Source organism: Pteronotus mesoamericanus, unplaced genomic scaffold (assembly GCF_021234165.1).
Source record: "Pteronotus mesoamericanus isolate MK-2021 breed Mesoamerican mustached bat unplaced genomic scaffold, CSHL_Meso_final contig_164, whole genome shotgun sequence".
In the NCBI taxonomy this organism is placed as follows: domain Eukaryota; kingdom Metazoa; phylum Chordata; class Mammalia; order Chiroptera; family Mormoopidae; genus Pteronotus; species Pteronotus mesoamericanus.
The window spans coordinates 24,368,909-24,615,393 of NW_026555065.1; the positions used below are offsets into that span (position 1 = coordinate 24,368,909).

Below are 246,485 nucleotides of genomic sequence, written 5' to 3' on the forward strand. Positions count from 1 at the left end.
CAAAAAAAAAACAACTAAAAAACTGGAGAGCTGGGATCTGTTAGGGAAAAGTTAGGAGGAAACTTCATTGAGCACTTACGTCATTTTTTGTATGTGATTGTATTGTATATTTAAACATAAAATAAATAAGTAAAAATATATTTAAAAAAAATCACAGTCCTATTGGGGGGTTGCTCATCTTCTAAGGACTCTAAGATCTTTCATGAAATTGAAAGTGCTCAGTACTCATGGTTGGGTGGATAGTAACGCAGAGGATATTGGCTGTGATATCTGGGTGTGGCCTTTCAGCTCACAAGGATGGGCCTTGTTTTATTCATCAATGTGTTTCTAACACCAGCACAGTTGATGGCTCGCTAGACACTCACTAAATATCCATTGAATGAAAAACAAAATAAACGCCTGAATAGAAAGATTCTTAACTCAGTAATGGAATGATTCAGTCTTGGTGAAAAGTCCAGACTGATGTAAAATTGTCAAATGGATGAATCTGAGCAAGGAGGAAAATGGCAATGCTGTTTAAATGAAAATCAGAAGGTGGTACTCCAGATGTATACCATAGCTCTCCCCATAACAGATTTCCTTTCTTCCTTTTTTAAAAAAAATTTATTTATTTTTAGAGAGAGGGAGAGAAACATCGATGTAAAATGGTGGTCTCTTGCACGCACGCCAACGGGAGGTTGAACCCATAACCCAGGCATGCGTCCCGACCAGGAATCAAACCGGTGAGCTTTCACTTTGTGGAAGGATGCTCAACCAACTGAGCCACGCCGGCCAGAGCTCCTAGAATTTCCCTGACACATGGGGTCTGGACAACCATAATAAGTAAATGCTGAAAATAGTGTAATAACAGCAATGATGCAAAAAGAGAAACCCAGCGAAGACAGGGTCACCTTGGGCCTGGGCCGTCTCATCTAGACCCTTCTCTCAGGAGCTTAATGTTCTTTCACAGGACTTTGCCTCCATATACCTGAGGGCAAACCATAATCTGTGGCCAACTCCCAGCCACACTCTGTGTTCATGGCCACGTGGCACTGCTGAGACCGAGCCAAGCACAAGTCTGGAGTACGCTATGGACTCCTGGCACTGGCAAGGGTTGTTGGCATCAGTTATACCCCTTTCGGAGTGTCAGGTTACACGGAAGCCAAAACCAATGCTTGCCCAGTGCCCGCCTAGCACGCACCCTTACCTCCTCCAGGCCTGGTTACCACCTTGCAGCTGGCCTCTTCCTGAGACAGGGGAATGAGGACCATATTGCAGCTTCTTCTGAGTACTCCCTTCCTCCTCCCCACATCTGACTCAGGGGTTTCTGCAGATGGGTAGCTCTGTTTCCTTTCAAGCCTCCTTTGCCAAGTCGCCCTCCCTCTTCCTATCCTGGTGGGGGAGTTGTCTCCAAGGGGGAGCTGGGCTTTTTCTGTAGACTGGAAGCCACCCACCGAAGCCCTGAGCAGGAGGCCACAGGGCCTCACAGGGAAAGTGTTGAACTGAAGCAACTTGCCTGGAGCTGCATGTGAGATTAGCCAGAGCCCTAGGCCCTGTCACCACGGGTGCCTGTCAGATTCCTGTCTTCCCATCCTTCCATCTCTCAAGCCTTGGCACTGGACCCAAGTGATCACTCTTGGCTGTGACCGGGAGTAGAGCACTCCATGTAGCATTAACCACATGTCCCCCCGGGATTTTACAGCATGCCCAGTGGCCAAAGGTGGGGCAATGGGCAGGCTGTTATCAAGGGGCTGAGCTGGGGGCCCTGATAACTTGTTCTGGGGAAATGTCCCAGCAGGGAAGCCTGCACACTTTTTCTTCATTGCCTCATAATGAGTAGTGTTCAGACGTATCTCTTGAGCCATATGTCTGGCCCAGAGAGCAAATGGGTATCTGCCCAGGCCCTGTGACAACCTGTCCTGTCCCAGGCTAGACAGACAACAGAGCCTGCCAGAGTCCTAGCATCGTGGGTTCAAGGTTGCCTTGACCAACAGAGGCCTGGCCCCACCAAATCTCACTTCCTCCTGTTCCTTCCTGTCCGTCCCATTCACCTCTCACAACACAGTTCACCCTCTCCTTCGGGAGCTCCATTCCCTCCCCTTCCCCAGGGGCAATGTCAGGCCTACACTAAGGAGGCCACCGGCTTCTTCCAGAAGCCAGTTGAAGTTGGAGCAAGGGAGGGCCTGAGAGGCCCTATGGAGGGGAGTCTGTGGCCACCTCCCAAACTGGAATCTCTGCCTTTGGCGAGAAGCCCAGCAGACCTCTCCCAGGACTGGTCACTCAACAGGGTACTCCTTGTGGCAGGTCCAGGTCAGAGGGCAGCGGGACCCTCTCATGCCACCCCTAGCAGCTGGACTCGGGGTGGGGAGCCCCTCCCAAGCGCCTCAGGCCATGGGGCCTCTCAGGTTCCCTCCGAGGGAGGGGGCTGCTGCAGAGCCAGCTGCAGCTGTGGGAAACCACACACCGCAGCCTGCAGGTGCAAGGGGCCTGGGGGAAGGGGAGAGGATTAACTATTTCTTAGGACCAAGTCTTCTCCATTTCTTCCATTCCCAAATGGTAGCTTCCCCAAAATGTTGGGCACCACTCTGGGGAGTATGGGGTGGGTACGTGGCCCCAGAAAAGTCAAAGAACTTGTGACCCAGGCATGCAAGAGACAAGCCCCTGCCCGAAAGGCCCTGAAGCCTGCAGAGAGAGACCAAGGCAACTTCGCTGATTCTGGGCCAGCTTCGGAGGCTACTGGGAAACCTTGGGTATAATGTCCCTCTTCTTGTCTGGCTTCCCGTTCCCCTAAGCAATTCCATATCATGGGACCTGGCCTGGAGGGAGGTGGAAGGGTGTGGCACTCACCCCCACCCTGGGTCTGTCCACCAAGGACCCCTCAGGCTGCCTCAGGGAGGATTAAGCTGCGCCTCAGAAGAGGGGCAGTTGGCTGAGCAGACCTGCTCCTACTCAGTCCAGGGCCTGCTTGGTAACTATTAGTGGCAAGTAAACCATGGTTTGGACACTGCTCTGGGGTTATCAAAGGGGCTGGAAGCCATTCAAGGGGAAAGTTTTCACATGGTTCCCCAAAGGTCTTCTTTCAGCTATGCCTGTCCCCAGGGGTTATTTTGGTGCTAATGCTGACCATCTGCTTGCCAGTCTGCCAGAGATGGTCTGACATCTCATCCTGGTCACCTGCCTGCTGGTGGAGTGCCTACCACGAGCTGTCTTCTGGCAGGAGGCCCAGGAGGCCCAGGATACTGTGGGAAAGGCCAGCCTTGCCCTTGTTTTAGCCCCCCCTCCTCCTGGTATAAGTCACCCGCTACTCTCTTGATCTTTCCTAAATATGAGAAAGGTAACATTTTCTAGGAGAAACTGAGTTCATTCTGCACACGTGTCTGAGCATCCCCTTACGCAGGCTATGCTAAGGCTTGGAATGCAGAGACATGTCCTTGTCCTGGAGGATCAGTCTGGTGGGGTAGACATTCACATCTATTCACAAGGATAGACAGCCATACTCTATTCAAAGAGATACACATTCACACTCAATCAGGGAGACAGGGCTCTGCTGAGGGAAGGCACTAAGTTCCTCAGGGACGGAAAGGAGGACTGATGATAGAGGATGTCTGCAGAGAGCTCACAAATCTTATACGAAACACACAGTGCTGGTTGTTTTGAATGAAGCAGAATGAGGAAAGGCAAGGTGTTTAGGATCAAACTAGGAATATAAGAATATGAGTCACAATATAGGGCAGGAGGGGACTGACTGACCCAAAGGCCATTTGGAATTTCGAGCAAGGTCACCTTTCTCTAGGGTAATCAGGAACGGCTTCTGGAAGGAAATGGTATTTGAACTGGGGGAATGCCAACAGGCTGGGTTGGGGGCAGATGGCCCTGGGGGCCTTGGTGCCAAAGCAGAGACTGGGGGATGCCCCCTCGTTCTGGATGAAACACGTATGAGGAAATTAAACGTGTTATACAGGTGAGCGATTCTACCAAGATACTAAAGTGAGGGAGTTGTTGCTACTGCTTTTCCTCTGCCTCCACTTCCCTAGGAGGGAGCCAGTGATTCCTTCTCCTCTTACCCATCAAGTTTTGATTTTATAAACTTGTTCTATCCTACCCTTCCATGCTCAGCTCCCCCATCTTTGCCCTAGTATAATAAATATATATATTTTATCTTTGTGCCCCTTTCCTGGCACGGAGCTTCAAAAACTCGTATTTCCTGAGTAATAGGAGTGTCTTTTGTTATCCATAACAAGCCCTTCCCACCATACCTGAGTGTATGTTAGTGAGATGACTTGGGTGGGCCCTCAGCTTCAAGTGAGGAGCTGGCCACCCTGAAAGGCTGTGGGAAGGTGTGATTGAAGGGTTGGAAATTTCATCCCCACTCCATGCCCAGCCTTTGGAGGGAGGAGACTGAAGAATGAGTTCGACCACATGGTCAGTGATTCAGCCAACCATGCCTATGGAATGAGACCCCATGTAAGAATTCCCAGCACTGAAGCGCAGAGGGCTTCCTGGCCGGTGAACACATCGACGTGCTGGGAGGGTGACACGCCTGACTCCGTGAGGAGAGGGCATGGACGCTCTGCATCCTCCCCGCCCCCAGACCTTCCTCACATGCGTCTTCCCCTTTGCTGTTCCAGAATTCTATGTTATAATACAACTAATTGTAAGCACAGTGCTTTTATTGAGTTCTGTGAGTCATTCTAGCAAATTATTGAACCTGAAGGGGGGTGGTAGGAGCCAAGTCAGAGAGAAGAGTGGGTGGTCTAGGGGCTCCATTTGCATCTGGCACTAGAAGTAAGGGCAGCCTTCTTGGGGACTTTGTCATTTAACTTGGGGGATCTGACGCTGTCAGGGTGGTTAGCGTCAGAATTGACATTGAGCCTTGGCTGGTGTGGCTCAGTGGATTGAGTGCTGGCCTGCAAACCAAAGGGTCTCCAGTTTGATTCCCAGTCAGGGCAAATGCCTGGGTTGCAGGCCAAGTCCCCAGTAGGGGGCGCTCGATAGGCAACCACATATTGATGTTCCTCTCCCTTTCTCCGTCCCTTCCCCTCTCTAAAAATAAATAAAATATTAAAAAAAAAAAAAAAGAATTGTCATTGAACTGAATTGCAGGACAATTCTATTGGTCTGACTCAGCTGGTATCAGAAATGTATGAGTAAAATCAAAGAGGGCTCCTCATAAACTTCCCTATAAACCACATGCCTAACCCCTTCTTCTGCTTGAAATTTCTCCTCCCCTTCCATGTCCACTGGTCCACTAATCTCAGTTTTTCCAAATCCTTTCTTTTCTTCCAAGCCTACCTCCTTTGCAAGTCAGTAATAGAGGTGCTGCTTTGAAGCTATTCCTTGCATGCATAAATCTTCCCCTCCTCCCATAAAGCAGTTTTAAAAAAGTTTTATTTATTGATTTTTTAGAGAGAGAGAGAGAAACATTGATTTGTTGTTCAATTTATTTATGCATTCATTGGTTGGTTCTTGTATGTGCCCTGACCAGGGATCAAACCCACAACTTTGGTGAATCAGGACGATGCTCTAACCTACTGAGCATGTTTTGAGGAAAGAAACATGGTGCTTGGAGAATGCCCTGGGCAAAGGAGTTGCTTATTCAATGCTCCTTGACTAGTAGAAGGTGAAGGCTGCGTTGGAGTGAGGAAGGCTGCTGGCCTGGCTGAGCATTCCTTGAAGACGAAGCCTTTACTGCAGGCCTCTCCACCTTTCTTCTTCCTCTGTGTGCTGCGAGAAGCAGTGTCTTGGGATGAGTAAGGGTGGGAGGTGGGTTCTGGATCTGCATCTCCCAGCACCATTGGCCTTGATGGTAATTACAGAGTTTTGGCATCTCCTCTACTGTGATTGCCAGAGCTCACTCAGGCCAACACACACACACTCTCTGTGCATGTTTGCCTGTGTGTGTACACACACACGTGGGGGCATGCCAAGCCCATGTCTGCATGCTCTAGGCCGCAGTTGAGAAGCAGCACATATAAGCTTGGTCTGGCCTGTTCTTCCTTTCCCTTAGCTTTTTGCCAACATTGGTCTTGGCAGTGCACAGCCCTGCAGACTAAAAGCCAATGGAGACCGGCATGTTCCCCTCTCCCACTTACTCGCACCCTCCCTTTCACTCCATACACTCCACCCTGGACTGCAACTGCCTCCAAGAGCCTAGGGTTGGGCTCCTTTTTAGACAGCTCAGAGTCGGTTTCACCTAAACCACATGGGTAATCTGGTGGAGGCTAGGCCTCGCCCTCACCCCACTGGAAGATGAGCAGTAGAAGATTCACAGGAGATAAACTGGCCTCCTCTTCTCAGGGGCTGCTGGGGCCTGGGAGGCAAATGCGGAGGGTTTCAGAAAGTGAGCCAGAAGGTATTTGGGAAGCCCACAGCTTTCTGCCATATCACTGCCCACAGGGAACTGGTCTGAGCTGCCTGGCCTAGATCTGACCCCAGAAAAAACCTGGCTCCTGTGATGTTTGGACCTCCACCTTCCCTGCCTCTTCCAGTCCCGCCCCTCTCAAAGCTGCTCCCCAGGTCCTAGAAAGAGAATTTAAACGGTTGTATCAGCTTTAGCTTAATTGTGGCATGAAAGTCTTGGTCCCAGCTGAAGGAATTTTAAGGAGCAGCTTAAGTGAGGAAGAATGTTGGGAGGGCTAGGTTCTTTCCTGCCCGGCACCACCACACCTGGCTCTCTGCTCTCATGCAGGCCCCTTCTCCCAGTTCATTCCAAATCGGGGGTAGGGGCTGTGACTGAGGAATGACCTCAAACTCTGGGAGGATTCTAGCCCTCCGCCAAGTGTTGAATCTTCTGCCATAATATTATCTCTTTTTGAGGTATTCTCATACCTCTTTTTCATAGGGATCTGAGGAAACAAAACCCATCTCGGGTCCTAAACTGAATCTAATTCCATTTTATCTAGACATCAGTCAGATACTCATTCTAATTTTTCTCCCAGCTACCCCAGCCCCTGAGAGTCACTTCAGCAACCCCAAAGCTACATCAGAGCATTGGACTCTCACATTTTTAGAGTGGAAGGAACACTTCAGCCCGTCAATTCCAACTCCGCGTGTTACAGAGGCAGAGATTGAAGTCCACCAACAGGCAATGACTTGTCCAAGGTCGCACAACTTTTTAGTGGCAGAACTAAGACTAGAACTCAGGGCTTTGACTTCCAATCCAGTGCTGTTTCTGCAAAGCCACCCACTTAGCATCCCTAGACTGTTCAGAGTTTGGGACCTGGGGATGAGACCTTTCTTTAATGATTGATTGATTGATTTTAGAGAGAGAGGAAAGGATTCATCGGTTGATTCTTGTCTGTGCCTGACAGGGATTGAACCCGCAACCTTGGTGTATTGTGACAATACTCAAAACAACTGAGCTACCCAGCCAGGGCCTGGGGATGAGGTCTTCATGCAGAATCAGTCCCTGTTGTGCTTCCCCTGCCCCAAGGTGCTTGTTTCGTGCTTCGTTGCCTCAGTAAACTGCTGCAGAACTCAGGGTGGGAGGAGGCAGGGGGTGAGGGGAGCTGCTGAGCCTTGTCAAGGCTCTGCTAGGCTCCCTTCCTGGGCTAATGGGGGCTTGTCCAAACCGACCTGGGGAGCAGGTGTGGGCCCTTTGTCCCCAGAGCTTCTCGAAGAACAGTTTGTTCTGCAGGGGTTGCAGCAGGGGTAGAAGGAGAGTGACAGACATCATCACAGCCCTGGAGCCTGCTGCAGCTGCTTCCTGTTGTCAGAGGGTTCCTCCAAGGAGGGGCAGAGCTCCCTGACACCCCCTTGTCCCCCGCCTAGCTTTCCACATGGTCATCTGCCTCAGTAGGCCAGCAGCTTCCCATGGACACAGAGGAAAACCGTATTAAGGAGATGTGAGGAAGGCTAGGCACATTCCCAGCCTCACTGCTGTGCCAGCAGGGTCCTGTCCCCTGAATGTGCATGTTCTTTACTGTTTTGCCTTTTCTTCTCTGCCTGGGAGACCCTACCCACTCCCTCTGCAGAGCTGAATTCTCCCTATTGTTGGGGCCCCTTCAGCCTAGTCTGCAGTGACTTGCCCGTCCCCCCATCCCGCACCCGGCTCTAGGATTGTCCGGCATGAGAATGTGGGCCCCAATCTCACACTGTCTTGTTTTGTGGTTTGACATTTCACCTGGGTTTGTTTTGTCTCCTCTTGAAGACTTAAAGACAGGAAAATTTGGGTTTCTAACCACTGCCTCCTACTTAAAAGATGATCCTTACCGAGCCTGTTGTCCTACAAAGGATTCCTGGAGTGTGAGTGCTTGCTGGTGGATGGCAGGGAAAAGGGAAGAAGGGTGGGCACCTGCAAGTCTTCCCCCATGTCCACTCCAGGCCACTACTTCCAGAGCACTCACAATGGGGGCTCCCAGCCTTGGTCTCCCTTCTACACCCCAAATCTCAGGTAGGGCCTAGCTCATTCTCCCTAGGGGGTCTGGGAGGGGCTCGGGTGGGGGTGGAGTGAGCAGTAACCTGAGACTCTTGGCCCAGCGCTCTTCCCCCCATTGTGAAACGGCCTTGGACAAGGGCCAAGCAGGAAGCTGCCTCCTATAGCCTCTCATGTGAGTCCTGGTGCCTAGGGTGTGAGGATGGACCCCAGCTCTTTCCTTCCAAGGGAGGGCTGAGGCTAACTAGAGCCCACCTGCTAGAAGACAGCCTGAGCTGCCCTTGGCTAATTAGGTGGGGCCTATGCTTTACCTTCTGCCCTCTGTCCCAGTCCCATGGGGCTTTCAGAGAGGACTCAAGGGCAGTGGAAAGTGCATAGGCCTGGGGCTCAGGGCTTCCAGCCTCTACCCTACAATCACCAAGCTTTGTGATTGTGGGCAAGTCATTTTCTCTCTCGGGTCTCGCTGTTTTCTTTCTTGTTCGTAACCAGATGGTAAAGGGTTGATCTAAAAAGATCTTGGAGACCTCTTGCAGCTTGATATTGTGACTCACTGAAGTCAGTGATTCATAGATGTTATTACCAGGACTTGGCTCTGATCTGATGGGGAATCTGTTCATTGTGTCTGTCTAGGTTCTCTCCATAACTGCATCTGCTGGTCTCTCAGAGCAGTGGAGTGGGCTTTCTTGGACACTGAGGGATGAATGATGACAGAGGCCAAGAGATGAACAGCATCTGTTACTTTTGGGAGTTACGACACCTGGGTAATTTGTGCAGAAACTGGCTATATAATTTCCTGTCCTTGACTTCCAGGCAGGAAATTTAAAATTTTGGGACCCCCTAATCATCATGAATAAAGAAGCCCCTCCTCCCACTCATTACCCATGGAAGTGGGGGAAGGAGGAAGACAGGGAGAGGACAGTTTTTTCTTTTCTGTGGGGGGCGGGGCGGGGGCAGTGGACGACAAAGTTCCTCATGCCCCAGTTCTGCAGCCTCATCGGGACTGTTTGAGCAGTAACCACACCTACTTTTCTTGGTCTGTTTCCTTTTGTACAATATGGGGTGTGGGGACCCTCCTCTTCCCAAAGGTCAGCAAGGAAGAAAATCATCATGGGGGAGAACCTATTAAAGCTCACACGTTTCATGAGCGTCACCATGAGATTCTGTACACAGGTGACCTTCTAGGCATGTGAGGCAGGGCTGTCCATGGGGTAGAGTTCGTGGGATAGTGGGTATTCCTTTGAATCTCCCAAAAGCCTACCTTCAGAGTCTTTCCTTTGTTTAATATTGTCTACGTTGTCTCCAAAAATGGAGTGTGTGTGAAATGTGTAACCATTTGTCATGAACATGTTAGCATGGTTTAGCTCCCAGATGGGTTGCCTCTGCACAGTAAGCTAAGGTTAGAGAGAGACTGGGGTTTTGGTGGGGGTGGAGGGGAAAGGGTTTTGGAGGATGGAATATTTGTACTCAGGGCACTGTTGAGTAGGAGGGGAAAATAACAATGACACCTGTTCTTCTACCACACTTTCTCACTTATAATAACCCCAAAGCAGTGTAAGGAAGATACTCATATTTTACAGTTGAGGAAATGGAGGCTCATAGGAATTAAAGAAGTGACTTCCCTTCAGAGACACAGCCAGAGGGTGTTGGGCCTAGAATCCAAGGATTGAGGACCCAGGAGGCAGGATCTTGCCTATGTGGTGGTGGGCTGGAGGGGGTGTTCCTGGGATGGGGGCGGATAGGGGCTTGGGATGTGGATCCATACCAATTATAAGGGAGAGGAAGATGAAAGGTGGAGTGGACTCCCAGGTTCTTCTACTCTGCCTAGGCCTGGCCTCTTTTCTGACTCCTCACCATCTTCTACCTGCGCCCTGCCACCTCTTTGGACATCTGAAAGGCCCCGAGGCCAGCCTGCGCTTCCTGTCAGGTTGCGCTTGTTTGCTGTTCTTCTCCAGCACAGAGACAGTGCAGCATGGCGGTGCTCTGAAGTCAGCGGGCCCAGGTTCAAGTCTCTACTCCACTTCTTACTACTTGTGTGACCCAAGGCACGCGGTCATTTCACCTCTGGTGCCTCAGTGTCTCTGATCAGAAAATTGACGTAAACAACACCTACCTCACAGGACTAGTATGAGGGCTCAAGAAAGGCTATATTTAAAGCTCTTACAAGTGAGCTTGGCACTTAGTAAATTCTCCATAAATATAAGCGAGTTATTAGTGTCTGAGAATAAATTAGTCCCTTCTCTAATGCAAATCTTGGTTAGCTTCTTGTGACCCCAGCCGAGGGTCTGACACGAGTGGGTGCTCGTTTAGTTCTTGTTCAATGATTGAATGAATGATAATATCCGTTGCACAGAAACAGCAGAAACAGCTTTGAGAAATGACCACAATATCGGATAATGCTGTGGTCTAAGGCAACGGGACAAAAGATCTGGGAAGACTGGGGTTGCCACCGGCAGTGCTGGTTCGGCGAGGTCAGGGCGTCCCCTGCCGGTCTCGAGCAGCGCTGCAGGCAGAGCTCTGCTGGGCTCTCCCTCCTCCGAGATGCCCATCTGAAGGGAGGGCATGTGGCATTGCCGACTTCCCCTATCTTGCCGTGAGCAAGGGGAAGGCCAGTGCTAACCACTGACACTAGTGGGCTCCGGAAACTTCCCTAGGGCCCCCAGAAGGGGCCACGGGCAGAGAGGCAGTAGCTCTCAGAATTTTAGAAGTGGAAGCAACCTTAGCCATCTAGTCTAAGTTCTCAATATAATGGTGAAAAATAAAGGAAATACATTATTTGGTTCTCACTGTAAGCCCCTTTACATAGATTATCTCAATGAAACCTGCAAACAACCTTTTGGGGTAGGAACTATGCAGAGGAAACTGCAGATAAGTACTTAGTTCAAGTACTTAGGCAAACCCAGGCCTCCTGACTCCCCATCCAGTGCTCTCATGCTCTCTCCAGGGCGCTGGGGCTGGGATCTAAACCTGGGGGTTCATCTCCGGGAGTGGGGGCGGGGGCAGAGGTCCCTGGAGCCCTGCCTTTCCCAAGAAGATACAGAGTAAACACTTGTTGATCGACTGACCAATGGAAAGAATAAAGGAATTTGTAGTTTGGAGTGCCTGGGTGGATTCAGTTTAAGGAGTGTGTTGCCATGGCTACAGGAATGCTACTCTCTCACTCTGGGCACCCAGGCATCAGGATAATCCCTCATTTCCCTCCAGCCACCCCTCTGGCCTTCCCTAGGATGCTGCCACCAGAGCAACCACTTCCCACATCTCCAGGCCTCAGGCTGCACTCCTGTCACCCCAACCCAAACCTGCCAGTGCCATTGTCTGCTAGGTTTCAATGAGAGCCCCCTTCCTCCCTTCATTCTGAGCCGACCCTGAAAATCAGCACCCTGGGGCTACAGTGAGGCAGTTCAGAACCTGGGGTGCCCCTCAGAGTGAAACTGGAAGCCAGCACATTATCTGGCAATGTGGGCACTAATCCATGCTTGTTGTCATTGTAACCTGCTTCTGCAGACTGAATCCACCTGACAAATAGAAAGGGGAACAGCCAACTCCAATCTAAGAGACTGGGGTATAATAATGCGTATCTTAGCTCACTTACCCCTCCCCACAACATAGTGAGGTAGGCATTTGAATTATGTTCCCATTTCACAAATCAGGAAACTGAGAAAAGGATTTAAGTAAATTTGGAATAAAGACCTAGGTGTTTCCAATGAAAAACCATGCACTGTTTAGAGCACACCTTTCTGTGCCATCTGATTATAGCTTTTCATTGCTTTTGAGCTAGTTTGTAAGGCTCTATGAATATGCAAATAAATTCTGTTCATCCTTCCTCTCTCAGGGGAAATTCAGCTTTGCTTCCATTTACAAATTCACTTCAATACACCTGACCTATAAATAGCCTGTTTTTTGGATTCACCTTGAATGAGTTGTAACATCTCCCCGGTTCCCTTATTAATAAGGTAAATAGATCTTAAATATGTATGAGAGTCATTTCATTTTCTAAAGGTAACCTTTTAATATAGGTCATGTAATTCACCTCCAGTCACTTAGACAGATAGAGGTACAGCTTGGATTCAAACCCACACAGCCATGATGTAGCATCTGTGTTTATAACCGTAATTCTGCAGTCTAGGCACTGCAAACCTTAATTGCATTAGAGTAACCACAGCTGTAAGTTAATCAACCCACATCTAAATAAGACCTTTGAACCTAATTCAAGCCCCAGTCCTAATGAAAACCTAATAAATTCAAATGAACTCTGAGGAAAGGACATGTGTGACCATAACATTCTGGAGAGATGATCTTAGGTGGCACAAGCAGGACACTTCTGCAGGCCCTTAGGCCCCAGGCCACTGGGGAGTACAGGGTGTTCTCTCCCAGGTCCTCCTGCAGCAGCCCCGCTCTCCCCCCGACTTGGGAGGTAGCTAAAGCTGGTCGAGCAGAAGCAGGTGTTCTACGCTGAGGGGCTCCACGTTGCTCTCAGTACTGCCTAGGCCTTTGCTGTAGGCCCCAGGAAGTGGGAGGGGATTTGGGAGATACTTTCATTTCCCAGTTCTCTTATTCTCTTAGGGTGAGTGAGAAGGGGTCAGCTTTCTGCCTCACATACTTCTCTGATTCAAGGGCCAAAAGCCACCAACCTATTTGCAAGGTAGGGTTTTGGGAGCTTGACAATAAAATTTAACCATGTCTTACTGACATAGACTCTCAATTTCATTGTTCACTGAGCTGCCTTTATTCCTGACTGATCATTAACAATCCATTTTTTCCTCATTGGAGAATTTATTTTCAGATCTCTATTTTTATAAATCGTTTTGCTTCATTATTGCTTTATTCATTATTTTTAATTTTTCAAATCAAAATTTTAAATTTAGTCACATTTTGTTTCATAGTACTTATTTTTATGATTTTATTTATGGCAAATGATACTGGTTTTTCTTTTATGATAATGATATTAAATAAATTTAAGTTCAAAATGGGTCAGCTTAAAAAAATATTAGCCTGGCTGGTGTGGCTCAGTGGATTGAGTGCCGGTCTGCAAACTGAAAGGTTACAGGATCAATTCCCAGTCAGGGCACATGCCTGGGTTGCAGGCTAGGTCCCCAGTTGGGGGCGTGCAAGATACAACTGATCGGTGTTTCTCACATTGATGTTTCTCTCCCTCTCTTTCTCCCGCCCTCCCTTTCTCTAAAAATAAATAAGTAAAAAATAAAAATAAAAAAATTAACTAATAATACGGTAATTAACTAATAATAAGGTAGTCTTAGAGTAGCAAAAATCAAGAAGGTGGTATCCAAATAACAGAATGTGGCTGGTCCATAAATAACAACAGTTTATTACTGTTTATTGAGGATTTATCATGTGCCAACCCCAATGCTATGGTATCCATGGTAGCACTGTTCAATAGACTCTGTGATGACAGAAAAACTGTTATCTCTGAACCATCCAAGACATATGTGGTTTCTGAATCTTTGAAATGTGGTTAGTGGGACTAAAGAATTGAAATTTAAAAAAATTTTTTAAATATTAAAAAATATTTTATTTATTTATTTTTAGAGAGAGGGGAAGGGAGGGAAGGAGAGGGAGAGAAACATCAATGGGTGGATGCCTCTCATGTACCCTCTACTGGAGACCTGGCCCGCAACCCAGACATGTGCCCTAGACTGGGAATTGAACCAGTGACCCTTGGGTTCGCAGGCCAGCACTCAATCCACTGGGCCACACCAGCCAGGGCTGAATTTTTTATTTAATTTTAATTAAACTTAAGTATCCTTAGGTTAGAACAAGCCTAAGGGTCTCAATTATAATATTTTATAAAATCTTTATAAGGTCTATGAAGTATTATTGTCATTTTGCTGATAAAGAGATTTAGACTTTCAGAGGTTGCCTAAGGTCACATAATTAACAAGCAGCAGAGGCGGGAACTGAACCTAGAGCATGAGACTTCAGAAGAGGTGCTCTTAATCACTTCTCACAGAAAAATAGAGCCCAAAGAATACTCTATCAGTGGTTGAATTGTACTGGCCAAGTATGATGCTAAAACTGGCAGAGTTGGCTATTTCTATTACTAGAGTGGTATGTTCTGTCATGGAAGACCTTGAGATGTCATGCAAGGGCCAGCATAGCTGTTAATTCTTGATGAGAACTGAGGTGTAATTGAGACCATGGGAAACAGTGAGGCGTATCCAATTGAGGGCTGATCTTGATGAAGCCCCAAATGAATCATGGCTTCCAGACTCTGTTCTCTTCTAGGGTAGACCATTTCCTCTACCCTGGTGCCCACAGCATCAACCCCATGGTTCCAAAGAACACTGCTCAATGTTCAAGGCATGACAGAAGCTCAGAGTCAAAAAGTCATCATTTAGACTAACCCTTAGATCACACAAGCACTGCAACTGGTTCCACTTAAGTTCATGACCACAAATATCAAGTGGGCTCTGATGTTCTCTAGCAATTTGATAATGTATCTTCAATGTTTGCTTTCTGATGATTTCACACACCCAGTACCCTCTGTCCACTTCTTTTCCTAGGCTGATGATCTTTTGTAGCAGATTTATGCTGGCTTTTTGTTCCCCAGGCCATGAACCTATTTATTATCCCCCACTGTGTGGTTCCTGGTGAAAGGCAAAGAAAATAAAAAGGTCTGAGGAGTCAGTCTCTCACCCGCCCTCAGGACTTAGACTCAAGAATATGACGTAGGGTGGCCAATCTGGGACTCCCAACAAGGACTCTGACTTCTTAACTAGAGATATCAAGGCTCAGGACTCTTTAGAGGTTATTCATAGTGGTGGTTATTGTAGAGTGGTCCTGTGCTGGCAGCCCCACAAAGGGGTTTTCATGAGACTGTTCCAGTCTGTGCTAGTCCTATGGCATATTAAGATGACTCTCCAATTTTTATTTATGTTTACCGAGCCACCAAGCTCCCAACTTGTACATTCAGCTGCTTACTTTGTAGTTCCACTTAGAAATGTAATAGGCATCTCAGATATTACTAGACCAAACAAAAACTTTTCATCTTTTCACAAAACTTTTTACTTCCTGGCAGAGCTAAGGATGGGAGAACGGTGTCTGAGCAGCACCCTCAGCCTCCTTTCTTCTCCTCTCAGCACCTTGCTCTCATGGCCTCCCTGTCCTACCGCCTGCTTGTCCCCCAGAACATTTTCTGCTGTGGCCACCTCAGCAAGTTCTCTCTTGAACGAAGGCATCAAGTAAGTGTACATGTCCCTGCCTCAAGGTGATCAAGTCCAAGCTGTGTATAACCGGATTGACGGTACTGAAGGAGGACTGCGATGCAAGACCAGGACCCTTGGCAGCAAGGCCGACTGTATAGAAGAGTTGCCCAAGTGGAATTTTGATGCCTCTAGTACTTTAGTGTGAAGGCTCCAACAGTGACATGTATCTTGTCCCTGCTGCCATGTTTTAGGACCCTTCCACTAAAACCTCAATAAGATGGTGTTCTGTGAAGTCTTAAAGCACAACTGAAAGCCTGCAGAGACCAATTTAAGGCATACCTGTAAATAGATAATGGATGTGTAGTTTGGGATGGAGCAGGAATATACTCTTATGGGCACCCTTTTGATTGGCCTTCCAATGGCTTCCCTGAGCCCCAAGGTCCATACTACTGTGGCCTGGGAGCAGACAAAGCCTGTGGCAAGGGTATTGTGGAGGCTACTACTGGGCCTGCTTGTACGCCACCATCAAGATTGTAGGGAAGAGTGACAAGTTCATGACTGCCCACTGGGAATTCCTGATAGAACCCTGTGAAGGAATCCACATGGCAGATCATTTCTGAGTTGCTGGTTTCATCTTACACTGAGTGTGTGAAGACTGAGTAGAGAGAGCAACTTTTGACCCCACGCCTATTCCTGTGAACTGGAATGGCGCGGGCTGCCACACCAACTTCAGCACCAAGGCCATGCGAGAGGAGAATGGTCTGAAGTACATAGTACATCAAGGGGCTGAGCAAGCAGCACCAGTATCACATCGGAGCCTCTGATCCCAAGGGGAGCTGGGACAACGCCTGGCCCCTAACTGGACTCAAAGAAACCTCCAACGATTTTCCTTCCAGCATAGCCAACTCCACCGCTAGTATCAGCATTCCCTGCGCTGTCAGCCTGGAGAAAAAAGGTTACTTTGAAGACTGGTACCCCTCTGCCAAATGTGACCCCTACAGGGTGACAGAAATCCTCATCTGCATGAGTCCTCTCAACGAAACTGGTGATGAGACCTTCCAGTACAAAAACTAAGTAGACGAGACTTGTAGCCATCAAACCCCTTCTAATTAATTCTTCACCCAACTTCCACTCTTGCCCCCCTCTCCACTGTCATAATAGCTGTAATTCAAAGGGTGGGATATCAAGGCCTTTTTTATTCCACATGAAAAAAAACTTTTTTAATTCCTAAATATTTCTTTTCTTAGCAAATGGCACCACCATCCACCCAGCTGCTTAAATCAAAAACCTATGAGATATCCCTGTTTTCTCTTTTCCTCTTAATGCTCACAGCCAGTTGAATGTGAGTCCTGTTGACTCTACCTTCAGAGAACAGAGTCTTCACTTAATGTTGCCTGTAGATTCTGTGGCTTTAAGCAAAATAACTTTAAATGAAAACAATTTTACCACAGGCTAATTTATATTAACAGCAGTTAGGTTCCTAGGCATGACATCAACATTGCAATGAAACAATGTTGAACAAAATCTGACTGCACATGTATTAGCACATAGACTTTTGCAGTAACTTCTGTGGTAGACACCCTCTGCCCCAAGATGTTTAGGTCCTCATACCCAAAACTTGTTGATTGGGTGAATATGTTACCTTAACATGTTTAAAGGATTTTGAAGATGTGATTAAACTAAGGATCTTGACATAGGGAGACTATTCTGGATTATCCAGATAGGCCCAATGTAACCATAAGGTCCTTGTAAGAGGGAGGCAGGAGAATCAGTCAGTAGAAATGTGATAATGGAACCAAGAGGTGGTAATGTGAGGATGGGACCACAAGTCAAGGTATACAGGTAACTTTTAGAAGAGCAAGGAGGCAGATTTTCTCCTGAAGCTTCCAAATGGAATACAGCCCTGCAGACACATTGATTTTAGATATCTGACCTCCAGATCTGTAAAATAATAAATTTATTTATTTTTAATCCTTGCTGGAGGATATGTTTAGTGATTTTAGAGAGAGAGAGAGGGAAGTAGGGAGAGAGAAAGAACAAGAGAGGGAGAGAGAAACACGGATGTGATAGAGAAATGTGGATTGTCTGCTCCCCCTACGTCCCGGGCCTGACAGAGTATCAAACCTGCAATCTTTTGGTGGATGGGATGATGCTCCAACCAACAGAGCCACCTGGCCAGGGCTCTTGTTGTTTTAAGCCACTAAGTTTGTGGTGAAGGAAGCTAATACAGTCTGCTAATGGTCTCTGTTTCCTGCCTTGTCTGTCTACAGGGCATTCTCCACACCACAGACAAAGAGATCTTTTAAAAATGTAAATTACATTGTCACTCTCATTTAAAGTTTAACAAGAAGCTTCTCTTTGTATCTGGAACACAATCCAAACTTACCGTGATTATAGGCTATATGACTCCCTCTCCTAGCTCTCCATACTCCTTCACTCCTCTTTGCTCCTGTCCTCTCCACTCCCACCCGCCTCCCTCCCCGCAGCCTCGGGGCAACAGAACAACTTGTTTCCCTTTCGGACGTTTGCTCCACCCATTCCCTGCTGTCTGAAACATTCTGCCTCCATTCAGATCAAAGTTCTCCTCAGAGAGTTGTCCCCGACCCAACCTAAACTGGTTCCTTTGTTACTCTCGTCTGTATCACCCTGTTTACTTGCCTTCACAGGACTCATTATCTTAAGTTATTCTTCTTGTTTGGTTTATTTCCTCACGTCTTTAAAGGTCCAAGTCCCAGGAAACCAGGAATTGAGCTTGCCGTCTATTCCTCTGTATACTACAACATAGCCTAAGAGGCTGTCAGTAAAAGCACATTACATGATTAAATGCTTGACTTTACAGAGGGCCTAGGGTTCAAGTTGGCGACTGGAATAGTAGGGCCTCCAAGACCCGACTTTTGACTGAATCCAGAGGTAACACTGAGATCGGGTCCCGCTCCCTCTTGCTAGAGGACTTTTAAGGGCTCCCCCACCGGACTGGTCAGAGAAGAGGGAGCGTTTAGAGAACTGCCATGAGAATTTATAATAACGATAATAATAGTAACAGCTAATACTAATCCAGAACTTTCTATATGCCAGGCACTGTTCTAGGTATTTACCGTTGCCTCTCGTACGCACCCGAATCGCAACCCACGCACGTGCCCTGAAAGGAAATCCAACCTGCGATCTCTTCGCGGGAGGAGGCCCAGCCAACTGAACCACACCCGTCAGGGACCACCGGTTGAGACGGCTTGGGACGGGTGAAACCCCAGACGGCCAAAGGCACTTCCAATCGGCCCACCCGCCAAGTCCGCACGGGGCATCCCATAGCGCAGGCGCAGGGAAGGAGGGGCGGGGAGACGGCGGAGGCAGGGTTTGGAAGAATAGAGTCGAAGTCTAAAAGCGGAAGTGCCTCCCAGCCTGGCCGGAACTTCCGCCTCCGACTGCTTGGGTCTTACGCTGACGGAGTGGGGCTAGCGGAGCCGGGATGGTTTTGCTGGAGAGTGAGCAGGTAGGGTGGCAGTCGCCCCGCCGAGGCAGGGATGCAGTTGGGAACTTAGCTCGGGGCCTCTGTCTTCTTTGGTGGGTGGGACTTGACGCGGCGGGGATTTGGGGCTGCTTAACGGGGCCGTGTTGTGTTCCAGTTCCTGACGGAGCTGACCAGGCTCTTCCAGAAGTGCCGGTTGTCGGGCAGTGTGTTCATCACCTTGAAGAAGTGTAAGCAGCTGTCGACACAGCGAGGCCGGAAGGAAGCTGGGAACCAAGAGTTCCCTTGGTGCCCAGAGTCTGGGAACCAAGAGCCGAGTCTGCGGCGCCTCCCCGCCTTCCCTTATTTTCCTCCACCTTGCTTGTACTGGGCACAGCGAGGGCCGAGGGACCGGAGAATATTAGGGGCTGTGGCGGGTGCGGCCCCCAGCACTTAACTATTTAACACGGTTCCGGTTACAGTGGGCTCCAGTGTGTCGTGGCTCTTCCCCTTGTTAAGGATCCCAAACCTCTGTTAGTGGGATTTAATCTGCTTTGATATTAGAGTATCCCTGTCGTGGAAGTAGCAAGTAGTTTCCCAAGTTTTGGCAACACCGTCGACAATGGTGGATGAGGTGGTTAACAGAACTGGAGCAGTGCAGGTGGATTAGGTGTCCTCTTCTATCCCTTCCCTGATTACTAACATTTTAACTACCTGTTAACGTCTGTGGCTGTGTTCACCAAGATGTATTTTTCATGCAGATGATGGCCGAACTAAACCCATTCCAAGGAAAGGTTCTGTGGAGGGCTTTGAGCCCTCAGACAACAAGTGTCTGTTAAGAGCTACTGATGGAAAAAAGAAGATCAGCACGGTGGTGAGGTGGATTCCTAACACTACAGTTTTTGAGTTTAAACACTTAAACCTAACGTAGCATGCAGCATATCTGAACCGGCTTTTGTTTTTTGTTTTAAATAAAGGCTACTTATTGTGTAACTCCCCAGCTGTTTTGGGATCAGGGCTTTCTTGTGTTACCTTAGTAGTAGAAAGCTCAAGAGCAAAATTAACAAGTCAAACACTTGTTCTGTTTAAATATTTTTGGAAATAAAATTAGCATATCGGTCCTTACTCATAGTAGCACTGTAAGGAGGAGTTGGCATTTAAGTATATGATTACTTACGCCCTTAACTTACTGTGCTGGGCCTTCCACCAACAATTTCATGTCATCAGATGATGCTTTTAAACTGATTATTCCTTTTCTTTGTGGTTCATGTAGTAACCATGTGGCTATATGTAGGCTTGGTACTTGTGAGAATATAAATTTATTCAAAGAGCCCTAATTATTCCCTTTCAAGGTGGAGGTTGAATATAGCAAAGCAAGAGACTCCCTGGATTCAGAATGAATACAGGCATACCTCTCTTTATTGTACATTGCTTCATCATGCTGCCAGATGTTGAGTTTATTACAAATTGAAGGCAAGACTCCCCACCAGCAAAAATTTGTGACTTGCTTTGTTGTGATACTCACTTTACTGTGATGGTCTGGAACTGAACTGATGTTTCTGAAGTATGGCTGTATTTTATTCTGCTGGGGCAGAAGTGGAATGCCCTGTAGCCACACCTGTATAGGATATTCATGACATTGTTGATCATAATTAGTTGATGCCTCCCTTTACCAGTTACCTTTAGAGGACACTTACAGTAAACTTTAAGTGCTTTTTAGAAATACAGTTGGGTATCATGAAATACAGAAACTTAAGGAATTTTTAGAGGTAGAATTTCTTGTTGTGGTAGCTTGCATTTTGCTTAAATAGGCCTGAATTAATGGAAGAAGGTTTAAAATAAGATGTGGAGGAAATAGTTTAAATACATCTTGCATAAAAGGTTAGTACTTCACCCTTTTGACACCTCTCAGAACCCAGGGAGAAAGTCAGTGCCATGTGCGTAAGAGATTTCAGCAGAGATGAGAAGCATAGTTTCTTTAGGCACCTACTTCTTCTGCCTCTTTCCTGTCTTGGTACAATTCTCATGTGGAAAAATGTCCAGAGCTATTTTGCTTATTCCCCAGGCAGAGGAAAGTGGAATAGAAAAATAGCCTTTAGTGTATCATGATCCCTGAATTGGGAAGAAATATTTTAATGATTAGGTTATAACTTCCTGAGGCTTTTGAGTTACTGTCTAAGGTGAGGCAGGGGATTTCTAAATGGATACTAGGGGTGACCTTTTTTCCTCCGCTCCTTTTCCAGGTGAGCTCTAAAGAAGTGAATAAGTTTCAGATGGTGAGTTTCTGCTGTTCCCTATGTTCCCTTTCTCAGGGCAAGTGTCAGCATAATATTGAACACTGGGTTAAAATTGGTATTTAGCTTCACTGTTCTCCTATGATGTTTTACTAATAGTTTATGAACACATAGCTGCCAGGCTATGAACTTTACTTTTAACACTGATACTGTCTTCCTTTTTAGTTTTTATAAGCTAAATTTTTGCCATCTTAGGCCTCAGATATGCTCTACCTATAATAAAGTTGAACAAGAAGTTGCCTCCATTTATCCCTTTGTGCTTAAAAAAAAAGTGCAACTCACTGTGGGTGAGTGTTGCAGAAGGTGCTATAATGTGAGAGTGTTTTCCTCATACACCATTTTCCTTCAGGTACAAGAGTCCCATGATGATATATGCTTTATCATGTAGACTCTGATTTTGGCAACATTAAATCCATTATAGAAACGGGGTAGCTTCTCCACCTATTTGCAGCTCTTCCCACTAAAGCCGTGCTCTGTATCTTTTAGGCTTATTCAAACCTGTTGAGAGCTAACATGGATGGACTGAAGAAGAGGGACAAAAAGAGCAAGAGCAAGAAGAGCAAAGCAGCACAGTGAAGGGCACCAGATTCTGTTTTCACCAACTAACCATTGAATTGCTATTTTTCCTTTGGTTTTTACTTTTGGCCACAAAGCCAGGTTTCTGATTCCCCTGCATTCTGTTTTCATGTCAGATTAGGGTCACTTGGATGGAACAAGAGCTGTGATGTTTACAGGGTGGTTATAAGAAGCCATTTTCTTTTTGACATGGCTGTCTAGCCTGTGTTGCACAGTTGTATACTCCTGGGTTATAGTTTAAAGTCTCTGCCGCCGTCTGTGTGATGAGCAATGTACCATTAAACCTGTCTATTTATCACACTGACTATCTTTTATTTATTCCTTTTCCCTCCCCGTGTTAATAGTTCTGGCAATAATTACTGATTCTGGAACAATAGGGTTATGAACAGGCTTTTAGCCCAATCTTCTAGGTTATTGGAATTAAAACTGGAAATTTTATTAAAAGTTGTGTTAGTTTGTGGGTGTTTTTCCCAACTGGTTATATAACTTTATCATCGTAGTACCGTTAGCAAATTTGAATGAGTTCTCATAGTCAAATGACAGTTTGCTTAAGCACCTTAGGATAAACATATTATAAAATTAAGAATAAAGATTATGAATTAAAGAATAAAGTTAATGATGATATTTGATTTCTTTATGCCCTTCAGTTTGGACGTTTGTCATGTGCTTAGTCATTAGGGGCTAAGGTAAGAACAAGGTTTTTTTTTTTGTCTCCTAACTCCACAAAACCTTTAGTGTCAATAGATTTGCAATTAAAAATAAGCAAATATATGAAAGCATTTATTATATTCAAAAAGATAAATTTATATATATATATTACATATGAAAAATGTACAAAGCTCCACTTTGTGTCACAGCTTCTTAGAATGTAAAGGTACTTTAAAATTACAATGAATGTACAACATTTTATAATAATAAGCTCCTGTCTAAACAATGCAGTGACTGTTCTTTAGGATTAAAATAAGATCCTGTAGTAGTCATCTCTGTAGCTGTACAGGAATAGCACAGACACCCTGTAAAAGAAAGGAAAAGGTAGGGTCAATATGATGGATGAAGAACAAGGTTAATCAAAAATTATTTTTAGAGTAACAGTGAGATGGAAGGCTAGGCACTAAAAATATTACACAAGTTTTACAAAAGCTGTGACTGGCTAGGGTCTGCAGTCTAAGGTCCTATACAAGGAGGCCGCCATTCCCTTCACAGGCTTTGTTGTTGCCTTTAAGTGGAAGATCACATAAACAAACTGGCCTCTGACATGAAGACAAAGCAAAATAGGCACAACTGTTTTTTGATTATTTGAACATATTTCTAGGAGTTAACCTGAGAGATTAAAACAGTAATTGGGATGGCTACTCCTGGGACCTCTGTTCTGTTACTGACAGGATTGTGACTGATACAGCCCTGAGGAAGATTTAGTGGTTACCAGCTACAGTTCTGACATAACTTACCAGCCACCAAATCTCAACAAGACAGTATGAGGGGGGACTCAAAAAACTGGAATTTATAAAAGAAATTCTGTGTGTACTCTTACATGTTTAAACTTCAATCACCTTCAGCCTTGGCTGGTGCGGCTCAGTGAACTGAGTGCCAGTCTGACAACCAAAGGGTTGCTGGTTTGATTCCCAGTCAGGGCACCTGCCTGGGTTGCAGGCCCGGTGCCCAGGATGGGGCGTGTGAGAGGCAACCACATATTGATGTTTCTTCTCTCCCTCTTTCTCCCTTCCCCTCTCTCTAAAAATAAATTTTAAAAATCTTTAAAAAAATATTTAGAAAGAAACTTCAGTCATCTTCAAAGTACTCTCCATTTGATGCAATACACTTACTGAAATGTTTTTGCCACTGCTCAGAACAGTTTTTGAACTTGTTGATTTTGAAGGCCTTGTAGTGCTTCTGCCGTTTTTTGTTTCACCTCTTCCACAATGGCAAAATGCCCCTTGAGGACTTTTTTACCCAGGGAACCAAAAATAGGTCGCTTGGGGTGAGATCGGGTGAATAGGGAGGGTAAGGCACGGGGGTCAAGCTGTTTTTGGTCAAAAACTGCTTAATACTCAGGACACTGTGGCCAGGTATGTTAGTAAATCACCCATCATGAAATGGACAAATGCTTTGAAATAGTCTTAAAAAATTCACTGAAGCTAAATGCAGCCTCTCACAACAATGCCAGCTGGTACACTGATAGAGCTGGGTTCCTAGAACACTCAGCAAGGGAAGCCTGTACTACAAGGGTCCCACCTTCCAGAAGATAATTCTGGGTTTTTTTGGTCCCTCCTTGTACACTATGTCACTTTAAAACCGCTTCTTAAGTTTTAACCAATTTTGAAATCTGTGATGCCTAAGTGATAACTTACTTTTTTTCTACTTTGATGTTATAAATTTCATCACAGACTAATTTCAGGTATCTTTGCTTTGGCAGACGTGACAGCAGCTGCTTCACGGTTGTGTTAAATGTCTGTTCATCAGCATCCCACTAGGAAAAAATAGATAAGGCTTAACAACAGGTACTAGGGTTTATTAACTTGCTTTTTTTTGGGTCACTAATGAAAGGCCAATGCCATTCCCTCCTTTAAGTGATGACATCATTATAGGGGGAGATACTAGGACTGATGGGGAGACTGCTGGGATTCTCCCTTTGAAGCATCAATTTTCTTTCAACAGCCTATTAGACCCTGATTAACAATATTGCAGCTGCATTGTGCTAATGTGACTTTAGACCAGTTATTTCTGCCTACCCTTTGTGTAAAATGGACTTAACCACCTCTGATGTGCATCCATTTGAATGGTTCATAAAACAATACATTGCCAGTATAGTGGCATTTGCTTATTTACAAGACAACACAGAAAAGGCAGTATGGAATGTTACTCCTGGGACAAGGTTCATTTTTCATCAGATTTAATCTGTGACTAAACACTTTGGATAGACAGAGTATTCTTTGATATGACATGTTGCAAAAATCACCTATAGCTGTGATTAAGCTGTTAAGCATTCCTGACAACAAAGGTTTAATTATTCAAATTTTTAAGTTTTTATTTGGCTATTTGATAATTAGGGTATGTACTTGTAAAAAAAAGAAACAAAGTATGACCTAATTAAATTTACTTCTTACAAAAAGATCTTCCATATAGTTAGTTCTAGTTCTACAAATGGCTTTCCTACTTGGAATGAAGGTTTGAAACAGCAGAGCATGTACAGTGTTTAAGAACATATATTCCAGTACTTTGCCTAGGTTCAAGTCCTGGTTCTACTACTTAACAAGTTGGGTGACCTCGAGTAAGATATTTAACCTCTTCTGTTCTCTGTAAAATGGGGATAATAATAACAGTACCTCTCTCTTGAGGTTGTTTTGCTTAAATGAGTTTAATAATTATAAAATGGTGAGGACAAGGCCTGCCCGAGCCTGACATTCAATAAAAACACTAGGTATTTGTTAAGTAACCTCTAAAATTTAAAAGAAAGTCACTAGAAAAGTGTGATTCCTTCAGAATCTGATTTAGTTATATATGTCACATGCAGGAACATCACCAAATTCCTGGAACTGCCATTAGAAATACCTAATATCACTGAGAAAATAATACCATTTTTAGTCTTCTTTTGGCAGAGCTTTGGGATTTTAAAAACCACAATGCAGAAGAGTTCATTTTGCTTACCTCTAGTGATAAAAACTGTAAGATTGTTTCTTTGGGTAGATCTACCTGTTAATACATGAAAATGTATGTAATCTGTCAGAGAACCCATGGCAGCACATAATAATGGCTTGTGATGATGACATCATTTTGGAGGGAGCAGCATGAATAGGGCTGGTGGAGTCTGGGATGCTACTGTGCTACACAGCAGACTTAATGAACTGCGCATGGATAAGATCTCAGCCCTGGTGAGCTAATACTCCTAGTTCCCACCCACTACACACGCTCCACAGACTTGACACTGCTTCCTGCACTTAGTGTAGCCTTACTGAGGCAAAGGCCTGAAACATTTAAAAAATGATTTTCATTTTCACTCCCTACTCCATCTTTCATAGGAAAAAGGTGAGAGAAACAAACACACAACATTCAATTTTCTCCCCAGTTCTTTACAGACTTAAATTACACATGGTTCACATCAGTGATAATAGGCTTGGACCCCAACACTGCTGCCACTGAGCAAAAAAGCCCTGACCTCTGAGGAAACTACTTTGACAGTATGGATGGAAGCCATCCTCAAAATGTTAAAAACAGTAACTTACAGCCAGAATTTCAATTTCACTGCTTTTCTGATGTAAGTTGGCCAGGGAGGTCTGAAGTCGGGTTTGTACCTAACAAGAAGAAGTCATGTCAGAATTCAGAACCTGTCAAAGCAAGCCATTTTTCTTGTAATTTTATGCCCTATTCCAGGAAACAATCACAGATGACAAACCAAAGCCTAGAAAGGATCCCAAATATTATCCTAGGACTTGCTCTTAAACCACTCAGGAAGATGTATGTGTATCCTATTATGGTCTCAGGGAGAATGAGATTTCACAGCCTATCTTTATCATGATAATGTTTAATAATCCACCTGGTTGCTTATTTATTTATAATTTTGAAAGAACACCCGGTAAAAGCTCAGTGCAGTGCAATAGTGCACAAGGAAGCATGGAGATTTCAGTATCAAGCTAAATTTGGAAAAAGGGGAAGGTTACAGCAATGAAAACATGGAACTGAAATATGGTAGAAAGACGTGAAAAATGAGTTTCCACTAAAATCCTGAGAAACAGCTAGTACAGCTTACAAAAATGAGGTAACCTAATCTTTTGTACTTCAATCTAATTACATTTCTAAAAAATGGCCACTCTCTAATACCCTCTTCCCAAGTGAGGCCAGCATCCCTACTGTACTCATTAACGCTGTCCCATACGGCCTTTCCTACTGTCCCTCCCATCTGGAATACCCTAACCTTTCCTCCTTGCCTGTTTCAGTCCTCGAGGGACCACCTCCGTGGGGCAGGCACTGATCTCTGTCACTCCCAAATGGCTGTAGTACATTCTAATGCTCGTATTAAGTATATTTAATTCCAGTTTTCTTCCTCCTTTGTAGCTCACGTTAGAAACCCTCAGAAACTCTGCCGTGTACCTGAGTTTCATACCGCCGCCTGGTGCTGGCTGACAGCTTCTCCGGGGCTATCACGCTCACAGTGGGAACAACGGCTGCTCCGTGGATTTCAAACAGACCTGAAGCAGAGAGAGTTTCAGAATTCATGGCCTTATTTGGTCCTACGTTCTGTAACACACCACCCAGAGAACGGAGATAATAATACAATCCACTCTGGGGTGAGTCTATGGGCTAGATTATGTCTGGGCCTCGTTTCCTCTCTCTGCAACTGCCTGCACTTGCCCAGGGAGAACCCAGAGCCCCAACATCCAGCGGTTTTGATGCTTCTGTCACAACCAACAGCCTTCTCTGCTCAGGTGGGAGTGGGAGGTGACAAAAACATAGGGAGGCAATATGAGTCACCAAAACCTCATGAACCTAAGAAAAAAATCAAATTTTCTCTGAAACTCTTAATACTTCCTTTAATTCTTCAAAGTATTTGAAATATGATGGTGGCAGAGAGTCAATGCTAACAGAAATGAACCAAAAAGACTCAATTCTGTTAAAAGCCAAATATATTGTCTAATGGACTTAATCAGGACATTTCTTTTACAGTAAAATACATGTGATGAAACCAAAGGCCTAACTAGCTCCACTGTTACCTATTGGCTTTCATGAAAATAAAATGTATATAGTTTCTTTCTTCAAAAGATTTCAAAGTACTTCTCTTCAACCCTCTGTATGGAGAAAATTTCCAGGAAAACGACCCACATTTAATAATTCTATACCATAAACTAAGCTGAAGAAAGATTAAACTGCTTGTAAAAATAAGACAGTCACCAAATGCTCAGTTGTCATTTATCATTTTCTAGGATGTGAGTTTCAAAACATAGGGATAAATTCCATTTGGTACAATTAATTGTATATATGTTATTTTAAAAATATATATATTTGATGAAGCAAGGAGTTAGCCACAGTCATAAGTGCTTACAGCAAACACACACACAAAAGCATTATTATATTTAGATTATAATTAGTAATTATACCTGAAGCATTAGAAAATGACCCCTTCAGATTTTGTACTGCAAGATTATCGGAAGCCTCTCTAAAAACAACCAAACGAAAAAATTAAAAAACAGTCAGTAAGCCAAAAGCAACACAGATTACTTACAGTGAACCATTTTTTTCTATTAAATGTAAAAGTATTTCATAAATATTGGTTATTAGTGAAGGAACAAATTTTCTCTTAATTATGCTTTTAGTCAAGAGCGGGTAAAAACTATAAAGGATGTAATTGCAAATTAGCAAATGCCTAAAAACAACATTCTGACTTATCCAGGTGGGTCTGAAATCCTGGCTCAGTGTAAGAAGCTAATTTCAATGAAATATAATGGGCGTTCTTTCAGTTCCCCTCACAATACAAGGAAACACTAGCAACAGCAGACCCCACCTTCATTATGGCAGCAACCTTGGCGATCACCCACAGGAGACCATTTAGCAAGTAAGGGGATTCTTTCAAAAGGTGTGAATGAATGTTCTTTCAAAGACTGTGAATTACTTTGTAGCCTTTGAGAGACACAACAGCACTCTATCTCGGGAAAACAGGGAAATAATCATACAGGAGGAAAGATTTGAAACCTTCCTTGCTAAAACTAAATTCCATCTGGCCTATTAAGTGTCTTAATAATGTTCATGGGCTCCTCACTAAATTAGCTGACTTTTTTTGTCTTCTTGAAATCACTGTCTTTGATTTGGATCTGCAACCCTAATACCTGGTTGCTTCAAAAATATATTCTCTCAGAAAAAGCCCGATGATGAATTTATGCAAGCAGGGTACAGATGTGAGGGGGTGGAGCCAGAGAAGGGAAAGAAAGCAAAAACAAGCCAGGATTTCTCGGTTTTGGCACTATTGAAATTTTGGGCCAGATAATTCTTTGTTGGGGATGGATGGTCAGTCCAGTGCACTGTAGAATGTTTAGCAATATCCCTGCACCCTCAGTTGAAACAACCAAAAATGTCTGCAAACATTGCCAAATGTGCCTTGGGAGGGCAAAACCACTGCTGGTTCAGAATACTGGTAATAAGCCAAAAAATGTGGAGTATTACATTTTCTGATTATGAATATAAATACAAGAGTAACAAATATATAGAACAGCTTAAAGAAAATTAACACCTTAATAAGAAAACAAAACCCCCCAAAAAAAGAAAAAAGAAGGAAAATGAAGACCTCTTGTAATTTTTATATGTATGGATTATGTGTTCTGATTGAGACAAAAATAGGATCAGGCCCTGGCCAGGTAGCTCAGTTGGTTAGAGCGTTGTCCTGACACACCAAGGTTGTAGGTTCGATACCTGGTCAGGGTACATATAAGAAGCAAGCAGTGAAACCTAAATGGGTGGAGCGACAGCTCGATCTCTCAAATCAATAACTAAAAAATTTTTTAAAAAGGAGTCATACCATATATCCTAGCTGGACATCCATGTCAATAAACTCGGCTTTACTACAACTAAAGGCTGCGTAGTATTGCGCAGTATTTCACAGTATCATAATTCAAACAACCTTCTACCAATGAGTATTATAATTACTATATGTGAAAGAGTCTCAAAGTATGGTCCAGGGACCGCTGGAGGTCCCTGAGATCCTTTCACAAGGGGCCTGCAAGGTAAAAACTACTTTCACAATAATCCTAAAATATTAATTATCCTTTTTATTCTCATCCTTTTGTGAACGTGTGATGGAATTTTCCAGAGACTACATGATGTGTGGTGTCACAGCAGACTGAATGCAGAGCGGGTATGACATCTAGGTTTTTGTATTAAGTCATTAAAGAAGTTAAAAAGACGTAAAATAATGCATTAACAATATTTGCAAAAATGTGAAACAATACCACTCTTCTTAGTAAATTGTATGGATAATACTTTTATTTTCCATTAAAATATGTTATTTAGGTTAGCATGTAATGGGTGTATTACTGTTATTTTAAAATTAGAATTTTAAAATGTTTACATTTTAATTTCTAACACAAATTATTGATACATATAACCCACATAAACAAAGCTCTTCAGGGTCCCCAATTTTTAAGAGTATAAAGGGGTTCTGAGACCAAAAAGTTTGAGAACTGCTACTATAAACAATGCCTTGATAGACATCTGTGTACCTACTATCCCTATGGAATAATTTTCACTATAAATTCCTGAAAGTGGAATTGGGTCATTTTATTTTATCTTTTTTTCAGTTTTAAGTTTTAAGGCTTTTAAAACTTACTAAATTCTTATGCAGAAAGTTGAACTAATTTACATTCCCATGATGAATATATGAGATTTCTTCCCAGAACATATTAGACCTTTCAAATACATTGACAAAACACTACCAAAATTCACTGATTAATAGACCAAATAAGATAATGGCAGATAGAGTTTGGCAGCTTAGGCCTTTCAAAATGATCAAATATTCTTTGACATGTTTTGGAGAACTAATGTGGAAAGTGACATATAACTAGTCTTACACAGGGGGTCATACAATTAAACTGCTGAGCTATTCAGAAGCAACAGAAAGGTTCACTGAAAGTAAGGCAGACCTATCTTTATTTCCAAAAAGGATCAAATTGACTTTTAAAGTATGTTCTATCTAAGAAGTTGCAGCTGATTTTCTGGGCTTTTGTTTATTAAGGTTACCTGATAGTCCTGTCATCACTGACTTTAGTCCTTAGTTTCTGTACAACGTGGTCCACAAGATCAGACTCCAGCACGCGTTTCTCTGTTTGCCTTTCTTTCTCAAAAGACTTAACCTTAAAAAGAATGAAAGAAATGAAATCCTTTCAGAAGCCAACAGGCTAAGTTAGAATACTACAGTAAGACAAGGCAACAGTTTAGGTTTGTGTCCTAACCGTGGGCAATTTTGCTCCCCTCACAGGACATTTGGTCATGTTCAGAGACATTTTTGGTCGTGACAGCTGTGGGAGCATCTAGTGAGCAGAGACTAGGCATGCCGCTATCAGTCCTGTAGTGCACGGGGCAGCAGCCCTGCAAAGAACTGCCTGGCCCAGGATGTCCAAGTGTGGCTGTTGAGAAACCCAAGTCTAGACTAAAATAGCTTATCATAGATCATAGAATTTAAAAAAAAAAAAAAAAAAAAAAGGCACCAGCCAGCTTCTATTTCATTTCATTCTTTCACACATTCTTTTCCCTAAACATCCTTTGGTTGGTCACAAAGGTTTCTATGACTCTCCCCTCTCCTTTCCAAACCCAAGTCCCATTATCCTACTTTATGGTACCTGCCCTTTCATCTTCCCACAGCCAACATTCAGCTTTGGTTTGAGATAGAGCAGTATTCTTCCCACTGCTATCCCTGTCTTCAATTTTCCCTCACTCCATTCCATACAACAAATCCCTGCAGATTATTTTTTCACATACAATTCTGAGGTCCCCTTCTGTTAAAAACATACAGTGGCTCCCCCCTAGGAGCTAAATAAAGTCCAAATTTCTTGGTTGGGCATTTTGGCTCTTCTAGACCTAGCTAGAACCATTCTTTCCTGCTGAAATCTCCTCCTTTACAATCCTCCTGCTTCATCCAAAATTGACAATTAAGGGTAACACTAGAGTAGTGCTCTGCTGGCCGGCCTGCATCTTTCAGACAATCTAACAAAAGAACTACCATTACCTTTGCTATTTCTTCAGCTTATGAGTCCCTTTCAGCACACACCTGTATCCTGCCCATCCATGATAATCTAGCATAAATCTCACCGCTACCCTAAAGACATCCTTGATAGCTCTGAAATAATCTGCTCGGCTGATGAGTCCTCAGAGAACTTTTGCTGTAAGATTTTCATACATTTAGCATTTTCTAGGTCATAATCATACACAAATATCTCATGTTCCCTATCAGATTGCAGGATCCTTGACAAGCAGAGATTGTGGCTTAAATGTCTCTGCATCCTTCATGGACCTAAATTTAATCCCTCCCACGCTGAATGCTTAAAATGTATTTGCTGAATGGATGAATGAAGTGATGCCCTGCCCTTCAAATATGAAGATGATGCTATTGACCCATCATTAACAGGGGCAGAAGCAAGACTGAAAAGAGTCGGATATGCTGGAATGATGTTGAAGTGAACAAGATCACATTTAATGGAGATAAATATGAAGTCCTGAAAAATAAAGTCTTCATTGTAGAAGACCAGTCAGGCATGGTAATAACTGAAAAGCCTAATGGGTTTCAGTTGTTGATAAATTCAGTATGAGCCAAAGGAACCACATGGTTGCTAAGAGTTCACTTATAGGCTGTATTAGGAGGAATATGGTATCTGGATTGAGGGAGGTCAAAGGCCCTTCCCATTTAGTCAGAACATGGTTAGGGCACTCTGTGGAATTTTGGTATCACATTCACAGACAGACATTGACAAAGTTAAGTGTGTCTAGAGGAGGTTAAGAGGGTCAAAGATCTGGAAACCATGTTATGAAGAATGGCTTAAGTAACTGGAATGTGTACACCAGAAAAGAAGACAGCTAAAGTGGCATGGCGTCTGTCTCCTAAAATTTATTTGAAAGTAGTTGAGTGAAGGAGGAAAAATTAGATTTGTTACCTTGACTACTCCAGGGGGTAGAACTAGGAACAGTGAGTATAAATTTTGGGAAGCAGATTCTGATCCAAGTTTCTAAAATGTGCTAACCATTATAGCATTGCATTATGACACTGGAATTACCTCACAGAGACTAGAGAGTCATCTTGGTAATATTGCAGGAGCAATCACTGCTCTGGAAGAGGCCTGATTAGTGGAACTTAGGGTCATTCATGATTTTGTGATTAATAAGTAGACTAGTAGAGGGGACTTTCAAATCTGCCCATGAAGGATTAACTACTACAAGAATTGCCCTCCTGCCTTAAACAGCAAAACCAGATAAAACATAAACAATGGTTTTTAGACATTGGACAATAAGCAGTTGGAGGCCTGTTATCCCTGAGAGAAGCGAAACAAAGTGAGCCTACAAGTGCCAGGTTATTTTGTTGAGGAAGTCTGCAGACTGCAGTGCCAGGACGGGGCCCCTAAACAGAGGCCAGGAGTCTTGCTGGGTTGGAGAGACAGAGTGAAGTTTAGGCAGGCCAAGTCGGATAGAAATGATGGAGCAGAAGACCAAAGAGGAGAGAGCTACACTCACAGAGAAGGAAGGATTTCTGAAGCTCTGCAGAGGAGTCCACTCATATCTTTGGCAGGGAACTGACCCGGCAGGGGTGAGAGGAAACCATCCAAGGCTGAGGCAACCACCACCAGGAATAAGTACACATATCATTTCTGGACCTGACAGGACTGGGTACAGTTCCTGTTCTTACCACAGCAGAGAGATCTCATAATACATAGGGCAGAGTCATCCAAAGGGTGCACTTCTAAGGACTAAATTAGGCCAAGACTAAAGGCTGTCTTGAACTTGCCCTAACAACACTTAAAATCAAGCCTTGAAAGGGTCAGAGTCCAAAGATCCTAACTACATCCTAAAACAAAGCTCAACAGTGTTTAGAAGAACATAAGAAAGCCCAGCACCCAAAAATGTAAAATTCATAATGTCCAACAGCCAATCAAAAATTATTAGGATGCAAAGTAGTAAAAAAAAAAAAAAAAAAAAAAAAAAAAAGACTCATGCCCTAGCTGGTGTGCCTCAGTTGGTTGGCTGTCGTCCTGCAGGGAAAAAGGTTGCCAGTTCAGTCCCCGAACGGGGTGCCTATGAGAAGCAATCAATCAATGTTTCTCTCACACACTGATGTTTCTCTTCCTCTCTCTCCCTCTCTTCCCCTTCCTCTAAAAATAAATAAATAAAATCTTAAAAAAAAAGGACTCATAATCAGGTGAAACATTAATACATAGAAACATATCCAGAAATGACAGAGACAAAAGAATTAGTAGACAAGTACCTTAAAGATACCTATTTTAAATTTTATAAAGAATGTAAAGATCCCTACCTCAGTGGATTAAGCACTGGCCTGCAAACTCAAAGGTTGCTGGTTCAATTCCATGTCAGGGCACATGCCTGTGTTGCAGGCCAGGTCCCCAGGAGGGTGTGTGTGAGAGGCAACTGATCAATGTTTCTCCATCTCTCCCTTTCTTTCTCCCTCTCTTCCCTCTCTCTAAAAACAAAAAAAATCTTTAAAAAAAAGAATGTAAAGAAAATAAGAACCACAATAACAGAAATGGAAGACATTAAAAAAAAAAAAAAAGACACAAATTACCTTGTACAGATGAAAAAAAATACAATATCTCAATAAGAAATGCACTGCATAAGATTAACAACTGATTAGAGATTGCAGAAAAGGTCAGGGACTGATTCAGAATAAAGCAGAGGGGGGAAAAAAACCACAATAAAACACAAAAGAGAGTCTCGAGCTGTGGGGCAATATCAAATGATTAATATACTATAATCAGAGTCCCAGAAGGAGAAAGGGAAAGGGACAGGGACAAAAAAATAAAGAAATGATATGTGAAAATTTTCCAAATTTGGTAAGTACTATACATCTACAGGTCAAAAAGCCCCATGAAACAAAGAATACTACACTGAGGTATTCCTGTTCAAATCTGCAAAAAAAAAAAACCAGTGACAAAAAAAGTCTTAAAAGCTGCCAAGAAAAAAAGGTGCAGTATATTCAAAAGATCAAAGCAGACATTTTAAGTCAGGTTGGAAGACAATAATTCACATCTTCGAAGTGGACAAAGAAAAATTGTAAATCTTGAATTCTATACCTAGCAAAAATAACTTTAAGAAATAAAGGTGAGCACTGACTGGTGTGTGGCTCAGATGACTGGGCGTCAGCCCACAAATCTAAGGGTCATTGGTTTGATTCCCATCAGAGCATATGCCTGAGTTGTGGGTTTGGGTGTATACGAGAGGCAGCTGATAGATGTTTCTCTCTCACATTGATGTTTCTCTCCCTCCCTTTCTCTCTCCCTTCCCCTCTTTCTAGAAATAAATAAAATCTTAAAAAAAAAAATAAAGGTAAAATTAAGACTTTTCAGACCAATAACAGCTGAGAGAATTTATTACCAGCAGACCAACACTAACCAGAAATACTAAAGGAAGTTCTTCAGACAGAGGAAAATTAAATAAGAATGTTATCTGGATCAACACAAAGGAATAAACAGTTTCAGAAATTGTAAATATGTGGGTAAATATAAAGGACATTTCCCCTTTATTTAAAAACCTCTTTAAAGGATAGCTAACTAATCAAAACCAAAATATAAACAATGTATTATGGGATTTATAACATAGGTAGAAAAAGTATTTGGCAACAATAGCAACAAGTTATGAGAGAAAGGGAAAACAGAAGTATTCTGTTGCGATATTATTCTGTTGTAATATATGAGAAGGTATATGATATTTTTTGAAGGCACAATGTGATAAATTAGAGATGTATACTTCTCTACAAACCCTAGAGAAGTCACTAAAAAGTCCCACCAAAAACATAGTCAGTAAATCAATAGTAGAGATAAAAATGGAATAATAAGAATTAATTTAAAAAAGGACAAGAAAACAGAAAAAAAATGGAAAAAAGAACAGATAAAAAATGGTAGATTTAAATTCAACCATTTTAATAATTGTATCACATATAAATGGGCTAATCACTCCAGTTTTTTAAAAGGCTGGATAAAAAAAGCAAAACTTAACTAGTGACAGTCTCTAAAGAACCCACTTTAAATATGAAGACACAGCTAGGAGGGAGAAAGATAAGCCATGCGAACACTAACCAAAAGACTTCAGAGCAAGGAATGTGACTAGAGATAAAGAACATTTCACGATAAAGAGGTCGATTCATCAATTAGATATAAAATCCTAAATGTGTATTCTTCAAATAACAGAGTTTTTTTTCTTTTTTTCTTTTAAAAATATTTTTTTTAGCCTGGCTGGTGTGGCTCCATGGATTTGAGCGCAGGCCTGCGAACTGAACGGTTGCTGGCTTGATTCCTGGTCAGGGCACATGCTTGGGTTACAGGCCAGGTCCCCAGCTGGGAGCATGCAAGAGAAAACAGATTCATGCACTTCTCATACACATCAACACATCACTGTTTCTCTCTCTCTCTTTCTCCCTCCCTTCCCTTCTCTTTAAAAATAAAAAGAGAATGGAAATCAATAAAATATAAAACAAACAAAAACAGAGAAAACTAAACACTAAAGGTGGTTCTCTGAAGACAAAATTGATAAGCTTGAAATCAGGCTGATCGGAGAAAAAAAAAGATGGAAGACATGAGTTACCTACTCAAGAATAAAAGAGGGATACAATGACAGATCCTACGGACAGTGAAAGAACAGGGAATATTTGAAAACAGATGAAATGGAAACATTCTAGGAAAGCTACAAACTACCAAAACTCACTCATGAAGAAAGAGGCAACCTGAGTAGCTCTATATCTAAGCCCATGTGGCTTTACTGGTGAACTCTACCAAATACATGAGGATGAAATAATACCAATTCTAAACAAAATTTTCCAGAAAACAGAAAAGGACAGAACACTGTCCAATTCATTTAATGATGCCAAAGTTATACTCATTAAAACTAGTCAAAGACATTATAAGAGAAAAACAAGGAGAAAAGTGATTTTTTGGATTTTATCCCTCTAAAAACAGAAACAGAAAAAGGTTATGAGGTTATATAGTTCTGAGTATTTTTAGTTAAATGCAACAGTAAAACAGGTTACTAAGCAGCCAGAAGATATGTCAGTCAATAGTATCAGCTCTAATTATTATTTTTATTTTCTTAAATGGAAAACAAAACAAAAAAACCCAAGGAGAAAAAAGTGAGGAAAAAACTAGAGCAGCAGTGTTTTTTTTAAGCTCTAAGGAAATGTTCAGATTCTCTCTTCCTTATTTTATATTCTCTCCAACAAGCCCAGCAATTCAGAGGGAGATCAAAGTAACGGACTTCCACCCACAAGCAAGTGGGAAGTTAGGTACTCCATAGTTAACATCAAGTTTTGGAAATCCATTGAATTGTGAAAGATTTCCTTTGGTCTTTACCTTGACATGGTTCCCTTCTTTATCGGAGACAAGGGCCACATAGGTGATTTCATGATGTCTGCAGTACTCCTGTAATTCCTCTTGGGACTGAAACAAATAAACATTCCATGAAATAAACGTGGAGCGCCTGGAGCAGCTTCAAGGAATTAAAAAGAATGCACTGTGTTCAACTGTATTCTCAAAGTGAACATGCTGACTTCAGGGATTACAAATATTAAGCAAGACTTGTACAGAATTCAAAGGAAGAATAAGACCTCTTTTGCTTTCATTACTTTCACTATTGTTCTAAGGGGCCATGGGCAATCAATGTGGTTAGGACACAATAACAGGTTTTCAGAAGCTTCAAATCTTTTTTTTTTTTTTCCTTTTTCTTCTTATTGCATTTATTGGGGGTGACACTGGTTCACAAAATTATACAGGTTTCAGGTGCACAATTCCACAACACATCATCTGTGCACTGTATTGTGTGTTCTCCACCCCCAAGTCAAGTTTCCTTCCATCACCATTGATCCCCGTATATCCTGCTCTACCACCCCCGAACCCCCCAGAAGCTTCAAATCTTGATGGGAGGTGCCAGAAATTATGCAACACACACGAAAGGCTTTTAAGGAAAGCAAAGGCCACAAATAGTGGAAGGTGAAAAGGAGAATTGAATGATAAAGAACATTAGAGCAGAGAAGTCTGCAAGGGGATGTCACTGTGCAGGACTGATGTCCCCATTACTGGGCTCACATTTTACTGGAAGACAGAGCACTTCTGTAACAATTTATGAAGTAAGTTAACATATGGAAGAGGATATTGCTCTGAAATGATTAAAAACCATTGCTCAGCCTACTTCTGTCATGAATTTTTATATAACACAAAAATGGACAGCAGCAGCTTCAGAAACAATTTGTCAGATGATGTGAGAAGAGCAGGAGGGAGGCGGGGGATCTGTTTCCCCAGGCACCTGTCTCTTCAGGCTCCAGGGCACCTCGAGAGCGGGTAAATATGCGTATAGCTTGATGACCACCGAGGGGTGCAACCCCTTCTATGGTCTGCTCCTGGTTATCTAAAGGCCCCCCATTACATTCTAAAGGGCAGTCAGGGGTTCAGTCAGCTATGGGGGTTCTGAGGATATAAAGCAAAAAGCACACTAAACACAGAATGCCTCTGGGAGGTGCGGTTGGCTACATAATGGATTGCAAAGATGTCCACGTCTTTGTCCCCAGAACCTGTGAATTTATTATCTTATGTGATACAAGGGACTTTGCAGATGTGATCAAGTTAAGGATCTTGAGATAGGGAGATTATCCTGGATTATCTGGGTGGACTCAGTGTAATCACAAGGGTCCTTGTAAGAAGGAAACAGGTGGGTCAGAGTTAGAGATATGTAAGGACAGAAGCAGAGGTCAGAGAGGAAAGATGATGCTACACTGCCAAGTTTGAGGACGGAGAACGGGGACATGAGCCAAAGAATGCAGGGAGCCTCTAGGAGCTGGCAAAGGCAAGGAAATGCACTCTCCCCACAAAGCCTTCAGAGAGAATAACCCTATCTATCAACACCTTGAGTTGAAGCCAGTTAATACCGATTTCAGACTTCTAAGGTCCACAAATGTACTAAACTAATAAACCTGTGTTGTTTTTAACAGCTAAGGGTGTGGTGATTTGTTACTGCTGCAGTCAGAAAGTAATATAGGAAGCAACTGTAACCACAGAGATGGAGTCTGAGAACCCACAGTGGTAGAGGATGATTTGCCATGGAAGCCATGACCTCTGTCTGCACTCTATTCACTGGTGCTTTTCATCTCATTACCTGTGACCAGTCATACATGATTTCTGCTGTGATTCCGGCCGTCCAGAGTTTCTGGGTTATGTTGATGGCCCTGGGCATGGACATCTGGCCAACACTTACCACCAGGAGGTCGCAAGAGCTTACTGTAACCTGGATCAGAAACAGATTGATGACATTTAGAAGAGCCAGACGACAGGCGTGGAGGTGGGACCACTACCAGGAGGGAGGCAGTGCTCATGTAAAGACAGGCATTTTGAAATCTGGTACAGCAACATATGTGCAGAAGCCTTTGATTCAAAATTATATAGCAGAAGAGAAAGAAAGAAAAAGAAAAAACAAAGAGCACAGTAAAAAAGCTTTAATATTAGTCTTTTAAGATAGAAATTATTTCAATTACCCTAAGCCATCAATCAGAAAGGTACTTTTCCTCTGGGAAAACTAATCTTGCTTGAAACACAATGGAAAAAGAACCATTTTTAGCTCTGCAGAATACAGGGGGACTTCTGAACAAAGGGCTTTGATATAAGTCTGTTAACAACTATAACACCTCCCACTTACATAGGTCATTACAGATAAGGGCAGTGAGGCAAGAAAAGGAAGAGTGGATTGTGTGAGGTCCCCTAGCTAGAGCCTAAGAACTGAAATGCAAGGATTCACAGCGAGTTTTGGGCTTGTTTATCATGGCAAAAAGAAAATCTCCCAACTCCTAGTCTATCACTGCCACATCTGGAGCTCCAGGTAAATGACAATAAAATAAAAGACAACTCAAGGAACACTGGAAAGAAAAGGCAGAACTTACAGGTTCTTCCATGTTGAGGACGGCAGCAGATATTTTGTCTATAGCTATGCTGACCCCAATGGCAGTGGGAACTGGCCCCAGAGCCTGTGGTCCTCTAAACTGGGGAATCTGCAGAGAGAGACACACAGCTCTGGTCATGAACTAGAAAAGAAATTGCAATTATGGGCAAAGAAATGTTTAGAGGGCATGCACCCTCATCAACTTATCAACAAAGGATTCAACAAAAAGATTCGTGTGTGTGTGTGTGCGCGCGTGTGTGTGTGAAGAGAGAGAAGCAAGCACATGTGCAAATTCAGGAAAATGTTACATCTAGAACTGCACTGTTCAATATGGCAGCCACCAGCCACACCTGGCTTGAGCACTTGAGATATGGCTAGTGTGAGTTGAAGTGTGTTGTATGTAAAATACACACTGGTCGCAAAGAGTCAGAATAAAAAAAGGGAATATAAAATAACTCAATAATAACTTTTAAAATTTTGATTACATGTTGAAGTTTTGATTACATAATATTTTGGATATATTGTATTAAATGAAATATATTATTAAAATTAATTCCATCTGTTTCTTTTTACTACTTTATATTACTGGGTAATTTAAAATGTAACATATAGAGGTTCTGAACCAAAGATGGTAAGCACACTTCTCCCTATTCTTCCTGCTAAGTACAGCTAAACTTCCTGGACACAACATATTAAACAAACATAAAAAGATTCTGAAGTGGAAGGAAGGCCAAGAGCCAGGTGACATGTGGCTAGTTCCCTGGGTTTGGTTTTTGCCTCATAGATCCTGGATTGGGTGCTAGAGAAACCTGCAACCTAGACATGCCTAAAAGAAACAACAAAAAACCCCAACAGGACAGTATGTGCCCTGTTTCAGCCAAGACACATCATAACTAAACTTCAACTAAAGATAAAGGAAAAAAACTCTTTGAAACCATCGAGTAAGAATCACCATTCCTATGGGGAAAAATAATTCCCGTAACAGCAAGTTTCTCATCAGAAAATGGAAATGTTGGGGAAATACGATCGATAGACTCTATTTTTCTCTTGAGTTTCTCAGAATTTGATAGTCAAAGTAGTAAGTATAACATTGTCTGATGTGTATCTGAATGTACATAATGTAACATTACAAATGGGGGATGGGGTAAAGGGACATAAAGGTAGAAGTTTCTACACTTCATTGGTGGTTACAGGAATCTACACTTGGATCAAATGGCACAGAATTCTACACATACAGTAAACCAGTGTCAATTTCCTGGTGTTGATATTTTATTACAGTCATGCCAGGTTTAACCACTGGAAGAAACTGGGTAAAGGTAAACAAACCTCTCTGTACTATCTTTGCAATTTCCTGTAAACCTATAATTATTTTAAAATAAAACTTCAAAAACATTACAAGTGTGGTTCATAAGACATTTCGATTCCTACTCCTTATATAAGATATACAGGTGGTTCAATTATACTACTGGTTCAATTTTTCTGCAGGTTTGAAAAATTTCAAAATAACAAGTTGAGAAAGAAGTGAAAGTAAGCCAGAAGAGATCAACAAATCCGGGGCCGGCCCTCACCAGTAGGTCATATCTGCCACCAGCTGCAAGGATTTCAGATACAGCCCTTTGCCTCCGTCTGATGAACGCCACAAACTGGAAGATGATCCCACTGTGCTGCTGCACTTTGTAGACCAAGCCCAAATTGATCAGGACCTGTCAAGTGAAATGCCACAAACGTGTCAAAGGCCCTGTTTTCCATCAACAGCCTCAGGACAATCTATTAGCATAAACCAAATATTCAGTAAAACCTGGCACAAAGTTTGTTTCCCGACAGCCCACCAAGTAAGGGAAGCTGCCCCCTTCAAGGATAACAACTCTGAGGCTGACATAGTTAAGAATTGTTGCACAATAGGAATTGTAATGATTGCACAGAAATTCTGACTTAAGCCAAAATTATTACTAGATATCATGTTCCAAAATGTAGAAAGCAGAGCTCTTTTGGAAAAATAGAACATTATTAGCATTAATAAAGTAAAGCCCATTTCCCTCTTGTGCCGTTAATGCTACAGATCTGCCCTGCCAGAATCAAACAATTGCCAAACCTGTAACTTTATGCCAAGTTTCTTCAACAGTCCAACAACCTCCTCTAGGTCTTTTAAGCCATACTTCACCAATTGGGCAACACCTGTTTTCTGTTTTATTAATGAATTTATTGCTGGTGTTAGATCTTGCAAATCTCCCTTCTGCTCAATAAATTTGTAGAGTCGACATAGCTGGAAAGCAAAGAGGCACAGTTAGCTTCCAGTCCACAGCAGGGAAGACGTACTTTGCACCACGTTTTGTACACTCAGGGGGACCCAGCACAGCCTTTGCACCTCCAAGAGGAGGATTTTGTAGTTGGTTATTTTAGCCTTTACCACAATCCCAAATGAGGATTATCCTTCTCCAACAACTCCAAGGCACCTTGCAAAAGTGCTTCAGGCACCTCTTCACAGTTCATTTTTAGTGATACACTTACTCATAGTTAATGCTGACGCCGGCAGAGTAGGACTTTGGCTCTAGCAGAACCTCCATTATACATTCTCAAACCAGTATTGTTCCCCTTTCCATCTTCATTCTGATGTATTCCCATTACTACAGGAACACAAATGTGGGGGCGGGGGCAGGAAGGCAAAGTCTGACGAGTTCTAATACCACACTGAGTCAGTCAGAAATCCCCTCTCCTCCCTTTGCTTGAATGACTCCTATTTGTAGCTGGGGGATGCAGCTCGGGTGTCATCTCCTGCAGGCACCTTCTCTCCAGCTCAGACCTTGATTCCAGCTCCCTGCTCTCGCCAGCTGTACCTATCGTCCTCGCCAGCAGAGGACAGGGGTTAGTGATGACCTATCTGCAGACCAGGCACAATCACTGGCACAGAGCAAGTGAATAGGAAATAACTGGGATCATAAGACCAGAGAGAACACTATCAGGACCTTAAGTGGAAATTATTAAGAAACAAGATTATAACCGTCTTAAGGCCGTTGGCCAGCAGAACCTGGTTCAACTCTAAATTGGCACCTAGAAACTAAGAGCTGAATGAAGAGTCAGCTTAATGTAGTTTCATATAATAATCATAAATCATGTTTTTTAAAAAAATGCAAAAAGTATTAAAATCCCCTCTAATCTCTTTACTAAAGATAAAACATTTTAATTTTTAAAGTCTCATTTTAATTTTTCTTAATAAAATTATTTTTTCTCGATAAATTTTAACATTAAATTTCCCCATTAATAAAATAACCAGCAGCATTCGAGTCAACATCCCCAGGTTTGGTTCCCCATCCTATCATCAACTAACTCCATGTCACTTTGGACAGCTCACAATCTCTCTTTGGGCCGCAGCACCTCATTCGTAAAATAAGTGGACTGGGCCAGATATTTCAAACTGTTTTGCAATATTTTTACTTCTTTTCTAATATCCTTAGAGTTCTATTTTTAAATAATGAGAGTACCAACTACCTTTATTAGATACTAATTGTTCCATTTTAAACTAACCAACCATAACTTTGAATTAATGTGTATGATCACCAAATGACCAGTGGGTAGAGATTAGCAAAAAGAAGCTGACATTTTAGCAACAAATGCAGTTTTCATATGCCACTGTGAAATATTTTTGAAATGTGACATTAATTCAAAGAACCTTTTGGGCGTGAACCTTCAGGTAGGGAAATACTGAATCAAGCGGTTTCTTGAGCAGATTCTTTGTGCTACTTATATACACGAAACTATTTGCGCACATAGGCATGTTTTGTGTACGTGTGTAGGGTATTAAGTAAATACTGTTTTTCTTATTAGAATATTATGTCATTGGGTCTCTTTGCATATCATCAATATCGCCTCCAATATTTAACATTTAAAATTTAACCTGAATTTCTAGGTCTCCCAGTGTCATGTATCTGGTTTATTTTCCCTGCCCGCAAACTATAAAGGTGACTTTTTCTTTGAAAGATTTGTAAAATTTATTTTTTAGAGAAAGGGGAAGAGAGGGAGAGGAACATTGATAGGCTGCCTCTCACAGGTCCCCAATAGGGTGCCTGGCCCCGCAACCCAGGCCTGTGTCCTGACTGGGAATCGAACCAACTTGGTTCGCAGGCTGGTGTTCAATCCACTAAGCCACACCAGCCAGGAGTGGGTTACACTGCGGTTTTCATGTGCCCTGTGAAAGTTGTTTTGAAGAGCTGAGGGTAGATACATGTTGCTTGTATCCCCTCACGGCTTTTTAAAGGCCAGTGCTAATTAAGAATGGAAAGCAGTCTGTAGACTCCTCAACCTACTTGTTATATCCCTAACCCTCTGCCTGCCACACTGTAAGTGTCCAAGAGATTGAGTGACTCTGACTGACCTGTGTATAATTATATTTTAATCTATCCCATATGTGAATTCTGCTGATCACCACAGAATCATGTAACTGAGTGTCAGTCCAAAGGCTACAAAGGTTCTGGAAAGTTGTGTTTTTTTTTTTTTTAAGTCTCTCTTCTTATATAAATATTCAGGAAAATGTAAGAAATCCCTGTTGTCTTCTGCTTTTCAGCAACTCAGTTAAGTGCAGGCTACTATGCCAAAGATCTGGGCCCAATCTGATGCCTGCAGAGAGAATACAACAAACCTGGTTACCCCATGAGATATCCCTCATGCCCAATAGGATCAAATGCAAGATTTTAGGGTCAGGAAATGTATCAGAAAAGCAAGAACTTTAATTCAAGACCCAGGTGGCGTTAGTGGGATGCGGGATGGGTGGGTACCCAAATGAATCCACAGAGCTCTGTGCCTTATTCTAGTCTCACAGAATCTATTTCGGAAGAGCATGGCTAGTACCAGATCTGCGCAGCAGGAGGCTCTACCAAGCACAGCCTTTACAAGGGCTGTGAAAGAGAAGCATCTTGTGATGGAGAAAGAACACGGTGATTACAGCACATTAAGCGGCGGCATGGAGAGGCATTCTTTGATCACCGCACTGGTTTCTCTCTTCCTTAATCCCAGAGGTTGCCATGGTACCTATTAACACTCAAGGGAAAAACTGCGTCTGTGCGGTGGTGGCAGGAAATGCTACTGCCTTATTGCAGCAAGAATTTGGAGATATTTCCTGGTATCACAAAGGAAATAGAGAGAGAGCTGTAATAAACCATTAGGAGGTACTTACACTATTAGGAGACAAAGACAGATTACAAAATTTAGCTTCCACTTCTCTCCTCGTCAACTTTTCTGTCTAATGCAGAAGAAAAAGGTAAGAATGAGAGTGACCAAATGGCCCTGAACAAGATACAATTTTCAGGTTAAGTCTGATAAGTACAGTCTTTATTTTGGATAAACTGCTCCTAATTATGAAGGATGGAGTAATTCTGTGATTTACAAATTTTTTTTCCAATTCACATAAAACTGTAACTAACATTGTTTTAAAGTTTGAAAAACCCTGAAAGAATTAAAAAGGGGAAAGTTGCACTTCTTGAATGATAAGGCAACTCAGAGTTGGACAGGCTTAACCAGGGTGTTCCTGTCTGCGTGGGGAGGGAGTCAGCTGATCTGTGAAAAACCTCGTACTGACAGGCTCAGCATTCCATCCCCCGCCGGCAGTTTCGCTGTGGCTGTGAGACAGGAACCAGGCTGACCTGAAGGCCCTCTGCAACTTCCCTGGTGTTTCTGCCAGTCTTTGAATGACCTCATATTGTATCTGCCTGTCACTACTAAAGAGCCGTGGCACTTTTCGGGGAGGAGAGAACCATTGGAAACAAACAGTAATGCTAGGGTCCTCAAGCTATACCTTCCAGGTGAAAGAAAAGCTAGTTAAGCCTTTTGGTGTATAAAAAGAACAATAAGCCATTATGGGCTTCCATTATTTGTTCTGCTTTAATCACAAACTGTCTGGCATTGTTAGTTACCAAATCATCTGGATGCCTCTGACTATAAAAACAATTTTAACTTGAAAAGATAGAAAAGATAAGCAAGGCTCCACCTCCTTCCCAGCTTCATAACATCAACTACTTAAAATTTTCAATGTTTTCCCTCCAGGCTCTGCACACATACTATAAAGTAGTGAATGTTATGATGGGGCTGTTAGGAAAACTAACTGGAGGTGCCACCACCCCAGGCCCGCAGGAAGGAGGTGGTAAATGAGGCTCCAACAGAGATTCAAACCATCTTCCCCAATTCAGCCAATCCAAATCTATGACTTGATGGAAGCACAGGTGGTTGGAAGAATGAAGGGCAGGGTGTAAGTCCTTTTTTCTTAATATTAACATCCCTTCTCTTGGATTCTGTAAATTAAGTATAATAGCACTTGTGAGGATGGAGTGAGTTAATCTGTATAAAGAGGTTAGAATAATGCTTGTCGCATGGGTACGTGCTCAATAAAGGACACTATTGGCAAGGATCAGGACTGATTCTTTGCCTCTAGAAGTAGGTTAGTGAAGAACTTTATTGTCTTACAAATGAAATAAGACAAATTGATCTTTTGAAATCAGAAGTTACCCTTACAAAACACCCTGGAAGTCATAGTAGTACAAGGCTTAGTCCAGAATGAAAGCTCAACTTATGCTTGTTTACTGAGCCAAAGATAATTGGTTCTTTTACCATGAGGGAAGGCAATAAAACTGCCAATTCAATGTTACGGTTACATCAGTAAGAAAATGCTCATAAACTATTTTTATCCTTCAATAGCAAGTCAAAGTAATTAAATGCTTACCACTGCATCATACAGAATTATATAAACCTGACTGAGTTTATCTTCTGGGATCCCACAGTGTAAGAGTATTGCTTTCAATAACATAGTATGGTTCAAGTAAATACTGTAATTTCTTTCCTAGGATACAAAAAAAAAAAAGATTATTTTCATTATGAGAGAAATATATGTACATGACCAAACCTAGGACCTTACCACCAATTTATCATCCTTACACGTGGGAGAACCGAACATGAAAGATTGAATTTTGGCATATTGCTTTCCAGCTTATTTTTCTTATACATTCTTTTTACATTTGTTGTAGTTAAAGAGTATAATAAAATTTAGCACTTTATTACACATACCAAGGGTACTGTGGTCTTCAGCATATTAAAAAGCCTGAGCAAAATTCACATAGATTTCAAGAGGGAAAGGATTTGGTTCAATGGTAGCTGACTTAGAAGGACAGGCTGCTAGAATAGCTATTCTTACTTTTGTCCACATAAGCCAATTAATGAGCGTTCAATCGTGAGCTGTGTGCTCAGCCAGGCACAGTGGGGAATGCAGAAAAGTAGACACGTGGGTTCTGCCTGGAAAGAGCACATGCTCTGGGAGAGTTCTCCTGCTTGAGAGCACACCCACGCCTTCTCCTTTACCCTTCTCTCTCCTGAGCTCCAAGGGCTCTACTGCCTCTGTAACTTACTTCCTGAGCCTACGCAGTTCAGTGGCTCACTTCTGCTACCTCTAACTTTTTAAGTAAACTTTTTCTTATTATTAAAAAAAAAAAAAAAAAATAGAGCACACACTCTGCCTGAACAACTAACAATGAATACAACTCAAGGAAGCAGGTGCTGTCTCATCTCAAGGGCTGTAAGAGTTGAAACAAAAAGGTGGCCAGCCCATCATTGCAGGAGCAGAAAGGCTTCCTGGGGAGAAAGGGCCCAAACCACGGTTGGGTAGAGAAAAGTCTTTCAAGGCAAAGGAACACGGTGACTGGGAGTGAACACTGCGGGCTTGTGGGATAGGGAGGGAAGGTCTGAGGAGAGCAAACCAGAGAGCAAAAACCGTTGTTGTAGAAGCAGCCTCCGCTGGCTCGGGAGGACGCACATGATGAAAAGTGAAGCTGGGGAGTTGAGAGAGCAGGTGTAGGAGGGAGTCCCCAAGGGCTCTGAGGAGGCTCTGAATGTGCTAACAAAGCATCCTAAGAATCTTAGCCTAATTTCTTGCATTTTGGAAGAATGGGCAGAGAAACAACACCCTTCCTCAAAACAAAACAGACAAAAAGAAAGCCTGTTCCTATCAAACTCTCTTCAGTTACTTTAGTAAAACGTGATTCAAAGTCAGCATCCACTGAGGAGCAGTTCTGTGATCGGTTACCCCTCCCTGCATGTGATGAAGGACTCTGGCGGGGTAACCTCAGAATGTAAGAAATGGAAAGGAACCTGAAGGGCTGGAAACTCTTGAATGATTTCATAGATAGTATAGATGATTTCAGCAGTGGGCAGAGAGCTGTTGGTGGTAGAGGTGACAATATCAAATGCACATTCCAGAAGTTCTTTGGGATGAAATCGGTCTAACTTGCGAGGTCTGAACACACGTTCTATGCAGTATCTGGAGAGAGAAACCCAGATTTCTAAGGTCACTGCTTACTGAAATAAAAAATGCATAAGAAATCATTGAACAAGATAAAAGTAACAAATATGAAAAAATTAAATCAGTGGTATGACCAAGAAAACTTGAAGATAGATTTGCCCAGAACAGTCTTGCCTTGTGAGCTAGGTTCCAATTCCCAGTTTCCCCATTATTATTATTTTTTAAAAGTATTTTATTTATTTATTTTTAGACAGAGGGGAAGGGAGGGAGAAAGAGAGGGTAATATCAATGTGTGGTTGCCTCTTGCACACCCCCTACTGGGGACCTGGCCTGCAACCCAGGCATGTGCCCTGACTGGGAATCGAACCGGAGACCCTTGGGTTAGCAGGCTGGCACTCAATCCACTGAGCCACACCAGCCAGTGCCCAGTTTTCCCTTTATTAAACTATGAGGCTTAACTTTTTTTCATTAAATGTTTGAAATAGAGGTGAAATTACATGCAGAAATAATTTCACCTGAAGTGCTTGCTTTCTACACAGCGATACCCACACCTTAGGACTATGACTCTTAATTGTTCACTTGTAGCTTAGAATAAAAGCAGGTAAAGATCTTTTATTTCTTTTTGAGGAAAGGAGCTTTAAAATAGGGCATCTACTTGACAACAATACTGCTCCAATTTATGAAGACCTCAGTGTTAGATCCCTGTGGTATGTGAATGTACAGAAAACCTTTCCCCAGTGCTAAGTGCGTGGAGCTCCTCAGCATTCAACACTCCTGCTGGGTTTACTCCATTTCCCTACACACAGCTGTTGTTCAGTTACCTGTGTAGGCAGTTTTCATGCAGGGACCATTGGCCATTTGTACCTCCAATTAAATTTTAAAAAGGGCCATCTGTGATCAAGAACAGCCAGATGTTTTTTTCCCTCTAAGCAACCATTTGGGAAAATAATTAATTGTGTTGCTTGGGGATGTTTAGAAGTGACAGAATAGACTGCAGGAGCTTCAGGGCACCCACTGAACTGTTACCGTCCTTGTATAGAGGAGTCTGACTGTCCTTGTCAGTTTATTTTTTCTTTTTAAAGATTTTTAAAATGTATTTATTTTTAGAGAGAAAGGGAGGGGGGAATAAAGAGAGGGAGAGAAACATCAATGTGTGGTTGCCTTTCATGCGCCTCTACTGGGGGCCTGGCCTGCAACCCAGGCATGTGCCCTGACTAGGAATCGAACTGGAGACCCTTGATTTGTAGGTCGGCACTCAATCCACTGAGCTGCACCAGCCAGGGCTGTCCTTGTCACTTTATAAAAGGGGTTACTTTGCCTAGGCTTTTGCACCATTTTCCAAGGTCAATACTTTAAACCTCAAATTCTTTACTATATAAGGATCACAGAAAATAAAACATTCTTCCTGGGTTTCTTTCCTACATCCACCAAATGAAACCTCCATTGCTTCTTACCGTTTTAAATTCAATATGTTATTTCTTGCCACGTATCTTGCAAAAGGAACCTGAAAAAGTTTCAAAGATCAATGTCAAGGAGTGCCAACTAACATACTTCTTTTGGTTTTTAAATAGGAGCTTTATGGAGCTCACATATCATAGAGTTCACCCTTTTAAAGTACAGTTCAGTGGCTTTTAGTACATTCACAAAGCTGTGCACTGCTTCTCATTCACATTCCGTGACAAGTTCCTGAGTGTGTCAGTGGGGTCAAACCCCACTGCTAGCCATGTCACCAACCTTAGTCACTGTGGTTTTTAAGAAAAATTCACTTTTAGTTATATATACTCTGCCAATTTTGTTATGCCAAAATCAAATCAGTGCAAGTTATTTGGTTACTGTGAATTTTTTAAAGTATCATTTATGATAATGCAATTAAAATGGGTATTATCTCTTATGGTGAATTTCTTGATTTTCCTATTGATCTTTTAGGAGAAATTCTTAGTAACTTCCCACTAATAATCATCACAACTTATAAAACCATTTTCAGATTGTCCCAAGAGATCTGATAGTATCATTAATTAATAGGTCAAATTCTAGAGACCGATTACTCTTTATCTTTTGGAATTGACTATCAGCTCACAGAAAGGGAACTGATGTTTAAAAATCTGCACTTTAGTCTACTAATGTCTAGAAAGGAAGCAGTCAGTTTTACGTATCACTATGGAAATGTTTGTATTTCTGCCCTTTCTTTAACAGAGCCCAAATGTCTGATATGCTACAACATATTTACCTCTTACTCAAAATAATCCAAAATCACTTTACTTGCTATAGGAGAAGAACAAACCAAGAATATAGAAGGAATTTTTTTCTTAAACCATAAAAGTAAAATCTCTTCTTTCAATAAGCCACACAACATAAATACGAAAAAGAAAATGCCCTGATTCAATATGCTCTCCAGAAAAATATAATCAAAGGTTCAGTGTATTCCTTGACACTTCACAACTCTATGATGATACAAACAAGCTTGTTTTCACAGGCATTCACATGCATGTGAGAGTATGTTTATACCTTACACACACCAGGTGATACAAACATATAGTGTACTTTATGCACACATTCAGTTGGTTTTTTAAAAAGTTTCTCTCCTTATAATAAAAATGGAAATATATTAGAGTTCCTTTGAAATATACTTTTTTTCCAGCTAACAATATACCATTTCTACAGATCAAATATAGATATGGATAAATCTAAAAACATATATATATTTTGATCTTATACCTCTTTAATATTCCATAGTAAATTATGCAACCAATTTCCTATAGATAAACATGCAGTTTTCTGTTTCTGACCACCATAACAATATAACAATAAACATCCTTTTAATATTCATACACTGACATCTTTATTTTCTTTAAATCAATTCTTCAAAGTGGAGTTGCTGCTTTAAAGGATATAGTTTAAAAAAATTTAAAAAAATCTTATTAAATACTTTCAGATTACTTTTCTAAAGGCTTAGTGATTTACATTCCCATCAGCAACATATGAAAGTAGCCATTTTCTTATGCCCTTGTCACCTCTGGATATTAATTTAAACATTTTTGCTAGTCTGATGGGTAAACTGGAGATAGCTTTGCTTGGTATTTCCTTATTATTAGTGAGGCAGAACATCTCAGAAGTTTATTAGCCCTGTGCATTTTCTCTTTTGAGAATTTCCTGGTTATAGCCTTTGCTCATTTCTCTACTTATAAGTGCTTTCAGTACATTAGGAGTATTAAACTCTCGCCTGTCTTATGCATGTACAGTGCTACAGATGGGCTTGTCAATAGTCAACACTATGTGAGTGAATGACTGGTAAGAGTGTTGCTGTCCAAGGGAACCTGGGACATCCAAACAAAGCACACATGAGCAAAATTCAACACACCCAATTAGCAGAGACACTTGCCGTTATAAGAATTTAATTGTTGTACACTGAAAGGAAAAGAAACCAACAGAGACAAGAGAGAAGGAGGGAGGGGGCGCGGGGGAAAAGGAAGGGAAGGGGGAAAGTCAAGGAACATACAGCAAGGACTCATGGACAAAACCAAAGGGGAAGAGCTGAGGGAGGGAAGGAGGGAGGGGGCAAGGGAAAGTGGTGGGGGGAAGGCAGAGACAAATGTAGTTGAAAAAAATAAATAATTTATTTTTTTTAAAAAAGGCCAAGAATTTAATTGTTGTAGACATTAACATGTTAGAAAGTTATTGAAGATCTACCCAAGAAGTTGAGGAAAAAACTCCCCTTATTTGTCTCCCCTTATTTGCCCTGGTTAACTTGCTAAGGTCACTTGGCAGAACTCAACATCGAGGTACAGACATGGCACCTGCAATGCAGGGTTCTGGTTTCTAGGGCCAAAAGCATTCTTATGTTTAGCAAAGTGAATGTACATAGGATCAAACAATTACTAAATTTCAGTAATGCTCTCACCCTGATAACTTCCTTAAAAATGTGTTCTCTAAGGGTGACATGTAGATTATAAGTTCAGCTGAAAAAACAAAACCAGAAAGATTAGTGGGGGTAACCCTTTAACAGATGTGCCACCAGACATGACATCCAAACTGTCAGCAGAGCGAGCCTCACCCGTAGATCAAAGGGAAGCATCACCAGCATCCCGCTGTGGTCCATGAATAAGGCAGCTTCGTTGTGCTCATATATCTGCCTATTTCGGGGAAGTAGCAGTGGGGTACACAACTGGACAGCTCCTATACCAAATTAGAAAAAAAACTAATCATCAGGTTTTCTTCCAAGGAGGCAAGGTAAAATGAACACACACCTGACAGTGATGCCCCCTGCTACAGGGACGATGGAAATCATCATCAGTCTGTCGTCGATTCTCAATGGAGAGCTCACCTAAGGTTAACCTTGTCAATTTAGTCATATTTCTGACTCCACAAACCAGTTGGACTTTAGTAGCAAGGTTGTAATATTAAAATCTGTTTCTCCTGCCCTGGTCAGGTGGCTCAGTTGGTTGGAGTACCATCGTGTACACCAAAAGGTTGTGAGTTCAATTCCTGGTCAGGGCACATACCTAAGGTTGTGGGTTTAATCCCCAATTGGGGTGCATAGCAAGGGAGGCAACCGATTGATGTATCTCTCGCACACTGATGTTTCTCTCCCTCTCTTTCTCCCTCCCTTCCCCTCTCTCTAAAAATAAATAAATAAATTTTTTTTAAATCAATGAGCATATTCTCCAGTAAGGGTTAAAAATACATACATACATACTTAAATCTGTTTTCTCCTCGTGAAGCTAATTTGTAAAAATAAGCTTAAATTTCACATGATGCCAGTTGCTTGTAACTGAATTTAAAAGTAATATATAATTGCACCCAAATCTATTAACTACTTTTTCAACAGTACTTTTTAATGATGAAAAAAAAAATCTTTTAAGAAAACATGATTTTTTAAAAAAGAACATACCATGTCTTTTAAAGATGCGGATGATGGTTTCACAGACATGCTGTTGTATCTTGGCTGTACGGATTGAAAAGCTTCCCTAAAATATGACCAATTAAAATGTCATCAAAACCTAATCAAAGGGAACACCTAAAATATTAATCTGTGGCTTGCAGTCAGCATTACATTACTTATTCTGAGAATCATAGAAGAGATTTCAACAAGTCAGTCCCTTTTGAACATATTCAGGGAAGAAGAAACCACAAGTCTTAAAATGTATCCTGCTTGAGGAGGACAAGCTGGGTTAAAAGTCCAAGCTTTTAACTAGGATATTTGTCTTTCAGGGACAGAGCTAGTTAAATCCGCACTTTCTCCATGAGCATCTCGGAGCAATCACATCCCTAACATCCTCAGGCCCAGTCCCACGTGCTAAGGTGATTCACAGTGGGCCCCTTAAAAGCCAAATGGTATCTAGATATTTTGTAAAGAGCTGTCCTTTTCACTTGTTTCTTATTAGAAAAGTAGTACCATTTCACCAGGGAAAATTGAGAAACAACAGGTAAGCAAAAAGACGAAACAGTCACCCATAATTCTGTATCTTTCTAATACTGTTTGGCCCCTAAAATCTGTACTGATCTTCCACAAACCTTACCTCTACTTCCTCTACTACTCCTTTAAAATTATATTTTGAGCATGCAGAAACATATATTTTATTTAAATATAACAAAAATCTGTTATTTACCACCCAATTTTACCAAATTTTAACATTTTGCTTTCGTTTTGCTATATTGCTTCATACATATCATGTTTTTTGTTCTTGTTGGTTGGCTTTTTAAAGAAAATGTTGACGGCTCCCAAACCTGGCAACGCTTCAGAAACCACCTGGGAGCTATTAAACACATCCTTGAAGTACCTCACCCCTAGAGATTCTGTCACTAGAACGGATGCAGGGCCTGGACATCTGTATTGCCGAAGGGCCTCCCACGTGATTCTGGTGTGCAGCCAGCACTTGGAACTACGGACTACCTGATCTGTGTCTGAGCTCATGGGATGTTTTCGGCCCTGGGCAGCCGGGCCAAGGCTGTCTCTAATAGTGCTCCTTCCATCTCTTGGGTGGGCAGAGAGGGCGTGGGTTAGGAATCCCTTCAAGTAAGTGATTGAAGGAGTGATTCTTCCCAGAATAATGTATATGCACACATTCTGCATTCACAGACCTCAGGCTACAAATTTATATTGGAGGCCTTAAAGGAATCCATGAAAAATAAGAAACTGACTTGATCCTTCGGTGGACCAGGTTAAGCTCTCCTTCAAAGCCCAGCTAAAGCCCACCTTTAATATGTCACTGTCATAGGTATAATCGATGGCAGGGGGGATACGCTGGGAGAAGATCTGGGCCATCATGGTGCGATAGGCCTTCCCGTCCACGTTGGCCAGGGTGTGGTGCAGCACTTCGTGCAGCTCTGATTCCTCCATCTGGGGCGGGGGCAGCAGCTCACTCTTGAGCAGTTCCGTAGCTGTGGGCCGCTTTGCAGGATCATGGTTCAACAGCCAGGAGATGACAGATTTCTATAACAAAACCCAGGCATACCGGTGATGGCAAGCAATAGCTGTTGCTCAGCAATTCTCCTGACAAGCCAGTAGTTGGCTGCAGTCAAAGAAAAGACACAGCACCTCTTGCACTTAGCGGGTGCACTTTAATTTCTCAAGTCTCTGCTTTTATCATTCTCCCCCTGCACTTCAATATGACATAGTGCTATGCAACAATGTACCATATTTTGCAGTGTATAATGTGCTCCCATGTATAATGCACACCCATGTTTTTGTGCATGTTATACACGGGACTGTTACACCCATGTATAATGTGTACCTTTATTTTTCCCTCAAAAATTTGGGCAAGAGTGGGCTTTATACATGGAAAAATAGGTAATATTAGTATTTCTTTAAAAAGAGAGGTCCTTTTGGTCCTGGCCAGGTAGCTCAGTTGGTTAGAAAATTGTCCAGATACACAAAGGATACAGGTTCGATCCTTGGTCAGGCGCATAAAAGAAACAACCAATAAAAGCATATGTAAGTGGAACAATAAATCAGTGCTTTTTTCTCTTTCCATTCCTCACTCTAAAAAAGAGAGAGGCCCTTTTGACCCAAATAGTCCTCAACAACTAATTAGAAGCAGATCTTATACCTTCTAAACAAACAAAATACTGTATAAAAAATTGTGAGCATATAAAACAAATACCTTTGGATGTCTAATTTTAGTTCAAATTATAATGTGTAGGATCTGCTGGAATCCTTAAGGCAGTGTAAAACATCTTGTTTTTTTCTTTTCCATTTATTTCTATGTCGATACCACTCAATTGAAATCTCTTGATTTACTCCTCTATACCTTCACAGTTACTACCTCATTAAGCAGGGAACAATTTGAAGGCAATATAAACCTTTGAAACGTCCTCAATGATTCCTTAATTCTCTTGTTTATAATAAGGGTTTATAAGGAATTAGAGGAATATCTGAGATCACAGATATTCCTCTAATCTCAATTTTTAGGTGACTCTTATTAGGCACTTTCTGATTATATGTTTAATATATGCTCCCCCCAAACGCCTACTCCAGTCTTAGGCTGAAATAAAAACACAGGTAATTGCTTTTCATGAAAATAAAGGAAATGACATGATACAACTTTTATGAAAAGTCACATCAAATTAAACCGGTAAAAACAATAGCCTACTCAGCAAAACAGACCCTGTTAGGCTGTTTGACCTCCGTGTGTGGTGAATGTGTTATGCTTATCTATGAGCATGTTCTATGCTGCCTCATTTCAGATAAAAAGCAATGACTTTGATGTGGGAAGTGGCGGCGGCGGTGGTTTTGGCGTCAATTTTACACAGTCCAAAAGCAAATGCTCAGGGTTACTTAGTAAGTACTTGTGATGGAGAACAATCACTGTTGGGAGAAATGGTTTGTATGGTTATTCTCGTATTTTCAATTTAATAAAGTTCCTGAGCCACCAGAGCTACCAATAAGTGGAAATACTGAATAAGACTGATCTCGTGATAGGGAAAGGCTATGAAATGAACAATTTCTTATGACATCCGGAAACACAGGAAATGCCTCAGTTCGAAAAATGAAAATAACGAACAAAAGAAGTAGAAACACAACTCAATGTATTTTCTAACCGTTTTTCACTAATTCAACTGATGAGGCAGAACAGGTCCCTCTGGCCATAAATGCCATGATAAGCACTACCAGTTTACAGGATGTTAGTGCTGATAAATAAATACAGGGTATTTAATCCCTTTATTTTTCAGGTGAGGAAAATGAAAGTCTAGGAGAGTGAATTGTCCACCGAGATACATAATCAATAAGCAAGAAATAGCAAATTAATGCCATGTTCTGGCTAGGTTTCTGTTCTCAACGTTCACACAGTCATTCACTGCTTAAAGACAGGGATCCGTTCTGAGAAATGAGTCCTTAGGCAATTTCATCACTGTGCGAACATCATGGAGTGGACTTCCACAAACCTTGGTGGGAAAGCCTACTATTGCAACTGCATGTGCTGTGCTTTCACACCACTGGCAGCGCAGCAGTTTTGCTTACACCAGCACCACCACAAACACTGCGCTACAATGGTAAGGTGGCCATGGCGTCCCTAGGTGATAGGAATTTTTCAGCTCCATCACAGTCTTAATGGGACTGCTGTTGTATGTGTAGTCCTTTGCTGACCCAAACTGTTATGTGACGCATGACTGGTACTTAAATAAGGAATTTTACCATGATTATAATTGTTAAGAAGGACAGTTTAAGGAATAAACATTCATATGACAAGAGTGTTAACCATGAATGCTTCACCAAGACAACCAACCAAGAAGAAATGCACACCAGAAATACAATACATAAACTCACTAATTATTCCTTCATATTAGCTGCATGACAGTATTAACCTATGACAAGTTACATACACACACACTCAGGTATTTATAGCACAAAGGAGGAATTTTTTTGCTTTAAAATACTGTAACTTCAGACTGTCCAGTCTTCCTTTACAATCTGAGCTACTTGAACCACAAAACAGAACAAATTATAGTTTTAAATTATTTTCCTTTTCTTAAAGTCCCTAGCTTTCTCTAAAACAATGAGCTGTAAATACATTCTTTTCTTTTTAACAGCTACCACAAAGGTTCCAAATAGCACTTTAATAGCACAATGAACCACACTAAAGAACCCTGTAGTTTGTTAATTGTCTATGCCAATACTTGGCACTTTTATACTATATTTTACGTATAGTAACATTTTAAGTGCTTTATCTTTTGATTTTTCCCCCCCAGGTTATTCCCAGGACACAAGATGAGTGGCAGAAGATTGCTAAATGAAAAAAAAAGAAAAAAGAAAAATAATAATTAAAACCCAAGAGTGAAGACAGTATGTAAAGTATCAGAAAATTACCTGCTTTGTATGCTCTCCATCATCGAAGTCTTCTGGAAACTTAGGCGAAGTGGGCTAAAAAATATTACATTCAAATCAGCAAGTTCTTGGCAGACTGCCACAATGAAAGCATTTATTCACTAGAGGTAAGAAAAATCAAATATAGAAACAAAAATCTGCTAACAAGGGAAGATTAAGGTGTCCCTTTCTTGAAACCCAATGCCCATTCTTCTAAGTATATACATATTATTTTAAATCAAACTTTACCTAAATGACAGCTTAGGACATAGAAGGTATCTTACCTGAGGACAAAGTATGTAAAAATCTAATGGTTTCAGAGAAAGACAAAGTAGCTTTATTAAACGCACAGATGAAAAAAGGCAAAACACCACACCATCGACACAGAGTAAGAGAAAAACATTAACTGAAACCTCTGCTTCCTCAGAAGTTCTCACCTTTCTGGTAAATAAGACCCTAATCATAACATTAACTTGACAATTCAGATATTCTTGAAATGAGAGAACAAAGATGAATTTTGACTAGAGAAAAGCACTTTACTGAAGACATGATTCTCTAAGATCATTTCAAGTCAAGGGAAGGACACCGTAATCACTTTATTTACTCCTCTACTTTATGAGGTGTCCACAGTATACTGGCAGTAAAATACTTCAAGGGTTTTCCAAAGCAGTGCTTTGCTCTGCTCTGGAAGGAAGAGGAAGACTCTCAGTACCTCTTGCTCATGAATATGTAAATCTAAATCACCCTCACCCAAAGCTTACTCTCCACTTTCATTGTAATGCCTTTTCTAATGAGCACCCTTGACCTCACACAGTGTAAACAGTAGTCCCTTTTTAGTTTGGCAATAACAGAGGCAAGGATTAATACCAAGAACACAAATGGAAATATCACTGGGGGAAAAATTCAAGTGGCTGATATTTTTCCCAGACTCCTTTTAATTTCGGGGCATGGTGGTTTTCTTCAGGCACCAGCCAGAACCTTTAATTTCTAGAACTAAATTATCCTTATATCCTTATATCCTAAGGATCCATTATCCTTATAACCTGTCCTCACTAATGTAACTGTATTGATATTATGCAATAATTCTTGGATTCCTCTTTTAAAATTAAGAATCTCTCAAGATAGTTTTTTAAAAATAACTATAACCTAGCAATTTCTCCAAATAGGATTTCTAAAAATAAACAAAACTGGGGAGTTTCTCATCATTAGAGGTGTATAAGAGGTAGATTTCCATTTATTAGAAATATAGAAAATTATAGCAGAACTGCATCTTCTATATTATAAATACCAGAAAAATACCCTGCATTGAACTCTGATGTCCAAGCTAAGATTCAGGTTACTGGAAACTGATGCACTAAAACATATGACACATACATCTCTGAGCTGGTTGAGAACAAAGATCCTTTCTGAGGCCGTGACCATGGGGTGATAGGACATCTCAAAGAAGATGATTCCCAGGCTGAAGAGATCCACTTTCTGAGGAGGAAAAAGAATTGTACTTAGAGAACCTTAATATGAAGTGTTATTTACCAGGAAATTATCTCATGAGCACTGTTAATTGGAATTAAAGTTTGCGTAAGTGGAAAACAAGCCAATTAAATAGAAAAAAATTTAATTTCTTCTAAAGAAGCATAGGTATAAAATATAGATGAGATTAAATATTTGGCATTACTTCTCAACATTTTCCTTGAAAATGAGTTGTTACGGACATAGATAACCAGTGGTCAACCACTGAGAATGATTACTAAAGAGCAAGGACAAGCAAGATTTATCACAGGAATTTGCTTTGCATTTTTACTAATCTCAAAAGGGAAACACAGAGCAAAATCTGCAGTTAACAGCAAAGATCAACTATTCATTGCAAAGCCATACCAACGAGGTGGAGGAATGGCACAACGGAAAGACCATGTGACAAATCCTAACAAAACATAGAAGTGCAGGTTAAAAAGAAAAAGGTCAAGTCAGTGCAGAATGTCAGAAAGGGACCTGCGGGGCAGGGGGTGGGGCCGGGGGTGGGGTGGGGAGATGACACTCCGAAAGCAGTGTGCCTAAGGCCACTGAGCCCAACCCAGCTGGGGAGGGGGGGGGCAACTCAGGGCAACTGCACACAGGCACAGAAGCCACCTTCTAGAAGAACTCCTACATGAAGCTGGATTCAAGGATTAGGAGCAGACCTCTCTAATTATAACCGGTGACCTCCGAAGTCTTAAAAAAAAATTCATTGTGGGATTTCCTACATGTGTTGGCTGTAGAAAATATGGAACATACAAAAAAGCAAGAATAAAGAATAAAATAGCAAGCACTTACAATCTAACTACTCAAGGATAGTTACTATTGATGTCTAAGATATGCCCATTTTGTGCTTTTGAAAATGTACACACTATGAAACTAGAACCATGATATTCTGTGTAACTTTTATTCCCTTAACATAGTGAGAATATTTTTAAATACTGTATCATTTTTCTAAAACAAGTTTCTAAAATATATCTTTAATGACATACAGTATTCAATTATGTGGAAGTCCCATAATTTAACCAGTTCCCTATTTTTAAACACTTCCATCATTTTGCACTGCTATAAATAATACTGTGGAGAATGCCTTTTACACTCATCTTTTTGAATTGTCCCTGGCTGTTTTCTTTAGGTAAATATCAAAAGGTGGAACTGCTGGGCCAAAAGGTAGAGGCCTTTTAAGGATTTCATCACTATTCCAAACTGCACTCAGAAAGGTGACACTGAAGGTCCCCCCGCCCCACACCCACAGCGTGTGCACGTCCATCTCTGTACACTCTCACTCTCGATGGGTATTTGAGGTTTGCCTCAACTTTCCGTCAATGCCCAGTGCTACCTGTTGGAGCCAAAGCCCAGACTTGTGTTTCCATTACAAACCTAAAAATATGCTTTGATGTGAATTGCCTGCCTAATGTATTTTTAAAACTCAGCTCTGCATTCTTGCCCTAAGTGACCTAATTCAGTCTCATGGTTTTAAATCTCATATGTGTGCTGATGACTCTCAAATTTTGTACCTGACTCTGATTTTCTCAGAGTCTTAAGCCATGAGTCTCTTACCACCTACTGGACATTTCCAACTGATTTTCTCATGAGGCATTTCATAATTATCATGTCTCAAATGAAATGACCCTGCCATCTTTTCCTCCTCCCCATGTCTTTTCTTAGCTTTCCTCATCTCATTCAATTTCCCTTCCTCCAGCTGCTCAGAAACCTGAGCAGGGTCCTGTTTTCCTTCCCTTTTACTGCACCCAAATCCACTCCATGAGGAAAACCTGTGAATTCCGCAGCCCCCCCACCCCTTGCATCTCTTATCTGCATGCCTCTAGCTATTTCACGTGTTACCCCTCTGGTTCCAGCGATCAGCTGCTCCACTTGGGCTTCTCCAACGCCTCCAGCAGCAGCGAGAGTGAGCTCTTGCTCAAGATCCTTCAGTGTGTCCCTGTGCACATTCCTCGTCATGGTTAAGCTGGCCCTGCATGACCTGACCTCTGTCTTCCCTTCCCGCTTCACTTCCTGCCTCTCTCCCCACTGCTCACCACATTGCAGCCGCAGAGACCTACTTTTGGACTGCCTTAAGTGGGCCAAGCTAGCATCAGGAGTCTCCTCTTCATGCTTGCTACTTCTGCTTCATCCTTTTTCTCCCAGACCTGCTCCAGACTCCAAATTTGCATGGCTTTTCCCTTCTCCTGTATCCCAAAAACCATTGTCTTAGAAAAGCTTTCCCTGGTCTAATCCAAAGACGATGTCCCTATTGTTCTCTGGTCACTGGACTCTTCTTCTTAGCTTTCACTGGATAAGCTCCTTGATGGCTGGAATAAGATATCCGTCCTATTACTTGACTACCTTGCTCCTTGTGTTCCTGGGGCCGGGCTGGAGCTGGGTTAGTTCAAGTCTCTGAATGGCTGAAGGGACTGTAAGCTATCTTTGCAGCACTGTGCCAGCTTCAGTCACTGTCCTTGGGTAATACATGTCCTCCTTAGTGTAGTCACTCAATATAGAGGTGGATATAGATCAAGGGAATAAATGTTCCTGACTATTTCAGCTGGAAACTAAACCCCAAATGCTGTGACCTTGATGTTCTTACTATTATCTCACTCTTGAGACCTTTTCTTCTCTCCCAAAAGCTTCCCCTTTACCTGGTTATATGCAGATTTGGTGCTTCCTTGGACCTCTGGGCTTACATACAGAGCAGTGCCAACCATCCCAGTCAAATGACCTGTGTGGAAGAAGGCGAGGGAAGGCTTTCCAATGATAGGACTCAGGGATAAGGCAAACTTTTATTTAAAAAAAAAGAAAAGGTTTCTTAAGAGTGAAGCATGATCTGTTAATTGTTCACATTATTCAGAGAAGCAGCAGTGTGCATTTCATAAAGCAAATGACACTAAATCACGTGTGCCCATTCACTCTATGCCACACAGGAGGCCTCTGACGCTGCAGGAGAGGCAGCGCCAGACAGAAGACGCGCACTGGCCCGTGTCATGAGGCAACCGCATGTTACCACATCAGCTCAGACAGAGTATAACCGTCTACCCTCGGGAGCCAATTAATCTAACTGAAGCTCTAATTTCTTGGCTTTCTGAAGAAAAACTAATATAATGAAAAGCAAAAAATAATTAAAGCATTTTCATAATTTTGTTAATTTAATGAATAATTATACTTTTTTTGAGAATAAAATCTTTACAAATGAAAAACAGGTTTCAGATTAAGAAACTTTATACTGTATTATATACTTAAAATTTTCCTTAGATGGTAGATCCTATGTTAAGTGTTCTTATCAAACAACAAAGAAATAAGTAATAATAATATTAAAATAATAATAAATAAAAGGGTATGAAAAAACTTTTGGAGGTGATAGATATTTATGGCATATACTATGGTGATGGTTTCACGTACCTCCAAAGTCCTCAGGCTGCATACACTATATACGTACAACTTTTTGTATGTAAAACAATAAGAGAGAAAGAAAAAGTCTGAGGTCAGCTTTTTAATACATGAATTAAAAATACTGGATTTACCTGAAGGGTCTGATTTAATTAAATGATCTCCTGAGGTATCATCTTGTTTGCCATCAGCCTAAAAATACAAGTAAGCCAAATTAAACTGTTACGTTATTCCATAGGAATGGCCTATCCATTTCTAAATGAAGACTGAATGAAAAATATCACACAGAACCAGAATAATTATAATAATACTTTTTTTGAGCTTAAATTTTTTCGTTTAGTTGGCCCACTAACGCAGAACTTAGCAAAAATCCATTAAGATCAAGAAGAAGGGCACCTCTTTCTTTGAGGCAGAAACGCCTGGAAGCTTATGGAAGCAAATGCCAAAACAATCTATTTACTAGAAGGAGTAAGAATGTATTAACAACTACCACCACCTCACTTTCGAACTTTCCCATTTACCTGGGTCAATTTTTATTCTTTTTTCCTAGAAGCTGGTCACCAAATCTATTCCACTATCACTGCTGACACCTCTTAAGTAGCCTCAGCTTCCTTGGTATTTGCGACAGCGCGGACTCACACATTACCCTAAATCACTATTTTGCTGACGTTGCTCCATAGGCTGCTCTTACAAGAACTGTCATCAATACTAGCAGGTTTAACATTCTCAGTGCTAGGCACTATCCAGGTGCCATACCTGTATCCTTATTTATCCTGCAGACAACTGCCTGAAGTAGGTACTAGTAATAGGCACCTTTTACAAATGAGGTATTGGGAGGTTAGCTAACTCTCCCAACATCACAGCACAAAGAGGTGGCAGGGACAGGATTCTAGACCGGGTCAGTGGGTCTGCAGAGCTGTGCTCTTATCTACCCCACTATATAAGCTTTCCAGAAAGCAAGTTACATTCTTTAGCTTGGGGATCAAGAGCCCTATCATTTAGCCCCGCCTTGGCCTTAGCACTCTTCAAAATGCTCTGTTCTCAACAGGTCCATGTTCTTACTGTCCCCCTTTCCTTTCCTCCCTCTCGGCCCCTTCTAACCTCTCCTGCTAATTTAGCTTCTTTCTCCATTTATCCAAATGGATTCTTTCCCATTAATCCAAATCCTATTTTATTTTCTCTGACCACCCTTAGAATTAACAGCATTTCCCACAGATCCTCGCACATAATAACTCGGGCTTCCAATGTGAAGTAAAACTCTTCCTCTGGCACTCAAAGTCGGCCACCTACAAGACTCCTGACCTTTCAGCATCATCCCCTCTCACTGCTCTTCTATATCTTGTTTCAACTAACCAGACAACATGCTGGTCTTCAAACAAACACGTCTGCTCAGTACAGGGCCTTTGCTTGTGTTGTTTTTGCTGGAATCCCCTATCCTGGTGTCACCATGCCCTGCGCGCAAGCTTGGCCTGCTGGACTCCCATCCATCCTTTAAGGCACATTTGAAAGGCTGTATACAGCTTTTCTTGATCCTCGTAACCATATGTAAATTTTCTCTAGTCTTTTATTCTTATATCACTATTTTGCTCATTTCACATTATTTTATATATTAAACTGCTCGACAATGCTGGGAAGAACAAACACCTGTGGATTATATGCTGTCTAGGAGTGGTGTTTTGTTTTTTGAGCCTCATCATTAAACTAACTAAGCCCTTTAAGTGCAAAGGATCTAGCCCAGTGCCTGTGTGGCAGACCAAAATGCATATTATTTCATAAAGTATTATATGCCTTTCACCTAAATATCAACATAATTATGTCCTACATTATGTATCTCAAGTGGAATGTGCTCACTAAAATGTATTCTCAGTTTCAAAGCGTAAAAGATCATTTGCAGCTCACCCCTTCAGACTTGTCTCATTTCCCGGGGATTACACAGCAGAGTTCAGTGAACTCATTATTATCCTGTCTTCTAACACTTTCATGATTATCGAGGCATGTAAGTCCATTTTCAGGCAGAGACTAATTCAAAAAATACTCACAGCGAAGGCTAGATGGTCTGTCGCCAAACCGAAATCACCTATTTTGACATGGTCGTCGGAATCCAAAAAAATGTTGACAGGTTTCAAATCCCGGTGAATCATTCCCTAAGAGAAGAAAGCAAAGAAACCAAGTTTAAAATTATACCTGTTTCCTAACTTGAAAGGCCAACCCAGTGACAAAAAAAGCCTCCTCGCACAGACCATACTGGTTCATGCTGTTAATCTTCTGCAGTGTCCTGCCAGTGACCTTGCCACTATCTCCCAGTCTACCTGCAAGGCTCTCTACACCCAGGTTCACAATTTTCTTTCTCTCTGCTGCATCACAAAACCCCTGCTCTGGTCAGGGAGACACACACTAGTTTCATTCCTTCTGTTCCTTTCTTTACGCTATGGCCTTTCTACACTCATTGAATTGTACCAGCATTTACAAGTGTCAACTCATTCATGAAGCCTTCCACAATAATTCTAACACTTCAGCTTTGCATCGCCAGCACACAAGGAAGATGCTCAATGACTATTTGTTATGTGATTATGCTCTCCCCGCTTCCTAATGGCATTCTCATGATGATTATTGTTCCAGGTACTGTAACATAGAAGATAATTAAAACACATTGTGTGCTCTCTTTTACCTTTGCACAAAGGTGAATTCTGGCTCCCTTAAAAACAAGAAGTCCTTCTCAGTGTGGCGTTTGTCACATACCCACGCCTCTCTGTATTTCTAGGTGTAGCACGGCATTAGATACCCAACAAATGATGAGTAGGTACTGAGCAAATTAGATCAGGAGAAGAGAGCACACGGGCACACCCGTAGGACCCAACGATGGTATCACGGTAATAGAGTTCTAGTGACCCTCATTAGAACTCATTTTTATTTCCAGTCTTGCACATTCTGCTTCCACCAAATCATTTACAAACTAGACACGTGTAAATTACACTCCTGGCTTTTAAGTAGACATATGGCACAGTATAAATATTTTGAGGTTAAAGAAAATTGAGGCAAAGATAAAAACATATTTACACTGGCTAATATGCAAGGGACAATTCCATTTTTTAAAAAGTAAGCCGTGTTTCATCCTGAAGCTAGGCCATTAGCATTTACATTGTAATGGACATTTCTAGCTTTAAAATGACATTTTATACATGTGGCAAACCATGCTACTCAAAAAGTCTCATCTCTATCCTCATTAACCACATCCCTGCTTAAAAAGGTCTCATCTGTATCCTTACGAGATGACTTTCTGGTTTATCCATGTTCCTAGGAAGGTTGGCACTAAGTCAGAGTCAAATAACTTGGCGTGTATCAATCACATTCTCACTTTATTCTAAACCACTTTAGGAATCATCCTAACATTCCATACATGTTCACGCATGTCCTTCTACCTCAGAGGCTGGCCAACTTTTTCTCTAAAGGGCTCGAAAGTAAATATTTTAGACTTTATGGGCCACAGAATTTCTGTTGCAACCACTCAACTCCACAGGTGTAGCGCAAAAACAGCCAGGCAAGATGTAAACAAATGAGCATGGCCCTATTTTAATAACATTTATGGACACTGAAATTTGAATTTCATAGAATTTTCATTTGTTATGAAATATTATTCTTTTGATTTTTTTATAACCACTTAAAAATGTAGAAGTCAGTCTAGGCTCACGGCCAGTCCGTACAAAAGGTGGGTTGGATTTGACCTATGGGACACAGTTTGCTGATCCTTGTTCTAATCTTCAGTATTTTCTTTTAACTTTGCTACTTTGTTCTATTTTCTTGTCTTTTGACACACTGTTCTAGTTTCTATAAAAACAGATTATTGCAATATACCCATAATTTTCCCTCTGTTTTTCTCCAATCTTACATTATTTTTATTCAGTCCTAAATTTCATATAAAGATAAGTTTTTGGATATGAAATGTTGTAAGTTTACTTTCTCATGGATATAAGCCAATCCATCCAGAATCTCTCGAAAAAGCCTCCAGAGTCTGATGGTGTCTTGATACAGTCCCTGGTCAATGGTGTCACGTAAAGTGCTCTTTTCACAGTACTCCATCTACAGACAAGAACAAACCAGGCAGGACTTGATTATACAGAGTTTCAATTAAGGAAGGCAACTGTGATTAATGTAATCCTTTATTTTAAAACATGTATCATAGGTTTCAAATAATTATGGGAAAGGGTTATTTTTTTTAATTGAAAAAAGAAACCAAGAGTATTTTAAAAATTGGGAAGTATGCATAATCTTAGCATCCTACCATAACCAATTCTTCATACTACTGTTCATTTAAAAAACAACTTGTTTAAAAATCTGTCACAAATAAATAAAAAAAAGAGAAGAATAATTTTATTTGTTTTACAAGATTATTTCTAGACCCAGATTTTCAAGAAGGACTAATTAGTTCTGACTACTGTGGCTCAACGGGGTGGGCACCCTTTGCAAATTGAAAGGCCGCTGGTTTGATTCCCAGTCAGGGCACATGCCTGGGTTGTGGGCCAGGTCCCCTGGTTGCAGGCATGTAAGAGACAACAGATCAATGTTTAAAAAAATGTATTTATTTTTAGAGAGAGGGGAAGGGAGGGAGAAAGGATGGGAGAGAAACATTGGTTGGTTGCCTCTCCCACACCCCCAACTGGGAACCTGGCCAACAACCCAGGCATGTACCCTGACTGGGAATCGAACTGGAGACCTTTCGGTTCACAGGATGGTACTCAACCCACTGAGCCATACCAGCTGGGGCAATAAATACAATATTTTTTTTTTTTAAAGAGAGCTCAATTAACCTAATGATGTTATTAGCCTTTCTCATTTGTATATTAAATTAATTACAGTGACCTTCAAGGCTAGAACGAAACATTATAAATATAAAAATATTCCAGAAAGGGCTTTGTCTTACCCCTTAAGTGTATGGATGTATCAGGAAACAATGCAGTATCATTTAAATCTTAAATCAACATGTAGCGTTTGATTTATGAAAGTAGACTATATATTTCAAAACAGTGCCAGAGTTGAGATTTCTCATGAAGGAGAGCTTTTATTGTTTTTAAAGAAAGGAACATCTCATTTAAAAAAATTTTTAAATATGTTTATTGATTTCAGAGAGAAGGGAAAGAGAGAGAGAAACATCGACTGGATGCCTCCCATGCACACCCTGAGTGGGGAGGGAACCTGCAACCTAGGTATGTGCCCTGCCAGGGAATCTAATCCCCAGCCTTCTGTTACATGGGATGATGCTCCAACCAATTGAGCCACACTAGCCAGGGCAGAGAAACATCGCATTTTAAGTAAGAAGAATATCCTCTCACGATTAGAATAATCGTCTACAATATTCTGACTTGCCCTCCAGGCATCACAAGGGCCTCTGACTCCAATGTCATGATCCTACCACACCTCAGAGGCACCTCTTCTATGTACTTCTACCTTCTAATTGTTTAGGGAGTAATGGCACATGACAGATACTGAATAGTTAACAGTTTGGGAGACAAATGCTTTATCGTGTGTATGTGAGTAGCATCTCCGAGATGTTTCTGTTAGGAATACCAAAAAAAACCAGTTCTAATCCCAGGAGAACCACCACCTATTTAATCACTTTTGAGACACTACACTTGTCTGAAAACTATCAAACTTTATCTTCTACATAGTACTGCATCTCACATTAGAAAATCTGCCTACTTGCAGATATAACTTAAAATACTAATAATGACCCACAGTCCTGTTCACTTGGGGTGGAGGCAAGTTTTCCTCTTTGGTGTGTGGCTGTCCCTCTGCTGGGAGAGCTCATCACAGTCCAGGGTGCCACCCCTCAGGAGTGGGAGCAGGCCAAAGCCAACAGGCTTCCCTTGAGCAGCGCCTCATTGGAACCGATCTGCCCACGGCTCTTGTCTGCCAGAGGTTCCAGGACAAGCCAGTTTGCCAAAAGCCGTGTTAGTGGTTCTTCTGCACACGCAAGGATGTCTGTGGATCATACCTTACTTGTCCACGTTCAGCTTGTTAGACAAAGTGGATTTCTTACCTACACAGTCTAGTGTTTACAGAACTTAGATATGGTTTAATTACTTCACATACATTATTTCCTTTAAGCTACCCAAGTCACTCAGACAGCTATAATTTGATTTACCAATGGGGAACCTGAGGCACAGAATGCTGAAGAACCTTGACTGAGCTCACACAGCTGTGGCTGGTAGGCTCACAATGTGAACTTACATAGTCTGAGTCTGGAGCCCATCAGTGCCACCCTATGCCGTCCCTGCTATGGCACAGGAAAGCATGAGTGTGAGGCTGAGGGAAACGGCCTCCATGCTGCAATGCCCTCTGGCCAGTTAATCTTTGGTAGTGCCACTGAGTCCTGTTCTGCCCATTGTCTTGCTCTAGTCTCCTGAAACATGCCGACCAGCAACTACTGGCCACCCCGCTGCACGCCAGGGCCCCACCTGGATATAGAGGTAGTGCACCGATTCAGTGGTCGCTGACGGCTCACTTTCATGGCAACTGCTCTTTCCATTGCAGTCTTCATCCTAAACCAACAAGAGCACACAAGAACTCAAAATGGGAGCTAAAATTAAACAAGGTCATCATCATCATCAAGTCATTTGCACCTGCCCCCACCAAATACATGGCCATCCTGTTGCCTTAGAGGGGAGATCAGTGGGCAGAACACAACCACTGTCCTTACAGCATTCAAAAGGCAATTTTGCTACCATCTGAATCCACTGTACGGTTTCCAGGTCTGTCACTGTACAGAACAACTGATAGGGAAAACAGAAAACAGGTAATAAAGGTGTGCAATCTACAGAAAGACTCCATGCCAATTCCTTTGTATCGCTAATATCTTTCTATTGAAAGCAGAATGTGTACAGGCTAATATTGTAATGTAAGGCTTCAGTTTTATTGGAATGCCTTCCGTTGGAAGCAGAAGAGTAGAAATTCATCTTTTGCTAAAACAATTTAAAGGGATCATATGACCAAAGAACATTCTGCCCTCTGGGCTACATTCCTGCAGAACGAGCACTCCCTGAAACTGACAGCCACCGATCCTCTCAACTACTTTTCCACATGGCCAGTCTGTTTGTCTCCAACTAATTTTCTAACTCGTGTCCTTTTTATCAAAAAATTATTTTTTTTCTTCTCATAGATGTATTTAAAGACTGCCCCCATCCCCCAAACCCAGGTATAGAAAAAGCATTAAGCAGCATTTGACCATTTCTAATTTACACTTTTGTGTGTGTGTGTGTGGAAGCATTTTTCAATGTTTTTTCCTTTGTCAAAGGAAAACAGCTCTGCTCTGGAAACAATGACACCCTGCTCCTGAATCATTTATCTACCCTAGGGGTTGTCTATAGAAGATTGGTAATCTCCTGGAGACTTCTCCCTATTAAATTAGAATGCCCATGGGATAGTGCCTTCAGTGGAGCAAAACCAGGATTGTTAATTTGGTGCCCTCATAACAATTAAATGCATAAATAATGCTAAAACCAAAGGTTTGCTTTAGCAGTTTAGAGTATTTATGCTATTGTTCCTGGTTAAATTTATAGTTTATAAATTTAAATCAAGAGGGTGATTTTTTTAAATTAGTTTTTTTAATCACTTATTTTCAATTACAGTTGACGCACACTATTATGTTTCAGGTGTACACCCCACTGATTGGACATTACATAACTTAGTAAGTGATCATCCTGATAGATCTCACACCCGTCTGACACTATATGTTAGTACTATTTTTATTTCATTCTTTATTCAAGTTCCTAATCTTACTCCTCCTTCTGCAGAGTTCTTTTATTACCTCTTTATCTCTCATTTGATATTTAACATATGCTATCTAGCTTGTTTTTATTTTTTTAAAGGTGATTTTAATAGAAAGGAAAGTACTTAGAAAAACACTGGCTAATGCATTAAAACCTCCTTCAAATCAATTTAACTGCTTATCTAACAGAATCTATATGTACACTTTTAAAAATCTACTATGAATGCCCTTTATAATTATTAATAATATTTTTATTTCTGACAATAAACATTGCATGCAACCCCCAGATGCAGAATGCTTTTCTGCATCAACAACTGACAGCTCTATAGTTACAAAGCTTCCCCCTGGACTCCATGAACCAGCATCAAGGGGCTTTGCTGGCCTGAGCAGAGGGAAAAACAGCATTGAGTGGAGTCCAAGGGCTAGGGTAGCATTTTTCAAACTTTTATGGTCATGATCCACAGGAAGAGATTAATATATTTTATCACACTAAGTAAACAGATTCATGAGAATAAAGTTCCACAGAATTTATTCTTAGTGTGATAAATTTTAGTATTCTGTACTCTTGTCTAGAACATTAAGAATAAAATAAAGCTCGTTGTGATCCTCAAAACTGATTTCATAACCTGTTACAGGATCATGGCTCAGTGGTAAAACACTGTTGTAGAAGGTAGGTTATGAAAATAAGGAATCAAGATTGACTGGTGTGACAGAGAGACCTACTTAACTTCACAATTAAGCTGTTTAGTTACTCAGTTTACACTCAATCCTCATCCCAACCACATAAAATTTCCCAAAATCCTCAAGGAAAAAGTTTTTATTTCTTAAAAATAGAGGGCATCAATTTACTTCTCCTCTCTAAAAGAAGGCAGGTTTTGCCCTGGCCAGTGTGGCTCAATTGGTTGGGTGTCATCCTGCAAACTGAAAGGTTGCTGGTTCAATTCCTGGTCAGGGCACATAGCTGGGTTGCAGGTTCTGTCCCGAGTCAGGACACATTCAAGAAGCAACCATTTGATGTTTCTCACATCAATGTTTTTCTCCCTCCTTTCCCCACTCTCTAGAATCAGTTGGAAAAAAGAAAAAGGAAAAAAAGAAAAAAAGAAAGGTAAGCATTTTTAATAAAGATTTTATTAATTTATTTTTAGAGAGGGTGAAGGGAGGGAGAAAGAGGAGAGAAACAATATGAAAGATGAACATCAATTGGCTGCCTGATGCACATGCCCTGGGGACCAAACTGCAACGCAGGCACGCACCCTGACTGGGAATTGAACTGGCGGCCCCTCACTTTCGGGTATGACACCCAACCAATTGAGCCACATGGGTCAGAGCAAGTAGGCGTATTTTATTAGATGGATAAATTAAGTCCTATAAATAAACATGTGAAGAGCACATATTTTAAATAATATTTTTATATTAAAGCTTTCTGTATATGCATATCGGGTTAAGGCTTTAATATTTTATCTGAGGTTTATAACATCAAACATTAGTTTTCTTACATACCCACCCCATGATGAATAAAATGTAGTATAACTTTTATTTATACATTTACCTGATTCTGGCTTTTACTGTTCTCATCTTCATTGTCAAAGATGATATCACTTTCAGAATCTGAAGCAGGCCTTAAAAATAGAAAAGTGCGAAAGAAACCAAAATTCCTGTTATAATTTTGAAAATCAACACTTGTTAATGACCTGAAAGCAAGAGTCTAGAGACACTATACCATGGCCCTCTAGGCATAAGTCTGTCCACAACACCACGTTGATTTGTATTCTCCTAATACAGGAAATACAGAACACCTGATATAAATAAAAATTGGCCTGAATAATTTTCTGAAAAAGTTTAATAGCTAAGAGCCATGATAAACTGTATCCAACTGGACACAATGAAATAAAGTCATGAAATTAAATGACTTGGGTGGATTCTGAGATGAGATAACTACAGTTTAAGATCGGAATTACTGGTTTGGTAACCTTCCCTGGGGCTGTGGTTGGCTCTATTATCAAAACTCCAAACTAATTCTTCAGTATTTCAGAGCTGGAGGCCCTGATCTCTAAAAAAAATGACCTTTACAAAAGTCTATGAAATATATTAAGATGAGGTATTGGAAGAGATTTCTATTTTTCCTTTCTCTGGGGCTTGGATTTTGGAAATACAACAATGGGGAAAAAAACCTGTTGGATAGCATTTTGTTACTCTGTAAAAGTGGGTTTCATATTTTGTTTTTTAACGTGGTAAACTGGACTGGATTTCTAATTGAATCCCCTCTTCCCTGGGGTGGTCTTGGGAGGATTAAATTGCGGGGCGCCCCAGGCAGCGCGCTGGGAGTGCTGTCCTTCTCTTACAGGAAGGACTGCGAGAAGACACCGCCATGCTCATCCTCCTCATCGTCCTCGTCGCTGCCAGAGTCCTGGCCTGCGGTGGGGAAGCGGGCGCTGGCTGAGCGCTCGCCTGATGTGCTCCACTCCACTGAGCTGGTGAGGATGGGTGGTGGCGCTGCGGCCTCCACGCTGTCAGGAGCATCCGTGTCACTGTCGCCCACCGGGGGCAAGGCTTGGCCATCCAGGGCCTGGAGCCCCGAGTCCTCGGGCGAAGTGCCTGGACCCGCCGGCCGCTCGTGTCTCTCAATCCAGGCGTTGTAGTAGCGCACGATGTTCTCATGGTGCAGGCGTGACAACAGCGTCACCTCGCCCTTGATCCTGCGAAAATGCTTGCTGGCCGGGTTGATGGGGATGCGTTTCACCGCATAGCAGCAGCCATCCAGCTTGTTCTGCACCTGCAAGGTGGAAGGGGAAGGGACCTGGTACTGTCAGTTGCTCAGAACCTTATGCAGACTGGCACCTACAGCGTCACCGAGGAAATCCTGGAGTTCTCAGTGAAATCCAACAGATACGCCTGGGACTCTTATGCTGAAAACAGTCTTGACTGCCAAAAACTCAGAAAAAATGTCTCACCCCAAATTAAATGTATTTAACTTGCTAAGAGGCCCTGGGGAAAACAATCTCCAGTTTAACCATTAACTTTGTCGGCAATTATGTCCCTGGGTTTCCAAATCACATCTGCTATCAAAAGTTCTATGTAAACCTTGTTGTTTTCTTAACCTTGTTTTAAAAATAATTATTTTCTGAAGTCTGTGTAATGTTTCATTAGATTTTAGTTTCTCTAATATTTTTTACACTTAAAGTCACTAAATACGAACTAAACTCCAAAAATTTCAACAAACCTAAATGAAAATTCTAATTCTCAACTTACAAAGCTGTGTGAACTTACACTAAATTTCCTCAAGACTTAATTTTCTCACCTATAAAATGATGTGTATACCACTTTCCTTAACCTCAAAGGGTGACTGTAACGATTAAACGAGATGAGGTATGTAAAGTACCTGCATCAAGGCGGCACAGACAAAGGTGCTCAGTAAGTAACAGCAGCTGGTACCCTATTAACACAATTAATTCCCACTGACTTTGTTACAAAGATTGACAATTTACCTCGGCTGTGTACTGAAATGAGAGCAATATCATTAGGACCATAATAAAATACAAAACTAAGAATAATACAAGTAAAAGTAAAAAAAAAAAAAAAAAAGTGCCTTTTATAAAATTCAATTCACCAGCATATTCTAGACCTAACCCTGTAGGTCAATTGAAATAATGAAAAGCAACAATTTGGCCATGGACAGAGGGAGAAACTAGGTGATTACAAAAGACAAAAGAACACAGCATTCTTGTGATTGGTTCACAAATTCCAATTAGACAACTAAAAAACTTCGAGGAATGAGAAAGAAATACTATAAAATTGTATCAGATTACCTTTTTTTTTTTTCGTAGAAACAGTTGTAAGAACACATGCTTTCAAGTAAAACAGATATGGGTTTGAATGCTGTTTTTATCGTTTAGTGGATATAAGTTATCTTGAGCAAATTACATAACTGTTCTGAGCCTCGGTTCCCTAATCTGAAAATGGAAATAATATCTACTCATAAGAATGTCATGAGATTAAAATATGTTTGTAAGCCACCTGGCAGACAACCTGAAAGATGGAAGGTGCTCCAAAAAACCATAGCCCTCTATTCTTTTCCTGTCACAATAACAGAGAAGAGGACAGCTGGAAGTCTTGGCACTGTCTTTCAACCTCCTACCTCAGTAGATATCATATATCCTATGAGTCAATGACTGGTGTATGGAGCTTGCTATAAGGAAACTCCTAAGAATTCATTTATTTAAATGAAAAGTGTATAAAGAGTAATGGGTCCAAATGCCAACAAAACGCCAGCCCGCTGAGCAGACTGCCCTGCCCTAATATGGAAACCGAAATGGGGTGTGAGGCCTATAGGGTTCTCACAGGGAGAAACTACAGGAGAAAATAAGGGGCTTAAATTACTATGATGCTTTTGCTATATGAGCTTAGAAATATTTTTTAAGTACTTATGAACAATGAAGTTTGATGTTTTGCATTCAAGAATCTAAAATATAAAGAAGTTAAAGGACTTCATCAAAATTACAGTTTGAGCTAGGATAACACATACTTTAATCATTCATTTCTCTTAAAGAAAACTATGACAACCTGATCAGAGTATCTGTCCACAGTATATCTATTCAATTACCTAAATGTAATGTCTACCATTTAAAGAAGTTGAAAATTTCTCATACTATAACATCCTTCTGGAAAATTTGCTTAACATAATCTTTCTGTCCCTGATTACTACAGAAAAACTAATTCAATTCTTTTTTTTGGTGTAAAAGGCCTTCTTTTCCACAGTCATAATAGTAAGGTTTCCTGATAACACTTGAAGAATCCTAAATAAACATATGTCCTTCTGATGGTGGGCTACCTGCTTATGAGCAGATGACATGTTTTATATGGATTTAATAATACTATGTTAATCTGGGTCTCCTTAATTTGAAAAAAATACTTATATAAAAAGAGCTGAAATCGCTTTCTCAAGGGGCAGATAATAAAAATCACCCAAATAGACTGGAATGAAGAAGGAAAGACCTAATGACAGAATACCTTAATAACATATCACTAATTTCCCCCTCAATAAAAGCTGGAAAATAAAAACCATCAAGACCATGTGGGGCCATTTCCCAGTTGGAATTCCACCTTAGTTCTAACCTTGCACCCCTTTTATCTACAGCCACTCTGAAAGCAAGTGGGAGAAAAGGAGAAAAATTTTTTCTGAACCAAAGCACACAAAAATGTTCTTCAGTAAAGGTCTTGATTCCACTTGGGCTGTCAAAATATGTGGTTTTCACGTTAATGCACTGCATCAACCAAGGGAAGAGGAATGGCGTGTTCTTAATGTGTCCAGTGTAACTTTAAATAAAGCCTTTAACTCCATGAAGGTGAAGATGATCATAGTTTCAAATGGTTGAAATCACTTCCCTCTCCACTCTCAAAATAGAAGTCAAGTCCATATGTCTGCAGAAATGAAACAGCAGGAGCTCTAAAAGGGACTGGGGACAACTCTGTATCACACCTTGATGACAGCTCCAAAAGCTCCTTTGCCAAGAAGCTGTAATTCTTCAAATTCGATGAAATAGCGGGAAAATTGTCTCTGTGTCTCACTGAAGAATGCAGCACTGGGCAGCTGGTTGCGAGGAATGACAGTCTCAGCATAATCTTGTCCTGCAGAGTCTGAGATAAAACAAAAGACAAAAGACTTCTGGTCAAGATGGAGGTGGAGGTAAACATGCTTTGCCTTCTTGTGCAACTACTGCAAAAATTACAACTAGACTACAAAACAAATATCACCCAAATTTGTCAGAAAATCTAGCTGCATGGAAGTCTGACAACCAAGGATTTAAAGAGGCCACATTCATCAAGATGGGTAGGAGGGGCTGAGACCAGGAGAGGCAGCAGGAAGAGTGGTCCCACATCCATGTGTGGTAGATGAAAACTGTGAGGGACACCTTAGGAGCAAGCGATCCCAGCCCCAGACCAGACCACCCAAACCAGGGTTCCAGCACCAGGAAGATAAATCCCCACAACTTCTGGCTGTAAAAACCAGTAGGGGTTGGGGTGGAGGGAGAAACTGCAGGATTCACAGAGACTCTTCTCATAGGGCCCATAAAGTCTGATGCCTTAGGCAGACTTACCCTCTCTGGGATTTAGCACCAGTGCAACAGCTGGAATGGCACAAGTGGCATACGGGGAGAAAGAGAAGTGACTGGCAACAGGGCAAGTGCCAGAGACAGCTTTCTCCCAGGCAAATCTCCAGAGGCCGGTCAGCTGCATTATCCTCTCTTTGAGACCTCTCCCACACAGAGCCACAAAGCCATGCAGCCAATTGCCCCACCCCAGCAATTACCTAAGGCTCTGCCCCACACAATTTACAGGTGCCTTTTCTACAATAGGTCCACTACTAAGACAGGGAGTCACAGCAGCTCTACCTAATACACAGAAACAAACACAGGGAGGCTGCCAAAATGAGGAGACAGAGAAATATGGCCCAAATGGAAAAACAGAACAAAACCCCAGAAAAAGAACTAAATGAAATAGAAATAAGCAACCTATCAGATGCAGGGTTCAAAACACTGCTTTATCAGGATGCTCAAAGAACTCATTGGGTACTGCAATAGTACAAAAAAGACTGAGGCAGAAATGAAGGTTGCATTTAATGAAATAAAGAAAAATTTACAGGGAGCCAACAAGGGAGGGAATGAAGCCATGAATAAAATCAACAATTTGGAACATAAAGAAGAAAAAAGCATTCAATCAGAACAGCAAGAAGAAAATAGAATTTTAAAAAATTAGGATAGAATAAGGAGCCTCTGGGACATCTCCAAACGTACTAACATCCAAATCATAAGGATGCCAGAAGGAGAAGAGGAGGAGCAAGAAATTGAAAACTTATTTTAAAAAATAATGAAAGAAACTTCCCTAATTGATGAGGGAAATAGACATACAAGTTCAGGAAGCACAGAGAGTCCCAAACAAGTTGGACTCAAAGAGAACCAGACCAAGACCCATCATAATTAAAATGCCAAAGGTTAAAGGTAAAGAGAATCTTAAAAGCAGCAAGAGCAGAGAGTTCCCATAAGGAGTTCCCATAAGACTTTCAGCTGATTTCTTAAAAGAAACAATGCTAGCAGGGACTGGCAAGAAGTATTCAAAGTGATGACCTACAACCTAGATTACTCTATCCAGCAAAGCTATCATTTAGAATGGAAAGGCAGATAAAGTGCTTCCCAGGCAAGGTAAAGCTAAAAGAGTTCATCATCACATTATTATATGAAATGTTAAAGGGAACTATATAAGAAAAAGATCAAAACTATGAACATTAAAATGGCAACAAACTCACAACTATCAACAACTGAATCTAAAAAACAAACTAAGCAAATAAGCAGAACAGGAACAGAATCATAGATGCGGAGGTCATGTGGAGGGTTGATCTGGGAGGGGGGGGGGGGAGAATGTGGGAAAAGGTGTAGGCATTAAGAGGTAGATCCAAATTGGTAGATACAAAATACAGAGGGGGATGTTAAAACAGTACAGGAAATGGAGAAGCCAAAGAATTTACATGCTCATCCCATGGACCCTAAGGGAGGGGGACTGCTGGAGGGAACTGGAGTGCCAGATGGAGAGGGGGCAAAGGGGGAAAACAGGGACAACTGTAATAGCATAATCAATAAAGTATATATTTTTAAAAAGGCAAGAGGCAAATGAGACATTAAAATATAGGAAGAGCTGCAATATCCAACGATTCAAGTGCTGGAAAAAGGAGCCCCAACCAGTAGCTTGAAAAAGTACCTCTTATCTGGCAGACCTTTTAATACTTTCCTTACCTTATCCTCTTTAAAGGAGGTAGAAATATAATAATTAGCCCAAGTTTACAGATATAGGGAACGGAGACAGAGAGAAGAGAAATGGCTGTACAGTAGAGCCAGAACCCAAACCTGGGACTCCTAATCCACCCCCATCTCTACTGAGGTCCCTTAATATGCTACTTAAGTAGCAGTAGGGAAATCCAGTTACCTAGTAATAAGGGCAACACGACAGGAAGGGTAACTAAAACACTGAAAGGGGCAACACCAATGAATATTTCCTAAGTGGAGACTGGAAAAACCAGGATGGCAACAAGAGTTCCAGTCACGCGAGACACACTAAGTGAATGGATTTATGTACGGTTCACCATAAAACAGATAAAATAAATGATTCATGTAGTTCCTTCCAGTTTTGGCTTTATGTGTACTTTCAAAATAATTTATGTCAAGCAGGGCATCATAAAAGAATGGTAAAAGACTCACCTTCAGGACTTTGTTCCAGTAAGGGTATTTTGGGCTGAGGATTTATAAAGCTGTGTTTCAACAGCTGCTGAGGACTCCATCTTTCTTTGTCATCGAGGCAAACACATCTCAGTGAGGGGGGAGAAAGAATATCAGTGACACACAAAACAAATGCTAAGGTAGTTCATCTAAGGCATTTAACTACAGTTTTATTTTAAAAAAATACACATTAGAGAATTCATGCTACTTATGGACCAAATTGCACTCAGAAGTAAATTTAAATTAATACACTTTCCTGCAGGGCCCTGGCCAGGTAGTGCAGTTGGTTAGAGTATCATCCCAACACGCCAAGGTTGTGGCTTCTTCAATCCCTGGTCAGGGCACATGCAAGAAACAACCAAGGCATGCAAAAATAAGTGGGACAACAAATCGCTGTTTCTCTCTCTCCCTTCCTCCTTTCTCTAAATCAATAAATAAAAATTTTTTTTTAAATAAATAAATTTTCCTGCAGGATTTACACGTTGAGCACCAGGCTGGGTACAAGTGGGAAATTAAAAAAAAACAACACGTATATAGTAGTCCGCCCTTACCCATGGTTTCACTTTCCTTAATTTCAGTTACCCATAGTCAACTGTGGCCTGAAATATTAGATGAAAAATTCCAGAAATAAACAATTTTTAAGTTTTAAATTGCACACCCTTCTGAGCAACATGATAAAATTTCTCACTGCTCTGCTCTATGAATCATCCCTTTGACCAGCATATACACAACCTGCCCGTTAGTTACTTAGTTTCCATCTCAGTTATCAGATCGATTGTGCTTTTCTTCCTAATGGCCCCCAAACACAACAGTAGCCTAACGCTGTGTCACTATGCCAATATTACCCACCTCACTTCCTCTCATCGCATAGGCATTGGAAATATCATGTCACATTATCACAAAAAGGGAGAGTACAGTACAGTATTTTGAGAGAGAGAATACATTTACATAACTTTTATTACAGTATATTGCTATAATTGTTCTATGTTATTAATAGTTATTGTTGCTAATCTGTTACTGTTCCTAATTTATTCATTGAACTATCAAAATTATGTATATATAGGGGAAAAACAGTATACATAAGGCTTGTCTGGCACTATCTGTGGTTTCAGGCATCCCTGGGGCAAGGGGGTACTACTCTAGACTCCAGAGGCAGAAAGACTTACTCTCACAGAAAAATTTTTAAACCATCTAAGATAGCACAAGTATGCTATGAATTTTCATTCTCATTAAATAGTTTAATGACTTGCCGTGCTAAACCAGGCCTTTCCAGGGAGCAGTCATAAAGCTTTCTAAAGGAAAAGCAAATTAGATGGCTGATGCCAGGCTGGGGCCCAACATGATAAACTTTAGATAAAGCCTGTTCATCATAGTATGAAGCTGTTAACAATTAAAAACTACTTTTTAAATGTTCCACACTTTATCACATACTTTCTTTTAATTCTCATTCCTTAAACGTATTAACTTACTGTTTATTCATTTTATTTCTTTTTTTTAAATGAATGAAAATAAGCCAAACCTTTAACCCTGTGGTTCTCAAACTGGGGTCCCTGAATAGCAGCACCAGTATCAATATCACCTGGGAATTTGTTAGAAATACAAATTCTACTCTATCCCAGCCCTAGTAAATCAGCAGCTCTGGGAGTCTGGGCAGTAATCTGTGCCTTAACAAGCTCTCCAGGTAGTTTCAATGCAAGATAAAGTCTGAGAACTACTGCTCTACCTAACCTAAGCTGCTTGGCTTTCATCACAAAGGACCCAAGTAGCACCACTTGGTAGCACTTGACCTTAATTGCAAATAGTGTATTTAAAAGAATCAACCATCATTCTGAGCTCTGAACTTAAAGTCTATACCTATATAAAGTGGTGACAGCAACTATCGTAAATGGTAATATTTTATTTTTTATATCACAGCACTAAAAAGTAAAGCATTCCCAATGTAATACATTGAAAGGGAAACAAAGGATAGCAATAAAGCATTTGGATAAGATACTATATTTCCCCCTAAATTTAAAATTAATTATGTCAGCAAAAGATGAACACCTACTCCTTGCAAATACTGTGAAAACATTACTGATAATGATAAAGTCTTCGACAACCATCCAAACAAAATATAGTTTTGTTTTGTGGATTTTAATTTTTTTAAAATGACATCACCCCTGTACACATTATTCTTCAAATTGCTCTTATCTTTTGACAACATAAAATATTCTGCACCCAATTCTACTGTGGAGGTGAGGGGAGTGTCCTCACCAACAAGTAATTCTCCAACACCAGCTGGGTGTCCTACAATTCAACTCAACTCTAACACTATTTACCTAGAGAGAGTATCAGGTCCCACAGGTTAAATTGTTACCACGGGTGGTTAACTAGTTATTAATAAGAGAGAGATATTGTAGGGGAACGGGGGTGGAAGAGGGTTTAGGGAGGATAATGGTGATGAAAAATAATAAAATGAAGTATTTTTTAAAAGCCAAAAAATAAAAATAAGAAAGAGAACAAAGGGAATTAGACATTGAGCTTAATAAACATAAGCTGCTTGTTTAGCCAGGAAGCTACAGCATTTACAGACTCATTCACACACTCCAGGGCACTGCTGCCCAATAGAGTTAGAGTTAGTCCTAGGAGCACAGGAAACCTCCTAGGAGGATGGCTGCCCTCTGGTCCTGGGCTGTTGGGAGGCAGACGGGAAGGTGCTTGACCATAAGAGGCCCGCCAGTCAGAAGCCCTCAAAAGCTTGGGAAGTGGCTTGGTTATTTTGAAAAAGCTTCTGGTCTTTCCCAAGCCCAAGATATGCAATCCCAGGGGAACAAAGTTTTCTCTCTTGCACCTGCCCCATTCTTTTGCACAATCTCTCTCTCGCCCAGAACACACACACCCATGTGGGTCCAGCAGCCATGTGGGCCCAGCAGCCATGTGGGCCCACAGCAGACCACGTGGGCTCCAAAGGACTAAGCTTTAATATGAAGCAGAAACTCTGGACACTGGCCTTCGTTTTGGCTTCGCTGAGGACACGGCTGGACTTTTTTCATGGCAGGAAAGATGGAGATGGGACACAGGGGTAGCCTTCCACCGGAATAAACCTTGCCACACCACAATCTCCATGTGTGGGTCGGTGAATTTTCTTGCAATCCCATGGAAGAGCCTGATTTTCACTGGCAATGAGGGGTTCAGTCTTACAAGACTGTCTCCCCAAACCCTACTTTAGACACCAATTGCAAGCCCATGCAGTCACCTGAGCTTCTGACCTTTTGGCTATAGGTCAGAGGTTCCAGTGACTTCCTAACTGGGTTTGATTAATTCACTCAAGAGGCTTACAGAGCTCAAAGAAACATTTTACTTACTAGAGTACTGGTTTATTATGGGAATACATAACTCAGGAACAGCCAGATGGAAGAGATACATAGGGCAAGGTATGTGAGAAGGGGCAAGGAACTCCCACGCCCCCTGCAGACACACCACTCTCACTTCTCCAGCACCTCCACGTGTTCTCCGAACTACACCCCTCTAGGTTTTTGTGGAGAGCTCATTACATAGGCCTGATTGATTAATTCACTGGCCGCTAGTGATGGATTCAACCTCCAGCCCTTTACCCCTTCCCAGAGGTTGGGGTGGTGGGTGGGGCTGAAAGTTTCACCCCTCCAATCATATGGTTGGTTGGTTCTCCTAGCAACCAGTGTCTAGTGTTAGTAGGTGTTGCCAAAAGTCATGTTATTAACATAAAAAGAGACACCTTTGCTCCTGTCAACACTTAAGAAATTCTAAGGGTTTCAGGAGCTCTGTGCCAGAAATAGAAACAAAGACCAAATGTATAGTTCTTATTATAAATCCCAATATCATGCTATGTGTCTTAGAGACCTTTCTAAGATCTTACTTAGAGATATTCTTGAATTTACCAGAATTTACTTACATACTCCCCTACTGTTGGACATTTAATTATTTCCAATTTTTCATGGGTCAAAAATGCTGCAACAAACAGCTCTATACATGCCTTGTTGGGTTTCTGAAGTACCTTATCAACTCTAACTCAACTATCATAGTAATATAACTGACATCACAATAAATCTGAATGAAGAAAATTATAAAGCCTATCTAGAATTACTTGTATCTTTAAGAGATTTTTAAAGACACTGAGATCTCTGCTAAAAAGATGGAATTTTCTCAGCCAATAATTTTGGCATCATAGTAGCCATAAGTAGCAGAGGCAAATGCTAGGTCCAGCCTCGAAACAAAAGGGATAAAATGCCTTGAAAGTTACGTATTACATCCAGAATTTCCACTATTGAGAATGAAGATAACAGACCCTGACTCAGCACTGTCAGGTCCTGGGCACCACTGGAAGCACTTTGCAGGTGTGAGCTCATTTCATCTTCACAACCATCTCCAGAGGTGGGCAGTGCTATTACCCTCATTGTACAGGGAGGAAACTCAAGGTAGGGTAGGGTGTTAAAGTCACTCAGACCATAAGGGGTAAAGGTGAGATGTGAACCTAGCCACCTGGTTCCACAGTCTGGGCTCTTTCCTGCCACAGAGACTGATTTCAAACAAAACTTTTCTCCCAAGATATTCACCAATAAGCAAAAAAATAACTACCAATGCAATGTTGCTATTCTTGAGGTGTTCGCAAATGACTTTTTTCTTTTGTTAACAGGGGGCTGGAGAACAAATGTGGTAAAAAAAAAAAATACTGTTGTCCTTCTTAACTGAGCACAGTCTATCAAACCACTCTAGGAAGACGAAGGAATATACAAAACATTCTAAAGGCAATCATGTTAACAAAGTAAGAAATAGTGAAGAGCTCAAGGTTAAAACTGACAGCGCATAGAGCTATTTTCTAAGAAAAGAACTAGGAAAGTTAGCTACCGAGTCTGTCCTTTTGCTATTTAATGTGAAACATTTGTTTTACTTAAACTTCCCAGTGTTGCTGTTAGAAATACATGATGCTATTGCTAACCTTCACTGAATTATTCTTGACCAGTGAAGAAAGACAGAAAGCTAAAGGTGTCATTTGAAGAATGAAATGAGTCTTTCCATCAGTGATTCTATTACCATATTCTTTTGATTAATTTTGGCCAACCATACCATCAGGGTGCATTTGAATAAATACTTTTAAAGTTTTAATGCATTTAATAGAAATCATAAAAGATTTCTTTAGCAATCTTAAGATGTTTATATACTTTAAGGAGAAAACATAGCATAAGAATCAAAGCTGGCCCCTTTCCACAACTGTATGTATATTATGACTACTTCTACTTTATGCTACACAGAAACTATCTTATTTAAAGATAAGTGCAGCTATTTTCACTTTGTCATGGGTAAGACAATGAGTGACAGGAAATAACATAGATTAGGTCAAATGGCAGTTGGGATAGATGGAAACAGGAAAAGAAATGTGAAGAATAAAAGAAAAGAAGTATAGGGAGTAAATGAATAAAAATGAATGGTTGAGAAAAAGAAATAAGGAGAGAAATAAGACAGATTGTTGGAAAGGAAGGAAACTAGTCCAACTTGCTGGAAAGTTGAACTAGAAGCGTATCTAGAAAACCCAGCTTAAGGGATCTTATTTCCCATTTAATTGAGAAACTGAGAACCTAGGTCTGGCCTGGACTAAGAAGGGAGGCGGGGCTAATCTCGATAATACTGAATGGAAGGATCTGCACAAAGACTGTAGGTCAGAGGAAAACCTCTCAGTCAGGATTCTCTCAAAGTGGATCAAACTTGGCTCTGTAGTTAAATGTGCACCTGGAATTCACAGATGTTGAAAATCCTCTGGCTAGAGCAAGAAAGTTATTTGTATTCTAGGGTTTGACTGAACGAGATATTGCTAATGAAGAAGAATGATTAAGAAGAACAAGGGGCAGAATTACTCTCCTACAGCTGTTTTCTAAATAGGGGGCCTTGCCTTTGACCCGTTAGGAATCCGCAAAGGTAGACAGAGCGGCTCTTCCATTTGGAATACCTGGCGCATTTCCCACGTGGCCATCTTCATCACACTGAAAACCTATTATTAAGTCCAAGTGAATTTAGGAGAAGGTGGGAGTTAAGGGGACAATAATCATAAGCAAGAAAACAGGACATACGTGGCTGGGAAAGGATTGGGAGAACAAAGAATTAACTTTAATTCTGTTGCTCACTTTTCAGCTTATACATATCAAGATGTTCAGAATTAAATCACAATAAAAGTACAAAAGTAAAGTGCAATTAAGAGAATCTCAATGATACTCACTTCTTTAGAAAATCTTGAAAGTCAGCAGGTAAGTCACTAGGGATGGTCACAGGGTACTCTCCACACTCTTGTCCTTGGCTGAGGGAGAGCAACAAGAGGCCAAGATGCCAAACATCCCCTTTCTTCCCTGTTTTATAAGGCAGGGCACTGTCACTAAAACGAACTCGGGTTTGCTCAAACACATCCTCCTTGCAGATGTCTGCTAGGCGCTTAGAAATGCTGTAGTCCGTAATCTTGACGGTGCCCTCTGTGTCCACCAAGACATTCGACATACTCAGAACCTTGTGCACCACAGAATTGCTGTGCAAATAATCAAGGCCCGACAAGAGCTGAGCTGCATATCTGCGAAGCTGATGCACAGGGATGGGGCCCGAGTGGCTCATGTGTGCAGCAAGGGAGACCCCGTTAAAGTGCTCCACCAAAATGTGCACCACGATGGAGTCGTCTTGCTCTTTGAGATTCATTGCAAAGTAGCGTACTATGTTGGAATGGCTCAATTTTACCAGTGAGCTGAATTCTGTTTCTGCACCTTGAATCTGATAAGGGAAAAAAACAGTAATATTGGATTAATCAGCATGAACTAGTGTTTCATTTCAAAAGTGAAATATTTAATAGAAAATGTACTTTTAAAGGATAAGAGGAGGAATATGCCCTAAACTGACTTCTCCCTTAAACCATATGGTCAACCTAATGGTTCATAAAGACGGAAAAAATTTAGTTAATTCTCAACTTCTTTGATCTTAAAACTGAGTGTTCAAATACTATAAAATTAGCTCTGGCTGGGTAGCTCAGTTGGTTAGAGCGTCATCCTGATATGCCAAGGTTGCAAGTTCCATCCCCAATCAGGGCACACACAGGAATCAACCAATGAGTACATGAATAAGTGGAATAACAAATTGGTGTTTTTTTTCCTCTTTCAAATCAATAAATAAAAGTTTTAAAAGTTACAAATACCATAAAATTAGTGAAAAGCTTTTAAAATTTCTTTGGCATTAAGGCCACCAGAAAAAAAAAGAAATATTACTTTTAAAATAACCCCTTCTGATTATAAAGATTCATTATCAAAATTTTGATAAGTACTAATGCAAAAGAAAAAACACCACAAAAGAAAAAAACAACAAATTATGTACGTGGTCACCACCCAAAGACAAGTTTTATGATTTCGGTGTCTTTACTTCCATTTTCTCTTCTGTCAGAAATATACATACCTTCTAAACACAAGGCTTTACCTATTGTTTTGTAACCTTTTTATTAGGAAACACTGCTATATGTAATATTAAATATTCTCCTTAAATTCAGTATTATAAATTAACTCTAAAATTCTCCAGTCCCCTAGAATTCAGTTTTGAAGCAATATTTCAAGACTGCAAAAGCCATAATTATGAAGTACTATTTACTCCCAGTTGGAGAGATGGCCATTAATGCCACAGTAGAGGCTGAGAAAGGAGGTTAAGAAAGCAGTTGCGAAAGTTTGGAACACATTGTGCAAGTTCTGAAAGAGGCAGCAAGAAGCTGAGGAAACTGGTACACAAGGTGCTGGTCCCTCGCCGTCCTTGTGGTTAAACAGGCCTCACACCATTCTGATCATCTTTACTAGCAGAGCAAATGCAAAGCTATTTTTTTTTTTTGTCATCTCCTAAAGCTTGGGAGGACTCTGTGATCCTCTCGGATGCCTACCTGCTTTTTGCACTTATCAATCTTCTCTTTTTCTTGACTGGTAAGGAAAGGACCAATTTTTTTCTGCCACTGAAGGACCCACTCATACAACAAGACAAAGCTGCCAGTGGCTGTTTCCAAGGCATTATAAACTAGTTTTCCAAGCTGTTCATCACAGGCTGCATATTAAAAGAAAATGTAATTAATTCTCACTGGTACATTTTCTGTGGGGATTAAAAAAAGGGGAGGGGGATATGTACACACAAACACACTCATTCACCAGTGGATGCCATGTGCTACTTATGAAAAATATGACTCCATATAACACATGCTCTTTTGTAACTAAGTTTTAATATTTAGCAATATACTTTGAGCCACAAAATATTTATTACTATAAAGGGACAATAATCAACAGTGAGATCTTAGTATCTGACAAATGTTTTCTACAAGTAGCAAGGATTCACAGTGTTACACTCATAGCCAGTTCACCTCTGATGGCTGCCTTTTGGTGCGCTAGAGTACCCCCACAAAGCTAAATATCAACTAATGTGACAGAAGGAATCTGGAAATAGGAACGTTCCACCCAGATTACTCCATCAATGTACATTAGACTGCACAGTATAAACACATTTTAGTAATCTGGAAGTTTGAAAACATCAGGGATTTTGTAAACACAAAATCTGAATATATTCAGTAAATATAAAACCGGCTAACAGTTTCAAGGGAAGGAACCAGAAATGACAGTTTAAATTTAAATTTAGAAATAGATACATTTATTTAGTGGTAGGCATATGGTTTCCAATTGTATAATACCTGGAGAGCTAAATTTCTGTAACACCAAAAATTTTCTTATAAAAATCTGTATTTTCTTAAAAAGGTTTTTTTAAAAAAATTAAACTATAGTTGTCATATGATAGTTTTGGGTGTATAGCATAGTGATTTTGGTATTTGTATACCTGTGATGTGATCACCATGACAAGTCTAGAAACCATCTGCCACTGTGCCAAGTTACTATGAGGTTACTGGCTATATTCTCTGTGCTGCACATAAAAACCTGTATTTTAATTAAACACTATAATAGAAAATTACCAAAAAATTAGAAATGAAAAACATCACCCACGATATCATCAGTTCGTCTTATTTCTAGTTCCCTCTACTCTTTTTTGCTTCCTACTTTATCAAATCATAGCATATATAACCCGATTTCTTGTCCTTGACACAACTGGCATTTTGTACCAGATAATCCTTTATTGAAGGAGGCTGTCTTGTGCACTGCAAGGTATTTATTAGCAGCATCTCTGACCTCTACCCATGAGATGCCAATAGCACCCCCACCCTAGTCTGAAACATCAAAAATGTCTTCTGACATCACCAAATGTTCCCAAGGGGACAAGGTCAATCCCAACTGAGAACCACTGATACACTGTATTCTGTCTTTTTCTCTTGTTATATAAATAATAGTTTCCCACGATGCTGCAGTGTCTTCACAATGAAAAGATTTTTCAGGTGTTCGCAGCCGCTGTCGCTCTCTAACTCCAGCCTCCTCCAGCTCGCCGAGCTCCAGCCGAAAGAGAAGCGGGGTAAGTAAAGAGGTCTCTGTACCATGGCTCGTACAAAGCAGACTGCCTGCAAATCGACCGGTGGTAAAGCACCGAGGAAGCAACTGGCTACCAAAGCCGCTCGCAAGAGTGCGCCCTCTACTGGAGGGGTGAAGAAACCTCATCGTTACAGGCCTGGTACTGTGGCACTTCGTGAAATCAGATGTTATCAGAAGTCCACTGAACTTCTGATTCGCAAACTTCCCTTCCAGCGTCTGGTGCGAGAAATTGCTCAGGACTTCAAAACAGACCTGCGCCTCCAGAGTGCAGCTGTTGGTGCTTTGCAGGAGGCAAGTGAAGCCTATCTGGTTGGCCTTTTTGAAAACACCAACCTGTGTGCTGTCCATGCCAAACATGTAACAATTATGCCAAAAGACATCCAGCTAGCACGCCGTATACGTGGAGAACGTGCTTAAGAATCCACTGTGATGGGAAACATTTCATTCTTTAAAAAAAAAAAAATTCTCTTCTTCCTGTTATTGGTAGTTCTGAACGTTAGATATTTTTTTCCCATGGGGTCAAAAGGTACCTAAGTATATGATTGCAAGTGGAAAATAGGGGACAGAAATCAGGTATTGGCAGTTTTTCCATTTTCATTTGTGTGTGAATTTTTTTAATATAAATGCGGGGACATAAAGCATTAATGCAAGTCGAGATGTTTCAGTAAACAAGTTTCAAGCAGTTCAACTTTATAATAATATAAATAAACCTGTTAAATTTTTCTGGACAATGCCAGCATTTGGATTTTTTTAAAACAAGTAAATTTCTTATTGATGGCAACTAAATGGTGTTCGTAGCATTTTTATCATACAGTAGATTCCATCCATTCACTATACTTTTCTAACTGAGTTGTCCTACATGCAAGTATGTTTTTAATGTTGTCTGTCTTCTGTGCTGTTTCTGTAAGTTTGCTATTAAAATACATTAAACTATATAAAAAAAGATTTTTCAAACAGTAATAGTTCTTTTCCATGAAAAAAATGAAAAGTGAAATAACCTATATATGTAGGACATAGCGGCTTTAGCAAAAATACTTTGGCGAAATGAGGCTGAACTAGCTCACCTAGACTTTTTATCTGAGAAACAGTTTTTACTTTATAGACATGCTGACAGTTTAAGAAAATATAATGGAAATGATCTGTTATGCTAGTCATAAACACTCCTGACGTTCTTGGCTAAGGTGAAAAAGCCCTGATGTCTGAAAATTTGTCAACCAAAGGAAGCAACCTGTGTGATGTGGAATGTAAGCAGCACACACTGGAGACACAGGTATCAGATGTTTATGAGACGGTGTGATGTTATTTACATAAAGCCTAACTACATATGCACATTATGCAGTACAATGTCTTGGAATATTTCTCTCCCCAATTTGGGCTAGGTAGGTATTTCATCATTGCCGGGGTTTTTTGTTTTATTTTTGTATTATAATTTTATTATTGCCATCCTCTCACTGTCTCTTTTGCATGATGGGGATAATAAAAGAGACAAAAGAGCACACCATAGTGAGGCTGAAGGAAAATATGTTACCAAAAGAACTCTGATTTGATTATATGCTAACAATGACCATCATTTACACAGGCAGTCTTGAGCATGCTTTATCCATAAGAAAGCTCTGCTTTAAATTGAAAAACAAATGTTAGTTAGTTGATCTTATATAAAAACATTTCACAGAAAATTAGGACATGTTTTAAAAACTAGCCCTGTTGTGAGAAAATAACATACATGCAAGGGGGACCCAAAAAACCCTGGAATTTATTTATAAAAAATTGTATATTTATTCTTACATGTTTAAATTTCAGTTACCTTCAAAGTACTCTCCAAGTGATACAGTACACCTATTGTAACATTTCTTCCACTGCTCAAAATAGTTTTTGAACTTGTAGATTTTGATGCCTTTTAGTGCTTCTGCAGTTTTTTTATTTCACCTCTTCCACATTAGACAAAATGTTTCCCTTTATGGACTTTTTTCATCAGGAAAAGAAAAAAGTTGTTCCAGGCAAGATCAGGTGAATGGTGAATAGGAAGGGTGGGGTATGGGAATGATGCCATTTTTTCGGTCAAAAACTCAACACTCAGCATGGTGTGGGTAGGTGTGCTCTTAAATCACCCATCATAAAATGGGCAAACGTGTTGAAAGAGTCTTAAAAAATTCACTGAAGCCAAATGCAACCCCTCACAACAATGCCAGCTGGTACACTGATACAGATGCGTTCCCAGAACATTCACCTAAGGGGGAAAGTCTGTACTACAAGGGGCCCGCCCTCTAGAAGGTAATTCCAGGGTTTTCTGGCTCCCCTCTTTTAATTTATGTAGTTGTTTTATAAAATATTTTCAGATTGCAAATGTGTCTGCTGATGAGGATATTAACTAAGGTGAATCTGTCTAACGAGTATCAATGAGAACGGAAACCAAGTTACGGTAGTAAGTAGTTAGGTTAATATCCCTTCCAGATCTCCTCAGATTATTAAAAGTAGTGAGTTTTATGTTGCCCTAAGTCAAGGACAGTCTCAAGACTAAAGCTAATCATCTCTGCCAAGGTTTTGAACCTGCCCAAATGGTTGCTTTGTCTGCCCAGGGCAGGCTCTGTATGCACAGAATCCTGTACAGTTCAGGCCGCTTTCACGCAGGCAAGGTTAAGTGCCCACTTCATCGACTATTCAGATATTTGGTTTCTTCTCCCTCCACCTGCTGCCTGCTTTGTGGCAGCTCCTCTGCTCATTTGTCTCTCCTTAGAGGGGGCTAGAAAAAGACACTGAAAAAAAGGCAAACTTGATTTAGATAATTCGGCTGTCTGTTAGTTCTGATAAGAATATTCATGGAATTAAAAATTGAACTTAGACATGCTCCCCCTCTCAGGAAGACTGCCTGTGCCTTTCCCTTCTCCCTCTTCGTCCCTCAGGCGTGTTATCTCTGCCTTTCTCTCTCGTAAGCTCCAGGGGCCCTGGGAGCTGTAACTTGTTTCCTGAGCCTACGCAGCCGAGCTATCTCACTTCTACTACCTCTGTAACTTTCTAAATAGACTTGTTCTTATAATTTGAAAAAAATGTAAAAATTAAAATTAATTGTCAAATTAACTATGTATATGCAAGCAGTCCTTACACTACTTAGTGGCTATATCTGTATGGCTCGTAAAAGATGACATATGTTTAGGGCAAAGGAGTAGATACTGAAAACTTGATTTTAATATAAACAGTTCAAATCTCAAATTGCTGAACTGGCTTCACCCCAAACAGTTACCAGTAGGCAAAATTGCTAAATAAGACACTAGAAAATAAAGTGATTTTCCTAGTCAGGTACAACATGCCTAGTGAGATAGTGCTAAGCAGATGGATATCAACTTAAGAAAATAGGACTTGGTCATCAAAGATCACAGGCATTTGTGAAACTAATATAATATTGCACATCAAGTCTAATTGAAAAAAATTTTTTAAAAAAGATCACAGGCATGAGACCTCATTTTGTTACATATATTTCATCAGCAATAAATGCACATGATGCAAAATTCTACGAATTCATAATATTTCAACCATTTTTAATTTCAGAAAGGTCAACTAATTATGACAATGACAAACTTTAAATTTATCTATCTTCCTGCTAACAATATTTCCAAGAGCCTAGGTTTTAATTTACATCTTACAGAAGGGGAAGCCTGAGTGACTTCTCATTCTGGTCACTAGGAATGGGAGCTAGAATGACCAACTATCGGCCTACTGGCCTTCCTTGGAATGCGCGGTCTAGATGACATGGTGTCTATTCCACCTTGTTCCTTCACAATTGAACTTTAGTCATTAGAAAATTTAAGTGAATTTAGCTAGTGTACTCACCGATACATTTTCCTTTGTGCACCATGAGCTGATCAGGACTACCCATAGAGAAATACAGGACTTCACAAGAGCCAGGAGAATCTTCACTACTACATATGGAATACTGACGCTCTCGCCTTAAAAGTAAATTTGAACAATGATTTTTTTCAATTTCTTGCCTCCATTTTCTCCTGTCTGCTAACCCCCTCACAGTCTAACATATGTCTCTACTGGGAATTGAGCTTAAGGTGCAAACAGGAAAGTTGTTAAACTCCCCCACTCCCCATTGAGGTCTTCTCCACATGAACTCTACAAATTCCCAACTCTAGATCCGTGCTGTCCAATATGGTAGCCATTAGCCACATGCAGCTACCTGAATTTAAATTAAATTAAAAATTCAGGTCTTCAACCAGAGGGGCCACATTTAAGTACTCAATAGCCACAAGTGGCGAGGGGCTACCATATTGGATAGTACTAATATAGAACACTTCCTCCATCACAGCAGTTCTACGGTGATTCAGCGCAACCCACGCTGACCCTACAATCTCGTCATTCCAGATGCACATGCACTTCTGGAGGAAGCTGAAAAACAGGGCAGTTTGGAGCACTACAAATTCCTGGTCTCCAGTTGGGACCCCAATCAAGGAATGCTCATTCTTTCTCTTTGATAGATACTCTGCCATTTTCCTTCCTCACTTCTCTAAAACACTCAAAGCCCAACTCCTCCTCCTTTTTATCTTTTCTACTCCCCCCCCACCCCCAGCAGTGGGACCAACAGCTGGGACGCTAGATTATAATGCAAAAGTCATGAATAAATTAGGGGAGAGGGTTGCAGGAAGAGGCCAGGGAGAGTGCTCTTGATGGTCAGAATTGGACACTTGTAAGAAATGCTTTGATGATGCATATGGACAAATCTCTATAAAGCACTCTCACTCTAAGCATGACCTTGACTTTTACCTTCACAGAGATCATGAGGCAATGAGAAATGAAGCCCACACTTTCTCCTGTCCCACCTATAACCCTACTTGGAAATTATACCACTGTTTCTTTTTCCCAGACTCTGAGGAGGTCAGCTATGCTGGCCTCAGTTCTGTCTCCTACAGTCTCCTCTGGGATCTTGTTCCACTAGCTGTCCCTGCTCCTGTGCGTCCAATCCGCCTTCTAGATTAGCTTCTTCCCTTCACCTATCCATCTCTCCCATCTCTACACTCTCCTCCCAGTCCTGCACTCCATCCCTTCTTGTTTTGTTTTCATACTTTTACACTTGCTGTTTCCACTTGTGCCCCTTCTACTTACTCCTCATGCTACTGCAATGTCAATAAAACTGCTACCTCTCTCCTACCCATTCTCAAGCTGACTTTTCCCCTTGGTTCTTTTATTTTGGTTCATGGCATAGTCATTCATTCTGTCTCAAGTCAAAAATGTGAGTCTCCCTGTGCTCCTAGACCTCCTGCATCTAACTGATCCCCGTGTACCATCCTCTCCATTTCCGTGCCCTGTTCAGGTCATCCCCAGCTTTCACCTGGGCACACGCAATACTCCATTATTAACTGGTCTCTCCGCCCCCAATCCTACACATCTTACCTTCCCTTACCCTACTGCTGACAAGACCTCTTTTGATGAGTCTCATGTGTCCACATATTCTAAACACTGGAGAATGACTAAGACATTGTACTTTTAAAGTTATTTGTGCAACCAGGGGCACACTGAAATTTATGAAAAGAATAAAAGCAAAGATTTAAAGTGATATGTTAGACTTAACATAAATTATCCAGAAGCACCTCTACCCCCTCCAACTAATAGTCATTTTAGTCTAGGGAATCTTTTTTATTTTTTTTAAATTGTTCAAATGCATTTGTCTCCATTCTCCCGCCACTACTTTCTCCTGCCTAATCTAGGGCATCTTTATGTCCTTTAGTTTATAGTGTATAAATGGTTGCTTTTAAGATGTTTTAGAATACTAATCACCCCATCTGACTGTTAAGTGAAAACACAATGAGACTGTTAAGAGTGCTAATAAGAAAAGATATATTATTAGGATTAAAATAAAAGTGAAAGTGCCAGGAAAATGGCAAGTGTCGTACATGTCACTTAGGACAGATTGGCAGCAGGAACAACTGTGAAGGATAAAAAGTGAATCTCACTTCAAAAAGGAATAAAGAGAGAAAAACCAATGTCACTGATGTCTCCTGTTTTTACCTGTAAGATGTATATGTATTTGCTTTTTAGGAGAAGAAAAATAAAAGAATAAAATGGAACACTTTGCTTATTTCCTTTGACTTTCTAATCCATAAAGGCCAATTAACACAGAAAGAAACAAAATCAAGAGTATATCATAAGGTACTTTGGTGTATCAAGGACATTTTATTTCTTAACCAATAAAGCATGTGAGCTACTCTTTAAGAACGATTCATTCTTTACTTGTCCAGAAGTCAACATAGTGACAGAGATCCTTATAGGTACGTGTAATACTTTGGCAAACAGTAGGTGAAAACTATTTCATGCTCCTTCTTGGATGCTCATGGAATGTTTTTCTATCCAAGACATACAACTATCACTCTGCAAATGTAACATAAGTTGTTCTACCTATGACAAGGGGGGAGAGCATTTCCCATCCCCCTGAATTAATCTGCAAATGATCTTTGATCTTAAAAGTAAGTCTAATCTTAGATGCATTGTTTATAGTTAGCCACAAAAGATAGAAATGTTTAAACTTATAAAACTGTTTTGATATATCCAAAGACTTACTCATTGCATTGATTTATTTCACTGATTCTAACACAATAGAAATTTGTTAAGTATTTCTTAGTGAAATGCTCGGGCAATTTCAAATTATGTTATGTACTGGAAGCCAAATAGAAAAATAATCTAAATTGGTATAAAGAGTTATAATTTTAGAATTAAATTGTTACCAGAAACAGTATTGAAGAGAAAATTTGGCTCACCTGAACGGTGAGTGGTTGAACATTAATATCCAAATGATTTCTAAGTTCATTTTTTATAAGGTTGAAAATTAGGGAAAGAACTGAAATGGTTCCTTCTTATAAACAAACTATAACCTGAAAGTCTATGTAAATCTTTAATTTGATACTTAAAATGTTCCTTTCTATAGAAGAAAAGTGCTGGTTTTAAAGGTGCTGCTTAGATTCTCAAAAGTTTAAGCACATAAAGAAGTGAATTATAATACCTAAACCACTTAATCACCCACCATTCATAAATGGATCCTGTACTAAAATTTCCTTCTGATCCACAGCGGGTCACAGCATGTATTTAGGGAAGTCTCAGTTTTTTAAAAAGGATGTGGAGGAAGAAGTAGAGAGCATCTTTCATGTGACCTCTCATGACAGGAAACAGATCACGAGCCCATCTGCAAGGACAAAGAAGCCCAGGACTCCTGACAACAAACTGGGGCCCCCTTTCTCAGGTAAAGAACCTTCTACACCATGCCCATTTTGGAGCATTCCTCGCATCTGCGGGGCGGCCTATGGAGTGCAGACTGAAGACAGACACAGTGTGAAATTGGACTGGATGATGAGTCTGATGGAAGAAAAAAATTTTAATTACTTACTGACTAGTTAGATCATTAAAAGTCAGATCAAACTGCACTGGAGGTAGGACTGTGAAGGGTGAGGGACGGTTGTAAAAGTGAATGAGCAATAAAACTGGTTTAATTACAGATGCTTAGAAAATATTAAAACAAATTAAAATAAAGATGCTAACAGATACAGGGTGGGTAAAAAGTAGGGTTACAGTTGTGAGTATGCAAAACAGTTTATTCTTGTATTATTATTTATTAATTATTGTATTATTTTCCATATGAACAACTCTAAACCTATTTTTGCCCCACTATGTATATTGATACAGGCTTTGAAAAAGTTATCAAAACAACTATAAATTCAAAAATTTCACTACCAGTTGTTTTATTCCTTCTACATCTTTCATTCTTTCAGACCAGAAATCTCAAGGACTTACTTAGACCTTCCAGAGGAGTTGGTCCGATGTTTGCCATTTCCTACAAAGTCAGGAGAGCCTACATGCAGAATGGCAGCTGTTCTGTGTCCTCCTGGGTCCTTCCTAGGGGTGTGATTTGGATTTGAAAAACTAGCGATTTCCAAACGTTCCTAGAAAAAAAAGTAAAACCTATTTTAGACATAAGTCATAAATGGAAGACTATCAAGGTACACAATTATGAAGTTAGTAGAGTTCACATTTTATTTAACCTGAATGCTTTCAAGTGTAATAAAGCTGAACTAAGCTTTTAAAAATTTAATGTCTGACTATGCACTGGTTCAGGAACTGGAGGTCAGATTAGGTGTCAACAGAATTTGAATTTGAAACGGAAATGCTAGAATCTTAGAATATGCATTAAAAAGCTAGAAGGAACAAGAGGAAATGCACAGAAGGCATTCGAAGAGAAAGCAGAGTGGCAGACGGGAAGGCAGATCAGACCTAACACAGGAGAGCTAGTGGAGACGGTAACGTCATCTCACATTTGTACATGGCTTTGTACTCCCAGAAGGTAGTATAGTCCTCTGTGGGAATACTTACACGAGACAGAAAGGGAGGCATTGTTAGTCCTCTCTTGAGGGTTGAGGAAAATAAGTCACAGAGAGTGTCATCTAAAGGTCAGAGAACTTGGCAGTAAAAAAGCCAAAGCTTTAAGCCAAGTGCAGCTGACTCAGCATCAGTGCCTCTTCCCGCTACACCTCATAGTTTCCTTTCAGTTAACTGCCGTAATTCCAGAAAGTAGGATGAGTAAAATTTCCTCTTGATTTCTTCAAACATGCATGACTGGCTTTTTGATTGAGCTGGACACAGGAAAAATATAGGAAAAAGGACTTTATCCTTTTTCACCACTGCTTATAAACCTGCTCTGGTAAATCCTTCTTTTCCATCACTGAATGAAATCTCAAGCAGAGTCTTATGGTTTCCATTCACTCTTCAGCATAAAAAAAATTGCTTTATCTTCAAAGTATTAAGAATTCCATCCGGATTAATTGTCAAAACTTCAATTTCTTCTCTCCCTTGATTCATTGGATAAACTATTTACATAAGCCTAAGTCATCTACAGATAATAAACAGTTCTAAATTTTGTTTTCTGTTTGGGGATTTGTTTAGCATTTCATTTTAGGTTTCACTACTGATAGTAACACAGGAGGCAATAAATCATCGGGGGCAATAAAAAGATGTTAAGTTTAGCAAAATGACAACAATTTTAGCATAGCAGACTAGACAGAGTACCTGTTTGGCCATTTCTTTCCTTTTTTTCTCTTCTTTGATCTCGTCTTTCCTTCTCTGAATCTCATGAAGGATTTCACGTTGCTGAAAGAAATCATACTGCCATCAAATGCCAATCTTTGAAACCTCTACAACATATAAATTCTGAAATTATAAAAGCTCTTGTGAATTTCAAAAATTCTAGCTGTCCTTTCCTAAGGCCTGAATATATGGAACCTTCGTACAAACTATAGGTCCATCGGTTTTATCACAGTTCTTATGCAATAGGCATTCCCACTTAAATAGGTGTGAAGACTGTGTAGGGAAGGATGTTTGCCCCTCACTCTTCATGTTTCCAAGTGGAGGAACTTTCACTACAGCAAGACTATTGGCCTCTCACGTCCCCCCACACTTGACTTAGCCCCTCCTCTTTGATGTCCGCCTGTCTCTGGAGAACATGCACTTGTGCCTGCTCTCTGCCAAGGGATCCAGGGCCGACTCGGTGGAGCTGCACTGAGCTGTCCTCAGTGCCTGGACCCAGGGTGGCACGGGCGCCGCCACCACAGCCAGGGACTATCAACCTGAATTCTCTAATCAGCTCCCTCAGTATTAAAAGAGGTATTTTTATCCCTATTCCATTGACTCATGCATCTATGGTTCAACTGAGTCTGAATTTAGGTAGGGAAAAATACTGTGTTTTTATGAGTCCCCTAACATTCAAGGTTGTACTATCAAAACCATTAAAGCACTCACCAAAAACTGTAATGACAATAATACAAAATGAAAAAAACATACCCAAAACTTACAGGTAGTTAGAGTAGTACACTAAAACAAGATTGTTAGCTAATATTCACAATCTCCTAATAAAAATGTGCCTTCCTAAAAAACAATGACAACAAGGAGCTTTAAATTCTAAATGGCAATGAGGTTATACAATTAAATAGGAGATAAGCAGTAACAAAATTAAGGGGACCCACAAAGAGACAGTGTTAACATAAACACAGGGTGAACAAAATGAAGCAAGAAAAAAAATAAAGAACCAGGAGGAAGACCTAAGAAAAGCAGGAAAAACAAAATCCTATAAGTAACTGTAAGATCTATAGGAATAAAACTGGAAAGCTTCACCAAGTTAAAAATTGAGAAGGAAATTTAGATGTATATATTGACTCTGATTAAGGATTTTTAAAATAACACAGGAGTGGGGCTGGCCGGGGAGCACTACCTCATGTACCAAAAGGTTGCAGGTTCTATTCCCAGTTGGGGCACATATGGCAGACAACCGATTGATGTTTCTCTCTCTCTAAAATCAATAATCATATCCTCGGGTAAGGATTAAGAAAATAAATAAATAACATAGATGTGTATATCCTAATGCAAATAAAAATTACAAATGGTTAATGAATAAAAAAAGTTCAATATTTGCATTTTACTACTCATTTGGGCAGGAGATTCTTGTTCCACAGAGGAAAGAAGAAATTGCCTCTAAAACTCAGTGAGTTCCTACACAGCCTTACAAAGTGCAGAAAGATCACAAGAAGCTTGGTCAGACTGCCTTCTTTTTTCTTTTCTCTTATTTAAAGACCTGGACTACGGGTTCTAGGGGCAGCACTGAGGTTTGTTGAGAGGGAACTGCTCACAGAAATTTCTCAGTTACTCTTAGGGCCAGTCTTCTCACACGAGCCCATACTTCTTCAATCAAATATGAGCAAAGCTGAAATGCAGACAGATGTGCAGGTGGAGATAGAGTCACAACCAAGAGAAGCTCACAGTCATCTGGGCTGGCCACTTGCGGTGACAAGGGTCTCACCTCCTGCTCCTCTTTCCGCTTGGCTTCTAATAGCCTCTGCTGCTCCTCCTGAGCCCGCCTTTCCAGCATTTCTTCATGAAAAGACTTGGGAGGGGGTTTGTTATGCTCGCTGAGAAACAACTGCACGTGGTAAGCTAGCTCAAATATCATCACCTAAACAAGTAGATGAAAATCAACCACAAACAGTCAAACAATGGGAAGAGAGGGTACAAAGGAGAGACTATAGAAAAACAAGCAGGCAATCAGCCACTTACAACAGTGATATTCATTTTGATATGACACGTTCTGAATGAAGAACGTGATGCACTCACATCAAGAAAAGGCTTTCACAGGCCTCATCTCCTCGTGTTGCCGTCAAGACAAATCACTAGGTAAATAAAAAGCTTCACTTGTCTTTTGTAGTCCCATTCCATTTATTGGCATTTTCTGTATAATAAATTCGATAAAATATTTTTCTGTGCAAATAATTCGATAAAATGTTTAAGACTGCATAAAAGTAAAAAACTACCTAACTAGAAACCTGCCTATGTAATAACAGCTGAGCAGACAGTAATCATTGCTAACATCAGAGCTTTCATCTGTCCACGCTGCATACTGGAAATAATCCTATTGGGGGTCCAAAAGCAGATATTTAAAGCCTTTGTTATCTCCCTGCTAGTAACGTGCCAGGAGGAGGCTAATCAATACCTAGGAAGCACTTCATTTCCACTTAGGGAAGCATTCAGACAGTGCCTGAAGGAAAAAGGTCCCCCTCTCAGACGGTATTTATGTAACCACAGGAAGCCACTTCCCCTGCTCCTGGGAGTCATAAATCATTCCGGGGTTGGTAAATCAATGAGACAAGGTTTCTGGGACCCCACAGTGACTGCCTACCCCAACCCCGGGGAGGTTAAGAGTACCAAGCTCCTTCTGCACATGAGGACCACCATGCTGAGACTTCTTTTTCCTCCATTATGCAATAAAGCAGCTTAAAAATTCTTATTCCCATTACATATTTAAAACATTTGCTAAAGGGACTTAACACAGTAGTAAATAGTAACAGAAGCCATGGTACACAAGAGTATAAAGTTAACTGACTTAGAGTTTTCCTTTTTCTCAGAGAGTAAATGAAAAGAAACCACAGCTATTGTTGGGGAGAATTAATGTATTTTTTATTATACTAGAAGCTGTCGCATTCACTGACTATACTTTGATTTACAGTTGAGAAACACTAGTCTAGAATCTAGGGGGCAAGTTCTTTTAAGAAAAGCTCTTTTAACAAAAGCTAAGAAAAGTAGGAAGTTTCTATTATGTCAAAGACAAACCACTTCTATACCAGAAAAGAGCCAGGAGACAAGTGGCGGAGGGTCTTTCTTTTGCCAGTCTGTTTAATTTACTAGCATTTTCTATACAAACAAATCTGATAAAATACATAATACCAGAGAAAAATAAGAACTACTTTCAAAACTGGCAATTGTCCCTCTCTCCCCCCATTATCTACATGGCTCATTGCCTTGCTTCCCTCAGGCTTCAGCTCAAATGTCCCCTTATCAGAGGCCTCTCCTGACCTTATTTACAACAGCCAGTCTCGTTCTCACCATACACTGCAGGAGTGGCAGTTCGCCAGAGAAACTGTCTGTGCGTGAGTGCGTGCCTATGGTGAGGGGGAGGAGGAGGGTGTTTGTGTAGAGGGAGGGGGGAGAGAGGAAGGGGGAAGAGAGGGAAGGGAAGGTGGGGAGAGAGGGAGATTGATTGGTTTACTTTAATGAATTGGTTTATGCGAATATAGTTATAGGGCCTGGCAAGTCCAAAATCTGCAGGACAGGCTGGCAGTGAAGAGTTTATGCTGCAGTTCCAGTCCAAAGACCATCCATCTCCTGACAATTCCCTCTTCTTCTACGGAGGCCTTTTTATATTAAAGCCCTCAACTGATTGGATGAGATCTCACCCAAGTTATGGAGGGTAATCAGCTTAACTCAAAGCCTATACAAATTTAAATGTTAATCTCATCTAAAACAATACCTACACAAAAATATAGAGAATAATATTTGGCCAGATATCTGGATACTGTGGCCTAGCCAAGTTTATACATAGTATTAAACATTACAACATTTGAACAATCAAAATAAAAAAGTGACCTCATCAAATGCTGACAAGGATGTGAAGAAACTGGATCACTCACATATTGCTGGTGGGACTATACAGTGGTACCACCAGTCTGGAAAAGTGTGGCACTTTCTTAAAAAACTGAATGTGCAACTACCATACACCCACAGTTTCACCCCTGGGCATTTGTTCCAGATAAATAAAAAGTTCTGTTCAGATAAAAACCTGTACATGAATGTTTATAACAGCTTTATTTTTAATAGCCCCAAACTAGAAACAATCCAGATTTCTTTCACCGGGTGGACGGTGAACAAATAGTGGTACCATGAAATACTATACCACAGAATACCACTCAGGAATAAAAATTAAGAACTACTGATACATGCAACAATCTGTATGAATCTATAGAGAATTATGCTGAGTTAAAACAAAGCATTTCCAAAGGTTATATACTGTATGACAGTACATATATAATTTCCTTGAAATGAGAAAATTATAGAACTGGAGAACAGATTAGTGGTTGTCAGGTGTCAATGAGAGGGTGTAGGTGGGCATAAGGGAGTGGCTATAAAACGGCAACATGAGGGATCCTTGTGATGATGGAACTATTCTGTATCTGACTATCAATGTCAATATCCTGATTATGATATTGTACTATACTTTTGCAAAATATTACCATTGGGGCAAATTAAGTAAAGGGTACATGGATGTCTCAGTATTATTTCTTACAACTGCATGTGAATCTACAATTAACGCAAAATAAAAAGCGTAATTTAAATTTTTTAACAGACAGCAAAAGCAAAAATAAATGAGTGGGACTGTATTAAAATATTTCTCCACAGCAAAAGAAGCTATCAATAAAATGAAAAGGCAACCTAGAGACATAAGAAAATATTTTTAAATCATATATCTGATTATGGTTAATAACCAAAATATATAAAAAATTCATACAACTCAAGAGTGAATACACAGACAATCTGATTTAAAAAAATGGACAGAGGAGCCCTGGCCAGGTGGCTCAGTTGGCTAGAGCATCGTCCAGACACGCCAGACGGCAGGTTTGATCTCCAGTCAGGGCACATACCAGAACCAACCAATGAATGCATGAATAAGTGGAACAAGAAATCAATGTTTCTTTTCGCTCTCTCTCTCTCTCTCCTGCCCCTTTAAGATCAATCAATTAGGAAAATAATAATAAGAGCAAAGGAACTCAATAGACATTTTTCCAAAGAAGACATACAAATGGCCAACTGAGACATGAAAAAATGCTCAACATCATCAGGGAAATGCAAATCAAAACCTCAGTGAGATATCACCTCATATCTCTTAGAATGACTATTATCAAAAAGACATTAGCAACAACTGTTGGCAAGGATGTGGAGAAATGGAACCCTTGTGCACTGTTAGTAGGAATGCAAACTGGTCCATCCACTATGGAAACCAGTATGGCAGTTTCTTAAAAAATTAAGACTAGAACCACCATATCATGCAGCAATCCCACTTCTCAGCATATATCCAGAAGAAATGAAAACAGAATCTTGAAGAGATACCTGCATTCCCATGTTACTGCAGCATTATTTATAAGGGCCAAGACATGGAAACAACCTAAGTGTCCATCAACGAATGACTGAATAAACGTGGGAGAACTCGGGTAGACCCTGGTGTGTGGAGGGTTAAGAAAGAATTAGCACTGACCTAAGCGTAAATGCTCAGGCAGAGGAGAGACACTGAAGGATTAAAGGATGTTGCTAATGATTGTTGAGAGAAACAATTAATGCTTCCAATATGGAAAGAGAAGAAGTGGCTAAGTTTGCCTGCAAACATTTTCAATAATATAAAGATTCAAACCAAGATCAAGTTGTGATGCTAGGTCCAAAGTGTGTAAAAAGTATGGCCAGATTTATATGGACTGTTTTTGGAAAGATTCTTAAGCATTAATAAAACCATCTATACACACTCTATAATGTGTAATCCATAAATACTGTAAATTAAAGAAATATGAATTGCAGTGTTCTCTATTGTAGATATCAGTATGAAACAAAACATTCTAGTCAAAATTGGATTTAAGGTACAATGGAAATCTTTTTTAGGGCAAAGAAAAGGCAGAAAGGTAAACACTGGTGAACATCCTGAGATTTTTGCTGTGCTCTTATAATTCCAGTTAAATCTTACCTCTCCACAATGCTTTTTGGCCACTTCATCCAGGCGGGATTTTAATGAATTAACACTTTCATTTGACAAACCTTTGGCATTCTTTAACTCTATTTCAGGCACTCTGGAAAGAGAAAAGAAAACCAAAGAGGAGTTACTCTAGAAAGTGTAGCCTGTTTGCATTAATATTTGCTAAGTTCCAAGGGATTTCATACAGGGCTCATTTGTTAACTCCTCTCTATAAGCCCAGCAACATTTCTCTCCCTCTCAGAAGGATTCCAACTACACCTGGCTGGCACAGCGCTGGTCATGGATTTACCTGCAGGCCATGGGGAGCAAGTGGGCGGGCCAATTGTCAGTGTGGCCTGTCAGGTGCCCTGCTCCCCAAGATGATCACACTTACTGGGGCAGGATCCCAACATCTCTCCAACTCCTATGTCTCTGATTTCAGTTGTATGGTCTGATTAAAATTTTCCACATCAACTGCTATTTTACTGCCTTAAAAAAAATCACTCCACTCTGTGCATGACTCCAGTCTAGTAACATAATGATGCCCTCCTTTGTATGGTAATGCTCGACTCTGGCTTTACCCCAACATCAATTAACCCAGCTCTGACAGCTCACCCGCATGAGGGCAAGTGCTTTGCTCTAGTTTGTGAGTTCTGGCATAAAACAGGACAAGAATAACGAGGCCATGTGGAGCCATGATGGTCCAGCTAGTATTCCAACATGCTGTGTCCAGTCACTTACTCTGATTGTAAATGAGGTGGAAAAATGCTCACTCACTCATGTGTAAATCTAGTCCTGCACACTCTGCAAATTCTGCCTCTTCCAAATATGCCTATCTCACACTCCCCTTCATCCTTATAGCGCACAACTAAGACTCAACACTGTCTGTCTACTCAAGAAAAGTACACAGCCAGCCCTCAGGCTTCTTTTTATTCCCAACCAATAAACATCCAATAACGATTCACTGAGATTAAGTAGGCTTTATTTGAGTTTACTGAACAGAAAATGACTCTCTACTTCCTGCCAAGCATTTCTGAGTAATTCTGAGTACTGCTCATTATCTATGAGCTCTCCCAATGCTTCAGTTATAATAGGTTGCTATGGTCATTATCCACTTGGATAGATGGAAATCTGAGAGAAAATACTTTATATACATGAGAAAAAAATAAAAATACCATATAGCCCTGAGTCTATGCATTCCTGTCTAACTCAGGAGTCTCTCACAGTGGCATCAATGACAATTTTGCAGGAAAGGAAAGTTTCTACACCATATCATCTGAAAGGACAGGAACATTCCTCCAAGTCAAGCCTTACATAATTATTTTTTTAAAAATTAGTCATTGTATAGCAGTATTAACAGAATGGTGAAAACATCATCTATAATACTAATTAATTTTTTTAATATCATACTTATAAAAAATATATTTTGTGTATTTATTTTCAGAGAAAAGGGAAGGGAAGGAGAAAGAGAGGAAGAGAGACATCAATGTGTGGTTGCCTCTCAAGGGCCTCCTACTGGGGACCCAGTCCACAACACAGGCATGTGCTTTGACTGGGAATCAAACCAGTGACCCTTTGGTTTGCAGGCCAGGGCTCAATCCACTGAGCCACACCAGCCAGGGCAATACTAATTAAATTTAAAACCACCACCACAACAACAACAAAAAACAAACTCTTCAATATTCTCTATTCCCTTACCACATAATTCATAATTTTATGTAGCTGATATTATAATGCTTATTTTCTTACTTTGTATAAGCATTCCCATGTTGTTTTAATCCTCACCCAAGGATATATTTATTAATTTCAGAGAGAGAGGGAGGGAGGGTCCGAAGGAGGGAGAGGGGAGGACATCAATGTAAGAGAAAAACATCAACTGGTTGCCTCCTGTACTCGCCCTGACCAGGGATTGAACCTGCAATCTAGGTATGTGCTCTGACCAGGCATCGAACTCACAACCTTTTGGTGTATGGGACGATGCTCCAACCAACTGAACCATACAGCCAGGATTCCACTTTGTTTTTTAAAAAGACCATCCATAATATTTTTCCCAAGTGGACACATCAAGTTTTACCTGAATAGCCCTCTAGTGCAGTGGTTCTCAATCAGGTGACTATGTCCCTCAGGGGAACATCTGTCAATGTCAAGAGGGCAGAGAAGCTCCATGCCCCTTCTATATTCCTAGCCTATGGATCTCTTCTATGTGGCTGTTCCTAAGTTGTATCCTTTATAATAAACTGGCAGTAGTAAGTAAACTGTCTTCCTGAGTTCTGTGAGCTTCTTCTAGCAAATTATTGAACCTGAGGAGGGGGTCGTAGGAACATGCAAATTTATAGCCAGTTGATCAGAAATACTGATACTTGCAATTGTCATTTGAAGTCTTGGGATTAAGCCCTAACTCATGTGGTCTGCAATAACTAAGAATAAATTGTATAAGAAGTGAATTGAATTGTTGGACACTAAGTTAGTGTCAGAAGACTCTACGTATTTGGTGTCAGGAAAAATAAAACCTAGAGAAGCACTGCCCTAGTTTGCTTTCATAAATTTAACTGCTCTTTAATCAATTCATTAATTAACTTTGGGCATACCTACTTATCTACTGTGGGCACAGTGTTGGGGGCAAAAGAGGATTACTATCTTCAAGGAGTTCATCTTGACCTATCTATATTTTCATATCCTCCACCATTTCTTAGGATAACAATTCCATAAGTTTGCCACCCTCTGCCTTAGGCGGTGCTTCATTTTATTTGCCACTTCCCTTCACTGGTTCCCTGAACAATAACATCATCCAGGCCAATCTGCCTTTCCACAGGGAATGTCTGGGGCAAAGATTACATGAAATACATAAGATAATTCAGGTCGGGGGAAGGCTGAGACAAATGTATTTGAAAAAATAAAGAAAATAAATTAAATTAAAAAAAAAAAAGATAATTCAGAAAAAGAATCCTCGAGTCCTGATTGCTAATGCTTTTGCTCTATCACTGGTTCTCAACTAGAGGTGGTACCACGTTCAGGGGGAAATACATGGGGATTTATGGTTCTCTCCCTGGCCGGAGAACACTCCTGGCATTAGTGGGTAGGGACCAGCAATGCTACATGCCTTGCAGGGCAACTCTAAATCCTCCTCTACTCTAGGGAGTAAAGTCCCATTTGGCTCAGGAGGCTACTCCAAGTCCCAATGCTGATCATACTTTAAAACTAAGTACACAAGTTACCACAACTTTATCCTTTTTTCCTAGATTGTTCCTCTTGTCAGTTTATGAATAATTAAACAAATGAAAGCTAATATATCAGAAGAAGCAAACAATTAGTCATGGAGCAAATATTAGTATCTGTACTAACTATTCTACAACTAGAAGCACACTTAACATGAGATAGGTTTCATGAAAATGTCTATTGCTGATATAGTTTTAAGGAAACACAAGTGATAGGAAATGAAATTTTAAAAGAATAGTGGCAGGAAGGAGAAAATACCACTGATCTCAACCTGTTTCCATGTGGTCAAAACAGAGAACTAAAATCGCATCACAGCCATTTATACTGTACTCACACATCTGGATAGGTTGGTGGGCATTTAACCCTCAACTCCACTTTTACATATACTTCTTCACCAGCCAGGCCCTGGGGATACAGAACTAAACTGATTTCAGGGGGCTCTTTGACCTAAAAGAGAAAAAGAAAAAAATTGATTATTCTTATACCTAGAGAGCCAATCATTAATGGTTAAGGTAATGATCTTAGTTTAAAAGTTCTCCTTTTTAAAATATTACATGTAGTCTACAGCTATACCACCCTGAACGCGCCCGATCTCATCTAAAATATTACATGTAATTGTATCTGATATAGTGTTTGGTCATATTTTTCTAAAGCATAGTTTAAAAATAAAACCTGTGCCAGAGACATTGCATTTTCCTTTTCGAAGTTACCTAAGGACTAAACCGAAATGTTCCATGTAGCTTCCATTCATTCAAATGTTACTGAGGACAGTCGTATGTCTGGGTGCTGTCCTAGAAGCAGGGAATGCAGGGGTAACCTTAGACACAGATCCAATTACATGATACAAGCTACAAAACAAATACTTTCCAACAGCGTTGAGTGCTGTGAAAAAAATCTGGCAGAGTAATGGAACACAGTGGTAGGGAGAAGAGGATATTCAGACAAGTGGGTCAGAGGATATTTCACTTGAGTCAAATACTGAGAATAAGTGAAAACCTTGACATGTAAATCTGAGAGCTCACCTAAAATTGTTTATGCTTTCAACCAACTGCTTTTCACCAAATAACTAAATACTCTCTTGTTCTTTAATCCTAAGTACAACTTTTTTCAAAGAGATCTGAGGTGGTTTATGTTATCTATATAGAATGAGAAAGGGGAGGCTGAGGGAAGAAATCTACTCATGAGGTCCAGGCACTTTACCAACTCTGGTGCTGTCTCCATTTTACAGATGGAGCAGCTCAGTTTCAGTGGGTTTCAGTTTCTTGCCTACAGATATACAGTGACAAGGCTGGAGTTCAAATCCAACTTTGACTCCCTAACCTGTGTCTTTTTTCATCAGCCAATCCTGAGTTGCTGTGACTGAGTTGTTGCCTTAACTTTGTCTTAGAATGTCCAGACAGCCAGGGCCGAAAGACATATGTAACATTATTTTACATTTCACATTTCACACGCACACAACACAAAAAAAGAGCATAAAAATTCTTTTAGGGGCAACAAAGTACTTCAAAACACTAAACTCTAGCAGAAATTTGTAACATGAACGTTTTATATGATACCCTAAATTACATGATAAAATTCTCATCAACTATGTGTATAAAATATGTAGTCTCAGTTTTTATATGGCTTTATAATAATCCTTGATAAAAGCTGTGGTCAGGCTTCGGGAAAGCACAACTCTGTGAACGTGGTCCTGGGGAGCGGTAAGCATCCGTGATCCACGAGGCCTTTCATGCACCCATTCACCCGTCACACCTTGTCACCCACACTTATCGAGTGCTGACTCTGTCAGACACTGTTAGCACACAAAGGTGAGAAAACAGATATGCTTCCAGTTGTCTTGAAACTTCTGGTCTGGTGGGAAAAATCAAACAGGACATATGTAAATACAAGTTTAGAAAGTGCTGTTGAAGAGATGGTGTGTGGCCCTTGAAGGGGAATGGAATCGGCCACCCCAAAATATGCCAGTTGGGCATAAGGGTTATTTTGAGCCAAAGGTGCTTGAAGACAGCAGGTACAAGAGGTGTGCTCTGGACTCCCTTTTTCTTTCTGAAAGCAGGAGATAAAACTCCCACATGAAAGATGCCCTCCTATACCAGGAAGGGAGGAACATTCTTATCACCAGAGAAAGGGAGTTGAGGCCAAGAGAATTCCGTACAAACAGACCTTGTTAAAAACAACTCTTATCTGCCTTTAGTCTCCCCATATATTTTAGCTACTTTTCCACAATTGCCTCTCTTTGTTCAACCTACCATATAAACACTTAAGGCCCAGACACTTCTTTGGGTCTTCATTTTCCTATGGGGCTTCCTATGTATGGGTAATAATCGGTCCTAAGAGGACAGAGGTAAAGTTTTGCCTCCCCTACACTCTACTTAGAGTGAACGCCTGGTGGTGGGTGGGAGGGAACACGCTTGGACATGGGAAGACTTTCCCACGCTTCACAAGGGAAGACTTTTTTGCGTGGTTGCACTTAAGCTGAGACAAGATAGAGACCAGGCATTCCAGACAAGAGAAGAACATGTAAAGAGACTCAAAGTGAGGAAGAGATTGGTATATTCCAAAAAGCAAAAGGAGACAAGTGCCGGAACACAGGAGAATTGGGGGAGGCCAGGTGAGGCAGGTATGATAGGGAGCAGCTACATTGCGGAGGGCCTTCTCAGCCAGGTAAAATATTTGTCAGGGTTTTCAGATGGGAGTGATATGACTGAACACGTATTTTAAAAGATCACCTTGGGGGCTGAGTAAAGAGTAAATAGGGAAGAGTAAGGGAAGAAGTCAAAAGCTATTAAAACAATTCAGCCTAGATTGGTAGCAAAGGAGAAAAAAGTGGATTTGAGGTAAATGTGACAGAAACTGGGCCTCAAGGGAGGAAAACATAAGAAAAGTGCCTTTTTGCAGATGCTCCTTCAGGCTGAATAGGATGAGGACAGATAGCATCCAGTGCTGGGATAACGCAGGGACTGCAGGTGATCTCGAAAAGTACGGGTTCTGAGGGCACTGGACGCAAATTCTAGTGTGATGAAGACCAAATGCTAGGTGAGGAACACAACACAGCAAGTCTAGATAGACAACTCCTTCAAGGACGTTTGGGTTTGGGCATAAAGGGGACAGAGAATGGGGCCATAGACAGAGGGGGATGTGAAATCGAAGGAGAAATTTCTTCTGTTCTGTTTTGAAGATGGGAGCTACTAGAGCGTGTGAAGAAGTTGGAGGGAATGTTATGGAAGAGCGGGAAAGAGATAAAATTAGGGTCTGAAGTAGGAAAGCCCAGAGGGCAGAAGGTGATGGATCCTGGGCATGACAGAGACAAACTGGGCTTTGGTATTTGATAGGAGATGTGGCTTGTCTTCTGGGTGACAGAAGAACATGAGGAGAAAAAGCACGTAAGAGACTGGTGATCTTCCTCTGAGTCGCCTTACAGGGACATGGGTGAGACTGAACTAATAGGGCTCTAGGCCTCCCAGGCCCTCTCCAACCAGGGCAGGCCGACTGTTATTTGATTTATATATTAGGGAGCCTTTAGCATAGGAAGCATTTTAGTTGCTAAAAAGAAAAGGAAAGACTATCACCTTGACTGGTCTCCTTAAATAGCCTCATTTTTAGAAAAACTTTTTATTCTGGAAATTTGCAAATGAAAGTTGATGATAATGTAATGAACACCACATACCTACCGGAGAGTTTCAGCAATTACCAATTTATGGCCAGTCTTGTGTCTCTATACGTTGTCCTTACCTCCAAACACCACCTTGGATTATTCTGAAGCAAATCCTATCAACAGTCTTTGCTGTGTTATTGTTATTCATTTTCTAACAACAATCCAGTGAAGCAGAGAGGTCACATATCTCCATTATTGAAACATAAAAACTGAGAGAAATTAGACAGATTCAAACAAAGTTTTACTGGTGTTTTCTTCTTACTAGATCAAATCTGTACAGGCTTTCTCATCTCATGGGCCAGGAATTTTGGAGAGACATTATGATCGCCAACTTAAATTTTGTCAAGAAAATATTTTTTTGTCCCCGCTTCACTTTATAAGATACAAAATATTCTAGTACCAAATGTAGGAGGAAGTACAAAAATAGAGTAGAGCTCAGGTTTATTTTAAGAAGGGTCAACTTATCTTATGCTAATATATCTTCACTTACACATTATACTGCTTTTCATTTTCTCATTTAGCTACTGACCAGTGAAAACTTTTATTTCTGAACAACAAATGGGAATATTGCTTTAAATCCATATTGACTGATAGCTTGAAAGAGGCAAAAGAAATAAGGTAAGAAAATGAGGGGAAATGCCATAGAGATGGTCTTCTTAAAGTAAAATATTCAAGACTTCACAAGCTCAATGTGAAAGAGGTAAGTCAAAATGTTAAAATGCAAGCACACCACCTAGGAAAAAATGGCAGCTCTTCTGTTTTTGAAGCAACAAAGTTGGGGTAGCCTTCTATAGTTGGAAGGAGCAAGAATCATGTAAATAGAAGAACTGTAATTATCAGCAAGCTGTGTAAGTACAAACTACAAACGAAAAACAAAGGGTAGGACTTTCTTGGTCTCAGTAAGAAAACAAATTTGTAACATACAGACAACATAGAGATACCACAGGAAGTGAGTTATCTCTGCATTTATAATATAAAATAATAAATCTAGTGTAACATTCTCTTTCATCTTAACGTAGGAAGTGAAGAATATGTCTGAATGTAACTAACCTCCTTAAGAAATGGTATGGGAGGAGGGGCTTCACCTTATGCACAGAGTCTCTGAAACAGGAAGCAGGGACTACACATTTTGAAGATACTTTTACTAAAGGGAATGATTAATAAAGCACTGTGGATCTATTTAACAATTGCTGGCAACCCTCATGGAAGGAGGTCTCTCTTAGTCAGCCCCCTGGGCCACCAAGGGGAACATTGTATATAGAACACTGGGGCTCCAGAAAGCCTTTAGAATCCTGCAAACACTCCTGGGCTGGACCAGCCATATAACACCATACAGGCCTAATGTTCCAATTACTTCCACAGCAGAGCAACACTAACAGGACAGCAGTGATAACTGGGTAAGCCCAGATAACATCCAGTCAAACTTTAGGAAAGAGGAAAGAGTTTTGCCCACTATCCATCCATTCTTCCTTTATTTCTGTGGACAATGAGAAAGAAGATACCTCCTAAGAAGGGCTCCTGGTGGCTAACTAGGCTCAAATCTTTAAAAAGCAGAACTTAGCAGCCATTTCTACATAAGGGAATCTTACGCAAACTGCACTTCAAGGAGAAGCCTGCACTGACCCACCTGCCTCTGCACTGAACTGTATGCCTGAACTGTGTGTGTTTTTCCCATCTGAGCCAGTCCTAATAAAGGAGTTCCTGGAATTCCATTTCAACCAATAGGACTGACTGAGGCTTGCCCCATCCAATCGAAGTTACGTAGCCATAGTCTCAGCAACATCTTCACTGACCAATCAGAGCAGCTCTACTCTGACCAATCAGGGAAGTGCCTTTTGTACAATCAAGTTGCAAGGACTTGAAGTCCTAATCTGCATGCAGCTAGACCAATCAGGGACCAAGGGCAGGGACTTCTGTCTATATAAGTCAGCTCTGCATTGACTCTGAGCACTTCTCCTTTCTACAGAAGACTGAGGCCTGTGTTTCACAGCTGTGTTGAAACACCCACGGTGTCTCACCAGAGCAGACCAGCATGGAGCAGAGCAGGGAAGACCATGAAGGAGCAGAGCAGAGCTGTCTAGCTGGAGAGGGCCCAGTCCTGGGGCTGCCTCACAGCTGTGCTGCTTTCACAGCAGTGCCCTATCACAATGGAGCTTTTTTGCACTGAATAACATTTCCTTCCTCACTGCACTCCAAACTGGGGATTCGTGATGGCAGTGACTTGATGCCGATGATCATTGATCATTGGTTGACGTGTCTTACCAACAGAACTGATTTAGTAACTGGGTACATTTATCAGACCTCTCTGCAGCTAAGTGTACCTGTTCCATTGGGTTAATTTCTGGCCAGTAAGTTGAACTAATACATGCCACTTCGTATTTCCTGTTTCCTTCCAGGTGGCTGGAATGCGGATGTGATGGTTGGCGTTCAGCCATTTTATACCATGAAGGGCACATTAAGAATGGTGGAACAGCAATTTAGAAGAAGTCCTAGACTCCAGACTTCTACATGCAAAAAAGCAAACTTTGTGGTTTTCTGCCATATATTGCTAAATTTAATCCTAACCAATACAGGCTCCCTTGGGGGGAGGGGAGGACAGGCAATAGTGATTTCAGAGATAAACAATATTTGTCAGGTTTTTCTCAACTGAGAGGCTCCCCAATATGTGAAGAAGCTTTTATGCAAAACACGTTTAGAATACTAAACATTAGCTCATATTAGGGCATTCAAGGACTCTTGGAGTTGAACATGACTTGGTTAAAATTGGTTTAACAGCCCTGGCTGGTGTGGCTCAGTGGACTGAGTGCCGACCTGTGAACCAGCCAAAGGGTTGCTAGTTGGATTCCCAGTCAGGGCACGTGTTTGTGTTACAGACCAGGTCTCTGGTAGGGGGCACCTGAGTGGCAACCACACATTGATGTTTCTCTCACTCTCTTTCCCCCTCACTAGAAATAAATATTAAAAAAAAAAAAAAGATTTAACAACCAAGATGTGCTGGGGAGTGGGATGGGGTGTGGTAGGGCCTCCTTCATAGGTTTAAAAGATAACTAGTCATCAGAATTCAGTATTGATAAAATCTTTAACTTAACCTGTATAAGGAAAAAATTAATTCCTGAAATATTTGCAAGCAAATAGACACAGAATAAGGGGTAATCAAAAAATTTTGAGAGCACCTAATGCGAGGAAAATAGAATGTAGATGTGTCAGCTCTAAAACATACAAAATCCTAAGAGGGAAAAAAAATGTTTTGAAGACTGAAAATGCAAGTGACATGCAAGCTGCATAAAAAGTAGTAATGGAGAGAAGGCCATATCATGCTACAAAAGATAAATTCGCTTCTTAATGGGATCATGAAGCTGGTACTCTGCTGGAGTTATAGAATAGTCCAACAAATCCTCAAGCACATAAAAAGTGAAAGTAACGTAAACTCAGTCCTGAAACATAACAAGGTAATGCTCATTTGGAACTCGTTATTAGCTCTTCAAGAAACAAACCCCAAGGATCTTAAATCACCCCCAAAGCATTAGGAACACTGGCACAGTGCACACCTTCTGCAGGAGCCAATGCTGTTACAAACCCCTGCTGCTCAGTATGAGTATGCTGTCCTCAGGCACTTTCTAACCCTCATGCCCAACAAAATCAACTGGTTTAAGGATGTGTTTATTTCTGTTAAAAGTACTGAAGTGGCCCCGCCTGGTGTGGCTCAGTTGATTGAGCGCTGGCCTGTGAACTAAAGAGTATCTGGTTTGAATCCCAGTCAAGGCACACGCTTGGGTTGCAGGTCAGGTCCCTAGTGGGGGGTGTGCGAGAGGAAACCACACACTGATGTTTCTCGCTTTCTCTTTCTCCCTCCCTTCTCCTCTGTCTATAAATAAATAAAGTCTTTAAAAAAAAGTACTGAAGTGAAGAATGTGACTATTAAAAACTGAGAATTTTATCAGCCATTCTACACAGCAGCAAATATTTTGGTTCTAAGGCCAAAGCATAAGGGTTAATGACAGCCCATGATTAAACTTCACTCGTTTACAAGGTAAGCAGAGAGAATGAGGTTTGGGAAGTTAAAGATACCAACACAATTTTTCATTGCACACAATGTAAGTAAATGTAACACTACTACAATGTACTCTTAAAAATGGTGAAGATGGTAAATTTTATGTGTTCTTTACCACACTTTTATATATATATATATTTTTTAAGAAACACTTGGTCCTTTTCTTTCTTTCTTTCTTTTTAAAGATTTATTCATTTATTTATTTATTTTTAGAGAGACAGGAAGGGAGGGAGAAAGAGAGGGAGAGAAACATCAGTGTGTGGTTGCCTCTCATGCACCCCCTACTGGGGGCCTGGCCTGCAACCCAGGCATGTGCCCTGCCTGGGAATCAAACCAGCAACCACTTGTTTTGTAGGCAAGTACTCAATCCACAGAGCCACACTAGCTAGGGCACAATGATATATTTTTTAAAAGTTACACAATTCAGACCAGTTTAGATGTTTGGCCTAGAATAGAATTGTTACCTAGGATTTTACTAACCATATCCTCCTTAAATTTTGATGGCAAGATTTGACTCAGTATGGCCTATGGTTTCTCAGCTGCTTCAGATCTTATATTCTATAACTACTGTAGGGAAGAAACTAGTCTGTATGAAAACATTACAAATCTAAAAATGGGCAAGCTGGGTAATCTGAGCAAACCTTTGATTTTAAGTTTGTGAAAACAGCAAAAACAAAAATGATAGTAAAAGCTCACAAAATGGAAATTAGCTAACATTCACCTAGATTTTATGTTTTTAAAATTTAACTTATTTAACCTCATAATTCACCCATTCCCCCAACCACCAATCATTCAATCTATGAGCTTTGTTTTAGATTTCACATATAAGAGAGATCATACATACTCGTTTTCCCCTGATTTTTATGTTAAATGCCTTATTCACTGATCTCCTCCCTGCCTTATCTCCTTTTCTGAAAATACTTTCTGTAACTGATCTTGTAAAAATCATCAAGTTCATTTGCCTTCTGTTTGCAAGCTGGTAAGAATTTTTAAACAATGTTAGATTTGTTTAAAAAGTTTAATAACCTAAAGTTCCATTTTAAACAAACATTAGGATAGTCAGAATCTGGAAAACAGGGAAGGAATTAAGATGTATAAAATGTCTATAATAAAAACAGTCATGGGGATGTAAAGTACATAATAGGGATTATTGTCAATAAATCTGTAATAACTATGTAGGGTGTCAGGTGGGTAATAGACTTCTAAGGATAATCACTCTGTAAATTATATGTGTCTAATCATCTAAAACTAATATAATATTGTATGTAACTATAATTAAAAATTTTTAAATTAAAAAATATTAAGAATCTGAATTCTGCCCAAATTAAATACATGTAATGTCATTCCAATAAAAATACTAAATAACTTTTTGAACTGGGCAAGTTGATTCCAAAACTTATCTGGAAAAACTAAAGTAAAACTAGTCAGGAAAATTCTGTAAAGTAAATGGTGACCACACTAAATACTAAGGCTTATTATGAATTTGTAATAATTAAAGCAAAGTGGTAGCAGTGCTTAAATAGATTAATGGGATAGAAGGGAGAGTCAACAACAGATCCAAATACATTTGGGAATTATTTCATTTAATAAAGAATTTTGAAGACACAACAAAGAAAGAAAACTACAGGCCAATATCGCTGATGCACAAAGACGTTAAAATCCTTAACAAGATATTGGCAAACTGCATCCAGCAATACATTAAAAAGATCATCCACCATGATCAAGTGGGATTCATCCCAGGGATGCAAGGATGGTTCAATAATCGCAAATCAATAAACATAATACATCACATAAACAAAAGACAAAAACCACATGATCATATAAATAGATGTGGAAAAAACATTTGATAAGGTACAGCATCTATTTATGATAAAAACACTTAGCAAAGTGGGAATAAAGGGGGCATATTTCAACATAATAAAGACCATATGTGAAAAGCCTACAGCCAAAATCATACGCAACGGGCAAAAACTAAAAGCTTTCCCACTAAGATGGGGAACAAGACAAGGTTGTCTGCTTTCACCACTTCTATTCAACATAGTGTTGGAAGTCCTACCCACAGCGATCAGACAAGAGAAAGAAATAAAAGGCATCCAAATTGGAGAATCAAGATAGTGGAGGAGTAAGTGGAAGTCACACTGACCTCCTCCCAGGACCAACCAGGAATTACAACTAAATTGTGGAGAAATCACCTGGAACAAATAACTGAACAATAGTGACAGAGGAGCCTTATAACCTCGGACAGACAGAAGAATCAGTTTTAGCACAACCTGACTGGTAAGGAGTGCAGTAGAGACTCAAGAAGGTGGCAGGGTACCCACAGGTGGCAGCACCAAAAGGATATTGAAATGGCCACCTAGATCCCCCTAAGAAGAGCGGGGTCTAAACCATAAGTGGAGATCTCCAGCCTACAGCACCAGAGCCCAAAAAGTACACAGATAACAGCCAACTGCAAAAAGCAGCAGGGTTGCTCTCTGCCAGAGACAGGCAGCTGGAGATGCAAAGAGCCATTTAAAGGGCCAACACATAAATTTTTATTTGCAGCCACTTACCCTGGGCTTCAGCAAAGGCAGGTGCAGACTGGGCTAGAGATGCCTGAAGAGAGACTGGGGAAAGAGGCTACAGGGAGAGAACTGAGAAAGTAGTCCGCAGGATCCCAATGCTGACTCATCCCCCAGATGGCACAGCCATCTTGCTCAGGCAGACCACTCCCCTGAGAGGCAACAGCATTAGAGGACAAAATAGCCCCGCCCCCAGGAGGGCCTTGGCCCCACCCTGTGGTGTCTCTAAGCCAGCCTGCAGAGTGCAGAGTGGCAGCCACAGATAGTAGGTCCCTGGCTAAAGGGGGCACAGAGTGGTCTAGAGACACTTGAGAAGAGACTGGAGATGGAGACTTTGGGGAGAAAATGGAGAGAGTAGCCAGTGGGATCCCTGTGCTAACTCCTCCCCCATACGGCAGCAGCCGTCTGGCTCAGGCAGACCACTCCCCTGAGCGGCAGCAGCGTGAGAGGACCCAGTGACCCCGCCCCCCCCGGAGGGACTCTGCCCTGCCTTGTGGTGTCTCTAGGCCAGCCTACTGAGTGCAGAGTGACTAGGCTAACAGCTGAAGAAGACGGCCACAGATAGTAGATTCTTGGAAGTCTCGAACAGAATGCCTAAGGTCACACTGGGTCAACATCTGACATCATCATAGGCAGATCCAGACAGAGAAAACAGCAGTCTCCTACCATAGAAGTTCATGCCACAAAGTCAGGAAATCAAGACAGATCAATTTAAGAAGGATAAGCAAAAGAGAAGAACCCCACAAATAATGGGAAGACAATAACACCCCCAATCGAAGGGAAAGGAGGACTCCCCAGAAAGAGAAATGAATGAAATAGAGACAAGTAAACTATAAGATATTGAGTTCAAAACAGCAGTTCCAAGGAAGCTCAATGAGCTCAGTGAGCTCAGAGAGAGCTACAAAAAACTACAGGGAAACTACAAAGAACTTACTGAAAACTATATTAGCATGAAAAAGGACATAGAAATTATCAATGAGACAAGAGGAAATGAAGAATACAACTTCTGAATTGAAGAACACAATAGAAGGAATCAAAAGTGGGCTAGATGAAACAGAGGATCGATTCAGTGAGCTGGAGGATAAGGCAGAAAAAAGCTCCCAGAAAGAGCAAGAAAATGAAAAAAGACTCAAAAAGAATGAAGAGGAGTTGAGGGAAATGCAGGACAATCTCAAATGTAATATCTGTATAATAGGGATACCAGAAGGAGAAGAAGAGGGACAAGGGATGAAGAACTTGTTTGAAAAGGTAATGATAGAAAACTTCCCTAATTTGAGAGAAAAAGTCACACAAGTCCAGGAAGCACAGAGGGTCCCATTCCAAGACACATCATCATTAAAATGGCAAATATCAGAGATAAACAGAGAATGCTAAAGTGAGAAAGAGGTAGTAACATATAAGGGAGCCCCAATATGGCTAGCAGCTGACTTCTGAACAGAAACACTACAAGCCAGAAGGGAATGGCAAGAAACAGAATCTAAGTCATGAAAAGCAAAGGCCTGTAATTAAGGACTGCTCTACCAAGCAAGGTTCTCGGTTAAAATGGAAGGTGAAGTAAAGGGTTTCCCTGACAGAAGAAGGCTAAAAGATACATCTCCACCAAACCAGCATTGTAAAATATGCTAAAGGGACTGCTTTAAGAAGATGAAGAAAAAGAGTCTATGAATACTCACTTCCTTTTGCAGTCACCAATACTTGATGTTACAAAATTTTTAATACTTATTAATCTGATTGTGACAATGATGTGTCATTTTAATTATTCCTTTATTATTTGTTGAAACTAAACCTGTTTTTGTATATTTCTTGCCTATTTCTATTATTTTAAAAAGCTTTAAATGACTTTTTGGTATTCTTTATCTATTTTTTTATTAAATGTTTGTAGAATTTTTGCCCAAAACCCCTCCCCACCAAAAATGATGAACTCTTTTTTAGATGTGTTGTAAATACTTTCCTATTCTATTACTTGTCCTCTTTTTTAATATTATATTGCTATGTAGTCTTAAATGTTTAATATAGTCATACTGTCAATATTTTACTTTATAGCTTCTGGGTTTGAATATGTTACTTCAGGGTAAGAAAAATGTTATTCTGCATTTTCTCCTAAAACTCCTTAGATTTTACATATTGATTTTTAACTCACCTGAATAGTTTTTGTATATAATGTGAAATAGGGCTCTCTATTTTTTTTTTTTATTTCAGTAGGGGTCCAAGCACCTTATTTGTTGAATAAGCCTTATTTTCCCCATTGATTTGAAATATCAATTTAATCACATATTACATTGTTAGATATATATATACATTTGTTTCTAGATGCTCATTTTATTTCATTGATCTACTTGATTATTTCTGTGCTGGTGTCATGTTGTTTTAATTGCTGAGACTTTATAATGGATCTTGACATTTCAAAAATAAATAAATAAAATCAATCTTCATTTAAAAAAAGAAAGAAAGAACTCCTACCTTTTGCAGCCTCATGGATGGAAGGGAGAATATTATGCTAAGTGAAATAAGTTAGTTGGTGAAAGACAAATACCATATGATCTCACCTACAAGTGGAATCTACTCAATAAAATAAACTAACGAACAAAATAAACCACAGGCATGGAAACATGGAGCAGACTGAAAGTGACCAGAGGGGATGGGGAAGGAGGACAATGGTGGAAAGAAGGAGAAGGGACTAAACAAAGAGCATGTATGAATGACCCATGGACATGGACAACAGAGTGGGAATTGATTGTGGGAAAGGCGAGCAGGGGGTGAGATAGGTGGAAGGGGGCAAAAGGGGGAAAAACTGAGACAACTGTTATAGAATAAACATGACTTAAAAATAAAATTTAGAAAGAAAGGCATCCAAATTGGAAAGGAGGAAGTAAAACTGTCATTGTTTGCAGATGACATGATAGTGTACATAGAAAACTCCATGGACTCCACCAAAAAACTACTCGACCTAATAAGTGAGTTTGGCAAAGCAGCAGGATACAAAGTCAATATTCAGAAATTGAAGGTATTTTTTACACCAACAATGAAATACCAGAATCAGAAATCAGGAAAAAAATCCCATTTGCTATAGCAACAAGAAAAATAAAGTACCTAGGAAAAAACTTACCCAAGGAGGTAAAAGACCTGTACTCAGGAAACTACACAACACTGAAGAAAGAAATTAAAGAAGATACAAATAAATGGAAGCATATTCCGTGTTCATGGATTGGAAGAGTTAACATCATCAAAATGTCCATACTACCCAAAGCAATTTACAGATTCAACACAATCCCTATTAAAATACCAATGACGTATTTCACAGATAAAGAACCAACATTTCAAAAATGTACATGGAACCATAAATGACCCCAAATAGCTGCAGAAATTTTGAGAAAGAAGAAGAAAGTAGGAGGGATCACAATACCTGGTATCAAACAATATTACAAGTCCACTGTAATCAAAACAGTCCGGTACTGACATAAGAACAGACATACAGATCAATGGAACAGAATAGAAAGCCCAGAAATAAACCCATGTCTCTATGGTCAATTACTATTCGACAAAGGTGGCAGAAACTTAAAATGGAGTAAAAATAGCCTCTTCAACAAATGGTGTTGGAAGAGCTGGACAGCTTCATGCAAAAAATTGAAATGCAACCACCAACTTACACCATACACAAAAATAAAAATAAACTCAAGATAGAAAAAAGATTTAAATATAATTTGTGACACCATAAAAGTCCTAGAGGAGAACATAAGCAGGAAACTCTCAGATATTCCACGCAGCAGTATTTTCACCGATATGTTCCCTAGAGCAAGGGACATAAAGGAAAGAATAAACAAATGGGACCTCATCAAAATAAGAACCTTCAGCACAGCTAAAGAAAACATCAGCAAACTGAAAAGGGAACCAACTGTATGGAAAATATATTTGCCAGTGATACCTCAGACAAGGGTTTGATCTCCAAAATCTATAAAGAACTCACACGACTCCACTCCAGGAAGACAAACAATCCAATTAAAAAATGGGCAAAGGACCTGAACAGATACTTCTCCAAGGAGGACATACACAGGGCCCAGAGACATATAAAAAGATGCTCACCATCACTAGCCGTCAGAGAAATGCAAATTAAAACTACAATGAGATACCACTTCACACTGGTCAGAATGGCCATCATAAACAGGTCCACAAACAACAAGTGCTGGTGAGGTTGTGGAGAAAAGGGAACCCTAGTCCACTGTTGGTGGGAATGCAGACTGGTGCAGCCACTGTGGAAAACAGTCTAGAATTTCCTCAAAAAGCTAAAAATGGTACTGCTTTTTGACTCAGCAATTCTGCTGCTGGGATTATACCCTAAGAATCCTGGAACACCAATTCAAAAGAATCTATGCACCCCAATATTCATAGCAGTACAATTTACAATAGCCAAGTGCTGGAAGCAACTTAAGTGCCCATCAATAAATGAGTGGATCAAAAAACTATGGTACATTTACACACGCCTTCATGACAGCATTGATGGAACTGGAGAGCATTATGCTAAGCGAAATAAACCAAGGGGTGAAAGACAAATACCATATGATCTCACCTGTAAGTGGAACCTAATCAACTAAACAAACAAGCAAGAAAAATATAACCAACAACACTGAAAGAAAAAACAGACCAACAGTAACGAGAGGAAAGGAGGGAGAGGGGTGATGGGGAAAAGAAAGGGAAGGGTCAAATCAAGAAACATGTGTACAGGACCCATGGACAAAGCCAAAGAGGGGAAGGATTCATGGTGGGAGATGGGGTTGGGTGGGGCAGGGGAAAGTGGTGGGGGGAAAATGGAGACAAATGTATTTGAACAATAAAAACAAACAAGCAAACCTCCAAAAAAAAAAAAAAAGAGAGAATTTTGAGTTTTTTATCAGGCACTGGGCATGCAAGTGTGAACAACCACACAGATCCTACCATAGTCCCATATAATAGGAAGGTGGCATGTGAGATTAGTATAGCAATCCCCCCTTATCTGGGGTTACATTTTTCATAGTTTCAGTTACTTACAGTCAATCTGTAAGCCAATCTGACTATCAAGGATCCTCCAGGCTTGATGACCCACTATCGCCCAAGCAGCTGACTTTCGTTCTGACATCTCATCAGATCAACAGTAGCCTAAAGCTATGTCAAAATGGCTGTCATTCACCTCGCTTCATCTTATCACACTTCATCTCATCATGTACGCATTTTAGCATCTCACATAATCACGAGGGTGAGTACAGTATAATATTTCCAGAGATAAAAACCACATTCACATAACTTCTAATATAGCACATTGTTATTACTGTTCTCTTTTATTATTAGTTATTGTTAATCTCTTACTGTGCCTAATTTATAAAATAAACTATTGTAGGGGAAGGGGAAAGTCAAGGAACATACAGCAAGGACTCATGGACAAAACCAAAGGGGAAGAGTTGAGGGAGGGAGGGGACAAGGAAAAGTGGTGGGGGGAAGGCAGAGACAAATGTATTTGAAAAAATTAATTTAAAAAAATTTATCATAGGACTGTATTGGGAAAAACATAGTATGTATAGTGTTTGGTAGTACTGCAGTTACAAGCATCTACTGGGAGTCTTGGAGTATACTCCCCTTGAATAAGGGGAGGGGCTATAGTAGTGGAAAAAATGGAAAAAAAACCAAACCCTTTGGTGTTAGTCTAACTGGCTAGTTGGTGGTGGGAGGAGGTGGCCTAAATTCATACTTAGATGGAGATAAGAACTTTTAAAAATTCTTTTCTAATTTTTTTATTGATTGAGTTTAGGGGGTGGGGGAGACAGAGAAACAGACAGACAGACAGGTAGAAGCATCCCTTCATTGTTCCACTTAGTTATGAATTCATCGATGGTTTCTTGTATGTGTCCTGACCGCAGACAGAACCTGCAACCATGGCACATTGGGATGACACTAGCTGAATGAGCTAGGTGGCCAGGGCCTAAGAATTTTTTAAAAAGGCTATTTCTATATTTATTTGATGCAAGTTAAAAAATAAAGTGATTAAAAAATTAAAAGAAAACCTCAGTCCTGGTTGGTGTGGCTCAGTGGATTGAGTACCAGCCTTCAAACCAAAGAGTCACTGGTTCGATTCCCAGCCAGGTCATGTGCCTGTGTTGCGGGCCAGGTCACAGACGGGGGTGTGCAAGAGGCAACCACACATCGATGTTTCTCTCCTTCTTTCTTCCTCCCTTTCCTTCTCTCTCAAAACAAATAAATAAAATCTTTAAAATAAAAACCCTCAAAGAATTCATTTTTTGATAACAGTAGAGCAGGAAAATGTTTTCTAGAAAAAAATCTATAGGTACTATAAAACAAAAAATAGGTTATTTTGACTATATTAAAGTTTTTAAAAATTGCATTAATTACATAAATATTGAAATCACACAGTCAATTAGGGAAAAATATTTGCAATATATAACCAAAAATGCTAATTTTATTAACATATAAAAATAGTTGACACGTTAAGAAGAAAATATACAATACAGCGGAAAAAGTAAAACAAAGAACATGAACAGTGCATAGAAAAAGAAAAACCTATTGTTTACAAACAAAGGTAGCCTACATAATTAATCACTTAGAAATGAAAATGTTCCATTTACTCAATGGCAAAGATGGAAAAAGTCTGACATCTATGATGCCAGTGAAAGTGTAGGAAAACCCCTCTCACACATTACTGGTGGGCCTTGAGACAGAAGTAACCTTTTGGGAAGGGAAGTTTGCAATAGCTATCAAATTAAAAATGAGCAGACCCTTTGACGACATGGACAATTAGCCAAGACAATTAAATTAATAAGTGTATAACTCCAGAGAAAATTATACTTTAAACTAGTGGTGTCCATACTTTTTTACATGCAAAATAATTTTTAGGATTCGCTCCCAAAACATTTAGTTATTTATAAATGACATACATATGCTACTGAACTGAAATCTGCATTACATTACATTCCCCAAAAAGTAGTTTTAAAAACTTCATAAGTTAAAGCAAACCTTAAGTTTATTCAGGTCAATAATTCTGACCTGAATTTACTGGCAGCAAATTTGGCCTGAACTGACACAAGACTATTAACAGTCTTTGTTTACCCAGGTTACACATTTAGTTTGATTTTGGTGTTCCCCCTAACCCGGAAAGACACACCGAGGGAGGTGTTAAGTGAGGTGCAGTGTGCACAAATGAATATGAATGCAGCTTTACTTCTGAATTGTGAAACCCATCAGGTCTCGAGTTTTGGATAAAGGATTGTGGCTGCATAACCTTTCCCTGAAGACTGCAAATAGCAGGTGATAATAAATACTTGCTAAATGACTACACTCTGATTCACCCTTATGACCATTAATTATTTGTCTGTTGGGCCTATAAAAAAGTTGAGGTTATTTGCCCTCTACACCACGGGCCACAGACAGCTATCTGAATTATTCTGCCCTTTATAGTTTTTGTTTGGTTGTGTTTAGTCTTCTGTCTTATTATGAAGGCAACAAGCTCTGTATTCTGAGATTATTGGGATACTTACTTACAGCAGCTCCTTTCTCCTTCCTGTTTTTCTACAGCTTTAGGACGAGATAACTAAGCATGTATAAAGTAAACAAACTAGCTCTGAATGAAATCTTGGGGCCTTTGTAGTGAGTGCCAGGTGTGACACCTATTTTGGGAGCCTACTGGGCGTACTTCCTGGTTCTCAAGGTTTAAGAACTGAGAAGTTACCAGATTACCAGAAAGTTATGTTACTATTCTATTCTAAGCATTTATAAAGCACTTACATTTCTTGTTAAAAATTAACTCTTGATATAAAGTACTACAAAAGTAAGTTCCCTGAGGGCAAGGTTTTTTGTCTTTCTTCTGGGGCTGTATTCCCAATGCCTAGAACCAAGATCCTATTTATGGAGGAAATACTGGATGTGTAGATAAAGTTGTGCTGAAAGATGCTGTGAAATGTCATAACTGAAGGCACGCAAAGGTAGAACTACTTTTCAAATGGTAATAGTTGAATAGGTACCTCAGGGATGGTGCGGGGGCGGAGAGGGGATGTTAGTATCTGCAGTTTATAGTGTGCCTTATCTCCAGACAAAAAGGAAAATAGTATTTTAAACCAAATGTCGTTTAAAAAGGTCTAGACTCAGCACAGGGCCTCTCCATTAATGCTAAGATGAATGTATTCTATACTCTCTGCTAAGAGCCCTAGGGGAAGGTACAGGAAAATTCCCACATACCAGAAAACACAGTGGGATTGCCGGGGGCGTAAACTGGAGAGTAAGTGCTTTACAATTGGGAACGCACAGGAGCGTAACACTTGATAATTTTGATTGATGGCATCAACGGGGTCTGTGTAAACGCCCAAAAAGCGTTGAGAACAAAGTTGCAATGGATCCCTTTGAATGCGCTGTTGTATCAAACTCAAGGGCTTTCAGGGGAAGGGGCAAGATTCGAAGGAAGCAGGGATGCTGTGGGATGTCAGTGGGGATGAGAAACAGTGCTAGGCCAGAGACAGGAGCCGACTTGCAGAAGAGGCTGCGGGAGAATTCGGGTCTCCAGGTGGGGGTTCTGGAGACCCGCTGTGCCGCTGCAAGGACAAAAAGTGAGCGTGGGTGGTACTGGAAGGAATGAAAGGATTGCAGAATCCTAAAGCGGGTGGGCGGCTGGGCTCCGGCAGGGCCGGGCCGGGCCTGGGCCAGGGAGGTCCAGCCGAGGAAGGCTGGGCCGCAGCAAGCCAGCCGGGACTCCACGAGCCACGTTCCTACCGATCCACACGCGTCCGGCCGTAGGTCCTGGAAGTCGGCGCCATAGATGGCCTCTAGGGCCTGCAGCTCGTGGTCCTGTCGCTGCAGGTAGCTCTCCGGCGGCTCGTCCCGGCGGCGTCCGTGAGCCCCACGACCCCCAGCCATTGCAACTGGGCGGCCCAGGCAAGACGGCCCTATTTCGGCGGCGGCGGGCCGGGGCAGGCATCCGCTGCCCGGACTGGCCCGAGGGCGGGGCGCCGTGCGGCGCGGTGGGAGGGTCAGTGGGCGGGGCTGCACGCAGGGTAGGCCCTTCGGCGGAGCGCAGCGCCGGGGGCGGAGCGCCGCGCCGGGAGCGGGGCGCCGCGCCGGGAGCAGATTCTACGGGTAGGGCGCCAGGCCACAGACGGCTTTGCCCACGTCCTGTGAGAGAACCAGAGCAAAGGAAACTGCAGAAACGTGAGAGATCAAATCAATCAGAATGAAATGATAAAGCCAAATGGTATCGTTTTCACGAAATAGGTCTCTAACAGAAATGCCTGCTGGAATTCTTCCATCCTGGCGTGGGTGGTGACAGGAAGATCTTAAAGGACAGATCTTTGACGGGTTTTCAAGTCACTACTGGCTCACCTACAACCTTCCCACAAGTCTACCAGAAGTAAAAGTCATGGCTACTACTCCCTTTCCCCCAGTTTTGTACCCCCAAACGCATTCCGTTAAACCATAGATTCAACATCCTATGCATGTTCTCTGTCCCTACATTGCCACCTTCAGGATCTCTCACTTGCAATTCCAACCGAAAGATGTCTTTCCACTCAGGCATCTCCATTAGCTGCAGACCCATGAAAAGAATTTTGTTCCATGCTCAGTTTACTTAATGTGAGTTTAGGGATCTTTCTGTAATATTCTGCCTTCAATCTCTTTTTTTTTTTTTTTTGAGTTTATAAAATATCTACCTAGATGTTGTCATTGCACTTCAGATTCAATATTAATATAAGGCTACATGTTCATTTAGAAATGTTATTTTCAACCTTTTTCATCTCATGGCTCACATAAACTAATTACTAAAAATCTGAGGCACACTGAGAAATAAATTATTTTTTCTGATCTTACAAAAAAATAGGTATAATTTTGATTCATTTCCATCGGACGGCTATTGTTGTGTTGCCCCTTGTCATGTTATTATTTGACAATCTAAGGGAAAAGGTCAATGCCCCTGACTAAAATAGTCAGGGATTACATGTTTTAAAAATTCTTAAGGCATACCAGTATGCCATTTGCAGCATATCGGTTGAAAAATTGCTGATTTAGAACAATGAGATTACCTCAAATTAGGTTTAAGTGACATTTCCTCTGTCTACTTTGCTTTCCCCTATACTATTTGCTAATTAATGATTATTTGGGTATCTTGCTGTTATTTATTCACTCAGATTTGGCCAGAATAACACAAATGCACTAGTTTGACTTAAGGCCTCCTCAAACCATCTTCTCTCCATGGACCTATTCTTTTTCCAGTGATCCCTGTCTAGATAAATGGCACCACCTGCCCCAAATTACCCAAGCTAACTAAGTGTGATTCTGGGTTCCCTTGCTCTCAACTCTCACATCCAGATACTCACCATGTCTTCAATACATCCATTTCATCTATCCCACTGCCACTTAGTTCAGGCCACCATTATCTCTTCCCTAGAGGACTTCAATGGTTCAAAAACCAGTCTTCAATCCTGCCCCCCTCTAAGCCATTCTTCCTATTGCAGCCAGAGTAAGGTTTCTAAATTACATATATGATTATATCAGTCCAATCCTTTAAATCCTTCAGTTTCTCCATTGGTCTTTTTCTTTAAAAACTCTAATTATAGAAATTTTCAAACATCCATAAAAGTAGAGGAAATATAATAAACTCTGTATTCATAACTCAGCTTCAACAATGAGGTATCTTTCCAGCCTTATTTCATTCCTTTCCCTCCTTCCACTTTCCTGGGAGTGAATCTCTAAGGAAATCTCAGACATTATATCATTTTTTTTCTATAAATACTTAAGTATGTATCTCTAACAGGTAAAGACTTTTTTCAAACATAATACCACCCTCATAGCTTATAAATGTAACAATTACTGAGTTTCATTTAATACCCAATCTATGTTCAAAATTCTCTTTTTGTTTAAAATTAGAATCTATACTGGGTGCTGGACCTATAAAGGACATAATAAAGACAATCAGCAAAATTTGAGGGAGGGACCAATCTGTGGATTAAATGGCAGTATTTTATCAGTTTTAATTTCCTAATGGAAATTACATTTACGGTTGTACTGTGGTCATATAGAACATTGTTCTTCTTATTAGACAATTTTCACTGCAGCCTTAGGGGTAATAGATATTACCCCTATTAGTATATATTATATTAATATATAATTAACTCCCAAATTATCCAGAAAATCGAAATGATGATAAGTCAAATATAGAATGTCAACCATTGGAGAATTTAAGTGAAGGATATACGAGATTCTTTAGATGATTCTTGTAACTTTTGTGTAAGTTTGATACTATTTTGAAGTCAAAATTGCACATAAACTGTTTTCCAAAGCTTTCATATTCCTACCAGTTTATGAGAGTTCTAGTTACTCTGGATCCTTGCTCATAATTGGTATTGTCAGTCTTTTAAATTTTAAACGTTGTAATAAGTGTGTAGTAGTATCTTATTGTATTAATTTACATTTCCCTAATAATTAATGATGTTGAGAATCTTTTCATATGCTTATTTGCCATTTATATATCTTCTGTCTAAATCATTTGCCATTTTAAAAATTAAATTATTTTCTTATTGAGTTTTGAGAATTATTTATATATTCTGGAATTAAGTCCTTTATCAGACGTATAATTTGCAAAGATTTTCTCCCAGTCTGTGGCTTGCCTTTCCATTCTATATATTATGAAATACTACTGTATTTTACAAAGAGTAACAGTCTTACACGTTTTTTAAAAAAAGTTATTTATTTTTAGAGAGAGGGGAAGGGAGGGAGAAAGAGAGGGAGAGAAACATGGATATGGAAGAGAAACATTGATCAGTTGCTTCCCAGCCGGGAACCTGGCCCACAGTCAGTGAGGGCATGTGACCTAACTGAATCAAAACCAGTCACCTTTACGGTTTGTGGGCAGCCCCAGCCCACAGAGCCACATCAGTTCCTACTTTTGAGGAAGTTCAATTGACCATTTTTTTATTTTTCTTTTAAATTATATTTTACTGATTATGCTATTACAGCTGCCTTGACTTCTCCCCCGTGGCCCCCCTCCACCCAGTGCCCCCTACTTTCTCAGGCAATCCCCCCACCATTGTTCATGTCCATGGATCATGAACATAAGTTCTTTGGCGTCTCCATTTCCTATACTGTACTTTACATCCCCATGGCTAATCTGTAACTACCCATTTGTACTTCTTAATCTCACTTCTTCACTCATTCCCCGCTCCCCCCTCCATCTGGCAACCTTTTGGTAACTAACTCCTTTTTTCTTGCTTTTAAGAGTCTCTCTTTCTCTTTAACCTTTGGCCTTTTAATAATGATATGTCTTGGAGTGGGCCTCTTTGCATCCATCATAACTGGGATTCTCTGTGCTTCTGGACTTGCATTTCTATTTCCTTCACCAAATTAGGGAAGTTTTCTTTTACTATTTTTTCAAATAGATTTCCAATTTCTTGCTCTTTCTCTTCTCCTTCTAGCACCTGTATGAGGTGAATATTGGACCTCTTAAAGTTGTCCCAGAGGCTGTTTATACTATCCTCGTTTTTTTGGATTCTTTTTTCTTCTTGTTGTTCTGCATGGTTATCTTTTGCTTTCTTATGTTCCAAATCATTGATCTGATTCTTGGCTACATCCATTCTACTGTTGTTTCCCTGTAAATTGTTTATTTCAGTTAGTGTATCCCTCGTTTCTGACTAGGTCTTTTTTATACAGCTGATGTCCTAAGTTCCTTGAGCATCCTTATAACCAGTGTTTTTAACTCTGCATCTGATAGATTGCTTATCTCCATTTAATATACTTCTTTTTCTGGAGTTCTGATCTGTTCTTTCATTTTGAAACCGGAAAAGCTGGTGTTCATGGCGTCTGTCACCTACCAGGCCCAATAAGCATAGACAGGAATCTGATCTTTATGGGCACTTTATTCAGGCGGTCAATGATCTGAGAAGACAGCAGGTTTGTACCCTAACAGAGTGTCTTAAGTTCCATTTTAAACCAACCCTTTTTTTAAGAAGAAGAAAAGTGTAGGTAAGGGGTTTGGAATTCAGGGAAAAATTTAATCAGATAAAAAGCTCCAGCATTCTTTCGCCTGTGTCCCCCATGGTGGGCATCTCCCCCTGGAGCACAACGGCTCAGATACCATCTTGATTGCCTGCAGTCCTCCTGAGGCACAAAGGTGGAACTGCTTATGATCTCCCAGGGCCAAGGTTGGTCATACTTTCAGTTCCTGAAGCAATAGCTTTTTACATACATTGATTGCTAAGCTTATTAGCTATTACCTGAAACTAAAATTTTTCCAACATTTGAGTCCCCCATGAATTTGGGCTGTGTTTCTTTGTCTCCTTGTTTTGGCAGCCTCCCTGTTTCTATGTATTAGGTAGAGTTGCTGTGACTCCATGTCTTGGTAACGTGCCCTAAAGTAGTAGGTGTCCTGCAGGGTCCACTGGCACAGCACCTCCATCATCCAAGCTGGGTACTCAAGGTGTGCCCTTTGTGTGGGCTGAGTACACGCTCCTCTTGTAGTTGAACCTTGGTTGCTGTTGGCAGGTCAATGGGAGGCATTTAGTCAGGTCAGCTGCAAGGACTGGCTGTGACCACTGACCACCAACTGTTACCGAACAAAAGTACCTGTGGGGGCGGGGGGTGCCCAGATGCTATTACCGAAACACCCTCCTCACGTGGGACCCCTCGGTTGTGGCTCCTTTGCCCGCTGCCCTTGGAATTATGGCTCTGAATGGCAGACAGAGTTTGGTGAGAAGAAAAAGGAACTATTTATTCAAAAGTTATACAGGTTTGATTAATGGCTAAATGTCACCCTTAAACCTCACAATTCCTTCAAAACAATCACCAGCACACACACCGTCCTGCCTTCCCCCCTTTGCCCAGTCAGGCCAGTCAGGGGTACCGTCCTTCAGAAGAAAAAGAACAGATTTCTGGGGCTTGGCTTGGCTAGGCAGGCCTCTTGCGGGTCTCAGCACCATCTACTGCGTCGCCACAATCTCCAGCTTTTAATCCATAACCATGTGACACTTTCTCATGGCCCAATAGCAAGAGTCCTTTCTCCCCTCTTTCTTCCCACGTGGTCTTCACACACTGTTCCCCAGAGTCTGTGTCCCTTTCTCTCTCCTGCAGGCCCCTGTCTCTCCTCTCTCTCGGTTACATTCTGTATTAAGTCTTTTAAACCTTCATGATTAGCTCTGGTGATAGGCAAAATAATCCTCTTTGCAAATAAGGAAGGAAGCTATCCTGTTATTGACATGCAAACTGACTTCTCAATGGCCCTGCTCAAGGCTCCCATCCTCCATGGCTGCCCGCCCTGGGGTGGGGAGAATATATTTTTCTTGGACACCCCAATCTCTGGACTCCGTTACAAAATACCCTTTGGGGGGGTCCCTGGCTGTGCCCCGTTACACAACCTCTGCTGTCCATGGAGGATCAGCTGTGCAAGGGCAGGGTGGTGGTGCTCTGATGCGGTCCGTAGGTGTCCACTGGGTGCATTGGTCCTAGCGTTTTCCTGGGTGGTACATGCCAAGGTCAGCCCCGACCTGTGACCTGTGTTTTGCCTGGGACAACCTGCCTGAGCTGTAAAGCAACCTAAGATGGCTGCTACTTGTGCTGGGCTTAGAGATTTCCAGGTGAAGCCAAGCTGTGACTCTAAGTTGGCTGCCCTAGGGCTCACTGAAGCCAGCTGTTGCTTGTTTGATGGGATTTAGGAGCCAAGACCAGCCATTCTTATGGAAAAGCAGCTTGTGTGGGCCTGTAGGTTGGGTGGATGGAGCCTCTGTGGATCTCTAAGGTGGGTCACACAGTGTTAGCCAGGTTGATGGAGTCTCAGATATGGCACCAGCCTACTGGTTTGTGTGGAGAGAGCTCAGCAAGGGGACAATGGCCTCTGCTTGCTCTGATGCTTTCAGAAAGCCCTGTGTACCACGGGTGCCCTTCAAGCTGCCACTCCGGTGCTGGTGCTCAGAGAGAGCGAGTCTGAGTAGGTGAGTCCAAATGTAGGTTCCCCAAGAGGAACTGCTCAGGGTTCAGCAGCCTTCTCCACCGACTCAATCCCAGCTGGTTTTTGCAGCCAGAAGTTGTGGGGACTTACCTTCTTGGCCCTGGAATCCTGGGCTGGGGGGCCTGGTGTTGGTCTGGGACCTCTCGCTCCCAAAATATCCCTCCCAAATTTTTATCCACATGGGGACAGGGCCAGTGCGTTCTGCATCTGTGCCCCTCCTACCAGTCTGGATAGAAGTGGTTCCTTCAATTTTGTAGTTGTTGTACTTCCATTTAACTCGATTTCTGAGTTCCTGTGTCATGGTTGTTCTATATTTTAGTTGTAATTTTGATGTGGTTGTGCAAAGAGAAGAGTCATGTTTCCTTATGTTGTTATTTAGACTGGAAGCCTCTCACCAGTTTTTTCTTTATTAATCATGTTTTTTGTTAGGTGAGAAATTTTTGCCTAACCAGAGGTCACAAAGATTTTTCCCTATGTTTACTTCTAGAAGTTTTAATAGTTTTTGATTTTTCATTTAGGTCTATCATGCAGTTTTAGTTTAAAAGTTAAACATGTATCTACTGTACAACACAGCCATTTCACCCTTAAATATTACCAAGAGAAATGAAAGCATATGTTCATACAAAGACTTGTATTTGAATGTTCATAGCACCCTAATGCCCAAACTGGAAACAATCCAAATGCTTATCAACAGGTAATGGACAAATTGAGGTAAAAATAAATAGAGATATATCAAAACAATGGAATACTATTCACCAATAAAAAGACATACACTATTTAATAATAACATAGGTGAATCTCAGAATAATTATGCCAAGTGAAATAAGCCAAGCAAAGAGTACATTCTTCATTTATATATGAATTTATTCTAAAAAATATGAATTTAGTATCTGAAGACAAGTGATTGCCAGGACAGGGATGAGCTGGAGGGAGGGATTCCAGAGGGATGAGAAACTCTTGGGGCTGATGGATATGTTCATTATCTTGACTGTGGTGATTATTTCACAGATATATGCATGCATCAAAACTTATCAAACTGTACAATATGAATATATGCAATTTATTGTCAATTATAACTTATGTTATAAAAAGAAAAACGCTCTTGTTTTGTTTTACAGTGGTCTATTTGAGTCAGAATCCAAACAAGGTCTACAACTGCATTTGGATGCCCTATGTGAAATAAAAGGTTAAGTCAGCAGGCTTGGGACGGACAAACTGTACATTTCAAACACAAGACTGGTCCTTAACTGGCTCCTGGGAGATAAACTCTAAGCTCTGGGAACACCTGGCTTGTTTATAGTATCATTGTGTAAGTAGTGTTTACAAACAGTTTGCTAGGATACCCCAAGATTTCCTTGTTTTCCAAATCTACAATAAACCTTTAGATCAGTTCTCCAGGTAAGAGTCTCTATCTCTTCATGCCTCCCCTGCTTCCCCCAAGTATTTCTCTTGGTCTTGCTATTTACCCTCAACTTCCCAAGGGAATACTCTCAGATTCCTTGGTTACTGGACCACCAGTTTTTTAAAATCCTTACCTGAGGATATGTTTATTGATTTTAGGAGGGCATGGGAAGAGAGAGAGAGAGAGAGAGAGAGAGAGAGAGAGAGAGAAGCATCTATTGGTTGCCTCGATATATGTCCCCTGACGGGATAGAACCCTGAGCTTAGGTATGTGCCCTGGCTGGGAATCAAACCTGCCACCTTTTGTTGTACTGCATGAAGTTCCAACCAACTGAACCACCCAGCCAGGGCTGGACCCTAAATTTTAAAACCACAATCTCCTTCATCCCTGAAGGATATTTTCATTGGATATAGAATTCTAGGTCAGCAGTTTTCTTTCAGCACTTGAAAAATGTGCCACTTCTTTCTTGCCTATGTGGTTTCAGTGAGAAATTTGCTATTATTCCATTATTTTTCCTCTATAGATAATGTGGTATTTCTCTTTGGCTACCTTCAAGATTTTTTTCTTTGTCTCAGTGTCCTGTGTGGCTTTCTTTAGGTTTGTCCTGTTTAGGATTTGCTCAGCTTCTTGAATCTATAGGCTTACGATTTTTGCGAAATATGGGGATTTTTCAGGCATCACTTCTTTGAATATTTTTTATGCTCCTCCCTTCTCCTTCTAGGAGGTGAAGGCATTTACTTGTTCTTGCAGCTTTCCATGGCCTGGCAGCCAGAAGTAGGAGTGGTAATACAGCTCTAAATGCTCAAGAAAGTATGAAATAAAAATTACTTAGTTTTGCATTACTTTGTAAATGTGTGCATTCATACATTTAAATATGCAAATGAATATTGTCTTTTAAATTCTGGAATAAGGTAAGTGTATACTTTTATTGCAAATCTGTGCCATTACTTCCAAGTTAAAATATTAATCACAGTATTTTATATTCATATCTGTATTTTAGTGAAGAAGATACTACTACCTTGATCACTTTAATTCACAAGAATTGGTCCTAGATAACTTTTGGCTCTTTTGAAAAAATCAAATTTATCCTTAAAGGACATGTTTATTATGATCAGGGATACAGGAAAGGATGTGCCAGCTTCTGAAGTTAACTATAAAAAAGGAGTCCCAAAAATGTGTTGAGAAATCATGGTATTCTTTAATAGGTAAACAGCTTTTAAAGGTGACTCTTTTAAGGTGATTTACTCATGGATATTTTAGTTTTGGCATATTTGCTATTAAAAAAAACTATAGTCACTCTGTGTGTGTGTGTGTGCGCGCGTGCATGTGTGTGTGTGTGTGTGTGTGTGTGTGTGTGTGTGTGTCATTATATGGGTATTTGATCTTCTACCTCCCTGATATTTTGATGAATTTAATAGCAATCTATAGGTGTGAGGACTATTACAAATTGGGAAACTGCATTAGGAGATATATTTGTAGATTCATATCAGTAGAAAACCATTTCACAGTCCACATATTGAGATAATCTGGACTAAAGGTCTGTAACTTTTAAAAAGATAATTGCTCTGAATGGTAATTTAACAGACCAAAAACTTAAAACCCTAACGTACACATATTTAGCCCAGTAATTTAAGGGCTGAATTTTGGACTTCTAATGCTTCAAGCAAAATTTCCCAAAAGTCATTCTATCCATTGCGGATTGAAAATTAAATGGTTCTTCCATTTTTTTTGAAATACAAGGCTTGTTAGGTAGTATTTTATTTAAATCTACAAAGAGAATTCTTTAAGATGTTGAAAGGTCATACTCCCCCCCTTTGATATTTATTTTAAGTTTCAATAAATACCTTTTATTGATTTCCTACAATGTGCCAGAACCGTTAGAGGTTTTCATTAATTTGGTATTTTATTGTCCTCTCAATAGTCTTACAAAAATAGGCATTTAAATCCCTGTTTTGGTAGAGGAGGAACTTGGGCTTTGACAGGTCATAGAACTGCCCCAGGTAACAAATGGCAATGGTGTACCAGGCATTCAAAAGCACGTCCAGCTGACACCAACACTCATGCTGTTCCCCTTGCCCTGCTATGCTAGGCTGGTCTATGTAAAAAGACAATCGGAGTTTCCAGGAAAAAAGAAATGGGCTATCACCTCTACTAAGCTTAAGTACTCGCCAAAAGAGTCATGTAAATGACATAAACCTATCAGAGACCAATATGTTTTTGGACATGACAAAACCCAATAGATCAATTCAAAGATCTCCACAGGCTCTATTATCAACTACCATTTTTATCTTACAAGGACCTAGGATACCCTTATTGCCATTACCAATACAGACCTTTTTTTGAAGTCCTGACTCAATAGCTTCCATTCCTCTGAAATAAGCCAGCACTCTCTTAAATATGCAGGCCCCAGTTTTCATTACTACATCTGCCAGGATAGCCTGGGTTGTGCTGTGATAAATAAGCAGCTCCGAAAATCTTGCTTTAGTACCATCAAAGTTTATTTTTTGCTCACACAAAATTTGTTGTGGGTCAGGGTGGGTCTCCAGGGCATCTGCCTGTTCCCCATCCCTCCTCACCCAATATAGTAGTTGAAAATATAGGCTGCTTCAGTATCTCAGCTCTTCTAGTTCAACACAACACATGCTCTATAATTACAATGGCAGGGCAGCAGAGAGACTTGAGAACTACAACTTTGCACTGCCACAAGCCGGAAATGATTTGTCACTTTAACTCACATATCATTAGTTATAATAGCTGAGTGACCCTGCCCACTTGTAAGAGCAGCTGAGAAAAACTGTTTTCTGTGTGCCTGTAAGGAGAACGAGATATTGTTGAATGAACCCTAGTAATGTCTACATAATAATCTGCACTATCTCTTTCTTTTATACAGGCATAGAAATAGCCATTTGGAAGTAGAATGATTTATTCTGGATGGGTTGTCAGGGGCCATAAGGACCCCTCTTTTATCTACATGCTGCTGCTTGGGCTTACCAACTCAAAATATTCCCATTTCTCTAGCTTTTCTCTTTTCCTTTAGCGAGAGGGCATGTGGGGGCACTGGAGGGTGTGGTGTGGGGTGCAGAAGGGAGCAGGAGGAGACCTTCAATGAAGAAAAGGGAAGCAGGAAGGGGAAACAAAACTGACAGGCTCCTCCTCACTTCCCACCACCACCTTGGTCTTTGCAATTATCCTAGGTCCTATTTCATCTTTTCTTTCCCTTACCTGAGCCCCTTCCTGTTCTTCAATAAATGCCCAAGAAAGTTGAATTCTGGGAATTCTTTTGAATAGAAATGGATCCTATTACATTCTATAGGTATGGAAAGACTTGTTATTAGCACCCATGTGCAGATTTTACCTATCACTACACCACAGGAATATAAAACAAGAGAAGGAAATAGGCTTTTAAAAATTATCCACTGCCAACCTAATCAACACAACAAATAGTGAACAAAATAGAACCAGAGACATGGAAATAAAGAACAAACTGACAGTGATCAGAGGGGTGGGGGAGAGGGATAATGGGGGAAAGAAGGGAAGGATCAAGTCAAGGAACACGTGTAAAGGACCTATGGACAAAGACAACGAGGGAAGAGGGGGAGGGTTGAATGTGGGAACTGGGGGTGTAGGGCAGGGGGGAGTAATGGGGAAAACATGGGGACAACTATAACTGAACCACAATAAAATTATCCACTGACCATTTGTTCTATTCAGACCTTCAACTGATTAGATGAGGCCCACCCAGTGGTTTTTAAAAAAATGTTTTAAATTTTATTTTTCAATTACGGTTTGCATTCAATATATATATTTTTTAGTTTCAGGTGTATAGCATAGTGGTTAGACAATCATATACTTCACAAAGTGATCCCCCTATTATTTCAAATACCCACCGGGCACCATATATAATTATTACAATGTTATTGACTATATACCATGTGTTGTACTTTACATTCCCATGACTATTCTGTTAACTACCAATTTGTACTTCTTAATCCCTCATCTTTTTAACGCTGTCCCAACCTCCCTCCCCTCTGTCAACCATCATTCTTTTTTTCTGTATCTATGAGTCTGTTTCAATTTTGTCTATTTTGTTCTTTAGATTCCACATATAAGTGAAATCACACGGTATTTGTCTTTCTCTGTCTGACTTATTTCACTTAGCATAATATCCTCTAGGTCCATCCATGCTGCCCATCCACAAATGTTAAGATTTTATCCTTTTTCATGGCTAAGTAACAGTCCATTGTATATAAGCACCACAGCTTTTTTTTTATCTACTCGTCTACTGATGGGTACTTTGTTGGTATGCCCTTATCTTCAGATATGTTGGACGCCCAATCTTCTTTGCTCAGTCTACAGGTTCAAATGCTAATCTCACCCAGAAATATTCTTCAGACAAATCCAGACAAACCTTTTACCAAATACCTGGGCAATTCACAGACCAGCCAAGTTGATACATAAAATTAACCATTATACCTATTCTCCCATGGATATGAGAAGGAAAACTAAGAAAATCTCAGTAGGTATATGATTAAAGAACAGGTGATTGGAGAAAGTTATAAAAATCTATTCTATTCCATACTGCTATATTCCTGCCTTCCCAGCACAAGATTACTAACATTTGTTAAATGAGAAGTAATTCTTTAAAAGGGCTGAAGGAGGCAGAGCTTCAGAGAGGGAGGTACAGATTGAGTAAAACCTCCCTGGGAGTCCTTAATCCCCAGAGCCTCTCACTCCCTCTTTTTGCTCCTATTCTGCCTGGGAAGCCTATCACCATGTTTATTATTTCTATAGGGGAATGGATCCTGAGTGCTAAACAACTAACTTAAAAATTTTTGGAACACAAAATGTTTTTAAGTTGGGAGAATACCTTCTTATACTGTTCATTATGGGAGAGGAATGTTACTTATGCTGTTATCTAAGAGCCAAAGGCGTTTTTTGTTGTTGTTGTTGTTTACCCCAATTACCTATTATCTGCTTTTAATGTAGCTTCAGAAAGTTTGGGTAAAAATTAGCTAGCACATAAACCTGATAGCTGGTGGTCTAATCACCTGCCTTCAGCTATGGCAGCGTACCACACTGTTGCCAGGCGTTACTATTGGCCAGCTCATATCCATGTAACACCTGTACATGCTAAGTAATTGAAGTGGACTGTAACTCACTTTTGTGGTTTTTGACCTCTTCAGGTTTAATTCCAGAAGAAATATACCTGAAATGGGACCTTTCAAAGGATTTCTTTTAACAAAAGTAGTATTATGGCAGATTATACTTTCCTTAAATGACTGCAACAATCTCTTTCATTCCTCATGCTCTTCTTATGACTGACAAACTGCCCCTTGGAAGGTGTGGTCTATATCCTCTCCCCTTAAATGTGGAGTTTGACAAATACAGTAGAAGCAATGCTATATGACTTCTGAGATTGTCATAAAAGTCAATGCAGCTACTGCCTTGTCCTCTTGTGAGTCTCACTTGGAATACTCACTTTTGGATCATAGCTGCCAGGCCCTGAGAAGATAAGCAGCTACTTGGAGAGGCCACATATAGGTATTCCCAGCTCAGTTCCAGCTAACTTTCTGACAAGAACCAGCATCAACTGCCAGACAGGCGAGTAAAGAAGCTTTCAGATTCCAGACCATGGCCTCAACTTTGAGTTGCCCCAGCTGATGTCATGTGGCGCAAAGATAAACTGTCCTGTCGAGCCTTCCCCAAAATGAATATTTGTGAGCAAAACTAAAGGCTTGCTGCTTTTTAGGCCACTGAGTTTGTGATGACCTGATAAGTATAAATAACACTACTGTAGACACTTAACACATATTTAAATCATGTCCAATCTCTTAGAACCTTAAATTATCTTGTGGCCAGTGAAAAATTCATAAAGCATACACCTATAGGAATTATGTCCTTAGTCCTGTATTTTCACAAAGCAGTCCTTCTGCAAGTCTGATAATCATGGGGAACTCAGCTGATCAGGTTACTTCTTGATTCAACTAACCCTATACCCTAATATCAATTTAGAGGCTGTAGAGAATTTACTGGTATCTTTTTAGAATAAAAAGAATGAGAGGTTTCTTGCTTTATTAAAATCTTTACACCTGCAAAATCGACTCTTTTCTACACCCTTATCCCCATCCTTCTTAGCAATTTTGAGTAGGGGGTTGGCAGATGAAGGTTGGTAAGGGTTATTTTTACAACTGTTAACTAGGCACATTCCTAAAGGAGTGTGTTGGACGTTGAATTATTATCCTTTTTGTTTTGTAGTGATTATAGTGTAAGGAGTTTCTTCATGGAAAATGTTTGGACTCCCAGAACAAATTTTAACTTAAAACACAACAACAATTAATCAGTAATTTCCCCTTTTTTCTTTTTTGGCCTCCAAAATGTTTAAAATAACGGCTTACATGGAGGATTATTATGTGTAGGTATTGTGAGAATCCAAAGGTGTACGAGACCTGGACTTCTGCTCTTTCAAGAGTTACAAGGTTTACCAGTCAAAGTGAGGATGCCATATTATAGCACGATCAGCCTTGAGGAAACCAAGAAATAACCCTGTAGTTTCAGTCAATTCTTAAAAGTTATTTTCCTGGAACCTAGTCAGTCAATACATCAAAGCCCTCAACCATGTCCTTTCACTTGTTAAAACGAAACCAATTTCCATAGTCAAAACAAGTAAATCTTTAGTAGTCTTTTCCTGACTCGTTTCTCCTTTTCTTTTCCCCCAATCTTTTTTCTAGATTCCATACATATTTCTTTTCAAATTCAGCTTCTCTTACTTTACCGTTTCTTCTTGCTTATTTGGTTATCCCAGCTTCCCATCCTTTTTTTGCATCAGCCTCCAGGAAGTTGCTCCCTCCCAACTCTTCATTCCTGGAATCCACCAGCCCTAGGTTGTATGGTGTACCTTTTAGAAATAAGACTCAATAAAAAGGCTCAGGAAACCGTGCACTGGATTCCTAAATTTCATCCTTCTTAAATGCATCGGCTACACCCAAGGCCTTTGGAGCCAGGAGACTGGGTTCCCAGCCCAAGGGGCAGTGATGTGTAATTGTTAGCCTCAGGCAGTCTCTGCTGACGAGATAAGGAGCTGTAACAACAGTAACAAAAGAAGCGATGCCTGGAAGGAGCTGCTAGCTTGGCCATCGCAGCGAAACGAGAATCCTCCGCGCCTCCCACACTCTGAGCTGAAAAAGTCACGCTCAGGAGGGCCAAAATGGCGCCGTCCCCGCGGCCGCCTCGCCATTGGGGGGCGGGGCCAGGCGCCTCACGTGACCTCCCCCGCGGGCTGCGCGCCCCCCGCTGCCCCAGGCGCGCTCCGGGAGTCCCACGGCAGCGCAGATCGTGCCCTACCCCTTTAGGGGCGTCCTCCCTTGTACCAGTTCGGCTGCGAGGCTCTCTTCCCAGCAGCCGAGGGCCGGAGCAGGGTCTGGAAAGGGGGCGCTAGGCCGTGCACAGGCAAAGGGACTGTGGGACAGGGTCCCTGCAGCTGTCACTGAGAAGGGAGATTGGAGGAGACAGCGCAGGTGTCCTGGGAAACGGCCAGGGGCCGAGGGCGAGGCTGCTGGGGGAGATTCACGGCATTCCGCCCAGGCCATGGGCTCCGTCGGGGTCTTGGGACTCCCCTCGGGGCTTCGACCACTTGGCTTGGGCGCCCACAGGTTTCTTATCGCCATCCAGCCTCTAAGCCGGCAGGATTGAAAAACTGCTTCAGCCAAATTCTCTCTTCCCTCTAAGGAGCGGGGCTGAACCCGTCAGCCAAAGGGACTCCAGAGGGATGCCCCAGCCCTCGGGGACTTGGGGAGGTGGAAGGAGCAGAGGTTGAAGAGGGCCGCGAGAGCGGAGAGCTCCTTCCTTGACCATCAAATGCATCTTTTAGTGTTTCTATCACCGCTGAGTGGGCTTGGCTGTGCTGACCACCTGGGAGGAGGGACGGACGACGCTCGGCGGGCTCTGACCGTGCCGCCTTCATGTGGGGGCTGACGGGGACCCAGGAGGGAACGGGAATGGGGCGCAGTCTCGCCCTACTCCCGCCCCGCCTCTCAAGCGCTGGGGCTGGTGATGTGGCGTCGTGAGGGGACCCGAGGCTGCCCTGGGTTCTCCAGGATTCCACTAGGCACCCGCGCGTCCCTCTGCGCCCAGGGCAGGAGAGGCTGGCGCGGGGCTCAAGGCGGGCGGACGGGAGGGCGGACGGGCTGTCAACGAGCAGAGCCGGAGCAGAGCCGGAGCCCCAGCCTAGCCATGGGGTATAACGGCAGCTGGATCTTCAGAAACGCCAGCGACCCGCGCAACGCGTCGGGCGCGGAGGCGGCAGACGCCAACCGCAGCGCACTCGGGGAGTTCGTCGAGGCGCAGCTGTACCGCCAGTTCACCACAACCGTGCAGGTCGTCATTTTCGTAGGCTCGCTGCTCGGTAAGCCGTCCGTGTGGGCACCTTCTAGGGGGTTTGCCTCGAGGGCACAGACGCGCATCTGTTCCCTATATGGCAAAGTGCAGATAGTTGGAGGTTTAAGAATCCCAGGGTAACTAACGGCGGGGAAGTTAAGCAAGGACGGTCGACTCCAGCCCCTATCTGGAAGCAAAAGAGTTCGGGTAGGGCTTTCTCCTGGCCCGAGGAGCATTCCGGGCCAAGGCGGAGGTCGGCCTCCCCAGATCGCCCTTGTGGAATGCTTCGGGATGGGTGCAGGGTGGTGTCCATTATATCTTACCTCTCAGGTCCCAGGGCAGAGCGCTGGCCCGAGCTCTTGTTTACAAATAGGAGGAACAAAGCTTCTGTTATGTTGCTGATGACGGCTGTGTTTGCCTCTCCGTCTATTCCCTATATGTATAATTATTTTGAAAGAGCCTTATCTTGCACGTGTTTTCTGGCCTGCTTTTTCGGAGCATCGACCTGCTGGTAAATAACCCTGTGGAGTTGAACTCTTGCTTTCAGGTATTTTTAAACACTGAAACAAAAATCTCACTCTATTTTTCTACCTATGTTATGTTTGAAGTACAGAATAAAGACAGAATTAAAAAAAACCTCACAAAACACAACACATAACAGATTAGGTATACTTGTTCAGAAGAAAATCACTGAACTGAAATAAGCCACTCATAGAAAACGTTTGTCCACTAGTGTGAGAATTACTAGTAGTTCTGGTAGCTACTCTTTAAGTGATAAATGGTACAATCACTATTCATTTCTGTTGAGGTTTGTTGAACGTGTTGCATATTCCTTCTAAATATGTGGCTCTGCTTCAGTGTAAATTCTATGATGTGGCATGTGTAATGATGTAAACAGATTGTGATTATGTGTGATTTTATGGCCTTGAGCAGCTAGTCTTAAAGTTTCAGTGTAGGAATAGATTACTTTTTTGTAGACTCCTGTGAATTTCAGTGGAAAACAAGATAACTGATATTAAAAGACAGTGGAAGAATTTTCAGTGTTCGGAATTTCTCTTCATAATTTCTCTAATTGTCATCATCCTGTCCCAGTCTATCATAATATTTATCTTCCACTTTCTGTCATGATGGTATTTTCAGGAGCAGACATCTATGTGGTTATTTCTAGGGACTGTGTGTGTGTGTGTGAGTGTGTGTAAATGTGTTTTTATGAGTGGAATGTTAAATATACATTGACAAAGCAAAAGCTTGTGTTCAGAGTACTTTCAATCTTCATTTAACAAACAACTGAGAGAATACTGATTACCTACTAGGTCCCGGACACAATGCACTGTAGATTATTAGGAGTTAAATTCTAGAATTGTCACATTTATTTAACATAAGTGTAGATTATTGGGAGGGCAGTAGAAGTGCCTGCATTTTTATATCTGCAGTTTTTTTTGTGTGTGCACACACATGCGCGTGCACGCACACACACTGTTTTGTTTTGTTTTCCCAATGGGTAGCTTTAACGCTGAAGATGGTGTTGGGAGAAATTTTCCTATAGTCTGACTGATAGAAAGCAGAGCATGTAGCTCATGGTAAAGGGCAGGGCAAATAGTGCACTGTTTAATTATGAGGGGGGGAGGGAGGGAGAGAGGGATGGGGGGAGGGGGGAGAGAGAGAGAGAGAGAGAGAGAGACACTGATTTTGTTTTTCCACTTATTCACTCATTCATTGGTTGCTTCTAGTACATGTCCTGATCAGAGATGGAATCTGAAACGTTGGTGCATCAGGCCTACACTCCAACCAACTGAGCAACTTGGTCAGGGCAAATGGTACACATTTAACAAATGTTCTGCTTCCTATGTAATACTTCTATTTTTGTAACTTGCATTGGATTCTGGAATTTCTAGGTAAATCTGTTATTGTATCAACTCTTTTTCCACTAATTGACATGAAAAAATTGCTTTTGTAAATGTCTCCAAACAGAAAACTGATTTTCCCCTTGATCTTAGTTATATCTGACATGGTTGAAGAGGACATGTTTTCCCCTCCACATTACTTGGGCCTTCCTCAGAGAGAATTCTATTTTCAGAAAAAATATAAATATGGTTAAATGTCTAGAAATCAAAAGTCAGAGAACTTGTGTAAAAGTGAAAGGTACTTTCTGCTTTCCTTAAAAGCTTAGCTAAATCACATTGCCCTGTGTACTTGTTACTTATTGGTATTCTTGATTCATTGTTCTCTGAGGATTTGACCCATAGAAAAATATCTATGTAATTGAATCTTCCTGGTAATAACAGTTGAGGCTTAGAGCTTAAGTTCCAGAGTCATGTGCAGTCTGTTGCAAGGCAAGTAAACTTGGGAAGTATAGTTTTATGAAGTCACCCAAATACAAAAAAAAGCAGAGATTTGGAATAAAAAGATTTATTATGGAAGAATCTGTATGGCTGAAAAGTAAATGGAGGATGGAATAGTATTTGGAATAGCATTTGACTCTAATGTGCATTTTTCCCCTGTCCCAAAACATAAATGAATAAATCTTTCTTTTTCTCCTTTAAATAAATTCAAAATACTTCCTTTTTTCTCTATAATTTTTCATTGGAATTTCCAGAGGCCCTCTACTGTTTGAAAATAATTCTGTCAGGGAGAAGGAAATTTTTCCCTCGTTCCCTCAAAGTTCTTTTGGCTGGTCTAATCAAATTGTCATGAGACAGATTGACAGGAGTAAATGATCAAATTTATTATGTATGTAATAATAAATTTGTATGTAAGAATATGGGGCCTGAGGACACAGCTTGGGCAGTTGGGGATTATGTGCCATCTTGAACTAAAGAGAAAGGAGGTAGTGGTTTGGAGTTCAGAGGAAGGAAGGCAATTCACAGGTAGATGAGAAGGGGCAAACATTTGGCAATCAAATTCTTGCAGGAGCACCCAGAAGCAACGGGACTCTGAGGGGAGTCTAACAGAGTGCTAGGTTCCTCCCTGTCTGCCACATTGAATTCATTCATATATTCATTCATTCATTCCTTTCTGGGGCAGGTTTTTAAAATCTGAATTCCATTAGCCAGATAAAGGGGAGAGCCAAAGGTTCTTCTGAGGTTTTGTTTCTTAAAAATAACCAGCTTAAAATAATCAGTATGCCCAAAAGGCATATTTTGGTGTGGCAAACTCTGTTTCTCTTCAGTTCCTTTGTACTCCTGATGCTTTATGGCTCGATGCTTTATGGCTCTTTTTTTGAAAAGCATTTTAGGGCCCAGTATTAGGAAAATCCCCCAACAACTTGGAGTAACTATAATATTCCATTCATAGGAAACATTAATTGCTGTGTATTTTAGAATTTAAGAATTGTATATAATATTATTCAAATAATATTTCTCCTCAATACCCTAGGCCCTAAGCAACTACTCATCTACTTTCTGTCTCAATGGATTTGTGTGTTCTGGATAATTCATATGTATAGTGTCATATAATATGGGGATCTTTGTAATTGGCTTCTTTTACTCAAAATAACGTTTTCAAGGTTCATCCATGTTATGGCATATACTTCATTTGGGTTGAAATACCCAATTTGGGTAGCATAAACTTACTGGCTATTATGAATATTGCTGCTATGAACATTTGTGTAGTTTTTGTGTGGACTTACTGATTTCAGTTCTCTTGGGTATATAGCAAGAGTGAGCTTTCTAGGTCATACGGTAATTCAAAGTTTATCCTTTTCTGGAACTGCCAGATTGCTTTCTAAAGTGGCTGCATTATTTTACTTTCTTACTTGCAGTATTTGAGGGTTCTAATTTCTCAACATACTTGTTAACATTTATTTATTTTTTTGTAATAGCCATTCTAATGGATGTTACATGATATTTCATTGTGAATTTGATACACATTTTCCTAATTGCTAATGACATAAAACATCTTTTCATGCCCTTATTGGCCATTTGCATATCTTATTTGGGCAAATGTCTGTTTAGATCCTTTACCCATTTTTAAATTGGGTTATTTGCCCTTTTTTCAATGAGTTTAAACATTCTTATATGTTCTGGATACTAGATCCTTATAGATATATGACTTGCAAATATTTCATTCTGTGGGTTGTCCTCTCCAAAGTATTAATAAAGACTTACTTAAAGAAACCCAAAACACTGATTCAAAAGAATATATGCACCCCTGTGTTCATTACAGTGTTATTTACAATAGCCAAGATTTGGAAGCGGCCAAGGTGTCCATCAGTAGATGACTGGCTAAAACAACTATGATACATTTACACAATGGAATACTACACAGCCATAACAAAGGAGAAAGTTTTACCCTTTGCGACAGCATGGATGGACCTGGAGAAAATTATGCTAAGTGAAATAACCCAGTTAATGAAAGACAAGTACCGTATGATTTCATTCATACGTGGAAACTAATGAACAAACTGAACTAAGGAGTGAAATAGAGACAGACTCATAAGACAGCAAGCTGACAGCTTGGGCAGGGGATTTGAAGGTTGGAGGGATTGAGCAAAAAAGAAAAAAAAAGAACTCATGGGCACGCACAACAGTGTGGTGATTGTGGGGCGGGAGTGGGGGTGGAAGAGTATAAGGGAGATAAATGGTAATGGAAAAAAATACAATAAAATAAAATTAAAAAGAGACTTGTAATATAATCAGGTAATTGCTTTTTTCTCTGTTTCTTGGATTCTTTCATAAAGCCTAGCAGTTAGCCCTTTTCCCGTGTGTTAATATGCCTTATTTTTGTTAGGACTCAGTCATGTGGACCTGCTGGGATGTTAATAAATGAACTGGCTGCATCATAAAGATGCTACATTAAATTGATTCTAACAGGAACTGCTGTCAACTAAAAATAAGTAACTCCAGAAATATTTAAAACAGTTGTACTTTTCCAAATGTTCCAATAGCAATGAGCTCATTGGAGAAGGAAGACATATTTAAAGTTTGGTCATTGATTTGTTTTCCTTTTACCTGGTTCTGTTTTGTTCTGGACTGTAGTCTGTGGTCTTGTTCTACTGAAATACAGAAATCCTTTGTCTTTAGGATTAGAAATGTAACTTTTTCAAGAATCCCCTCCCCAATCATAGCAGTGTTTACATGGTTTTAATATATTTTTTTAAAATATGTTGACAGTTCAGGTATGGTAGTAGGATATTTTTGATGCAAGTAGACAAAGCAACTATCCAATTTACTGTTTGGAATTTTCATTTGTAGTTACTTTTTTCTTGTCCCAAAGTCTTAGCTCCAAATATCCATGGTTTTGCAAGAAATATACATTTACTTTATTAGGTGGGATTTTGTAGAATGGGAGAAAATTTGTCTCAGAACAAGAACAAACAGAAAATGGCTCTATTTTTCTCAGGGACATCTAAGTCTCTGAAAGTATTTCTTCTCTAGAGTTTGCCAAAGAATTTCTCTACTTGTTGTTTTCAGAATAAGACATTAAGATTGAATACTGACTGGAAGCTGTTGTAAAAACATTTTTATTGTCAAGAAAGTTCCACATAGGCTGGGTGTGAAATCATTATTAGTCACATTATTTATGTTATTAAAATTGCTACTAGTTTTTGGCTAGACTAAGGTATGAATGACTCTCAACAAAATTTAGAAGTAAGGATTTACTCTGGATGAAAAGAAAAAGTAAAAACAAAACTATCTTCAGAAAATCAACTCCCATTTTCAGAGTTCTTTCTTTCTTGTCTCCATCTCTGCAGATAGTGCTTGTGTCCTTGTCCTTTTGGTTGCTCAATGACCTTATTTTTGATGGTTTACTTGTTTTCTCTCTTCCAAATGTAATAGTATCTGTATTCCATTCCCTCATGGTGGCATGGTAATAAATAAACCACTTTAGATGTAGATGTTAACAGATGTAAGTACATTAGTATATTGACCTTTAAAGGTACTTAAAAAGAAAGTTCATTATCTTAAGCAAAAAAGAGTGACTAAGTTGAGTATTTCATATATTTGGCAGGTGATGGGGGAAATGAGTGGATGGATCTTTGTGCGATGGATCTTTTAGGAACCTCTAGTCACATCATAGAGACAGACCTATTTATTACTCGTAAAACATTGAGAAAAACTGAGGGTATAAGCATAAACTGGTACATAAAGGAACAGGCAGGTATCTGTTGATATTAGTGTCTTCTCCTTCTTTTATTTTTGTTTTCTTTTTTAAGCCATGTGGGACAATAGTTAATACACACAGGAACACAAATACATATCTAACACTTAGCAGTATATGAAGCTTAAACTTTAAAGCATGGCCAGGATAAAAACCCATGTTTCCAGAGTCTTACGAGTATGATACACTATGTATGGTGGGAGAAAATGAAGGGGAACAGCGCCATGTTCCCCTGACTCCTTCTCCAAAGCCTGCCCTTTCAGAAGCCTTTCAAACTAACTGGGTAAGTTATACATGCCAACTGCAGTGAGAGAAGTCCTGGAGGAACCTGTCCTTCCCAGTGGTGAGTATCTGGGAAGAGTGGCTGCACAGGACAATGTCTGCTTCTTGAGGAAGGCCATCCACGCCCCAAGGACTCTGGAAGAATGATGCTGCTGCGCCTTCCAAGAGCTTTGCTCTAGAGATGATGAAAACTTTTGTCCAAAGGCTCATTCAGAATCACAAAGCAGAATTTCAAATTTCCTTTCTGCCCATCCTGTGATGCCTTTGTTTGAACCATCTTTTCCAGGATGTCTGTAAAGTCAAAAGACATAGGTGACAGAATGAGTCCAACTAGAGCAGAGTAGGTGACCTTTTGGGGGGGCTCATATTGCTGTTGTCACTTCTACATCTGAACACATGGCAGGAATGGCATGAAATGCCTCTCCACTGTCCCACAAGTGCGGGAGGGATTTAACCAGATGAGGCAGAGCAGCATGTAACCAGTGCTGGTCAAACATGTAAACTGTCCCCATTTCCTCTTCCTGTTGTGGTCCAACAGAAACAAAACTGAATCCCAAGAGGAAAAGGAAAATCACAGCCTTAGTTAAGGACATAAAGGCAGCAGGGAGGGCAGTCTGAGAAACAGTATCACAATTCACCCACCAGCCCCATGTGGCCTGTGAGACAGGGTAACGCCGCTGACTGAACTCCATTTGTTCTGACTCTTCCAGCCATCTGAGTGGAACTGAACCCAATGCAATCTGATGGCACCTGGTTGCACCTTCTTTTCTATCCCCAGACATTCCCTGCAGCCTTAGCATCTCAGCTTTTCTTGAAAAAGTGGCAGCTGGATCTCTGGGTGAAACTTTTTCCCCTAGTTGCTGGCTCATGCAGTTGTCAGCTAAGCCCCAACCTAAAGCCCACAGTGCGGCTATAGCTGGTCCATCTCCACACCAACTACGCAGAAGCGAATGCAGAGACAGTGCCACTGTTGAGCAGACAAAACGCACGGCCATTCCTGTAGCTCTGTCCAATGTGGCCTCAATGAACCTTGTCTTTTTACTGACCCTTGGGCAGCGCCAGCACCACTGGGTCTCCATGGGTGTTGTACATTTCTGCAAATGAGATATCAACTCTCTCCCAGACCAGCTTTCCAGGGATTGCCTGGAAGACAAAAGCAGCGTTGCTTCTGGAGCAAAGTGCAGGCGTGCTTACCTTTCTCCACAGGAAATATCGTATCTCCTTCCAGGGGCTCACTTTCTGTTACATAACAAAAAAACCCTGGCAATTCATAGCTATGTGTTTCTGTGGTGCCACCCATGGCATAAGCAGGTGCCATCTGACCGCCTCTTCACATCGTCATTTAGGAAATGAGGTCCAGGGAACTGGTACAAAAATGCTAATCCTCTGGCTACTGTGAATAATAAAGTGCCCTTCACCTCTGACCTAGGAGTCTCCCATCTTGTACCAGTGTCCAGGTAACTGTGGCCAGCTGACTTGTTAGCTTGCAAGTGCGGTAAAATCTGAGGTAGCTCACCATTATTGACATTCATAGCCAGTGGGAAGCAGGGGTTCCAATGGGGCAAAGGCATGTTTCATATCAGATTATTGGCCTCTGCATTAAAATAAAAATGCCACGTTAGAATTTCTATCTAAATAGCATGTGAAATTGCTAGAACATTTGTCTGCTTCAGTCCCGTGCCCTGGGCACGTGCTCAGGCAAACTGGCCTGGTTCCGCCAGAGTTGAGGTGCCTGGGAGAAGCGCAGACGCTGGAAACCAGATCCCCATGGGTCTCCAGGGTGCAGGGGGCACAACAGGTGGGCAAGGTGTGCGCCTCTACAGGCCGCCCCATCCAGTCTCTCCCCATGTGTCCATCCCCATCTGGGAACTAGACAAGTGAGGGGCGCCCGCCCCCTCCTCGCGCTTGCCACCACACTCCCAGCCTGAGTGCTGAGGACGCAAGACACACCTATTTTTTCATAATTTAAAACATACCATATCTGTGCATAAAAACATCCAGCCATTGTTAATATAACAAGAATGGTTTGTGTGACATCGATGTTTCCTGGTGGCCAAGGGGTAGACTGGAATGCACAGGCATGAACAATGACAACTTCACTGTACTACATCATTGGGGGTGGTAGCTGTCGTTGAGTGAGCATATGTACTTTGTGGCCGTTGCATTCAAAATGACTGAATGAGTAGAGCAATGAATCTGCAAATTTTGCATTAAGCTTGAACATTCTTCTGTGGAAACTATTTAGATGATTCAGAAGGCTTTTGGGGATGATGCAATGAGTGCAGTGCAAATAAAAGTGTGGCACAAACACTTTAAAGATGGTCAATAATCTTTTGAAAGTGATCCACATTCTGGAAGGCCTGCATCAGGGAGAACGCTTGAGAATGTTGAATGCATATGGACTGCAATCAACAAAGATTGGCAACTGACAGTGCGAGAAGTAGAAGCTGATCTGGGATTCCAAAAACTACTATGTCTGAGATTTTGACTCAGGATGTTGGCATGAAATGTGTTGTAACAAAATTCATTCTGTGGCTTTTGCTACCAGAACAGAAAGAAGACTGTGTTGCACTTACTTAATGACTTGATTTAAACTGCTACCAATGAACCAGATTTCTTCAAGAAGTTCATAACTGGAGATGAATCATGGGTCTATGGCTATGGGCTATGATCCAGAAACAAAGCCCTGGTCATCCCAATGGAAGTCACCTCATTCTCCACACCCAAAGAAGGCACAGCGAAGCTGCAGCAAGATCACAACCATGTTAACTGCTTTTTGATTGGGAGGTGTTGTTCATCATGAGTACACCCCTCCAGGCCAAACAGTTAATAAGGAGTACTACCTCATTGTTCTTCATTGGTTGAGAGATGCAATACAGTGAAAACGGCTGCAGCTGTGGGCAGCTGGTGATTGGCAGCTTCATCACAACAATGTGCCCACTCATGCATCACATCTTGTGCAGAGTTTTGTGGTGAAACATCAAATCGCCCAGGTGACTAAGCTCCCCTACGGCCCAGATTTGGTGCCCTGTGACTTCTTGCTTTTCCCAAAACTAAAGTCACCTTTGAAAGGGAAGAGATTTTGGACTGTTGTTGAGTTTCAGGAAAATACAACAGGGAAGGTGATTTTGCAGAGTGTTTTGAATAGCAGAAGAGACTCTGGGAGAACTGTGTGAGGTCCCAACGTGCCTAATTTGAAGGGGATTAAGGCATGATTGTCCTATGTACAATGTTTCTTGTATGTTCTTCAATACATGTCTTTTTCATAGCACGTGGCTGGATACTTTCTGGACAGGTCTCATACTATTTCCCATTGTTACCTTGGGATGCTTATTGTGTCTGCTGACTGTTTCTTATTGTGGATAATTTTCTTGTGTGTTTCTAAGTTTTTGATTCTGAGTCTCTTTCCTTTTTCTGGAGGGTTCTTTGAGATCTTGGGTGCAGAAGTGGCCTCTAGAACAGTTTCACATTTGCTTTTGCCAGGTGTCTTAGGGTCATTAGTAAGTAGCCCACGACCCCAACCACAGGAAAAGACATATTTCCCTGTCATCTCTCTGAGGATACAGTTTTTTCTTTTCCCCCTTCTCTTACTTTGAGGTGGCTGCCCTTTGAAGATTCTAGCTTTATGCACGCATTTCTGTTTCACCTACCTGCTTCAGGTGAGTCCACAGTCTGTCAGTTCAGTCCATGTATGGGTGTTGAGACCTAAAGTTAGCAGTGACAGCCTATTTTCTGGTCTGAAAATCACTCCTCAGTGAAACCATTCTGGTCTTTGTCTCAGACAACTGGGAATTTTTCTTTCTTGTAAACTCAGCTAGAATTTAAAGATGTCTTCTATTTTATCCAGCACTTCTAGGTGTTCATAGCAATGTTCTAAGTTCTATGTTGCCAGAATTGGAAGGTGGAGAGTAAGCAGGACATGTTATGGGCACAAGATGGGGTGGTTGCTAGACTTGTTTCTAGGAGATATGTAACCAAATGCTAGGTCACTTTAAAATGAGATGGTAGAATCTGGTCAGAGTAATAATACCTTGGAAGATTAAGGAAAATAAGTTATAGTTAGTGGAATGAAGGAAGACAATGCAGGAATGTTGATTTCAAATGATAGTCAATTCATTTAGGAAATTCATAGAGGGTCTTTAATGATGAAGGACAAGGAGAGTTTTACTAATGAGGATGGATGCTTCTTGTGCAGTGTTAGGTACCCTTGACTTACCTGCCCACATGGTTAATACCAATCAAGAATACTGCTTTCATCTTACATTTTTGCTGGGGGTTAATAGTTTATAACATATACCACATTATTCAGTCCTAATAACATTATGAAATAAGGTAGGGGTATTTTCTGTTTTTATTTTTTTAGCATACTTCTTTCCCCCTAACAGCAGTGCTCTCCCCCAATAACAAATGCACAATCAATGGTGAGCCTCCCTGCCAGTATTCATCAGAGTTCTTGGTTGTAAACAACAGAGCCTGTTGTCAAAAGAAGACACAATTGCAAAAGCATTTACTACAGAAAAATATTTTTACTTAAGATATATCGCAAAGGAATTCAGGCTTTAGAAAGATTGGTTTGCCAAATGAAATATAAAACAAGCACTTAAGAGAAAACCACTGCAAGATTACCAAATTTACAGCTATTATTTTTATTGTGGGGGAAAAAAGCATTTATCTCACATGAGTGTTACAACCTCAAAGACTGTGTCATATCTTCACATATCAGCATTGTAAAAGTCAGTCAAGTTATAAAACAATAAAGTTTTTATTAGAAATCAGTAACTTACAGGAAAGGCTCAAGATTTCATTGTTTGTGAGGACCAGGACTAGATAGAGTGGTCCTGGGTCTTTTTAATGTATGTCTTTATTTTGAGGGAGAAGAGGGGCTCAGGGACCAAGTGTTTCCCGTCCCCTCCACCCAGCTGTGGGACATAATGTGCACCTTTTTTCCCATAATGCAGCAGGGCAAGGTATTAATTTTACTTTTAAACCATACTAGCCAGTTTATGAAGAAAGAAATTTATTGCAGTGTATAAGGTTGCTTTCAGAATTTATGTGAGAGCCTGGATGTCACAGAGCTAGAAAGACAGTAAAAAAAATATGCAGTCATACCTCTGGTTCTAGCAGAAATCATGAAGCTGCAGTCATGTACCACCAGTGAAGGAAGGGAGTAGATGCTAAACCCTAGGACATAGCTGACCCAGAAGAAGCAAAGGCATCTGTCATCTCCCTGCACTTATAAGAAAACCTGATGATTGCACCCAGCCACTGCCTCACATTAATCATGTCTGCTTTACTAGGGAACAGCTGCTGGACAGAACCTAGATCATGAGCCTGTACCCTAACTGCAAGACTGTCTGATAAGTAGTATTTTTAGCTTGCCAGTCTGCTACGGACTATGTAGCAGAGGATAGCAGATAGTTGAAAGATCATGGAACGAAGTGAATCAAACTGTAGACTATCTCAGGTGGTTCCTTATATGCCTGCCCCTCACAGTACTCTGTATAGCCCCACTCCCACCCCAGAAGACAAGGGTAGGCACATGATCCTCACTTTCTTGGTCCCAGGATCCTATTTCCTGTCCTCAGTGATTAGTCTAGGGATGGCCATAGGATCCAAGCTTGGTCAAAGTACTTGACGTAGAGTTGCTGGTAGAGAAGTTCCCCGCCTCCCCTCTTTTTTTTTTTTTTTTTAAAGAGCTGCTAAAGACAGATAAAGGAAGCCAGGAGCTGTCTGCTTAGGAGAGAATAAGGGCAGAGAGAGAAGCAGAGGTGAGGGTGAGAGAAATCTGGAAGGGCGGGAGAGAGAGAAAGGGGTGGGGCAGAGAGACCTGATGATACTGTTTGAGAGTTCCTGAGCCTGTATTTTCCAATTATGTGAACTAGAAGACCCCAAACCTCCCTTTTAAACTTGTGTGAGTTGGGTTCCTGTCACACACAACAGAAATATTCTGACTGGTGTGTGTGTGTATAAATGTAATACTTTTGTCATCATTTGTATCATCCACTTAGGTAAATAAGTTAGAGGGGTAATGACTTGCTCATTAGACCAGCTCTCACAGGCAGGCAGGGCCTGATGTAATGAGAGCCTAATGCCCAGGAATGAAGTGCAGCTGAAACTCAAGAGTCCTGAGAGTGGAGCAGAAGCCAGAGATAGGCTAGTAGAGATAGGGGAGGTGCTCAAGGACGCTGAGGAGGACTGTAAGTCTGGCCGAGCTAGAGGTCTGGAGTGGAAGGGCATGTTCAGGCCCAGGAATGCAAGCGACGCTGACCATCTTAGGGTTGTCAAAGGCTCGTGCATGTGCAGAGACAGAAGAGAGTGCCCTGGATCAGGAAACACTGGCAACTCTCCTGAATCAGCATATAGCCTCTGTTTTTCTGAGTAAAACATCCCTTAAAAAAAAAATCAAGAGTTATCTACACATAGATAGTTGTTCATGGTTAATTAATATGAAAACTTTGTAATAAAAAAATCAAGCTGTGTTAGAAAAGGGACATAGTGCCTTTGTTAGTTGTAGCCTCCCAGGGGATGATGATCTCCGCAGTCTTTGGGTCGTAAGCTGGCTTTGCTTTCCTCAGTGTTTATAAGAGCTATGGGGAGGTCACTGGGTAAGGTTGTGGGTGAGTCCTGAGAAATACAACCCTCGCCACAGTCAGTTGTGTGGTGTGGAGGAAGTTCGGACATTTGGCAGGTTGGGGAATGAGCTGCTCAATGTTTTCTGCTTCAGATTTTACCATGGCCAGTGTCCATCTCCCAGGACGGCCTAAGCAGGTGTAGTGGTTGGGGGAGATGTGTGTCCTCAGCTGATGCAAGCCCAGGGCAGAGAGAGGAGAGCAAGAGCTCTGTCAGCATGAGGTCCAGGTATCCAAGTACTGGGAAGAACCTGGGCCAGACTCATGTGGACATTGTCAAGTTAAATAGACAGTGCAAATGCAGGAGGTGCAGAGCAAGTGGCAAAAGGTAGAGAGGAGCAAAGCAGAGACATCCTCCACATCTTCCAAACCACCTTTCAGTTTCTTTAACATGTCGAGTTCAATACCACTGGAGGTCATTGTTCTTGCTTTTCTTTCTGCCCTAGAATGTTCTCACCTCCATGCTTCCTGTGGCTGACCTGTATTTATCCTTTAAATTGGAGCTCGGATGTCACTTTCTCCAAGACAGCCTATCTAAAGTGGTTCCTCCTCCACTTCACATCTTCATGGTTATTTCCTCTATAGCACTTACAATCCCAGCTCTTACCTTGTTTGTTTGGTTATAACGCCAGCTATTACTGGGTTTGTCCTTCTCCATTAGAATGCAGAGCCACGGGCACAGAGACTTTGTCTCATGCAGTGCTGTGTCCCTAACATCTAGAACAGTGCCTGGCATATAATTGGTGCCCAGTAAGTAGTGACTGATGGAATGAAATGCTTGGAGGAAATTAAATAGAACAATTAATTAAATAGCCACTATCTTGATTTGCATAATAAGGCTTAAGAGCTTTCTGAAAATGAGTATGTATTTTGCCTACTGCCAGGATTCAGACACTCACAGTCATAGCCAGTCGCCTAGAGCAATATTCACAAAAGCCAGATATCTGTAGGGACAGCTGGTCTCTTGATAGGAAATCCATAAGGACAGAAGTTATTACCTGATTTAGGTTAGAGTGAGCCAATGAAATAAGACAAGCAGCATTTTGAACCCAGTAGCATAATGGGTATGGGGACATCACTGTTGCTTTTAGAGGCTTTTGGATCCTGGGCAATCAAAATTATTGCTAGAAGCTGCCTGGGGGCATGACCCTGCCTATGGGACGGTAGCTGAGAGGCAGTGTTGTCATCAGGGAGTTCCAGGTGGTATTTGGCTGCCTGTCTGGAGACAGATGGATCCTAGATGTGTGAGATCAGGGTGGCGTCCTTGAGTTTCTATCAACTTCTAGGGAACCTTTCCTTCTACCTATCTGTCCTAGGAGCTCAGTGGTGGAAATGGGGATGTTGAAGAGGGTCTGAATAAAACAAACAGAATATTCTGATTCTAGCCAAGTGTTATGGGTTAAATTGTGCCCCCCCCCAAAAAAAAGATATGTGAAAGTCCTACCTCAGTACTTCAGAATATGATCTTACTTGGAAATAGAGTCATTGCAGATAAAATTACTTAAGATGAGGTCGTACTGGTGTAGGATGGATCTTTAATCTAACATGACTGGTATCCTTATAAGATGGCCACATGAAGACAGACACTCACAGGGAGAGCACTATGTGATAAGGGCCGAGATTGGAGTTTGGGAGCTGTAAGCTGAAGAACACCGAAAATTGCTGGCAAACCACCAAAAGCTCGAAAGAGGCAAGGAAGGAAGGATTCCCCTACAGGTTTCCGAGGGAACATGGCCCTTCAACACCTTGATTTTGGACTCCTAGCTTTCTTAACCATCAGACAATTAATTTCTGTTGTTTTAAGCACCCAGTCTGTGGTACTTTGTTATGGCAGCTCTAATTAATTAATATACCAATACAGCCCAGAAATATTAGGTTGAAAACCATGATTTTTGCATAACAGGATGCAGTAGGTTTTACAAAAAATTCAAAGCATCTTTAGCTGATAGAATGTGAATCAGTGTAATAAAGACTGGTCATCCACTGGTATGTGCACACACCTTTCAGCACCTTTTTTAAAAAAATAAACTTTTTATTTTGTGATAATTGTAGATTCACCTGCTGTTGTAAAAAAAAAAATACAGAGACATGCTGTATACCCTTTACTCAGCTTCTCCTAATAGCACACATATGGTACCTGGTATGTATGGTGGGTACGGTGTCATAACCAGGATATTGACAATGGTACAGTCAAGATATAGAACATTTCCAGTTAAGAACAGTATAGGAAATGGAGAAGCCAAAGAACTTATATGTAAGACCCGTGGACATGAACTAAGGAGGGGGGAATGCTTGTGGGAGGGGGGTGCAGGGCAGAGGGGAATAAAGGAGAGAAAAAAATGGGACAACTGTAATAGCATAATCAATAAAATACAGTTAAAAAAAAAAAGAACATTTCCATCATTGCAAAGAGTTCTCTTGTTGCCCTTATATAGCCGCATCTACTTCTCTCTCACCCTCACCCCATTCTTAACTCTTGGCAACCACTAATCTCATCTATAGTTGTATAATTTTGTCATTTTACAACATTTTATAAGTGGAATAAAAAGTATGTAACCTTTTGGGATATTTTTTTTCATGCAGTATCATTCCCTAGAGGTTCATCCAAATTGTGTGTATATCCATGTTTGTTCCTTTTTATTTCAATTTCATTTATATGACCTTGCATGACAGCATGGATAACTCCACAACTTTTCTGGTTATTCTTCAGTCATAAACACTCTCAGTTTAACACAGTAGTCCTCTTTATCTGCAGTTTCAATTTCCAGGTTTTAGTTGCCCTTGGTCAACTGCCATCCACAAATACAAAATGGAAAGTTCCAGAAGTAAACAATAATTTTAAAAAATTGTGTGCTGTTCTAAGTAGCGTGATGAAATCTCTTGATGTCCCACTATGCTCCACCTGGGATGAGAATCATTCCTTTTGTCCAGCACCTCTCTGCTGTATATGCACCCAACTTGTTACCCACTAGCCCTCTCAGTTATGAGATAGGCTGTCTTTGTGTTACAGTGCTTGTGTTCAAGTTACCCTTTTTTACTTAATAATTCCACATTTACACTACTTTTACCGCAGCATGTTGTTCTAATTGTTCTATTTTATTACTAGTTGTTATTATTAATGTCTTACTGTGCCTAACTTATAAATTAAACTTTATCAGAGGCATGTATGTATAAGAAAAAATACAATACATACAGGGACAATATATACAATCCACAGTTTCAGATATCCAGTGGGGGTCTTGGAACATATCCCCCAGAGTTAAAGGAGAATTACTGTACATAATATGTGCAGCCTCAGAAAGAGTTAAAGCACCAAACTTGATCGAAAATGATCAGTTCTCCCCACTCCACAACCCCTAGCCAAGGCCCGTTGCCTGGGAGAAGCTTGAAGTTGGGCAAAGGAGAATGGTTGCCTTCCTTTCCCATCTTGAGCTTCTGGCAAAGGTTATTTGGCTGTACAGACTTATCCTATTGTAAGTGGCTTCATGCTGTCTGGACGGTCACCTCTCTGTCCCTTGATGGTGGTGATGCCCTCCTATATTGTTGGTTAGTAGCTTACTGTCCTCTGCCCATGAATGCTGCTGGACCTCCAGCTTCTCTCTGCTGAGGACTGTTTGTCCCTATAGGTGACCGTCTTGGACAAGCCCTGGCTTGACCTCCTGCCATTGGCCCACACCCAATACAAGCAAACGCACACACATCCTTGACCCTGCTAAATGCTGAGAGTGCTTGCTGCCTGCTCTGCCTCTTGTCTGAGCAGCTCATCAGCCCGTCTCTTACCCTTTAGGTTTCTCAGATTGGAGCCAGTCAGAATCCACTGTGAACCCAGTTGCAGGGGCCACACGTAAAGTTGTCTGCATGTGCTTGTTTGGGACCCTCTTACTAGGCTTGTGGGAAAGACATTACCCCTCCCTTCTCGCCCGGGTGGGTCGGACATGGTGACCACCCACAGCTCTCTGTATTTTCTTTTAGACTCTTGAGGTGGGTGAGTGTTCAAGTGTTATAACCACTTGATCATAACTGTCTTTCATTTGCATCTTAATCTGACATGTTGCTTTAGTGCACTGTATCTGTTGTGTCTTGATGCTTTGCTAGAATTTTTCAATTCCAGTGACAAAGTGGTGTGGTAAATTAGAACTACATCTTTTTACTTAAAATTCATGATGCAGTTCTGATTCTCCATATACCTCCTGACTTCAGCAACTGCTTTTGCTAGAAGCACTTGGAGCCATCTCATCGAGTTTTCAGGGCCCGTTTCGTTTTGCAGCTGTGTTTTTTTTGTTTTTTGTTTTTTTAAACCATGTATGATGTGGCCACTGAAATTTTGATCTAAGCCACAAGTAACCGTTCAGATTTCTTTAGTGAAAATTCCCCCGCCCTCCTGTTTTTGTCTGATTGCCATTCACTGACTCTATGATGTAATCATTTATGGCTTTATAATAAGATTTTGTGAAATTTGCAGTTGCGAGTTTACATGCCCAGGAATGATGAATGATACAGTTGCCCCCCCCCCTTTTTTTTTTACTTATTCCATCAGATGACCTTTATAAGAAGCCCAGAGTAATGAGTAATGTTGATTGAGGTAATTTTAGATCATTGTGCCTTCTGCAAACAAAAGCTCCAAATAAAGTAATTTATTGTGGCAAATAAAGTAATTGAGAGAATGTCCTGTATTAAGAGTGACTTAGTATTTTCTGAACAAGAATGTTTGAGGACACCTCTGCCTTATGTTAGAGGGTATGTGATATTTACTCCCTGGTTTCCTGGGCATCCCTGTGTGTGTTCATTTGTACCTTTAATTACAGCTACTTTTTGTTAGGGCTTCCTGTGCAGTTTCTTAAGACAAGAAACACTTTCAAAGGCTGCTAAATGGAAAGGAAAAAATGACTCTCTCAAGTCAACCTGAGTGTGAATTTAATTTCCAGGAACACAGAGTTCAAGCGAGACTCAAGCAGAGACAAAATAATCAAATTTTGGTTTCCAGAGCCTTTCATTGATTGATGAGAACAGCACCTTTTGTATTTGTCCTCTTGTTTCTGTGGTTTCCTCTCAAGGCTACAAATCTGTAGCAATGATGATTCTACAAATTGTCAGAAGTCCTAAAATGAAGCTTTCTGCCTCTGCCATATGAAAGGCAGTATTAGGGACTAGAGGGTTAACTGTGTATTTTGCCATGGGATGCTGTCATTGTTAAGATTGGACCAAACTTCTCTCTGAAGAGTGCCAAATCATTTTTCTTGTTCGTAGCAAGTCAGTGGGCTCTAGCTGGTAAAAATCACAGCAGGCTTTTAGGAAGGGTGGATTCTAGCCTGGCCCTGCTGTTGAGTGGGCTGGATGACTGTTGCCTCGCTGTGATTCTAATTGTGAGGCAGAAATTCTTAAACCTACTGTGCATAAAAATCATTTGTTAAAAATGTACATTCCTGAGTTCCACCAACAGAAAATTTTTTAAAGCTTTTTTAAAAAAGATTTTATTTATTTATTTTTTAGAGAGAGGGGAAAGGAGAAAGAGGAGGAGAGAATGTGTGGTTGCCTCTGACACACCCCCTACTGGGGAACTTGGCCCTCAACCCCAGGCATGTGCCCTGACAGAGAATCAAACCAGTGACCCTTCGGTTCAGGGACCAGCACTTAATCCACTGAGTCATACCATCCAGGGCCAGAAATTTTGTTTTAGGGGTTTGACATGGGGGTCTGGGAGGCTGTATTTTTAATGAACACGCAGTGTGATTTTAATGTAGGTGCTTCATGCTTAACAGTGATCTAAGGGATGACCAGCCAATTTCTTAGTGACAGATGGGCATCTTCCCTGGAGTCAAGCAATGAGGGTAGATGTCAGGAGGATGGAAGGGAGAAGACTGGTTATTTAAGGTAAGTGCTCAAGCTACTGCTCAAGCATTGCCTTCAGTCAACTTATTCTTGCCAAGAGAGGTGGTTGGGATGGGGAAGAAGTAGGAATTTAATTTTGGGGTTATTGGTACCAGTTTTACCCATCTTTTAATAACTAGCATTGCTTAAGGCTTGAAGATAATATGGAAAAGAGAGCCTCTCAGTGTGATTAGTCAGGGCCTTCCTCTTCTCAAATATGACTTAAAAACTTACCTCACTATTTTGCGAATGAAATCATCTAATTTCCTAATTTTGCCATCATCAACATCCCTGTCTCAGTTTCTGTCCTATAAGTAATAACTAAATTATTTATTCAAAAAGACAGAAGTGGGTTTTCTGATGGTTGCCTTTGAGGTATATCCTTTTATAAAAGAAGCGGTGGGATTATGTGACTACTCACCCTTCTCCTTAGGTGCTCCTTCTCTCCCATTTAATCTAGTATCTCAAAATGGAGCTTGACTCTCAGAAACATGATGGATCTGAAGCTACATGAATTGGAAAACACTAAGCCATCTTGCTGCTTGATCTATGCAGAATTAAAAAAAAACATTTTCATTGAAATTAAAAATTTAGGCAGTATGCACCATCTCACAGGGACTCGTCACATACCACTCCTACTTGGGGGCCCTCTCACCTACCGCCATTTCTGTGGGACTCCTTGATACCTCAGTGATGAAGGCCTTGAAATTCTACCCACCTGCCACTAGTCTGGACTTCCCAGTGTCCCTGAGATGTTTGAAGCCTAATTCTGTCCTCCAAATGTCCAGTATGTATGCAGTGACCTTCCCAAACTAGGAAACTTAAGTCTTAAGAGCAGTTTAGATATAGGAACATATCTAAGGTAGTCAAGGGTCATTTTCAGCTTGACACAAAAGAGAACACAGGGCCATTGGGGGATATAAGGACCAAGTAAGGGCTCTTTGGCTTTGGGGACGGTTGTGCCTGGTTAACATGCAAATCTCATTAGAATACAAACAAGGGAGCATGTGGGCAGCTTTAAAAGTATGCTCCACTTCAATTTGGTCTGCTTATTGGGGCTTCTTCTTGTTAATGTCAGGCATCTTTAATTTTGTCTATGGGATCTTCCTGTGCTATCTCAAGTTGAAGAATGCAAAAGCTGGTTTAAATCTCTGCTGCTGCCCCCTTTTAATCTTAATACCAGTCTTGTGTTGTTGGGGAGTTTGGCACGTAGGTCGAACTGAACTTACATATTCCTGTTGAGTTCATGTTAACGTCAATATGTTGAGTCATTGAATTTTAGCATCTACCAATCCTCCCAAGACTTTACTTCATGTACTGCTGTTATGCTTCTTTTTCATCATTCTTGTCTTTATTCAACATAGGAGCTCAGATTAACACTTCAATTTTATCATCATTTTAATTTGTCTAAACTAAAAGGTTTTAGTTCTCTCTAGCCACCTATTAATTTGGTGGGGCAGAAGCCTGGTTGTGCCATTATGTAATATGTTTGCTGTCAGTGATACTAGTTGTGCATCTTTTTGTATTGGCATCTGAATTATCAAGAAAATGTTTTGAATGGCCCGGAGAGAGAAGTTTGGAGGTCCTGTCACCAGAGATCTGCAAATCTAGGTTAATTTTAATACACTAGTCAAAAGCCTTTGGAATAATTATTAAACCAGTTATAAATGCATTAAATAGAACTAGCACCAAACTCACATTTCTTGTTTACAAAAGTATTTCGAGACATATTATCAAATACTTCACTGAAACCCAGATATACTATGTTTACTGTATCTCCTAGGTTTACTGATACAAGAAGATAAGGAGAATCTGATATGATTTATTCTTAATGTGTCCTTGCTGGCTCTTAGAGATTATGATTATGTCTGGCATTCCTGTCAATAACATATTCTAGCATCAGGCTGCCAATATGAATTTTGCTGTATTTTTCTTTCCCTTTTCCCCCCCTCCAGTCTTCTGGTTCCTTTCCTATTCTCCATAAAAGTTCCCCCTAGGATTGTGTGGAATAGTGCATTTCAAGCTTTAGCGTGTGAGGGAATCTGCTAGCGATCCTGTTATGATGCAGGTTCAGATTCAGGAGGTCTGGGAGTGGGGCCTGAAATTCTGCATTTCTAACAAACTATACTGTGAGTAGTTAGAAACTAGAAGACTTGATGTTCTGTATGGGAGATCTAGATTTGAGTACTCACCTGGAGCAGGAAAATGATCTCTGGTGGATAATGCTCTCAAGTTCTTTCTTTCTTTCTTTCTTTTTTTTTTTTTTAAAGATTTTATTTATTTTTAGAGAAAGGGGAAAAGAGGAAGAAAGAGGGAGAGAAGCATCAGTATGTGGTTACCTCTCATGCACCCCCTACTGGGGACCTGGCCTACAACCCAGGCATATGCCCTGACTGGGAATCAAACCAGTGACCCTTTGGTTTGCAGGTTAGCTCTCAATCCACTGAGCCACACCAGCCAGGGAATGCTCTCAGGTTCTTATTCATTCACTTAGAAACATATCGGCAGCCTTTTCTTCCAAGAGTTATCTCCCTGATTCCTTTATCTTCAGTGTCTCCTGCTCCCACTGTCTCGTTTGCCTCATCAGTGTCTTTTTCTTTCTGTTTATACTTAGGCATCTTGGGAGAACAGCCATAAATTCTGTACTTTCATTTTATCCTCTCCTGATGATTTCTCGGTCAACAACTCTGATCATGTCACTCTCCTCTTTGGAACCCTTCTCTGGCTCCCCATAGCTGCTTATAGTGACATTCCACAACCTGGCTCCTGTTTTCCTTTCCAGCTCATCTCTTTACATCAGGAATTCCAAACTATACATGGTTCTCAGAGCTCATTGTTCTCTTTCCAGTCTCCTTGCCCTGGATTTTGTTATTCCTTCATCAATAAAAGCTCTTCCCTGCCTTATCACCTGGCTAACTTCTCTCATCCTTCAGATATTCCTTTCACTGTGTCTCCCCTTAGAAATTTAAGTTCCTATCTCTGCTTATAGATATTTGCATAATTCAAGAATGATTGAAAGGAGGGGTGCCAGTGCTTTGCCCCTCTAGACTGTAGCTGTTAATTATGGAATTATTGTAAGGAGGTGTTATTCTGACATGATGCTGAGCGTTCTTCTTAAAGGAATTTAAAGATACCAGGTCACCTGGTAAAGTTGCTGTCAATCTTATTTTTGAAAAAGGGAGTACTTCATCCTGTAAATGAAGAGGAAAAATAATACATTTAATTAGTTTATCATTTTGTGAATTCATCTAGCTGACCTACACAATATTCATTGACATTATAGCTTCATGGGAATGAAGAAGTAAAATACAAATAATTTTTTTATCAGATGAGACTATTTTCATTAATGTGGTCCACAGAAACAGTGATGAATGGTAAAGTTTTCAGATGATAACTCAGAACTCTGGCAATGCCTTGCATTAGCCACCCTTGGGAGCAGTGACAGGCAAGGTCACTTGCTGACTTAGAGAGTGGCCCCATGCAAATCACTGAACTAATGGGGTTTTTTTTTGACAGTAACAGGGAATAGAGATGGAGAGCCCTCTGAAAAGCGGCACACACTGAGGCCTTGTGATGGATTATTAGCTAATTATTTAAGCTGTGGAGGCTCAGGACTTGAAATAAATTAAGTCCAAAAGAAACTAGGCTATGTCCAAATGAAAAATTTTAATAAAATTTAGAAATATTTCCCATAGCTGAGGTCATGACCTCTCAGGCAGCAAATGCTATTTATTATCAGATGTCTGTTGCTAGACACTTGCAGATATGGGAAGGGACAGCAAAAGGTGGAGATTGAAGGGAGAAGAAACCTAAAACTTTATTTGCAAAATGTTCTTAATGTATGTGTTGCAGAGATAAGTCTAAATCCTTTTTACACAGTCGGTATATTGTAAATGTGTAGAATGAATACAAAAATATGAAGCATTTAAATTAAATGAAGCAAATACCTTTACTTTCATTGAGGGCCTGGTCTTTGTAGTATGATTTTGTGCCTACTTATGACATTGTGTACTAGATCCCTGTGATTACAGAGAAAAGCATGCAAAAAAGAATAAGAATTGTCTGTTTCATTAAGGATATAGCATGTATTGATAGAGTTTCCTTTCTTCCCAGGGATATGGAACTGTTGATGAATTATTTTTTAGCTGAAATGCCTGGAGTGGGAGCTCTGGTCTCCATTCTTTCCACTGATATCCTGGCCACTCTAGGTCTGGGTAATGGCTCTCTTGGTTTATGTTGCCTTTCAGCATAGTACATTTGATTCAAACAATTCTGACTCTTGACAGATTGCACCAGAACCAAGAAACCACAACCGGAGCTAGAGGCAATATTTTAAATTATGAAAACTCATAGTTATATGGCCTATTTTGTGAAATAGTATTTGGCCATGCCATACTTGTTACTCTTTGTAACATAATGTTCCTGAGATAAAAGTAGGACTTTCTATAAGATCAGTGTTGGCTAGTGGGCCACAGGGCTCTGGAATCAGATAGTTCTGGGTGTAAGTCCTGGCTCTGCCACTTGCTGGCATTTTGTTTTTGAGCCAGCCTTTACTGTTTTTTGAAAAAACTCCTTTCTCATTGTAAAATAATAAAGAATTTAGAAAACAAAATTATGAAGAAAAGAACAGTCATATAACGTATGAGCATTTTCTCATATTAAACATGCTTTGAAGCACCATTATGAAATAATGCAATGAAATAATAGCATTTATATGCTATTTGATTATTTAATCATTTAACCATTCTTGTATTTTTGGACACTGAGGGTGTTTCTTGGTTAAACCATGATAAACGGTGCTGTGATGAATACCTTTTAATTAAAAAGAAAACTTTTTCCAAGTCTCTTTTTCAATGGGATAGTTTCCTAGGAACTGTGTCGCAGAGTTGTTTGTATGTTTTTAATATTAGTCTTTGAAGCTATTGATAACCGAAAGCAGAGTAAAGGGTAATTTAACTGTATCATAGTGCTGGGAGGGTATAGACTAATATGTACAAAGCAGCGCAGTGACTGGTAAATATTGTTAATGTTTTTAGTCTTTGCTTTAATATGTTCATTGTCCATACTATATCATGAAGTGTTCAACCATCATCATTATCACCCCAAAATGAAGAGTAAACTTTCACTGAGTTGTATGTGTTTGTTGTGATATAGAATTTGTATGTGTGACTATTGAGTGTAATGAGCTTTTCCTGAAAACTGTCTTAAAAACTGTCTGTATAAAGTGGGATATAGGGGGAAAGACAGTGTCATGTTTATTAAAAGTTTATTTCTTTTGAATTAAAAATAAACAAACAGGAAATGATTGCAGTCCATTGAAAGTTGGCCGAACTTCCCATTGTATCTGTATTAGTTTTAATGTAGTGTTAAACCTTGTAGTTCACAAGTGGGTTACTTTAACGTGTGTTTCAGTTATAAGTGTTTTGGCTGATAGGAGAAGCAAAAGAGGTCAATGTTCTTGATATACTAGATTTTCAGTGTAAATTAATATAATTTGAGAACTTTAAGCTATCTCAAAAGAAGGCATAAAGTGATAATTTTAATACATGAGTTAGAAAGTCATGAAACTTGTATCTGATTTTTTCTATTTTCACACATTTACTGTGCAGAGCATGGTTGCATTAGTTTCTTGAGTCTTCTGTAACAGATCACCACAAATAAAATGGTTTAAAACAACAGAAGTTTCTTTTCTAAGAGTTCAGCAGGCCAAAAGTCTAAAATCAAGGTGTTGGAATGATTGGTACCTTCAGGAAGCCCTGAGGGAGAATCTGTTCCAGACTCTCTCTAGTTTCTGGTGGCTACCCACATTCTCCTACTTGTAGCTGCATTGCTCCAGTTTCTGCCTCTATCTCTCATAGCCTTCTTCCCTGTGCCTCTTCTCTGTGTGTCCTCTCCTCTTTTCATAAGGATACTAGTCATTGGATTTAGGGCCCACTGTAATTCAGTGTTTTATCTTGACCTCATTTTATCTTGATTACATTGGCAAAGATTCTATTTCTAGATAAGGTCATATTCACAGCTGGAGGGATTGGAGGTTAAGACCTGGACGTACCTCTCTAGGGAACACGATTTAACCCACAACAATGACAAATGCATTAAGTTCGTTATCTCTCCTTCCTCTCATACCCTGCTAGCTTTTCTAACCATAACTTTATGAAGTTTTGTATTTAACTTACTGGTTTCCCTTTGCCTACTGCATTTTGGTGTAAGTTTTTTGCTGGGCTCTACCTTATCCACCAAATATGACTTTATATTGTAAGAAATTCTTCTTCTTAACCTTGAATCTTATTCTTTCTTCTTTGTGCTGTTACCCTTGCATGGAAGGCCTTTTTCTCTCTTCATCTAAGTAAATCTCATTCCTAAGGATAAAGATTGTGCTTTATAATTTCTTGTTTTTTCTGTAGCACCTTGCCCACTGCTAGCACATTTATTGTGCTCAATAAATATTTTGATTAACTTTCTGATAAAGTAAAGGGTATAGACAGTAGATTAGAAAGAAAATTAAGTAATGGTTTTATGTGCTTGAATTCCAGGATTCAAGTTCCTTGAGATTCTGTCAATCTTGATTGCTTAAGTTATTCAGGTAGACTGATTGATTTCTCTTTTATTTAAAACTTCTATCCAGACTATGAGCATTTATTTTAGTCTTGTTCTGGTGCTCCTGGAATATCAATTACTCTGTGAGAATTTTTTATTATTTATTTTTAATACTGAGTTCAAGATGTATGAAATATCTGAACACATAAATTAAAACCAGCTTTGTAGTTTGTTTTATCTTTATTATCCTCATTGTTACATAGCTGGAAAAGATTTGAGAGGTCTAATCTAGTCTTTTACCAGTTCAAAAGGGAAAAGGCCTACTGGACTGCTTCTTCCTCCTGGGGTTCTGTCTTATTCCACTAAATTCCACAATTGCAAATTTGAAGGGACATGAACCCTAGGGTACCAATTTTGTCTGTGGCCCTTAGGGAGATCCAGTCAAGCTCAACTCATCCATGATATAGTGGACTTCAGTTCCAATTCAGACTTTTTACCATTAACAAGCCCAGAGCCATTAGTAGATGGGAGTGGATTTATGCTTCTGGTTTTTCATGAACAAAGGGGCAAGAGTCAGTAGTTTCTTTAGTCGGGGTGATATTGAACATGTGTATGTATGGTGTTTATAGCTAGAATGAGTAAATGTTTGTTAAGCAAATTGACTGGTGCCTGGCACACAGTAAGTGCTCTAAATGTGTTTGAAAATAAAGTAAGTATAATTTATAGTCAGAAACAGAGTATATGATTCCATACTGCTCAGTTCAAAAGAGGTCTTTACTCAGTGCCTCTACAGGCTCTCAGTGGGCTTAGCCTGAGACTCGTGTCCTTGCTGTCCCATTCATTCTTATCATATTATCCTTGTCTTTGCTCAATTAACTTTTTTTCTTTTTCATATATATATATTTTATTGATTTTGCTATTACAGTTGTCCCACTTGTTTTCTCCCTTTTATTCCCCTCCACCCTGCATCCCCCGCTCCCACCAGCATTTCTCACCCCCTCTACTTAGTTCATGTCCATGGGTCGTACATATAAGTTCTTTGGCTTCTCCATTTCCTATACTATTCTTAACCTCCCCCTGCCTATTTTATACCTACTATATGCTACTTACTCCCTGTACCTTTTCCTCCAGTCTTCCCCCTCCCCTCCCCCTCCCCCTCCCCTCTGATCTTCATTTCTGTGATTCTGTTCCTGTTCTAGTTGTTTGCTTAGTTTGTTTTTTGGTTTTGTTTTCTTTAGGTTCAGTTGTTGATAGTTGTGAGTTTGTTGTCATTTCACTGTTTATAGTTTTTGATCTTCTTTTTCTTAGATAAGTCCCTTTAGCATTTCATATAGTAAGGGCTTGGTGATGATGAACTCCTTTAACTTGACCTTATCTGGGAAGCACTTTATCTGCCTTGCCAGTCTAAATGATAGCTTTGCTGGACGGAGTAATCTTGGATAGAGGTCCTTGCCTTTCATGACTTGGAATGCTTCTTTCCAGCCCCTTCTTGCCTGCAAGGTTTCTTTTGAGAAATCAGCTGATAGTCTTTTGGGAACTCCTTTGTAGGTAACTGTCTCCTATTCTCTTGCTGCTTTTAAGATTCTCTCCTTATCTTTAGTCTTGGGTAATGCAATTATGATGTGCCTTGATGTGTGCTTCCTTGGGTCCAAATTCCTTGGGACTCTCTGAGCTTCCTGAATCTCCTGGAAGTCTATTTCCTTCACCAGATTGTGAAAGTTTTCCTGCATTATTATTATTATTTTTAAATCATGTATATTCTATTTCAGTTGTCTCAATTTTTTCCCCTTTGCCCTTCTTCACCCATCCCACCCCGCCCCCCTCTCCCACAGTCAGTCTCTTCTCCTTCTTTCCACCATTGTCCTCCTTCCCCATCCCCTCTGGTCACTTTCAGTCTGCTCCATGTTTCCTTGACTGTGGTTTATTTTGTTCATTAGTTTATTTTGTTGAATAGATTCCACTTATAAGTGAGATTATATGGTATTTGTATTTCACCGACTAACTTATTTCACTTAGCATAATATTCTCCAGTTACATCCATGTTGTCTCAAAATGTAGGAGTTTCTTCTTTTTTTTAAAATGCAGATTGATTTTATTTATTTATTTTTTTAATGTTAAGGTTCAGTATAAAATATTAAAAAATTTAAATCCATTATAAAATCTCAGCAATTAAAACATGACACAAGCACAGAAATAATCAAGTAGATGAAATAAAATGAACATTCTAGAAATAAATGTATATATCTGTCTAAGAATGTAATATGTGATTAAATTGATATTTCAAATCAATGGGGAAAATAAGGCTTAATCAACAAATAAGGTGCATGGACCCCTATTGAAATAAAAAAATATAGAGCCCTATTTCACACGTTATACAGAAAATATTCAGGTGAGTTAAAAATCAACATGTAAAATCTAAGGAGTTTTAGGAGAAAATCTAGAATAACATTTTTCTTACCCTGAAGTAACATATTCAAACCCAGAAGCTATGAAGTAAAATATTGGCAATATGACTATATTAAACATTTAAGACTATAGAGCAATATACATATAAAAAAGTTAAAGGACAAGTAATAGAATAGGGAAGTATTTGCAACACATCTGAAACAGGGTTAATAGTTTTTCCCCCCAAAGTCAAGAAATCCAGACAGATCAATTTAAGAAGCAGAAACAAAAAAGAAGAGTCTCACAAATAATTGGAAGACAAAGAGACAAAGAAACACTCCCCACTCAAAGAGAAAGGAGGAATCCCCAGAAAGAGAACTAAATGAAATAGAGGCAAGTAAACTCTCAATATATGAGTTCAAAACAGCAGTTCCAAGGAAGCTCAATGAGCTCAGTGAGCTCAGAGAAAACTACAAAAAACTACAGGGAAACTACGAGGAACTTACTGCAAATTATTTCTGCATGAAAAAGGACATAGAAACTATCAATAAGAGACAAGAGGAAATGAAGAATACAATTTCTGAGTTGAAGAACACGGTAGAAGGAATCATTATTTTTTTCAAATACGTTTGCTATTTTTTGATCTTTCTCTTCTCCTTCTGGCACCCCTATGATTCAGATGTCAGAACATATAAAATTGTCCCAGAGGTTTCTAAGACTCTCTTCATTTTTTTGAGTTCTTGTTTCTTTACTTTGTTCTGGTTGAATGTTTACCTCTTCCTTCTGCTCCAAATTGTTAATTTGAGTCCCACTTTCCTTCCCTTACTGTTGGTTCCCTGTGTATTTTTCTTTATTTCACTTTGCATAGCCTTCACTTTTTCCTCCATTTTGCAACCATACCCAACCATTTCTGTGAGCATCCTGATTATCAGCGTTTTGAACTCTGCATCTGATAGGTTGGCTATCTGTTCATCACTTAGTTCTATTTTTGGAGCTTTGATCTGCTCTTTCATTTGGGCCACATTTCTTTGTCTCAGTGGGCCTGTTACATTTTAAGTGGTGGAGTCTTAAGTATTATACAGGGTGTGGCAACCCAGGTCGCTGCATTGTGATGCCATATGTCGGGGAGGGGTCTGAGAGGGAACAGTGCCTCTTGATCGACTCTCTGGTAGCTTTCAGTCACTTCCCCAGATGCCCACAAGTGAATTGGGCCCTTCTTGTGCTGATTCCCAGGTGGTGGGTTTGTGTAGATTCTAGGACCCTATGGGTCTCTCCAGCGAACTCTCCTGTGAGACTGAGAGTTTCTCGCACTGCCACAACTCCCACAGATTTTCACAGCCAGAGGTTTTGAGGCTTGCTTTTCCTGCACTGGACCCTGGATTGTGTGGTTTGTCTTGCCCCCCCCAGTTGTTCCTCCTCGTTTATCCACATGCAAATGTGGGACTGGCCAGTCTGCCAGGTGCTGCCTTGCCTGCCTGGTCTTCCAGCTGCTGCCTTGCCACACGTCCTCTCCACTACAGCTGCCTTCTCTGCCCCTCCTAGCAGTCTGGATGAAGGTTTCTTCTTTAACTCCTTGGTGGCTGGACTGCCATACAGTTCGATTTTCTGACAGTTCTGGTTATTTTTTGTTTTTAAATTTGTTGTTGTCCTTTTGGTTGTGTGAGGAGGTGAAGTGTATCTAACTTCACCTCTGTCTTGGCCAGAAGTTCATCAATTAACTCTTATTAATGTAACTTTATGCAAAAGGAAAATGCCCTCACAGAGCAGCCCTTTCAATTTGCAGTGTAGTCTCTTTTACAGAGACCTACATGTTGGAGTTGCAGAGACCCTTTGCAAAGCCAGGAACACTGACACTGTACTACTATGGGTGGAGATTAAAGACAGAATATAAGGGTCTTGTGGAAGTTCCAGTTTCTTAACTAATTCAGAAGCAGTGTCTGTTGATTACAAGCAATTATTTGTCTTATTGATACAATACAGATTAAATTTAAAAATATTTTTAAGAAAGTTAATGAGTCAGGTCCTGGCTGGTTAGCTCAGTTGGTTAGAATATTGGGTTCAGTCCTTGGTCAGGGCACATACAAGAATCTACTAGAGAATGCATAATAAGTGGAACAACAAATTAATGTTTTTTTCCTCTCTCCCCCATCCTCTAAGATCAATAAAAAAATTAATGAGTCAGAGAAAGACAAATACCATGCGATTTCACTTATATATGGAATCTAAAAAACAAAATACATGAACAAACCAAACAGAAATAAATTCTTAGATACAGAGGACATTTTGCTGGCTGCCAGATGCGAGGGGGATGGATCGAACAGTGAAAAACAAGAAGAGTTTACGATGTACAAATTGCAGTTGTAAAAACAGTCATGGGGTCCTGACTGGTGTTGCTGAATTGGTTGGGCAAAGCGAAAGGTCGCTGGTTCAATTCCCAGTCAGGGCACATGCCTAGGTTGTGGGTTTAGTCTTCAGTTGAGGCATGTATAAAAGGCAACTGATTGATGTCTCTCATCCTCTCTTTATCCCTCCCTTGCCGTCTCTATAAAAAGTAACCAAAACCAAAAGAAACAGCCATGGGGATGTAAAGTATAGCAAAAGGAATATAGTCAATAATATTGTAATAACTGTGTAGTGTTAGATAGTACTAGGATGATCACTGTATAAGTTATATAAATGTCTAATCACTCTGTTGTCCACCTAAAACTAATATAATATTGTATGTCAACTGCAGTTGAAAGTTTTTAAAAACATTAAAAATAGTCAATGAATTGGAAAGTTACAGAGTGGGCAAGCTTCTGGCAACTTAAAGCATGTCAATGATTTGTGGCCTATGTCCTTAAGAAGGGTTGAGGCCACTGATGGTAGAGCTTGGAGAGAAGGATGATACACATGCTCCTTTGGAAGAGGATTTAGGATTCTTGATGAAGAGATTCATGTCTTTCCTACTGAGAGTCACGGAAGCAGGCTTACTAATAAATAAGTGGTGTGATTTGAGGTTGAGATTTTTCTCTAGAAAGGTAAGTCCTCAGGAAACTCAAGAGCTTTAGATAAGCAAAAACAGAAAGAAAGGAGACAGATTCTTTTTTTTTGAAATTAACTGTGTGATGCTGTTAATTTCTGCTTGGGGTTGCAGGGCTTTCTAGAACCTCTGTTCTCCTGTTGAATAAATGACTCATTCACATACAGTATGTAATAATGCTGAAACTGGAAAAGCCTGGTGTTCATGCTGCCTGTCACCTACCAGACCCAATGAGCAGAGATGGACTGAATCTTTTTGGGTGCTTTAGTCAGATAACTGGCGATCTGAGAAGATGGTGGGTTTGTACCTTAACAGACTGTCTTCCCTTTCTTTTCAAGCCAGCCTTTCTTATCAGGGGGGCAAAAGTATAGGTAAGGGACTTGGGACTCAAGGGGAAAAAAAGTGTAGGAAAGGGATTTGGGATGCAGGAAAGAGGTTAATCAGATAAAAGCTGTAGTCTGGCAATTTCTGAGGTCCTTTCATCGGCCAACTGGTGATTTTCTTTATCTGGGTCCTGGGTAGCAGACTGTCTCTCCCAGGAACACAATGGCTCGAGTACCACCTTGATTGCTTTATGGTCTCTTCTGGAGCACAAAGCTCAATTGCTTGTGGTCTCTTGGAGTCAGGGTTGGCTGTACTTGCAATTCCTAAAACAATAGCTTTTCACATGCATTAACTAGTAGGCTTATTAACTATTACCTTAAACTAAAATTTTCCAGCCTTTGAGTCCCCCATCAATTCTGCTTCCTTACTCAGCATCATCATTCCAGCAAAGGTGGTTTGAGGACCATTCACATCTCTGTGTTTGTCTGGAATACATGCCCATTCATGCCCAAGTCTTCTCCATCTTCCTTAGAAGTAAGGACCTACATATTCATCATATGGATTTGGATTTTAATTCTTGACCACATTATTTTTAGCCAAATGAAGAAAACCCAGGCCCTTTGCTAGTACAAGAATCCCTCCCAGCTGCTTTGGAATGACAAGTATGCCTCCAAGTATGGATTTTGAATTACCTATATCACAGCCATCTGCTGGTACTTCTTTAGAATACACATTTCTATATTTACCTGGCCGGGGAAATACCATGATCATGGTGTTTTTCCCAAGGCGAGGCTTAACTTCTGCATTCTGGATCTGCTCACCCCTACAATTTCCCCAAATGTGGGAAACTTGACGACATAGTTTATGTTAGTGGGAGACTGTGCTCTACTCTCCTCTAAAAAAAATAAAATAATAAAATACCCATTCCTATGATTCACTACAAACCTGCTGAACCAGAGTCTCTGGAATTGGGCTTAGGAATTTGCATTTTTAATACGTTTCTCAGGTGATTCATAGGCACAATAAAGTTTGGGAACCACTGGTTTAGACTCATAGACTAAGGAGATAACTTCTGAGATCCCCTGGGGTCCAACCTGGGTCCCATTGGAACAAATGCAACCTACCTACCCCTGGAGGCCAGCCTGGGAAAGGTTCGGAGCCTTATTCCCCCTTTAAATTAGGGTATCCACACAATCTGGTAGGCCAAAGCCCCTTCCGAAAGGTCATCGTTATGTGACAGGCTGCTGCTAACAGGCCCAGGTCAATAGCTATTACAGCTGAAGGTGAACACAGTTAATTATCTCATCTTCGGTTGCTAAATTTTAGTTCTACTAACGTTGTGTTATGAGACCCAGACATTTGCATGATAGTTGATAAAAAGGACATCAGTATGCGTAAACACTTTTTGTGCCCTTGGCCCATACTTCGTCACTCTAGTATCTGTGTGCCAAGTGTGGCTTCTTTCAACTCGTAACATTTAAAAAAAATCATTCAGCCTCCACGCTTAGATCTAAGTTTCTGACCATTTGGCCTATTGTTGGGGGAAAACAACACAGACGTTTATAATTTGGTCCAATGCTGTCATTTTATAGTTGTGAAAAATCAAGATGATGGGGGAGGGGAATGAAATAACTTACTTGAGCATGTCCAGCTATAACAAGTCCCCAGGTCTTGCCACTTCTCTGTGAGTGTTCTTTTCTTCGTGGGCTGCCTCCCAACAGGAGGGAACTGTCCCTGTAAAATTCTCTGCTGACTCTCACAGTTCTTGGCAGACAAAATATAATATTCCTGTTTCTAAAGACATATATTGTTTAGTATTTCTCTGTGAAAGCAGGGAAATTGCTTTGAATTGTCTATTCAGTCTGAGATTTGGAGAAATTGTGTCTTTCTTTCTGCCTTGTTCTACATCACTGAGCACTTACCTTCTACAGGAGAGGGATGGGCATTGGCTGAAATAACCTAGGCCAGGGGACTGCTTTCAGTGCCTGTGAGGACCAATGTGGTATAATTATCAAGTCCTGTGATAATTGTGCCACAGTTATTTAATTGGAAGACTTGTCTCTAATTACTTTGGAGACTTATTGGTGATTTAGTTAATAGGCTGGAGCAGCTGCCAAGGAGTAAGGTGGTGGAGGATGGGTTTAGTTTTATTTTGAATTCTCATTCATCCTTCTCACCTCCTTTTTACCTGATATGCTTTGGACACCATCTTGGCTTTATAAAAGAGCACATCTACATTTCTTACTGTGGAATCAGTTGGAAAACATTCAACTAACAGAGCAGTGCTAGAGGGTTTGTTGATTTCTTCAGAATGTGCTGATGAGCCAGTGATTCTTTTCTTCTTTTTAAATGCTCTTTGTGATTGTTACTAAAGTTATGTTTTCTAGAGTGTGGTCAATCCTTTGGGGAGCAGGGTAGCATATGTCAGTCACGAAGAGTAGTTTTGGTAGTAAACAGTCAGGAACTTAGAGCTATTTCTTGGAGGGAAGGAAAACCCTGTAGTTAGTAGGCAGTTTGAGGTTTGAGTCAATGGCTTTTGACTTGTGAACTTTGAGCAAAACTTAAAATGTCCTTGATCATGTGGCAGCCATTACTTGTTCCCTACTTAGTATACATCTTCTCATTATTCCTTTCTTAAAGGACCTTGATTTTGTTTAGGGCTCAAGTACCCTATATAAAATGGAGTAAATCATGCATATAATTCATGCTCTACATCAGTGGACTCCCAACTATGGATTGGAAACAGTGTAGGTATTTGGATTGGAAACAGCATAGGTATTTACTGGAAAAAAAAAAAAAAGACATGTAAGTGGATCCATGCAGTTCAAACCCCTGTTGTTCCAAGGTCAACTGTATAGAGTTGAAAGGCTCAATATTGTGATTGAGTCAACTTTGCTTTTGTGTGAGAACATATGCATTTTTCAGGAATGCCTTTAAAATGTCAGCTCTGAATGTACACAAACCTACCCACTTGGGAATCAGTACCAGAAGGACCCAGTTTGCTTGTGGGTAGAGGGGGAAGTGCCTGAAAGCCGGCCAAGAGCTGAACAAGTGGCATTGTTCCCTCTCTGACCCCTTTCCCACACACAGCGTCACAACGCAGTTACCTGGGTTGCCTCACCCTGGCAAATACCTAAGGCTCCACCCCTTCTGACATAACAGGTGTGCCAAGACAAAGAAATATGGCCCAAATGAAAGAACAGATCAAAGCTCCAAAAATAGAACTAAGCGATGAACAGAGAGCTAACCTATCAGATGCAGAGTTCAAAACACTGGTAATCAGGATGCTCACAGACATGGTTGAGTATGGTCGCAAAATGGAGGAAAAAGTGAAGGCTATGCAAAATGAAATAAAGAAAAATACACAGGGAACCAACAGAGAAGGAAAGTGGGACTCAAATCAATGATTTGGAGCAGTAGGAAGATATAAACATTTGACCAGAACAGAGTGAAGAAACAAGAATTCAAAAAAATGAAGAGAGTCTTAGAAACCTCTGGGACAATTTTATATGTTCTGACATCTGAATCATAGGGGTGCCAGAAGGAGAAGAGAAAGATCAAGAAATTGCAAACTTATTTGAAAAAAATAATGAAGGAGAACTTCTTCAACCTGGGAAAGGAAATAGACTTCCAGAAGATCCAGGACGCTCAGAGAGTCCCAAAGAAGTTGGACCCAAGGAAGCACATGCACACATCAAGGCACATCATGATTATATTACCTAAGACTAAAGATAAGGAGAGAATCTTAAAAGCAGCAAGAGAATAGGAGACAGTTACCTACAAAGGAGTTCCCAAAAGACTATCAGCTGATTTCTCAAAAGACACCTTGCAGGCAAGAAGGGGCTGGAAAGAAGCATTCCAAGTCATGAAAGGCAAGGACCTCCATCCAAGATTACTCCGTCCAGCAAAGCTATCATTTAGACTGGAAGGGCAGATAAAGTGCTTCCCAGATAAGGTCAAGTTAAAGTTCATCATCACCAAACCCTTACTATATGAAATGCTAAAGGGACTTACCTAAGAAAAAGAAGATCAGAAATTATGAACAGTGAAATGACAACAAACTCACAACTATCAACAACTGAACCTAAAGAAAACAAAACCAAAAAACAAAAACTAAGCAAACAACTAGAACAGGAACAGAATCACAGGAACGGAGATCAGAGAGGGAGAATGGAAGAAAATATACAGAGAATAAGCAGCATAAATAGCAGGTACAAAATAGGCAGGGGGAGGTTAAGAATAGTATAGGAAATGGAGAAGCCAAAGAACTTATATGTACAACTCATGGACATTAACTAAAGGAGGGGAATGCTGGTGGGAGGGGGGTGCAGGGCGGACGGTAATAAAGAGGAGGAAAAAAATGGGACAACTGTAATAGCATAATCAATAAAATATTATATAGAAGAAAATAAATAAATATGAATAAAAAAGTCACCTCTTGAGTCATATGAAAATATTTGTCCATCTAGTGTGCTTTCTGCGAAGACATTTCTCTGAAAACAAACCGTACCAAATTATGATACCTTTGTAGTTAAAGGTACAACAGACAATGAAATTCTTGTTGTTGTAATTTAAGATATTTTCAGAAATGGTTGCTTTTACTTTTTCCAGGCTCCACTGAGAGGCAGCACCTCCTATATTTAGGAATTTTAAAATTGACTTTGATAGGTAAAAACAAAAGTGAGCTAACTCTGCCTGCCACCAACAGATGGCAGTATTGGTTGTGTACTGGTTTCCTTTTCTGTTAGTCTATGGTAGACTCACGGTTGCTGGGCTTGTACTTAATTTTGAGGGGTTTTATGAATATTTTTAATCTCATATAATGTCTGTGAAAATGATAAGAAGAAACATTTTATTAATCCAATTTTTATTTTCTCTTAAGAAAATAAAGATAATTAAAGCTGAAGAGACGATGATGAATTCTGTAAGTGTGCAAGAGAGAACTCATTTGACACCCAGGTGTTTCTGAAGGGCAAACTAAGTCATGGAACACATGCCAACTCTTAACAGTACATTTCAAGAATAAACAAAAAGTGAGGAAATGGAAGAACCTTGGAATTTGTTACTCAAGATGGGGTCAATCAGTATTAAAAATGCCAATTAGCCTAATATTAATTTAAGATGAGGTGAGAAGACTTTGTCTGGTGAAAATGGATGGTTTCACAGGCTTTCAGATTCTTCTCATTGGCAAAACATCCATGTGAAGAGTCATTGTTGAGTGCCTGACATTGCTCCTGAGGAGTTGTCAGCTCTTGCAAAGTCAGTCACTAAGGAAAGGGGGTGTTATTACCACTATAGGTATGTGTTTTAGAAAAAGATGCCCAATTCTAAGGAAAATCAGTGAAGAGAAGAGGAAGATGACTTGTGTTAAAGCTTTGAAGTATCTCTCATCTATTTGGCTGAAACACATTTAGAGATTGAAAGCAAGCTACTAGGGTCTTATGGATATAACCTTTATATAGTAAATTTTGAATTCTTCATGTTTTTAGGTTATAGGAAAAGCATGGCTAGTTGATTTCACAGCTTGCATTTTACGCAGTAATTTTAACATCTAGCCTGGAAAATCTTTAAATCAGAAATAACAGGGGACAAATTGTATCAGTTTAAGTGTCATCATCTGACATTTCACAATTCCGCTTAGTGATAAAAATGTGGTTAATGAATAGATTGGCCAAAAGGAGGACTACAAAGAGAACAAAATGAAAACTAAATGACCTTAATGGCAGTTGTGGGGATTGGCTGGCTGGTGGTGTTGGTGAAGGTGCACGGTGCCAATAGAAGTCAGTGCTTCTCACTTGGTTGGTCTACTTGAAGGTAGGCCTTCCATTGACTATCTGTTAGGGCAAAGAGCGTTAGTGCATGGCTGGTGAGTTTCTCAAAGTGAAGTGCTAATAGATAAGGCAAGGCCACTCATGAGACTCACAGATTCAGTAGCTCTGTATTTTCTGTAGCCTGTGTTGGAGTTTTCAGTCCTGTTATATCATCTTGGTAGTGAATGACACTCTTATCTACAGACATCTGGAGGAGAAATCTTTCAGTCATATTTGATTTCTCTCTTTTCCCTATTCTAAAATCTAATCTGGCACAAAGTCCAATTGATTCTACCCCCAAAATATTTCCCATATTAACTGCCACTTCCCTAGAGCTAGTCCTTGTCACCTGAGTTGTAATGCAGTAAAACCTTGGGCTCAGGAGTTGGACCTGATTTGGGAACCTGATACTGCCACCGAGTAACTTTATGACCTTTGGCAAGTTACTTTCTAATCCTAATTTTTCTTAGCTAGAAAATGAGGTTAGTACCATTATCTACCTTGTGATGTTGACTTGAAGATTAAATGAGGTAATAAAAGTGCAGTACTTAGTGTTGAATAAATGTTAGCTATCAGAATATGCTTTATTATAATGGACTCTTAAATGGTTTTCACTTCTCTGATATTTTGCATCTACAAACTATTCTTCTACTGTTGTCAAAATATTTTTTTAAATAAAACACTGTCTGGATTCTATTATTCATTATTAAACACACTCTCATGCAATAGAAGCGGCAATAACAATACAATAGAAGTCTTTTTCTGGCATTTTATTACCTATATGAAATGTATCTGTTATGAACTTTTGGGTTCCATCTCGCCTTGCCGGCTTCATGTCCTATTGTGCCCACTTGTCAGCCTGTGTTCCCCCTTCTCATACTACTCACCCTGTCCGTGTACATCATGCACTTTTAGGTTTCTCTCTGTCTTTGACTGCATCTTCCTTCAGTTTGGATGGAGCTTTCCATCTGTCCTCATTTACTCTGCAGGAGAAAGGAGAAGGTATAAAGTTTTCAAGGCCCACCAAGAAGACTTTATACATTTTCCCTTTTCCTACAGTGTTGTTTGTATCTCTGTTATACAGCTCATTTCTTCCTGCCTTAAAAGAGTTTACTGAGTTATTTTCATGCCTCTGCCCCATCACATTCTGACTTTTGGAACCTTTGTTTTCTCCATAGAGCCTAACTCAATGGATTGCATATTTACAAGTGCTCAGGAAATAAATGCTGAATTGGATGAAATAATTATAGCTTCATTAGCCCTTGCCAATTTGACATCAGTCTCATTTGCAGTGTAATCCAGTGTTTATTTCTGAATGTCTTTCCATTTTTGCTTTTGGGTCACTCAGTAGAGGTCAGTACATAGCATAATGTTGACATTAGATAACAGAAATGCTTTCAATTCAAAGCACGATAAGTTACATTCCCAGCTACTTTGGCTTTTTTGGTTTCTAGGAAATCATGTAGTAAAAAGGTGTCACTCCACTAGGCATTGGGCATCTGCATAGATAGAGCAGAGTTTGTGCAGATACTCTTGAAATGAAGGGAAAGGACTTTGAGTTAATTGAGGAAATTTGGAGAAGGGCTTTGAAGCATTTAACCAGAGAGCAATGAGGAACCACATTAGAGTGTTAGGGAAGGGGACCTGAGGCCAAGGTGATAAGGAGGATAACTTTAGCATGTGGTGGGCATTGCCTGTTGTATATTGGTCTGTTAAAGGCAGTGAAACCTGCATTGAGGGAGAGAGGCTGTACTGTATTTCTACAGAAATACTTTGCATAAAATATATTCCTACATCTCCACTCTCCACCTTACCTTGATGGTAAGAGATGGAAGGATATTAACAAAGAATGTTTTATTTTTGCCTAGTTTTTCTTTATAGAATGTCCCTACTCTTTGATATCATGTTAGATGGGGACTACAAAAGAAACAGCTAAAGAATAATTTTTTGACTGCTACATTATTCCCTGATTTATTGTTCTTCATCTTGTATGAGCCACTAGATTGTTGCAAATCTGACGCAAGTTATTGTTTCTTTATAATGTTGAATATTCCTAGGTGAGAGCAAGCAATGTTCATTTTCGTTCAATTTTTTCAGGGATCTTTGAAAATTTAAACAAATAATGGTAGCATTTTCGATGATTAAAATTAAATTTTGGCAGTTGAGACATCGTCATATCCGTTCAAGAGCAGACAGAGGTATCAGAAATATTCAAATATGGCAAAATTTACCAATTCACATTTCACGATCACAAAATGAGTTCAGAGCCTTCATTTGTACTGAAAAAACATAAATGTGAATGATTTTATCACAACAGGTACTAAATCTACTTGAGGACCAGATGGGTTATTCATAGAATTGTTGCAAATGTGTGACTTGCAACAAATTGTAGTGGTTTATTGACTTTTGGAAAGGATTCTTAGAATCTGTTCAACTTTCACCTCTGTGGTTTTTTATTCGTGTGAACCAGATCACGTGCCAGCAAACTCACCAATGAACCTGCTTTTCCTAACATTGAGAATATTGTCACTGATCTTACCAGGTAGGGTATCATGTTTAAAAGTTCTTACCTTATATTCTTGTATCAAAAGCTTTTACACTTTAGCAAAATGACTGGTAATACATGAGCCACTTTGGTTTTTTTTAAGCTTTGATTTTGGATTGTGCTATGGAAATTTATGTTCAAACAATATAGAACAACCCCACTCCCCCAACCAAACAAACAAAACAATACGGAAATAATAGGGAGATAAGCTTAGTTTCAAATTGGGTGTGTGCATTGCATGCACATGTGCTCATACATGTGCGTTGGAAGGGGGAGGTTAGCTGCTCTATTTCTAAGGGTAGGGTTATATTACCCGAAGAACTAGGAACAGTAAGTGCTAAACACAGGGGACAAGGACAGTCTGAACACTGGGAGTCAAGGTAAGAGAAGTTAATTCTCACTCCAAGGGTAGGGGCAGAGCTAGAAACAGGGACGAAGCCAAGAGGGTCAGCACTTAGAGAGCCTATCTTAGTATATATGGGCTGCTATAACAGAATACTATGGAATGAATGACTTATAAACTACATAAATTAATTCCTCACAGCTCTGGAGGCTGGGAATTCCAAGGTCAAGGTGCCAGCAGATTTGGAATCTGATGAGGGCTCTCTTCATGGTTCATAGGCATCTTATCTCTCTGTTCTCACATGGTGGAAGGGACCAGAGAGCTCTCTGGGTCTCTTTTATAAGGGCACTAATATCATTCATGAGGGCTTCACCCCCATCACATAATCGCCTCCCAAAGGCTCCACCTCCTAATACCATCATATTAGGGATTAAGTTTCAACATGTGATTGGAAGGACACAAACATTCAATCTATAGCACAGCCACTGGAATGGTGAGTTCTTAAAGGGTCCCCAAGGGAGAAAAGTATCCTAAACAATTACTTAGAACAAAGGGAGAATGCCCAACATTGAATCTAATGATCTGAAACAGTCACCTTGTGAGGTTTAACATGCAGTTATCACTTCCTTTGTGAAACACATCTTTAATGTTCATTATGAGAAATTTATGAATTGAAGTATTAGAAGTTCTCCCACTGACAGCTAACTGATGTCTCTTTGATGTGAACTGATGTCAGATTTTCTGCTGGGTGAACCATTGATCTCACTTGTAAAGGGTACAAAATGTTAAATGGTAAATTTTCACAATATATTTTTTTTAAAAGAGATTTCTTTTGCAAAGCCGTGTTAAAAGTACAGTTACTCTCATGTTGACACTAAAATATAATTAAATTATTTAAACACTCTATATTACAGGTAAAGTAATGTCTATACTATCTAATTCCTGAAAATCTTTACTTCCATGGCTACATTGTATCATGGTTGATAAACTTCATTAACTGTGAAGATTGTGTGGGGTTTTTTCCTTAGATAAGGATAGCATTTGAAGGATTTCCATCTAGAGTTTATTGACTTCATTCAATCACACTTTGCTGAAACATTTAATTCCTGGGACATTTCATGGATTTATTGGGGCCACGATGAACAGAATGCTTGCAATTTGGACTATCTCAGTATGTCCCTTAGCAGAGTTTCTCTTCTTCAAGGTAATTAATTGGTACTAATTCCTTCAGTTGGTTCACTTGGCTCCTGCTTTATAAATGGGGCCAGTTTCTGGATATTTCAAACTGTCCAGCATTGTAATAATTAAGAAAAGAATTTGTTTCATTTTCAGATAGTGCTTTGGCATTGGGAATATTATAAAAACAATGTAAATATCAAAACGCAGAGTTAGCCCGGGCTGGTGTGGCTCAGTGGATTGACCGCTGGCCTGCAAACCAAAATGTCATCAGTTCGGTTCCTGGTCAGGCTCATGCCTGGGTTGTGGCCCAGGTCCCCAGTTGGGGGTGTGTGAGAAACATCAGTGTTTCTCTTCCTCTCTTTCTCCTCCCCTTCTCTTCTCTCTAGAAATAAATAAATAAACTCTTTTTAAAAAAATGCAGAATCAGCCATGCTCTTCAGGTCACAGGAGCATCATCCTGAAATTCCCTTCAGCTTCTTATCCACGCTAAGGCAAGCCTGTGTTCTGAGCCCTCAGGTCGCTTTCTTTTTTATTGCACAGATTTAGCCAACTACAGGAGGTGTAGTCAATGACTAGAAAATGATGGTAAATGAAGCAATTTTCTAATGGGCATTCCAAAATTACAGATCACAGAGGGGAAGGAATCTGGAGGAGAACACACTCAATTGAGAATATTTGCAGTTGATCGTAAGTGTGATACAAACATTCCATTTAACTCCCCCTGTGTCTCAATTTCCCCTGTAGAGACTGGAGCAGCTCCCCTTGCTTCTGTTCTCCTTTATAGAGACATGAAGAATGCATAAAGGGAGGAGCACTTAAAGTGCCCAGGACTTCATTCCCCAGTCTTGGCAATGCTGGAGAGGCTGGCTCTTGGCTAAGGAGAGCCTGAAGCTCACCATCCCGAATCCCGGACTTTATCAGGACTTGATGCTTTTATTTAAAAATTTTATAGGCCCTGACTTGTGTGCCTGAGTTGGTTGGGCCTCATCCCATGAAGTGTAAGTTTGCCAGTTTGATTCCTGATCAGGGCACATGCATGGGTTGTGAGTTCAGTCCCTGTTTGGGGTGCATGCGAGAGGCAGCCGATCCAGGTCTCTCTCTCATGTTGATGTTTCTCTCCCTCTTTTCTCCTCTCTAAAAATAAAAAAAAGTTTAAAAAATAAAATAAAAATCCTCTCATCAACTGTGAAAATCATGTGTTCACTCTAGTGTTCATTCATTCATACTTACAACTGGGTAGATTTTCTTTTTTTAACTTTAGTGTTTTTGGAGGAGTATTACTTATCTTAAAGACTAAGAGCCAAGGAATTAAGAATGATCTGTGTGACCAGTTTTAATCATTTTTTAAATTAGCAAAAAATATTATTGGCATTATCTCCAGTTTAAGTCTTTAAAAAATTGTGGTTAAAAACCACATAACATAATAAAAAATACCATCTTAATTACTTTTAAACACACTTTTTGACTTTTTAAGATTTCATATATAAATGATATTATGTAGTATTTGTCTTTGTCTCTTTGATTTATTTTATGTAGCATAATGTCCTCAAAGTTCAGTACAGTAGTGTCAACTATGTGTATTTTGTTTTGTAACAGGTCTCTAGAACTTTTTCATCTTGCAAAACTGAAACTATATACCCATTGAAATACAACCCCGCTTTTCACAACCCCCTAATAACCATCATTCTACTTTAAGAATTTGATCACTTTAGATATCTCATGTACATGGAATCATGCGGTATTTGCTTTTGTGACTGGCTTATTCCACTTAGTAATGTCCTCAAGGTTCATCCATGTTGTAGCATGTGACAACTTTTTCTTCATTTTAAAGCCCGAATACTGGTAGTAAGTGGAAGCTACACTAATCTCCTTCCAGGACCAATCTGCAATTACAACTAAATTGTAGAGAAATAATCCAGAATAACCAACTGAACACTAGCTAGAGAGAAGCCTTATAACCCAAGGACAGACAGAAGACATGACTTCACCTCTAGACTGGTAGGCAGTGTGGAGGAAGCATGAGAGGGCTGGCTGGGCTCCCATGGCCAGAGGGATATTTCAGCAGCTGGAGGGATTCCCCCTGAGAAGTGTGGGGTCTAAACCCCAAGCTGGGCGGCCCTAGCCTACAGCACCAGAGCCAGAAAGGAACCCAGATAACCACCAGATGAGAAAAGCAGCAGGGTTGCTGTCTGCCAGAGAGACAGCTGGAAACAGAGAGCCTCTTAAAGGGCCAATACACACATTTTCATTTGCAGCCACTTACCCTGGGCTCTAGGAGGGAGGGAAGAGTGGACTAAAAATGCTGGAGGATAGTCTGGTGGCTCTGGGGAGAGGGCTAAAGGAACAGCTACCAGGATCCCCATGTGCAGGAGCCGTCTTTCTAGGCAGAGCACTTCTCTCCAAGTGGCATCAGCCTTAGGGGAAGCAATACCCTTGCCCTCAGGAATTACTCTTTCCCACCTTAAGCTGGACTGCAAATCACTCTGTGATTAGATTAACAACTGACCAGCTTAGCAACCAACTAGTTTAACATCTAAGGTGGAAAATACTAAGAACCAGCCAAAATGGGAAGACAGGAAACAGACCCCAAATGAAAGAACAAGAGAATTCTCCAGAACTAGATGAAATGGAGGCAAGCAATTTATCAGATAGAGAGTTTAGAGTATTGATTATAAGGATACTCAACAGCATGAAAAAAGACATAGGAACTATAAACATGGTTCAGCCAGAAATAAAGAATGCAATATTTGAGATAAATAATACACTAGAAGGAATAAACAGTAGGTTAGATGAAACAGAGGATAGAATCAGTGTTTTGGAAGACAAGGTAGAAAAAAACACCCAGGCAGGGCAGCAAAAAGAAAAAAAAAAAGAAGAATAAAAAAAATAAGGGGAGCTTAAGAAACATTTTGGAGAGCCTGAAGCATAACAATCAAATATTATATTCTGCATTATGGGAATACCAGAAGGAGAAGAGAGCAAGCAAGGAATTGAGAGCCTGTTTGAAGAAATAATGATGGAAAACTTCCTTAATCTGATGAAGGAAAAAGTCACACAAGTCCAAGAAGCTCAGAGTCCCAAACAAGTTGGACCCAAAGAGGCCTTCCCTGAGACACATCATAATTAAAATGACAAGGCTTAAAAACAAGAAGAGAATTCTAAAAGCTGCAAAATAAAAGCAGGTAGTTAGTTAGAAGGGAGCACCGATTAGACTGGCACTTGATTACTCAACAGAAACATTTCAGGCCAGAAGGGAGTTGTGTGGAATATTCAAGGTAATGAAAAGTGAAGGCATGCAACCAAGGCAACTTTACCCAACAAGGCTATCATTTAAAATTAAAGGGGAAATAACCCTGGCTGGTGTGGCTCAGTGGATTGAGCGCTAGTCTGTGAATCAACGGGTTACCAGTTTGATTCCCAGTCAGGGCACATGCCTGGGTTGCGGGCCCAGTCCCCAGTTAGGGGCATATGAGAGGCAACCACACATATTGATATTTCTCTCCCTCTCTCCTTCCCTTCCCCTTTCTCTAGAAATAAATAAGATGAAAAAAAATCAAAGGAGAAATAAGGAGTTTCCCAGACAAGAAAAAGCTAAAGGAGTTTACACCAAACCAGTACTGCAACAAATGTTAAAGGGCTTGCTGTAAGAAGGAGGAGAAGGACGAGAAAGAGAAGAGGAAGGGAGAGGGGGAGGAGGAGAGAGGGGGGAAAGGGAGGAGGAGAAAAAGAAGAAGAAAAAACCCCAGAAAAAGTCTAATAAAATGGCACTACATATAGTTATCAATAATCACCTTAAATGTAAATGGCTTAAATGCTCCAACCAAAAGACATAGGATAGCTGAATGGATGAGAAAAGAAGACCCATATATATTCTGCCTCCAAGATACCCATCTCAGATCAAAAGATACACACAAACTAAAAGTAAAGGCTTGGAAAAAGATATTTCATGCACATGGAGAAGGAAAAAAAGCTGAGGTAGCAGTACTTATATCCAACAAAATAGGCTTTAAAACCAAGGCTGTAGTAAGAGACAAGGAAGGACACTACATAATGATAAAGGGAACAATCCAACAAGAGGATGTAACCCTAGTAAACTTCACACACCTAACACAGAATCTCCTAAATACGTAAAGCAAATCTTGATGGACATAAAAGGAGAGATTGACAGAAATACGGTCATAATTGAGAATTTTAACATCCCATTGACTTCAGTGGATAGATCTTCCAGTAAGGAAATAAAAAAGGAGACAGTGGACTTAAACAACATACTAGATCAAATGTATTTAATTGACATCCTCAGAGCATTTCATCTCAAAGCAGCAGAATATACATACTTTTCAAGTGCACATGGAACGTTTTCTAGAATAGACCACATGTTAGGACACAAAACAAGTCTCAAATAAATTTAAGAAGATTGAAATCATGTCAAGCATTTTCTCTGATCACAATGCTATGAAACTAGAAATCAATCAAAAGAACACTGAAAAACACACAAAGACATGGAAGCTAAATAATACATTATTAAACAATAAATGGATCAACAACAAGATCAAGGAAGAAATCCAAAGATACCTTGAAACAAATGAAAATGAGCATACAACAACCCAAAATCTGTGGGACACTGGGAAAGCAATCCTAAAAGGGAAATTCATAGCATTACAGGCCTACCTTAAAAAACAAGAAAAAGTTCAAATAAACAATCTAACTTCACTTTTAAAGGAACTTGAAGAACAAAAACAAACAAAACCCAAAGTGAGTAGAAGGAAGGAAATAATAACGACCAGAACAGAAATAAATAAGTCTAAAAAAGATACACAAAATATTAATAAATCTAACAGTTGGACCTTTGAAAAGATAAACAAGACTGACAAACTTTTAACCAGGCTCATTAAGAAAAAAAAAAGAAAGGACCCAAGTTAATAAAATTAGAAATGAAAGAGGAGAAATAACAACTGAAACCAAAGAAATACAAAGGATTGTAAGAAAATATTATGAACAGTTACATGCCAACAAACTGGACAACCTAGATGAAATGGATAAATTCCTAGAAACATACAATCTTCCAAAACTAAATCAGGAAGAATCAGAGAATCTGAATAGACAGATTACATCTAATGAAATTGAAGCAGTAATCAAAAGCCTCCCAAAAAACAAATACCCTGAACCAGATGGCTTTACAGATGAATTTTATCAAACATTCTGAGAAGAAATAACACCTCTCCTTCTCAAACTATTTCATAAAATTCAAAAGGAGGGAAGGCTCCCAAACTCATTTTATGAGGCCAGCATTATCCTAATTCCAAAACTAGATTAAGGCACTACAAAGAAAGAAAATTATAGGCCAATATCCCTTATGAACATAGATGCTAACAATCCTCAATAAAATATTAGCAAACCAAATACAGCAATGCATCAAAAAGACCATACCCCATGATCAAGTGGGATTTATTCTGGGAATGCAAGGTTGGTACAACATTTGCAAAGCACTAAATGTGATTATTCACCATAGAAATAAAATGAAGGATAAAAACCACATGATCATATCAATAGATGAAGAAAAAGTATTTGATAAAATCCATAAAATGCAGCATTCATTTGTCATAAAAACTCTCAGCAAAGCAGGAATAGAGGGAACATATATAAACATAATAAAGGCCATATATTACAAACCCACTGCCAGCATCATACTCAACACAAAAAAACTACAAGTGTTTCCCTTAAGATCAGGAACAAGACAGGGATGTCTGTTTTCACTCTTACTCAAATAGTATTGGAAATCCTAGCCACAGCAATCACACAAGAAAAAGAAAGAAAAGGCATCCAAGTTGGAAAGGAAGAAGTTAAACTGTCTTTATATGTAGATGACATGGTACTATACATAGAGAACCCTAGAGATTCCACCAAGAAACTACTAGAACTGATAAATGAATTCAGCAAAGTAGAAGGATACAAAATTAATATCCAGAAATCATTTGCATTTTTACATGCTAATAATGAGCTAACAGAAAGGGAAATTAAGAAAACAACCTTATTCACAGTTGCTTCAAAAAGAATAAAATACCTAGGAATAAACCTAACCAAGAATGTAAAAGACCCGTGCACTGAAAATTATAAATATAAGACATTGAAGAAGATAACAAAATAAAAGGAAGCACATACCGTGTTCATGGATAGGAAGAATTAACATCATTAAAATGCCCATACTACCCAAAGCAATCTATAGACTCAACACAATTCCTATCAAGACTCCAATGACGTATTTCACAGAACTAGAATAAATATTTCAAAAATTTGTATGGGACCACAAAAGACCCTGCACAGCAACACTGATCCTGAGAAAGAAGAAGACAGTTGGAGGAATCACACTACCTTTTATCGAACTATACTATAATGCCACAGTAATCAAAAGAGCCTAGTACTGGCATAAAAATAAACACATAGATCAATGAAACAAAATAGAGAGCCAAGAAATAAACTCACACCTTTATAGCCAATTAATATTTGACAGAGGAAGCAAGCACATACAATGGGATAAAGATAGTTTATTCAATAAATGCTGTTGGGAAAACTGGACAGATATGTGCAGAAAAATGAAATTAGACCACCTTTTACATCACATAATAAATTCAAAATGAATCAAAGACTTAAATGTTAGACCTGAAGCCATAAAAATCCTAGAAGAAAATATAGGCAGCAACATCTCAGACATTGCTCATGGAAATTTATCAGATACATCTCCCCAGGCAAAAGAAACAAAATAAAAAATAAATAAAGGGACTACCTCAAATTAAAAGTTTTTGCACAACAAAGGAAAACATCAACAAAATAAAAAGACAGTCCACAGAATGGGACAACATATTCACAGATATATCTGATAAGGGGTTAATATCCAAAATTTATAAAGTACTTACAAAACACCAAAAAATCAGACCCAATTAAAAAATGGACAAAGGACCTGAATAGACACTTCTCCAAGCAGGACCTACAGATAGCCAATAGACATATGAGAAGATGCTCAATGTCACTAATCAGAGAAAAAAAATCACATTAAAACCATGATGAAATACTATCTCACACCTGTCAGAATGGCTATCATCAATAAATCAACAAAAAAGTGCTGGTGAGGATGTGGAGAAAGGGAAACCCTTTTGCCCTGTTGGTGGGAATGCAGAGTGGCGCAGCCACTGTAGAAAGCAGTATGGAGAGAACTCAAAAAATTAAAAATGGATCTGCCTTTTGACCTAGAGATTCCACATTTCGGAATATATCTGAAGGAACCCAAAACACTAATTAGAAAGAACATAAGCACCCCTGTGTTCATTGCAGTGTTATTTACAATCACCAAGATACGGAGGCAGCCCAAGTGTCCATCAATAAAGCAACTATGGGTCATTTACACAATGGAATTCTACTCAGATGTAAAAAAGAAGAAAATTTCACTCTTTGCAACAGTATGGATAGACCTGGAGAACATTATGCTAAGTGAAATAAACCAGTTAGAGAAAGACAAACACCATATGATTTCACTCATATGTGAAATCTAATGAACAAACTGAACTAACAAGCAAAACAGAAGCAGACTCATACATGGAGAGCGGATGACAGCTAGCGGGGCAGGGCGTTAGAGGGTGGAGTGATTGAGCAGAAAGGAAAAAGGACTCATGAACATGGACAACAGGGTGGTGATTACTGGGGAGAGGGGAGTGTAAGGGGACTAAATGGTAATGGAAAAAATACAATAAAGATTAAAGTAAAAAATAATTTAAGAAAATAAATAAAAGGGAAGAAAAAAATAAAGCCTAAATACTATTTAATTGTTTGTGTGTATCATATTTTGTTTATTGATTCATCCATTGATGGACACCTGGATTGCTGCTACCTCTTGACTATTGTGAATAATGCTGTGAACATGGGTGTGGAAATATCTCTCTGAGTCTGTGCTTTGAATCTTTTGGACATATATCCAGGAATGGAATTGGTAGATCACAGGGTAATTCTATTTTTAAACCTTCCTTTAGAAACTACCATACTGTTTTCCATAGTGACCATATCATTTTACCTACCCATCAGCAGCGCACAAGTGTTCCAATTTCATCACATTGTTCTCAACACTTGTATTTTTTTATTTGATAGTAGCTATCCTAATGAATGTGCGAGTGCAGGTGCCTACTGTGCCTACTGTGTGCCAAGTAATGCTGTAGACATTGTGGAGGCAGTGGTAAATAAGTTGGACAAGCCCTGTCCTTAATGGGCTTGCTTTGTTATTCATTCATTCATCCACCACTCCCCCATTGAGATATAGTCAACATAAAACATTGTGTAAGTTCATGTACAGTGTGTTGATTTGATACATTTATATATGGCAAAATAATAATCATCATAGTATTAGCTAACCATCCCATTACATATGTACTGTTTCTTTTTTTCTGTGGTGAGGATATTTAGGATCTACTCTCTTAGCAACATTTAAGTATGTGATACAGTTTTATTAGCTATAATCATCATGCTGTATATGTCCAGTACTTGTAATCTTATAATTGGAACTTTGTAGACTTTGGTCAACATCTCATTTCCTCCACTCTAGTACCTAGTAACTACTGCTCTACTTTTTTTAATTTTAAGAAAAGTTCAACTTTTTAAGATTTCACATTTAAGTGATATTATATAATATTTGTCTTTCTTATTTCATGTAGCATAATGACCTCAAAGTTCACAAACAGCAGGATTTTCTTCTTTCTCGTGGCAGAATATAATATTCCATTGTGTATATACCACATCTTTATTTGTCCATTGATGATCCTGATTCCAATTCCTTTGACCATAGCTGGATCACCTGGTAGTTCTTTCTTAATTTTTTTTGAGGAATTTCCATACTGTTTTCTATAATGGCTATACAAATTTGCATTCCCCCAATGAGTTCATGAGGGTTCCCTTTTCTTCACACCCTCACCAACACTTGTTATTGCTTGTCTTTTTGATTGTCACATCTAATGGGTTTATTTAAATATGTACCCCAAGTTGCTTTTCCATGATAGTTTTGAGCTGATTACACATGCATACTTTTTAAATCTGATACTTAAAATATTCTGATACAGTATATGAGGTCCGTCTAGAAAAAGTCCAGCCATTGTAAATGTAATGAGAATGGTTTGCATGACATTGATGTAACCTGGCAGCCAATGAGAGTGGACTGGAATGCCCATGCGTGAACAATGGTGACTTCATTGTACTAGTCAGTGGGAGTGGTAAACGCTACTGAGTGAGCATGTGTACTGTGTGGCCATCACATTCAAAATGACTGAGTGAGTAGAGCAACAAATCTGCATTAAATTTTGCATTAAGCTTGAACATTCCTCTGCGGAAACTCTTTGGATGATTCAGAAGGCCGCAGCCATGGGCAACTGGTGTTTGGCAGCTTCATCATGACAATGTACCCACTCCTGCATCATGTCTTGTGCAGAGTTTTTGGCAAAACATCAAATCACCCAGGTGACTCAGCACCCTCACAGCCCAGATTTGGCACCCTGCAACTTCTGGCTTTACCCAAAACTAAAATCACCTTTGAAAGGGAAGAGATTTCAGACCATCAATGACATTCAGGAAAACACGATGGGGTAGCTGATGGTGACCAGAACTGTGTGAGATCCCAAGGTGCCTACTTTGAAAGGGACTGAAGTGTGATTGTCCTGTGTACAATGTTTCTTGTATCTTCTTCAATAAATGCCTCTATTTTTCATAGCACATGGCTGGATACTTTTTGGACAGACCTTGTATACTTGTAGCATAGCTGGTTAATGTTAAGTACATAATATCTGGTCAAGAGGAGAAAGCTAACAGGCACATCTGGGATTCCATTCTCACCTTGTTTGCATTAGCAAACACATTTCTAAATAACCCATTGGTCAAAGGTAAATCAAAAAATATGTTTGATTTTTAACTGCCTGAATTGATAACTGACTAGTTGGCTTTACAAGTGAGTTACCCAGGAAATAACAGACTAATTTGCAGTTTGTTTTGCAAAGCACTAGGCTCCCTTTTTGACTATTACCAACAGAGTACTGGACTTGATTTTTGAAACGTTGGCTAAGATTCTAGTCCCACATAGCAAATAGATGTCAGTTGTCTTACCAGCTCCATTTGATTGGTGGCAGCTGCCTGGAATGCAGTGTTGATATGGATTTTGAGGTCTTGTACTGGGACCAGCGGCAAAGAAGTCTGGTAGATTTTCAGTGTTTGCCATGAGTTACAAAGGGAGAGTGGTAGTATATGGGCTTTACACGCTCTCTAGGGCCATTTGGAAACTGTTCTCAAATAAGAAACTATTGCCTTCATGATTCATTTTCCTATTTCTCATAATATTAGTTGAGCAACCTCATCATGCATTTTTCTTTTCTGGGCTGGCAGAAAACACTAGACCATAAGAATAAGAACAGCATGAAATAAAGGAATAAATAGGTTTTTTCCTTCAGGATATGTCAGTAGATTATTGTTGCCTGGTGGACTGAATCTGATTACACAGCCTTATGATACCCCTGGGCCATAATACCAAAAGGATACTTTCAAGGGCAGATACCAACCAAGGGAGCAATTGCAATCAAAGTCTAATTAAGAGACAAAGCTGGAAATTCTTTATTGGTCTTGGTCTTAATTCACTCTGACATTTTAGAAACAAAACATATCTGAGACAGAAGAGATGACTGGAAATGGCACCAAATCCTTCATGTGCTAAAATATATACTAAAAAAAAGTGCTACTCTAAATCTATGTTCTGAGAAAACCAATTTGGTGTGTGGAATTACAGTTGCTATGACAACCAGGGGCTGCAGTCCACTGGCTTGTGCTCTGAAGGAAAACCGAGTTGTTTGTGGATGAGAACCAAACCCTGGCTCAGAGAAAGAGTGAGCCCGGGACATGTTTCTTTAAGTGCCAGGTCCTCATCTTGAGCCTCAGAGGAAATAAGTTTTCTAATTTTCTAACCCTTTTGTGTTAGGTCCTCCAATTACTTTAACTAGGTGAAGCATCTGTGTCTGACGTCAGGAAGAAAATACCTAAACAAGAATACCAGTTTGAGCGGAAAAAAATATTTTAGGTTGACAGTTAACATGAAATAATTTTGTTTACAATTTCAGAGTAAAGAATCTTGTCTTGCACTGGTATTCATATTCTTGAAGAAATCATGGAAACAAGCTTTTCTGACTCAAGAGTGCTCTCTTTCTGGTGTTTTCAGGCATAATGTTTTCTTCATTGATTTCATACAAAGCAACATAGCCTGTGTTGAATGTTGGAAGCTCTTCATGTGGGAAATTATTTACAACCAAATGTGAACATTTTTCAAGAAAAGGATAAACTAATTAAACAATAGTCCCAAGTCTCAAATATTTCTCAAGAATAGATTCTTCTTTCTGTATCTTGGTGAATGACACCATTATCTGTACAGCTGTTCAAGTCAGAAACCTAGGAGTCACTTTTGACTTTTTCATTCTCCACAGATAATCCATCTGCAAATACTATTGATTCTGCCTTCACAATATATCCAACAGCTACCTACTTCTCCCTGTTTCAACTCTCACTATGATAGTTTTAACATGGTCATCTCTTACCTGTAGGACTTCATGTTCTCCAAACTGGCCTCTCTCTCACTACTCCTGCTATTACCATTCATTCTCCCACAGCTATTATATGTGTGTGTGTGCATATATGTATACATATGTATAAATACATATAATAGAAAGGCACAGGATGGGGCTGAAATAGGTATACAGTTATAATACAAGTAAACAATACAATAATTATAAGAATAAACTCTGTGTACTCACAACTGTAAACCTACTTTTGCCTCACCCTGTATATATAATATAAGCATATATTATATATTAAACTTTTTTTTAGTTGTTGATTGACATGCAATTGTAAGTAACAATACAGAGATTCCATATACCCAGCTTCCCCAAATGGCAACATCTTTCATGATTATACTATAATATTATAACTAGGATATTGACATTGATATATCAAGATACATTCCCATCACTGCAAGGATCTTTCATAATCACCACTGCTTTTCTTCCACTGCCACCCTCACCTTAGCTCCTCGCACACACTCATCTGTTCTCTATTTCCATAATTTTGTCCAAGGTTGTTTTATAGGTTGAATCATACAGTATATGAGTATATGCTAGAACTTCTAGAATTATTTTGAAAGAGTCCATGGATCCTTCATATATGTTCTGTGACTAATCCCTTCACCTTCTTTCAATCAGTCCTCATCTCTTCCCTACCCTCTTACAGCTATCAGTCTATTCCCTGATTCTATGCCTCTGATTCTGTTTTGCTTATTAGTTTATTTTGTTCATTAGATTCCCCTTATGGGTGATATCATATGGTATTTGTATTTCATCTACTGGCTTATTTTACTTAGCATAATAGTCTCTATTTTTATCTATGCTGTTGTAAAAGGTAAGAATTCCTTCTTTCTTTCTGCTGCATATTATTCCATTGTGTAGATGTACCACCGTTTTTTTATCTACTCATCTACTGATGTGTGCTTAGGTTGTTGGTGCAAATCTTGGCTATTGTAAATAACGCTGCTATGAACATGTGGGTGCATAAGTTCTTTTGAATTGGTGTTTCAGGATTATTTGGGTATATTCCCAGCATGAAATCACTGGGTCAAAAGGCAGTCCCATTTTTAGTTTTTTGAGGAAATTCGATACTATATTCCACAGTGGCTGTACCAGTGTGCATTCCCATAAAGAGTGCACTAGGGTTCCCTTTTCTCCACATCCTTGGCAGCCCTTCCTGTCTATTGATTTATTAATGATAGCCATGTTGGGAGGTGTGAGGTGATATCTCACTGTGGTTTTAATTGCATCCCTCTGATGGCTAGTGACATTGAGCAGTTTTTCATATGTCTATGGGCCGTTAGTATGTCCTCCTTGGAGAAGTGACTATTCAGGTCCTTTGTCCATTTTTTAATTTGATTATTTGTCTTCCTAGTGTTGAGGTGTAAGTTCTTTATATATTTTAGAGAGTAAACCCTTGTCTGATGTATCATTGGCAAATATGTTCTCCTGAACAGTTGGTTTTCTTTTCATTATGATGATGGTTTCTTTAGCTATGGAGAATCCTTTTAATTTGATATAGTCTCATTTGTTTATTTTTTAAATTTTCCTTGCCCTAGGAGATTTTTCAGCAAAAATATTGCTATGCAAGGTATCTGAAATTTTACTGCATATGTTATCCTCTAGGACTTTTATAGTATCATGGCTTATATTTAAGTCTTTCATCCATTTTGAGTTTATTCTGGTATATGGTGTGAGCTGGTGGTCTAGTTTCACTTTTTTTGCATGTACCAGTTCAGTTCTCTCAACACCATTTGCTTGCATGTGCCCTGCCTGGGGACCAAACCTGCAACCAGTTATGTGTCCTGACCAGGAATCAAACTCACAACCTTTCAGTTTAGAGGACAACGCCAACCAACTGAGCCATACCAGTCAGGGCTCCCTTTTCTAATGTAAGTATCAATGCCTAGTGCTATACAATTTCTCTCTCAGTGCTGCTTTAGCTGTGATGTTTCATTTTCATTTTCATTTAGTTTAGTTTATCCTTTGATTTGCTTAAAACTCCCTTTTTGACCCAGGGATTATTTAGATATGAATCATTTACTTTGCAAGTGTTTGTCGATTAGTTGTTAAAAAGAAAGGTGTTGAAGTCTCCAACTATAGCTAGATATTTGTCTATTTCTGCTTTTAGTTCTATGAGTTTTTCATTCACATATATTGTTCTTTGAAGTATATCAATTTAGGATTGCTTTGTCTTGCTGGGTTTACTCTTTTATCATTGTATAATGCTCTTCTCTGTCTCTGGTAATTTTTTTTGGTTCTGAAGCCTACTTTATCTGTTATTAATATAGCAGCTTCTGCTTTCTTTATGTTTGCATCATACAATATATCATTTTCCATCCTTTTACTTTCAACCCATACATATTATTATATTTGAAATGAGTTTCTGTGAGACAGTATCTGGTTGGGTCCTGTTTTTTAATCTGCTCTGACAATCTCTGTCTTTTCATTGGTATACTTGGATGATTTGTATTTAATGTAATTATTGATATGTTAGGGTTTAAGTCTGCCATGTTACTATTTGTTTTGTTCTCTCAGTTTTTTCCCTCTTTTTCCTGATTTCCTATGGATTAATCATTGTTTTTTGAACTCCATTTTTTTTTGTCTATAGTGTTTTTGAATGTATCCTTTTGCATAGCTTTTTTAGTGGTTGTTTTAGGCATTTCATGATCTATGTATACAACTTACCACAGTCTACTGGTGCCACCATTTTACCAGTTTATGGTATAGAAACTTCATCATCCTTTACCCTTCCTCATTTATAATATAATTCTTGTAAATATTTTCTCTCTATACATTTGGAACTACATTAGACAGTGTTATAATATTTTTATTTAAGCCCTCAAACATTATTTAGAAACCATAAGAGAAGAAAAATGTATTTTCCTATACTTTTACTATTTCTATTGCTTTCCTTTCTTCCTGATATTGTAAGATTTCTTCTCTTATTATTTCCTTTCGTTTAAGAGAACTTCCTTTAGTTATTCTTTTAGGGTAGGCCTGCAGTTATTCTTTTAGGAATCTGCTTTCCCTTCATTTTTTTCCCTCTAGATAAACATTTCTCATTTAACAGTTCTTTTCTTTCAGTACTTGAAAGCTGCTGCTTTCTGACTTCCATGATTTCTGGTGAAAAATCTGCAATAATAATAATAATTATTATTTTTCTGTAGTTAAGATGTTATTCCTCTCTTGCTTACTCTCTTCAAAACTTTTGTCTTTGTCTTTGGTTTTCAGAGATTTGACTATGATGTGTCTTGGTGTGGACTTCTTTGAGATCATCTTATTTTGGGTTCACTCTGCTCCTTGAATCTGTATATTTGTTTTTTGCAAAATGTGGGAAATTTTCTGCTATTATTGTCTTCAAATGCTTTTTAATCCTCACCTTATTTTTTCTCTGCTTCTAGAACTCCAATAACATGACTGTTAGACCTTATATAGTTCCACAGATCCCTAAGGTTTGTTCACTTTAAAAAAATTTTTTTTTCTCTTTTATGTTCAGGATGGTTAATTTCTATAACCTATACTCCAATTCACTGATTCTTCTCTTTGTTCCTTCTATTATGCTATTGAGCCCATTCATTGAGTTTTTTTTATTTTGGTTATTATATTTTTCAGTACTGAAATTTCCATTAGGTTCTTCTTTATGTTTTCTGAGGTCTTCTCTATTATTTATTTCAAGAATGTTCATAATTGCTTATTGAAGCATTTTTATGATAGCTGCTTTAAAATACTTGTCAAGCCTTAGCTGGTGTGGCTCAGTGGATTAAGCGCCAGCCTGCAAACCAAAGGGTTGCTGGTTCAATCCCATTGTGGGGAACATGTGTGGGTACAGGCCAGGTTCCCAGCAGGGGGCGCGTGAGATGCAACCATACATTGATGTTTCCCTCTGTTTCTCTGTCCCCTCCCTCTCTAAAAATAAGTAAATAAAATCTTTAAAAGATAAAATAAAACACTTGTCAGATAATTCTAACATCTGTCATCTTGATTTAGCATCTTTTGATTTTTTTTTCATTTGGTTTGAGATTTTCATGGTTCTTGGAATAATGAGTGATTTTTAATTGAAATCTGGATATTTTGGAAATTATGAGACTCTGGATCTTATTTATCTCTTCTGTTTTAGTTGTTGCTTTGTGACACCACTGTGACAGGGGGAGAGGGTATGCCACTTTGTTACTGTCAGGTGAGGATAGAGGCTCAGGTGAGTGGGGACTCAGCTCCTGTTGATGCCCAATAGGAGACCTGGGTAGGGTGGTAGCTGTGGCTCTCCACTAGGCACCTACTGACACCTCCCTGGGTGTGAGGGGTAGAAGTGCCACATTACCACTCCCTTTATGATCTTTAAGGACCTAATGGGAGGTGTTGGCCTTATTACTGTTGGGTAGGGAAAGTCCTGAGTCTCTACTACACCTTCTCTGACACCATCCTGGTTGGGGAGGTGGGGTGTCCCATTAAAACCTGATGATACTGGAAGTCGGGTCCCCACTTGGCCTTTCTCCGAATGGGCGTGGGTGGGGCTACAGTGTTTTCTGTGCCATTTGGCTGGAGTAATTGTCTAAAAGTTTTCTGTGTTGTTGGACTGCCCTTTTCCTATTCCTTTGCTAGAAGGAGCAGGGGTTTTTTGTTGGTTTGCCCCTTCCCCCCCCTTTTTTTTTTGTCTGTGCCTAGTGGTTGCTGACTTTTTCAGCATTAAGTTTGGGATACATGAGGCAAAATGAAAACCCAGAGGATTCACCATCTTATTGTTCCCCGGTCCCAAGGTGTCTACTACTCTCTTCTCTTGTATCCTGTAGGGGCACTGCTTATCACTATCTGAAAGTATTCTGTTTGTTAACTAATTAATTTTTCTCTAACTTCTAGATCTTATCTAGTGGGAAAACTAAGTTTAAACCCATGAATGGGAAACTCAGTTTCTTATTTGTAATAATTGGGTTTCTGCTTCTGATTGTAGAGACTGAGACTTACATGAGAGCAAGGAACCCATGCTCCTTGATCTCTTTGACCTCTTTGGTTAGACTTCAGAGTTACGAGTTTTCTACTTTTGAACCAGAACTTGTGGGCCTGGGCCTGGTCTAGAAAAGGCCTCTCGGTGACTGGTGTCCTATCTGAGCCTGTTTCCCCCTCCCTGTCTAAGGTCCCCATGGAGTTGCTTCCCTGGTGCTGGTGCTGGTGATACATATGCTCTGAGGATCTGGCACTTGGGGCATGATTATAATTGGGGGAAAGCAGAGGGACCAACCCTTCTCATTTTGCTCAGGATTTTTTTAGTTTTAGCTGTGAACGTCCTAGGAAAACCTTATAAAATCTTAATTTTAAAGCTTTTGTTAGTCAGCAGACTTTAGAACTTTAATTAAAGTAATAATTTATGAAAAAAATATTCATAACTAGGCTTTTTTAGAAAGAGAATTGTCTGCACCAGGCTTGGAGTTCTAATTACGCTTGTGATTTGTCGTTAGTGGATTATAACAAGCTTACTCTCAGCAAAATGAATAAACTGTTTGCTGAACTGTGAGAGGAGGAGTGTGAGAGGAGGAGGAACAGAAAGAATGTACTTAAACTATAATGTCTGGGGAGAATTAGTAGAAAATGGGCAGAGAGAGACAGAGAGAGAGGAGGGGGGAGGGAGGAAGAGAGGGAGGGAGAGAGAGAGAACATCTGCAAAGCAAAACACTTCATGTTTAATTGCTGCCCTGTTTTATGGCTTCCCAAGGAGCAAGAGGCTCATCCCAGTGAGAGAGCAGTGTCAGATTCCTCCGGTGCATGAAATTGGGGCATGTGTCTCAGATGCCAGACACACTTCCGTGCCAGCTGTCTTTATACTCTGACTTAGTCAGGAGACTACATTCCTTGCAAAATAGTCACTAAAAGCAACCTTTAGGGGAAATGTAAATATGTTTTATGATTTCCCTCATTTCTGTGCCTCACATACTTTTAGGCACACTTACTGGCTCTTTATTTATTTATTTTTAAATAATAGCTTTACTGAGATGTAGTTCACTCACAATACAATTCACCCCTTCAGAGTGTACAATTCAGTGGTTTTTATCATAGTCACAGAATTACCACCATCAATTTTGGAACATTTTCATTACTCCTAAAGAAACCCTGTACTCATTGGCATCCCTATTTCCCCCTAGTCTCCCACTGCACCAGCCCTAGGCGACCGCTAATCTACTTTCCATCTCTTGCTTGGCTATTCTGGACATACACAAATGGAATCATACAATTTGCAGTCTTTTGTGACTGGCTTCTTCACTTAACATATGTTTTTGAGGTTTATGCACACTGCAGCTTATATCAGAACTTCATTCCTTTTTATGCCTAAATAGCATTGTGTGGACATACCACACTTTCTTTGCCTGCTCATCAGTTGATAAATATTTGGGTTGTTTTCCCTTTTCGACTATTAAGAATAGTGGTGCAATTAACATTTGTGTACAAATTTCTGTGTGGACCTATGTTTTCATTTCTCTTGATTATGTACCTAGGAGTAAAATTGCTGGATGTGGTAAGCAGCACAGTGGTTCCCTGCTCAGAGAGAAGAGATGGAGACTGATCAAGGAGTGGGTCAACTTTGTCCTTGAGGAGGATATTTAAAATCTTCATGTTGGAACTGTAAAGCCAGGTTGCCAAGATTTTGGGTGAGGTGAGGACAGTGCTAATAAAGTCAAAGCAATAAGTGAATATGTTTTATAACAAAGTAGTAAAAATGAATTATATTATGTATATCTGGTTTAAGTAGCTATTCCTATTTTAATTTTTTAAAATTCTTCAATTCCAGTTTACATTCAGTATTATTTTTGTATTAGTTTCAGGTCTAAAGCCTAGTGGTTAGACAATCACATACTTTACAAAGTGTTCCCCCCAATATTTCCGGTACCCACCTAGTACCATTCATTTTAATTTTTGACCAGCCTGTCAAGCAAATTGTGCTCTCAAGTCCTTCCCAGGTGTGTCCTAAGCCCACTCTTTCCTTCTGTGCTAGGATGAGTCACCTTACCCTATAAAACACTTGAACCTTCACTTTCCAGAGTATTCCTAGATTCTATCCCAGAGCATTGGTTAGTCTTGTCAACTCCTTATTTCCTGCACACACACCTCCCCTTGAACTCTGGCATTCTTTCTGACCTCATAGCTTCCTTACTCACGCCCAATTTTTCATAGATCCATCCCACCGTAGTCGAAGTGGTTTCCAGTGACACATCTTAGGAACTTGTTCTCAGCGTCAAGAGCTGCATCGTCAGCTGTCTCTTCCTGCAGAGGCAGTGTGATACAGTGGTTTACATCCTAGGCTTTGGAGTCTGACTGCCTGGGGCTGAATTCAGTTCCATCACTTCTTATTTCTATAAACTAACCTCTTACTGCCTCAGTTTCCTCATCTGTGAAATGGCATTATTTAGTGTCTATTTCTTGGGGTTTTTGTAAATCTACATGATATATATAAAGTCTTAGGCAATTAGTAAGTGTTCACTAAATGCTGGCAAGTAGCATCCTATCCAGTGTTAGCACACTGTATCTGCTTACATTCCAGTTACTCCATATACCCACATACGATGTTGGGGAAGGCAGTTTTGCTTTATGCTTATCCAGGCTGAAGAGCCTCTACCTTCAGGTTCACATGGTAGTGGAAGCTGCAGTGTGTTTGCCCGTGGAAATGCCAATGTCTCCTTCAATTCCTAATTGATTCTCCTGGTTCTTTATAACAGAGGCAGAATTTTCATTTTATTGGAGCAGAGGAAAATCACACTTTTCTGATTACTTGTCCTCCTTGCCCAGTTACTTGCAAGAAATCATTTCTAGCACCATCAAACACTGCTTCTCTCTCAGCTGATGTGAAGTCTGTGACCCCTTCTTGGCCCATGTGGGCTGCCCACCCAGCTGGCAGAGGACCAGCTCCGATTGTGCCCCTGCCCCCACCCCAACAAGAAAGGAAACCTGAGAGCAGCACCTGAGGTAGCACTCGTCTCAGGGAAAGTGGGAAGTGCCTGTGTCCGGCGCACCTCTCTGTCCAGGGTCTTTTCCTCTTGTTAGGTTCTCCTGCCCAGACAAGGTGCTGTGTCAGCAAGACGCAAGCCAGTCAGGCCTTTCTTCCCACCCTTCCCACACAGACACCTGCCTGTCCTCATTAAGAGGTTTCTCTCCTTCCATTGTCACTGTTAGGAAGCAATCAAAACATAATCTCTTTTTTCCACCCCCAGGCATTAAGAGCCAAAAAACAACTTTAGGAGTCTTTAACAATGGACTTTTGGGAATAGAAAAGTTAGTCCTTAAAGATGTCATTTTCATACCAGGTTGACTAGCAATAGAGGTACAAACCTATTTTCCCTTTAACTTCTTCAGTTTAAAAACAAATTAAGGTACACACATTTATTCCACCATCCCCCGCGCCCACTCTGCTTGAGGTAAGCAATGCTGACAGCCTGGGATGTACCTTTCCACATGTATCTCTGTGTTCCTGTAGGAACACCTCACAATTTGTCCTAATGACGAACATTCAGGTTGTTTTCAGTTTGGGGGTCACTGTCAGCCATCCTTCAGCAAACATGTATGAACACATAGTCTTTCTTATCTGTTGATTCTTTTATTTGTAGGATAGTTTCATAAAAAGAGGTACACACATTTAATAGATACTGCCAGGTTACTTTCCAGAGATACAGCAATTTACTTGCCTGCCAAAACCACATAAAGATGTTTATATTTTCATACCCTCTAATATTAGATTATATAAGTTTTACTTTATTTTTGACATATACCAGTGGAAAATGTTTTCTCCTTTTTTAAATTTGCACTTAGGCCATTCTGTTAGGGCACCCCCCGTCAGCGGCCAGGGTTTGTTCTTCGAGGCGGACCCTGATGGCACCTTTGCAGCTGCTTTCAGGCCTCCGTGGCTTCAGTTTTCTCTAGGCAAGAGCTGAAGAAGCAGCTTCAGTGAACACAGTGGATTTTAGTCATAGAAGCTGATGTACGCTGTATGAATTTAAAACTATCAAAAAGATGAGTTTCATGTAAATGCTACTGGAAAGGTTACAGGAGAGAGGAGGAATGAATAGATAATATGTGTGTCTAGATGCTGTGGGTGTTCTGGCTTCACCCCAGCTCTGCAGCGATCGCCATGTGGGCGTGCTGCCTTGCTCTGCAGTGCACTCTGCAGGACCTACAGGAGCTCCTTGGAGGAGGGGCGGACTTCCAGTGGCTAGCATTTTGGGTTTAGAGAGAGGAGTGTGTGGAGTGGCGTGGGGCGGGGTGGAGTGCAGTGGAGTGGAATGGTAAGGACTCCCCAGCTTCCGAGCCTTTCTTACGCACTTCTAAAACTAGGTCAATCTTTCTGTGTGGTCCCCCTTTCCTGAGGTTTTTCTGGCTTTTAAGCACCTCTCAGTCCTTTTTACTTCAACTATGGAAACCTCTTGGCCATTTCTTAGGGGTGTACCCCCTCTCAATGGCCTTTGCTAAATAGTGAACGACTTTTTCTAAAGTGACTTTCCACGTGAGACATGAGCATGGATAATGTACAGGATTCTTGGTTCAGAGGGGCCTCAAGAGAAAAGGAATAGTTAGCCACATCACCCTTGAGCAGAAAGGTGATTAGCACTGCAAAAGCCCTAGGGGTCATTGGTCCCTACAGTCAGGACTGGTAGGCATGGCCCCTACCAGTGGACAGCTAGTGCTGGAGGAGGGGTGGACGAAGAAGCTAAATAAGCTCTTAAAAAACATGGGTGAAATTCTAGAAGCTGCAGACTATGGCATTACTAATGTGGTAAACCGTTTTTCTAGCTGACATGAATGACTTGAGGACTGTCAGTGAAACCTACAAACAGTATTTTAAGGGTAGTTTCCCTGTGAGAGCCGCTTACCAGGTTGCTGCTTTGCCCGAAGGAGGCCGTGCTGAGATAGCAGCAGTAGCTCTCCAGGGCCCTCTCTGGACAGCGTCAGTCTGAGTGGGCCTGGTGCTATTTAGTCTGGAATTTTCATAATGTTTTTAAATTAACATCTTAACTTTTACAATTGATGATGGAAAGTGTAAGACTGACTAAAATATCTAAAGCATTATGGAAAATACCATATGATAAAGGGAATTGAACATGAATTGAAGAGTAGATTATGAATCCAGTTACTGCTGTGATAAATTTCACTTGTGCACACTCATATTACTAGATGTGAGAAAAGAGACATGCATAGTTACATGCATGCATTATGTAGTTACAAAAAAAAGAAAGTAAAGGGAAATATCATGTAGGAAAGATGAGTTACTAATCCTGAAAGATAATAAAAGGTACATCTAATTCAATGAAATTTTATTAACTTAATAACGTGAAATATTTAGTTCTCATGTCAGATAATATGATTATGCTTTGACTTGAATAAAACTAGAGTTAAGTTTGAATGGCAGAGGTAAAGGAGAAGAAAGTGGACCAAAATTTTATATAGCTAATACTTTTCTAATGGAAATAAAATAAACATGTAGATCTCCTTAAATAATTAATTAACATATAGGACTTTTCTAGTGCTGCTTCTAGTCAGCACCCTCAATTCCCTCATTTCCTGCCCAACTCTGGCTTGCTCAGATTGGGTGTCTCTTAGGCCAGAGTTTTATTAGAATCCTGGGGACTTCTTTGTTGTGCATTGTAGCTTTACTCTGAGGCATAAGGCTTCCTTCTTTTTCCCTTTTCTGCCACTCTTCTTGTCCAGCCTGCTATTAAGCAGGCACCCAGTGCAGTGTATGTTAATACTTTCTTGGTCATGTTTTTTTCCCATAGAGGTGGTGAATGTGACCTGGAAGACAGCATTGATATAGGAGGGTCTGCGTGACTCAAGTAATTACAGAGTTTATGTGGTCTAGAGCAGCGTTCAACCCCAAACCAGCTGGATTACTTTCCAGAAATGCTACAGTAATCCATCCTGAAAATGATGCCCTACAAATGATACCTTTTGCATGAAGCACCAGGCACTGGGCACAGAGACTACTTCTTCTGGGTCTTCATAAACTTCTCACATATTGATTGGCAAAAATCAATAAAAAGTGATAACACCTGTTACAGGCAGGCATTTTGGAGGAAAAGGTTCTGTAGGCATACCTCAGAGATATTGTGGGTTTGGATCCAGACCACTGCAATAAAGAGAATTGCAATAAAACGAGTATTGCAATAAAGCAAGTTGTAATATTTTTGCTTGTGAGGGGTCTTGCCTTCAATATGTTAAAAAAAACAAGCCAGAACATCTGTGAAACACAGTAAAATGAGGTGTGCCTGTGTACATGTTGCTGATGGAAATGAGAAATCAATATCACAGAAATAGAAACACCAGAAAATAAGTATGTATGTACAACAATATGTAACACAATATTGTTTATAATGGCAAAACCTCATTAAAAAGCAAATGCCTGTTTGGAGGACAAAGACTGAATAAATTGATGTATTCACATCATGGAGCAAGGGATATAAAATAAAAATTTGTTTACAAAAGAAGGAATAACAAACCACATATATGTCAGAAAATACAGTATATTTGTTTACATGTGATTAAATAATGAAAATGGAGAAAGGTGTGTTCATTTCAGTTACTTAAGAAGATAGTGTCCACCAAGAATAGCATGTGCAAATGATATACCACTTACATAAAATTATATTTATATGCAGAAATAGGTGTATTAAAAGATGGTGATCAGAATTTCAATCATGTTTATCTTAAGGTGGTGTGATTACAGGTGATCTTTCTTTCCATAGTTTTCTGAACCATTTGAATTTATAACAATGAACATATATATGTCAGTTCAAAAAACCCCCCTCAGAAAAAAACTATTTTCAAGGAAATGCAGAATTTGTAATGTGTGGCCAGAATGCTACTTTTGGGTTCCCCTCAAACTTGGAGTCCAAATAGGATCCTATATACTTGTAACTAGTAAACATAGAACTCATGGGATATCCTCCTGCTATGTTCATTCATTTTTTTCATTTATTTTTTATTTTTTATGTCCTCACCTGAGAATTTGTTTTTATTGATTTTAGAGAGAGAGGAAAGGAGACAGAGAAAAAAACATCGATGTGAGAGAGAAACATCAATGAGTTGCCTCCCATAAGCCCCTCTAGTGGGGCTTGAACCTGCAACCGAGGCATGTGCCCTGATGTGATCAAACCCGCAGAGTTTTGGTGTATGAAAGAGTGCTCCAACCAACCGAGCCACCTGGCCAGGGCTCATTTATTTTATTTAATTTTTAGCCAACAAATATATATTTAGCATTTATGACTACCAGGTACTGTCCTAGGCATTGGGGCTGTAGTGGTAGAAATATTAGATGAAGTCCCTGCACTCATAAAGCTTAAGAATTAGTGGAGAGTGGCACAGATGATTAACGAATTCCCGTTATAGTAAGTACTGCAAACAGGAAGTAACTGGCAGGATGAGAGAGCCTGCTTTGGATTGGAGGTGGTGGGGTCAGGGAAGGCTTTTTACAGAAGACCTGTAAAATGAGGGTAAACTTGGAGAGGAAGGGTTAAAGGGCAGAAGGAACAGTCACATGAGGGCAAGAGAGTTGAAGTTTTAAGGATTCAAGAGAAGGTCTCTAGGGGCTGCTGCACTACTCCAGAGGGCACTGCTCACATTCACAGTCAGAGACTTGTATCCATTAAAACTAAGTAACAGATGGCAGTGAAGAAGCAGCTTTTCTAATTCTCACAAGAATCTGTTGTGGGGCAGTCTGGACTTTTGGCTTTATCTTAATTAAAAATGGGAAAGCAACAGCAGTTTTCAAGAAAGGTAGCGATGTTCCTAATTGCTTAAAAAAATGATCATTTTCTGAGAGAGAATGCTGGAGAAGGAGGAGCTTTGGGAAAGAAGGTCAACAGTTTAGTTTTTGTCATGTTAAGTTTGAGGTAACTTGAGAGAGTCCTATGTGGAGATATTGGGTGGGCATATGGATATCTGGGTCTGGGCTCAGATGAGAGGTGATGGGATGCAATAAACATGGGAGACACTAAAATTTGGGAAAGGGCAGGAGTCTGTCACAGTCTGGCGGAGCTGGGGGAAGATCTGGGGGAAGATCGCGTGAGAAGGGCTGAGACTGAGCCCTGATGGAGGAGGAGAAGCGAGCAGAAGACGCTGAGAAGAGGCCAAAGTAGTCGTAGGAAAACCAGGAGAGCGTACTATGGACATAAGCGTGGCAGTTCCTGATGTCCAACTGGGAGCAAAACCACGGCCTTTAAATGGTCTGGTTAAGGTCACCTCATAAGGTGAACGTGGCTGCTGCCATCATCAGGCCCTCACTGCCCTCCCACAGCTCTCGTCTCCAGGGCTAGTGATGGATGTGCCTTGACTCCGGCTTCCATGTTTTTTCAAATAGCCCCTTATCAGGGCAAAGGAGGGCAAATCACATTTGCCAGTCTAGCAGCTACATTTTCTGATTTCATTAATTTTATTGATGATGGAACGAAGTCAAGCTGATAAACCTTTTTTAATGACTATCAATTGTTTGGGTTTTCATGTTCACTATACTTTAGAGAAAAATCAAAGAAAAAATAAACAGGAGATTTGCTCTCAGAAGTTAATAGAACTGCTTCCAGGAGAAAAGTTTAAAGGATTTTTATTTTTTATTTTTTAAAGAAGGGGTAAGTAAATCTCACACTGAAGAAACATTGTTTTGTGGCTGCTCAGAGAGTACTGTGAAGCCTTTCGTGACTTATAGAAATGTCTCACTAAATTATGGTTGCGTGATCAGTAAAAGACATTTAACAAATATGTAATGATGCATAACATTACAGTTATTTAACACTTACTATGGGTGAGGCAGTGGTTGGCACTTTTTATACATTCTCTCATTTAATACAGCAGCCCTTACAAGTAAATTTTAGTCTATGCAATGTGCCTAAGTGGCAGACCTGAACAGATAGCAACAAAAAACACCAAACAAGTTTTTTTTTTTTTTTAAAGATTTTATTTATTTATTTTTTTAGACAGAGAAAGGAGGGAGAAAGACAGGGAGAGAAACATCAATGTGTGGTTGCTTCTCGCATGCCTCCTACTGGGGGCCTGGCCCACAAGGCAGGCCTGTGCTCTGACTGGGAATTGAATCCACGACCCTGTGGTTTGCAGGCTGGCACTCGATCCACTGAGCCACATGAACCAGGGCAACCAAACATGTCTTATATCAGTTTCTGTACATCAGGGATATGGGAGCAGGTTAGGTGGGTATTTCTGGCTCAGGGTCTCTCAAAGTTGCAGTCAGGATATTCGTAAGAGCTGCAGTCACCTGAAGGCTTGAGTGGGTCTAGAGGATCTTCTTTCAAGTTGGCTCACTAACGTTAAACTGTTGGCAGGAGGCCTCAGTTCTTCTTTGCTCCAGTCTCTCCATTGGCCTTGATTTACCTTAAAATATATCAGCTAGCTTTTCCCAGAACAAATGATTCAAAAGAGATTAAGATGGAAGTGGTAATGCCTTTTATGGCTTAACCTTGGAAATCTCACTGTCATTTCTTCTATGTCCTATTGTTTATAAAAGTTGGCCATATTCATTACGGGAGAGGTCTACACAGGGGTGTGAATACCAAGAGGCTGGAATCATTGGCCCTCTGCCTTGGAGGCTACTTACCCCAATGTTGCGGGGGAGGGTCTTAGGATACTGCTTTTTCCAGAAGCCTTAACAATAACAATTTCTTTTCTCTGTATAAAATTTACAATAGTACTATCTGGAAAGAAGGAGAGTGTAGAAGAGTCTTCCAATTCCTTCCCTTGCTGTGAGTGTATAGTTTATTTGGTATTGTAAATTATCATTTTACTCCTATTAAATAATTTTAGAGTATTTTATTAGATAAAAGAAAATTTTAAATGTTGCAGTATGTCACTGTTTCCTTGATCATTGCATATACAGGTCTCTCCAGAAAGTATCCAGCCACATGCTATGGAAAACAGACATTTATTGAAGAAGATACAAGATACAAGAACCTCAGTCCTCTTCAAAGTAGACACCTTGGGAACTCACACAGTTCTCCCAAGTGACTTCAGCTGCCACATTGTATTTTCCTGAATGTCATTGATGGTCTGAAATCCCTTGCCTTTCAAATGTGATTTTAGTTTTGGAAAAAGCCAGAAGACATAGGGTTCCAAATCAGGGCTGTAGGGGGGCTGAGTCACCTGGGTGATTTGATGTTTCACCAAAAAGCTCTGCACTAGACATGATGCGTGAGTGGGTATGTTGTCATGATGAAGCTGCCAATTACCAGTTGCCCATAGGTGCGGCCTTCTGAATCATCCAAATAGTTTGTATGGAGGAATGTTCAAGCTTAATGCAAAATTTGATGTAGATTCATTGGCTCTTCTTGCTCAGTCATTTTGAATGCGACTGCCACACAGTACACATGTTCGCTCAATGGCGTCTACCACCCCCACTGACTAGTACAGTGAAGGCTTCATTGTTCACACATGTGCATGCCAGTCCACTCTCCTTGGCTGCCAGGTTACATTGATGTTGCGTAAACTGTTCTTGTTGTATTAACAATGGTTGGATTTTTTCCAGACAGATCTTGATGGGGGGTACCATGTCTCCTGCAGAGTCCCCCCAGGTCACTGCAGATGGAGGAAAATAAAATAAGTCATTCCAGACACTTCTCTGTTGGCCAGGAAAAGAGGGTGGCGATTCCCCCTAGTGGAGAATGCCCTGAGCCCTTCTCTTGAAGTGGCTTTTATTGAGAACAATATGCACAGGGGTATACAGCATGCATGCAAAATTCATCAATCAATGTCAAAACACTATGATTGAAGGAACACAGTGATTTGCCTCAGGTCAGGGTCTGGTAGACAGGGTGGTGCCCATTCAGCCCTGAAACCTAGGAAACTGACCACATTCTGTGCTCAACCCCAAACATCAGTACTCATTAACAAGAGGGCATTCTTAGCAAAGTAAGTTTCATAGGGTTTAATGCATCCCTTTTCCAGGCCTAATTGTCCCTAGAAACCACCCAACCTAGTTTAGGGTTGTACCTGCCTTTAATATTGTTTCACTGACCTGGTCAGGCAGCAGGCAGAGCAGCCAAGAGATAAGGAGACTTCTTTCAGGTCGAGTGAGGACTCCGGCCACGACAAAGCCAAGCTGTGAGGGTCTTTTGCCCTTTCTCTGTGTCCCCCAAGTCCTTCCCTGATGTCCCCCATGCACCTGTGCCTGTCTTAGGTTGCCCCTGCCATCGAGGGGTCTTACTCATCATTGACTAACCAACCATCCTCTGGGGCCAAGCAGGGTGATGTGAGGGAGGCAGGGGCTGCGCCCCTGCCAGGGGGACAGGTTTTGTCCCCTCAGTGGCCTAGTTTCCCAAGACCTCCTTGCTCAGCTCCAGCCTTGGGTCCTTCTTACCTGTCAGCGAGGCTATAGTCCCTGAAACCAGGTGGATGGTTTCCAACAAGATGTCATACGCTCACTTTTATTTTTTATCTGGGGTAATATTAAAATTTGTTAGATAATATTTATTAGCCATGTTCTGTCTTTAGCCATGGTATTTGGATGCTTAAATCTTCGTAAGAATAATCTCAGGGACAAGACTAATAGAAAGTGGGGCTTAACAACAGTGAACAGATTTTGTATTTAATCTTATTTATTTCGTACACATTGAGTCAGTGACATTGATTGCACTGTGAAAGCCAGTAATTTACAAACCCACAAAGTGGAAAATCGATATTTCACAGGATAGAACATTCTTCCCCTTGCCTTTTGTTTTATAATGGAAAAATAAGAGGTCACATCTTTTCACTGCTTTAAACAAGCTAATAACATTTCATGCTGATTGTATTTTGAACCAGCAGGAAAATTATATGGTAAATAACTCAGTGTTACTCAAATCAACTAATATTAGAGGAGAAGTGCAGGAATTGGAAGCTGATTATTCATGAAATACTAAAATGTTAGGAGAATTTGTCTCTGTTTACCTGTGTCATTGTAGTCACCATAATCACAAATCCTGGAATCTGAGAACATGATACCAAGAAAAGGAACCTTTTGTGTGGTTTTCACCAGTGTGACTAATAAAGATGTAGGCACTGAAGGCCTGGCTTTCCTTAAATGTCACTGGGAAATGCACAAACAAAATGGGGCTTGGCATGAGAGATAAATGAAATTACTCTCCCATGTTATTTTGCCTTGATATTTGCCTTCCTCTCTCTCTGTGTCTCTGTTTCTACTTGATGAAGACAGAAGAGGAAAAGAGAAAGAGAAGTGTTAGAATTTTCTTTCTGAAAGTGTTGTTTCTACCCACCCACATTATAGGTACTTCCAAAATCATGTTACACCTGCAAGACCCTTAAATACAGCTTGTTGGTTTAGTTCTTCACTCACAAGGAACTATTTTCCAAGTTTAGGATCTAGACTGAGGTTGTCTCAGTAATCAAGCTCCTTTGTGTTACCCATGTGCCAACTTCTTATTTTGCTTGCTTTACCCCACTCCCTCCTTTCTACAAAGCTCTTGGCTCCTAGTATTGGGTTGGCCAGAAAGTTCATTTGTTTTTTTCTGTACGATGGCTCTAGTAGTGCTTAGTTGTCTTTAACTTCATTCAAAACAATTTTGTTAGATTGTACTGTGACAGCTGTCATATCACTGTGCATTAAAAAAGACATGAAAATTGGTGAATTTTTGCATATTCATTTTGATATTGAAGACAGAAGAAAATAAGCAACATTTTCAGTGTATTACGCTTTGTTATTTCAAGAAAGGTAAAAATGCAGCTGAAATGCAAAAAAAGATTTGTGCAGTGTTTGGAGAAGGTGCTGTGACTGATTGAATGTGTCAAAAGTGGTTTGTGAAGTTTCTTGGTACTATTGACATTTTGGCCATATAATTCTTTGCTGTGGGGCTGTCTTATGCATTGGAAGATGTTTAGCAGCACCTTGGCCTCTACCCACTAGAAACCAACAGGGGGACACAGCCGACAAACTCAAAATATCCAAATCAATAAAGTTATTTGTGTAAATGAGAAATGTGTGTTCTATGGAAAAAACTAAATGGACTTTTTGGCCAAACCAATATTTTGTCTGAGCATTTATTCCATTTTCTTATGTTTTCAGTTGGCCCTGATGGGCTGTGTGCAGTAACTCATCTTTTTAATGCCTCTGTGTTATATTCTCAACTTTGTTGTGACTTTCAGATCTGTCACTTCTTTCCAGAGCTTTCCCTGCCTTGGCCATCTGTCTTTGGCCCTGTCCTGGATCTGGCTGCCTCCAGCTATTATCCCATCTGCTGCTCTGGCTCTCCTAGTCCCAGCTCCCCTCTCTACAAACACCCTCTGTTGCTGGCCTTCTTACTTGCAAAGATGGGACAAAGTGGCGAAGGAAACATGGGAGGTCTACTATAGAGCAAATTTAACCTCCTCAGTAGTGGGAGAGTGGTCCAAAATCTGTTTGAAGAACTAGGATACCATTCCTTGCTCCTCACTCTCCAATCTCTCCTCTTTCTCCTGCCTTTCTGTTCAAACTCAGCTAAAGAAACAGGAATGGAATTTTCAGCTGTTAATTTCATTGTCAGATTGTGTTAGATCATAATGAGCAAGAGACTCCCCTTTACAAAATTTTATTCCTCTACCTCACGTCTGCCACGCTGGGTCTGGGTCCCCCTGGACTAAAGCAGGATTGGGCTCACTTTCTGTTCTTAGACCTCCAAATATCTTACCCTTGTGTTCTTTGGAAATATTTCCAACATAATTTTCCCTTTCAGACTGCATAATTACAGTTGCTGGAACAGAGGGAGTAGGATAATCGAGTACATGAGTATTCTGTGTGCATTCACTAGATTAATTGTAGTATAACATGATGGATCATTGCTGAGTGCGCCGCTCCTGAGCTGCTCTGACACTGTGTTGGCAGTGGGGAGTTAGTAAACATTCAAGTTGTTGATCAAAGGCAGTTTCCATCAGTAGATGTACCTACAAAATGGAATACACACAAAAAACAATTCTGATAATCTTATAAAGTCATACCAAACTTCAAGCTCTTGTTTATTGATTTATTTAGGTATTTATGAAGCAACTCCTAGATATAAAACTGTGGTGCTCATGCCAGTCAACAGAACTTTTTGGATAAGGTTCTTTTCAGGCTTCATAATTTATAGTATTTTAGGGGAGAAAAATCCCTCTAGGCTAAATGCAATATGAATGGGACAGAAGATATGGACTCTGCCTTCAAAGATTAGACGAGCAATTTACTATAGGAAGAACATCTTAGTGAGATGACTGTAACTTTTCAGAGAATAATATACCTTTCAAGGAGGTTAATAGACTTAATGTAAGAGATCAGAGAGAAGGTGTCTTGTGAAGCTATGAAAATCTAGTTTTTATAGAAAAAAAAATGAGTAGTCAAAGAAAGGAGAGTCAGCAATTTCAGACTCTTGTTTATTTCCTTTTAACTTATGCATCTGGCTGTGTGCATAAAGAGATGTGAGGGACTGAGCTACTTTCAGGGGCTTTATGACTTCCTTGAGAGAGCACCAGTGGCTGAGGTTACTCGGGATCTTTTTGTCCTGATTGTGCTATACATTTTGCCTTTGGGGATACCGTTGTTGCTAAAATATGCATGCATTTGTTGTGGACTCACCTAAAATCTTTTGTTTGGCTTTCCAGAAGCCAGTTGGAAGAGGCTATTGTTGGAGTCTTTATATCTTCTTATGTATTACCAAAGTGAATCCTGTTAATATTTTACCTAAATTATTCATTGGGAACAAGTAGTCTAAGGAGAAACCATCAGAGGTTAGATTGGGGATATATATTTCATAAGCTGCTTTTCATTCAAAGTAATTGTGTAAAATTCACCATGAATTTTAATAAGCTTACTACATAGCCTCTTCCTGTTAATTCAATTCTGCTTAATTTGAATCTCCTGTATCATTCCATAAAACCCCCTGGAATCAAATTAATTGTAACCAAAATAACAATTTTCTTATGCTAATAGCGATCCAGCTTAAACAGAGTTATAGCAAATTGACACTTCATTAGTGAAGAAGAGGCTCAAATTTTTAGACTGAGAGGAAGAGCAAATTGTATTGAAAACCACAAGGCACAGCTCTCTAGCTACAAACTTGTTCTCCACCTGCTCCCCACCAGACCCTCACATTCTTGTTGATGGTCATGCTTCTGATACCAGTGCAAAAAAAGCTCTACTTACTAGGTAATTAGTGCTCGATTCTCTGGGTGGTTGGGAAATTTACCTACATACATTAAGAAAGATTTTTTTTTTTAAATTTTAAATCAGAATAGGATAGAACCTTTTTAGAACTACTAAAACTTTCCTTCGGAAGTCTAAAGTGTGAAACTCAGCTTTAATGTCGGTGTACCCTTCTCCCAGGTTCACAGAGCTTAATTAGTAGAGACATTTTTTTGAACCCTCCAGGCACCATTTACCTTCTCTACACTGAATTCTTTATTCCGCTCTTGTCCTTCCATCTCTCTCTCCCTTGCTCTCTCTCTTTCACCCTAAAGAAAGGGAGTTCTTTTTGAGGATTTTGCTTGGGTGGCAGATTTCAGGGTTTGGAGGAAAACATGGATTTGATCCTTAGATTTAGAGGTTCATTCCATTCCATCAGGATGCTGAAACTTTGGGAATTAAGTGTGGGGGCAGCCAGCGGTTGTATCTTAAACGGTATTGTCTGATGTTGAGAAGTTTGGATTGCCTTTTTCTTAATGGCAGTAGGGAACTATTGAATACTTTTGCTAAACTGAGTAAGTTATTTTTGTACCTCTACTCTTCTTTAAAATGTATTTAATTAATCAATCTCACACTTTTTTGTGCTTTGGCAATTTTTTTTAAGCAGCTCTTCTAAAAAATCAGTGTCATAATGAGCTACATCTGAATTATGCCTGAATAAATTGACCAATGCCCTCAGATTTCTAGGAATGGTGGGAAAAGATTGAATTTTTTCCCCTTATTTGGTTAAAACTGAATTGTTCATCTTGTGAACCTACATAAACAAAGGTTCTTAGTGGCTACCTGTTGGGAAGATGGTTGGGTAATGATTAATGTTTTTGAAAATGTGTTTTTTAAAACAAAGTATAACAATAATCATTGTTTTATTATTTGTAACATATCGTTGGTCAGGTAACATTTTTCAGACTTTTATAATGATATAAGTAATCTCTTGCTTGTTTCAAGCTGTTTAGATAACTGAATTTAAAGTATTATCAGGCAATCATCATTACTTTGCTTGAGATTTTTCATTTTTCTAAATGGAACCATGTCAAGATTATTGATTTCTCTTTTTCCTGAATTGAATATTTTATATTAACATGATAGTTGTTTTTGTATCATTGATTCTTGTTTTGATTTTCTTGACCCTTTTTGATTTTTGATTCACTCTGGTACGCTAGTTAGAGGCATGTTTGTGTGCTGTTGTAAAATTTCTGTAGTGTTTTGGAATGTTTTCTTAAAGGCAGGGCCCCATTTGGACAAGAAGAGAGATTCTTGATCCGAGACCTCATGTGTGATTCAAGTGGAAGCTGAAAAGGAGCAGATCTTGCAGTGGTTCCTGACCTCCCTTCTAGGGAGACAAGGCTTTCGTGAAGTCACTGAATCCACATTGACAGGGAGAAGGAGGGGGACAAGTGGCGTGTCCCACAGGCCTGAGGCGAGCGCTCCAAGTTTGCCACAGCCACCCAGTTACCATGGTCCCAGGCACACATCCTGACCCCATGAGACAATCTGTGATTCTGCCCAGAGCAGCTCTACCCAAGACACCGCCATGGGGCAAAGCTGGGTTATTCTTGCTTGGCTGATCCCCTGGTTCCATTTGGAACTTGAAGGCCAATCAGTCCTGCCTCATTACTCATTTCTGATTGATTCCAAGCCTGTGGGGTGAGCTATCTTCTCCTTCTGTATACATGACTCCAGGTTTCTTTTCCTTTGGCTCAGCCTCTCTCTCTCTGTTAAACCTTTCCTTGGTGACTTCTGGAATTTTTGTATAGCAAATAGTAACAGTAACATATAATATTTACATAACACATGTTATATACAAAATACTGTTCTAAGCACTGTTCACATATTACTTGTATTGGCTTATTTAATCCTCACTGTGCCCCCATAACAGAGGCATTGTTATCATAGCCACTTTACAGGTGATGAAAGTGAGACACAGAGAAGTTAATTCACGTGTGATCACGTAGCTAGTAAGTTGTAGAGCTGGAACTTGAATCAAGAGTAAGACTTCAGGTTCTGTGCTCTTAGTCATTAAAATATCCTGCTGTTCCCTAGGATAAAGATTTCCTTATACTCTTAATCTTTCTCAGAAAGGTCCTTCACTCTTTTTGTTTTTTATGTGCACACAAAAGTGCAACAAAGTGTTAATGTGTTAATATGTACTTGACTATGTACTTGGAACACTTCCCAGACCAGGGAATACAGTTTACCACAGAAAAACAAACCTCACAAAGTATGAGCTCATAACTGAACATTAAAAACCAGTTGAGGAAAACTATATGGAAGAACCTGCAGACTCAACAAATGACAAAATGAACACTTCTAGAACTAGATACAACATAATAATCTGAAACTATATGCATTTAAAAATATGATTACAGAGTAAAGAAGGAATAGAAGCCATAGTAAAATAACTGGACACTAGGAATAAAGACTGGGCAGTTTGAAGTAGAACTAAATACAAATTTCAAAAAGTTTAATGTTCAAGAAGCTTAAAAAAGTCCGACTTGATTATTTCCAGATGCATTGAGAATAAAATGGAAGATAGGCCTGAGAAATATCAACCAGTTGGCAGAAGAGGCTAAATTGATGGAAAATGTGAATGAGAGGTCAAAAGATGTCAGTATAACCAATAGAATGAGGTCTAATAAGAGTTCTAAAAGAAGAGAATAAAGAGGAAAAGAGGACTACAAAATTCAAAGAGGCAATGAATAAAGATTTTCTAGAAGTATAGAAAATAAAATCTTAGGATTGAGGAAGCATGCAAAATTCCGAACATTTTAGTGAGATTGCAGAACTTTTAGCAAGCATTGGGGAAACCATCTCTCATATGCCTTTTGTGGAGGAAGATATATATATATATCTATGTATGTATATGTATATATATATATATTCATTCCAGAAATTCTGCTTCTAAGAATTTATCCTCAGTAAATAATTGCTTCAGTTCCCAAAGATTTATTTACATAAGGGTGTTAATATCAACATTGTGTAATTGAAATATATTGGTAACAGCTTTAAAAACTCATCAGATGCAATAGATGAAATCAATTCGGATATAACCATAAAGCACTGTTGCTTTTTGTAGCTGTTGAAATGATCTTATAGATCTATTTTTATTTATTGTCATAGAAGGATGTTTGATATGGTAACCAAATGTAGTTAAAAAGCAGTGTGCATAGTTTGGTCTCACTGGCATAAACAGAAGTAAGTGTGTGTGTGTGTGTGTGTGTGTGTGTGTTTAGTTTGAAAGGGTAAATACTCAAAATGTTGAGATGGTTATCATTGGGTGGGTTATTTTTACTTTCTTCTTTATACTTTTTTATATTGTCTGAATAATAAAAATTAACTGTGTGTTACCGCAGGTGTTTCACTTGGGAAACACAAAAAACAAATCTGAAACAAAAATGGTGCCCTGAAGTTCCAGATGTTCAAGTAATTAGAGCAGTCCTGATTACTCAGGTGTAAACTATATTGCACAATAACTAAAACTGTAGCCTGGAGAGCAAGACTCTTGGGTTGCATTCTCTTTTGTTCCATCCTGCTTTCTCAACCTTCTCTGTGCAGCTTTCAGTATGCAACCGTATTTTTCAGTTGTTTCCTCTTTTTTGGTAAAAGAATATTTATAGTCCCGATATACTTTATGGGAACTGAATGAATGAGCTTATTTTTAAAATGGAAATAAATGGATTAAAGTTAATTAAAATCCTTCTGTTCCTTCTGTTCAGCCAATGAGAGTGAGCAGCTGGGAGAGATGCAATCAGTCAATGAGCATTGATAATAAAAAATTGGTCAAAGGATGTTATCCTTTCTTGTGTTTCTCCCGTGGTAGGAAAAGCTATTTCTGTAGCTGTAGCTGGTCTTGTGTCTGCAGGCCATGTTGAGAAGCTGAGCAGCAGTTCAACACTGTTCCTTGACCAGAAAAGGATTTCCTTGGGGCTTGCTCTGTGGAGACCATGATTACAGCTAGTGTGACTATCGTGTTTTTGTCTTCAGTATCGGGAGGGCTGGCCCTGACTGGTGTGGCTCAGCTGGTTGGGCATCATCCCACAAAGTGAAGCCGCAGTTTCATTCCTGGTCAGGGCACATGCCTCTGTTTCGGGTTCAGTCCCCAGCTGGGATGTGTATGAGGGGCAACTGATTGATGTTTCTCTATTGCATCTGTTTCTCTCCCTCTCTTTCTTCCTCCTTTCCTCTCTCTCTAAAAATAAATAAAATCTTTTAAAAAATGTTGAGAAGGCTCTTTTTATATTTTAAAAAATGAATACATTGAGGTTCTCACTATGGAAAAGGCCGACAGTGAGTGGCCGTGGTGGTGTATACTGGCTGGACATCACAATTTCCTACTGAGCACATAAACAATAAGGTTCCCGGGCCCTCCAGGGTTTGATTTAATTGGGCTGAGGCCTAGGGGTCTATATTTTAAATCCTCCCAGAGGATCTTGCTAACCACGCAAGTTTAGGAACTGAAGATCTGTGGCATGGTACAGTCATAGGAGGTGCCCACTACACAAAAAATTTTGTTTCTCAGTGCCCTGGCATCCTTTTTTCTTTTATCGTCTTTTCTTGTTCTGCCATTTTAAAAATTATTAAGTATATTCTTTCTTGTTTCTTGCCTGTGTGAAGTCCTGTGAATACTTGCAGTACTACTAAATGAAGTTGCTGATTTGTAGCCTGGGATCTGGAATCTGACCTAAATAGTGTTTCTATGTAATTGCGTATCAGTGTTTGAGTGTGTATATCTGCCCAAATGTCCTGTATATACTATTTAATAGTATCTGCTGTTCTAAAGATGTTTTCTTGCTTTCAACCTAAAATTACGAGACACACTAAAATGTAATAGAAAACAAACTGATGTCAAGAGACAAAGCAATCAAAGATCCCAACTCAGATATGACCCAGATATAGAAATGATCAGATAGAGAATTTTAAGAAACTATGGTAGTCTAGGATAATCTTCTTATTTTAAAGTCAGCTGACTAGGAGGCTTAATTCCTCTTTGCCTTATAACCTAACACGTTCACAATTTCCAGATTTTAGGATATGGACATATTTGGTGATGGGGCATTATTTTGCCTACCACACATACTACATGTATTTAGAATCCCAGAAGGAGAAAAGAGAGAGAATGGGGTAGAGAAATATTTAAAGAGATATTGGTCAAGAATTATCCAAAATTAATAAAAGACATCAAACTATAGATCTAGGAAGATGGACTTCCCTAGTCAGGTAACACACACACAAACACACACACACACATACATGCATGTTCCTCAACACGTCATGTTCAAACTGCTAAAAACCAAAGAGAAAATCTTGAAAGTAGAGAAAAAAGACACATTACATGCAGAAGAACAAAGGTAAGATTTATAGCAAACATATTACCAGAAACCATGAAATCCAGGAGACAATAAAGTGACATGAGTCAAGTACTGGGGAAAAAAAGCCCTCCTCCACTCAAATAATTATACCCAGCAAACGTGTCATTCAAAAATGAAAGAAAGGAGAGACATTTTCAGACAAACTTCAAGAGAACTAATTACTAGCAGACCTACACTACAGGGAATATTTAGAGAAATTCTTTAGGTACAAGGAATATGATACCAGACAGAAATTTGGATATATACAAGGAGATAAAGATCTCCAGACATGGTTAAAATGAAGATAAATATAAAAGACTTTTCCTCCTTACTTTGTTACTTTTTTAAAAAAAAGTTAATTGCAGAAAATAAAAATTTCAGCAGTGTGTTTTGGTTTATAGTTTGTATAAAAGTAAAATGTATGACAATGGAAGTGCCAAGGTTAGAAAGGAGGAATTAGGAATATACTGTTATAGGATTGTTATACTACATGTGAAGTAGTATCATAGAATTTGAACGTAGACTGTGAGTAATTAAAGATGTATGTAATCATAGGGAAACCACTAAAAAATTTTAAAAGTATAAACCAGTAACGGAGATAGGACAGAATTCTAAAATATAATCCAAAATCATGAAGAGAAAGAAAAAGGAACAATGAACAGATGGGACAAATAGGAAGCAACTAACAAGATGGTAGATTTTACTCCAACCATACCAGTAATTACATGAAATGTAAATGATCTAAATATACCAATTAAAAGACAAAAATAATCAGGTCAGTTAAAAAAGCAAAAGCCAACTATAACTTGTGTATAAGAAAGCAACTTTAAATAAAAAGACACAGATAAGCTAGCCCTGGTCATGTGGCTCAGTTGGTTGGAGTGTCTTCCCATATCCCAAAAGGTTGTGGATTTGGTCCCTTGTCAGGGCACATAAACTAGGTTGTGGGCTTGATCCCTGTTTGGGGTGCTTGTGGGAGGCAACTGGTAGATGTTTCTCTCTTTCCCCACCCCCTTCTCCCTCACCCTTTCTCTCTCAAATCAATAAACATATCCTTGGTGAGGATTTAAAAAAAAAAGATATAGGCTAAAAGTCATTCCCATGACTTTTAATTATCTGGAAGATTAATTGTATTTTAGTGAGATTGGGGAGATTTATAATTTTATTTGACAATCAGCAGTTAGTTCTCATCCACATTAACTGTTTGTAGATTTTTGAAACTGGTGGGAGATACGTAGGTGTCCAACGTATAGAATTTGTTTGATGAATTTTCTTTTTCATTTCGTTTTCTGGACAACTGCACCCGGATACGGTATGGGACATTCCTTATTCCTTTGGCCCAGATGGCTTTGTTGAGCCTGGTGTCAATGTGCACATCTGGAGTTCCCATCTCCTTCATGGCAAATTTCTGGATCTCTTTGAGGGCCCAGGGGACACGCTTCTTGAAGCCCACTTCATGAATGCGCTTGTGCATGTTGATGGTGTACTTTCTGGTCACTACCTTGTTGATGGCAGAACGGCCCTTCTTCTCGCCACCCTTCTTTGTGGGAGCCATTATGCCGGGCCCAAGTTAGAAAGCTATAAGCATTTTCTAATGTTTATTTTACATAATTCTTTTGACCTAAGAGACTTGTTCTTGGTTACTTTTTTGGTTGCAAACTAAAGCAAAGAAGAAATTTAGAATTTCATTCTACACAAAGTAGTTTTCTGGTTTTTTTTCTTCTGTCATGGAATCGGTATTAACTAACTTGCTTAGACTTTCCTCTTGTCTCATGTGGTGTTTGCGGAAAGTAAAAGTCCTCTGTAGTCTTTTTAATTCTTGTTAATTCATTTTGGCCTCCCTCTTGACACAATCTGAGTTCTCAGGATTTTCCTTATAATGTAATGTTGCTTCTAGTTTCCTTTTGCTTTTTTCAAATTTCACTTTTTAGAATGTTCTGGGATGTATGTTTATCTTTCTATAAAAGCATGGGCATGAATTTTTTAAAAACTGCTTTAGGTCTCTGGGGAAGCTGGTAGTTTTTAAAGGGTAGTGTATCTATTTTCTCAGGAGGATTCTCAAAGCACTCAACTTTCCAAGGCATTTTTAGAATATTTCATTTTGGTTATTAGTCTTTTTAACACCCCAGGATTGTTGCTTTCAAAGATGCAAAGCCTATAAACCAGTTTAAAAAAAAACAAAACAACAAAACAGCTACAGTCAAAATTTTCCAGAGGTAAATTTAGTTGGAGAAAATTTGCCTGCTTAGTTCCTCAAGGTCTGTCAGATACTATCTGTTATTTGCTGTTAATTAAAATGTTTCTGTCTTGGACATTAATCATCTTTGAATATCAAGTATACTGTGTAAAGAGAAATAGTTATTTGTATGTTAGATGAGGAGGTATGATAGAGGAACAGTGGTCCCCGCAGAGCAGATTCGGACCAACGCCATCACCCTCTCCCTCTTATTCCCCTTCTGGGTGTGTGAGCTGTGAGTGTGCGCTAACTGGGTTGTTCTGCCCAACCTCTGGCATGGACTGTTGTCACGGAATCCAGCATTAGAAGGTACAACAGGAATGTAAAGGGAGAAAGAATGGGAAGAACTTGAATCATTTCTTAGATGATTTAGAACATGATCTCAAAAATAAAAAGTATCTTGAGGTCGATTACTGTGTTACTTAAAATATATATTGAACCTCAGTGCCTTGTAAAACTAAGGAGAATATAATGTGCTACTGAGATTAAAACATCAAATATAGGATCATCTTGCTTTGTTATGTGTATATTTGTGTGTATGTATGTGTATGTGTGCTCATATGCTTACACATATGTGTCTACAGACACATACTTTTTTAACATGTGGCTAATCAGATATTGAGTGTGGGTGCTCCTCTCCAGATATTTGGGTCTAATTTAGGTTTTTAGAGTCAAATGAGTCTGTTTTTAAGTGAGAAGAGAGAGGAGTGGTTTAGAGAATGGAAAGAACATAGCCTTCTTTACTTAGATTCAGATTCTTGATGATTCTGGGTGATAGTTGTTTTGTAATTTAGTTGCAACTTTTGGGGTGGCTGTACAAAGAAGCAAGCCATGTTTACCGATGCCTCTATCTTGCCTGGAAGTCAGTAGCTTCAGGTTCTTAATAGCAAAAGGGATTAGGGTCTAGGTGCCACCTAGAGTTTTATAAATAATTGCAGATAAAATGTGAATTTAGGAGTCTCAGGTATTTTAATAATTACTATAGAAAACAAGTTTCCTTCCTCGCAAGTGTGGACATCCTAATAAGATGTGTGATCTTTTTTGAAGCATTGAAAAAGTATGCTTGACATAATAGAGAGGGGAAGGGAAAGAGAGAAGAGAAGAGTGTAATGATGGAAGTCAGTTTAAATTTCAACAGAATCTGCTATGTGCATGAGAGACGCTGCTCAGCCTGCCCCTTCCTTAGTAATGAATTTTCCTGTTTGTTTGGATACTCAAAATGTTTTGTTCAGCATAACCTACCAAACTACAGCGATTGACAGTGATGAAAGAAAAAGAAACTCCTTGTGGGTCTTGATTTATAGCAAAGAAAAACTGTCTTTATGAAAAGTTCCCCAGTGGACTGGAGACGCCCCTGATTTTGACAACTGAAGATACTATGACCTGTACACACTCTTTGTGGCAAATTTCTTTTAGTAGGCTATTTCCTTTTTAGACGGTTACCAGAACTTAAACCCTGTATGTAAACTCACATGAGAGAAGATGCTTCAGCCAGATTCTAATTTTTGCTTCGGTGGTAAAGGCTAGGAGAAAGAATTCCCCAAGTCACCAGAGCTTCACATACATTATTATTGCTTAGTCTATCACCTTGGTGACAGGAAAGCTTGAGGGGCCGGAGGTGGTGGCCTTAGTATGAACAGTCTTTCCGCTGAATAAATGCGTATATGTATATATTCACACAGCTGGTTTCATCTCAGTGAGACAGCTACTAATGTAAGGAAAGTTCGGAAATAGATGGCCTATTTACCTTAATACAGTGGCTGTTTTTTCTACTTTGTCAGGCAGAGAAGAGGTAGCTATAGAATATTGTGTTTGAAGAGAGACCCTTGACAGTAAGTTGTGTCAGCAGCTGAGGCAGCTCCTCGGAGTGACGGGCTACAGCCTTGAATCCTGCTGTCCCTCTCCTGCTGCCATCACTCTCCTGCTGAGTGAGGCCAAGCTGTTGGCTCAGTTCATTGGAGGGCATTCTCTGTGTGTGAACGCAGGAGGTAGCAGTATCTTGGGGCCGTGACTGATTGGCTGAATGGATCTGGCTCCCTCACTAGGCGAAAGCTCCGCCAGTAGAGAAGGTTGCCCTGAATGCCCGACGGCTTAGTCCCTGAGAGCCTTGAGGGTGGTAAGTGGTGATGGGATAAACTCTGTTTAGAGGAGATGTTTCCGAAACTTTAGTCCGGGGGCCTGCTGCCTAACTGTGCCTGGCATGCTTGTTACAAATGCAGTTTCCCAGTTCCATACCTGTTAACTGTGATTCAGAATGTCTGGTATAGTAATTCTGATACACAGTAAGGTTTGGGAAACTACTGAATGACAATATCCTCACATGATGTACCTACTACAAAAGGGGTCATCTTACTGCAGGGACTTTTGATTACTGTTTGTCCCCTTATCTTACAAATTCATTTATTCAACAAATATTTATAGAATGCCTATTGTATGTCAGATACTGAGCAAGGCAGTGGAGTTATAATAGTGAACAAGATTGACATGGTTTTTATCCTCATGAAATGGAGGGGAAACAAATTAATAATTATGATTAGAGCTATAAAGGCCACAGTAGGATATTATAATAGACTACAATGGAGGGAGGAGCAGTGAGTTTTTAAAATAGAAAGATGGTTAGAGAAGGTCCTCTTTGAAGAGGCAGCAATTACATTAAGACTTAGATTAAAAAGAAATCAGACATACGAGGAGCATGTTAAGCAGTATAAAAGACTTGTGCAAAGGCACTGAGACAGGATCAACCTTCATTCTGTTTAAAGAGGAAAAAGGCCAGGGTGGCTGGTGCCTAGTGAGCCAGGGGAAGAAGAGAGGAGTAAGACTAGGCAGGTAGGCACCTAGATCGCCTAGGCTCTTGAGGACTAAGGGGATGCATAACAGACTGAGAGAGGTGGGGACTCAGATATTTAGTTGGAAATAGGAGTTTGGAGTTGAGAGGAGAGGCCTGATGTGGGACAAGAATGTGGGAGTCACCAGCATTTCAACAGAGAGCCATTCAAATGGATAATCTAATCTTGGGCCCTGGCTAGTGTGGCTCAGTGGACTGAGTGCTGGCCTGCGAAGCAAAGGGTCACCAGTTCAACTCCCAGTCTAGGGCACATGCCTGGGTTGCAGGCCAGATCCCCAGTAGGGGGCATGTGAGAGGCAACCAGACATTGAAGTTTCTCTCCCTGTCTTTCTCCTTCCCTTTCCTTCTCTCTAAAAATAAATAAAATAAAATAAAATGAAATAAAAAAGCACCCAGGCTGGTGTGGCTCAGTGGATTGGGTGTAGGAGGAGGATAGATTAGGGCCTGGTAAAGAAAGGAGTGGCCAGGACTCAGGAGAATTGGGAAGGCAGGAGGAAAACCAGGGGACTATAGGTCTGTAGAAGCCAAGAGAGGAGAATGCGCAAAGAGAGCTAGTCAAATGAGTCACTTCTGTTAAAGGTCTAAAACGATGCGGTCCTGTATATAGTAGCCACTAGCTGCATGTGGCTATTGAGCACTTGAAATATGACTAGTGCAAATTTAAATGTGCTATAAGTATAAAACAAAATGTAGACCATGAATACCTAAAATGAATACAATGGTATGTGTCAATTATATTTCAATTAAAAAAATTCATACCAGATTTCAAAGACTGAGTACAAAAACAAGAATGAAAAATATTTCATTATTACTTTCTAAAGTAATGATTACATGTTGAAATGATAATATTTGAGATATATTGAGTTAAAATATGCTGTTAAAATTTCAGCTGTTTTTCATTTTTCAACAATATGGCTACTAGAAAGTTTAAAATTGCATTTGTGGCTTGCATCCTATTTCTGTTGCAGAGTCTGGCAACGTGGAAGTCATTTGTAAACTTGGTGGGAGTAGACTGCCTGCGATTAAGTAATATCTAACAAATTGTTTATACACAGAGGAGACTGAATCAGCATCATAATCCTAGTAAACAAATTAATAATTATGATAAGTTTTGAAGGGCAACAGCAGGATATGCCTAAATTAAGTAACAAAACTCACCACTAAAAATTCTTCTAGACTTTTTGAGATTACAAAAGTGATTTAATAATTTCACATAAATGGGCAACATAATATGTATTTAAATTAAATCCTTTGAAATCAACTCTGAAATGTAGTTTTTTAATCTTTTTTAACCTGTATTTTCTTTTCTTTTCTGTCTTCTTTTTTTTATTTAAAATTTATTTTTATTTACTTTTTATTTATTTATTTTGCATATCTGGCCAGGAAACTTCATGGTGTTATGGTCAACTTGCCGCACAACCGTGTTCAAATCTGTCACCAACAGGTTCATTAAAAACCTGGCCTGCTCGGGGATTTGTGCCAGCCTGGTCTGTGTGCCCTTCGACATCATCCTCAGCGCCAGTCCTCACTGTTGCTGGTGGATCTACACCATGCTCTTCTGCAAAGTCGTCAAATTTTTGCACAAAGTCTTCTGCTCTGTGACTATCCTTAGTTTCCCTGCCATTGCCTTGGACAGGTAAGATCAAGTAGCTAGGAGATCAATTTTTTTTTAAGTGGATTGAAATGTTAGCATCATGAAGCAAACGGAAAATTGTCAATCCATGTTGTAGTCAGCTTGTGGCCAACAGAAAGAGAATGAATTGTCAGGCTGATTTAACAGCAGCTACAGAGAATAGGACATCATTGAGAAAAGATGTGACACTGTGGGTCACCTCACGAGGATGCTCGGGCAGAGCTACTGGGTCATGGTGTAGCTTCAGCTCCGTTGGAATTGGTGGTATTTGTGTTGCAATTTGCAGTAGATCGGCTCATCTGATTGATAACTCTACAATTAGGGCTTTTTGTTTTAGGATGAAAACATTCCTGGAAGAACAAGAAAACAATCCAGTGGTTATTTAACACATGATGAGATAATCCAGTTGGACTTGAGTAGATAATACCAGAATTCCTGTGGAGGATTTATTTCCAAGGCCTTATATTGTGACGGTTGTTGTTTTCTTTTCTCATTCTCTTTAAGAGGATATTCATTTGGAAATGAATCTTATGTCTTAGCTACTACCATCATAGGTAATTTGATCAAATTTATCAAAATTACATGTAAAAATCTCAGTAATCAACAGCTTCCTGCCTTTTCCCTTTGTTGCTAGCATACCCTGAATACATTTGAGATGATAATGCATTTTAGAGAATAGAATTAAATAAGCAAACAAGAAATGAAAAGTATTTTGTGTCCACGAGTAGTTTTGATTTCAAGATTTGCAAAGAGTTAATGTTGCTGAAGGGATAATGCTGGCTCTTCTGACTTTATGCTCTGTGATAAATTTAACTGCATTTTAGATGAATTTGGAATTTTTAAACTCTTTGTCCATGCAAGACATACTTAATACCCTAAAGACCTGTGAGGGTATGGATTGTGGAACTAGTTTGTGGAGTCACTTCAGCCTCTCAGTCCTGGAACCCTGATTTCATTAGCTGACTAGTGTCATCCACATGGAGGGACACAGTCACACAAAGCCCTTGCATACTAGAAGTTGTTGGCTTCAGAGAGGGGTCTCTGGAGCCAGAAGTCTACCGACATTCCTTTCTGGGTGGGTGGCCATGCGCAAAGTGGCTTAACCTTTTTGAGCCTCAGTTTCCTCAGCAGTAAGGAGAGCTAAATGAATTGTTTGTGGCCTCCGCTTGGATAGGTCCCATCAGTATTTGCTTCTCTTTCTGTAGGCTTTGCTTCTGTTTGGCGTATTTTCCCTTAGATATATTGTCTGCAATCATATGACCATTAGATCTTGCTGTGAACCACTCTAGCTCTTTGGAATTTTCTCACTAGAAACTCACCATCCACAGGGGCAGACGAGGCAGGTGACAAATGCAAGTGAACTCAGGCAGGGCTGGGGTTGTGTCTGCATTTGTGTTCATTAGGGTCAGTCACTTAGCAGCTGCAACTACAGTTGCTTTGTGGGTATCTAGATTTAGTTGGCAGGACTCTTATTTTCTTAGAAGAGAAATCAGAAATCTAGAATTCTATCATTTTTAAAAGGTGAGAGATTTATTTGTTCTGAAGAGAAACCAGAGTATATATACTATCATTTTTAAATGTTCGCAATTAATTTGCATTCAAAAATATCATGTGGACCACTCAAATTCCTTCAGCCAGCTGAATGTGCACCATGTGATGCCAGTTTGCTATGGCTGCTTTACAGTAACTTTGCATGCCTCTTCCGTACTCCGCAAGAGGCCTTTGAATATCTGGAAAGAGCCATTGCACAGCACTGGCATATAACAATGAAAAGTCAAATTACATCCTGGTGGGTCCCCTGATGAATTTTGTGTTGTACCACCCTATGTTTATAGCAGGTGTCCTTTCAACTGCCCCTGTACTACCTGCTTAGTGAGGTCTTCAGTCCACATTGTGTATTTTTCTTTTCTGAAAGTTTTAAAACATTTTCTTGAGATATAATTTATGTATCATAAAATTCACCTATTTTAAGTATACAAGCCAATGAATTTTAGTGTCTTTATAGAGTTGTGCAGCGATCACCACAATTGAACTTTAGAACTAATTCATTACCCTAAAAAGAAGCCTCCTCCTCATTACATTCACTCTCCATTCCCTGCCCAGACCTAAGCAGCCACTAATCTACTTTCTGTCTGTTTGTCTGCTAATTTTGGACCTTTCGTGTAAGTGGAATCACACAATATGTTTTCTTTTGTGTCTGGCTTCTTTAGCTCAGCATGTTTTCAAGGCTCATTTATGTTGTAACATTATCAGTAATTGATTCCTTTTTTCTTCTAGTGTTATTGAGATATAATTGACATACAGCACTGTATAAATTTAAGGTATACAGCATAAAGGTCTTACATACATTGTGAAATGATTGCTACAGTAAGTTAACATCCATCATCTCATAGATACAAAAAAAGGAATTTTTTTTTTTTGTAATGAGGACTCTTAGGATCTACTCTATTAACAGCTTCTTCTTTTTTTAATGCTGAATAATACTTCATTATGTGGCTATATCAGATTTTGTTTATCCATTTACTAGCTGATGGACAGTTGGGCTGTTTCCATTTTTTGGCTATTGTGAATAATGTGGATATGAATCCTGAAAGTTTTTTAAGACTAAGATTCAACAAGAGTGGGAACACATCATTTTGAACACTTTTCTATTATATCTGGAGTCAATGCAATAATAACAGTGAGTTATTTCTAGGCCCTTTGGCTTAAAGGGGAAAATATGCTAACAATAAGAAATACTTATTTTTTCCATCAGAAAATCTACTGTGTATTTGCCATTATTATTTTTAAGGGTAAATAAGTACTTTTAGTAGAAAAATAAGGCTGGTAGGTTCCTATTTTATTATTCAGAGATACAAATTACCCGTTAGCTTAACTATGGTGTGCATGAAGGGAAGACAGTCCTTCCTCTTAAATCTTTCTCAGATATTTGTTTCATGGCACCGAGTCAGCAAGTGAGGCGGTACACTTCCTGCATTATTTTCTAGAGATGTACACACTAACAAAATTATTTATAACAAGCCTATGTGCTTGTGTTGCAGTCTATTTACCAATACATAACAGAAGCAAATATGATTGGAAGCCTGGGTTTATTATCTGCCAGTTAGCAAAGAGGAATCAGACAGTGGACTCCTGAGCATGTATTCATGTGTGGGTGCCAGGCCATCACATTGGATTTATAGAGTTGTGGTTAGAAAACACTATCTATATTCAGAGAAGTAAACTTGAGAGCATGCATAACTTATGCATTTTTCTCCTTTTTCCCCCTCCCAGAAAGAGATCTAGAATACATCGTGCTCCATACATCTCTGATCATCCGTGGTCTTGTGTTTTCATCGTGTCTCCCTCAGCTGGAACATTCTCCCCCAGCTTGTCCCCTGCCAGACTCCACCACAGTGCCACCTTCTCTTGACATTTTCCCAGGTGCTCCCTTTCCCATACCTCCTTTGTGCATACCTCTAATAGAGCCATCATCTCCTCATTTATAAATGTTTGTTTGCATGCGTTTTTCTCCATTAACTTTAGAAACATTCCTGTATGTCTTTCCTTCTTTGTAACTGAGTGCCAGGCACATAGGTGGTGCTCAGAAATCCTTGTGACAGGGAAGCATGCATGCTTACCTGGCTTGGGGCACATACTCCAACAGTAGCTGACTGAAGTGAAGTGGGCGGAGCTCATCTCTGATAATCACTGTATCGCTGAGGGCTCATGGCAGCCCTTTCCTGATGGATGTGGCGCTAGGGTCTGAAGAACTATTCATTTCCACTAGATCATTGCTGATAGGGAAACAGGGTGCTCTTGGAATTCTGATTAGGTGGTTGTAGAAAAATCAAGTTAAACTTGAAGGAAAAAAAATTTTATTGTGCAGGCATTTTAGACCTGTTAATTGCTCTTAGGGTTACTAAATGATTATCACTGGAACAATTAAAAAATATTTTATCCTCTCCTAAGGACTTTTTTTTTCATTGCTTTCAGAGAAAGAGGGAGATGAGGAGGGAGAGAGAGAAACATTGATGGGAGAGAGAAGCATCAATTGGTTGCCTTCTGTATGCACCTGGAACCAGGATGGTAGCATCCAGGCCCGGAAGGGGGATAGGGAGTTGGGGATTGAACCTGCAACCTAGGTATGTGCCCTGACCGGGAATTGAACCTGCAACCTTTTGGTTAAGGGATGATGCTCCAACCAGCTGAGCCATACTGGCCAGGGCAATCAGGCATAATTTTTGTCAATAAATTTTGTGGATGCACTTTGTCAGAATCTATCCTTCATATTGGGTTCTGCTCTGAGCGGGTATAAATTTAATATCTCCATACATATATTGCTTTGGAAATGTGTGCAAATTCCTTTCTGTTAGTGGCTTTGAAATTTGCCCTAAATGTTTTGTAACCCATGTAAAATTTTTTTTCAAATTACCATTACACTGTAAAGTAGATGTCTTTACAGCAGATGGAGACATCCTTTATACTGAGAGCACTCTTTGCGATTTAATCCTGGTGGCAATAATAATAAAAGTAGTCATGAATTGTGCAGCAAAGTCCTCAAAACTTAAGGTCTGGCTACCTAATTTCCCCAGTGGTTCCATCTTTCTTAGGCAGAATAAAAGAACTCGACCCTTTTTCCAATCTCTCCTACTTTTGGTAATATAGATTCCCCTAATTTAAAGCACATCTTCTCCTGTGAAGTGACTTTTGCATGTGCATTTTGCAGGTACTACTCAGTTCTCTATCCACTGGAGAGAAAAATATCTGATGCCAAGTCCCGTGAGCTGGTGATATACATCTGGGCCCATGCAGTGGTGGCCAGTGTTCCAGTGTTTGCAGTGACCAATGTGGCAGACATCTATGCCATGTCCACCTGCACTGAAGTGTGGAGCAACTCCTTGGGCCACCTGGTATACGTTCTGATCTATAACATCACCACGGTCATCGTCCCTGTGGCTGTAGTCTTCCTCTTCTTGATATTGATTCGACGGGCCCTGAGTGCCAGCCAGAAGAAGAAGGTCATAATAGCAGCCCTGCGGACCCCGCAGAACACCATCTCTATTCCCTACGCCTCCCAGCGGGAAGCTGAGCTGCACGCCACCCTCCTCTCAATGGTGATGGTCTTCATCTTATGTAGCGTGCCCTACGCTACGCTGGTTGTCTACCAGACTGTACTCAATGTCCCTAACACTTCCATCTTCTTGCTGCTCACTGCCATTTGGCTGCCCAAAGTCTCTCTGCTAGCGAACCCTGTGCTCTTTCTTACTGTGAACAAATCTGTTCGCAAGTGCTTGGTAGGGACCCTGGTACAGCTCCACCACAGGTACAGTCGCCGTAATGTGGTGAGTACAGGGAGCGGGCTGGCTGATGCCAGCCTGGAGCCCAGCATGCGCTCAGGAAGCCAGCTCCTGGAGATGTTCCACATTGGGCAGCAGCAGATCTTTAAGCCCACGGAGGATGAGGAAGAGAGTGAAGCCAAGTACACGAGCTCTGCTGACCTTCAGGCCAAGGAGGTACCCAGTGCCTGCCTGGAGGGAGAGCGGGGGCCACAGCTTGTACCCCCTGTGCCACCCCCGGGCACAGTGGACTCTATATCCCAGGTGGCACCAGCAGCCCCTGTGGAACTTGAGACATTCTCTGGCAAGTATTCCCTGCAATTTGGTTTTGGTCCTTTTGAGTTGCCTCCCCAGTGGCTCTCAGAGACCCGAAACAGTAAAAAGCGGCTGCTTCCCCCCTTGGGTAACACCCCAGAAGAGCTGATCCAGACCAAGATGCCCAAGGTAGGCAGGGTGGAGCGGAAGATAAGCAGAAACAATAAAGTGAGCATTTTTCCAAAGGTGGACTCCTAGGAAAAGTTGAACATCCCCGAATGCAGCAGGGAGCTTCCGCACTCTGGCCCGCCCTTCACTCTGGCCCTGTGATTGGTATGAACTCATTGCAACCCAGAGTGGGTTGACTTCCTGTCTGGCTTCAAAGGCTTCTGATTGAGAGAGAAATCTACGTAAAATCGCATGTTTTCTTTATTGAGGGAGCATATATATATTATTCTTAGTGGCCCATGTCCTCTCTGTGGAGACAAAAGCTGGGCATTGTGGATTGTGTCTTGGAGTTATTACCCCATTTGTATTTTCTGAGGATCCTCAGTTCTCTGGGTCCAGCAGAAAATACATGGAGAGAATAGCATCCGTGAGCTCAGAGGGAACAGGACCACTCCAAAGGAAGCCCAAGATAACTGTGGAGTGATGTGGCCACACACAAAAAATGCCTATTTGATGGACTTAACTATGACAAATACATTAAAAATGTTTAACATCAATCTGCATCTTTAGGAAAGATAGACACTTGACATTTGACACTTTTTCATATGTCTGGCAGTTTCTCCTGATGCCTGTCATCCCCCTCACTGGGTTATGGATAAGGAAAGGCTCTTCTGCCCCCATTTGACAGGCCTGGCAATAATGTGCCTGAGGGTGAGGGAGGTGTCCTCTCCTTGGTTATGCTAACATTCTGGGGGCCTCCCTGAGGCCTCAGAAAGACGTACCTACAGTTTTGGTTGGAAAACACTGCAAGCTCTTTACTGTGTCTTTCCCCCTTAAATTATGTTTCGTTTTGTTTTTCACAAATGACAGAGAAACTTAAAGGTGGAAAAGAATGACTAAAATGTCCACACACTGTAGTCTTTTCTCTTCCCATTTGATTTCACCTGAAAGATGCTAGGTAGCAGTCATTAGGAGTAAAATATATTGAAAAAAATGATCTTATGCAAATTGTTGGAATTCAGAGGTAATTTTAAAAAGCAAAGTTAGTGTAAAGTGGGTCCCCTGGAAACATCAAGCTAAAACTACTTGATGAGGAAAGATGCTTCTGCCCAGAAGAGTGAGAAAAGGCTGACAAAAATGGCTCTCTTTTGAGGAGGACTCCAGACACAGGCTGGCCAGTCTCATTTTCAGCCTGTGCTACTGTGGTCCTGCCTTCATTTTGGACACAAAGGAGAAACAACAGGAAGAAAGAATCGTAGAATGCCAAGGCAACACATAGCCCAGGTGAGCTCTCCACTTCCTCTTTCCCCAGTGAAGTTTTAGCCAGAGCCAGAGTTGGCAGAAGAGGGAGGACAATGTCCTCGAGTGATTAGACCCTGGGGGTTCTCACAGGCAACTCAAGGCCACTCTGTATTTCACCAGACTGAATTAAAAACCAGAAATGACACTTTACCCTTACTGAGTGCAAATCAAGTGTCAGCACTGCTCTTCTCTCTAGGGGTTTTGTTTTTGTTAATAGTAAGTAAGGGAGACCATCCAGTGCCTTGCGTGAGCTTGAAGGGAAGAAGGCCTTCTTACCGCACACTTCCACATCCTGAAGGCGTGGTCTTCACGTGTCCTTTCCTTGAACCACACTGGTCCTTGTCCTTCGGAGGAAGCTGACACTATGTGTAGGGAGTGTCCTTTTCCTGTCTTCTCCTGGGTGTGATGTCTTATAGTTCCTGAATGTGAACCCAAAGACCCTTCCCCTGCAGGGGGAATGCCTTCCTCTGTGTGTTTTGTCTCCTCAAAGTGCTGTGTGCTCCCCGTGGAAACCGGGGATAGCCACACCCTCCCCCGGTGCCCCTTGCCTCCCAGGCCCTTTGCGCATGCCACCTCTACCTTCTTGCCCTGACAGTTATTGTGTGGCCCTTCAAGCTTATCTTTCAAAACCTTCACAATTGTTATAACTTTCATCAAGGGGAAACATAATCTGTCAGAAAACTGACTGCTTTAGAAGAATCTGTCAAATGTAGCCACTTTGGTGTTGTTCTGATAATGTTCTGATTTATGTACAACGTAATAAATTCTGATGAGGCAGAATTTGGTAGGTGTTTCTTCTGTATGTTTGAAGCAGATGGTTGACACCTAGCAGTCATTGCCAGGTGTATTTCTACACCCTTTGAAGAATTACATTTTAATAAAAAATTGAAAAGCAGTTTCTGAACTCAAAAAAGATTATATGAGCTTTGTGTTTGTTTTTTCCCTCAAGTGGTATATATATGCTATATAAATCCCTGATTTCCTACATGGTCTTAAATGAAAGGTATTCATTTTCCCCATAAATACAGATGCAGCATCGCAGTGGCATTTTCTTGCACTGTTGCAAATTTAAAAATGACTTCCCAAAGGAGAAAATGCAGCGTTTAAATGAACGTCGCAAACATGGGTTCCAGATTGAATTGGTGGAAAGATTGCTTCTTCTCCAGGGGAGAGTGGGGTGCAGCCGTCATCTTCCCGCACGTGGTGGGGCTGATAGCACATGGTTAGGACCACGGGCTTTGAGGCCAGATGGCCCATGTTTGAGACCTGGTTCTACCACTGACCAACCTTATGACCTTGAGCAGGTGAGGTAATTTCTATGTATCTTGGCTTCCCCTCTGTACATTGGAAAGATAATCACTGTGTCATAAGTCTTTTGCCCCTGCTCACGTACTTCACCTGTGATCTGAGCCATGTCTTCAGTGGGCCATTGCTGGCTGCACCCAGTCTCTTCCCTGGGGAGCACTCGAGGCCTAGCTCCTCTGCTTTCTTCCCTGTGAGAGCTCATTAGCTCCTGGTTAACCCTTGAACAGTGGGGCATGGGAACCAGTGGATAAATGTTCCTCCCTCCTGTCCTGCTGGACAATCGTGATAGGCATTTGTCCATATCTCAGGAAGTCAAAAAGAATTAAGTCCCTGTTGCCTACAATGGTGTCTCAATAATGAACCCTTTTATTAACTTCTTCCTTCCCTTTCTCGGTTTCTCTAGCCTTCATTCATGCCTTAAGGGATCACCTCCCTAAAACAGCACCACATAAAGCCTTTGTCTCAAGCTTTTTACAGGGGAATCAAAGTGAGACAATAATTGCCCCTCATGGGACAATTGTGGGGATCAAATGGGATGATCTGTGTTAACATGATGCCTGGCTCAGAGTAAAGCTCCATCTGTGTTAGTGCTTATATACTACTTTTTTTTTTTTAAAGTGGTTTAAAAAGGGGGCTTATTTGGAATGTTTTGCATAACATTATATTAAGCTAGTGTTTTCACAAGTCACCCCAACATTAATGAATATTTATGATGGTCATTTGAGGCAGTACACAGTGCCAAAGGACTGTCTGAATTGCTAAAGAAAAAATGACTGTAAGCCAGCATATTTCTTAATCAGACAGTTCTCAGTTTTAAAAAGAGGACAAATTAAAAGAATGTTCAACTTTGCTGTAAACCTATAAGGCAGACTGTGACTATGAGTGCACATAATTGACTATATTGGCAAAATAAAAGGCGAGTGGAGTAACTAAGGTCAGATACACAAATCAAAGTGGCCCCATCCATGGAAAAGGAACAGTAAGTTGATCACTTGGTGGGCTAAATAGCATCTGGAGGTCAGGCGCAAGTTTGACTGGAAAGGGGAATGGCTGCTTTATTTCAGTTCTGGGTGTTTGGACCCCGTGGCATCCCTGAATCGGGGTAGGGTGGCTTGGCGTACGCACAACTGTCGCTGTGTGCTAGAGCTGAGGTGCTCAGGGAAAGAAAAATGCATATTTGAGGCTGAATTTTGGTGGAGGAGAAGGGTTAATGCTTTCATATATTGTAGTCTACCAACATAGCAACATAACATGTAAATAACATTATAGGAAAGTGAATAACTTCCCCCAAATAGTTGTAAACATTAAGCAGGTTTCTATCAACCTCTTGTGCTATTGTAGAGTTCTGTAGCCAAAAGAAAAATGATTCATGGTTAATGACCTGAGAATATGTGAATAAAACAGGAACTGAAATCAGTACTAATGCTCAGGGTAGCACCAAAAGCCTGTTTGTGTGTGCTCAGGCTTTTAAAAGAAACTGAAATGATCTAAGATTCAGATTCTCCACACATGAGGTTTTAGAAGCTAAAATACCTTCTCTTAGCCTCAGGTTCAACCAGTGTGTTTTTCCCCCCAATTGTATCAAGGTGATAAGTTGGTAAATACACAGAATAAAGTCCTGTACACTTTTGTAGAACTGAAATTATAATCTCCAGGATTGTTTTACATGAACCTCTACAGGTATCTCAGGCATATGTGTTGAGTGTGAAGAATCTTTTTTTATTGTTGTTGTATTGACCAGAATTCAGTGATTAAACCTGTCTGCCTTTTAAATTTCTTTCTATATGCTTGTTCCTTGTAGTTTATATACAAAAGGTAATATACACACAAAGGAGGTACTGGAATGACATGGTGTACATTTTAAGGCAACAGGTGAGAAAATACAACATACATGGGACAATGTCTTTGAAATAGTAACCATATTTCCTGATGCCTCTCATTTCTCTTCCCTCCTTTGCCTTGCTCTTCACATTTATATGCATTACCTCAGGGAAGGGGTGGAGAAGGCATTCATTGTCTCAAGGAAAGCAAATAGTGTGTGAGTCTTTCCAGTTGTGTGTCTATGTGTATTATTTTGCGAGTCCTCCGATTCGCCATGGATGAAATAATGAGTTGTTCCAGACACCGTTTCCCTGTCAAGGAAAGGGGAAGGCAATTCTCTCTAAAGGAGAATGCCCCGAGCCCCGGTGCTTAATGGCTTTTGTAGAGAGGGTTCCAGGCAGGGAATAGGTAGCAGGAATGTATAGGTAATCTAATTACATCAGTAGTTTAAGCTTACATAGAACAGATGTTGTTTAAAGATGACAATGGCAGGAACACCGAACTGCTTAGGGTCCGAGTTGAGCAAACATTATGGCGCCAAGTGGGATTTGGGTCAGGGTCCCAGAATTTTGTAAATTTCCTTCCCAGCCTTGGGCTGGTTATCTGGTATAAGAATAACATAGTCTGAGGGAGAAACAAAGCCTGCTTCAAGGAGCGTAATTTACTTCTAAATCTGATTCTCGCCCCCTCCCCTGCCCCGGGGCTCTCAGAGTCATTAGCAGGTCTTGCCTCCTCCAGCATTTACCAGTGTTCTGGCCAAGACTTACGGGTCCTTTCCCAGGCCCCATCTTGTGCGGGGCTGCAGTTCCCAATACCATTCAAAGCGGCCCCCTACATGTGTCAAAGCCTGGGTCTTTGGAGAACAGATGGGGCTCTTGGGGTAAGCCCAGTGGATGTTTGATAATGACTGTCAAAAATTGGGGAATACTACTGGCATCTAATGGGTAAAGGCCAGTGATGCTGCTACACATCCTACAATGTACAGAGCAGTCCTCCACAACTGAGAATTATCTGGTCCAAAATACTAATGGTACCAAGGCTGAGAAACCTTGGGTTAGCCAAAGGTTGGGAATGGTTTGAGGAAGGTGGGACCCTCTTCTAGTAGAAAAACTTCCCTGGAATTGAGGATAGTTGAGAGAGAGATGAAAAGCCAGTGGTAAGTGATGAGTGCAGACATCTGTACCTTCTGGACAAAGGGGCCCTAATGCCTCCCAGGCAAAGCCCCTAGGACACAGCAAAATAAAGACTTGGTTAATTGCAAGGGGAACCTGTGTATGCCCCGCTTTCAGGCTTGTGGAACCCCAGTGTGAAGTCTGGCAGTGAGTTCAGGCATCCAGGGTCTCACAAGCTGGCTCAAAGGTAGGTATTTACATGACCGTCTTGAAAGAAAAAGAAAGCTTCAAGCCCAAAGGTTCAGGTGGACAGGAAAGATGGCTTTCTGGATCAAATGGGGGCAAGAGATGACCACAAGAGCAATGACAGATGTTTCCCCACACAGTCCCCATAACACCATGGTATAATGTGAGAGAGAAGGAAACGTATGTCTGAGGTTATCTCTTTCATCTCATCATCTCGAAATGAAAATTGAACTATAGTAATAATAATAAAGACTTTTTCACACTGAGTGTTTGGATTGAAGCAATTAGTTTGTATTCAAATGTTGATTGGGGAATTAGGCTTTAAATCCCCTTTCAAACCTGAAATTTTATGCTTCTATAGCCTATTATTATTATTCTACATATAAGTACATGTTTACAAAGACTCTTTTATAGTTTATTTTGCCTTTCTCCTAGCAAAATACTCGTTTCCCCTTTGCATTTCTTGTTTCAGGGAAGAAATGTGGACTAAACAGGTTTTATATTATACTGTTCTAAGGTTTATATAGAATTAAACTCAGGCCTTCTGTCTGTGTTTGTTTCTCTCAGAGGAAAATCTAATCCAAGTATATGATTATTAAAAGGCCAAAAATTAACGGTATACCTTTCTTTCAAAACCAAGCTCTGAAAGATAACACTAGGACTCTGGCCAGTTTTATTTATTTGGCTGTTTTTACTTATTTTTTATAACTTTTTCAATTACAGTTGACATACAATTAGTTTCAGGTCTACACCCCAGTGATGAGACATTATATAACTTACTAAGTGATCATCCTAATAAATCTTGTACCCATCTGACATCATACATAATTATTAGAATAGCATTTTTAAAAAGATTTTATTTACTGATTTTTTTTAGAGAGAGGGGATGGGAGGGAGAAAGACAGGGAAAGAAACATCGATGTGTGAGAGAAAGATCAATCAGTTGCCTCTCCTATGCGCCCAAACTGGAGACAGGGCTCATAGCCCAAATGTGTGTGCCCTGGCCTTGGAATCGTATGTCACCTTTCTCTTTGCAGGAGGATGCCCACCCCACTGAGCCACCCCAGCTGGGACTAGAATCGTATTGACTATGTTCCCTATGCTGTACTTTATATCCCCATGACTATACTCTAATAATCAATTTGTACTTCTTAATACCTTCACCATTTTTATCCATCCCCAGAATCCCCCTCCCATCACAATGTTCCCTGTATCTATGAACCTGTTTCTGTTCTGCTTGTTCGCTTATTTTGTATTTTAAATTCAATTGTTGATAGATACATATTTATTGCCATTTTATTGTTCATATTTTTTAAATCTTTTTTCTTATTCTTTTTCAAGAAGACCCTTTAACATTCCATGTAATACTGATTTTGCAGTGATGAACTCCTTTAACTTTTTCTTGTCTGGGAAGTTCTACTATGTATTTTGATTCTAAATGATAGCTTTGCTTGGTAGAGTAATCTTGGTTGTAGGTCCTTGCTTTTCATCACTTTTAATAATTCTTGCCAGTCCCTTTAGCCTGCAAAGTTTCTGCTGAAAGATTAGCTGACAGTCTTATGGGAGTTCTCTTGTAGGTAACTAACTGCTTTTCTCTTGCTACTTTTAGGAGTCTCTCTTTTGTCTTTATCCTTTTGCATTTTAATTAAGATGTGTCTTCTTGTGGGCCTCTTTGGGTTCCTCTTATTTGGGACGCTCTGCAGTTCCTGGACTCATCTATTTCTTTCACCAGGTTAGAGAAGTTTTCTTTCATTATTTTTTTCAAATAGGTTTTCGATTTCTCTCTCCTTCTGGCACTCCCATGATGTGAATGTTGGTATGCTTGAAGTTGTCCCAGAGGCTTCTTACACTATCTTTATTTCTTTGGATTCTTTTTTTCTTTTTGTGTTCTGATTGGATGTTTTTTGCTTCCTTATATTCCAAATCACTAATTTGATTCTCAGCTTCATTGACTCTACTGTTGGTTCCCTGCAAGTTATTCTTCATTTCAGTTAGTGTGTCCTTCATTTCTGACTGGTTCTTTTTATGGTTTCTATGTCCTTTTTCACATGGTTGAAGTTCTCACTAAGTTCCTTGAGTGTCCTTATAATGTTTTTAACTCTCTATCTGGTAGTTTGCTTGCCTCCATTTCATTTAGTTTGGGTTTTTGTTTTTTGTGTTTTTTTCCTGGAGATTTCTTCTATTCTTTTGTTTGGGACCTCTTTCTTTGGCTCCGCACTTGGGCTGCTTACCTATGTTTGTTTCTATGTATTAGGTAGAGCTGCTATGCCTCCTGGACTTGGTAGAGTGGCCCTGTGTAGTCGGTGTCCTGAAGGGCCCAGTAGCGCAGCCTTCCTAGTCACCCAATTTGGGCACTCTGCATGTGCCCGTGAGTGGGTTGTGTGCACTGTCCTGTTGTGGTGGAACCGTTGTTGCTGTTGACATCAGTGGGAGGGATTGACCCCCGGGCCAATGGGTTGCTACTACAGTGGAGGAGCTGCTTTGCAGGAGCTAACCCCAAGGAGCAGGACTTGCTTCAGTGGGACTTTGGTGCTCACTGAGTCTGTTCCTTGAGTGTGTTGCTTGTGAAGGTGGTAGGGTTGTAATCCTACATGGCCAGAAGCTGCCAACCGAGTGCACTGGCTCTGGGGCCTCCCAGGAGGTGCAAGGTCAGCTACCACCTTTACCCTGCCTGGGCCTGGCACGAGCTACAGAGAAATCTTCAGGTGGCTGCTACTGTGCTCGGCTTGGAGGTGCCTGGGAGAAGCCAAGTTGCCATTTGTTTGCAATTATATTGTCTTTTTAATCCGATGGAGCTACTGGATGTTGTGCTTCAACAAAATAAGGGTATAAAACATGAAAGTCCAAGAAACAGGGAATTCATTTAGGATGTAGGCCAAGGAAACTCCTAGGATAAAAGTGGAAGGAAATCCCAGGACGATATGCAGTAGGCCCAAAAAGCAACCAGTCCAGAGAAAAAGAGATAGAAATTCCTTTAAGAAGGGTGTCTCCTAGAAAGGAGTATAACTGATGGATTACTTGACCGGGTGCAGAGAAGCCTTTGGGAGATGTAGGAAGAGTTGGCAATGGGTACAAGGAGCGCTAAATGAAGGAAACACTTAGGTTATATTAACTTCAGGAGAAGTGAAAGGTAAGGAAGAAAAGATAATTAGGTAGATTATAATTTTTAGAGGTGACAATATTTGTATGGGTATATTAATCTAAACATGGAATGTTGGTTTAATAAAAAATTGTAATGATATTGCAGAGAAGTTTAGGGAATGATTGTTCAAGAGAGCAATATCCTCATCTACTATAACAGGTTGCAATCAAATTATATCCAAAATGGATAATACACAAGACAGTAGAATACACATAATTATTAGAACATGGAGATGTGTGAATGCCAAAAGAGCTAAAATTCTTGCAGGTCCTGTCTCTGGGACTGTTTTTATTTATTTATTTTATTTAAGTCCTCTGTTCTATTTTAAAACAATCTACATGTATAGAAAAAAATACAAATTAACTTTAAAAAACTTCTGAATTTGATGAAATGCACCATCAGACTAAACAAAAGAAAACACAAGGAATATGTGTGTAACTAAAGGGAACTGAGAAAACAAGGCAATTTAGGCTTTTAGGCTCAGAGTAATCAATGACTTTTTGCTGATAGGCTCAACTGATGTCAGTTTATTCAGGGAATTCCTTTGGTTTGGTTATATGAACTAGGCAATCATAGGTTGTTCTGAATTCTATTTTTCTCCCATATCATCTCAATAACCAGGAAGAAATATTTTCTCTTTTTTTCTTCTTTTTGTGTGTAAAAGTACTTTTAAATGTTACTCCTATTTTTTAGTGCATAAGTTTAATTTAAGTGATATTAGTTTGCTTCAGAAATCAATTTAGAACTCATATAATATAAATACACACACATACACAAACACACACACATTGAGTTTAGTGAGTTAAAATATCCTGGAATTTTTATTTATTTTTTATTTATGTTTCCATCTACTTAAAAAATATCTACAGTGAATGCAAAAAGAAAAAAGAAAAAAGAAAAAAACTGAATTCAATAAAGTACCTTTGCCTTAACTACTTCAAGTCATTAGAATGTTATTTAGAAGGTCTCACTTAATTTTAATTTATAATACTCTCTGCCTTAAAGTTTATTCCCTTGGTAGCATTTGGCTTCTCATTGCCTGCTTTGTATTTATATATGATGTTTCACTGGAGGATATTAAAGCACAGCCCACAGACTTTCTGTAGGAAATGATATGATCTCTGTTTTGCAGATGGGGAAACTAGAAGCACAGATGGCCATGTCATTAGCCCTGAGAGATGAAGCAAGTTAGAGACGGAGCTAAAAACAGTACAGAACGCATTAAAGCCCAATTCTTCCACTGCACCCAAAGTACTGATGATCATTATCATCTATCGTTATTATGACTATTTTTGAATACCCAATTGGCACATATTATTAAACTGTACTGGAGACTGCATTAAAATCCTTAATGCCTGGCAGCTGTTTTTCTCAATGTTATTTCCCACATTTCCTTCTGTTTCATAATTTCCAGTTTTGTTTTAAAGGCACTCAGTTCAGAGTAAACATTAAGAAATGCTTAATGGAGTGCCAAGAGTGAGACCCCCCTAGGCTGAGAGAACTCAGAGGCTTCGCTTTCTGCCCCACGTCCTGCTTCTTAACTCAGCACCAAGTTTACCCTTAGGTTAATTTAAGAGCCATTGACACCACGTCACTTTCCCCAATTGCCCAAGCGTCCTCAGGGTCACTTGATATTCTTGCAAATATATGAGTTATTAAGATTCATTCATTCCTAACATTAAATATTATTGCATTTAATACTATTATAATGGAGTATAAAGTTTCGGAGATATGGTCCCTGCCCTCTGGACAGCTGAGGGGAGGAAAAACCTCATGAGAGAGAGAGAGAGAGAGAGAGAGAGAGAGAGAGAGCACTGAATGAGCAAGTACTGACAAGTGGTGCTGAAGCAAAATGAAAATTATATTTCTCTGAGAGAGTGTGTCTTTAGCAATATTTTTATTTGATGGATGGCATGGCTTTTCTTTAAAATCTAAGGAATTTCTTTCTCCATAAAATGCTCATTTACCTCATGTAGTCAGAGCACTAGGAATTTGGAGAATCTTAGCCTAGTCATATACCAACTAATGTAATTTAATATGAAGAAATCAAGCCCCAGGAGATTAAATGATTTTTTTTCAAGATCTTGGGCCAGAACTCATGGTTTTAAAAAATGCCTAATCCATAAACAAGATGTGAGGAGCAGAAACCAGTGCTTTTAAATGTCTTTTTCATGATGAAATTTGATTCAGTAGGTAGTATGTTGAGAAGTAAAAAAAAAAAAAAATTTCTCTAACTAAGTCCTTCAATTTTCTTCCTGCTAGTTATTGTGAATAGGTTGGTATTGACTACTTAGATAGTACTCAGAAATTCCTCTTACTCCTGACACCTTCGTACATACATATATATGATTTACATAATACTCACTTGAGATCTGAAAGAGAAACATTGATATAACAGAAAAACATTGATTAGTTGCCTACCATATGCACCTGACCAGGGATCGAACCCGCAACCGAGGCATGTGCTCTGACTGGAATTGAGCCCGCAAGCTTTTGGTGTATGGGATGATGCTCCAACCAGCTGAGCCACCTGGCCAAGGTCTCCTGACACTTTCTATCTAAAATGAGTGGAGGTAAGAAGATGGAGGGGATTCATGTGAAAATCCAGCTGCCGCCCGTGTCAGGATCTCTGAATACTAGTCATGATAAAAGAAAGAATGAACAGTTCACTTGTCCAGAAATAGCTTGCTAGAGGATTTGACTCAGAGTACATGACCAATAAAGGAAAGATAAATGAATGCATGAATGCAAGTTTGCCACCTGAATAGTAAAATCCCATAAATTTGGGTCAAGGTAATGACCTCTAGATTCATAACAAAAAATAGTTGGCAATTTTCACAAAAATACCAAGTCATCTGTAGCAAAACATACAAGATAAATGAGGTTTTAATGGGTGACAGATGTGACTTGAACCTGATAATCCATTTTTTTTCATTTTCCAGCATAGATTGGAAGGCTGTTTTTATTTGAAATAAAAGTACTCATTTTATTACCACTGCAGTGAAACATTCAATATGGAATCCGAAGAACATTTTAATTTCTCTTCAAAGAAGAGTGCTTGGGAGTTATCTTCCCCATTATTTAGTAGATGGGCCAGTAAATGGAAGCTTGGAGAAGTGAAGAGGCTTGTCGTAGAAACAGCAATAAGGAGGGATACAAACGCAAATCTTATAAAACCTAAGCCGATATTCAGTTCGTTCTGTTGTATCTGTGCTGTAAAACAGGGCACATCTATTGTGGTTTTGCTTTGTTTAATTCTTCATAGATTGCAGAGGACAAAACAGATGGCTGTCACTGTTACACAAATGTTTCTAAGCAGTCAATTCTTGCTGCTCAGCCTGTTGAATGGGTGCTTTTATGCTGGTATGAATATTGTTGCAGTTCAGGCTGGAATACCTGAGCAGATTGTTTCCTAAGAGAGCCCTGCCTGTTTAAATCAGATAATCACAGTCTCACAGCTGAAGGTAAGCACAGAAACCTTTAGCTAGTCCCTTATTATACTAGATAAAGAAAGAGATTGAGCCCTGGTGAGGCTCAGTTAGTTCAGTTAGAGTGTTGTCCTGATATGCTAAGGTTGAGGGTTTGATCCCCGGTCAGGGCACATACAAGAAGCAACCAAATGAATGCATAAATAAGTGGAACAATAAAGCGATGTTTCTCACTCTCACTCTCTCTTCTTTCTTCTCTCTAAAATCAATAATTTTTTTTTTTTTTTTTTTTTTTTTAGAGAAAAGGTTGAGAGAAGTAAAGATACGAGGCCCAAGTCAGTTCTTAGCAACCAGGAATGCATTTCAATTTAATAAATCATTTAACATGGTTTTGTGTGTCAATGTACGAGTTACATAATAAATTTCGAGCCAAATCAAAATATTAATTTTGTTTGTCTGCTAGGATAAAACGAAGGGAAAATAAATCAGCCTTTGTTAAACAAGAAGCTTGGATGATCTAATAAAAAAAAGATTTAAATAAGAAGGCCAATAGTCATCAAAATGATTAGTTCCTAGTCTAATAAACACATTGTATGTTGAAATAGAAACATTACTTTGAATTTGAAATATGGAAAAAGAGGTATAAGAAGTGAGGTGCTAAGCACGCGGGGATGGCAGCCTGACTGCTGACTCTTGGACGCCCCCTGTGGTTGACCCATTTCTTCTGCATCTGCCTGCCACGTTAACTCTGAGGAAAGTGTTTTCTACCTTGCTTCTAAAGACCTTTAGTTTGTTTTGAATCCATTTTTAATATTCTGTGTGAATTGCTTTTAACTTCTTTTCCTTTATGTTAAAATAAATATAAAGGTTCATGTAATGATCAAGATTTATATAATTTATATACTAAAATCATTTTAGTGCATAGATCTGGAGATCAATTGAAAACAAAAAACAAACAAATAAAACCCATTTAGGATCAGAGATCTAGACTTGATACAAGCGCTTGAAATCAAAGACAAGCTTGCCAGTAGGTTGACGCATGAAGCATTACACTTAATGTATGGACAGTGTTCAGAAACTGTGGGTTTCAGGCCAAGATCGATTGTTGCAGTGAAATTACTGAATTTCTCTTCATCTGTTTTCCACAATCCGTGTCTCATCCATTCCTTTGGCAGGGGTGAAAAGCCAGCAGTAGAACACCATAATTTCAACTGGTATCAGCAATGGAAACTGCAGCTAGCCTCTGGAAGCTTCTGGAAACTTTTATTTCTTTACAGGTACACAGTTGCTACAGGCAACAGAATTATAGAGCCATCAATATAACGAGAGAGTTAAGTAGTCTGTTACTGTGAGGGAATTATCTGAGGAAGGGGGAGAAAGTTTTCTCCCTTTCTGGTAAGAAATGGCTCACTTGGCAGAGCTGATCTCTTGAGGGCCGAACTGAAATGACAAAACAAAACAACAACAGAAAAACCACCACCAAAACCAAAAACCTCTGGATTTTAGAAGGTATCTTCATTTTCTTTTATTTACTTCATTATCTTTTTTTTTTTGGTTGATTTTGTTTATGTGTTATTACAGAAAGGGGAAGGGAGGGAGAAAGGGTAACACTGATTCAAAAGAACATCCATTGGTTGCCTCTCCCATGCCCCCAACTGGGGACCTGGTCCATAACCCAGGCGTGTGCCCTGACTGGGAATTGAACAGGCAACTTTTCAGTTTGCAGGCTGGCACTCAATCCACTGGGCCACACTATCCAGGGCTACTTCACTATCTTTTAAAAAAAGGAGTTCATCATTGCCAAGCCCTTATTATATGAAATGTTAAAGGGACTTATCTAAGAAATAGAAGATCAAAAACTATGAACAGTCAAATGACAACAAACTCACAACTGTCAACAACTGAACCTAAGAAAACAAACAAAAACTAAGCAAACAGCTAGAACAGGAACAGAATCACAGAAATGGAGATCACATGGAGGGTTATCAGTGGGGAGGGGGAGGGGGGATGGGGGGAAGGTACAGGGAATAAGAAGCATAATTGGTAGGCACAAAATAGACAGGGGGAGGTTAAGAATAGTATAGGAAATGGAGAAGCCAAGGAACTTATATGTACAACCCATGGGCATGAACTAAGGGGGCAGGGAGAATGCTGGAGGGTGGGGCGGGTACAGGGAGGAGGGGGATAAAGGGGAGAAAAAAATTGGGACAACTGTAATAGCACAATCAATAAAATATTAAAAACAAAACAAGCCTTTATTAACTTTGTCGGCCCTAAATGTATAGCTGCACTATCTGTGTGCACGTGTGCTGATTTTTAAATACCTCCACAGTCACATGGCACAGTTTTGTTTTTTCCGCACTGATATTCATAATATGTGAACAAGTTAAGGTGACATGACAATGCATAGGCTAACTCCTTTCATTTACAAAAATTCAGAAGCTATCATTGTGTGTTTGGACTAATGAATACTGAGAAGTCATAAGCTTTTCCCCCGACTTTTAAAAAGGGGACATCCTCCGACTGGCACTCGATTCTGTGTAGCACTCCACGATAGACAGAAAGAGGAAGGAGAAGGTTCAGAATCAAGGATAGGGGAAGGAAGAACAGTCTTCAGTTTCCAGCTTGGTATTTACAAAGGAGGCACTGGACGGCTCTGTTCCGAGCCCTCTATGCTGCACGGCTCCAGGCAGCACAGGAAGACGCCTCTCAGAGCAGCGTGGCCTCTTCACTGTTTACACTTTAGAACATCAATTTGAGGTCAGTGCTTTTAAGTTGCACCAGAATCATTAAAGTACTTATTAAAGTGCAGATTCCTGGGCTGGACCCCA

At 40.2% G+C, this 246,485-nt stretch overlaps 5 protein-coding genes, 1 non-coding gene and 1 pseudogene across 8 annotated transcripts; 5 read left to right on the top strand and 2 right to left on the bottom strand.

The window, feature by feature from the left end:
* The first annotated feature begins 15,394 nt into the window (after window positions 1–15,394).
* Window positions 15,395–16,587, top strand: LOC129063049 (glutamine synthetase-like; annotated as a pseudogene).
* Window positions 16,588–18,912: 2,325 nt separating this feature from the next.
* SRP14 (signal recognition particle 14) lies at window positions 18,913–22,424 on the top strand. The gene is made up of 5 exons (XM_054565149.1): window positions 18,913–19,000; window positions 19,134–19,206; window positions 19,717–19,829; window positions 21,199–21,231; window positions 21,736–22,424. Exons 1-5 carry the CDS (start codon window positions 18,977–18,979, stop codon window positions 21,823–21,825), a joined length of 333 nt encoding a protein of 110 aa, XP_054421124.1. The 5' UTR covers window positions 18,913–18,976; the 3' UTR covers window positions 21,826–22,424.
* A 253-nt stretch (window positions 22,425–22,677) lies between these two features.
* On the bottom strand, window positions 22,678–124,915 carry EIF2AK4 (eukaryotic translation initiation factor 2 alpha kinase 4). Of its 2 annotated transcripts, XM_054565596.1 has the most exons (39): window positions 124,708–124,915; window positions 106,033–106,145; window positions 102,495–102,597; window positions 98,238–98,390; window positions 96,455–96,535; window positions 95,186–95,334; window positions 91,235–91,350; window positions 85,834–85,991; window positions 84,157–84,692; window positions 77,913–78,019; window positions 75,143–75,300; window positions 72,009–72,439; window positions 71,216–71,285; window positions 68,357–68,440; window positions 65,859–65,981; window positions 63,944–64,048; window positions 62,039–62,096; window positions 61,160–61,239; window positions 58,386–58,487; window positions 57,015–57,068; window positions 53,904–54,140; window positions 52,599–52,674; window positions 51,762–51,883; window positions 49,165–49,214; window positions 47,560–47,728; window positions 46,142–46,258; window positions 44,603–44,668; window positions 41,528–41,698; window positions 41,004–41,138; window positions 39,437–39,544; window positions 38,659–38,787; window positions 36,864–36,950; window positions 30,544–30,656; window positions 27,915–27,973; window positions 26,911–27,008; window positions 26,046–26,114; window positions 25,471–25,515; window positions 24,174–24,292; window positions 22,678–22,838 (listed from the first exon to the last, which is right to left on the bottom strand). In XM_054565596.1, exons 1-39 carry the CDS (start codon window positions 124,849–124,851, stop codon window positions 22,781–22,783), a joined length of 4,953 nt encoding a protein of 1,650 aa, XP_054421571.1. In that variant the 5' UTR covers window positions 124,852–124,915; the 3' UTR covers window positions 22,678–22,780. The 2 variants fall into 2 exon arrangements, with proteins under 2 accessions (XP_054421571.1, XP_054421572.1); XM_054565597.1 differs by lacking the exons at window positions 102,495–102,597; window positions 106,033–106,145; window positions 124,708–124,915 and adding an exon at window positions 98,549–98,614.
* Window positions 87,391–87,828, top strand: LOC129064363 (histone H3.3A-like). Its single transcript, XM_054565598.1, has one exon. The coding sequence runs from the start codon at window positions 87,416–87,418 to the stop codon at window positions 87,824–87,826; it is 411 nt and encodes a 136-aa protein (XP_054421573.1). The 5' UTR covers window positions 87,391–87,415; the 3' UTR covers window positions 87,827–87,828.
* Window positions 124,916–140,552: 15,637 nt separating the features above from the next.
* On the top strand, window positions 140,553–231,388 carry GPR176 (G protein-coupled receptor 176). Of its 2 annotated transcripts, XM_054565151.1 has the most exons (4): window positions 140,553–140,724; window positions 224,893–224,950; window positions 225,369–225,560; window positions 230,266–231,388. In XM_054565151.1, the coding sequence occupies exons 1-4, from the start codon at window positions 140,553–140,555 to the stop codon at window positions 231,386–231,388; spliced, it is 1,545 nt and encodes a 514-aa protein (XP_054421126.1). The 2 variants fall into 2 exon arrangements, with proteins under 2 accessions (XP_054421126.1, XP_054421125.1); XM_054565150.1 differs by lacking the exon at window positions 224,893–224,950 and having other exon boundaries at window positions 225,308–225,560.
* LOC129064481 (U1 spliceosomal RNA) lies at window positions 172,581–172,740 on the top strand. Its single transcript, XR_008528467.1, has one exon. It is a non-coding gene; the product is annotated as a U1 spliceosomal RNA (small nuclear RNA).
* On the bottom strand, window positions 220,024–220,413 carry LOC129064072 (60S ribosomal protein L31-like). Its single transcript, XM_054565152.1, has one exon. It carries the CDS (start codon window positions 220,396–220,398, stop codon window positions 220,024–220,026), a length of 375 nt encoding a protein of 124 aa, XP_054421127.1. The 5' UTR covers window positions 220,399–220,413.
* Window positions 231,389–246,485: the final 15,097 nt, after the last annotated feature.

Coding starts and splice junctions, on each gene's coding strand:
- LOC129064363 (XM_054565598.1), top strand. CDS start 87,416: ATGGCTCGTACAAAGCAGACTGCCTGCAAATCGACCGGTGGTAAAGCA.
- SRP14 (XM_054565149.1), top strand. CDS start 18,977: ATGGTTTTGCTGGAGAGTGAGCAG. Junction 19,207..19,716: donor GTTCATCACCTTGAAGAAGT/GTAAGCAGCTGT, acceptor TTTTTCATGCAG/ATGATGGCCGAACTAAACCC. Junction 21,232..21,735: donor AAGTGAATAAGTTTCAGATG/GTGAGTTTCTGC, acceptor TGTATCTTTTAG/GCTTATTCAAACCTGTTGAG.
- LOC129064072 (XM_054565152.1), bottom strand. CDS start 220,398: ATGGCTCCCACAAAGAAGGGTGGCGAGAAGAAGGGCCGTTCTGCCATC.
- GPR176 (XM_054565150.1), top strand. CDS start 140,553: ATGGGGTATAACGGCAGCTGGATCTTCAGAAACGCCAGCGACCCGCGC. Junction 140,725..225,307: donor TTTCGTAGGCTCGCTGCTCG/GTAAGCCGTCCG, acceptor ATATCTGGCCAG/GAAACTTCATGGTGTTATGG. Junction 225,561..230,265: donor CCTGCCATTGCCTTGGACAG/GTAAGATCAAGT, acceptor TGCATTTTGCAG/GTACTACTCAGTTCTCTATC.
- EIF2AK4 (XM_054565596.1), bottom strand. CDS start 124,851: ATGGCTGGGGGTCGTGGGGCTCACGGACGCCGCCGGGACGAGCCGCCG. Junction 27,009..27,914: donor GTCATTTTCTAATGCTTCAG/GTATAATTACTA, acceptor TCTCTGCTTCAG/GTCTGTTTGAAATCCACGGA. Junction 24,293..25,470: donor TACAGTTTTTATCACTAGAG/GTAAGCAAAATG, acceptor ATTTTTTCCTAG/TGGGATGCTGATGAACAGAC.